At 39.0% G+C, this 285,680-nt stretch overlaps 20 protein-coding genes, 1 long non-coding RNA gene and 1 pseudogene across 25 annotated transcripts; 9 read left to right on the top strand and 13 right to left on the bottom strand.

The window, feature by feature from the left end:
- Window positions 1-9,415: 9,415 nt before the first annotated feature.
- On the bottom strand, window positions 9,416-15,788 carry fbxl22 (F-box and leucine-rich repeat protein 22). Its single transcript, XM_084735014.1, has 2 exons — window positions 15,305-15,788; window positions 9,416-9,903 (listed from the first exon to the last, which is right to left on the bottom strand). The coding sequence occupies exons 1-2, from the start codon at window positions 15,640-15,642 to the stop codon at window positions 9,555-9,557; spliced, it is 687 nt and encodes a 228-aa protein (XP_084591140.1). The 5' UTR covers window positions 15,643-15,788; the 3' UTR covers window positions 9,416-9,554.
- Window positions 15,789-20,224: 4,436 nt separating this feature from the next.
- usp3 (ubiquitin specific peptidase 3) lies at window positions 20,225-32,103 on the bottom strand. The gene is made up of 15 exons (XM_084734544.1): window positions 31,458-32,103; window positions 31,125-31,185; window positions 29,411-29,548; window positions 28,927-29,010; window positions 28,599-28,680; window positions 28,203-28,282; window positions 26,632-26,745; window positions 26,162-26,275; window positions 25,816-25,965; window positions 25,239-25,345; window positions 25,016-25,096; window positions 24,795-24,913; window positions 24,552-24,665; window positions 22,023-22,090; window positions 20,225-21,430 (listed from the first exon to the last, which is right to left on the bottom strand). The coding sequence occupies exons 1-15, from the start codon at window positions 31,546-31,548 to the stop codon at window positions 20,950-20,952; spliced, it is 1,884 nt and encodes a 627-aa protein (XP_084590670.1). The 5' UTR covers window positions 31,549-32,103; the 3' UTR covers window positions 20,225-20,949.
- Window positions 32,104-33,163: 1,060 nt separating this feature from the next.
- LOC146316676 (inter-alpha-trypsin inhibitor) lies at window positions 33,164-37,893 on the bottom strand. The gene is made up of 6 exons (XM_084734983.1): window positions 37,749-37,893; window positions 36,402-36,593; window positions 35,448-35,624; window positions 34,651-34,695; window positions 34,370-34,448; window positions 33,164-34,237 (listed from the first exon to the last, which is right to left on the bottom strand). Exons 1-6 carry the CDS (start codon window positions 37,813-37,815, stop codon window positions 34,147-34,149), a joined length of 651 nt encoding a protein of 216 aa, XP_084591109.1. The 5' UTR covers window positions 37,816-37,893; the 3' UTR covers window positions 33,164-34,146.
- A 2,244-nt stretch (window positions 37,894-40,137) lies between these two features.
- ca12 (carbonic anhydrase 12) lies at window positions 40,138-53,576 on the top strand. The gene is made up of 9 exons (XM_084735002.1): window positions 40,138-40,701; window positions 41,284-41,304; window positions 45,631-45,810; window positions 46,943-47,085; window positions 49,936-50,031; window positions 50,117-50,180; window positions 50,369-50,526; window positions 50,951-51,077; window positions 51,727-53,576. Exons 1-9 carry the CDS (start codon window positions 40,386-40,388, stop codon window positions 52,380-52,382), a joined length of 1,761 nt encoding a protein of 586 aa, XP_084591128.1. The 5' UTR covers window positions 40,138-40,385; the 3' UTR covers window positions 52,383-53,576.
- Window positions 53,577-60,972: 7,396 nt separating this feature from the next.
- On the top strand, window positions 60,973-73,499 carry man2c1 (mannosidase, alpha, class 2C, member 1). The gene is given in 27 exon segments (XM_084733830.1): window positions 60,973-61,153; window positions 61,986-62,111; window positions 62,257-62,380; window positions 62,481-62,551; window positions 62,635-62,812; window positions 62,895-63,084; window positions 63,457-63,563; window positions 64,227-64,337; window positions 64,478-64,570; window positions 65,708-65,824; window positions 65,901-65,996; window positions 66,084-66,229; window positions 66,571-66,694; window positions 67,792-67,913; window positions 68,036-68,121; window positions 68,536-68,717; window positions 68,720-68,769; window positions 68,771-68,852; window positions 70,409-70,503; window positions 70,598-70,702; window positions 71,560-71,716; window positions 71,824-71,967; window positions 72,374-72,483; window positions 72,579-72,658; window positions 72,764-72,906; window positions 72,994-73,097; window positions 73,187-73,499. Coding segments are annotated over 27 exon segments (3,150 nt in total). The 5' UTR covers window positions 60,973-61,052; the 3' UTR covers window positions 73,293-73,499.
- neil1 (nei-like DNA glycosylase 1) lies at window positions 73,489-79,405 on the bottom strand. Its single transcript, XM_084733831.1, has 10 exons — window positions 79,378-79,405; window positions 77,806-78,290; window positions 77,602-77,721; window positions 75,990-76,098; window positions 75,802-75,895; window positions 75,552-75,673; window positions 75,438-75,465; window positions 75,263-75,333; window positions 74,978-75,182; window positions 73,489-73,615 (listed from the first exon to the last, which is right to left on the bottom strand). The coding sequence occupies exons 2-10, from the start codon at window positions 78,258-78,260 to the stop codon at window positions 73,569-73,571; spliced, it is 1,251 nt and encodes a 416-aa protein (XP_084589957.1). The 5' UTR covers window positions 78,261-78,290; window positions 79,378-79,405; the 3' UTR covers window positions 73,489-73,568.
- A 1,665-nt stretch (window positions 79,406-81,070) lies between these two features.
- On the bottom strand, window positions 81,071-84,772 carry commd4 (COMM domain containing 4). Its single transcript, XM_084734003.1, has 8 exons — window positions 84,693-84,772; window positions 84,339-84,410; window positions 84,177-84,242; window positions 84,036-84,075; window positions 82,860-82,979; window positions 81,628-81,708; window positions 81,335-81,511; window positions 81,071-81,241 (listed from the first exon to the last, which is right to left on the bottom strand). Exons 1-8 carry the CDS (start codon window positions 84,693-84,695, stop codon window positions 81,201-81,203), a joined length of 600 nt encoding a protein of 199 aa, XP_084590129.1. The 5' UTR covers window positions 84,696-84,772; the 3' UTR covers window positions 81,071-81,200.
- Window positions 84,773-88,557: 3,785 nt separating this feature from the next.
- Window positions 88,558-98,996, top strand: sema7a (semaphorin 7A (JohnMiltonHagen blood group)). The gene is made up of 14 exons (XM_084734934.1): window positions 88,558-89,143; window positions 89,439-89,578; window positions 91,178-91,213; window positions 91,323-91,418; window positions 91,680-91,782; window positions 91,973-92,083; window positions 92,395-92,537; window positions 94,547-94,725; window positions 96,007-96,115; window positions 96,633-96,828; window positions 97,039-97,151; window positions 97,516-97,661; window positions 97,879-97,937; window positions 98,028-98,996. The coding sequence occupies exons 1-14, from the start codon at window positions 89,023-89,025 to the stop codon at window positions 98,447-98,449; spliced, it is 1,974 nt and encodes a 657-aa protein (XP_084591060.1). The 5' UTR covers window positions 88,558-89,022; the 3' UTR covers window positions 98,450-98,996.
- Window positions 98,997-105,868: 6,872 nt separating this feature from the next.
- islr2 (immunoglobulin superfamily containing leucine-rich repeat 2) lies at window positions 105,869-110,298 on the top strand. The gene is made up of 2 exons (XM_084734733.1): window positions 105,869-106,177; window positions 106,943-110,298. The coding sequence occupies exon 2, from the start codon at window positions 106,952-106,954 to the stop codon at window positions 109,097-109,099; it is 2,148 nt and encodes a 715-aa protein (XP_084590859.1). The 5' UTR covers window positions 105,869-106,177; window positions 106,943-106,951; the 3' UTR covers window positions 109,100-110,298.
- A 488-nt stretch (window positions 110,299-110,786) lies between these two features.
- stra6 (signaling receptor and transporter of retinol STRA6) lies at window positions 110,787-132,417 on the bottom strand. 2 transcript variants are annotated; one of them, XM_084733940.1, is made up of 18 exons: window positions 132,279-132,417; window positions 127,464-127,869; window positions 125,620-125,686; window positions 124,334-124,416; window positions 123,075-123,208; window positions 122,363-122,529; window positions 120,687-120,812; window positions 119,609-119,679; window positions 118,726-118,805; window positions 118,568-118,629; window positions 117,782-117,944; window positions 117,456-117,531; window positions 116,883-117,016; window positions 116,301-116,418; window positions 115,665-115,766; window positions 115,400-115,563; window positions 113,823-113,960; window positions 110,787-111,874 (listed from the first exon to the last, which is right to left on the bottom strand). In XM_084733940.1, exons 2-18 carry the CDS (start codon window positions 127,532-127,534, stop codon window positions 111,636-111,638), a joined length of 1,995 nt encoding a protein of 664 aa, XP_084590066.1. In that variant the 5' UTR covers window positions 127,535-127,869; window positions 132,279-132,417; the 3' UTR covers window positions 110,787-111,635. The 2 variants fall into 2 exon arrangements, with proteins under 2 accessions (XP_084590066.1, XP_084590068.1); XM_084733942.1 differs by lacking the exon at window positions 132,279-132,417 and adding an exon at window positions 132,051-132,150.
- A 7-nt stretch (window positions 132,418-132,424) lies between these two features.
- On the top strand, window positions 132,425-179,442 carry LOC146316668 (uncharacterized). Its single transcript, XR_014771745.1, has 5 exons — window positions 132,425-132,563; window positions 132,896-133,031; window positions 166,009-166,135; window positions 166,261-166,360; window positions 178,217-179,442. It is a non-coding gene; the product is annotated as an uncharacterized LOC146316668 (long non-coding RNA).
- Window positions 179,443-185,334: 5,892 nt separating this feature from the next.
- ccdc33 (coiled-coil domain containing 33) lies at window positions 185,335-192,852 on the top strand. Its single transcript, XM_084733945.1, has 11 exons — window positions 185,335-185,645; window positions 187,194-187,390; window positions 187,494-187,557; window positions 190,427-190,622; window positions 191,379-191,467; window positions 191,572-191,703; window positions 191,892-191,985; window positions 192,070-192,194; window positions 192,310-192,399; window positions 192,506-192,622; window positions 192,721-192,852. The coding sequence occupies exons 1-11, from the start codon at window positions 185,514-185,516 to the stop codon at window positions 192,754-192,756; spliced, it is 1,272 nt and encodes a 423-aa protein (XP_084590071.1). The 5' UTR covers window positions 185,335-185,513; the 3' UTR covers window positions 192,757-192,852.
- A 47-nt stretch (window positions 192,853-192,899) lies between these two features.
- On the bottom strand, window positions 192,900-197,181 carry LOC146316666 (cholesterol side-chain cleavage enzyme, mitochondrial-like). 2 transcript variants are annotated; one of them, XM_084733943.1, is made up of 9 exons: window positions 196,845-197,181; window positions 196,427-196,582; window positions 195,955-196,154; window positions 195,630-195,833; window positions 194,814-194,974; window positions 194,566-194,732; window positions 193,780-193,858; window positions 193,456-193,647; window positions 192,900-193,358 (listed from the first exon to the last, which is right to left on the bottom strand). In XM_084733943.1, the coding sequence occupies exons 1-9, from the start codon at window positions 197,114-197,116 to the stop codon at window positions 193,236-193,238; spliced, it is 1,554 nt and encodes a 517-aa protein (XP_084590069.1). In that variant the 5' UTR covers window positions 197,117-197,181; the 3' UTR covers window positions 192,900-193,235. The 2 variants fall into 2 exon arrangements, 1 of the variants encoding a protein (XP_084590069.1); XR_014771744.1 differs by lacking the exon at window positions 193,780-193,858 and having other exon boundaries at window positions 193,219-193,358.
- Window positions 197,182-197,325: 144 nt separating this feature from the next.
- Window positions 197,326-202,458, bottom strand: stoml1 (stomatin (EPB72)-like 1). The gene is made up of 7 exons (XM_084733944.1): window positions 202,108-202,458; window positions 200,725-200,831; window positions 200,482-200,631; window positions 198,800-199,003; window positions 198,494-198,704; window positions 198,206-198,406; window positions 197,326-197,703 (listed from the first exon to the last, which is right to left on the bottom strand). The coding sequence occupies exons 1-7, from the start codon at window positions 202,262-202,264 to the stop codon at window positions 197,507-197,509; spliced, it is 1,227 nt and encodes a 408-aa protein (XP_084590070.1). The 5' UTR covers window positions 202,265-202,458; the 3' UTR covers window positions 197,326-197,506.
- Window positions 202,459-203,236: 778 nt separating this feature from the next.
- LOC146316664 (photoreceptor-specific nuclear receptor-like) lies at window positions 203,237-206,772 on the bottom strand. The gene is made up of 8 exons (XM_084734118.1): window positions 206,336-206,772; window positions 205,894-206,044; window positions 205,048-205,151; window positions 204,671-204,937; window positions 204,283-204,470; window positions 203,940-204,180; window positions 203,756-203,861; window positions 203,237-203,654 (listed from the first exon to the last, which is right to left on the bottom strand). The coding sequence occupies exons 1-8, from the start codon at window positions 206,409-206,411 to the stop codon at window positions 203,522-203,524; spliced, it is 1,266 nt and encodes a 421-aa protein (XP_084590244.1). The 5' UTR covers window positions 206,412-206,772; the 3' UTR covers window positions 203,237-203,521.
- A 5,375-nt stretch (window positions 206,773-212,147) lies between these two features.
- On the bottom strand, window positions 212,148-220,277 carry hexa (hexosaminidase A (alpha polypeptide)). The gene is made up of 14 exons (XM_084733928.1): window positions 219,738-220,277; window positions 219,028-219,135; window positions 218,070-218,135; window positions 217,779-217,825; window positions 217,526-217,636; window positions 217,338-217,439; window positions 216,961-217,093; window positions 216,484-216,664; window positions 215,558-215,644; window positions 215,388-215,460; window positions 214,843-215,017; window positions 213,007-213,097; window positions 212,781-212,888; window positions 212,148-212,653 (listed from the first exon to the last, which is right to left on the bottom strand). The coding sequence occupies exons 1-14, from the start codon at window positions 220,006-220,008 to the stop codon at window positions 212,590-212,592; spliced, it is 1,617 nt and encodes a 538-aa protein (XP_084590054.1). The 5' UTR covers window positions 220,009-220,277; the 3' UTR covers window positions 212,148-212,589.
- A 578-nt stretch (window positions 220,278-220,855) lies between these two features.
- arih1 (ariadne ubiquitin-conjugating enzyme E2 binding protein homolog 1 (Drosophila)) lies at window positions 220,856-235,268 on the top strand. The gene is made up of 14 exons (XM_084734581.1): window positions 220,856-221,549; window positions 225,891-225,958; window positions 226,105-226,252; window positions 227,440-227,532; window positions 227,626-227,681; window positions 228,736-228,802; window positions 228,981-229,087; window positions 229,239-229,281; window positions 229,412-229,483; window positions 230,756-230,886; window positions 231,223-231,280; window positions 231,685-231,945; window positions 233,203-233,315; window positions 233,404-235,268. The coding sequence occupies exons 1-14, from the start codon at window positions 221,262-221,264 to the stop codon at window positions 233,486-233,488; spliced, it is 1,590 nt and encodes a 529-aa protein (XP_084590707.1). The 5' UTR covers window positions 220,856-221,261; the 3' UTR covers window positions 233,489-235,268.
- A 2,273-nt stretch (window positions 235,269-237,541) lies between these two features.
- Window positions 237,542-252,864, bottom strand: prmt2ip (PRMT2 interacting protein). Its single transcript, XM_084734580.1, has 3 exons — window positions 251,442-252,864; window positions 243,541-246,790; window positions 237,542-239,221 (listed from the first exon to the last, which is right to left on the bottom strand). The coding sequence occupies exons 2-3, from the start codon at window positions 246,746-246,748 to the stop codon at window positions 238,104-238,106; spliced, it is 4,326 nt and encodes a 1,441-aa protein (XP_084590706.1). The 5' UTR covers window positions 246,749-246,790; window positions 251,442-252,864; the 3' UTR covers window positions 237,542-238,103.
- Window positions 252,865-259,746: 6,882 nt separating this feature from the next.
- On the bottom strand, window positions 259,747-266,313 carry ppcdc (phosphopantothenoylcysteine decarboxylase). Of its 2 annotated transcripts, none has more exons than XM_084734967.1 (5): window positions 266,117-266,313; window positions 263,712-263,807; window positions 263,330-263,458; window positions 263,048-263,216; window positions 259,747-260,223 (listed from the first exon to the last, which is right to left on the bottom strand). In XM_084734967.1, the coding sequence occupies exons 1-5, from the start codon at window positions 266,258-266,260 to the stop codon at window positions 260,090-260,092; spliced, it is 672 nt and encodes a 223-aa protein (XP_084591093.1). In that variant the 5' UTR covers window positions 266,261-266,313; the 3' UTR covers window positions 259,747-260,089. The 2 variants fall into 2 exon arrangements, with proteins under 2 accessions (XP_084591093.1, XP_084591094.1); XM_084734968.1 differs by lacking the exon at window positions 259,747-260,223 and adding an exon at window positions 261,733-261,991.
- Window positions 266,314-266,628: 315 nt separating this feature from the next.
- On the top strand, window positions 266,629-271,712 carry hacd3 (3-hydroxyacyl-CoA dehydratase 3). Its single transcript, XM_084733434.1, has 11 exons — window positions 266,629-266,869; window positions 268,416-268,458; window positions 268,547-268,620; window positions 268,710-268,874; window positions 269,032-269,077; window positions 269,200-269,310; window positions 269,413-269,540; window positions 269,681-269,793; window positions 270,662-270,768; window positions 270,854-270,985; window positions 271,095-271,712. The coding sequence occupies exons 1-11, from the start codon at window positions 266,792-266,794 to the stop codon at window positions 271,169-271,171; spliced, it is 1,074 nt and encodes a 357-aa protein (XP_084589560.1). The 5' UTR covers window positions 266,629-266,791; the 3' UTR covers window positions 271,172-271,712.
- Window positions 271,442-279,478, bottom strand: ints14 (integrator complex subunit 14). The gene is made up of 12 exons (XM_084733433.1): window positions 279,369-279,478; window positions 277,585-277,871; window positions 277,367-277,474; window positions 277,048-277,203; window positions 275,556-275,674; window positions 275,319-275,461; window positions 275,142-275,234; window positions 274,488-274,632; window positions 274,214-274,347; window positions 273,753-273,871; window positions 272,305-272,370; window positions 271,442-272,215 (listed from the first exon to the last, which is right to left on the bottom strand). Exons 2-12 carry the CDS (start codon window positions 277,804-277,806, stop codon window positions 271,982-271,984), a joined length of 1,539 nt encoding a protein of 512 aa, XP_084589559.1. The 5' UTR covers window positions 277,807-277,871; window positions 279,369-279,478; the 3' UTR covers window positions 271,442-271,981.
- Window positions 279,479-279,495: 17 nt separating this feature from the next.
- On the top strand, window positions 279,496-284,583 carry LOC146316657 (sodium/potassium/calcium exchanger 1-like; annotated as a pseudogene). Its single transcript, XR_014771726.1, has 8 exons — window positions 279,496-279,834; window positions 280,572-281,647; window positions 282,225-282,236; window positions 282,785-282,813; window positions 282,931-283,358; window positions 283,454-283,543; window positions 284,013-284,179; window positions 284,292-284,583. The product of XR_014771726.1 is annotated as a sodium/potassium/calcium exchanger 1-like (transcript).
- The last annotated feature ends 1,097 nt before the right edge of the window (window positions 284,584-285,680 follow it).

Genomic DNA, 285,680 nt, shown 5'->3' with positions numbered 1-285,680 from the left:
AACCTCTATTAACCTAATTTAAAAACAACACAAGTTTGAATGAAGCTGAACAATAACAAGAATGAGATAATTTATTTTATTACTTTTACATTTGTTGGCACAAACACTTTATTTAATTGTACTCATATTACTTTTGTTATCAATAACCAGTACATATCAAATGATTTGGTCTTTTCTTTACTCTGTTCTAAAAATCAATCAATATTTCATTACAGTACGTCCCATTTATGTTTAGAAATGCTATTGTGGTCCACCACATTTTAAAAAAGGGAAATTTGCACATCAGGCTATGTGTGGAAAAAAAACAGTTGAACAAAACTTTGTGTCTCCAGAGAGCGTTGCATGAAATCGGGCAATTTGCATCAGTTGGGCCTCAGGACTACAAGGTCGTAAAATAAAAAGATCCGGGAGTCTGGAGTTACAAAGAAGTGACCTTACCAGACCTCTGTAGTTGCTCCTCATCTCTGCTTGAGGCTAGTAGCTCAGATTACGCGAGCTGGTACTAGCATAACAGACTAGAATATGTGAACTACCTGTTAGTGGTCAAGTTACATTGTGGGTAATGTAGGCGCCAGGTTTCAGCAAGAAAGAATACAATGAAATGACGATATCCCTGCTTCTGCTCCATCAGTTTTGAACTTGCCCTTCTTAAACCATCCACCGAGAGTCCAGCAATGTTATAGGAGTGCACTGCTAAATTAGTGAGTACTCTTATAATGTCTTGGTTAAAAAAACAGTGAAACTCTAACGTGACACAGTTGTTGTGAAGCTGTTGAAAACTGCAGTCATTGTACAGGACTGTAACGGTGTCTCTTAATGGCAAAGTTAAGAGTGGGAACTTTCTTAATGACCTAGGAGAAAAAAAACAAAGAAGTCTGTGAAACTTTTCTGGAAGTCCGCACATCAGAGTTACTTTTCTTTTAATATGCTGCTGTCACCTGCCATGAACCTGGTTTAGCATAATAGATTTAAAAATACAAAATTATACTAACAAATGAATTATTAAAATATAGACTAACTTTTCTTTCTTTTATGATTCACATTAAAATGTAATAAGCACATATCTTCTAAACTAAATGCAAAAAAATGCCACATCATTAACATCATAGTCTCTCGTCTCTCCACATGGTGCCACTTGCGCAGAGAGCAGAGCGGCTAATTAAAATGATTAGGGGTTAGCTGTTTTCCTTCGGCTGAAAATTTTTAATGAAATTTGTTATTCTAATGGAGCACGAGTGACAAATTCAATCAATCCCTTGGAATTAGCCTTTTACACAGTTTTCTATCAGGAGAACAGAATTGAAATCTTGCTGTTCATTTAGTTCAGATACATTCAACCACATGCCAGCGAGGGCCAACATTCTGCAGAGGTGTGCATATGGTCAGAGTGTGGAGCTGAAATGCATTTACTCAAGTAGTATAGTAACCTCTTTCATTGTACTTAAAGCTTGGGTAGGCAACATACTTTTGGTATCATGGAGCAATAATTCCACAATAATCTTCCAGCATATTGTAAATTAAGAGGTCTGAGAGAAAACTAGACATCTGCACCTCCTCTTAGCTCTGTTTTCAGGCTTTATGATATCTGGCCCATGACAGGAGACTTTGACCAATCACAGGTCATCTCTTAGGCCAGACTTTCCTATTGGCTGTTCTACTAGTGCACCTGTGCTTGCACGTCCCTTCGATGGACAACCTGAATCGATAGCTGAAACTCCTGCAGGAAAAGCCACGATGCCAGCATTGGAACTAAATTATCAGAAAGAATATCTTAAAGAGTCTAGCCAATAAGCAACATGCTAAGCCCAGCAGTATGTTGGATCACCCAGCTACTTCTGACTTAACCTTCGGTTGCGTTCATTCGCAGGGCTTTTGCTTAGTGTTGTGTGAAGAGGACCCGGCTGGAGCCGAGGCACAGAACCAACAAACAGCTGTTGAGAGCAGGGGAACTTTCGGGGAGAGAGAACAGAACTTCTGGCTAAAGAAGCACTGGACTCACACTTGTTTTGCCATTATGCTGACTCCTTTACCAGCAGAGAGCTCAGAGTTTACGTTTCAAACTTTTGGAATTAAAAAGAGGATTTATCTTCACTCCTGCTTCTCAACCTGTCTGCAGCAGTGACTCACAGAGGAGCCATCATCACTCGACTGTTTATTCTACGCTAATTAGTCTCTCTGTCCATGTTGACTGCTAACTGGAAGAGAAATAAATTTTAAAGTGACTTTGTGAGTGTACAGACAGGACGGGGAAAAACAAGAGAGACAGGAGGGACAAAACACAAAGAACCAGCCTCCCTGATAAGTGCACACACACGTTCACACAGCTGGTGCTTGCCAACTGGTGTTCAGTTGCTTTGATTGCCTCGGCAAACTGTTGCGTGCGTACATGAAGTGCTGACAGGAGGGGCTTAGAACAGAGAGCTTGCTACTTAAACCATTTATCTAATATCCTGATATTTGATATCCTAGATATGAGTCTCAACAATCAACTGTTTTTCTAGGCTCTCTGCCTGCTGCAGCTTTAATACTCTGTTATATTTGACAGCTGCAGTAACCTTGGAAATTAAGATTTTAGAAACAAAACACATGATGAACTTATTCATTACAATGCAATTTATCTGCCACAGTTTGTGCATGGTATTGTTTTCACCATGTTATTCTATGTGTGTGTTATCATGGGAAAATGTAGTCCTAGAGACACGTACCACCACAGAAGGGGTTTTAAGTACTTTGGCAGCCGTGTATATGTCTGTCTGCCTCTGTGTGGGCAGATTTTGCCAACATGATGCGTGATCACACCCATCTTTGAACTCAGCCTTCATTTTCATCACAATTACACACCTGAAAAGTTTTATGGCTGCATTGTGCACAGTTATAATGCTGTCGTCTTGACAAGGTCTGTCCACAGCCAGACATATAAACACGAAGTACTCAAAACCTGCTTCTGTGGTAGTTGCTGCTACAGTGGGTGTCTCCAGGACCACATTATGACATGATGACACACACACTCAGAAGGTGAAAATGATAACAGGCACACTGTACACTCAAGTCCTGCTTCTCGGACAATAATGCGTCATCATGGCAACAGCGTTTGATGAAAAGTCACCAGGTCCATTTTTGAGCATCATCAAGGTCTTAAGACTTTACTGACCACATATGAGGTGGATCTGGTTAACCTGCTAGGAGTAATTTGTAATAGTACAGGGCCTGCAATTTCCTGTTGCCACTGTGGCACTATGATTCATACCCACATACCTCCGGTGCCCTTGCTTGGATCACAAAATTCCTGTGTATGTATAAACTCATATAAACATAATTGCTTTCAGTCATCACTTATTAACCACTAGAAATGTGTGGAGGTGTCTGCGTCTGCCTCTTCCTGTATTTCCGCACTTTCTCATGATTTTGCCGTGTTCACGACTCCTTACCAACCCAAAGCCTCAAACACACCATTCTGGTGCGTTTAGGAACAGCTTGGACGAATCCCACTGATTCAATAGCAAACATGTACTTAAAGCATCAAACATAAAAGTACTCATGATGCAGCATCGCTTATTTTCATTTACACCTGACAGAGACTTTGTTAGACGTAAATGCGCCTGTTGCTTACAAGAATATGTGCTTGTGACAGAAGAGTAACTGAAGAATTTGCAGCCTATTTAAAAAAGAGAAAACAACACATTTGTTCACTGTCTAGACTGCATGACGTACGTAGTGTAACTTAGGTTACAGCAGATGCCCCAGACTCTAATGACATGCAGTAAAGCTTTAAGTTGTAAAAGGTGGCACACCTGATCAGCCGCTGAGGCCAAAGGTCTTCTCAAATAAACATTTACAGGTCAGGGCAACTGCTAACATTAGCTACACAGATCAGCCGCTGACACTAACTGCACAGATTTTCAATTATAGCTAGCTAACCTGCCAGTTCTTCTACTACTACTACTAGTTTCTACTACTTATGGCAGTTTATTTTAAGTTTGCGTGTGAGTAGCATACTAAGCAATGTACATTTAATGGTACATAATTACTTCTATCTAAACTTGCATGTATGCGTAACGAAAGGAAAAATAGACCAATGATTAAAGAACCTAACAGCGAACAAATAAAAACGCACAAGCCCTTGTCCTTTCGCATCTTCAGATTCGTCCACCTGTGAATTTTCATGATGGCATCTTGCATTTTTACATTATGGTGTTGTTACTTTCATTTATGTAAATATCTGGATACCTTTTCCACCACTGATGATGTGCCTCTTCAGGGGTTTGAACCTGTTGGGGAGGTTCCTTGGCTTAAGTATTATGAAAAGCATATCAGTGAACAAGTGGATACAAAATCGAAACAACTTCATGTCATCGGTGGTAAAGTTACATAATAGAAAATGAAAAGCAGAAAAGCAGCAATGTCACATCCTGAAGTGTTTCAGCGGAAACGCTCCTCAGGCAGTTCAAACAAGGCCGTCATTTTTTTTTTTCCTCTAACATCTCTTTTGAAGCAGGTCATAAAGATAAAATGTTTCATCTCCGCTGCTTCTGCAGCCAGAAATCTGTTGGCACAATATTCTGCTTTTGCACATTGAACCAAGAATATTCAAGCAGACTGTTCTCATAAAGCAGGGATGTAATTGGAAAGTGTGGTCCGTTTGAAGACGTAGTTAGCCCCAACCCCCCCAAACCCAGTGTGTTTCACCTCAGGCAGGCCTGCTTAAACAAGTCTGAGCCCCCTCACAGCCCATGGTGGAGACAGACGCACGTGGGTGTCCGCATTTGATCTTGTATGATTTATATTGTACCAGATTTCTAGTGAACAAGCCTTTGTACACTGTAAAAAAAAAAAAAAAAAAGCTATTTATTTAACTAAAAAACTTGGGCTGCCTTAAAATTTTGGAGTTGAGTGAATTTGAAAAGACAAATTTAGGTAATTTTGTCTCACAAAAAAAGTTTATCTAATGAAGAAAAATAATCTCAATTAAAGATTATATGTTGGCAAAACTTTTATTTAGTTTATTTCAAAACTCATAAACACATAAATCTTTTGTATTAAGTTACCCTAAAATGTTGAGTTGAACTTTTATTTTTTGACAGTGAACTAAAACTGTTAAGTTTAATTAACTTGAATATATAAAACTTACATATTTATTTAGTTATTTTTATTGAGTTAAGTTGAGAAAAGAAGACTTCACAAAATTTCTGTGTGATGTTTTACAGTCTACAGCAACATAAAACCAACTCTGGCTGAGGACAGTCAAATAAACCTGACTAAGATTTGCATTTCATGAAATGTTTGAGATGCAGAAAAGATAAAGTGAATTTCCCGAAATGTTTTTATGCGTCTGCACAATAATTTGAATGTCTAATCCCACACAGAAAACGGTTGCTCAGCTAACAGTGTAGCTTTCTCTTACAGTATAATAGGATGATTTCCAACACAGCGGCTACCCTTTCAGACACAAACACCCCTTTTGTTCAGGTGCAAATCACCGGGTGCCATCAGAGTGAAGGCTGGACTCGGATACTTTATTCACAACTGAGATAAATAAATGAGGAGTCATACAATGTTTCTCATATCAGAATTGGCAAGATGCAGCTGAACAGCCTGCACAGCAAAAGCCAGTTCTTTCAAGGACACACATCTGGGCAACAGGTCTTTCAAGATTGTCGTCTCTTGAAATCCTTCAACCATAAAAAAAAAAAAAAAACTGCCTCTGGTGGAAACAAGCAGAGGACTGACGCTTTGATACAGTCATGTTGCTACACGACTCGAGCTGAGCTTTGTATGTTGTTGTGCTGTGGGCAGCCGGATGTGCCTTAGGAGTTTCCCACCTGGAACTCATAACTCTCAAAGGTCTGTCCTGAGAAGCACTTTGCTATTAAGGTATATTTCTTTTAGTAAATTATATATCATTTGTTGTCTGACCTCCCATGAGCCTCTGTCTCTCTGTTCAGTAACAGTTAAATTTATCTAGTTGGTTTGGGGGCTCTCTTTGTTGGAAAACAATGCATTACTGTATATTAAAACAGAACGTTATACAATCCTTACTCACCCGTGGGGCTCTTTTGTCACTATGTGTGTTGCTATGTAATTTTCAGTAAACATACTACAGTGTCTACAGAGCTATCAGGAGAAAATAGCAGGCGTCAGCTGAATTAAAACGGTTTCTCACTCTTTTCAAGTCAATATGCAAATCTTTGGTTTTGCTGAAAAGATAAAGTTACTCTCGAATGTCCTCTTGAAGCTTGTTTAATAACTCAAATGCCAAATGTACATTTTGAAATGGATCCTGTTGCCCAAACCACTCAAACCACATTTCTTAGCTCATTGTGTTTCACGTAACCAAGCACCCAACCTGTTCCTGCGGTTGGGAGGGCCAACAAGTAGAGTTCAAATACAAATTCAGTTTTAGTTTCGTTACAAATCACAAATCAGATCAACTAGCAATGGGATACTGTTCACCCAGATATTCGATAATTGCTACTAAGGATGCACAATAAATATCAGGGCCAATAAATTAACTGTCACTGGCCCACAGCTATATTGGTCTATATCAGTATCAGCGTGTATTAGCCACTATAATAATATCTGATTTGACAGTTATGTCAAAGTATTTCATTTGAATTCTTGGGGAAATTTGTCTGTAAAAGTATATTCATCAAGTTTTTGCAGTTTTGATGTACCTTGTTTGCAAAAGTTAACATTTGAAGAGTCAAAACTGTTCATTTTTGTTGTATTATGCCCCACCCTAAGGTGGACCTACTGGGGCAAACAACACTCCACAATAAATATTATATGGATGAATTTTTAAAACACAACAATCGCAAAAAATCTCAAAAATCAAAAATTTTGTGCATCTTTAAAGAAAGTGCCTGTACTTAAAGATCCTGCACAAAGGACTAGTCCTCCTTTAATAGACCAGTGTGTATGATTTAGTGGCATCTAGCAGTGAGCCTGCAGATTGCAACCAACTTGCCTCATTCCCTTTCAAGTGTATAGGAGAACCTGCAATTTACAATAACTAGTGCTATAATTCTGCAATAATGGTGCAATACAAACCTGTTAATGGGTTATTGTTTTAGTTTGTTTTTGATTTGCAGCACCAAATGAACATTTCTTCTTGTTTTAAAGGTACTACTTAACACCAGTATTGGTATCTTTAAATCCTCATTATTAAGATTGAGATCCACATTCAGAAAAACTGTTCACCACAAAATGATAGAAAATTGTCTAATGCATTTAATGAATGAGTAAAAACAAAGCATGTAGACACTAAGTAAAAAATACAGTCAATGGAAAAACACAGTATTTTGCATTTCAAAGGGGAACTGAAAAGTGTATATATAAATATCAAATAGTGCTCATCCTGTTAGAAGTGAAAAAAAGCTTGTTCTTCATTAAGTAGGCCTTGTGTGAAAAGATATGGTCATTCTTCAGGGATACAGTGATAGGACAGGGAGCGCCCTGCAGCAGCAGCCTGCAATAAATTTGTCACATGGCATTTACAAACAGACCCCCCCCCCCCCAATCAACCTACTTTCATATATCTCACAGTCTTATATAACATGATTCCAGTCACAGCTCAGGAACATTTTACCCTCAGATATCCTTCCCTCCGAGTGCTGACATGTCTGAGACAGAACACAGTGAAGACGTGCTGCTCTTCTTCCTCCTCTTTTGTACGGTGCAGGTGTGCACAAATCCTTCTGTGTGCGATGTTTTATTCAAACTGTTAAAAGCTATTAAGAGATCAGTTTCATATTCTGAGAAATACATTTATTTGCTTTCTTGCTGAGCATTAGATGAGAAGATTGATACCACTCTTGTATCTAAATGGCCAATATATACCTGTACAAGAACCAAAATGACAAAAACACAATTTGTGCTGTTTATATACCATATATGTTTGGGTTTTTTTGTATAGACATATAAACTTACACAATATAATTATTCATTAGTGAGCTTTGGAGGTGCTGCTAGGCAGATTTTATTACCTTCCAGCTAGACTAGTTTCCCCATTTCTAGTCTTTGTGCTAAGCTAAGCTAACTTGATTGTCTCCTCTAATTCTCAGCAAGAAAGTGAATAAGCACATTTCATATGGAATCATATGATTACATGATTTCAGTGTTTATTAATTAAGATCTAGTGATAAGGCCACCTGTGGCTAGTCCCTGCTGTTAGTCAAGTTAGACAAGTCAAATCATTGCTCAGGTCAAGCAAGTCACAAGTTGAAGTAATATGATAATGATAATCTACCCCGTTTCAACATTTAAATCTGAGATTATTGATTATAAGTCCCTGAATCTGCTGCCCAATCGTCTTTTACATTAACATATTCTCAATAAACACATTCATAATCGATTCAAAGTCAAGTCTAACGTAGCTTAACTTTACGTTATCTAACTGTAAATTAGACGCATTCACATACCTTTCTTTGCGGGTTTGTAGTGATGAATGATGTTGGATGTTGTGGTAGTCATGTTACTGATTTTTGAACATAATTGTCAAATCCAAATTTTAATATTTTTGGACTAGCTCCCGCAGTGACAGTTACCTCATGTGTTAGCCTCTGCTGGTGTACCAGGGCCTTAGAAATCACCCAATCATGTGTCAAAAACAAAACACAACTTCTCTCAATATCTAGAAAAGCAAATGTTAAATAAATAATATTGAATAAATAAAAAAGTACAAATATTCAATATTGAAAGGCAATAATAACTGTTCTGAGATTGTCACACCACAGGAATGTGCTATTAAGCACCCAGCTAAATTTGAATGATTAAAAAAACCTCCATGTATATAAAAAGGAGCAGTTCTCTCAGCTCTGAAATGCTGACTGTTCCGCTGTCAAATACCACTGTGACCTGAAATATGGATGCTATGTCGACCAGCTTTATTGGACTTGTACGGAAACGTTTGAGCAGCCAGAACCAGAGGACGGTCACATATCAACCTCTTGCCTGTCAAAGAGTCACTGAAGGTACATTTATTAGTGACCAGTGGGGAGAGTCGGGCGGTGAGGGGTGGTGTTGTTCATGAGGCCCGTTCCCGAGGCTTATATAGTACTGGGGTACCATGGTTTCATTGTGTCACACATGATTCACATGATTTCAGCAAGTATTTTTTAACATGTATAATGTTTTTAGAAGAAAATATCTGAATTTTCCTCAACACAGACTTTAAGTCATCTATCTCAAGTCAAAGTCAAGTCTCAAGTCTTGAATACCAAGTCAAAGTCAAGTCAAGTCTTTAATTAGTGTTAGTCAATTTGTGACTCAAGTCTGACTTGAGTCGAGTCACGCGACTGGATTCCCCACCTCTGCTGTATACACTATAAGACTTTATTGTGATTATGCCTGGAATTCTTCCTGGTTAGGAAAACAGACAGCTTAAAAGCATGTATTTGTAAGGAAGACTTATATTCAATGTGTTTAAAAAAATATTTAAAAAGGGTGCAAAACCACGTCTATTAAATACAGATACAAACTAGAACAAAAGCATCATAGTCATAAGTCCAAACGTTACAGGTTTGCTCTTCCTTGTGGTCCTTGTGAAAACATGGCCATCAGGAGAACTGCAGGAGCTTCTGTAGCGTCATCCTGAGCGCCACCTTCTCCTCGGGCATGCTGTCAGGGATCATTTCAGCGCTCCTCTCTGCACTCAGCTGGATGCCCGGCCTCTTCTCTCTGACAGCCTGCAGCCCCGCCTGAGTGATGTTCCTGCAGAAGTCCACCTTTACCTCCTCCAGACTGTCCCCATGAGCCGCCACACCCTCCAGGCCGCGGTCGGTGATGCGGACGCAGTTCTCCAGGTGGAGGCGGCGCAGCCTTCTGCAGCTCTGCAGCGTGGAGATCACATCCTGGTCGGTAATGTGTCCACAGCCGGACAGGGTTAGTGAGAGCAGGTTGGGACACCTGTAGCACAGACAGCAGTCAGTAACATCATACACAACAAGTTTCCACACACGTGTTGTGGTAGAACAAGTACAAAGACCTGTTGTGTGTCATCTTTACTCCTCACGCCTTAAGACATAATGTATAGTAGGGAGGGATTAGCGTGTTTGGAGAGGAACTAGCCTTAAATAAACACTGCAGTTTGGCGTGTGGGCTTATTTTCCTTTGAATAGAATCAGATAACAGTGGAGAGCATATAGATCTAGAGCCTGATCTGAGCCACATGTGAATGAGATGTAAACAACACCACCGAGGGGCAGCAACATGATCTGTTGGACGATAGAGCCGTTTAATACTAAGAACAAGCTATCTTTTCTTCACACACTGTCCCACTGGGCTCATGTGTTTCCGTCCTCTAAAAAGCTTTTGTGAATAAACAGAGTATGGCGCTTTTGTCACAGAACAATTACAGGATGTTTGATGAATTATAGCATGACAAAAAATGTGTTTTCTCATGCTTAATTTTGCAGGAATTACGTATAAAAATGAATGTGAATTGTTGCTGTGAAATGCATGTGTTTACTGCATGTTTCCACCCAGTGCAACCTACAGCTCTGGCAGACTGGCAGTACAGAGCTGGCAGACAGACACTCTGATGGCAACGGATCGAGGATGTCATTCACGTTCACTGATGCAGATTACATAAAGACTTACATAATCTTACCACTTTACTACATGTGAGACAAACATATTCCAGTTGCCTGCAAGTGTTGAGGGTATTGTCCCAGTAACCTCTGAACATGGGGCAGCACAGTCAATCCACGTGCCCTGCTGCATTGTTGCATGGGGCCAATGTGGGGCTTTATCAGCGGATGTGATTACATGGTATTGACATTAACCAAAAAAGAAAACAGAGGGGGTGGGGCAGTGGAATGACAGGAGCTCAAAGCCGGTGGTATTTAGAGCTTCGGTAGTCTGTAATGGCTGCAGTTAGAGTGTCTGAGCAGATACGGCACAGTACATGAGGGAAGTGAATTGAGGTAAACATGACAGGAATAAAAACTTCATCAACCTTTGTTACATAATCCACCCTCTCACGGCGCCTCCCCTCACTTTGTGCAGATATTTGTGTGCGTGCGTGTGTGTTATTTTTTCTACCAGAGAGTATAAGTTCCTGCATGCCACCTTAACCCTCTTAACCCCCATCCTATTAAATTATTTAATATAAAAGGACGGCCGACTGGGGTGCCTGGGGACTCCAAGAATAAACCACTGTAAGACACAACCATCATAGCAAAATGATTATTCTCAAAACATTATTAGTTATGCAATCAATGTCATACAAACAGAAAATATCATTAGATATCAAGGATCATCAACAGATCACACAAGGAAAATCTGCTACATCTCTTTCTGTGTCCTTCAAAGTGACTGACAGAGCTCATGGGAGAAGTTAGCCTTCAGATCTTTCTTGCAGAAAGTGCTGTCTAACACATAGTTAATGGTCAAACCATGAGCTTTTCCTAAACTTTGCCAAGTATCTTTGCTTCCCAAACCTAAATCTGTGAGAGAAAAATAGAAAAAAAGACAAAAAACTGAAGATGATAAGTCATCAAAGTCTAACAATAATGAGTCAACAATAAGCTTTAATAAGCTTAACAATAAGCTTTACTGTCGAACTTCAGCCTCTAATCCACCACAGCCTGCTCCTGATATGGAGTTTGACGCTCTTTATGCTGTGTGATGTGTCTTTCTGCTCGACAGCCTTTTCTAGAAGACAGCTTTCTAATAGTGATAGTAAATAACACTTTTAATAAGGACCCATTGCAAATCAATAGTTCAGTTTACTAAAATAACATAAACTGGAGTCCCCCAGGACCTCAATACATTGTCTTTAAAAAAAAACAAAAACACTAATTAAAACAGAAAACAATGATGTGAAGTCCTTAGAGGCAAACTGATTGACAAAATCATGAAAAACTGTAATGGTAAGACAAAGCACCTGTGAGATATGGCAGAGTATACCTCTGGGGTCTGCAGGTACCTCAGTTGGTAAGATTAACGTTCTGTCCTCAGGACAGAAGAAGAAATGACGGCCCAGTTGCAAATTCACAAGGGTAATTTTGTGTGGCAATCAACAACTGTAACTTGGTGTCAGGCTGAAAAATATTTTAAAGGCAATGTCTGTCCTCCTTCTTTTTCTTTTCTTTTTGCTATCTTCCTGAAATGTTCTTACAAACTCTAAATAGTAATTGAAAATGTTGGGAGAGCTTTGTCTTCAAGGAACATTTGAGCCTGTATGGGATCAATGTATCTTGATAAATCAGTTAGGAACATATTTCTTACTTAATAAAAATATTTGAAGAAACTATTAAGCCTTTAACAAATCTGTAACTTTTTAAGTGCAAGCTGATAGTCAGAGAACGCAACCACCGCTAGCAGAACAAAACTGTATATAGAGGAAAGTTATTGCTGTGTACTGCCTTGTTTATTGTTTTACAAGATACTAATGTTTTTAGCCCGCAGCAAGTTTATTCCACTGATGTCTCCTGTGCTTTCAAAGTGGCATTTACAACACAGCAAGTATAATCTGATGTGCTGCTGTTTACTGCAACATAAAAGAGAAAATCTATCTATCTGTCTGTCTGTCTGTCTGTCTGTCCTATATGCCTCAAAAATTTATGTATGCTGTATGGTTTGCTTCTTTTAGGTTTGAGACATGATGTAGTTAACATTAAAACAAACGGCATGGAGGGCAGCCTGGTCTGAGCTGCGCACACAAGCAGAACACCACACCACCAACCTGTAATTATCTCTCTAATGACCTGTTTGGTTTCCTAACGGTTATTTTGTCTGGTCAAATTATCCAGTGAACTCGAAAAGGAACTAAGACGTACATTTAACATTCAGCTGCTTTGGTCTCTTTTAAGTGGAGCTTAAGGGTTTGTTTCAAACACAGACTTTGGACATATTTTGCTATCTAAATTTAGATGGGAATATTTTCAAAAGCAGCTGAAACTGTAGTTTGTAAGCAGAAGTCTTAAGGCTTATAGCTTAAATTGTAACCAGAAATGTGCCATTGCTTGTTTTGAGAGAGAAAGCATAAATTTATTCACACAGTGCATGTTTAAATATTGGAATGAAACTACTCAAAGCCTCATGCCAAAGCTTTTTGTGCCACCCACTGTGCAAACTGCACATGGCATGTTGAGCATGTTAATTCATGTTGTATAAGTCGAATACTCTGACCTCATGGTAACTGTGCTCTTGCTCATTGATTTAATGTTGTCATCTGTCATTTAGGGGAGCATTACTGGCAACAACACTTCAAGGAAGCTCAAAGATAAGCTATGTTTTACAGTTTTTTCCATGAAGATAAAAAAAAAAAAAGAAGACAGACATGAGCTTGGCGTCAGAGTTTGCGTGGAGACTTATCCAGGAAGAGGCAGGCAAAGACAGACGCACATGTTCATTCCTCTGACAGCAACAAAGAGCCAATTGTAGGCTCCACCTGCCTGCGTAAATCTCCAGTCTGCAGCTGACTGGGAGGGTCTGCGGCCAAATCACTCTTTATCACCCCCACAGCTCCTCCGCGTCCCCTCCCACTGTGTCACGTGCACTTGCTTTCTTCTCCCTGAGACAATTTGGGAGGGTTTATCAGTATGCATTGAGTGTGCCTTAAGGGCGTTGAGATACAGGACCCAGACAAAGTAGGTGGTTCTAGTTTTGACTGGATCTCGCAGCTCTCACGTCTTTGCATCTCAAATTTCACAATACAGGAAATCCTCACAGGGCCATATACACCGAGCCAATGAGCCAGCCCCTCTTCCCCTCCTCTTGTCCCGGCCAGCTGCGGCGGCCAGGCTCCCTCACATCAACGGTTATTACTGGCTGCCTTAGAGAAATTATCCAGAGACCTCATTACGCCTCTCCAGGCTGATTCCTGCATGCAGCCAGCCACGCACACAAGGCCAAAAGCCAATATCGAGCTTCATTTCAGTGACCTATCAAATCCAACTGTCACATCATTCAATAAATATAATTTGATATCTGACCACAGTTATGTTAGTTAATAGAATCAGTCTTAAGTCTCACAGATGTGTCATTTTCTCTCAATACACCATCTGTTTCTAATGATTTTTATCCCTGCTGCCTACAGCTAAACATGGCAGTTTCAGTAAGACATGTGCCTCTAAATGAAAACATTTTCGTCCCCTGTGGCGGGTGAGAATGAACCTGAAAAACACGGAAAATTATGTGATCATATTCAAGACACATTGGACCAGAAGTAATATATTCCGAGACAATAGTTTGAATGTTCGTGTGTAACAGAAAACTGTGGAACTTCAGGCTCCCATTAAATGTTTTAGCATCATCTTGTGAAAAGCACAAGGACAAAAGGACATCTTAAAATCCAGTGCATCTAAAATAACTGTAACCGTTTTAATGGAGAATGTTTTAGAGTGGTGTTAATCAACTTTAAAGGTTTCAGTGTCGTTGTCAACATATGGGTTGCAACCCTAACGACAGGTCACAAGATAAATCCGAGGGGCCACAAGAGAACTAAAAGAGAACTAAAAGAGAAAACAAGAAGAAAACATTAATGCACGAGGCCCAGTGTTTTGTTTAAGGGTCATAAGCCAAAAATCACCCCGGTGGTCCCGTCACCCACTATGTTTTGCCAAAGATTCAGGGGCCTTGTGGATTTTAAGAAGTGTAAGAAAACTTTTTTTAGTTTATAGCAGGCCTATATTTCAGCATTTCAAGTAAAATTGTATTTTAACAGTTTCAGTTATTATCTTAAGATATAAACTTAGATATGAACCAGCTGTGTTTACAGAGCCTTCACTCCCTGCTAAATATACTTCTCCTGCAGTAGAAAACTATGCAGATAAAACAACCAAAGAGCTAATATGGCAATGGCCAAATGTTAGGGAGAGAAAAAACACTGAATTTGCCCAAAAAAAAAAAGAGATGGCTTTTAAGCATATATGATTATTAAAAATGAGGAAAATATACAGTACAGACAGATAATTGTATAAAAGGTTCCTAAAAATTTCAGGAAAACTCATCTGTGATGCAATATTTACAGGAAAATATCTGCTTAAAATTCATTGAAATGACTCATTTCACACAAACATCTTGCAGTATTGTTCTGCACTGTTATGTATTGAATATAACATGAAATCTAGATAAAATATGTCACTTAGTCAGGGGTCATCAGGTCGCTCGAGGAAAAGGAGTCCCTTAAAGAAAAGGTTTGGGAACCACTGCTTCAGATTATATAACTGTGTACTGTTTATGTTGTTTTGTCCACCCTCTGTTGGTCTGTTTCATCGCTGACCACTGGAAAAATATCTTTTGTCAGTTGTCATTCCAAAACACACCACAATGCAGGGGAGAACCACACACAAACACTCACATTTGGCAGACTTGGGCCAGGAAAGTGCTGACCAGGCTCTCATGTTTACTGCAGATGTCCCTCTGAAACGAGCTCTTCAACCAGTCCTCAATGTTGCACACTTGCAGGACCCTGCTGGAGTACCAGCATATAGTCAAGTAGCGCAGTGAGGGTCCCAGCACAAAGTTGTCCCTCCTCAGCTCACACGGGGAGCTGAAGTGGAGTAAATTCCAGAGGCGGGGGTCCAGGAAGACCTCCCGCAGCTGACGACAGGTAAGGGACAAACTCTTCCGGCTGTCCTTGTCCAGGAAGGAGAAAAGGTGAAGGAGACATTCGCGGTTGAGCTGGGTGAGATGCATGATGGTGAGCCGTCCCAAGACAGACAGAGAGAGGCCTCTTCCCCGGGGCGTTGATAGGCCTGCTGGTAAGCAGCAACAATGAGCCTGCAGCTCGTATTGTGTGGCCTAGATACATGATGCCTCCTCAGGCACACGCTGGAGGCCTGCTCATATAAGGCCGGGGAGCGCAGGCTATTTTAGGAAGACAACTGCCGGTACGGTCAAAGATGGAAGTGTTTGAGCCATACGCTCCCTTTCCATCTGTCATGGCTCTCAACAGGCAGCAAGCACTGGACTGAGCCAGATGTTTACACTGCCCTGGCCTACTTCTCAGATACACATACACACTGAGTGACAGAAAAAAGAGAAACACCTTCATAACGTACTGCAACACAGCATCCCTGCAGTATAAACTTTATAGTTAGTTAAATGTGCAATATGTAAGATCTGCCGCTGGGAGTCTCTCTCACATTGAAACAATAACAAAATGATGAGGATGATGTGATGTTCACAAGCAAATCTTCCTCACTCTCTGATGTGTCTCGTGTTTAGCAACTAACAGCTGATAAAAAACACACCATTACCTTGAATAAATTACTCTGGGTTTGAACATTTTTGGAAACATTTGGAAAAATGTCAGTACACAGCTCAACAAAATATATAACATGTCTAGTGTTTTTGACATTTTAATGCAGAAAAATTACATATTTAAATTGTTTTCAGTTGCTGTTGAGACTTAAAGGTAAAGTAAATGATTCTCTAAAGCATGAAAACTGAGCCAAGAGGAGGAGCAGAAGTCTAGTTTTCTCTCAGACCACTTGAATTACATTCTGCTTAAAGGTTATTATGAAACTTTAGCCCAGTGATGCCAAAAATAAACCGCCTTAAAAGAGCAATATGTGACACCCAATGAGTGCTGTAGTTGAAACTGAGAGTCATAAACAGAATATTAAATAGGTTGAAGCCTTATCTAACCGTCTGTGGTTGAAGCAAGTCGTTCCCTCCAGCTCTCTCCTCCCCAGACTCAACGGTCAGGCAGGTCGCCTGCAGCCTGCAGGGACACTGAACCTACACAAGCGCAACATTATACATGGCGATGAGTGATGAGTGACAACGAGTCCTCTGCTGTAAATTGATCAGCTTTTTATAACTCAATCTGTCAATGTAAAGCTAAGCCCGTTGTCCCAAAAACAAAAGCCCACTGCTCTGAAAGTTGGAGTTCAGTGGCTGCCTGTTTTACTGCCTGCCAGACTCCATTAACATATTGCTCAATTTAACTGTTGTAAACATCTACTCCATCTAAAAGAAAAGGAATAATATCTTACAACTCATAAACAGACACTTACTATGATTTCCTTAATCTGTGATAACATATCATGGTCATTTTATGATTTAGTACAGTAAATATATTACAGATTTCTCCTCAGAAGTCGCCCTTCACTCAAAAATGTGTTGCCTCACTTGGATATTTCCTCACTGTGCAGAGCGTTGCATATTCAGTTTGACACTGTAAGGCTGTTCCTGGGAATGAGACTCAGCAGTCATCTATCTTTCTGTGCTGTTTGCAGATACTGACTGGCAAATTCTGTTTATTCTGCCTTTTGAATATAATGCAGTCCGGTACAGCACCAACAAAAACACACATTACAGTGAGGTGAATTAGTCTCTTGGCACAGTATCAATATCAATTTATACATTTAACAAAGGTAAAAATTTACAGTAGAAGACTGGATTACATTAAGGCCTGGCCATATAGTAAAGCTTTCCTTTATTATACTGAAGATCATTACAGAGCTTAATCACTTCAATAAACTAAACCTTTCAAACCTTTTCACGTGAGTGAAAGCCTCCAGCACAAACAGCATGACGTCGGACTTTGCCTAAAAGAACACAGTGAACTATGACTCATTGTGTGTTGCCCAATTGGTACGCACAGAGGACATGGTGAGATGTCAAAAAGGCAAAATCTCATTATATCTATGTCATCACACCACTTGCTCCACTTGTTATCACCAATACTTAAAAGAATGCAGGACGTTGGGAAATGCCACCGTTGGGGGGCTGAATACAGTCTGTACTGTGACTCACAGTGTCATGATGTCCGAAACCAGAGCCTCTGATCTAGCAAACACAATGCAATGTGAGCTTATTAGCAGCTGGGATCTAGCCTTCAAGAGAAAAAGAGAAAAAGGAGGGGGGCGTTAAAAAAAGGGCCACTTGTGTCATTATGGATAGAGAGTAGAGAGCCCACAGCCACCTGTGAGCAGGCGAGGAAGAGCAGCTGTTCCTCATCATACAGGAGTGCTTGTTCCTGCCTGAGCGAGAAGGCTGACTGCCTGGCACGTGTCCCGAGGGGGGCTCTTACGTGTAAGTGTGTGTGTGTGTGTGTGTGTGTGTGTGTGTGTGTGTGTGTGTGTGTGTGTGGAGACGTTCGCTCGAGGGAGTAGAAAAACAACAAATAGCTAAAAGGCTTGCTTAAAAATCTAGTCTCTCTCCTCTAAAGTCAGACTTGGATATATCAAAGGCTCTTACAAGCCACATTTAAGGGAGTTGGGACAATTTAATTTGGGCCTGCACTGTAAACATAACGGACCGTCTGCTGTGCATGTGTCCAGCTCATAAACTGAAAGGGGCAGTTCAGTCCAAAATCAAAAATACATGCTTTTCTTCTTATCGGCTATAGAGATGTCTGCCTGCTCTCCAGTATAATGGAACTAAATGGTACTCGGCTTTTGGTGCTCAAAGCACCAAAAAATAGATCCGAAAAACTAAGCAGCAATGGTTCATTCCAGAAATCACGACCTGGCTACTTAAGATAACTTAAAGATTCAAATGTATTTTTTGTAGCACTTTTAGCACCACATGTTGAACACCATCTAGTCCCATTATACCGATGCCTTCAAAACTCAACAACTGACACCAAAACAATCTAGATGGACAAATGGTGCTGAGGGTTTTGATTTGGGGGTGAACTGTCTCTTTGAAAGGCAGGTAAACATTATTACCCGAGCCTTAGTGAATGAATCTGGTAATCTGATATCTTCATATGATATGCCAAATGAAACCTTCTGACTATTAAGATATGCTGATGGTGGTTGACTGCAAGTGATTTATTAAGACATATCTGATTAAGGTGGCAGATGTAAATGCTGGCTGATGAGGGAAAGAGGTAAGCTAAGTAAAGAATGAGATCTTAACAGGACAACTCAATGTGGCAAGCAACAGGTCACTCTTTCCCTTTTTATCTAATGTGCTGAAACACCTTATTAAGGGTTTATAAAGTATTTACAACCTAATTAATAACCTAATTCTAAAACATTTATAAGGCTAGTCTTATTGTAAAGTGGTACTTGACATAAACTACTGAATAATAACATAATAACTTTATCAGCTAGAGTATATGTTTAAAGAATTATTAATAAGTTCAGAAAGACTTGTCTTTAAAGTAGAACTGTAATCTGCCAATTATTTTCCTGAATAATCCACTGCAATATAACATCAAAAAATAGTGAAAATACCTTTAAGATTTTCTAGAGCCTAACATGAATTGTTTTTTTTTTTCCTGAGGAACAAAGTAAAACCCAAAGATATTATATATAAAACATGTATTTGAGAAACTGGCCTTACACTTGAAAAATGAAAAAACCTGTGGGACCCCTTGTATTAGTATGTGCAAGAAGTAGATTCCCTGGAGATTCCCCGAGTGATTGATCAGGTGTTTTACCTTTATTAAACTGATATGACATGGAGCAGACCAACTAATTATTACTTTGTGTTTCAGTATCCTATGTTATTTCCATTAGAAATATATTCTCATTTTCCTATTTTCCTTGTCCTATTTTAATTCATTATATGTCCTTAATCACTGTCTTGAGTTCTGCTTTTGGTTTTTAGTATCAGTCCTGTCTTGGTTTTGTGTTGTTTCTATTTTATTACATTTATCACTATTGACTGACCAAATGTCAAAATGTAAATGGACAGATTGTGGACTAAAAAAAAAGAAAAAAATATGACATAGGATTAGTTGCTTATTAATATTTGCAAGTCAAATGTTGTTAGTTGAGTAAAAAATAGTTTTAGCTCCACATGAACTTTCCTTCTCTTTATCCTGCATGTTGTGCAGGATAAAAGGTTGTTATCCAACATCCATGAACACTAATTAATTGTATAACAGTTTCCAACATGCAGATATTATTCACCTGTAGTTCATGAAGTTATATCATACTACAAAATTCAAAGGGAATAAACTCCACTAGGACTCTAGACTAAATCTAGAGGTGTTTCCCTTTGAGACAATGTGGTTGCATGGCTCAAAGCCTTTATTATTTAAATAAAGGGAGCGTCTGCCATTTAAAAGAATTAAAGAATCAAATTAAAAGATTACCAAAAGAAGACATTAGCACCTAGTAGACAAGAAACATGCTTAAAAGAGTAATTGTAGAAATAAACGTTCCTTCCCTCCTTCCTGTCTAGTTTTAACTCCTCCATGCTGTCTGGCCGTGGTAATAAATTTGCTGGGCTGCTACAAAAGGAGCAGGGTTCAGTGTAGGGTGAAATGTAAGTGTTTTTTCCGCAGATGAAAAAGGAAAAAAAACATCAAACATCTGAAAAAAGATTCTCCATTGTATTTTATCACTTTGCCTGATACATGTTTTAAAAGAGCATTTCATCAGAGCTTGTTTCAAAGCCCATTTCAGATCAATATCAAACGTTAAATTATACTCCAGCGTCAACAAAGACAAACAAAACAATTTGAGAATGATAATTTCTTTCACATTGGTTCTGGTCAAGAAGTTAAAACAACCTTCTAAAGCCCTAACGAGCACTTGTCAATTAATAAATGCATTGCATTCTATATGCTAAAATCTTCCCTAATAACTGGAAAACAGAACTATGAGGTTTTCAAGAGGTGGAAATTACAAAATTAGAAACTTTAAAAACAATAGAAACTCCAAATATTGTTACAATGACACAGTGTCTTGACACATCTCATCAGACTAGACTAAACATTGGACCAACTGAGGTTTTCCAAGGCTACAGCTTTACTTCATTATTTTAAACAATCACCTTTGGAATCTATTACGTACGAAGAAGTCTGCCTCAACTGAGGAATACAACATCAAGGAAATAAATGCAAAAAATACTAAACAAAACTCAAGCAGCAAATTATACATGATGCAGGTCGTCATGCAGGTCATAAAAAAAACAAAATAGATAGCACATACATTAAAACGTGAAAATTAACTATTTAAATCAAGCACTGTGAGAAATATGATTGAGGTGAAGCCAGAATGGAGTGACGAGCTGGTCTGAGGCAGTCTGACAGAATCATTGTGCAACGGCTTGTATAGCTTGGCTGGTTTCCTCTGTTGCAGCCTTGTCTGAGGTATCCCTATCTGTGTCAGCCTCCACTGAAGCTGTGTCAGCATTGTGCAGTTCAGCCATGTCTTCACCCTCATTTTCCAGCACAGCATTATCTGGGGCCGCTGCCACGTCCACGGCGTTCATGTGTGAGGCTGCCACGTTCATCGAAACCATGTCCGTGGCAACCGTGTCTGATGCAACCTCGTCCTGAGCAACTGAAGAAACACTATCCATGACTGCTGTGCCCACAGCAGGCGTGTTAGTGGCTCTGCTGTTTGTGGCAGTCTTGTCTGAGGCCACCTGCTCAGTTCTCTCCACATAGAAGAGGATGTAGGCCTTGGCCTTCCTCACTGCGTCCTCATTGGTCAGAGTCACTGTGCTGTCATTGAAGTGGTACCAGCGGCCCTCATGGCTGCCATATGCTGTATAATGCCCTGATCCAACCCTGTGAACACAGACACATATATCATGTTCTGCTGTCTGGCTTCTTACAAGACTTCATTTACTGCTGCTGAAGTGAAAGAGACACGTTCAGCTCAACTACACGGTAGCGGTGCAACATTCCCACCTAGAGGCCAAAGGTGAAACAGCAGCACTTTGACAAACACGTATCTAAACACATTTTCAAGGACTGTCAGCTTAATGCCTTTCAGCATTTAGCGGTTACATGAATTTTTAAACTGCAGCTGTCCACAAGGCTTTTCAAGTAAATTGGACCTGAATTGTTTATACAGCGAATGGGTGACTGACAGCCGACTGCGGTAGGCAGAGCTGGTTGGCAGATGATAATGTATAGATTAATGGTGGAGGGATCCAGCTGTTAATTTTGCTACCATGGTGACAAAAGCACATGCATCTGAACAAATGATTATCTGTCAGCTGGAGGGGAGAAAAAGCACATATTGACCCAAAACAGGTCTGATATATGCAAGACGCAGCAGCAGATGCTGTATGTGCTCATTTAAACAGCAAATTATAATTAAACGTGTGAAACTTGAACAAATAATTGTTTAAGCTGGGATTCTTCATCTACTCACCCAGATCCGTGATGCACCACGACAGCAACAAGGTCATACAGGCACCTCTCTGGTAATGAATTCTCTGGCTGCAAACATAAAAAAGCAAGATAAGATTTCCTTTCTGGGCTCTCAATTCCACCCACACCATCACGACTCAAAGATTTACAGCTTCAAGGAGACAGAACACTTAGCACCTGCACATGTCTGCAAGACAAAGGTTTCATTTTCAGACAAGTAACACACAAGTAGGCGCATAAACGTAAGTTAACATTCACATGAAAATTATGGAGCTCTCAAATTTCAAAAAACCCTTGGGGGTTACAGACTCAGCATGATACAGGACACGCAGATGTTTTAAATAACAATGAGAGGCTTCACCAACTCAAAAATGCTACAACTTCAAGAACAACAAAGAAGGAATGATTTTAACAGACTTCAGATTATGCTGATACCAAATAATTAATAATAAATGCACTATAGCTGGTAATATAACTACACAGTTCATTGCCCTTTACAGATTTAGTAGCATCTACTGCAGGATTTTGCACTATTACTGTACACCAGGATATCCCAAAAGTATGATTTTCAATACCATCAAAAATACAAACACTGCTTTTTTTATTCAACTGAAATAAATATACTGTTTTGTAGTGAGCAGCACATGCCTAGAGAGGTCCATCTCTCATCTGGTGGACAAGACAATGCAGCTTCGCTGAGAAACATGGCACCTGGAGGATAAAGTTCCTGGACTACCAAGTAAAAACGAAAAAAAAAGCCTCTGCCCCCGTTTAGAGTTTGGAGTATTTAGGGTTTAGTCCAAATGATACAAGGTGAGCTAATTAACAGTGCAGACCACTGCTTGGTCAGAGACGTGTGGGACAGTGAGTGTCTACAGTTGAGTGAATGTGCACTGAGCAGAAGAGAAGGTGAGCAGTTAAATTGCCAGTGTGGCAGTAAATGTACAGCGTAGGTTTGAGTTTGTCGGTGAATAAAGGCTGCAGCATCTTATGACCAAAGCAAAGCCGTTTTACAAAAAAATTTACACAGATATCGTAATAATATTGTAAATAATATTAAAAAATAGATAGTGCCCAAAGCTAAACCAGCTGTGACCTTGTAGAGCCTATGGTGGCTGCAAAACTTGGCAAAAAAAACAAAAGGCTGTATCTGGACCCAGTGTTGGGTTTGGCTGTTTCAGGCTGCCGTAGAAACATGGCAGTGCAACATGATGGACACCTTGGAAAAGGACCCACACCTTCTGATATAAACAGTTCACTGTAAGTTAACAAAAACAGACCGATTCTTACTTTCAGTGCCTTCAAAATTTCTTTCTAAGCATCAATGTGTAGATATTACTTTCATCATTGATTAATTTGTCATTTATTTTGACAGTTTGGTTAAAATGGTTAAAAAAAATGGTGAAATATGCCCACCATAATTTCCCAAAGCCCTCACGTCATATGTCCAAAAGATAAATCAGTTTATTACCATTAAAAACTAAAAAAAAATAAAAATCCTCATGTGAGAGGCTGAATTTTAACCATTTTTAATTTTCATACAGCATTTTATATATATAAAAAAAGGCAAACAACTAAGCAACGATAGTAGCAGATTAAATCTATGTTGTTTCAGCTTTGCAAATTTAAGACCATCTGCATCATTTTCCAGATGTTGTGTTTCTCTGGTCAGCCAGCAGAGGCCCACAATGATCTCTCTGGTTGCCAACAAGCAATACATGTTTTTTCACTGTGGATATAAAACCATCGTCAGCTGACTGTAAAGTCTGACTAAATCACCAGTTTGGCAAAGGAGTGATTGTAATTTTTGCCTATAAAAATCTCCTATATGTAAATTTTCGAAACAGTCTATTCTTCATGCTGTCTGCGGCTGCTCGGTTTGTGCCAAGCTTATAATGCAGCTATTACAGTTCTCCACTATATGTCACGTGTGTTACCAAGTTTGCTGTCTGACATTTTGCTTAAGCTCTTTCCATGATGTGACCAGTGTCTTGACTCCTTTTTGAAGTTACCAAGCCATACCCCTTCATTAAAAAGGTTTAAATTTGGCACATGTACACAAAGTCATTGCAGTATTGTGATGTTTCCTACAAGTATGACTGAAGTAATACCAATAAAATGTCCTTCCTGACCACTTGAGCAAACTTGTTTTTCTCCTGGGATCTTCCATAACATGGACGCAGACAAAAGCAGGGATGACTTATTGATACAAGCATTTGCGAGGATGTTTTGTTATTTTGGATACTGTGTTATGGGTACAACTGGTGTTTTGGAGTCCACAAAACTGCACTTGTCACAGAGGCCTGACCTGTAATGGTTCTTACTGTGACATTCCTGGGTTCCTGACTTAAACTACAGCCCTTCCATTTTCATACATGTATTATTTCTTGTTTATTATTTTCAGCGTTTTTATACCTATCTTATTAAACAATACTGGTAAATCTCCCTGAGTTACCACAGATACTATATCCTGATATGCCTTGTCTGAAATGTAACATTCAAGGATCAGCATTTCTTGTTCTGAGCTCACCTCAAGTAAGTAGCCCCTCATGTCCAGGCCTTTCAGTGGAAATTCCACGTAAGTATCCACCTTGTTTCTCAAAAAGGCTGTCCAATGAAACCTTTTTAGGTGCAGACACAAAACCTACAATTGGACATAAAACCTCCAATTATACCAAAATACACAGTTTCCCCACACTTTCCTTTCATAGAATAAACAGTCAAATAAATAAAGGTAGATTTTTAAAAAAAATTAGAATTTCTGTTCTCATACCTTTGGCAGCTTCTGGATCCAGAACTTTTTCGTGGATTTCTGTCGCTTTTTACACTTGTGGCAATAGTACAGCTCTGTTTCATCAAGTTCTTCCAGGTCAGTGAAGCTACGTAAGCAGTCTAAAACAAAGCCAACCAAATATAAAATACTGTCATCCCTCTGTTCACAATTTGAAACTAACACTGCTAAAAAATGTTGAAGTCCAGCAGAGAGAAACTTGCCACGTAAGGTGCATGTTGGCCCTGGTTCCTGGTCCTTACTTCTCTTTTGTCTGAACTGGCTGGGAATGTCCAAAGAGAGATCTAAGCAAAAAAGACAGGAAAAGAGGCGTTAACATGCTTTAATTATATACCTGGAAGTAAAGGTCTTTACATTCTTTAAGAAAGTCTCCAGGGAAAATGGCTTTGCTACATGAAAATGAGAGTCTGTCTTCAACTTGCTTACCAAGAAAAGGATCAAACTTCCGAGATTCGGTCCCACATATCAGGCAGTTGACTTCATTCTGAAGTATGCCACCAAAAATGGATGTGACAACACTGGCAGTCCCATTTCTGCAAAGAATCAAAAGGGCAAACATAAACCTTTAAGTTTTAGATTAATAATTATTGTATTCGATCAATGCAGAAGCAGAAGAATATGTGAACACATCATTTTCAGCATGTGGACCAGTCAATGTTTACCAAAGAGTCAATGTTACAAGTAAGTATTTCATGAGATTGTACTTAAGTAAAAGTAACTAATTGCTATACTAATTGCTATACAAACTTAAAAACAGAATGCTTTCAGTAAGTAAGTCATTGGAAATATTAAACACAATATGCCAAAGTGGCATAGTAAAATGGGCAACTAGAACAAGAACAAGAAATCTCAAGAAGTCTTTCGTAAGCCATGTCATGGATGGCTGACAGCATGTCAACAAAGCTAAATGTGTCTACTCTGTCAATATAAAATCCACCTGGAACATAAAAACACATACACAGGCCGACAAAAACAAAATAATTGCAGAGTTAGATGGGCTTACATGCAGCATTTGCCCTCTGTGGTGGAGAGTCTGACCCCATCCTGAGGAGAGACTGGGTGAGACGCCCCGTTGCGACTGTACTGCAGCTCCCTGTGGAGGTGGTCCAGCAGGTAACGCATGAACTCATGAGCATCCTGTTGCTGATAGCCCCTGGAAAACAAACACACCTTTAAATGACATTCTGTAATAACTCACAATAGATCTCAGTCTGTGATACATGATGCAACTTTGAGAACATCCTGATTATAATATGCAACACATAAGCACATTAACAGAAAACAGAATTGTTTACTTCTCAGTATCAGGAGCTTAATCCTGGCAAATTCTTTGTGCAGTGTTGGCATACCTGAAACTTGGCATGATTTTCCATATAGCATAAAATAAGGAGTCTGGACTGAAGGCCGTCTGGCTGCCTTGCCACAGGGAACAAAGGGTTTTCCTGAACTCCTCCACCAAAGACCTGTTCAACATAAAGAAGATCCTGTTACCAGGCTGCACAGCTGCAATTGACATCTAAAGCCCATCTAATACTTTTCTGAATAAATAAAAAAGAAAGAAAAAATAGTTAGGACTTAGGTGTAAGTACAATGTACAGTGTTTTTATTTTTCTGGTCACTTGTGTAAAACATAATTTCTGTACCACTTAATGTGTGAAATTCCAGTCTCGCTCTGCAGCAGAATTAAGATAATGTTGTGACCCTCATAAGAAAAGATTTCTGAGAAGGCTGTCATCCATGATCACTCTCAGTAAACAATTTCGTCATTTTTCTATGCACTAAGCCCATAAATCCCCCCTCCTTCAGAAGAGGACCTTACACACTGGTGTCCCCCTGGCTGCGGGTGTGGTACATCCTTCTTCCTGCCGTCTTACCACTACGTAGAGCCACTGCAGGCAGCTCCTTGAAATAACAGCTGAACTGTTCGATGTTGCTGTAAAAGAAAAACATGTCTTGTGATAACATGCTTCACACCTGAGATTTGCAAATTACACAGGAACATCCATAATCAACTATGTGAGTGGCCCCGAGCACCTTGGAACAGACTACATCAAAAACACTTTAAGATAAGGATAGCTATGTTACTTTTTTTTTTCATTTAATTGCCTCCCCATTGGTTGGTAATGCAGCTGAAGGCGCAGATTAATTTGACAAACAACAACCACTTCAATGCAAGAAGCTAGAGAAGTTATGTCATTCTCGTTATAAATACTGTCCTCTGGGTTGATTTTCTGACCAGGGTGACCACTATCTGTCAAGCTTGTCCACCTGCCCCACTCTCTAAATGTCCAGCTATACCTTCTGGATCTCTATTGTATGCTAGATCAAAGTATATCAATTTGTTTCCTTTATGCATATGAGCAGACAGCAGAATTGAATAATTTATACACATTTTAAGTGATTTGCCATGTTAATTGTCTTCACATGGAGAGCAAATATTTGATTACAAAGTTTTCATTTCACTTTTACTATTCAGATTTTCAAAGTGCATTCAATCTTTAGACTTCAGAGGGGGGGGGGGGTCTGAGGCAGACAGAGGGGAAGACAGAGGGGGAGAGGCAGGCACGAGCAGCTGCAACTTCAGCACGCGCTGGACACAGGCCGACAAAACATCGCCTACATGAGGCGGCCAGCAGGGAATACATACATGAATAGCTGAGTATTAATTTCACCATTCAATACCATGGCAACGAACAAATCTTCAAATCATTCAGCCCTAATTTTATACAGGCAATGAAGCAGTGCTGTTGCCTTCCGGTACTTATGATTTGAATTGTTTATTGACTTCAACGGGGGAACTAAGGTTGCCATGAAAATATACTATAAATTCAACAACTATATTTTATGTACAATTATGAATTAACAGTACTTCAACGTCTTTTCTTTCAAGAGTTTACGGCATGCATTTGTAAAGCAAGAGATCAGGGCCATTTATTAGCATTGCACAACACTGGTTTGTACAAAAAATTTGAGTTGTAATTCCTTCATGTTACATACAAAATACAACATAGTGTATATACAGATAATTAAATTCAGAATGGATCGGGTTAAAACATAAAACAATATGTAAGTCGTCAATTATTTATATTTACATATAGACACGCCCAAATGATCAGCAGTAATGCAAAATGGGCTTGATATACAGTAAATGTGAAAACACACCAGTATAATCCTGTACAAACCAGGCAAAATATGTGTTAGCGGGGAAATCTGGCCTTTGACTGTGTCTTGTTTCCAAGCAGCCTGTATAATTCCCCTGACTGTGCCCCAGACTGTATTAATAAGGGATGACTGGTCGTGGGGCCCTGGGTCTACAGGGGCAGAGTTACTGAACCATGCTGCAGACCCAGTTTACCACCCACATACCTCCTCTTCAGAGCAGAGCCTTACCTGAGGGACTGCAGAATGGCATTCATGAAGCACGTGTTGCCCAAATTCCGCAGGCCTGTAGCACCTAACGCCACCCCATCCTGACAGAGACAAGTCAGAACACAAAGATGTGTATGTATATTAAACATTTTTTAAATACCCACTGAATAAATAAATAAGTAACAAGTTTTAAGCTAACATTTAAAGACAATGTGAAAGTGTAGAACTCCATAAAGGCTGCTGTGACTCATTTAATTAGAGCCCTGTCCCGCAGTGTGAATATGGACTTGTAAAAGGAAAATCTGAGCAAAGTTTGAGTGGTTGCATAGTCTTTTGTGCTAGGAAATAATTGCAGGGCAGCTGCAACTTTGCTTCTTCTTACAAAAGAAAACAATCAGGATATCTTGAGGCACTTACATTGTCTTTTAACAACTTGCTGTCTGTAGCTGTGCTCTCCACAAGTTTTCTTTTTCTCTGTCTGTCACCCATCAGGGCTGAGCTGTAAGAGGGAAAACACTTATGAGAATATTGTGAAACATCTTTTATGTGTGCATATATGTTCCTGATTAGGTGGATATTTTGGTAGATATATTATACCTTGCCTTTTTTTATTTAACAATATGAAACTCAAAACTCATGCTATATTTAAATTCATGTTATTTGCATTTTTGGCAAGCGTAATGATGAGTAAAACTGAGACAAAAACCACATACATTAAGACTGTATTCTTGAGATCAGTACTTACTTTTCTAAACTCTGAAGATGTTCCCTCACCTTCTGTACCTGCCCAAGTTTGGTGTCATTGACAGCAAAGTCATCACATCTGTAACTACAAAATCCACATTAGTCAGGTCACATACATAGCTTAAAAAAACACAAAAACTTATTGAGCTATCTGCACAAGAAACATGGTATTTATAAATATGTAGTGTGCTTCACTGTGATGCATGCAACATCTTAACTACGGGTATAAATATGACGTGTTATTTTTTAATATAGTTATAATTAGTGTTCCATTAACATATTATCATTTGTGGCATATAACCAGGAGAATGTTGTATTACTTGCTAAGTAACTCATTACCTGAAATAAATGAATGATGATAAAGAAACATTTTGTTCCTGTTACAACACCACAACAATCCTTTGCCTCTTAAAAGTACTTCTGCAGGGCCCCACAGTGACTCACAGATTGTAGCCACAGATAAGTTGGTCATGAAGGACACTCACCAGAATACACTGTAGTTGCTGCAGTCCATGCAGACAGAATGATGGGATTTCTCTTTCTCCTGTTTCTCACCCTTCTTTTGACTAATGCCGACGACTTGGCTCTCTTCAAAGTGTTTCTTTGCATGTCCATTGACATATCTATGTAAGAAGAGATTACTTTATAAACACACAACATCTGGAACTAGTTGAAAATTGGCCTAAGTTACGCACACAAATGTAATCAATAAATCTTCCAAAAACAGATTAACACCTCTTGCTGATGGTGATGACAGCATTTCCAGAATCCATAAAGATTCTTCTAACCATCTGTTGCACAATAAAAACAGATTTTTTAACCCATATACCACGTTCAGACAATATTACATGATTTCAGTGGTAAATGGAAATGACATCTTCTAGCCTGATTTGTAGGACATGAACCAAAATTTAAAAATCAAATACTCAGTTGTATTTTTCTATGTTAATGTTACTTATCACTGTTTAAAAATGTGCATACACAATGATGTCTTTATAGTTTTATTGTGCTGTACAAAAAGAAACAAGGAAATGTATCATTTCATCCACTGTTTAGAAACAAATTTAAAATTGTGCAGAGTGGACAGAGTATTTTTAATTCACCCGCTTAGATGAGTTTTTGTCAAATGATTTTGGTGTTTTTTTAAAGATGGTCCAACTATAACAGATGCTTAACTCTGTGACCTGAATTAAAGTATAATAAAGAGGAAGCAGTCACAGCTCTGGGAGAATGCTTTTTTTTTTTAAACCTCAGGTTCTGAGGACCACACTGCCATCCCAGTGACCAGTGACTGACTTTAGCGACTAGGGGATCCAAACTTTTTCATGTCAAGCAAAGTGGTGTCACGATACTTCATATCTATGTGTCAATTTGACACTGTTGATCTTCAGGTTGGGTTTGGATTTGAACTTTTATTTTTTACACTGATTGTCAGACTATCAAGTCCTGAATAATAAAGATCAACAGATCATTGGCTTTATGCCCTGACAACTGTCATTTACAGTTTCAAATTATTCTTTAGTCTATGAGGTATCAAGTGTGATATAATGTTCAGTAATCTATGCTGTGCCATCTTTGAAATGTGCTGGGTGCTGCAAGTAAGCGGGGGTGGAGAGAAAAAAAAAAAAACTACTGGCACAATTGCAAAGCCTGTCTTTGATTTCAGTTATTGAAACTGAAAGCTCATATCAAACATTTTCGACTTAATATTGATATTCTGACATCCCTGGTCAAGGAACGCCACAATAGATGCCGAATAGGACCCTGATTTGAGAGGATTTTGTGTTCATGAACCTCTAATGTCTTCACAGTCAATGATCAAACTATAATCACTCTAAATTACAATCGATCAAAACGGGCAACTTTTTCCTTCCTGTGTTGTTCCAACCTCCAAAAAAAAAAAAGTGATCAACATTATAATATTTTATTCATTCTTTTGATGGGGTCCTCCTACAAATGACTCAAGGACTTTTATTGGTTCTCAAACACCAGTTTGAAAACCACTCCTATTGACTAAAAAACATCCATGTGTAGCAGCTTTTACACGGCTTTATCACCGACTTGTCAGTTACAAAGTCAAAAGCAAAAGGTTTGAGACTGAGAAAAACAAAACAAAACAGAGTAATACCTGAGTGACTTGTGTGGTATGTTTGCTTGTCTATGTTACTCTGATCACAGCTTTATTCGCCAACAACTTACCTTCCACAGTGGACCATCTGACAGGTAAGGCAAATCCATGGACTTTTATTGGACCTGCAAACTGGAGATCAAAATGAAGCTGCCTTAATTGAGGAATATACTGTTTCATGAGACAATGAGATTTGCTTTTTAATTTGCATGTGTCACAGGGATTTGCAGTGTATCTCGTGAATTGTGATCTGCCCTTGTGATATATTATGCGATATCTATCTGGCTGACAAAAATATGGCAGCACAGACGCTGGGATCCAAAATACTGCACAGACATCTGTAGCATGCATGTTTCCATTAACACGTTAACGTAAAATACAAGGGTGACAAACACTTTTCTTACCGTTACAGCACCAGGAGGACGGAGCACCGTTAGGGAACCTGGAGGAGTCGACGGGACAGCTCACGTTTGAGTTCAGATGAGGGCACTCCATCAGTGTACAGCTAATGATAGCCGACACTACAACAAGGCAGCTAACAATAGTTAGCCAATTAACCTAAACTAGCTAGCTAACGTTAGCTGACCAACTACTTCTTTTCGCGAGCGCACGTTTTCCTGCCTTTGCTAGCGCTAACACGTCTGATAGCTCCTAAGGCATCTGCATACTTTCAGTTTGCAGCGGTTTACAGAAAATAAATGTACCGCTGTTCTCACCCTGACATACTGCAAATTAAAATGGAAACGTTATCTTTGGTGTAATAAGGTACTAGATAACTGCTGTCGTTTGCCACAAACAAATGGAAATAACTTGAGGAAGTGACGTTGTGTCTGCCGGCTCGGCTGTTTGCCAACTACAAAACAAAGATGAAAAGCTGCTGGGAGCACGGAGGACTACTTCCGCCTTCTCTTACGTTTCCCGAGACGATTACAGAGGCTGTATGTACCTCATATTTGGGTCCGCGGTCTTATATATTGTATTTATCGCAGCTGACTTTCTGAAGCACAAATGTTTCACTTTATTAAACCACGCTGCGAGACTGAAGTTGTGTCACCGTGGCACGCATGCGTACTAGTGAACCACAGCCCCTCTTCCTCCAATGTGAACGTGAGTCATTTTATCATAGATAAAAATTAAATTAATTATGTCAGCGTACAACACTGAAATCATCACTTTCAGATAGTAAAGGACAACACTTATTTCACCGGCTTTCAGAAAATAGCTCGATTTAAGTAAACTAGGTGGCCCACCACCACAAAAAATTTTATTTCCGCTCATCACTTAATTTAATACATTAACGTTATGTTTTTGCTAACTGATAATACAGAGGTTATCTTTTTTTTTTCACCTGTTAGCCCTTTACAAGATAGCAAATATGCCGAGGACCTCCCTCATGTCCCTTACAATATTTAGATGTAGCCTCTTTTTTTAGATGTACTTTTACTCAGTAAAAACACCAAACAATGATGACAGATTCAAAATGTTGTTTCCAACACATGCACAATCTTCACAAATGACTGCAACATAAAATCAACATTTCATCAACAATGGTGAGAAAATTAAAGGACCAGTGTGTAGAATTTAGTGGGAGTTGAGCTTGCAAACACCTTGTCCCTTCCTGCTGGTCTAAATGAGTAGGAGTGGCTGCAAACACACGAAAACACAAGAGGCCATATCTAGAGCCAGTACTTCATTTGTCCATTCTGGGCTACTGTAGCCCAGGCATGACAGTCTCCATGGAAGAGGACATGTGCTCTTTGTAGGTATAAAAAACTCATTTAAGGTAACAAAAACAACAGTTCTTATTGTCAGGTGATTATACACTAATGAAAACATACTTACAAATATTATATAAATCCACATAAATTTTACACACTGGACCTGCAAAACAGCAAAAGGCACCTTGAAAAGAAGTCTCTGAAATGTATTTTGTTAAACAACACTGTTTTAGAATATTTTCAGCACTAAAACATATTAGCCTAGATGATTATCAAAATGCTTTCTGAATATTTACACCACCTACAGCAAATAAAAGAAAATAACCAGTCAGAACATTTCCCATAAAATAAGACATTTCAGTGACAATTCTGCAAAACTGCTTTGTCATGAATTATTTTATATCCCAGTTAAAGATTTATTTAATGAATTTAATGATATTACATTCATACATTCTGCATTTTTCTCTTGTTGTTGTTGAGATCTTTACAGCCTAAAACAAAAGATTTACAGATGCTGAGCAGGAAAACATAATAACAGAGAGTATGTAGTGGGCATCACTGTACAAAACAGCTCTAAATATAGGGTATGTGTGGGGTTGTGAAGCAGCACGTACCTTCACAAGACTTCAGACATTTTTCAGCAAAATTTTGAGCCAGGTAATTTTGGAAACACTGAAATTATTATGAGATCACATTGTTAAAAACAGCCTTAAGAGCATTTCAGGTAATTCTCTGCAAGCAGATGAGTATCTTAAGTTGGAATGATGCAGTTCTGCTCTTGTTTATGTGTCTAAAATACTGACTTGCTTGAAATTGTTTTGTTTTTTTTCCATCAAAAAGTTGTTGGAGTGAGAGGTGTGGTTCTTTTAGGGCTAAAATCAGCAATCAATGCCATTAAAATAATGTACAAACTTTATAAACGTTCATGGTCTATAAACCCTTTGAAATTCATGAGAAATAAATCTAAAATTGCCTGTTTAGGCCAACAGTCCAAAGCCCAAATATATTCATTTTACTCACACATAAGACAAAGAAAACTTTGAGCATTTTTCCAGGAAAACTTACTTCAAACATCAATCAATTATCCAAATGATTGCTGGTGAATTTTCTGACAATCAACAAATCAATATCTGACTAATTGAAAGTAAAGGATGAAATAAACAAGAAAAAAAATACATCTGCAGAAACGTCATTTTGCTTGTATTGTTAAGCTGAAACAAAATAGAAAAACTGAACAGAATTAATTCATTATATATGTCAGTAAAAAAAAATCTAAGGTGAACCTAAATGTTATAATCGGTTGATAAGTTGGAGTTATAATAAAAAACAAAGCTGGTAAAAACTCCACATGGTGCTATCGAGGTGACATGATTTTCTATGCCATTTCAATCCCATGCTGCTCCTGAAGCGGTGACTCAGACTTGTCTTTACTTTTCCCTCCTGCCTTCTTCTTGGGGCTCTTTTTCCTGAAGAAGTACAATGAATATTAAGACAATTAAATTAGAGTCATTAACTGTGACTAATGCTATTGCATTTTTAGCTGTAGTGCATCATCATTCTTTATGTCAAACTATCAAGACAAAGAAAAATGGTCTTACTTTGACTTAACGGTCAAGACGATCACAGTTATGAAGATAGTAGCAATAATGACAGCAAGCAAAACTCCACAGATGATTGCTGTTAAAGAGAACAACAGTGTGACAAATGAATAGAATTCATGTAAATAAATTTTTATTTATAGAACAATTTAGCTAGCTTGGAGTTTGGACTAAAACAAATCTAACTCAGATTTAGATCTCTTATATATGGCCACTTTTAAAATAGTTAAGACTGAGTGTAGTTTGTCATGACTGATTGAGTTCATCGTGTGTCTACTGACCAATAGGAGTGTCTGGCTCGTCCTCCTCCGGCTCATCGCGGTCGTCTTAGAACAAAAACAGTTTTTAACATCGACATGTTAAAAAAAACATCATGTCATTGTACCACATTTTTAGTATCATCACTGTCTCGTTAGTTTTGAAATATACATTTACATTTCAATATATTAACATATATTTAATTATAATAATCAACAGCTGGGTTGGGCAATATATTAATGTGGTATCAATATAATCATATGTGACTAGATATTATCTTAAATGTTGGATATTGTCTTTTCCTGGTTTTAAAGGCTGCATTATAGTAAAGTGATGTAATTTTATGAACTTATGAGACATTGTAGCTGTTGTATTATTTGTCTTTACCCACTAAGTCATTATATCCACATTATTAATGATTATTTATTAAAAATACAGCCAATCTACTGAACAAAATTGTTGTAGCAAAAAAGGGAACTACAATGTAATCTTGCTATATAACCCTCTGTTGTAAAGTGATTGTGAGGATTTTTGATAAAAGCACCAAGAGTCACCCCTACTATATTGTTGCAATATTGAGATATTTGGTTTAAAATGCTGTAATATTGGATTTTGTCCATATCACCAAGCCCCAGTTACTGTTGGATAGTTAAATCTACAGCAGAACATCATCAAGATCATCATCTGTTTGCACTATTTGAGAACTTACTGTATGTTATTTTAGAGAAAACGTAGCCTAAAAGTAACAAGATGTTATTGATAAGCTATATGGACCAGCCTTCTCAGCATCTGTGCACACAGGACGGAGATTTGTGCTCACCGTGGACGCCGGCACAGGTGGAGTTGCAGCTGTCAAAGTCGAAAAATCTGTTTCCGTTTCCGATGCATCCAGTCCAAAGGAATTTTTTGCATTTGTCATGAACAGAATCATAGTAGTATCTCAAATAGGTGCCGCTGCATTGACCTGCTGCCTTTTTAAAGTGGCAAGCTTTAATGGCTGTGAGGAGAAAACATTATCATCATTATCACCATTGTCATTGTTAGAAGTTGTCATAGCAGTGGTCATAGTTTATTGATAATACTTATATACAGTGCAGAAATGTGATTATGTATAAACTGCTCAGCTACGGACACAGCAGAGTATTTGATGATTAAAAGTTAATCAAACAGTGTTCTTTCCCACTTTCTTCTGTCATGAGTAGTATTGCTCTTTTGCCACTTGGTGGCGTATTGATAATACTCAATGCTGTCACAGGTCTGTCCTGCAGCCTCTGAAGAAATAAAGTTATTACATGTGAAACCAAGTTGTGAAAAAAAGTAAAGCTCGGCGTTATTTGGGTCTATTAAGCTGACACACAAAATAGCACTGGCATTGATGACATGTAGATTTTGCAGTCTTATAATGAATATGCTCTTCTAAAGACGTAATGCAGGGATCCCTGCTTAAAATCAGACTGTGCCAAATCTCCATGAGGCTTCTCTCTCTCTCTCTGTCTCTCTCTCTCTTTCCCAGCTGTGATTGAGGAGGTTTCATGATGATGTAGTGTTTCCTTTCATGTTCCTTTAGGCCATAAAACTCTACCTCATTGGCCAGTTCATGTTCCAAAGTCCTCCGAAAGCAGCCAGGAAGAAGGATCGTGGATTTTTTTTTAGACTGGGTTCATCTACTTTTAGGCGGTCTTTGAAATTACATTAGACATTTTGCATATTTGGTTAAACAAAATGAATGGCTGCATTAATCCTCTGTCAGTACAAATTCATAAAATTGTCTTACCATCTGTGGGATAGATCTCTTCTACGTTGGCAGAACAGTTTCTGATGCACTCTCTTTCATTTACAAAACGGTTGCCGTTTCCTCCTTCACCTCTGTATAGGAAAGGCTGGCACATGTCTTCGGCAGCGTCATAATACAAGGAAAAGATAAACTTTGTGCCTTGACCTTCATCATGTGGCAAATGACAGAATTCTGTTGGATGACAAAAATACACTAAAAATAGTTATTTGCAAAAGGAGATACTCAAGATTTCAAGCAATAATATTCAGTATTTTGGTTGGTAGTATAATGAAATAAGATGGTAAGATGAACATTGTGCAGTTACTGTATGATAGTTGTTTCAGTAGAAACCATCAACCTGTGATCGAATAACTAATGTTTAACTAACCTCATCACCAGAGACCCACTCCCTGTTTTTATGACGGCAATAAAAAGTGTCATTTATGGTACATTTTCAGTCCTCCCGCCCTTCATGGATTTCACAAAAGGGAAGTGGTTTCAAACAGTTCTTTTAAGATCAAACTTTTTACCCAAAATACACTTGACTCGGGAGGGAAACTAACTAACTAACTGGTTATCCCAGGATGCTCAAAATGTGGGCCTGCCTGGTCACCTGCACAGTTGTAAGAGGTGAGATGAAGTTGCAGGTTGCAGGTAGTTTCAGTACATCGTGCCCTGGCTCAGACAGAAATGATCTCAGCGTTTAAAAGAATTATAGAGGAAGGAAATGTCCAGTCAGCTTAGCACAATGTAAATAACATTACAGTAAATACCATCTTTTCTTTTTTGGTCACGGCTAAAGACAATCATTGTTGGCTTCAGTTTCAAGTTACAACATGAACATAAAGTCAGTAAAAGTGGTAAAATGTAATTATATCCTGCTGAGAGATGCAGTCTAGACTTGCATAATAACTGAAACCATTTTTCCCATCAAGTATGTTGATTAAATATTGATCCCCCCCGCAAACACAAAATATGCAGGAATCATTCTTATACTGTATGCGATTCAGCCGACAGTTTATTAAGTCCCGCCATGTAACCGCCATGTTGCTTTGGAAGGACTAAAGGTGAAGCTTTATCTCAATGATCCAGTTTCACTGAAACTGAAACATTATATTTAAGCAAAAATAATCAGCAATCATTCAAATGATATGGGAAGTGTGCAACATTTTTGCAACTAGGCTGAAAAACAATACACAAAGCTAACACTTAATAATTTTAAGCTAAAGATGAGTCTGCGTGCTAATAGCCTGGCCTATTCTGAAAAGCTAAGCTTGTGTCTATAAACATATCTTTCATTACACTTTTAAAAGAACTGTATTTTAAGAAGAAAACAGTTTTCCGTACCGTTATTAGTCGAATAGCTGACGTGGAACGCAGCAAAAACAATCCCCAAAAACAACAGGTGCTTCATCTTGCTGCTTGTCTCTGTGCTGTCTTTCCTGGACTGAGAGAGAGGGTTGTAAACTACAGGTGGAGTGGGTTGTGACTGCTGACCTTTGGACCCACATTTCCCTAATGGTGACACCTTCAATCGAAACAAAAGTTAACGGCAGGGATAGTTATCTTCCTCTTTTTACTACATTTATTATATAGGCCTATAGGCCTGAGAGGTCGCCATATTAGAGCGTGACCAGATATAACCAGCTCCAAACACAGTGATCAATATGCAATAGTGTGTGATGTGTTTGAAATACCTCCATATTTGTGTGGTAGTTGTCCTATATATTTAATGGCACCTAGTGCAAACATAAGTAGACTGAGGCACAGGTCAGCATATTGACTGACAGTAACACTGTAGATTGGTTATTTTTGTCATTTTGTGCAGCACGCTGAGAGTTTATGCATCACCTTTTGCAGAGGGCTTCATTAGAGAGAATTTTTAGTAAGTTCAAATCCTCCTGTCACAGAGTTAACCTCAGGGAGTTACTCCATCCTCTTATTTTGTCATTCTGGCAGAAATACTCACGTCAGCTTTCCATTCTCACAGCACAAGACTTTTATCTTTAGCGTGTGATAGTTCTTGTCATGAGCCCGGGTAAATGTAAGAACACATCTCATAAATAATTTGTAATTGTTATGTCTTCAAAGAGTATGATGGAGACCTGAGAAAAGATAAATGGACGCATGTAACATCCAGCATATCACATATAAACAACAGCAAGCAAGTCACATCAGTAACAGTATCAACAGCTGAACCTGACCAACCTGCTTCACACGTTATTGCAAAATCAGTATTTATATCATATTTTAAAATTAGTAAACAGTATCAGAATTTAGGATGTAGGAGCCCGTGCCAGGGGGAGACATGCCTTGCCTCTCTGGCAAGATCTGACCTCTCAGTAGTTCAGAGAAGTGCAAGATGGCACTTTGGTTGCACAAAATACTGTCCAATTTTACTTGGATTTTACAATGATACCAAACACTGGATTTTCAGGAAAAAAAACTTTTTATATCCCACTTCCCAATTTTTCATTCAACCAACATGTGTCGACCTCCAAATATGGCTATTACTTATAGTAATACAAATTCATTGGATAATATTTAAGCATCTACATCACATGCCAAAGCTGTGGCGACATATCTAAAACTTGTATGATAAAACAGGTATCACAGATCTCAATCCAGGATCACTAGCGTCAGCAACTGTTTCAACAGTTACATTTTGTTTAGGAACCAAGAAGAACAAACCAAAACGTGAAGCACAGACCTCAGCAGCTCAACAATTTCCTCTTCAAAACACAATGCACTCCTAAAACACATTTCTAAAACTAACAAAAGGTCATGACTCAGTAAATTAATCTGAATAAAGAAAACTAAAGAATATTATGAGAGGTATTCAGAGATGGGTCATGCAAAATAATAGGTGGGGCCTTTTCAACATGTTGTAACTTAAAGGTGAGCACAAATAACTTTCCTCCTTCAGCTGATGAATGTGAACATGCATCTCTACACATGCATCATTCTGCACAGTGAAGGTGGAGGCAGGTTTTAAAGGAAACTCTACATAGGAGCGTACTATATGATGAGACTAAAAGGTTAAAAGTTTTCAAAATTATTTTGAACTATTTACAGTACGTATCAGATGGTGTATACTGTTGTGGTTGGCATGCTTTTTTATTGCTCAATAACTTTGGATGGTGGGGTCCGAGTCCAGTGACACCAGGCCTGGCCGGCCCATTCAGAACTTTAGCCAAAGCATGGCGCGATGTCATGGTGCCGCATGCCTCCAGCCGTCCAACTCTCCCCTCTCCACCACAGGGAGGCAGGGGTTTCAGTGTCTCCTAGGATTAAGCTTAGGCAAATCAACTACATGTCTGAGGAAAAGATGGTTTGTCTCTGCTGTGTGGGTGCAAATGACACCAGCCATAACAATAATGATTTATGACAGTCAAAACAAGACATTTAAACATAGAATCGGTAGGATTTGTCTGAGCTGTTCATAAACACATCAGAGAGATAGTTGGTTGTTGAGTCTCATTCCCAGGACATCAAACACAGACATGCTGGGGTGGTAAAAAAAAAATGCAGCAGAAAATGCAGTGGTCACATTCACACCTGGAAGCTGCCCAGTCTTACCTGCCAGCCACTGAGCAGCTCTACTGGAGTGACTGGGGTTGGGGATCTTACTCAAGGGCACTTCAGTGGTGGTAATGAGGGTAGATCATTATTCAACACTTGTTATTTTTCTATCCCCTTTTGCTGCTGTAACACAGTAAATTTCCTTATTGTGGATCCTATCCTTAAAACTTAGCTGGGTCACTTTTAACGCATGTTGCATTTTAGTCTCGGGGTGCAGAGCCCTCACACTTCACCTGTCAATATTTGGTGAACCCGTCTGTCGTCTGCACCTCCAGCATCGTCACAGAAACTGAAGGGTCGCAGATTTACGTACAGCACCACCACCACCAACAACAACAACGTGTGTGTACCGTTGAGCTTTTCCCGCATCTTTGTGCCACCCGCCTGCTGTTCGAGCCCTAAATGAGTGACTTGGCTTGGCTGCGGTGCGGCTCTCTCCGCTGTGGAGCTGTCTGTCACTCTCCGGTGACCATGAGACTCTGTATGGAGGGAGGCTGGTTTTGTTGTTGCTTTGACGTCAGCGCCAGCTACAATGAAGCTGACAACGTGATGGGGTATAAAAGCCGGTTTGAATCCAGGCTGGCGCTCTGCTGGTGCTCCACGCTGCTGCTGTGCGCCGGGTTCACATCAAGAGGGCTCAGTGAAGGCATCAGCATGCAGTTTCCGAGCTTCACACCCATCCTGCTGCTACAGCTGCCTTTCCTCTCTGTGCTGCATGGTAAGATCTTTGATGAGTGCAAAAAAAAGTAGTTTGGATGAACCTTTAGATCTGTTAAAGTAGAAGCAAGAAGAAGAAAATCAGCAGGAAATTGCCGGCTTGCAGGCTCTTGAGCAGCAATGATGCTGGCAGGTGTCTTCATTGCCCTGCACATGCTCTCTGAGAAATCAGGGTGTCATGAAATGTGTGTGCTTGTCTCTGAGATTAATTATTTGATTGTCCTTTCCAAATAAATTGTTTTCTGATCATTTTATTTAGAAAATATGTGGAATGTCTATCATATATTCTAATGTACTGTGCACTGTAAATAATTGTAAGCAGCTTTAAATTCCTTCTGCCTTAAAAATGTGAGTTGACTGAACTTATTTTAAATTATTGTTTTTTTGATGAGTTGAGTTCATCATTTGAAGTCAAAATACTTGAACAACCCATGTTCTGAAGTGGACTGAAAATAAAAAAAACAAGAAATCTTGTGGTTAAATTGACTTGAGATTAATAAAGACCTACATATTTATGTTAAATATAGATTAGTTGATTTCATGTTTTAAAATGGGACAAACCAAATCTTTCTGTCTGTTTCAGGTGCCAAATGGACATACAGTGGTAAGTCTGATAATATTTTCCTTACAATTTGTAGATTATAAAATGGGTAGATATGTATATTTTACATACATTTTTCTATAGTTGTGATGGTTTATCAAATAATCGTTTAGTTGTCAGCTATTAAATTCACTATTTTGATAATTGATTAATCAGTTTCACTCATTTTTCAAGACAAAAAATCTCAGATTTCAGCTCCTCAAATGTGAATATTTTGAATATTTTAATATTCTGACAAACTGAATCTCTTTGGGTTGTGGACAACAACATTTGAAGATATTGTTGCTTTTGAGAAACACTGATTGATATTTTTCACCATTTTCTGACATTTTATTCTAAACAAATAATCGATTAATTGAGAAAAAATCAACAGATTAAAGCTACTACAATGACATGTTAACTGGTTATTTTGAAACATAATATACTCTAATTACTCTTGAAGGTAGAATCAATAGGATTTGTCCAAGCTGTACCTGAACACACCAGAAAGATGCCAGCATGTCAAATAAGGACGTTTTGGGTTGGTCCCAAGCGTCCAGACCAGAGCAAAGTAATGAAAGCAAAGGAAATACAGGCAGAGGGCAGGATCTCTGCCGACACCACCACACACTGCTAATGGGTCATAAGAGATAATTGAAAGGGACTATGTTTTTATGAGTCAATACATTATTTGTTAGGAAAATGTTGCGTATTATGCTTTTAATGCCTGCCAATGGCTCGGATTCTCCTTGAAATCAGAAGAAACAAACTGGTTTTACATTTTCCCAGAAAAAGTGAGTACACTGAGTAGTGTGTTAACCAGTAAAAAAGAAGCTCCTTGTGGTAGCTTTAATCACCATCTGTTTTGTTCATTGATTTGAGTCTTTTTTTCAAGAAAATGAGAATATTTTCTGCTTTCTTTACTCCTATTTAACAGTTAACTGAATATCATTGAAACAAAACAAGACATCTGAGGATTTTTCTTGGCTGTGGGAAACAGATTTTTACCATTTTCTGACATTTTATAGACCACAAAAAAAAGTAATCAATAAATTGAGAAAATAATCAACAGACTAATCAATAATGGAAATAATTGTGAGTTGCAGCCTTACCATTTTCACCTTTGATGCATTTGTAGTCCAGTCCGTGTGCACTTGTGTACGTCCTCGTGTTCTCCCCTTAAACCAGCATTAACCAGTAGAGTGTTAGAATTCCTCTAATAACTGAGTCAGAGAAGATGTTATTGTTGTTTTCGGCTTTCAGCGGTTCTTATAATAAGACAAGATTGATCACAAAGAAACAAACCCACTCTGACCATTGTTTGACCTCCAGAGAAGATCAGCACTGACATCCCTCCTGTCACCTCATGTAATGTAATTGCAGAGTTCGCTACCAACTCTGCAATTACAACATTTCATAAGTGGCTGACTGGCTTTGTCTCATGCCTTAAGGACTCTGGGCAGTGACTTCTTGACCCATGACTATCTCTTACATAAACTGTTCCCAGAGCGTGACCTCTTACCATTGTATCGCTGCCTCTTAAAAGTCTGTTGCATTCAGGGGCTAAATGTTAAAACTGATATGGGTGCAGGTGAAGAAACTCGATGTAACAATCATTTTTCTTAACCATTTCTTGGACAAACAGTTTTGATTACAATAATCTTTGGTCAAACTTTGGTGAAGCTTAAAATAACATGTAAATGCTTAACAAAAACAATTATTAAAGAATCAGAAACCTGTGTTGTTTTAATGAGTAAGCAAAATCAACAAGGAATCAAAGTGGAAAGGTTTGTGATGACTGTGGAGGAAAGACGTAATGTATAATAACAAAGAAAGCCTCTGGCCTCCTAAGTGCAGCGTGGTGGATTTCATCCTCAGTTACAGTCAAACCCCCAACAGGCCTTGTCAGTAGTCTGGAGGGCTCGTAGCACTTTCTGTTGACGGGGGCACAGCTGAGTCATACGACTTATCTCCACCTCAACACTCCACCCTCTGGCAGAGGACACAACACTGAACCTTTACATGGGAGATGAAGTTTTGGTTTCCTTACTCTGGCCCTGTTTTTTCTACTCTGACCTTTGATGTTATGTTGAACAGTTTACTCTACAGAAAACCTGATGAGAATCTTCTTATTTAACACCAGTCTGACAGACGAAAGGCCCCATATTTTTTGAAAAATACTCAGTGTCATATATGTTTTACCAAGCACTGCCAACGGGGCACCAAAGGCCACTGAAGGCCATTATTAAAGGGCAGACTGGGTCTAATTAAAACAGCAAATGAAGTGGACACTGAGTAATTATAGCCATAAGAGTAAGTTTCCTTTTATGATAGGGAGGGTTTGCCTCGATTGAACTTTGAGTTTTGCTTCAAACAAGTATTCAGTGATTTCACAGCTTCACTGGATGCCTTTTGGCATGCCTTATACAATCAATCCACATTTATCTATGAACTGACAGTCGTGACAGGGAGGGGGGCAGATTTCATGCTGCATCATTCATATTTCATCATCTGGCATCTGGTGAATGGAGGATTTTTAGATGAATTTTGGACAGATTATGAATTAGTGGCAACAAAATATGCAGAAGCGATGGGAGCCCCGGGGCCATAATTATGTTACTTTAGATTTGATAGGATCCATTCACTTTATACTGAGCATCGTGTTTGAAAAGCTCAGTACGGATCCTCACACTTCAGTCAACACAGTGAATGAAAATATCAGAAATCAAGTACTGCATCATTTCTCATTAACATCTCTGCCTCCTTTGTATTATTTCCCAGGCCAGTGTGCCTCATTGCCTCTGCAGACACGCCATTGAGAGACACCCTCATGGCGCTGAGGTCACTTTGCAAACTGCATGACTTGATCTGCAAATGTGGCCGTTTTCAGTGTCCTGTGCTTTCTAGAAACCTCTCATTTGGAGAGAGACGGCATTCTCACTGGCTCTCCCCGCAAACAACAGCCTGGTTCTCACTCTTGCTGCTTTAGAAAGGGCCAAGAGCAAAGCCACGGGCCTCTCCCATGCCGCCCTGTGCATAGATAATAATACTTCACTTTGATTACAGATAAAATGTTCAGTAGGCCAAGACAAGCCCTGGCCCTCTTTGGAGCCATCTTCCAGTTAACTTCACACTGGGGCACGCTTTTCTCATTTGCCCTTTAAAACAGAACAGCATAACATTTGGAGAAACATGCAATATAGCCCCGCTGGAGTTCTGAAGTGAAATACAATTCACCACCACCTATAGTGCAATCTTGATCTGCCCATACCAATACTAATCCAGTCTTTCCCCTCACTGAAACAACCAAAATGATAATATGGATGCACTTTGTTCAGCCTAACCATCTAAAAACACGATGCTTAAACTATGAAGCAGATATTCTGCTCCATTAGGGAGGAATACACAGACCACAACGTGACTCATGACTCTTTTTATTCAGCGTTTTCCACACGCAGAATTTTTAGCAGCGTTGGTCAGCACCGTTTAAGCATTCAACAGGAAATTTAGATAAGTGCATAAATTGCACTCGGCTATTTTGCTCTTTTCTTCCTTGAGCTCTAAATAACTCCACACAGCTGACATGATGGCAGCGCTGCTGACAGGTCTGACGTTATAGCTACTGTTCACATGACACATATCTCTTTAAAGCATGTCACTCAAAGTTTAGTTAAGCATTTCTGTGATGTTTTAGGCTGAAGGATTGTACCGGCTATACACCCCCTGCCTTTTTCTGCTTTTTTTTTTGTCATCCAATTATTATTTTTATTTTATTTTTTTACCAGTTTTGAACTGATACGTCCCAGGACTTGCTCCTCACCCTCTCTGTGAATATGTTAAGAAACTATATAGCAGATCCACCAGAGCAGCTTCAGGTGGCGATTGTAAAGTTCCATCCTATAAAACATCTTTTGCTCAGACAGCTTTTTTCTGTGAAATGAGCAAAGTATTGGAACTTGTTACTCGATCACTTAAAATCTGTTCACTTCTTTTATGAAAGCTATCAAATCCTGATTAGTCCAGCAACAGACATACTCATGTCTAGTTTTAAACTGTAACATCTTTAAATGTCTCTATCGTTTTTTTTCCCCCCTTTTTTGCTGTACTGTACTGTGTTTTATTTTGTTGTATTCAGTTTGCCTATGTGTTCCCCTGTTCTTCTTACTTTAATAAAAGCCCTTCTAAGAACAGGTGATGCAAATTAGCATATGCTATAAAAGCTAATGACACTTGCAGCGAATGGCTGTTTTCAGCTTGTCAATGTATACTGCATCAGTCCCTATCAAATAAACCATTAATAATAAATCCCTGGTTTTACTGATAATAACTTACTGCTGCTTGCCGTTGTAGGGCCAGAGGGAGAGCACCACTGGCCGAAGCATTATCCTTACTGTGGTGGAGCTTTCCAGTCTCCAATAAACATCAAATCAGAGCTACTGAGGTTCGACCCAACTTTACGTCCAATTGAGGTTCAAAACTACAACCTGTTGCCTGATGAGCAGCTCACACTTGGAAATAATGGACATTCTGGTGAGTATAAAACAGCAAAATACATAATAATATACAGTGCATGCCATTTAATGTGTAGTTTAAACAGATTTCATAACAGGTAAGATCAAAATAAGCATTTAAGTGCAGATAAAGTGCACACTGTGTTTTGTTTGTCTTGGGATTTAGAAATTCTTCAGATTAAAGTGACGCACTAGTCCATGTATTCATTAGAAATGGTCATACTTCAACATGGAGGCTCTGTCGGAGCCTAATTTCTGGGCCAACCTAAAGAAAATGATACGTGGATCTTCTGCCATAGCAATTTTCCATAATCACTCTCTTATTATCTGAGCTGTCCTTTCACCGAAAAGAAAGAGCTCCACGTTTAGTCTGGGAAAATATGAGCAGAGATTAGTCATCTCTTCTGCCTCCACTGGCTCCGATGCATCTTAACAAAAGAAAAGCTTCAGTTTAATGTTCAATATCGATTTACAACACAGCCTTAAATTTGATTGCTAAATATAGCAGAACATAAACAACTGTGCCCACGTGCCACAGGATTAAATATTGTGACAACTCAGGCAGATGAATATGTTTATTCCACTAAATTATAGTTTTTTGAAACATTCTGCTTTATTTGGAGATAAGAAACTGTGGCAGTAAACAGTATGCTGCAGAACTGGATTCAATTGTTGCTTACATGTTACTTTAAGCATGATGTAGAAATTACTACTTATGAGACCATCCAAACATGGATGTAATGTCTTCCCTGTGTAGGTCACGATTTGGTGACTGTAGTATCGTTGTAAATAAACTGTTAGCCACTGACGGAGCGCAAAGACCAGACAAGTGCTTATGTGTGCATGCCTGATGGGCCTCAACGCCACAAGCTGAGTGGCATCATCAGCGTGACGTGTGTCTGAAATTAGCTGACAGAGGTTTTTTCACTTGTAAACATTCATCATGCACTGATGGACATGTAGAAATTGCCCCTGCTCTGCGTCACTCCGCTGTATTTAAACATAGCTACACGGCTTTTGCATAAAGGGTTTTGACAGTGCAGAGCGGGCCAGTCTGACTTCCTTAAGTTAGATAAAGTTGATGTTTCTTGATACCCTGAAGTTAATTTAAGCAACCCCCACCCTGCTCTGTTATTTCTCTTGATCCACAGTACAAATCTCACTGCCCTCCAAGATGCACATCTCCAGCCTGCCTCATCGTTACACTGCAGCTCAACTTCATTTCCACTGGGGCTCCCCCGGCAGACCAGTAGGCTCTGAACACATGGTGAACAATAAGCAGTACGCAGCAGAGGTAAACACTGCAAACAGCATTTCATATGACCCACTATTTGTGTTATGTTAAGGACAGTAGTGAAAAGTAATTAAGTGTATTCATTCTAGCACTGTACCTCATATACTTGTATTTTATATATCATAATTACATTATTGGCCTCCATGGGGGAATCATTTTTTCATTTTTTTTCAAATACTTTTGCCAGCTTGTTTGTTTTTTTTCGGTAGGGGCTATTCTTTTTTCTTAACGCTGATGACAACAACTTTGCTATCCATTTCGGATGCTTAAAAAAAACAGCAGTGCAGAAATACTTGCGTTATGTGCATAATTAAAAGGTCATATTATCTGCAGAAATGTTCATTTCAGGCCGATATGGATATTTAATTCTAAAGCCAATGCTGATTATGTGCATCCTTGATATATACAGTATGATACATAAGATACTTTTACTTTTAATACTTAAAATATATTTTACTTTACTTATTGTGCTTTCACTTAGCAAAATTTTGAATTAAGGACTTTTACTTGCATTGAAGTATTTTTATACTATCATATTTCTACTTTTGCTTAAGAAAAAGATCTCAATATCTTAGTAAGAGGTCAGTTTTCTTATCAGGTTAGCTTAGTCCAGTCATCACGCATCAGTATCTGTGGCACCAGACAAATGATGTAATGCTTTTTGACTTCATCGTGTGACATTTGACTGGCAGGGGGATCAGAGTCACTGACACCCTTCAAGGCTTACAGCCGCTGCTCAGACTGAAGTAACTCTGCATCTGCATATTACTTTACCAGTCTCATCTTAACACTGCGGCAGACACTCAGTTGACTCCACTTTCCAAGTCAGACAGTTCCAGAAGAAGCTTAATGTGCATCTTTCACTTTTATTGTGTAACTGACTGTAAAGTACAATTGAGTTCTTATATAAAACACGTCTAATTAAAGAGACTTAGAAGTTTTTTTTGAACAATAAACTAGTTGTGGGTCTTTAGCATCTTTACTACTGAGCTTATAAATAGAGGGCAGTTAAGGTCATAGCTATTTCCTCATAATAAATCACTGTTTCACCATTCAAATTAGATTTTTTTTTTTATCATAGTTAACATATTACAAGGCAAAGAGATAATTTCAGTCAACCTTGGTATGTACAGTATGACAGCATGTCTTATTTCTGTGGGCTTTAAGGGGATTAGACTACCAGACTATTATATGCTTTGGTTTTCAACCACCTCTGGAAAGGAGTGGCTGTCTGTGCTATTTAATGTGTCAAGCCATGTAAGCAGTTTTCACACACCAGTTTGCTCTATTTACTTTACTTGAAGTGCAGCAGATGGTAAAGTTTCAAAGTAAGAGTCTCCTTTATACATAAACAAAAATAAGATACTTTTTTAAAGTTAAGTTGGTGTCATCTGAATTATAGTGGCGAGAAGCCGAAATAGTTACAACCTGTGTGCTTTTATGTGACTGTGCCCCAGCTGCAGCAGAGCCACATATAAGGTGCTGTGGTTTGACCTGGGTTTCAGAGTGGACACGTTGAGAGCAGGCATCTTTTCAAGTCTCTCCAGACTCCAGAACCACAGTTCCTTGATGACATGTTGTTTTGGAGGGATGGAATGATGGGAAATTGAACATTTCCCAGAAATAGTGCAAATGTCCACCTTGATTCCCAAGACAGAACAAAGCCTGTAAATACAATTTCGTCATTGTTGGACAGAATGACTAAGAGGACTTTTTGCAGCACCGGATACACAAAAAAATACTGTCACCAAAACAACTGACAGTCTGCTATTTATTTATGTGCTGTAATAAACTGTAATGCATCCCCAGTGTTTCTCCAGACTTTCCACCAATATTACACCCACTGAACACCACCAGTTATTTTCAGTCCAATTAACACCTACCATTCATGGATCATACACTATAATTAGAGACAGTCAACGGCAGCAATTTAGGTTTTATAAAAAGAAAATCTAAAAGAAATCTAAAGAGGTGAGGTGGTATAAAGATGTGATCCCTTCTGCATGCTCCTGCATGCAAGCTACACTTGCATGGTGTTTACACAAAGAAAATGCAGTAAAATAGTGAGTTTAAAGATAAAGATTAAAATGAAGATTTTACTTTTTTTCACTCAAATCTTTGTTGACAAGAGGATTACAGCAATATACATATAACAGTAACAAAAAACTGAAAATGCACTGATTGATTTTTCTGTTGATGGATTCATTTGTAGCTTTGATTCTGTTTATCTTAAGATATGTCACTTTTTGCACTGAGCACACTGTAGCTCCCTTTGGTGCAATTTATTTAGCACATCCACAAGTGATGTATGCTTTTCTTCAGATCTAGTTTGATGTGCTAAATAAATTGCACTGAAGGGAACTAAAGTGTGTAGACTTTTTTAATACCTTTTTATGCCACTTCTTAGTCCAGCACCTGCCTTAAGTGGTATTTGGATGAGTGTGACTACTATACACTATCACTTTTTCTATAAAGATGATTTCTTCAACAAGTACTGGTCTTGCCGTACTACTGTCTACTAAAATATCTGTTGATTCATCACCAAAATTCTGGAGAAAAAGTGCCATACACCTCTTAGGAAGCTTATATCCTAGTATCAGTGCTGGGAAACCTACATTAAAACTGTATTTCAAGAAATTTAGCTTGTGAAACTAAAACTACTTTCAAAAAGACATCCACGCATCATCACAGGAAATTATCACAATCTTAGTCTGGAATCTCATATTGTAAGAGTTAACACTGAACTGAGTAAAGTGCAGGTATGTTTGACGTAGAGACTGAGTCAGAGCTCACTTATGCAACTTATGTCTACTTCTAGGGGTCTTGACTTATTTCTCTTTTCCCTCACAGATGCATGTAGTTCACTTCAATTCAGACAAGTATCCCAACATGTCCATGGCTGTGGACAAATCTGACGGCCTGGCTGTGCTGGGTGTCCTGATTGAGGTAAGACGCTGGGGACTGGATGGGGACAATGATGTGTGAATTTCTGTGAAGCAGGAGAATCATGTAATTGTGTTTTTGCACACAGGTTGGAGAATTCAATCCAGCCTTTGAACAGTTTCTGAAGTTTATCAATGGTATCAAATACAGGGGTGAGTCTAAATTTGTGATTTTCTTGCAGAACCTATTTTGTAGTTTTGCCACTTGGAATATATGTGTGAGTAATGAGCAACATCAGCTCCCTTGGTGATACACAGTCATTCAATACACAAACTATAGCAGTAAAAGCTTTGGTTGATTTTGTCTAAAACTTTTCATCCGTTTCTCTTTCAACTTGCAGATCAGCGAGTGCAGGTTCCCGGTTTCAACATCAGGGCTCTGCTGCCTGCACGCTTGGATGAGTATTATCGCTACGACGGGTCACTGACAACTCCGCCATGCTATCCCAGCGTCCTGTGGACAATTTTCAGGAATCATGTCACAATATCTCGCAAACAGGTGCTCCATCCGTGTTCAATACTTAAACAGATTTGATTTCAGAAAGTTATGTTAAAACTACTGCAAGGAGTTTTTAACTTTTTAAAAAACAGTCTCAATTTATTGCTAACATGACCTACATAAATAAACAAGATCATTTGCAAAACATTGTCCATTTCTAGATTTCTATACAGTTATTCTTAACGCCTGCCTGGATTTCCTATAAATTAAGATAAAACAAGCCACATACATTATCCAGTTAAAAAGAAGAACGGGGAGATTTTTGTCCACAAGGGCCTCTAAAATAAACACAGTATGAAAGTTCCTTGTACAAGCTGTAACTTGATTTTTATACATTTTGGTGTAGCGTGCCCCTTTTATTTAACCTTAATTGCTTGAATGTGCATCTGTGAGCAGCATGTTTTGTTTTGTTGTGTCCTCTTAGTTCCTGGCCCTGGCGACAGCCCTCTACTCCTCCCATGCCCAGGACTCAGCCCCTGTGCCTCTGAATGGCAACTACAGGAAACCGCAGCTCGCCGACAGCAGAGTTGTGCTGGTATCTTTTAAGGAGGGTAAGTATGGTCTTCAGAACGAGCTTGCTTTACTGTTGCAGCATGAGTGCAAAGGTCACAGAGGTGACGCGACCACCACTGCACTGCTTTAAAAATGGCAGAAGGACAGGTTTGAATGATGTTTGGGCTTTTTTTCCTCCTGCAGAGCACAGGGCTGTCACACTTTGTATGGTTTCACCTGCTTGTGGTTGAGCTTTCATGTTGATGTCATCTTCAAAGTTGATTGACTTTGATGAGCTTGTTGGAAAGTAGGCCATCTTCTAAGACACAACAAATTAACGGTCCCTCTGACACACTGAGAACGTCTGCAGCCCTTAAATTTTGTCTTTAAAGGCTTACTTTTATGTGGTAGACTGGTTTACCACACTGTATGGTATTTAGGTCCATATAGTGTGGTATGAATGTGCATGTTTTCCTCATTTTCAAAGCTTCCCTCTCAGAGCTATGCTTCTCTAATGGCACATATGTTTTGACATGGCAGCGTGGAATCTTCTGCTATTAGATCTCCTGAGTGGCATTTAGCAGGCGATGGCTTGTGTTTTCAGGCACTGCTGCTGCATGCTGGCTGTGAAGGCCTGTAGTCCTTCCAAGGAATATCCCACAGGCCTGGATGTTTAACAAGCTGTGATTGGCTGTGTGTCTGATGCAGGCAGAGGACTGCACGGCATTCACACAGTCACGTCACCGCTCACGAGGAAGCGAATCGTTCAGCAACTGCTGGTCGGTGACCTAGCAGACCTGGCTGACGAAGGGCTCTATCGGCTCCTTCCGAGCGGCTCAGAGAAGCTCCATGCTGGCAAGAAGAAAGACCTCAAGGAACAGCAGAGCGAGACTGTGGCCAAGTCCAAACAACAAACGTTGAATCCATCCCCGTGGAAGAAGAGCCAGACCGACTGCTCTGTGGGAAAGTTGGGTCTGGCTGAAGACGCGCTGTGCTACGTCTCACTGGAGCACAGAGTGTTCCATCAGCTCAAGCAGTCCCACACTGAGACACAGCTGGTTCAGGCTCTCAGAGATGCAGTTTTCCCTGAGCTCAACATCAAGAGCTACCTGGACTGTAAGTCAGAATTAGCCCTCCCTGCCATCAGACATATCCTCCGTGGACGGCCGCCAACAGATGAGGCTTTTGAGTTAGATCGCTCTCTGACAAAAGCCTTGATGAACCCGAAGAAGACTTCCACAGCAACCAAGCAGACTGTGCCAGTGACAAAGTATGGCGGTCTTCCCCCTGCCACTGTACCCAGGAAACCACATAGCCAGGGTTATCCACATCCTTGGCTTTTGCCAATGGAGTGGGAAGACTAGAGAGATTCCTGACATAGCCGAGACTCACATTATGTCATTTTCTGTTGTGTTTCCCACAATGAAAGACTAATTGTCAACACATGCCGTACATTACTTTTCCATATCTTTCTCACAAATGTGTTTAAAGGGATAGTTCAGATTACTTGATGTGGAGTTATATGAGGCACAGTCAGTGTATTAGCTACTCTAAATGCCGGTCGGCACACCTCTAATTTGGAGAAGCAGAGGAGAACACCGGCACCGAAGCTAAGCAATGTACTGCATTGGACAGGATCAAAAACAAAAGGTATTTTAGCCACTTTAAAACAGGTCCATCTAAAAATATCAACATAATTTTAAGTGTACACTATACTTTGAATATTTTCTCTGCTTGAGCCTTCTTTAAGTGGCTAAAATACCTTTTGCTGCCAACCCTGTCCACAGCAGCTCATTTAGCTTATCATATCGACCATCGTCTGTTGTAGATAATCCACTAACTATCAATTAGAACTTCATAAAACCCCACTTCAGGTCATCTGTACCATCTGTTTAATGTTAAATTATTATTTCCATTATGCGCACATAATTGTAGTATAGATTCTATCTTAAAAGACTGTAGTTTTTAGAGTTTTAGAGTTATTTTACTGTAACTATTGTGTTTTCTTTTGCAAACATATGCCTATGCATAACCTGTCATCACCACTGACTGTGCTCAGTACTGTACGGGGATTCTGAAACATCAAGCCAAACTCATTATGCAGATTTCTTCAGTCATGAAAACCTGCAAAAATGGGAAGTTTTGCTTTTTCCTCCGAGGGCTTTGGGTTTGTTTGCACAATTTTGTCTTGCTATGCAGTTCTTTAAAATCAACTACCATAAAGCACATATGTCAGGCTTGTCAATCTATATGTTAAAGCTTTGCAGTACACACATGTCTGGCAAAAAAATATTTATAGTGTCATGCTGTGTGCCAGGTTCAGTGTCATACTGTACGCCAAGTTCAGTTCTATAGTATGATAATTGTGGAGGTATACTAGCAATTACTGTCTTGCACAATATAGAGATGCAGCTATGCCAAAAGAATTTGCTTTAAGTCAAATCGCTGTCTGCTGTCTTCATTTGTTCTTCTGTTCAAAATGCTATTGACAGTAAATAAGGAAACATCTACTGTACATAGGGAACTATTTTCAATAAAAGCATTTTACATGAAGCAAATATGTCAAATTTCTTACCTATTTTTTGTACCTTTTACTGTGAACTTGCAAAACTAGTGAAATGAAGTCTTTTTAAGGAAGACATGGGGCTCTGCCAGTAGACACTGGGCAAAACCACTTGGAGGGAGACTGTCTCATTAAAACATCCTCATAGTATAGTCTCTATACATGTTCAGTAATATATGGTCGCTGTCCAGTGAAAACCACTTATCTCCAAATTTAGTGATTTTACGTCTTTTGATAAAACTGAAGGAGGGAGTGTTCCTTTCTGGGTTGGAACAATTCTCTTTTTTTAAGCCAAACAAACCATTTACAAAGCCGCTGCATCATCTGAAAATGGTTTCCCACAAAGCTGAAAACAAGCAGTTTTTCTGAACTCATGAAAAGTTGACATTTTAGAGGTAAGTCTTTTTCACTGGACAGAGATGATATGTAAAAAAAAATCCAAGGCCAGTACCTCAATCTGTGTGGTCTGCAAGACCCTGCAAAGAATATATTTTGAGCTATGCAATGTTACGAAAGTATACTGTTCATAAACTGCATGTACAAGTATGCATTTTGAAGGTGTCTATACTCTAGATGTTGTAGCTAGTAAAATGCTGTGATTTCATTTTTAACCAATGTACATTTTGAATTTGACAAAATGGGATGTGTCACATTAATAATTCTAATAATTTATATCTGGCAACTGCGCAAGTGGTGAAAACTGGGGTTCGCTTTGACAGAAGGGTTTTAAAGGATTTTTTCAGATTATCAAATTTGTCTCTGTATAGGGAAATGGGTGTGAACAAAGTTGATATAGTAAATTGAAAGTTCAGTCATAACTTTTTGTATAGTTGCAATAATAATGTATGGTTGTCACAAAATCCCGAGGTGCACCTGTGCGCCTCTGCACACTTTTTGGGAACCACTGTAGTAGATACATTTAGTCTTACATTTACAACCTGCCCTTAGAGGGCAAACCATAATGCTGATGTGGTCCGAGCTGAGATTGAGTTTGACACCCCTGTGTTAAAAGATCAGCTGGGATTATGTGTGTGTGGGTATGACTTAAGCTATTTTGGGGCACACTTTTCGGACTCAAAACCAGTTAATTTGGGGTGGTGGCGGCGGCTGGTGCAATTGTGGACAAAAAACATGTCGCCAGTTGGAAAAACGCTGATTTCTGGGTCAGTGGGTTAGGTTCTGGTTAGGTTAAAGGTAAAATGAGGGCTAGGGAAGTAGTGTTTATGGGTAGGGTTAGGTCCCAGTGTGTGTGTATGTACAGTATGTGTGTGTACTACTGTTGCACTGGCGACATGGCTGAGATGATATCATGTTAAAGCAGACAGGATCCATTGGCCAAGAGCAGAATGCTGAGATTTAATGATCTTAAATTGTTTCTGCAACATCAGTGTGAATGTGAGTAAGTCACTGTCAACTTGTGTCATGAAAAGTTTATCTTATCTTCCATGAAACCTCCTAACACTTTATAACTCTTTTTCCTTGAATGGGTACCATATTTCAGGTGTTTGTTCTTGTCTCTCTTTTTCTGTTACTCAGCTGACCTGTCTTGGATAAACACTGGTATGTTGCTTTTCTATATTTTTCCTTCTTGTCGTGTGTTGTCCTCAATTTCATATGCAGCATCAAAAGACCCTCCTTTGAAGACCACTAAAATCTCAAGAGAATCTTTAAAAGAAATAAGAAACATATATTATAAATGACTTTAAAATTTGTTAAAATGACTGAATTTAACTAAAATTCTCACTTCAAATTTAAAGCTAACTGATGACCAAACTAACTAAAACACTTTATCTATACCTTAACAAGCGAATGATTTAATTGTTGATCATTTTAATTTACAATAATTTACTTCCTCTTCAAAATTAAATCACACACACATACTGATGCACACAGGCTGGCCCACATATCAAATGAAACGTGAAGAAAAAGACCCTAATTATCACATAATCCTTTCTGCTTCTGTTGCTTCATGCTCTGCAGGTTTACTGGTTCCCATATTGGTGGGCTCTGCACTGGGAATTGTTCTCATTGTCTCTTTATTGTGCTGTCTATTAAGGTATAAAAGGTAAGCAAAGGGCAAAAATAGCCAACTGTTTGTCGGACCTGACGCATGTCACTCTGTTTGTAGGCCTGAATCTCTCAAAACAAATTGTGTGTGAAACTAATTATTTGGTTTAAAGATCTGAACTGAAAGTCTGTGTGTTTCAGTGAACAAATTCAGAGCTTACCATGATTTACTTTAGGTTGTAATATACATATTTATATCTAACATGTACAATTTGCGGAGGGCATTTCAAGAGAATGGTTAGCCTTAATTGACCCTAACATCTAAGGTCAGAGTTTCTTAAAAAAGAATCAAAGACTTCATAGAGGTTGTGTCCTCATTAGTTGGGATTTTTGTGGGAATGTGCACTCACTTTTGCCGCTCCTAGTCACCCTCGACAGTGTGACGTCGCATAAATTATGAGACCATTTTCTATAATTGTGGTTTTCTATAAAAACTAGTTGCACCCTGGAGAATATTTTGTTGGGTTTGCATTACTGTGTGACTTGCAGAGATTTTTTGTGGTACATAGATGAGATTGCATTTGAGAATTAGCAATTTAAATGTGAGAAAATAGTTACAGTAACTTAAAGGGATAACAACTGAATAAACAAGATGATGGAGCCGCTTATCTGTTCAAGTTTTATTATGTGAGGAACTGAATCCATAGAGGAACCTTTGGTGTTAGTAAGATGGTATAACTTCTACTTTCAGGGGAAAACAAATGTGTTGAGGATGAAAATATACATAGATACGTTACATAAAACTTTAGAGCCATAACTGCCCATTTGAAAGTGGAATTAAAGTTTGCAAAATTGCAAGTTTTAAGATTTAAGACAAACTTGACTTTCTTTTGACACTGGAAATGACAGAATATTTTAAAGAGATAGGCCCATCGAAAATAAAACTTTTTTTCATGGACTCCAGAACAGGTGATTATTTTTGTTGTTATTTTAATGATGAAATCTCATACATATTATGTTACGTAAATTCCCCTACTAGTGTGTAAAGACCTCATAAATCACTCATTTCAATAAGCTCTGCTTTCAACAATATATATCTGAGGAAGGGGAAATGTCTTTCAGATAAAATATGTAAATAAGAGACACACCAGTAAAGTAAAAATGTGCTTTGAAGCTGCTCTGCTCATCAGCGTATAGCACTTCTCATCTTTCGTTTCTTTATGCTAATGAAGCACAATCCGCTTTCGGAGGTGCGAGGCTAAGTGACAGTCTCGTCACAGATGGGTTGGTGGCAGGTTTTGTGCTTCAACAGTGTCAAATGCTCCTCCTCTCTTCACATGTTCACTCTGCGTCTTTCTGCCAAAGTAATCACTGTATGCATCCTTAAATCTAAAAATCATCCTCTGTTTGTACATGACTAACGTCTTAGTAGATAAATTAAGAGCTGTGGGTAGAAAAGATAACCCTCACTTATAACCCTCACTTTGCCTTCAACACTTCAACATCATGCTCATATATCATGAAACTAAATAAATAACATCATCTTGATGGCAAAACAAACCTCAGCGAGAGATACTTGATGATCATGAAATTAATCTACAGCTTAAAGAATCAGTGTTGATGTTACATGTAGTCACTTGAAGCAAGTAATTCCTCAGTGTGTGCAATATTAACAGAGGAAGCTGAGTTTCATGCTGCAAAATCTGTTGTTCTTCTGGCATTCAATGATGTCACACTGATGTAAGTCCCGCCCACTTCGTTTCTGTGCTCCAGTAATGGTTGAGCAAACTTGGTACCTTGGTCAGCTTTCTCCTTTTCCTGTAAAGGATGCACAAAGTCACATCTTAAGGTAGCTAATGTTGGCAAAACGCCTGCTAATTAGCTAGTTAATGTTAGTAAAACTCTATCTAACTAGCTAGTTAGTCCTTGATGTAGATTCACTTGCTAGTTATCCAGTGTTTTGCTGATGTTAGCTAACTTAAGAGACAGACCTAGTACATAGCATATCTAAGTACAGGAAACAGGACAAATTTGACCAAGGTTCGAATCTTGTTCAACTGCCATTGGAGCACAGAGCCAAAAGGGGCAGGACTTAGGACGGATCAATTGGTGTTAAGGAAGAACTACGGGTGATTTCATTGTGGATTTCTAGTCTGCGGTTTGTGTTATGTTTTGGCCAACAAACTAAGTGAAACTATAGGCTAGGTTAGTGATATATGAAATGGCTTTGGGCATCAGAAACTCATACACAATGCAAAGACTCACCTCCAACCCTGTGTCCAGTTCTCTATAATACATCCATGGAGAAAACTCTGTTCTTGATTAATATAGCACACACTGAGGCATTCATTACTTCAGTTGACTACATTTACCATCAACACTGACTTGACATCCATATGAAAAGTGCCAGATTTTCCCTTCAAATTGCACGTGTTTGTTGATATAATTAAATTCTGAATGGATTATGCTCTTTTATCCCTTAGAGCTGCTGCTCAACAGGACAAAAGCAAAGGTGCCGGATACAACATTGGGGAGAGTGATGAATACGGCTCGAGAGTATAACTCATCTCACTTCAAAGGAACTCTGATGATAAAACGTCAACAAGACCACGACACCGCTGTCCTTTTGCATCATTCATTCTGTTTTTGTGAAATCGTCCTCTATGGGTCAGGTTGGACGTTTGTGGGAGCATGAAAGATTTAAGTAGAACTCATGATGATGTTTGCATGCAGCTGTGGGGTTTTTGGGAAGTGTTCTTTTTCTCAAGCCACAGTCTGGACGTCGTTTGCTGTGTTGTGGTAGGCAGAACATGGTAGGCCTCCGTGCTGGACATTTAAAAGGGTGTTTAATGCTGTATGACTATTTCCTTAGAGCAAGAGGAGCAGCTGTCCTCTCTAATCCCCCTCTGTTTATCTGACGTGATGTGGTGAGTTTCTTAAGGAGCGCTCCACACAGAAGCTTCCAGGCAAACACAGTAAGAAGAAGTGGCGAGAGTCTCAGGTCAAGTCCGAGCACGGCAAATGTTTCCCCAGGCCGTCCTGGCATGGTAGAGAGCCCAACCACAGCCCAAACAATAGGGGGATAGGAGTTGACAGACATCCCTGATGGTAGCGTGGCCTGAGAGGGATGGGCTACACCACATTTACACCAAGCCTGTACTTAGAGCTGCTCTATGGATTTTATAATAAAAGGGCGCTTAGCTGCGTACAAACACAGAAACACTCAGTTCCTTCCCTGTGAATATTGCTGAGGAGAAAAGAAGGCTTTTGTGTGTGTCCTGCTGTACGTGGGCTGACCCCTAACCCCTGTCCGCTAGTCTGATCACAAGACTAACTCCCCTGCACTCCTGAGAGCCTCTCAGTTAGACCGTAGCCTGAACAAATAACCACAGGAGAGTTATTGCATCATCATACCATCCTCACAGGGTTTCCCAGGGACATTGTATCGTCTCCTCTGCATTTATTATATTCAGATCATTTTAGATGTGTTTATGTTACAGTATTTGCATGCTTATGGCATAAACGGTGACACCTTTTACAACAGCGTACTGCTGCCACACCAGAAAAAGAAAACTGGATCAGTATCACTTTAAAATGTGAAAACTTTATTCTTATAACGAGATGTTTTTCACGTTATAAGATATTTTCAGATTACAACACATAAGCTTATCATGTTATAACAATAAACTCTACTTGTTATGATAATATACAGTAAAATGCTTCACATTATATCAAGATAAATAGCATATTATTATGACAAGAAAAGTTTCATTATAAATTCTATTAAATTATAATGAAAATATCTGTTTATAATGTGAAAAATATTTTGTTATAACAGTAAGCTTTTCACGTTATAATGTGATGCTGATCTGTTTTTCTTTTTCTGACATAGCAGTAGTAGACTTCCGTAACATTTACTGTGAGATCAAACTTTAGATACTTAGACTGATTAAATAAGCTATTTGGTAGAATGAAGAAATGACGTGGTAAAGAGAAGCACAGCATGTCTCTTCCTCTACAACTAAGTGTTACTGCAGTGCACACCATCTTCCATGACATGTTGTTCTCCAGCAGAAGATTATTTTTGCTATTTGTTGCTGCTTGTTGGGAAATTACAGTGTTGATATCTGGTTGCCATATAAAACGATGTGCCACTCAATGTGTTTAACTGTAGCTGTTTTGTACATTTTGTTTGTGCCGTAGTCTTTTTCATTTGTTATTTTGTGTAGTATAAGTGTAAATAACTGCTGTGTCAGAATAAAAATAAAAACATTTGTGTTTTTAAGTAAAATGTCAGTTTCATTGCATTTTAGAATTCTTAATGGCAAGTCCCAAGTCAAGCAAGCTCACTTTAAACAGTTTACATAAACACACACATCCAAATGTGATATTAAAAAAAACCTAGTGCTCCCATGAACATTTATTAATAAACCACTGTGTGATGTTTCAGGTCCTTCTCCAGACATGAAAGAAATTCAGATACATTTGCCAAATACCTATCCAAGTGATGACCTGACAGGTCATGTTATTCCAAAATGATAAACCGAAAAAAGAAATGCATAAACTGTGAACACAGTATATAGCAGAGATGCACAGGAAAATCACTATCTGTATCTGTTCAACTAACAAAGTTATGTGTCTCTGTATTTGGATATAAGACCAGAAGTGGGCGTGGCTTATATAGGATGCCATGTTAAATCAGGCAATGTTGCACATGTTGCTTGTTCCAACCCAGTCCAATTATTGTGCATTCAAACCATGAAGCTGATTTGATATTGGCAAATAATTAATAATGGAATGTATTTTCACATCCTTTACGTTACATTTTGCAAATGCTTTCATCATATTTTTTGTGCTTTTCTGAATAACATATTTGGATCTGGGTCCATCCCTACAATATAGTACAATAAATATAATGAATCCTGTAAGTATAATTTATTCGTGCAAACTATTTTAAATCACCTAAATATGTCATAACAAAATCATTACAGGTAGCTTATGTGTAAGGGTTGGCAAATTTGAATTTGTTTCATGTCTAAATCACAGTCATTTATTAATAAATATTCATTGTAGCATTGATTTTTACAGTGCCATCAGTTACCAACATATCATATTATAGGTCATAATTTGACCTATAAGACCTATTTTGACCTTGAATACCTTTTTACAAAACCCAAATAAAAATAATGAAGAAGTCTGTTTCACATTATTTCACAAATTTGACCTGATAAAAGCAAAAAGATGCTCACTACTGACACTTTGCACAGTTCACCTGCTCTTCCTGACCCCTGACAGTGAAGACGGTCATTGTAGGCGGTTGTTGAACAGCGCTGCCATCTAGCGGCTGCTTGCTTTAACTACAATAACACGTTTCACTTCCGGGTCTCGTGCAGATTTGAGTCGTGTGCTTTGAGCTCTCGCTGTTTTGAGAGTCTGCAGTTGTTTTTTACTGGTTGTTTTCGTGATGTATCATCAGCCTGTGCTGAAAAACAGGCGCACTCTCCTCGAGAGAGCAGAGAAGTTTGTCTCTGACATGTATTTCACAGACTGTAACCTGAGAGGACGGTAAGGCTTCTTTCATCAGCTGCTCTCACTCTGAATGAAATGATCCGTGCAAAGTATAAGTTTATATTGAGGGCTGTTATGCGTAAATCACAGTAATTGCACATCCTGCTCACACTGTTTCTTTGTATATCATTAATAGTTGAACTCCAGTCTGCAAGATGAAGTTAATGAAAGGCAACCGTCAAGCACTGTAATGAAATGAAGTTGTCTTCAGTGTTACCTTGCCAGGTTGGGCAAGTGGGGCAGAAATCTCCCTGCCCACGGTCAATGTTTACTTGCCCCTGTAAAAATGGCTTTATGTGTTAGAAGTCATCAAATAACAACAAAAACTGAAGTCAGTTGTCATGTTCAATCTAGGGCTGCATATGTGCATCCCAGTTTTTCAAAATCCAAGATGATGTCTTTAAATGTCTTGTTTTGTCAGTCTGAAACCCAAAGATATTCAGTTTAATATGATAATGAACTGAGAAAGGCGTGAAATCTCCATATTTGAAAAGCTGAAATAGCAGTTTTTGCCATTTTTGCATGGAAAATTACTTAACCAGTCGGGCAAGTGAGTCAGTCAGTTACCTAGCCTGACATGGTGTTTTACTGGCCCCGGTTGAGCCCTGCTTTGAGCTCTGCTCCCTTCTAAAGTAGATAAGCTTGTATACTGGCACTCCACACGATGTTCACATTTACTCATCTGCTCACATGCTCTGTAGTTAATGTAATTGCAAAGAGCATCATAGACAGTGTGAATCATTTTTTCTTTTACCGTGTCTGAATCTAGGCTCTAAGGTTAGAGACAAATTGCAAATTGAGTTTGACTTGACTCGTTTATTCTCCGCAGACTCTATGGAGACTCTTGCCCGCTGGAGTCCATCGCCTCCTTCTTGTCTCCTAAACGGATCACATTCACGGAAGCTTCCAAGCAGAACTTTGCCCCTCATAAAGTGGGTGATACCTTTGGACCAACGTAAGTATTATTGTCAGGTTTTATTACCCTCAGATCATTTATTCCCTTAGATCTTGGCAATAACCCAAGTTTTACATTCAGGTTTAATTTGTCACATACTCAACATGTCTCTACATGATGTACTGCATATTAAATATGGTTGAAGGTGGTGGACTTGCTGGTTTAAAGTGACACTGAAAATCCCTGAGTCCTGGAGAGGGAAAGAGGTTCATCTTCTGTGGGAATGTGATGGAGAAGCGATGGTTTGGAAAGATGAGCAGCCAGTTCAGGTAATGTAGCAGCAATTTTATTAAAGTAAGATTTAAGTGCAAAAATTCTGCGATAAACCCATGACTAGATCTCACTGAGTCATGTAATGTGGATCTGCAGGGCCTGACGAAAGAGGGTGAAAAGACAAGTTATATCCTGTCTGACTGTCTGAAAGATGAGGAGCCACACAGGTCAGTTAACTAAAATCTAAGTTTGTTGCTGATTACTGAGCTTTTGGGCTGCTTGCAACTAAAATGTTCACCTTGTTCTTTAGTCTCACCCTTTTTGTGGAGGTGGCCTGTAACGGGCTTATAGGAGTTGGACAAGGAAGCATGATTGCAGCTCCAGATCCCGACAGGAAGTTTTCTCTGCAGAGGGCAGAGCTGGTGGTATTCAACCGGGATGTACGGGAGCTGCTGACTGATTTTGAGATGCTGATTGACATTGTAAAGGTACAGTCACAGAAAAAAAAAGTGCTTTACTGTAGATTAATAAGGCCCAACATTAACTTCTGCTGTCTTGTTTTCTTCTTAGGAACTCGGAGAAGGAGAGCAGCGAGGCTACCAGGCGCTCTTCACCGTCAATGAGATGGTCAACCTGTGTGACACCTCTGATCCCAGCTCCTTCTCCAAAGCTCGTAGTCTGGCTCACAACTTCTTCAGCCAGAGGAATGGAGACAGCCAGCACACCGTTCATGCGATGGGTCACTGCCACATAGACTCAGGTCTCATTTTATATTCTGTTGTTGAATCGGGCTGAGAATCGATCCACACTGCCTTTTTTGGGTCCAACTAGTGATGGGAGGATGAAGCCTTATGAAGCTCTGGGGCTTTCTTTCTATTTGTGCTGAAAAAGATTTAAATTTAGATTTTTTTATACTTTTGTAGAGAAATGCTGCTTTAAAGCTACTACAGGGAGTTTTTAGTTGGTTATGTAACTATTAATTTAATATTGATGCCTCTATATGGCCTCGATAATAGTAGATGCTTAAAGAGGGTCCCATTTTTGAATAAGTAAACTAATAGAAAATGTGCATAAAATCGAAAGATTAACATTTTTCCAAATGAGTTAATATTTATGACTCTGTATTTTGCAGCTTGGCTGTGGCCCTATGAAGAGACCATTCGAAAATGTGGCCGAAGCTGGGTGACGGTGATCCGTTTAATGGAGAAGAATCCAGAGTTTGTTTTCACTTGCTCTCAGGTAATTTCCCACTAAAGCACATGGACGAGTATCACCTGAGGACCTCTAGTGATTTGTAATAATTGCAGAGGTCACCTGTGATCTTAATCCCGTGCGAATCTGCCGTGTCCATAATTTTGTAAAGTAAAAATTCCACCGTAAATTACCTGCCATATGTCGCTAAACACACAGGCTGTGCGATAATATTAGTCCAGCTGAACAGCAGTCAACAGCTGTGTCAAGAAATCAGCTACAGTGACGTCTGAGATGAAGACGGCGAAGGTTAGGAGCAGCAAAAGGTCGTCATAAGTACAGCCTCAAATCATCTGTTTACATGATCTGAATGGTCTGCAAATGTGTATTTATGCTTGTAACACACGCAGAAACTCTGAACTGTATTATTAATGTGGCTGTTGAAGAACAGATGCTCTGCCTCTGAACGCTGATGTTATGCACAGTCATGACATCATATCTGGGGGATGACGTCAGTACATTTGAGTAAAGTACGACGCACGAAACAGACATGGGGTGACAGTTTCTAAATTGCATGAGGTCTCCTGGTAATACTGGTAATACTGATCCTGTGCAAATAGGGTTTAATACAGTTTTGCGTGAGACATAATGAACCTACAGATCTGCGCAGTCCCCTTCAGTTTTTAACTCTTTTGTTTTCGTTTTGTCCAGGCCCAGCAGTTTCAGTGGGTAAAGAACTGGTACCCAGGACTCTTCTCCCAGATTAAGCATTATGTCAAGAAAGGACAGTTCATTCCAGTTGGAGGAACGTGGGTGGAAATGGTAAAATGGATGTTGGAAAGCAATCATATTTAATGTATCTTAAGAATTTAATCATATTATTGGGGTGGCTGCCATTCAGCCCTTTTTATGAACACGACAGCCTTAAGTTAAGATGAATTAACTACATGTTTGCTTGTCAGGATGGCAATCTGCCCTCAGGGGAGTCCATGATCCGGCAGTTCCTGGAGGGCCAGCGTTTCTTTAACCGCGAGTTTGGGATCCATTGCAAAGAGGTACAGATTCCTAAAAAACGTTTCCAGAGTTGACCCCTGTGTAGCCTGGGATAACCTTTGAAAAAACATTAGTGACTTTCACTTTTCACACATGCAGCTACACTCAGGAACATCCTGTGCCTTTTCATACATGCCACGGCAGTGCCAGAGTAGATGAGGCAAGGGACAGTCCAGCAGATGGCAGTAAGGGGGAGGTCAGGTAATTGTCCACACTGTGGATGTCTCCACCACAATCAACATGAGTTAAAAATAAGACAGTTGTAGAGGTCAAACAGTGCAACACTTGTGAGTGCCAACAGTAACAACAACAAAAACCTTCTACAGGAAGCTCTTCACGTGTAGGGGTTTTTTTGGAAGTGGGGGGGTGGGGGGGCGGTTGTGGTTTTGGTTTTGTTTTTGGTTAAAATAGCATATTTTCTGCCAGAAAGCCACAAAGTACAGGACACTACAAGGAAGCTCTTTCTGGCAGAAGTCTTACTATTTAAACCCAAACCAGAATGCTTTTTCTGAATCTAATGGAGGAGGGCTTTCTGGCAGAAAGCCTTGAATGCTAGTGTCTCCCAACTGTGGGTAAGGCCAGATGTTTGTGTACATAGGGCAAGATATTTCTTTTTATTTTCAGAAACATGGTGGGCAAGGAGCTGTTTTTATCCAGTGTTCTTGTAAAGTTTTAACCATTCAACAACTTTGTGAGATTTGTCCTTTGTTTTTTGTGAGCGACTTCTTCTACTATCAGTTTCAGATACGTAATCAAGTGGTGTCTTTTGTTCACTCCATGTGAAAGTGTTTTTCATCCGACTTGTCCCTTCAAATGTTACTGCTTTCATTCATTAACATCAGAACCATATCACCATTTTCCCTGAAATGTTTTGAGGTCTTGATGTTAGAAACTGGCAGTATTTGAATTATAGCTTTTGTGATTTGAACGTTACGTTTGTACGGCCGTGTCGTGATTTCAATAAAATTCCAATTTGAATCATAACTGTACCTCTGCAAATCTAAATATTTTATTTTATTTATTATTTATTTATTTGTGACATTTCAATGCACATTTTTTGGGGAATTATATGGAGATCTGTCGGTCTGTTTTTTCATCTCAAATGCATAATATAAGAATCTTTTCTCTGTTCTCTTTAGTTCTGGCTTCCAGATACGTTTGGCTACTCGGCCCAGCTTCCTCAGATAATGCAAGGCTGTGGTATTTCCAATTTCTTGACACAGAAACTCAGCTGGAACCTGGTCAACACCTTTCCAGTAAGTAAAGCAACCGGGCACAAGGTTAACAAACTGAGATGCAAAGTTTTAAGTTTTTATTTCTGTTTTCCCAAAGCACAACACATTTTTCTGGGAAGGTCTGGATGGCTCCAAGGTTTTAACTCACTTCCCACCTGGAAATTCCTACGAAATGAAGGGCAAGGTTGAAGACGTGAGTTTGCTTTGTAGAACGTGTAACATGGTGAATGTTGTGAGTTGTGTCTGTGCCTGCACTCATCTGGGTTTATTCTACCTACAGCTGGTGAAAACTGTGAAGAATAACAAAGATAAAGGCAGAGCGAATCACAGTGCAGCGTTGTTTGGATTTGGGGATGGTGGTGGCGGACCCACACAGCTGATGCTGGACCGCCTGCAACGGGTTCAGGACACAGATGGACTTCCCAAGTCAGTTCCTGACCCACACTTTAACTTAATACTCCTCAGTAACAACAGCCATGCCCAAACTGAGGCGGAAACACTTCCTATAAAAAACATTTGTCATCAGTTTTCTATTCATGTTTCCTGTGCTGGGATGTCTGTAAAAAAAAGTTCTCATTTGGGTTTGTCAGCACGTAGGCAGGGGACCACACCAAGCTCGTGAAAGTCGAAAGGATATGAATGTGGTCTTCTGATGTCATTCTGGTTTTGTTTTACAATATGATCATGTTTTAGTCAGAATGAATAACAAAAGTGTAACCAGAGACGTCACTGGTCACTTCCGTTTCCAAATTGTGTGTGTTTCTCAGGGTCGAGATGTCCAGCCCTGACAAGCTTTTCTCTCAGCTTCAGGCTGAGTCAGCTCTGCTTTGTACTTGGTCCGGAGAGCTCTTCCTGGAGCTGCACAATGGCACCTACACCACACAGGCACAGGTACAATAGAAATCTCTTCAGAGAACTCGTTATGAGAGGAAATGAAACGATAGGACTTTTCTGGGAGAAAGGAAGTAAGAAGAACAATATGCATAATAAAAGTATAAAATATATAGAACATTTAGGTAAATTGTGTGGGAAAGTATTGATTGTTTACAGGCTGGATTTACTTGGATCTTTCTGACAGTCTTGACTTATAAATATATTTTAGAAAATGTCTTTTTGCCTCTGTATCAGTGACAGCTATGACCAGAGGCACTGTTTTCAGGTCCATCCATCCCATTCTGGTGAATGCAATATCTCAGACACGCCTTGAGGGAATTAATTCAAATTTCGTATAAACATCCATTGGGCATCGAGGATGAACTGATTAGATTTCGATAGTCAAAGGTCACAATGCCCCTCCCACTCCCGTGAACATGATATCTCAGGGAATTTCATTACACTGGGCACAAATGTCTACTTGGAGTCGAGGAAAAGTTTCACACAGATGTCTGGGATAAAATGATGAAGTGATGACATTTTATATCCAGTAAGTCAAAGGTCAGCTTCTCTGTGATGACATAATTTTCTGTAAGAAAAACAAACACTTTTCTGGCCGTTTTTCAACATCACTGGTCAGGAACAGAAGGGGAGATTGTGACCATATTTCACATTTGGTTGGACTCTGAATTGGTGACTTATCTTAAATGCCCACCTTGAAACTTTGATGATTGTACAGATCTTCTGTGCTGCCAGGTTGAAGAAGTATGTGATTCATCAGTGTTTTAGCATTTGTAGCTTAAAATCTTTTATTAAATTTCTTCAAAGTCTGCATACATGAGTTTAAACAGACATAGAAACATAAAACCACAAGACAGTAATTCTAGTGACACCTAAAATAATAAAGTCCCACACAACACCACAAAATAATGACAAATGAGAGAAAAAGCATCATACTTGTGCAGGGAATAGATATACTGTATGTGTGAAATATAAAAGCAGCCCAGTTGAATGAAGGATAGAAAAGCTACAAACCAGTAATATGTTGGAATGTAAAAATATCCGAACTGATTGACAAAGTGCAGTTACTTTCACTCTTTCTTTGTTGTTTCCAGATTAAGCGAGGGAACCGCCAGTGTGAGACGCTGCTTCATGACATCGAGATAGCCAGCAGCTTGGCGCTGTGTCAGGACAAGACTTTTCAGTATCCTGTGGAAAAAATGAAGGAGCTCTGGAGGTCCTGACACACCTATTATTATAGTTTCATTATCATTATTATAGTTTCAAGATTAATAGAAAAATAAATATTCTCTGTTGCTGCAGTGTGGAAAAGTTTTCTTTGATTTTTTTCCATCACAGGCTGCTGCTTCTAAACCAGTTCCACGATGTGATTCCCGGCAGCTGTATAGAGATGGTGGTGGAGGATGCACTCAGGTATTATGAAGGTACAGTTTCCATTAGCTGTCCACTACAACCTGAGCAGAGGTGGAGTTCAAATACTGTTTCTATTTTTCCTTTACTCCATACATTTTAACACAAATATCTTTACTTTCCACTTCTCACATTTCCAAAACAGGCTTGTTGCTTTAGTTTTAATGCATTTTCAGGGAAAAGATGTTACATGACAAAATTATGTAAAAGACATAACAACAAAAATGACTTCAAGGATGTAACAGGACGAAAACAACAAAAGATGATGTGACATGGCGAAAATGATGTTAAACATGTCACAAGATGAAAATGATGAGATGAAAACAGCTAAAGATGTGACGACAAAAAAAAAGACGTAACCAGAGGAAAACGACGTAATAAGACAAAAAAATTTCCAAAATAAAAAGCACATCACTCTTGTGTTTTAGATATCCGTAGTGATGGTGCTAGACTGCTGCATGATGCCTGTGGAGCCTTGGGGTCAAAGGGCAGCTCCGCCGGTGTGTTCAACTCTCTGCCATGGGAGCGCCATGAAGTCATCCAGATTCAAGATGGCGCTGGTAAACCTGCTCTGGGTATGGTAGCTATTTGTATATATTTACAATATTTGTTGTTGTTGCCTTCTAACCTACAACCACACGTCTGATGCTCTGTGGTGTTTGCAGCTCTGGTGAAAGTTCCCAGCATTGGTTTGTCTCCCGTTAAAGAGACACAGCCTGCGACTCCAGTCTCTGTCACTGTCCAAGTATGTACAAAAACTCATCAACTCCGCCTTATTGTTAAGCTTCACTGAATCATGATGAGACAGCGCCTGTGGCTCAGCTGTGGCTTCAGCTGTGGCGGTTTAGTGGGGGCTTACAGAATAGGAAGAGGGCATCATATTACCAGTCAAAATTCATTAATTGTTTAATAAAGTGTTAGTGCTACATATTTTTTTTTCTAAAGTACATCATTTTTGCGAGCTCCCATGTTTTTCCACATAACGCCCTCCTGGGTCCTTGTGCCTCCTACACTCGCCATTGTTCTTAATTATTTTATCCCAACATGCCTCTTACCACCTACAGCGTTGTGCTAGAACTATCTGCCTCACAGTCTGCCACTGAACAGTCTGAACAGATATAATGCATTTGGGGGCAGTTGAGTATGTTCAGCAAGCTTTCAGTGCATAATCAGGATTGATCTAGTTTACATCCCGGCATTTCTCACATACTTAAAATCTACAGACTGTCCAGTTGGAGCCAGGGGTGGGAATCTCTTTGCACCCTGATATTTCATTTCTGATTTTGAGGGCTACGGTGAGATTTTAAAAACAATTATTGACTTTTATTTGTTTATATGACATGTTTCTTCTTACTGTGTGTCAGCTTACTACTTTTAAAACAGCGCATTTCCAATGATCCACAGTTACTGAAGTTACACACAACTGGCATACAGTGTGGCTCTTGCCCGGCTCCTTGTTCCTTTCAACTTCATAGAAGCCAAAATGTTTCCACAAGTCAGTTTTAAAGTCAGGGTGTGCTGATAACCGTCTGCAGTTGTAGATCCACAGCCATCCACAGAACTCAAGAAGACGCCTAGTGTAGAATATAACTATGTCATCATATTTGCTGATCTGCCCCGTTTTCCTAGGAGAATCCTGTTTTTCATGGCCCTGCTCTGGTTTCCTCCCATGATCACAGTTCTTCCGATTTATGAAAAATTTTGACATCTTCTATCCTTTTTGTAAACACTATCTGTTTCTGGCACGGCAGTGTGTGTCAGCCCTCGGAGTCAACTTTTTCCACACAGACCTGGCATGCATGTGAATGTACCAATATTTTTTTTTTATTTTCATTCAGGAAAGCAGGAAACAAAGTCTATGAAACTTTTCTGCATCGATTCATAATCTTTCGAGAGAGAATCCCGATGCATCTAAGAATCAGCTGTTTTCCCCCAACCCTAGTTGGAAAGCACTTTGTACTCAATGCAGCATCATACTTAGTATGAATAACACATTGCATTGCATATTATTATTATTATTATTGTTGTCATAGCCATTTATTTTTCCTCTTTTTTTGGTTTTGTTTTGGCTAGTTTTCTCATGTTCGCTCTGATTGAATGTACTTATCATTTTATATATTGCTTGTAAATCTTTTCCTTCATCTATTTCTATGTTTTTATGTCTCTACCTCTGTCTGTATTTATGTACTGCCCCTTTGCACCAATCTAAAAAAAAAAACAAGTGTGTGATCAAGAGCAGGTAATTAATTTAGCTATGTTTTAATTTAGTTTGGCTAAATGAGACGGTGTGTAACATTACAGAGTGACGGCACCGTCCTCATGAAGAACGGGATTTTACAGACTGTCGTCAACAAAGATGGTACTTTGGCTTCACTGCATTTGATCAGTGCAAACAGGTACAGTAGGACCATGTCACCACCTGTGTTTTTTTTTTCCTACCACCACATTAACATTAATGAATTAACAATCTCGCCATTCTTTTGGTTTCAGAGAGGCCATCGCTGACAGCTGTCATGGGAACCAGTTTGTCATGTTTGATGATGTCCCTTTGTACTGGGATGCTTGGGATGTAATGGACTACCATCTGCAAACAAGGTATCGGTCACTGTTTTTACAGCTGTCATTTTACACCTTAATACACTGGTTCCCAACCTTGGGTTCAGGCCCAACAAAGGGGACTGGCAAAGTCATGGGGGGTCCCCAAACCTTTGCTCTGCTCTGGTTGTCAAAATTATATTTGCACATGCAACATATACAAAACTTTTTTAAAACACATTTTTTCGTCCTGAATCAGAAAAAGTAGGCTACTTAGTAGACCACACCCCTGTGAGCTCTGTGATAATGAATCTTTATTATTATTTTGGTAAGGATCAGTGAGTATAAGCCTACTCTGTTGAGTTATTAAAAGCAAAATTGTTTTTTCTAGAAGAGAGATGTTTTGGTAAAGGTTTTAAGAATGGAAGCAATTATAATTGATCATTTTGAGAATAAAGCTTTGGAATTAAAGGTGGGGTGTGCTATTCTAATCAATACACAAATTCAAATTAGTGAATATCTCCTCATGGTCCTCTAGTGCCCCATTCTGCGTGTGCGCTGGAAAAAAAATCTACACAGCCCTGGCTCTATAAATGGTTAATAAAAAATGTCTCAGACTAAACCAAATAGTATTTTCCCAGCCAATCAGTAACAAGTTGTGTTTGTTCCTGTGTACAGGATGAGGGGAAGGGGAAGAGGAGCGAAAGGGACAGTCTTCTTAAGGAGGATTTGTTTGGTTGTCAAGTTAAAATATAAACAGTCTTTTTCCAGAATAGTGCACGCCACCTTTAATCAAATGTTGTGTGTATACATGTGTGCAGGCTTTGGGGAGGCTCATCTTTTCTTAGACACGAGTGGATAGATAATCTTAGCAGGTGTTGAACATCAAAAACCTAACAGCAGAATTGACCCTATAGGAAGCCAGTGCTGGAGGTGGTGCAGCCTGTTCATGTGGTGTCCTCAGATGGGCTCCGAGGTCGAGTCGGCTTCACCCTCAGGATCAGTGATAAGAGCACCATCACACAGGAGATTGTCATGGACGCCATGTGTCCTTACATCAAGTTCAACACTGAGGTACTTTAAAACATGATATCTGGAGGGATCTAGAGATTCACTGATCCAACAGTTGACAAATTATTTGATACTCAAGAAATACACAACGTTTCGTCCTTTAATTTCAGGTGAAATGGGCTGAATCTCACAAGTTCCTCAAGGTGGAATTTCCCGTGCGAGTACGTAACACGAATGCTACGTACGAGATCCAGTTTGGCCATCTGCAGAGGCCCACACACCGAAACACGTCGTGGGACTGGGCCAGATTTGAGGTACAAACTAATATTTTCACCACATTCCCCGGCTGTGAGCCTTCACTCTTATTTTTACTGATATGAATCTTTTAGGTTGGTAAAATACATTGTTGCTGTTAACTCTAGTCACAGCAGCACGTTGCTTAACTTTCTACATCAGTACTCCTGTCTGCTTCATCTGCCATCTACTGTAGGTTATATACTGAGTAATGATAAGTACCTAATACCACCCCACTTCAAATAATCTGAACCAGACCTTTAATGTACACCGACATCCACAGGTATTTTCACAACGCCCCCTAGTATCCTGTTGTGGCCCTGTATGCTTAAGCTGAAGGACCACTGATGTCAGTGATGCTGTTAGAACAAAAGTAGTCCTGTTTAAATGCTTTGTGTTGTGTCTCATCATGATTTTCCTCCCCAGGTTTGGGGCCACAAATGGGCTGATTTGTCAGAGCACAACTTTGGAGTTGCGCTGCTGAATGACTGCAAATATGGCTATTCAGTCCACAAGAACACCATGACACTGTCCCTGTAAGGTTCCCCACTGTTGTCATATATTAGAGTAGAAACAACAGTACAGTCCACTTAAATAATTGATGCATCTAACAGCTGATGTCTTTGTTCAGACTGAGGGCACCAAAGGCCCCTGATGCCAATGCTGACATGGGGACTCATCATTTCACCTACGCAATCATGCCACATACAGGTAGGATTTAATTGTTTTTTTGAGAATAATTTGTTCTCATTAAACCTCGAAACTCTGAACATGAAACTTGTAATACTGTATGAATGTTTCTGTTTTGTAATACAGGATCATTCCAAGATGCCTCCGTCATCCAGTGCGCATACAACCTCAACTTCCCTCTGAGGTCAATCCGCTGCTCTCACGACACCATTCCATGGAGTGCCTTTTCCGTCAGCAGTGTGGCGGTGATCCTTGAGACCATTAAACAGGTATCCAATTAAAACGCTCAGCTTGACCTAGCCTGACTTAATCCACCCAGCCTTTTAATGACTGTTTACTCTATTTACAATAAACAGGCCGAGGACAGGAAGGGGGCACTCGTTGTCCGGCTCTATGAGTCACATGGAAGCAGCGTGACTGCAACTCTCAGCACCGCCCTTCCCGTCAGGGAAGCCTGGCAGTGAGTATTTATATCTTTCTAGTTTACTGCTGTCTGACTCTGTTATGTTGTATTGTATTCTTAGAAGAAAACCTTTTCCTCTCTTTCAGTTGTGATCTCCTGGAAAGAAAAGACCAGCCAGCGCCCATGACATCAGAGGGAATCACCCTGAACTTCAGCCCCTTTCAAATTCTGTCACTTCTCTTCATCTTGTGATACATGTAGCCCTTCCACACCTCAGGATAATCACAAATTGAATTTTAACACTATGGTACTAACGGTTGGAATGAACTAATTAAATGCGTCTAGTGCTGCTCTGTTGACAATTTATTGTGAGACTTAAAGTGGAGAGCATCTTGTTTAGCTTCTCACTGCGATTCCTTTGCATTGAATCAATAAAGAGTTGTACAACTTTTGTAAAAACATGTTTTATTTAAAAAATATTTAATGATATAAAAACAGCCTCATACAGTGGTTCCTCCCTTCTTGTTGTTATTTGCCACTCTGTCTGGTCACTCTCCCGCTCCGCCTCTGTGGACCTGCAAAATCAGGATCACAGTCAGGTTTAAGTAGGTTTGGCACATAAACAAGAAAAATATTAAGAAGCACAAGTTTTACACTAAGATGTATACAACCCCAATTCCAAAAATGTTGGGACACTGTATAAAATAAAAAGAGAAAGCAATTATTTGCTAATCATTTTTGATTTGTCTACAACTGAATACGGTACAAAGACAAGATATTTAATGTTCAAACTGAAACGTTTTATAAATATACACTCATTCTGAGTTTTATGTCTGCAACATACTCCAAAAAAGTTGGGATGGGGAAACAAAAGATTGGGAAAGTTGTGGAGAGCACCTGTTTAGAATACAATATGTAATGTCATTAAAAGATTCAGAGAATCCAGAGAAATCCCTGCACACACAGGAGGCAAGGTGACCATTAACCCTGCAATACAAATACAGCAATAAAGAAACTGACGCAAAGTGGAAAAGTGTGGTGCAGCCTGGCAAGTCCACATTTCAGATTATTTCTAGCAATCATGGATGGACTAAAGAGGAGAAGGACCACCCAGGGCCCCGTTTCCCAGAGCCGTCGTAGCGCTATGTGTGTCGTTAGTTGTATTTTAAGGTCTCCCTTAAGGTTGTCCCAACTCTGGGAAACAGCCCATAACCTTAAGGGAGACCTTAAAATACAACTAACGACGCACATAGCGCTACAAAGGCTCTGGGAAATGGGGCCCAGATTGTTGCCAGTGCTAACTTCAAAAGCCAGCATCTGTGATGGTACCTGGGGGGGTGCCCATGCCATCATGGGTAACTGTTGACATCTGCAAAGGCCCCATTGATGGTGAAAGGTACATACAAGTTTCAGAGCACCCAGATGATGTCTTTTTCAGAGATGTCCCTGCTGATTTCAGCAAGACCATGGCAAAACACATTCTGCACGTTACAAGAGCGTAGCTTCGCAGTGAAAGAGTTCAGGTACTAGACTGACCCGCCTGTAGTCCAGTTGCAGTTCCAAAACCATCAGTATCCTCAGTTCCCAAGCGCTTACTGAGTGTTGTTAATAGAAACAATGATTTATCAGTGGTAAACATGCCCATGTCCAAACTTCTTTGGAACACACTGTAGACGTTACACTGAGAATGAGTGTATTTTTACAATAAACAGCAAAGCATGTCTTTGTACTGCATTCATTTGAATTTAGGTTGAAAAGTTTTTGCAAATCATTGCATTCTGGTTTATTTACATAGGAATTTTGTTATGTAATTTACATGAAAGGGTTGTGCGGTTTTGTGCAGGGATGTGCAAAGTATTCTGTGTTTTGACAATGAGATTAAATTCTTTCTGTTCTCCACCAACAGGAAAAAAAGGGTTTTGTGCACAATAGTTCACCTGCAACTGTTGGCTCTGCGCTGCTGCTTTTCCTCCTACGTGCAGTCGTTTTTGTTTCATGCTGAGGCGTGTTTACTTCAGACTTTCTTCTCTTGGACCTGACTTCCCTTGGACCTACATTCTTCTCTTTTTTTGGCATTTTGGTCACAGTTTCCTGTTTTGCTGCCTTTTTCTTCTTTGTACTGGCAGAGCGACTCTTGGCCACCTAATGAATACAAAATTATGTTAACAGTCACATCTATAGATAATTATTATTATTTGTCAAGCAGAAAAGTTAGTTTCTACCTTTTTCTTATCTGTGTAATCATGGTCATCTTCTTTCTTTGCCCTCTTTTTTGCCTTGGGTGACTTTGAATCTATTGTGTGACAAAGATCAGATCAGTTTAGTCAGATGCATCAATTATTCTCAGATACACTTCAGCTGTAGTTTTCAGTTTCATGTATTCAAACTATAACGTACCTTTAGGCGCCATGGGGCCTGGATCTCCCTAAAATTAGAACAGTACATATTAGTGTTGGTGATACATAAAATCCTATGATAGAAATTCAAATACTGGATTTTCTTTGTACTCACTTTGAACCACATAGTTCTGCCATTGTGGTCTCGGATAGATTTCATTCCATCCACATAATAACACTGCAGCCACGCCTCAAAGTCAGAGTAGTCTGCCTTCTCTGGGTCATAGCCCTTTCCACCTAAATTACAAAATGTGTCAAAAACTGTGAGGCATTTCACAGGAAAATGATTTTATGTTATCTTTGACACTCAACTCTAAGATTCTTTAGTCTTTTTCAGAGTGGACAGTTGACTCATTTCGACTCACCCAAGCTCACCACTTCCAGAGGTACTGTGTGACACAGTCTGAGTAGGTCACCCGTCTCCTCTTTCGTCCTTTCCTGTTTAGCTCTATTTGATCTCTTAATAAAGAAAGGCTTTGTCAAAAAATGCAATGATGTTTTGGTTGGGTGTCTGATAATCTGAAAAAAATTGTGTGTGGTCTGGTTCTTTCACCTTTGCGTCAGGACTCTCTTTTTTCACAGGCTTCTCTTTTTCGTGTAAATCTTCTGAGTCAAGGCCTTCCAGTACGGTCCTGGCAGCCACAAAGGGTGGGATGTTCAACCTAAAAAAGAAACACAACTTAAGACCCATTCTTGTGCAAAACAAGAAGGCTCTTTTGTTTTCAAAGTGTTCCTGAATCATTACGCCTCCCCATGGGCAGCGTGAGGAGAAGTGAAAGAAACCATTCATTTTATATCTGAGGGAAACAGACTTTGAGGAGAATGTGAGCTGGGATTGTGTGTTTGTCATAATTTTCAACAATGCAAACATGCTGCTAGTCTTTTTTCTCCAAACCAGAACCTCACAGGAAGAGATATTTACAGAGATACTGTAAACTAGGCTCACTGGTCAGAGTTTGAATCATCATAAATCAACAAGATCTAAAGCAAACACTTCTTGCTAATCTTGTTGTTTCTTTTTCAACTGCATACAGGACTAATCAAGGTCTGTTCCTACCAGGCTTTTTACCCTGATTATGTGCATACCTGCTTTGTTCTTTCACTTTTTGTTCTTTGAAATCACATCAAGGTACCACACATGCAGGCTAATGAGAACAGAAATAAAAATAAAATACAACAGAAATATCTGCTGTTTTTAAAATAAGAAATACTGTAATAATGATCCAAACTTTGTCTCCCAGTATGGCATCAATACCAGTGCCTTCATTTCCCCTAAATCTGATATCCATCTGACACCTGTATACCTCACTGTGTGAAACTCCTTGGGCTTATTTTTATGAAAGATAACATGAGGCCATTGATTGTTGCACCACTGAAAACTGAGTCGGCGAACTGCTGTGCGACTGAGATAGTATAACTAAAGGAAACACTGTTCATCCCTCTTCAACCAAGTCAAGCCAATTGATGAAAAACTAGTTTGTTATTCTTACAAGCTTGTTTTACCAAAATTGACAATGCTGAGCAAAATTAATCAGGAGCAGTTGCGAGTTCTGTGGTGTTGTTAACATTCAGTATCTCCAACATGCTTTGCATGATTTGCTGCTTTCTCAGTCAGAATATTTGGGGGTTTTAGATTTTAAGTTTCTATGTTATGACATTTTATAGACTGACAATTATTCATTTAAAAAAATCAGCTGGTTAATCCATAATTATGCTAATGATTGGCTAAAGCCCTATATTTAAGGCCCAGTGGGTAAGATTTATGGGGATCTAATGGCAGAATATGGGAATATACGTCTTAATTAGTAAATTATCACCTGAGAATACGGATTGTTGTGTTTTCATTACCTTAAGACGAGCCATTTATATCTAAAGAGGGTGTTGAGCCACCATGTTTCTACAGTAGTCCAAAACAGACAAACCAAACACTGGCTCTAAATATGGCCTTCAGCATTTTTTGCCAGCTTGGAAGGGGAGGGTGAGGCGAGGTGTTTGAAATCAACAGGCTCACCGCTAGATACTACTAAATCCTACCCACTGGTCTTTTAAAGTGGCTCATCATGTCCTGGCTGATACCACATCCACCTGCAGTAATAAGGTCAATAACAGTGCATCCCTAATACATATGTCATTTGAATAGTTTGAGGTTTGTGCATGTGTGTCACCTGAAGAGGATTTCAGCCCTTAGGTAGTTCCCGATACCGTTGAAGTACTTCTGATTGAGCAGAACTTCACAGATGGGCCTGTCAAAGGCGCGGTCAGACAGATGTGACAGGATGTTCTCCCTGCAAGATGATGAGCTGGTCAGCGAGACAGTGATAATTTGGTTGAGCAGATTACACAGAAGCGACGCTCTCGGCATGACTAACCTGAAGCTTTTGTACTCAAACATGATGCAGGGCCCTCTGCCAGGCTGCCACATCCCACTGGGCTGCCAGCTGCCAAACCTACGCGCATCCACAAAGCTCAGCACTCTGCAGGGCTTCTCTTTGGAATAAAATCGCAGGTGGGCGTGTTTGGGCAGCTCATCCTCTGCGGTGAAGCGGAAATAGCCTGACATTCCAAAGCGAAAGACTATGTCCATGGGCTGGTCTGCCTGTCCCGTCTTCACGCTGTGTTTCGGATCATCAGTTTTCATGGGTGTCAGCGTGAGCTTCACTTCCTTCCCTCTGGAAGTGGCTGTGATACGATAGGCCTCACAGGTGAAGGGCACATCAGGACTTTTGCTGACTTCGGATTTTCTGACTGGTCCGGCGAACACCACTCCATCACACATTTTGTTCACATAAAGGCTGGCCAGGTGGAGTTCTGGTCCCTCAGGCATTTTGTTGGAACAAATTAAGCTTTGCTGCAACTGCAGAGAACAAAGTAGCTGAAACATTACATAATATAACAAAACATCCAGGACTGTAACTACCTTTAAAGACACTGAGGGGAGACTTATAGCAATGTGGGGAGGGTTCACGTTCTATGACTAAAAAATTACACATGGTGGGTATTTTAGAAGGTTTTCCCAGTATTTAAATACTTAATGCACTGATCGAAAGAAAATTTGGTGCCACTATTTTGATAAGCACTTAATCGTTCCAGTCATTTTTCAAGCAACATTGTCAAATATTTGTTTCTGGTTCTGGATTTGTAAATGTGAGGACTTGCTGCTGTTTTGTCACCGATGATACTAAATTAAGAGTCTTTGGGTTTTGCTCTGTCAGTTGGACAAAAGAAGCAATTTATAGTTCCATTTATTGTTCCAATTTCCAAAAAAAATGTGATAAAAGATAAAATGTTCTATTCTTCTTTCTGCTGGGGATCCCCTACAGCCCATTCAAGGACCATGTTGGTACAGGCCCTAGATTGAAAACCACTGGTTCAGAGGGTGGGAAGGTGGGAGGGTGAGGACAGAAAAAGAACAGGGAGAGGGGTTGGGTATGAGGAGTGGCTTCACCTGTGTCTCTAAAATGTACAAAAAAAAAGAATAAATGATTCCAAGTAATTCTAGAAAATACTGAAGGCAGTGATTTAAGTTCATGTTTTTAAAGAGTGATGAGGTCTCTGCAGACTTGTGACCTCAGGATTTCTAAAAATCCTGAGAACATCAAATACCATTGCACAGCCTCAGACAAACAACAAAGCATGCACATCCTACCAACACGCAACACACACTCAGACCTGCAACATAACATCACAGTCACTCTCAGTCTACACAGCATAATGCACAACAAAGCCTAGACTTTACAACTTTAAACGCATCCTGCCACAGACTACACAAGCACAGTGTGACACATCTGGCGTGTCCTGAGTGTCTTTTATTACTCACGCAGACCAGTCAGAACTAAACAGCGTCTCTGCATTGTTGCTCTCTATACTTTCTGGACTGAAAAGGTAAAGCTGGCGTTTTAATTCATCGAGTTGCAAAGGTGCACCAAGGGTTAACAACTTACCCAAACTAGGAAATAGACCTCACCGGTGACAGACTGATGTAAAGATGTAAAGTGGAATTACATAAACTAACAGTTGCGGAGTTTGTCGGGTACCTCTTCTCCCTGCAGGCTTCAACAATGCGCAGGTAGTAGCACCAAGTTAAAGGCTTTCACAACATGCATGTTACCAAACATGTTGTGTAACGTTCATTCATACGAAAATATCGCGAGATTTCCGGGTTCGTCAGGGTCGTTTTTTAAGTTTCACGTGTTTCTCATCGTAGCAGATGTTTTTTTTTTGTCGTGTTATGCACTAGATTATCGAAAACTGGGGAAAAAATAACGGAGCTTTTCTAGCACGCAAACGCACTGTAGGAACACAACATGAGGAAACAGTCCACCCCAATGCATGCTGGGATATGTAGGCATTGCGAAAACTGGCCAAGATCTCCGTGTTTCACAGTTTATTTTATTTTTTCTGAGCATATGAAGTTAAATCACAAATTATCAACACAATTCAAAATATGTGAATTAATATACAATATTTTACAAAACTCTTTAATTCAGTATTCTTGTTTCAGTGACAAATGATCTGGTATGTATTTCCATTTCCACTAGGGCTGCACAATTAATCAAAATATTATCAAAATCGCAATATAGGCAAATGCAACATTCAAATCACTAAAGCTGCGTTTTTTTAAGTAAGGAAAAATGTGAGACAAAACAACATTTTTATGAAGTACAGTAGAGATGCAGAGATGCCTTGGCCTACCAATCATGTAGGAAAACATGTTTGTTTGGTACAGACCTCAACAAATATCACATCATCGCGATTTTAATAGATTTTTGGTTAAAAAAAAACAAAACAAAAAACATTTTGATGCAAATATTTTCATTCGCACTAATCTTGAATCATATCACAATCTCCATCAAAAATAATTGCACTATGATTTTTAAACCATCTTGTGCAGCCCCAGTTTCCACCCATTACCAGTGTGGAAGAAAAATACAACTAAATATCAGTTAATCAAAATAAGCACAGAGCCATTCACATAACCATTTAGATGACAAAATTCATTTAAAAAAAAATACATAAACTGTACAAGATATAAGTATGGCACTTTTGGTGGTCTATCAGCATCATTTGTGTCCAGCTCTTCATCAGACGTCCAGGTCTGACTTCAATGGCTACGTTTACATGCTCATTCATTTTCCACTATTAATGACAATATTCTGAATTTTATACAGGTCATGTAAACAACATATTCTGTTTGAATATTCTGAACTGGGCTTTTTTATGTAGTATTTACAGGTAAGACATGTGGGATATGCTGATATTCAGGTTTTATGAGCATGTATGTAGTACATTCAGACTACTGCTGCCTGTTTATGGTCAGCTTTGTGCGTTGTAAACAAAACAAAGAGCTAACAGTTTGTAAGGCTGGGGTAGAGATGCATGTACACAAGAAAAGCCCACATTCCTGGTTGGAGGAACAAACACACCTACATTACACATTATGAAAGACTTGGAGTTCAACAGGTTTTTGATACGCGAAAAGATTGCAAACCTGACCTTTTCAAGAAGGTGGCTGAATGAATAAAAGAGGGAGGCTGCATTTGCATGTCGCCACCAGTGAAAAACTACAGTGAAAAAAAATCTTATTTTGTCGCAAAGAAGGATCCATAATCGGAGTATGCATGGCTGCATGTAAACAGGAATATTTCAGGAATATTCATCATTTTCATTAGCCATGTAAACAGCTTACTTACTAAGAATAATATTTCTAGAATAAGGACAAAAACCTGAATATTTTGTGCATGTAAACGTAGTCATTGTCCACTCTTCACTGCAGGGCATTCATCATAGCTTGGGCCTGTTTGAGCTCTGTGGAAACACACAGGCGAATTATCATAACAGAATACTGGCTAATACAACTGTAAGAAAAGAACTGCTGTTTTGACAAGATGCAGAACTAACCTGAAAGCATAACTCTGAACTTGTCAGCAGAAACAGACACAACAGTCGTCTCTGTCGAGTCTGATTCTGTTCCTTGTGTCTGCAGTTTCAGTTGAATCATTGGTTCATTCACCTCCCTCAGCTCGCTCGAACTCAGGGTGTAGTCGACGCGCCAGGACACGCCATCCAGTCGCCCCACTGAAATTCAATGCAGAGCAGAATTGATGGCACCCCCAGTCAGTGCTTAGTCAGCAGCATCATCAGCTACATTAGTCTTCCTCTTTAAAAAGGACAAGATAGACAGAAACACTCACGTCTCAGGCTTGTCTCTCTTAGTTTGCCTTGCAGTGCCAAGTGCTTGTCTTCATATGATTTGCAGAGCCCTGTTGTGTGTTCTAAAAGAATGGATGTGTGGGTAATTAACAGTCAATTCAAGACTTATTTTAAGTGCATACTCACATAAAAGCTTAAACACACAATTAGCAGAAATAAGACATTAATTAATCATTAACCAATCATTAAGAGAATAAAGTAATGGCCACAAAGCAACTGAGCAGTTAACATCTATCAAATAAAGTGGATATCTTCACAACAGTGAAAAAGAGAGCACAGTCTGAAGCTGGCAGAGAGCTAACTCAGGCTTTTCTAATGCACCAAAGTCACAATGCACCAAACACCAGCAGGGCGGGTAGCCCGTTAGTATTGTCCAGGCTGTACATTGTGCACGTACTGTGCCCCCTTCAAGTGTCAGTTGAGGACAATGTTTTCTAATACTGAAGTTAAACAATAGACAATTATATAATGCAGTAAGTTCCAATAACAACACAATAGGCTGTGATTTGGCACCTGTATACTTCTGGACATGAGGCAATTGTTTGTCACAACCTAGGATCCTTTTTTTTATTTAGATTTTATCTGTGTGGGATGGTATTCTAGGCACATTTTTATACTTAAAAACAACATGTAAATCTTACAAATATCTGACTCTCAAGCTCTACTTAACGTAATTTCTTGTACTGATGAGCTGTCTGTTTTTAACTGTGTCTAGTGTGCAGATAGTGTGTGCCCAAGTGGGAATTCAATATTGTTCTTCAGTTGTTTATTACAGATGTTTGTTTTGTTTCTTAGTTTACCATATGATATTTCTTGTCTGTTTTTTAACAAGGTTTTCATTTACTACAACTGATCTTTTAACTCTATAACCTGTGCATCAGTGGTGGCCTCCACTGTCCCAGAGACTACAAATGAAAATGAGCTTTTAGCTATATCTGACAAAATACATGTACGTGTCCCAGCTAAATAAACAATTAAATAAAATGAATAAATAAAAAAATGCAGACACTGGCTTGAAATATCACAAGTAGTTAATTAACTATTCAGATAATGTTTTCTCCCTTTGCTCTGCTTTAAAAACAACAACACCTGCCCTTACTCTTGGTACAAGCATGGAAAAAAGTCTGTGTGTGTGTGTGTGTGTGTGTGACTCCAGATTATGCAACATAATGATTATTTTCATATCAAACATGAAGAACCCCAGTGGACTAACCTTTAGGCAGACCAAGCTGCTGCAGCTCACTGGACAGAGATTCACTGTCAACATCATGCTTTGCTGCACTGGAGAAAATGAAGCTGAGCACTGCCACGCTGGCTTTGATGTCTCCACTCTCTGCAGGATGGTTTTTATGTCATGAATGCATGTCACATAACAAAAATGCAATGAAAATATGACAATGATATTGTCTTGTGTTTGAAGTATGTTAGTTAGATTTAATTGCAGTGCCAGCAGTAGTGGAATATAAGTACATTTACTCAAGTAATCTACTTATGCAAAATTGTGAGGCAGTTGTACTTTGCTTGAGTTTCTATGTTCCCCTATATTTCTACATCACTACATATCAGAGGCAAATACTCCACAACACTTAACTGACAGCTACTCTAGTTAATAGTTACTCTGCAGATCAAGATTTTACTCACAAAACCTGTGATGAGCTTATAAAACACAATGTACTTGTTAATTTACCTACCCAAACCGAATTTAAAGTAGATCCCCACTGCAAGTACAACAGTAAAGGGCTTAAAGGGACAGTCACATATTTTAGTCTGTAGTGCTATTCATCCATCTAGATTGTTTTGGTGAGTTGCAGAGTTCTGGAGATAGAAATGCCATAGAGATGTCTGCCTTCTCTCCAGTATAATGGAATTAAATTGCACTCAGCCTGCTCAGCCTGAGGTGCTCAAAGCATAAAAAAAAAAAAAAAAAAAAATCAACAGCAATGTCTCTGTGCAGAAATTATGACTCTGTTGCTCAAGATAACCCACAGATCTTATTGTGAGCAGTTTCATGGGGGACTACTTTCTTTCTACAGTGTAATCTATCAAAACTACTTTTTTTTTTTACTAGAAAGAAAGTAATTTCTACAAGAAAGTCCTCAACAGAAGATCTGTTGCATTATATTTGAGAGAAGTCAGACAACTCTACAGCTACATCTCCAAAAAGTGGCATCTCACACCAAAACAATCTACATGGATAAACAGCACTACAGGTATGAGAAAAAATATGTATTTTTGATCTTGGGGTGAAATGACTTTTAAAATACCTTTGTGAACAAGTACTTCTGTACTTGAGAAATATTTTCTTTATCTATAATGGAATATTTTATACTGTGGCATTGCTACTTAAACTGAATATGTAATGGTACTACTACGTACCAGTGAAACTTACCAAATTTTGCATCTGCCGTAAGTTTTGTAACCTTGTCATACTAAAAGAAAAAAGAGAGAGAAGACAGCACTGATCAGTATGGCTGAATTCTGTATGTAAAGACTGACTATACGATCATGTGAAGCTATGTTAAACTCTTACATCAATGCCTTCCCCTAGCAAGTCCTTCAGCACTTGAGCACAGAGGAGTTTCATTTTGACACTTGACTGTTGGTGAGGCAGAAGAAAAACCTGTTAGTATACAAAGTATAAACTGACATTGAAAAATACAGTATTGCTTTCTGGACCATTATTATTACTCACAATCTTCGCTAATGTGCTAATTTCGGCAAGTACCCAGTCTGGACAGTCCAAATCTCCACAGAAACGGAACCGCTACAACAAATAAAACATCGCATAAGTGTTGTTTACTGTAACAAAACAAACGATAGTCTTTAAAGACTTCAACGCTAACATTTACATAGCTACCCATCATTAAAAGCTGCTAACTAGCTTAGCCTGCTAACGTTAGCTGCCTAAAAGACGGACTAAACATCGACAGTGTTGAGTTAAATAATTAACTAAGACATTTATAAATGATGCAACTAAATGTCCTTTAGATAAACTGGCTTAAAAGTAAGCAAACTAGTATATAATACGATTTTAAAAAGTGTTTACCATGGTTGTCAGACAGTCAGCTGAGCAGTCACATAGAAAAGGCTGTACAGGAAGAACTTTCTGTTTCCTCGAATCTCATTGGAAATGATGGAACGGAGGGGGCGGGGCTATCTTCTCTCTCACAGACACAGAGTCCTGATGGTCCTGATGTTGCAGGGTGTCACCGACAGACAACGCTTACAATGCCATACTTCACCTGCTTACTTTTTATTGTTTTATCACCTCAGTACTTCATGAATCTTTCAAATATCTGAGAAGTTCTTGATCTTAAGCCCATTAAAGAAAGTTTTAATATTCATACAGCACCATCCAAAAACAAAGTCATCAAATGCTTTACAATAAAAACAAATCACAATGCAAATACAAATCACCCTAAACCCTTAAAATAAAAGTGAGTCTTAAAATCAGCATGCCTGATGTCCCCATACAGGGAGTTCCACAGCTGAGGGGCCAACCAGTCAGCTTTAGTGACCAGCTGTGAATTCATAGTCATTACTGTCAGTGACAAGAGCTGAATGATATGCATAGGGAATCATACTGAGATTATTTTCACAGATATTGTGTGCATTGCAATATGAGTCTCAATTTAGTGGGAGTGGAATTTTTGCGTTTAATTTTTACTGAAAAAAAGTGAATGTTATTTTTGCTGGGGTCTACACCAACAAAAAAACAACTAAAAAAATAAAAAGGGCACCAGGTATATGTCGTAGGGCACCAGTGCACCAAGTGTTGTGATGCATTTATGGTAAAACAGTTTCAAGCCCTAGTTTAGATTAAAATTGTTTTACTGTAAAGTAAAACACAACTACTACAGCTGTGTAATAAAAACAAACAGGTAACTATTGACTAACCATTTACAAGCACATAGAGGGCAATTAATTTTCTTGCATGAAGGGCAGCCAATATGGCATTGCATTGCATTTTATCCACTGGAAGAGCACCGTAGAAAGCACTTCACCACTTTTTGCCCATGGAAAGGGCAGCTTATAAAGGACTTTATCACGTTTTTTCCACTGAAGGGCACTTTAAAGTATGCTTTATCATGTTTTATCCACTGGAAGGGCACTCTAGAGGGCACTTAGCCACACTTTGTCCACGGGCAGGGCACCCCAGAGGGCACTTTATCATGTTTTATCTAGTTACATTAGGGGTATTTGTGTCATCTTTTTTTAACACGGAATCATCCCCCTACAATTCTGCCCTCTTTTTTAACATTATTAGATAAGACATTGATGATGTAAAGGAATAAACTTGAAGAGCCGGTTGTCCATACTAAATTATGTGAGTTTAATACATCACAAATGGTTACAGTCATACCAGAAGCTTCAAGCAACATTAGATTCACTCAGCTTTATACAGTATGTCCGACATCATACAGAAGCATGTGTCATCATGGCATCAGCAAGGCGGCAGATGCTCTGTGTATGTGTTTGTGTTTGTGTGTGTGTGTGTGTGTGTGTGTGTGGGAACATCAGCAAGGTCGACATCTTATCGTTACTTCCTTGGCACCTTGGAGCCTGCTCATATAAATTATGCCAAGGCCAGTGAGGCCCTCTCAGGGCAACCAACCATCTCAATGCACAAAAGAAACATTCTGATAAGACATGGAATCAGACATTCCCTTATGGTCATAAATTGCTACTACAGACACCCAGGCAGATTGTTACAGATGATGTGTTACTTCTGTATGGGGTCACAGATACACCAGGTGTAAAATATGGTTAGATATGAGAGATTATCATATGCTTTATGTGTTAAAAATGTATTGGACATAAAGGAATGTTTAATTTATGCGCTGACATTAAGATAAAGTGCAGACCTTGTAGAGGTTCCAGACTCCCCTGATAATACTGAATGAGAAACGACATTGACCAAGAAATACCCACATTGTTTTGCCTCCTCCTGATCCTGGTGGTGTGGTTTCATGTGATCCCGTACGCTGTGGGGCAGCTGAGTGAATGCAACTTTTGTACTTAACTTATCTTCATCTATTGTTATTCAATTAGGCACTGTTTCCTTGGGTTTACTCCTTATATGCTTTATATTTTGTATCTATATATTTCACCTATTTGATGCTCTATTGTTGTCATTGTGATGCTGTAGTTTTGGAGCAACCTAGCACAAGAATTTTCTTTAGGATTAATAAAGTTCTGTTTTATCTTATCTTATGTAATGTTACTTTAGGTTTTTGGTATTTTACTCTGTGTGAAATATATGCATGCTGTACCAAGATCCTCTCTGATATTAGGTTTGTGTAGTTCTAAATTCATATATACAAGTAAGGAGCTATTGAGTTTATTCTTTTATCAATCAAAGCAAAGACTGACCAGAAGTAGATCAGGAGTTTTTCCACATCTCTCACTGTGATTAGTGTTGACAGTACAAAACTCTCTCTCCCAGATTTCACATGAGTTGATTCAGGTTTCTGTTTTTAGAGTTGTATTACAATCTGTTCATAGGAGGACAAACAGGGAGTTGGACCTCTGATATTTAAATGTCCCCAAAAAAGTGATGTTAGACTGTATGTTGAATAACATACATTTCTTTGTCTCTAAAAGACTTTTTGGGAAAGAAAAGGAATATAGCATTTGTTCATGCATAGCTCATATAAGATAAATATAAATAAATATAAAACTTGAATGATTTTTGGTCATTTCTGTCCCCTTCATCCAATGTGCAAGCCCAGTTTATGGCAACTGGGCTTGCATATTTGATACTATTATTATTATTATTATTATTATTATTATTATTATTATTATTACATCGACATTATTATTTTATTTTCAGTGGGGTGTGTGAGACCCAGAACAATGAAGAAGTAAAGCAACAGAATACAATATATGTGCTGGAAAAACTTTACTAAAAAAAAAAAAAAATGAAGACAAAAGAGCATGCAGCACCTGCCACTTTGTATTAATGTTTATATATAGACAATCTAATGGAACAAAATGCGGTACAGTTTGGTGCAGTAGGAAAAGGAAATACTGTTGTCAGTCTGGAAAAGTTTCATCAGATGAGTCAACAGACCCAGTGTCTGGTTTCCAGATCAAGGGGGCCTATTTGTGCTATAAATGTTGTTAAAAACAGTACTTTAGGTAGTGCCACTGTCTGTTCACATCAGAGCTAATGTCCTGCTGTAGGCTTTTTGTAAGATCAGATCAAACAGACAGAGCCAAACAGCACAGACTGCAGGGGGGGGACAAAAAACAAAAACAAACAAACAAACAAACAAACAAAAAACTATAGGGAAAAAAAGGAACAGGGATAAAAATAGATAAATGCCAATATATAAAAGAAATAAATAATAATAATAAATAGACATATGAAGAATATGCCAAAATAAGTAAGTTTACATATTGAAAAATAAATAAATTAACAAATAAATGTGAAAATACATAAAAATGCTTTTAATTATTCTTCAATATTCAGTTAAATTGCCTTATTCTTAATATTTCCATATTTATTTAGATTTAATTTGGCACTCCTATGACTCCTTATTTATAGTTGTAGGTTTGTATTTAAATGGAACATTTCTTTTGTGTCATATGATTTTCATTTTTGTTTGTTACTGATATCTCCCTTCGTTTAGACTACGACACTGGGCTGTTTGAAATAAAGCACTGCTGTTCTGGTGCACAACAGCACAATAATAGTCCCTGCACATACTGACATTTATATGATGATATTTCATATTAAATCTTCTGTTTCCTTGGATGTCTTGCAGGGTAATAACTCTGCCACCGCAGCCTCTACAGTTGCGTCGTTGTGGTGGCGCACTCTGTCCCCCATTGGCTGGTCGTGGAGGCACGTAACCGCTGACAATAAGCACCTGTCTGCTGCTTTTCCAAACCTTTTGAAGATACCTTGTACGAGGAGGACAAATGAACGATCCACAAATGAATCGGGGGCGAAGTGGACGAGAGCTGTAGCTTATACGTACCCGTTTAAATTCTATTGATCCGCATTTGGAGGTCTGCGTCAACGCTAAATCAGATTTTGACAGGTGAACGACTTTTACGCCGTCGCCTCACCCTTTATTATCGTTGCGTTTTAGTCCTCGCCTGTTTGAGAGCATCTTCCTGTGTTCAGATTTTATGTTAAGTTGTATTATTAATTAGGACCACAGACAAGGAATTTATTTAGTCTATGTAAATATATGTGTGTGTGTGTGTGTGTGTGTGTGTGAGAGTGGGATGATGACGGCGCTCTGCGGGGGAGGAGACTTGATAAAAGAGTGACTGTGAACTGAGCCAACTCAAACTGCGGATAGACGAGCGTCTGACACGGTTCACGCACCGTGAGCTAATATTATCAGAAACTAAGGCGCAAAATGAGGCGCTTTGTATTAATTTATTTTTGGCTCGCTGGGGATTTTCCAGTAGTTTTTAGTGACGGTTTGAAGGACGCACCGACTCTTGGATCTAAACAATCTCCGAGGGTGCTGAGCAAAGGTAATGTACACTTGTTAATTAGTCTTCACCATTATTGCGTAGCTAATTAAATGATGTCTGGAGTGTTTTAGATGCGTTCAGTGTCTCAGATCAGTGTAGATGTTTAGAAACAGTTACAGAGTTAATCCTGTCTTCAAATCCCTTTTAAGCCTGCAAAAATCTAGTTCAGCTCACTTTAGCTGACCCAACTTTATTCTTGTGATGTGCACAATGCATTCATTCACTCCACTAACATCCTTCCAGGTGCAACATGTGACCCTTCTTCTTCTTCTTCTTCTTCTTCTCCTTCCCTCAGATATAATCAAAGCTGCATTTCAGTACCAAGACTATCAGAACCACAGCGTGTTCTACTATCATGAGGACTCAGAGGAGCTGTATGTAGGAGGGACTGATTTTGTGTTAAGGTTTGATGTGGATGACTATCGTATCATAGAGGTGGGTGTTTCTGAGCTAATAGATTTGCCACCACTGTTTAACTCTTCATTAAATTGTCTGATGGTTTATTGATGGTGTCACAGCTTGATTTCTGTGAGGATGGCAGTAAAGCCTGTGATGCATCTGGGTTGATAATGAGATGCTGTCCCGTACAGATGGCTGTCACAGACCCATTGTCATTACACAATGAGTCTGTCTGGCAGCGCCCACTGACACATACAGTATGGTCTCACAAAGCCAGCTAATATGTGGCTGGAAGAGCTGCTGTGAACACAAAAACAGACACTGTAAATTAGTCTGGAAAATGCATTTGCTGTAGAGAAAAACTATTTGTTTTAACTCCAATAAGTATGTGTCCAGGCTGCCTTATAATTGAGTTTGAAAAGACAAATTTAGGTAATTTTGTAATGATACCAAACAAATAAGCTTTTTTTTTGTGAACCTGAATTCAGTTGTACATATTCAATGTTCAGTAAGCCTAAGATATTAAGTTAAACCAACAATTTGTTGGCCATCTTAATAAACATTATGAACAAATTTGATGTTCTTTTACATTTTCATAGCTTGAAGAGTCAGTTCATCATTTAACAGGAAACATGTAAGCTGTTCCTGTTGGAACTACTTTGTTCCAGCATTGGTATGAAGACAATATGTGAAACTGGTCCCAGTGAATTTATTAAACTGTGGTAAAGAAGACTGAATTTACCTGCATGATGGTTTGCGGTGTTAGTGTTATTATGAAAAAGACTAATGAGAATGACTAATGACTTGTGATGACTAATATTAAAGTGTTTTTGGGACACACAACAAGTTTTCACCATTTGTGTTCTTTAAACAATAAAAAAAAGCTGTCGTGGGTGTTTTAATTCTCAAACAATGGTCACTGGGAAGTCATCTTTATTGAGAAACTTAATTTAAAGAGTTGATTTAACTTTGTACAATACATCCATTCAACTCAACACTTCAAGTCAAAAGTTAGTTAGAATGACTCATGTAGTCCTAAAATATTATGTTTGATTAACTTGAATGAATAAAACTAATATTTACATTAACTTAATAAGGAAAGATGAGCTGATTCCACCAAATTCCTGTATATATATTTTTTACATTGCTCAATACTCTTAAGAACAAATGAATAATGGGATAATGATTGATTGCTTGTTTTCCAAGAAATTTATAGTGATTGTGGCTTCAGTTCCAACCATAAGACAGACGTAGATCTTCATTACACTAATGGATAGGAGCAGCTGAGGACACTTGAGCTGAAGACATTATCAAGAGTGAAATAGGCTTTGCTGAGAGGAGTGACCTGGGAAAGAAAACCATTCAGATTTTTCGTGTTTTTTTAATCTATCATCCAGCTATTTCAAATATTATGCAACTACCAAAACACCAGGTTTTTGGGTGGAGGTTTAAGTACAACATTACTGGTTTGTAAGTGATAAGGTGTGTAAAGTCTCATGTAAAACTATCATTAAAACATTTCAATTGATATTCTAGTTTGTCTGAAATACTATTTTTTTATTCATAAAGTCTCATTTAACACTATCCTCAAGTAAAAACTTTTTTAATTTGTCTGTCAATTTATGTCCCCTGCAGACATTTCCTCTGAAAACAACGGGGCAGTGCAAAGAGGTTAGTAACCAGAGAATAACCGTTTATGTGAAAAGAAATGAAGGAATTTGAATGAACTATAGACTCAGTTTTGTGTGATGAGTTGATAATAAGAGCCTCTGTGTTTCAGGGCCCCTGTCAAAACGTCATAACTGTCATTGAGAAGTTTCAGGACAGCCTGTTTGTCTGTGGAACAAATGGACACAAACCACAGTGCTGGAAACTTGTGAGTGTTTGCATATATCACTGAATATGTGTTGCAGTTAATGTCACATCTGTGTGACTTATGGCCCTTTTTGTGGCTCAGTAATTAAACTTAAGGGTTAAGCTGATTAAAGCATGGAGCCGTGGGTGTGGTCCTGATTAAACTTTAATTAGGACCCCGTCTGTAGTTTCAGTAGGGTGTCCTGTGTTGTATTTTTCCATCACAGTTGTGTTGAACTAACTATCATAATAGTCTGGGGGATTTGTGTTTTTTTTTCTACAGTTTTCCTCTGTGAACAATCAGTCTCATGAAATAATGGAGAGTTATGAGGGGACAGGCATCTCTCCGTTCATGTATACACAGAACTCCCTGTCGCTCACTGTTGGTATGTTAAATATGGCTTCCTGCACAACCAAAGACTGTTTTTGAAGGTTTAGCAATGTGACTCAGGCTTATGTAATCTTATCAACTCATGTGTGAAAGCAGAGCTGGCAAGCGAGTGCATTTTCACAGGCATATACTCCATAATTGAGCATCTTTGCTCATTTTCTATGTGATGTCTCTGCCATTTTTAGAGGGGGACCTGTATTCAGCAGCACCTTTGGATACTGATGGAAGTTCATTACAATTCAGGAGGAAAGCTGGCAGCAGAACTAATGTCTGGATGTATGACAACTGGGTCTCAGGTGGGCAAATGACTGAAGGTGATTCATAATGCATGACGCTCCCAGTCCCAGTAGTGTTGTCATGTAACAGCACACCAAATTTGAAAAACAACAACAACAGAGAAATAAGCAAACATTAATATTACAGTTGATCCTGCATGAAAATGATGCGCCTGTTTTAGGATCATTTTGTCTCCTGAAAGTCCAGCCCTGTTCAGTCCTCTCCATGGTCAAGTGTTTTTTATTTTGCTTTCACATCACATTGTCTCTGTTGGCACCACGCTGTTCTATAAACAGTGAAACACCTACATAAACATGTCCTCCTTCCACAGAACCCACGTTCATCTCTGCATCATGGGTGAAGCGGAAGGAAGACCCAGATAATGAGAAAATTTACATATTTTTCCGAGAAAAGAACTCGGATCACAACCCGGAAGCCGACCCCTGGATATCGAGGGTTGCCAGAGTTTGTAAGGTACGCTGGACACCGAAGGGGATGCCCATCTTACTTGACTGCCACGATAAATACGCTCAGATTCAATAATTCAGTAACATGGAAGGTAAATTCCACTCACATCGACTCCAGAAGATGAAAAATAGTAGTTTTGGAGATATTCATTTGGCATTTCAAAATGCTTTTATTCTTGGGAAGTAAAACAAAGGTTCTATTACTTCATAATACTAAATTTAGCTCTCAAGAGCAAAGAGGATAACACATGAGTCAGGCAGTGACTCATACTGTCACGTTTAGGGTGGATTATAGTACACAATTTGGATAGTAATATCAGGACCAAAATGTCAGTTGCCAACACAAATGTTTTATTTTTAAAAACGGATCATGTACTGTCATGTAGGGTTAGTTTTGTCAGGAATCATGAGCCGAACTAATCTGTAATAGATTACTGCTGAATAGATTTGCATATCACAAAAAAAATGGTCAAATAATTAGCGGTTCTCCGAACTAACAACATGATTGCTGTGCGTTTGCAGAGAAGCAGCGTGTGCATTCACAAAGAATGTTAGACAGATGATTTTACTTGGTGTCTGTCCTATTTATTCTTAGAAACACGTCTCGCCTGGGTTGACCGCATTCCAGTACAACAAGTCCTGCTTGATAACAACAACGGATTACGTGTTATTTTGCGCTCACAAACAGCATAGCAACCCGTCCACTGATAACTTGGACAGAACTGTGTATTCAAGTGATTTAAATAGGCAGCCTTCAGCTTTCACCACTGTGGATGTGTTAAGTAGCCGTCTAGGATTTTGAGTTTGGGGTTGGTGTTCCAGTTGATATTTCCAACTGAGAACTCGGAAAGGCCGACTTCCCATTTAAAATGGCGTGCATCAGTAGTTCAACTTATTTTGGCCTTTTTTTTTTTGCTGAAAGGCCTTAACTGGCCTTCAGGGGGTGCTAAAAAACCAACAGTCTAGCAAAAAGCAAAAACCATTTAATACCAGCCTCACCTTAAGGTCCAATCAGTCATCCCATGAGCTTCATCAGCAGATGGAGTTTCACCAGATGTCTTAGAAATGTAGATGTTAAAATTTCCACCTTTTGATGAAGGTAATGAAGAACACACTTTTATTAGATTACACTGAATACAGTCAACAGATTTTGCATAATATTCTGGCCCAGATTTACTTTCATCTTCTATTTGCTAATAGTAAGGAGGGGAGGAAACCTTAAGGAGCTGAAGATATGACAGGAAAGGCGGAGAGAAAGTGGAGGAATGGCAGGCAGCAAAGGGCCACAGGCATGAATCAACCTGACGGCTGCTGCAGAGGACTCACAGCCTCAGCAGCACACTCTATCAGCTGAGCTACAGAGTTAATCTTAATATGCCAGCAGAATGTCTGCTGTGTATGAGACAGTAACCCCTCATGAATTTGTCAGACAAAGCAGATGAAACGCCATCGGCTGTCAAAGCAGTTTTGTTTAACGTTGCCTTTATTCCTTTTGCACAGCACAGCCTGTGCTTTTATCTTTGTTTTCCCATTAACAATGGTTAAGGTCGGCCACTGTTTACAGTAGAGTAGGTCATATTGATATGCTCATACTGAAGGCTGTTGTCCTAGATAATATGATAGGAGAGGGTATTAATTATATGCTAAAGAACAAAGGGTGATAAATATAGTAGGCTGAGTGATATCCTGCATGTCTGTGAATACAATACAAAGTTGTGACTAAGGCATAATTAAAGTATTGAACCAGATAGGGTGGTCTCCTCCACCTCCACCAACAAAACAGGTTTTTTCTTCCATGACCAATAACCTTGGTTACTGTTATCACAGTGAAATGTAATATTTTCCAACATGCTTGAAATTTGACATCTAAACAAAGCAAAACTTGCCCTAAAAGCAGTTTGGTGTTTTCTTCCAGATATCATATACCACATAACCCTTTGTTGATGAATTTCAGTTTGCGAGAAAAGTGAAAGAGCGTCTTCCTGCCTGGTGTAATTTATCTGTATTATTTTGCAGGTCGATGAAGGCGGATCGAAAAGATTCTTCCAGAACATGTGGACATCTTTCCTCAAGGCCCGGCTTGTCTGTGGGTTTCCAGAGGAGTCTCTCTACTTCAACCGTCTCCAAGACATTTATGTGATGCATGCCGAGAACTGGCACGACACCAGAGTCTATGCCCTATTCACAAGCAGCTGGTAAGATACTTTCTCTTCCTTTTTATTGTCAGCAACTAAGCAGCAACATGAGCAACACACTGACAGGGTGACACGGAATGACTGTCACTTAAAACTGAAAGCTCAGCAGTTTGAAACGTTTTTTGGTGATGGAAACAAAAATAACTCTGGGCTGTACGTTTGGACCTACATGATGTGTTGCACAATAGGTTGTCATGTGGAGAACACCAAGGAGAGTGGGGTTGATCATATTATCAATTTTGTTTGACGAGGAAAAAACTAGCAAGTCTATCAAAACCAAATCTGCTCCTCTGGTTACTTAAAGATCCTCCTCCAGATATGTATTAAGACATCTATACAATTATTCTGCTTTGAACCAAAATGTGTGGCTAATGTTTTTTTCTGCAAAAAAAAGGCGTAATTTACTCATAAAAATCCTTACAAGGCATCTACTCCTTCTACCACATTAAAAATGTGCTAACCTATTAATATGCAAATTCTGCTAATTTCTAAAGCTTTCTGGCTGGACATGAGATGTCACAAATCATGCTCTTAGGCCCACACCTTAAAATCTGATTTTTAGTGAGCACAGAGAAACTTTCCACTTTTTAGTGTATGAAAGTGAAAACAGTTTTGTAGTGTCAAACTCTGCACATACATCATTCTGCACAGACAAGCTCAAACATTCAACTCCAGGAACAAGAACACAAACATATTTTGAGTGGAAGGAGATGTTAATGTACTGTTTCTACCTTTCTTCATGGGTCAAGTCTTCAAGATTAGATCTGCACTCACTACTGCAGATGCACACATTTTCATGATTGTCATTTGTGTATTTATTTATATTGTATAAAGGTAGGGGGTTAACAAAACAGCCTCACCAAAGGATGGTTAAAATCAAGGCAGATCCTTGGTATGGGTCACGTTGTACAGCCAAGGGAGTTGCCCTCCTACCCAGTCGACCAAGCCTTTGGAACTGGAAGTTGAATAGTTTTGTAATGCAGGTTTGCCATGTATTCTGTCAGAAACACAAAGTTTGGTTGATGGGGTTGTCGTATCTGATATGAGGTATTTTATGAATGCCACACCCTGGACAGTTCATTACAAGTTTCTCAGTTATCCAGTTTTCTGTGCTAACATCTTTGTAAACAGTTATTTTAGATGATAAGTGGTTCTCCAGACAAACAGAATGAGGCAATGAGACAAAATCCCCACCTGCTACCATCACTGAAGGCAACTAAACAACTACAGAGATAAATAGTACTTTTTATGCTAACTTCAGTTATCTTATTTCTCTTCTAGGAACTCCACAGCAGTGTGCATCTATTCAATAGGAATGATTGAAGAAATATTTGAGAACTCAACTTTCAAGGGCTACGACAAAGAGATCCCCAGACCAAGGCCAGGAACCGTAAGAGTTTGTTTTGTTGCTATGTGGCTGACAGACAATGTGACAAAACACTTCCTCTAAGGGTTTTATTTTTGTTTCCAACCCTCTTATGCATCTATTCACATTTATTGTGGTTACTATACTCTAAATCACATGTCCATGAGTAAAACTGTGTGTTTAACAAAAACACATTACATAAGAGGGTGGAGATGTGGAAATTGTGTGTCCACATTAGCCAGTCCCATCCAGTGTGGTTCAGTGTTTCCATACGGGGAATCCAATTGTAGTTTTTTGCATGTGCACATGTTCCGCCCTATAGTTAAGGAACTGAAGGGGCCCCACAAACATAGTTATGCAGAATTTCCTCTTGTAAACAGTTTACATCTGAGCTCATAGCATAAGGGAGCTGTTTAGTTTCTGATTTGTTTATATCCTTCAGTTTTGTCCTCCAAGCATCCAGTTTATGTTTCCCTTTCCTACAGCATGTGTGCGGAATACTTTCTAACAAAAAAAAACTTTATTCCTATGTATTTTTCAGTGTGTAAGAAACAGCAGAAGCCTGCCACTGGCCACTGTCAATATGGTGAAAGATTACCCGGAAATGACTGACTGGGTCCACTCTATGCATTATACTGCTCCATTTTATGTAAGCAGCAACAACTACACCAAAATAGTTGTGGATCGAGTCCAGGTGGCAGACCAGCACACATATAACATTCTGCTTCTATCCACTGGTATGTTCTGGTTGAAAAACATACACTGTTTAACATAGTCTTCAGTACTTCGTTTGCTTTTTGTACCTTGTGTGTTTCTTCATTGTCCTGTCTTGTAATCATGCATTGTGTATAATTTCTGCTAGGAACAATGGGCTAAAAATACAGCCTACAGTATCAGTCCCAGAGATAACAGTGTTTCAAACAGCTGTTCATGTGCTGTTCCAACAGATTCTGGGAAGATCCACAAAGTGTTAGAGGCTGGGTCTGAACCTTTCATCATCTCTGAAACACAACTCTCCAGCCGGTCGACCATACAATCAATGAAACTTGACTCCAGAAAGGTGCACCTCATTTAAAATGCCATTTCAAATGTTATACATTGTGCATTGCAGTGCTCTCAGTAGTGTTTTTGTCAGCCTCTGCTCTGTTCTGTTCTGTTTTTTTTTGTTTTTGTTTTTTTTGTTTTTTTATAGCAGTTTTATATTTTAAGCAGACCAAAACCGCACCCACATACGTCAGCTAGCTAAGAGCAAATGTTAATGTTGCCTTGGCTCTGCTGGATGTGCAAATAGACAATTATTTGTTAGCACGCCCCACATAAGAACTTTATAAGGTTCATATGTCAGTGTTATGTTGACAGCTTGTTGCACTGCACCCAGGAGGCTGGCTTGACGTGTTATTATGTGTCTGTCTCCCTTTGCTCAGAAAAAGTTAGTGGTGGGTTTTGCAGAGAAAATATTCACCGTGGACCTCCAGAGATGTGAGGAGTACAACAACTCCTGTGCAGATTGTGTTCTGGCTCGGGACCCCTACTGTGCCTGGACAGAGTTTGGATGCACCCCAACTGTCCCGTAAGTGTTAGTCTTTAGTAGACCTTTTTATATACTTTACTGTACAAAGCCTTTTCATATTACAATAGTATTGAAAAAGAGCTCTTTGTATATCCTTTTGAATATTGCCTTTCTGCCAGTGATTGGAATAGGAATCTAGATGCAGGATGAGAAAAAAATAGAAACACAAATTTTACAATTTTACTTGATGAAACATGTGACTTGTTTTCATTCACAGTGGAGGCATTCAAAATATCATGGATGGGAAAATAAGTGTGTGCCCTTCATCAGTTAACGGTAACTAATGATGAGACTATTATTCATACTACACACTTGCTCAAAACATATCACTCACATCTGTATTTTATCTTCTTTTTATCATTTTAGAACAAAAGGAAGTAATTCGTACCAAACGGGAGACAAAGTCACCATCACCAATGGATTTGAAGACAGTTCACTCTGTCCACCTGGGTGTCCCTTTCTACTTGTCCTGTCCCATAGACTCTTACCACGCTGTCTACACCTGGGAGCATGGAGGTCAGAGCAGCCCCTGTCTGCAGATGCAGTCTGACTGCCTGCACCTCATCCCTACCATGGCAGCAGAGGACTACGGCAGCTACGAGTGTGTTTCCAAAGAGAAAGACTACAGCAAAGTGGTGAAAAATTATGAGCTTGTAGAGCAAAAAATCCCAGAGACAATGACTGACACAGGCAATACCCATAATAAAGTAAATGATGCATCAGCTCTTAGGCCGCACATATGGATCAACCTTGGACTGGCTGTAGCAATGATGGGAATTTTCAGATAGGTTGTGCACAAATTACTGTTTAAACTACTTTGCTTTGAGAATTTCAGCTCAGTCCTAATGCTTGAAAATGTAGTATTTTCAGGCCCTTTATCTTTGCTTTTGCTAATCAGGCCAGGAAGCAGAGAAACCAACAGCTCAGACAGGAAGCCCCTCATCACGAACCTACAACCTTATTTTTGTGAGTGGTCACATAGCTGTGTTTGGCAGAAAAGTTAGGTTTTTTGAGTCTCCAGGAACAAGATGTGGCCAGGTTTGTTTTTAAAAGAGAAGCCAGAACAGGAAGACGTTGGTTTGATGGAGGGGGTGGCACAGCCGGTCAGCATGAGAGCACAGTTTGAATGATCGGAAGAGACTTAATGGTGTGTGTTTGACGGTCAGTCAATGATTTAAGCATCCTGCATGAAACTGCAAAGTTTCATTGGAAAACAAAAGGACAATGTAAGAAATAACCTGAAGGTGATGGTCTGAGTCTGATGGTCTAATACTCAAACCATATCACACCACTAAACTGTTATGATCATGAATGCAGATTCTTTTGGTTTGAGAGCCACAGACAGTGAGTAGGTGTGGTGGAGTTGTAGTGGTGTTGCAGTGGGCTGTGGTGTACACATGTTGAGCCCTTTGGTCCATTAGAAGTCAGGAAAATGTAGTTTCCTGGAAAAGTAAATTTCCTGTGTGCTCCACATGATTGGACTGATGAGGGGTTGTTTGTATCAGAGTGTTTAGGGAAGGGTGGGGATCCACCAGGGGACCCACTGAAGTCCCCTGTTTAACTGAACTCTCCCACCACCATAACGGTCAGTGGTCAGAGGGGTGTTGCAATGAAAAAGGTTTTGTTGCAGAGCAGACAGTGCTGAACCTCTAAATTAATAAGCACTTTATTTCACACTCACATCAATTTAGGCAAAAAAAAAAAAAAAAAGTACATTTCATACCTTTATTTTTGACCTTTATTACTTGTAGTGTGAGCAATAGATATTAGCACCACATTGCACAGGAGGTAGAACAGTTTTGAGATGATTGTTGAAGGTAATTGAAGTAACACTATAAGATTCACTGAACAGAAGCCACTGTTTCCACAAGTGACAAAAATGGGATCATGCAAAAACCAGGGTTTCTGCAGGTCCTTAAAGTCACAAATCCAATTAACTGAATTTTAGGACTTAAATGTCTTAAATATGATTTTGACAGATCTTAGAAATTGAATAATAGAGTTAATGTTAGTTTTATAAAGTTGGACTTAACTTCAGTCTTGCTTTTAAATGCATTTTTGGGGACATTGTATTGATCACACTGTAACAAAAACAAAAGGAAATAGTTCTTAAATTACATTCACAATGGTCTTAAAAATTCTTGAATATAATTTGCTGAAACCTGCAGAGACTCTGTAAAATGGTGCAACAATAGCAAAAACAGAGAAAAGTCAGATTTTGCTTAATAATGTCTATTATAGAGCAACATCTGGCTACAGTTTTGGCATAGTTAGCAACCAAATGCTGCCGAAAGCTCATATGAGACCGAGTAAGGCTGTAGCAGCAAATTCTGAGTGTGCAGAATTGAGCAGTGATGTCTTTTATTGCTTATGAATTCAGCTTTTCATTTTTAAAAAGAAGACGCATTTAATTTTCATTATACAACACAGGGTTGTGCAACGAAAATGGACTTGTATTGAATTCTACCTTTGACAAGTTACAGTCTCACTTTAAACAGCTCCTCTTTGAACTGTCTCAAAAAACACTAAACTAATGAAGCTAATATATATCTAATGTATTTAAAATGTAAAAAGTATTGGGTACGATCTTAACTTTTATTGTTAAATATTTTTTATACATGAAAGTTTTATGTGTCCTTATACATATGTACATGTGTTAAAAATCGTATATTTTTTACATAATGATGAATGTACGATGAATGTAAATGTATTCATTTTCTAATAATAAAAAATTAAAAACACAAAGCTTTAAGTGTCAAACCTTGTTCACAAGGACTCACAGTCACACCTCCTCTTAGATCCACTCACAAGGATTTATTCATCCTCAGTAGGTCATGCCTTCATCAGACATGGCACTCGGTAAACCACGTGCAGTTCAATCGTGAGTGTTCAGACAGCACTGTAAGGATCTTTAGTTTAATCTGTCTTATTCCTGGATCCTGAAGGCATTACATCTTGTTTACGCAAGGAGAGGAAATCACAGTATGATTACACTGTACACTGTATCTGTGCAGCCATCACTCCACAACCACTTGGGTGGAGATCCTGGGTCCTCGTCAGACGCTCCATGAGAACGCTGTTTCATTTTGGATCCAAGTTGAACATCCAGATGACACATCTGCATAACAGTCATCTTGACATGTTTGTGACCGAGCCTTCCCTGCTGCTGCTATGTTTGGTTGTGTGGACTGCTTGTCATCCTAAGTTTAGGAAACAATTTCCTTTCAGCACAGCAGTGTTTTAAGATGGTATATATGAAGTAAAATATCATGACAGTTGTTTTTCTCCGTGGTTACAACACAGACACTTGAGAGAGACTTTTGTTTGTCCAGCAGTTTTGGTCACAGCATGACTTCAGATGACCGACCTGCTGCACTTAATGAAGATCATGGAGTCTCTGACTTAAGCCAGTGTTGACCTGACACCTGATCTGACAGCAGAGCAGGTGTCCATCTGGCCTCTAGACCGGACCTATTCAATTGGCGGTATCCTCAATCCAGCCCTTTGATCATTTAGAAATATGACGAAAAGTATATGACTTTATTTGAAGATCATTATTTTATTAGTAGGCTAAATAGCTCATTCATTGGTTATATCTGTGGCTGAGAGACACAGAGACACTTATTTTATTAAAACGTTTTAACTCAGGCTGTTTAAGCAGAGGGAATTTAGGAGAGTCAATGACAAAAAATACTGAATGCCTCGTGTTTCTTAAAACAACAAGCTTCTTCTAATCTAGGATTACAAAAGTACATTGATTTTCCTCTACTTTTGCACATAATGTTTATTTTTCAAATGCAAAACCTAATAAAGAAGAGAAATAATGTAAAGGTGTGCTGTTGTCCACATTTAAATTAGCAATTCTACAGGTCAGACATAGGAAATACAAATGTCAGGCCCCTTGGCACTTTTTCAAATCTGTCCCTTCTAAAAAGATAATTGAATAGGCCTGCTGTACACTGTTATCTGTTATGAAGGTTACTCTTTGTTCAGGGGGAGATGTAAAATATGATTTCATCGAACTGCCTGTGGTTAACATCATTTGTGGTGACTCAGTGAGTCACTGCTTGAGCCACTGTGTAGTATCTCATGTGGTCTGTATTTGAGTCGCATAACTGATATGATTTTGTTGTAGGCTCTCTCTAAGTGTCTTAACTGTCAGAAGCAGGACTGTTTCTCGCTATATGCAGACTATGCAGTTGCATAGGGCCCCCAAACAGTGTAATACAGTGATGATCAGCAGCAGCAGATCATTCAGTATCATACCCTTCAGTATCCCCATTGTTATTCAAAGTAAAGCTGTCACTGTCCAGAGATCAGTGGGGACACTTCACTCTGCTACATGTCAACAGGGACCTTTCCAGACTTTCTTTTTTGATTGGGTAGCCCACTGACTTAAAGCATCCGTTTCATCTTGGCAGATGTTGTGATGCAGATTCTGTACCTCCTGTAAGCTTTTTCTTGATTTAGGGGAGCCCCCGGTGTTTCCCATTCATTGTTGTTTTCAGTAGGCTTAAATTGCTGGGGTCAGGTTGACATTTGTGATTTGAATGGGAGAGGAAAAAAACATGGTAAGATCTGGCCTCACTCCCATCAGACAGATCTGGCCTCACTCCCATCAGACGTGCACCACGTGTAAATGTTACCGCATGCATCTGCACCACCTTAAATGGTTTGGAATTCCAGAAGCTCTGAGTCAAGAGGTCGGCACCCTGCAATCTAAACTGTGAGACAGGGTGACCGTGAGCTCTGCTGTACTCTGGTATGAGCACAAGTGGACCTTGATCCTAGAGGACAACAATTTAGTGTTTCATGTTTTCCTGTTGCGCCCTTACCAGGAAAGTCTGCAGGAAGAATGGCAAAGCACAGGGAATTATGTAAGGGAAAAGGAAAAAAAGTCCTTTTTTGTACTCAGAGGAACTGACTGGCTCATATAGATAGAGGGACTTGAAATTAAGGAAGTAAGAAAAAAGAAAAGCAAATTATTCTTTTCTCTAAGAGAGGAAACCAAAGTCATGATTCTTGATTGGATCTCACCCTGCGGATGAAAAACAAACAGCTTTGTAACTACAAGTATTAGACATATTCTGTCTGTAGTTGCAGCCTGTTGACAGCAGAGGTCACTGTTGTACAACAGGACTGACAGTCACAGCCCCACAGCTCACCCTAAACTGAAACTAAACTTACATTAAGTCTAAACTTCACACTAAAACATTAACATGTTGTTTGCTTGCTGTAAATGTTCCTCCTCTCCATACTGGCCATTACAAGATCCATTCATAACATGCGTCCAATGTAAGTGATGAGGGCAAAAGTCCTGGTCATCTTTGTAAAAAATAAAATCCAAAGTTTAATAAGTCAATAAGAGGCATTATCATTCTTGGTCAAATCAAATATTTTCCAAAGTTACTGTGATGGTGATGAGCATACAACCGAAAACACTTCAGTGTTTTTTTGTACTAATTTGAGGGCTGTACAGTCAGTATCAATACAACATCAGATCTACTGAAATAAAAATAACCACCAAAATAATAAAGCTACTTGTTGTTTGCAGTTAAGTTCTGACTTATATGAGTGAACAACGATATAATTTTCTCATACTAATAAAGGATATAAAATTATATGAAACGTGTTATCCAATTGTCCATTTATAACGAAACCTCATATTTTTAAATTCTTAAAGAGCAGTTCAATGAATCTACTACTGGTACTGTCTGCTAAACTGTGTACTGCAATCAAGTCAGTCAGTGATTAGTTCATTTTTAAACCAAGATGCCCAACAGGAGCTTTTTTTTCAGCAGCACAGATGCTACTGAATGATCATAGGAATATTATAAGAATATTATAGGAATACTACAGGCGGCAGTGTATCTGCATGCAGTGCAAAAATAAATAGTTTAGAGAATATCATTGATCCAAAACAAAACTGACAGAGGGGTGAGACGGGGAAAAAGGTGCAATTACAAGTCAGCTACTTCAGCACCGAGAACAGCGTCAATGATCTATAAATACGCAGCACAGTAATGCTACTGATATTTCATGGCCTCTGTCGGGGCCATAGATTCTAACTTGCACAAACCTCAGAAGATCAGTGAGTCAGACAGACTAGACTCACAAATTCAACTAGACTGTCTTTTACAAGGGATTGAGAGGGGCGTGACGGATTAACAAGGGGGATGCATTTTGGTTGTTTTGCTAACTAGGGGTTGGCACCTCCACATCCCATCCTCAAATCATCTACTGCATCTAGTCTAGCAAATCAACTCACACATGTTACTCATTTTACATTTACAATGAAGGCACATAATATAAGGCATATTTACATATTAACTGGTGCACATAACCTCTAATACAGACAGCTTTTATTCCAAACATATTAAAAATTAGAGTGAGCTAGAGTGAACTAGTAGACAAAGTAAACGAGCAATTGACCACTCAGAGGAGCTGATTGGCTCCTGACATGCTCATATACCTGCTGTCCAATGAACAAAGGATACTTGACAGGACAGCAGTTCATCGAATTTATCTGGAAGTCTTCTTAACAATTTATAGTGTATTTGTTATGAAGGATATAGCTTTAAATAGACTTAAATTAATTCGATTTATAGACTTTTTGTAAGCATACTCCAATAAAGAGAGTCAAACTACACTTTGATAAAGCACACTAATAGTGTGTTGCAACCCCTCTATCCATTGTCCGTAACTGCTTACCCTGACGGGTTGTGATGGGGCTGAAGCCTGTCCCGGCTGACATTGGGCAAGAGGCAGGTCACACCCTGGACAAGTCACTGATTCATCACAGGGCTGACATATAGAGACAAACAACCACTCATGTTCACACCTACGGGCAATTTAGATTTATCAATTAACCTATTATGCTGCATGTCTTTGGACTGTAGGAAGAAGTCAGAGAGAAACCATGTAGACACAAGAAGAACATGTGAACTCTACACAGAAAGGTTCTACCCATACCAGAAACTTCCTCAGCCAGCAGGGGATTCATACTCAAAACCTTCCTGTTCTGAAGCAACTGTGCTAACCACTGTACCACTGTGCCAGCTAGTTCATGATAAAGGATGTGAAAATAATTATACTTGTCAGAAGTAAACTAGGTCACTCACTGCTATAAGTATTTGCAATTTAGTATATTTTTTTAAGTACACCAATGTAGTCTACAATTTATGATACTCTTACAATAAAACACAGTTCTTGTGAGTCACTGAAATACCACTTTAAGTACTGCAGACTTTTCAAAGTTAACTTTTTAAAAGTACACTTTAAATATACTTTAAATTGAGCAAGAAAAGTATATTTGCAGTAACTTTTGTATTCTTGATATATTTCTAATTGACTTAAGTACTTTTTTTTTTACCTGGGTGTTTTGCACACAGGGCTGAAAGTAAGTTGAGCACAGATTTTCAGTACAGTTGTAGCAGGTTCCACTGATTTCCTCTGTTTGAACTGTTACAGAGAGTTCATACTGCAGTAGACCACACGATGGCAGTATTTGAGCAGGAAACAAGTCTCCTCAGACACTGACACTGATCCATATGACTCGAACATTAAAGCAACTATAACGACCTATAATGTTGATTTAAAAATAATAACCCTATAATCACAGGCGACCACATCTTAAAACAAACCGGTGGGATTAATACTAAAAGTAGCCTTACATGTGCTCGAATAAGAATATTTCTGGGAAGAGGGGGAAGAATAACACATTTATGATTTACTTAATATAGAAACAGATATTAAGTAAATCATAAATTATTTTTTTATGCAACTTCCAGTCATAACACATTAGCTCACAATTCGATTCAGGCGTCACATAACATTGTTGAAATGAAACACAAATAATCTGCTCCTGATGTGGCTCAAGATTTTGTTGTTTTTTTCTCTCACTGGACTCCCGAATTGTTTTTCTTTGTTTGTTTTTTAGTGTTTTGTTGTTTTTTAATTATTAAAGATAATTTTTATCATGCAGCAGTGCTTGAAATCGTATGTGTCGCCTCGCAGCGCAACTAAACACAAAATCTGTCGGTGCGTTTGTAAACTCTTGGCCTTAAATTAAAGACAATAGGCTGCAGCAGACAAACCGAATGAGGTCAAAGATTATGGGCTTGGGTCGGGGTAATAAATTAATCATCGCATCCTAAATTATGAATTTTCTTTGAGGGTGGAGGACCCGGAGCTTCTGTATCTTTAATAGTGAGGAGAGAGATGGGAGAGGCTGCGCGTTCACGGTTCCTTTTCTCGCTCCGCGGCGGCGGGGACGCGCAGAGGCTCCCACACTCGCTGGAGAGGAAAAAAGCGCCGTCGGACTGCAACTGCGACTCACCGGGAAAAATGATCCCTCCACCGCCCTCCATCACCGCCGTTGATGTCCGCAAAAGTCAAGTGAAAGGATCCGAAACCTATGAGGACTCGAGTTTTTTCGACCAGTAAACTTGTTTCAGAGGATTGTAAACTCCGAGAGTGATTAATAAGACGCAGGAATTGAAGTTGACATCGGAGAGGTAAGACGATTTAGTCTTTGATGAGGCAGTAACTGAAGATAAAAGATTAAACAATATAGAATTTGACCAGAATGGAGATCAAAGCTCCTGGTGGAAAACATCGTCCTGTAGGTCAGTTGCAATTGTGATGAATAAGGGCACCTGCTCGTGCAAAAAGGTATGCCTCTGTGTAAACTGATAAAGGGGGGGGGGGAATTGCAATTTAACTCTGGTTGAAAGTAAAATGTTTTGAATAAGTGCAAAAATCAAAGGTTTCATCACTATAGACAGCGCCTGTTTGTCCGCACCGGACTGTGGAGACTCGCTCAGAGCAGGAGAGACCGACTGACCCTGAAATTGCTGCAAATGTGACACACAGCATTTGTGCCCATAATGAAGTACACAGATGTCCAAAACTACCTAAAAAACAGTATTTTGTGTGCAGTCCATTGCTGCCATGTGAAACAAAAGGAAACTTTGCATGTGATGCCTAAATAATTGTTTGACAGCAGTAACAACAGCTGTAGTATTCACCCAGTATTGTTTTTGTTGTCAGTTTCTTTGTTTGTAATGTTGCAATGTTTGTAATGCAGTTTTTTTTAGTCCTGTTAAAGAGCTTTAATGCCCCTTTAACAAGCATTACTCACTCAGTGAAACACATTTCAATTGATATGGGATGTAAAAGCTTCCACAGTACATTTCCGCTGGTGTAATAGACATAATGGATGTTATGTGACTGAAAGAAATTTTTACCTTTGTCTAATGTCTGGTTATTGATACTTGCAGGTGCAGAAAATGGCGAGACGGCTCCTGCAGCTCTTTGCCTTGTGGACTACTGTGATTGGCATTGTTCGGTGCTGTCCAGAGCTCTGCAGCTGCCAGGATAAATTTGCCCACCAGTTTGCTGACTGTGCTTACAAAGACCTGCTGGTGGTACCTGTGGGTCTCCCCTCCAATGTTACCACTGTGAGCCTTTCTGCCAATAAGATCAAATTACTGAAGAGTAAAAGCTTTGTCAACATCACACAGGTCACCTCTCTCTGGCTGGCCCACAATGAAATAGTTACCATACAGTCGGACACCTTGGCCCCGCTGACCCAGCTCCGCAACCTGGACATCAGCTACAACAAAATTGTGAACTTTCCATGGGAGGACCTGCACAACCTCACAAGGCTGCAGCTGCTGAAAATGAACAACAATGAGATGGTGAACCTTCCGAAGGATGCCTTTTCCACTCTCCAAGACCTGAGATCACTACGCATCAACAACAACAAGTTCACCACCATTGTAGAAGGTACCTTCAGTGCTCTCTCCTCACTGTCACATCTTCAGATTTTTGGCAACCCCTTCACATGCTCCTGCAGCCTGGAGTGGCTGAGGGACTGGATCGCAACAACTAAGATTTCAGTCCCTGAGCCAAATTCAATTGCATGTGAGGCCCCTAAGCACCTGAAGGGTACATTGGTTACAAATATCCCCAAACTGGACTGTAAGGCCCCTACTGTAAAAATAACATACCAGCCTGATATTGAGAAGACGAAGATCTATGAAGGTTTAATGGTCATCTTAAACTGTGAGACAACCGGAAGCCCCAAACCGCAGATCACCTGGGATGTGACAGCAGGAAATCAAAATTATCTCTTCCCCTTACCCTCTGCTGGAGAGATAAATGATGTGCCAATTAATGATAAAACAACCACCAATCAATTCCTCATCTTTAGAAATGGCACTCTTATCATCCCGCAGATGACTAAAAAGGAAGATGGAAATTACACCTGCTCTGCGGTGAATGAGTTAGGTAAGGCAGAGAACAGTGTTGCAGTAGCTCTGGCAGGCACCCAAAAACATGCCACCAGCTCGAACGTCGATTCCACACCAATCCATCCATCTCTTAAAAAGCCTACAGGACACAAGATCAACCCCAACCTGGGCAACTCAGCCACAATTGATGAAAAGATAAAGATCATTTCTGAGAGTCCAACAGACAAAATCAACCGCATAGAGCCGGTTGGTGGCGTTCCTAAGGATCCTAACTTTGCCAGCAAGTGTGGCGTGAGAGACAGCACTGAATACATATCCAACCATGCCTTCAACCTGAGCTTGGACGACCTGAAGCAGTACACTTTTGATTTTGGCGTTATTGCACTGGAGGTGTCAGAGACGGAGGCCAAAGTGCAGCTGAATCCGCTGCAGCTTTCTAGCAGCAAATCTAACCTTCACCTGAGTCAAACCAAGGACCAGGAGACAGTGAATAAAGAGCCTTTGGGTCTGTTACAGTCTTCATCCAGTACAGCCAGCCTAGACATGCTCTACCTCTGTGTAAATACAGGTAATGGACACTCTATTGTTGAGTGGTCCAACATAGAGGAGGGGAAGAACGCATACCGCTTCCATAATTTACAGCCTGGCACCAATTACACTCTTTGTCTCACCTATGGGGGGCAGGACTGCCAAGTGCAAGTAGTCTTCACAACTAGGAAGAAGATCCCCTCCCTGCTTATCATTGTGGTTGTCAGCATTTTCCTACTGGGACTGGCCACTGTCCCCTTACTGGGGGCCACCTGCTGCCATTTGCTATACAAGTACCAAGGGAAGACGTACAAGCTGATCATGAGGGCGCAGAATCCGGATCAAATGGAGAAACAAATGGCTGGAGACTTTGATCCCAGGGCGTCTTTTGTGGAGTCAGAGAAAACCTTCAACCCCAGCGAGCTGGGCGAAGGGGAGGGAGAGGTCGAGGGAGATGAGGGAGAGGAGGAAGGAGACGGAGAGGGGGAGGCTGAGGGGAGCGTGGTGACAGAGTCCATCCCCGGATCGTCGTCCAAAACCAACCAGGAGGAGTTCGAGGTGGGCTCGGAGTACAGTGACAGGTTACCGCTGGGAGCAGAGGCAGTCAACATCTCGGAGGAGATCAACGGCAACTACAAGCAGCCAAGCCGCTGAGCTCCGCTGATGTCTATATTGTAAAATATTTTACTTTTAAGTAGCCTACATTTAAGCAGGTAACTCACCCACCATTACTACACGTGAAAACCGATGGCCTCTGATTTAAAAAAAAAAAAAAAAAAAAAAAAAAAGATGGATCTTTTAATTTTTTTACCTCAGAAAGTACTCCGTCAATCACCTGAGATTGTGACTTGATTCATGTGACATTTGTAGTCAAATGTAAGGTTAAAATAAGCAACATATGTTTACGGCGCAAGCACAGCTTTCTACAGTTTATCAGACCTCAAAACTGACAGGAAAGAAGCAAAAATATTCCCTTTTTTCTGCAGGACACACAAATGGGCATGTGCGCGGAGCGTTTCGCGTAAATCAAGGCCAAAAAAGAGATTCAATCACAGTTTTGACAGCACAAAAATCGAACAAAAAAAAAAGCAAAAAAGTGCCATATGTGTAAGCCATTTTTATTAAATGACATCAGGGACCAATTGTTGTTTTTAAGCGCTTAGTGTGTGCATCTGTGATGTGGGGAAAAAAAAAAGATGTGGATGAGCCTGAAACCGGCCAATTGTCCTCATCCTCTCAGGTGTCGGTACTCCGGCTCCACTTGACTCGTCCACGGAACATTTGTCGCATATTTGGATGATGATTTTTGATTAAATGATAGCAGATGATGCGGATATTTGGCTTCGGTGTCACTGCCCGCTGTCCTGTAAGTCCAAAAAAGGGAAATTTCACTTTCAGCTGTGTTGTGCTTGACGGAAAAATCCAAGGTTATTTACCACCAAAATGTTGTTTGACGTAATGTTAAGGCTTTAAAAATGTGCGACTTTGACCTCTTTAATCAACGGGTGCTTGCTCTACTCTCGCTTTTTACAATGTCCATGGCATGTCACACGTATTTCATTGTGTGGTTTTTATTAGTGTAGTCTTCTAGAGGACTTAGATGTTACTGTCAACCTGTGATGTAAAGCCATGTGAATTGGAATTATTCTTTTTTTTACGACGGTAATTAAGTTTCTAAATGGAGCCTCAACAAAAGGGCGCATGTGACCCGGCGGCTTCACTGTCTTGTAATTTGATGCATATAGTGAGTTTTTGTGAACTGTTGTACAACGAAACGAAAAAACCCCGTGACCTTTTAAGATTTTTTGATATAATTTTATGTAAGTGAAATTAATAAAACATATGAAACTATACAGACGATTTTCTGGATTTGTTATTTGCGGAATGAGATGTTTCAGAGAAAAAAAAAACAGAAGCGATGCATTATTTTCTAAATTTAGTGTAAATAATTAAAAAAATGTAATCAACCTAATACAATTTCACATCACCAGTGTACGTTTTAAATCCATTCAGACGTACCATTAAAAAGGAGCTACATTATTTTTATGCTTTTCTGTTCCTCTTTCGATTCCTTTTTATTGTGCGAGCTTAGTTCTCCTTTTTTTTTTTTTTTTTTTAAATACGAAAAAAAATTAGAAGGGCTCTAATCTCTGTGTTAATGCAGAAGGTTAAGGGGGAAATGCGGTTGAAAGCGCAGATCAACACAGAGACTCCCTTTGTCTTCATTTTCATTTTAGTCCAGTTCAGTTCGCTCAACACAAAAGCGTCACACATTATATGAATTATATATGTATCCTAAATTAACCTTCTCTGTATTCCATAAATGACTAAAAAATGAGAAAACGTTTGTTTCAGTTTTATTTTCACAGTGATCAGAAGAAAAAATCGGTTTTTCATATTTTTTCTTAAAAGTCGGCATTTTAAATGTACATGCAGAGACAAACGAAGTAATGTTGGTGAAAATCAGAAACCAGAAAGGAGTTTCAACGACAATAAGACATTGCTGGTAGCAGCAAGTGGTTTTAAAGATCTAGAAATAAAACAGAGAATACAGTTTCATTTGTTTGGTAGTTCCTATTCCACAGGTTATTGGCAATTACACAAAATATGAACAACTGAAAAAAAAGGAAATTTATTATCCTGTCTATGAAAACAGCTCATTCTGTAAATTCATAAATAGTGAAATGCCCTACATATTAATATTGCCCTCCTTAAAAGGATGCTCCAGTGGATTGCACTTCCATGTGTTTAGTTTGGGTAACTACAAATGTGCATTTTACTGCACTTTAATATTAACTTATTGGAAAGCATGAGATTAACCTACAGGTTGAAACATAAAGCAAACCAGTGTTATCCCAAAATAAGCACACGAACATGTTGAAAATGACATATAATGAGTGTGTTTGGATAGAAGGTCAGTGCCGCACACAAGCTTTCCCAGCAGACTGGAGACAGTGGCCCACACATTGAAACAACCAGGGGGGCATGAAGAGCACAAAGTGGGCACACGATCTCCAGGAAAGGCTTGGTGAATATCTCTACATGTGGCACGGAATTATAAGTGCACTTATTTCACCTAATGTAGACAGATCTACAGTAGGTGTGTGGACAAATAATATGACTGTAGAATTTTCCCAAAACCAAATGAGACTGTGCAGATAATCCTTGATAGTCAGGGTCACAATAATGTTCAGTTGCTGGCAGCGGCCTCAGCCTCCTTCATTGCTGCCTCCTTTTTGCTCTCCTCCTTGGTGCTGCGGTTGAGACTTCCATTCAGAAAGCTCTCCGCTGTCTGACGCTGGAAGTGCTTCCTAGTGCCCACCAGGGAGGGGTTGTTGACCAGGGTGTAGAGGAGCTGCCAGTGCCTGCGGGCCCTCTTGGCACTGGACACTTTGTGCTGTTTCTTCTCCTGCTGGACCAGCTGAATCCCTGAGGACATTTAGACATCATGATAGCACTGGCGGTATGTCATGTATACACTGTATACAGTCCTACAGTCACAAGAATAGATAACCTTCTTTTGTAATCTTAACTGGAATGGGAAAACATTCCTTCGAGGGCCACCCAGGACCAGTTAGATACTACAAAAAGAGTAATAATAGAAAGCAATCATATTCTAATCCTCTAAGCATGGTGGAAGCATATTGAGCTTGCCATTACCACACTGAAAGCTTAAGCCCCTTGGGCTACATGAATATGAAACAGGCAATTAGCGTAGCTCATCTGTGTACTTGGGAACTAATCTTTGCAATACAATAGATTATTCCTGATAATGCATTGTTCTCCGGATACAAACAAGCAACATCTCTATTGTACATTTATAATTGGACTGTCACAGAGTTAGATTCCACATCAACCGATGAAGCCTGATGCATTTTCCTGCTAATTTCTCACTATAATGCATGTCCCCATGTCACCACTTGTGTGGGCGACCATCACTCACCTCCTGTTTGAGTCAATAACAAACCAGATTTAAAGTAGCTGTTCGTTGCTTATGTAAACTACACAATTAATACATTGGTTTCATTTACATTAGTTGAATAATATGTATAATGGTGACCTGTAAGATGACACTGCCTCTTGGTGACTGAGGCTGAGGGCTCAGGCGAGTGTGGGCAGCTGATTAGTTTATGGCAGATTTGATCGAGACCAGCAGCAGGACTGTAAATTATTCCACAGCGAGACTCAATTTGCTCTTGACATATTAAATCAGAACTTCTAAGCTTTCATTTCTTCTACGCGTGCAAGATAGTGTTATGATCTGATTATGTGTTACAGTGACCTGCTGCTGAATTCCAACCCTCCCTGGAGAAATTAAAGAAGTCACACAGACTTTAATGTAGATATGAATCTACTGTTTACCTCTAAAGGATGAGGCTGGTGATTCTATATATATTTTTTATTATTACGAAAAGACCAAAACCAACAAAATATTGTCAGTGAAGCCAAAGACTAATATAGCTTATTCTACACGTACATCTGTGCAAAAGAACTTCAATGTTGTCCAAAAACCTATTAAGAACAACATCAGTGAGCCACACTGTTGCACTGGGTGAGATGTTCTTTCATTACCATAAACATGGATACTTAAGTTCAGTGATTTTCAATGACAGGGTCCAAAACCTCATTCATCATGTGATGAGCTGTCGGTGTTGACCTGGACCGGTCTTTACCTGCCACAAAGCTGTTCTGCTCTGAGCTGCTTTCTAACGCTAACTCACAACGCTAGACAAGGAAGCGTTAACGACCAGACCAACTGCTCAGCTGACAAAAACTCAGCTGCAAAAAATCTGAAGAATCTGTGGATCAACCCACACATGACGGGTTCTTCAAGACATCTTGCAAAGTGGGGGGCCCCAGCAATAAGCTAATGCTAGTTTGGGGGCTTTGGCATGGAAAAGTTTGGGAAACCTGCTGTAGTGTGTAATAAATCAATTCCACATCCACCAAATGCATCAATTTCGCTCTCACTAAATGTTGTGTTGGTTATTTTCCATCGGACAACAGTAGCTATCATACCCAACAGGACTCAAGTTTTTTTTTTTTTTATAATACAAATAAAGTATGTATAAAGATTTCTATGTTTTCCTGGCACAAAAGGGGGAATACATAACAACAAAACAAAATAAACAACCACAAAAAAAAAACAAAACAATGGTATTGACCCAGAATTTAACTATTTGTGCATCCCTTAATAAGAACAATATAGAAAAACACCAGCCTCATCCTTTAAATGTATGACAACACTGAACCTACAGTTTATTCAACCAGGAAAGTCATTAAGAACAAATTCTTTGCCTGTAATCATTATCAGTTGGGAAATGAGTAAGAATGAGTAAAATGTGCAGACTATGATGTTTAGTTTTGTGCTACAGACCCTCTTCAGCGTCCCGTGACCTCTGGGTGGCATTGCTCTCCTGGCCCATAGACTGCAGCAGCATCCCACAGAAGGCCTTCATCACGGGGTGAGACTGACTCACCTCAATCTTCAGATAATGAGCATAGCAGCGGTAGGCTGCAGAAAGACACAGGGAGGGGGGGAATCACTCTGACTGGGCAAAAGCAATAAACACATAGGGCTACACCCCACGTTGGCTTTGAGGCAATCACACATAATGGCCGAACAATCACACTTCTTTTTTTTTTTTAACCACCTGCTTTTCCTGACAACAGATGTCTTAAATCCGCAGCCATTTCAGACATTGGTGTGCAATTACAGTCCCATGCACTGCACAGAATACAGATATCATGCAAGCTGCAGTGAGCTGCTGGCAGGGGAAAGTGGAGAGGATACGCATTTCTGGTCTCTAAGTGGGATCAGTAAAAGTGCATTTGCTCATAGAAAATTGCCTCTCTTTAAGCCTACACTGTGAGAGTGAAAAAAAAAACGGCATCTACAAAGGTAAAAGCATGATGTTAATACCAATGAATATGTTAGCATTGGGTGTCTGAGACTAAAAAGAAAAAAGATAGGCAAATGTAAAAAAAATAATGAGCAGTGAAGTCAAAGGCATTGAATTCTCTAAGAAAGCATTGTTGTTGTTTTTTCATTTGAATACATATATAATGGACCCAGAGCTAATTTCGCATGTGAGACAGCCAAAGCAGAAGCTATCCATTATATGAATATATATTTTTAGAGAGCAGATGACCTGACCTGATGCTTTGGTCAGCATACCAGACAGTGACATTACGGCTGTGTTAAAGGGATAATTCTGATAATTTCAAATCGGTTTATATGAGGTACTTATTGATAGTTAGTGTATTTATTTCCTACAGGAGACGCAAGTCGACCTGGCCACAGTTTGGATAAGAAGAGAGAAGCACCATCTCAGAAGCTAATGTACTACTGTGGACAGGGTGAGCAACAAAAAATATTTTAAATTGTACACAATATTAGGAATATTTTCTCTGCTCTTTCTCTCCAAACCAACCAAGCTCCATTGGAGAAATCAGTAATTTTACCTCGCAGAACGCAGGAGTTGCTGGTCTGCTGCTGCCTCGATCGGCTATTTTGTTTGCGTCAATTGTGTGACCTCGTTGTTTTAAAGGGTTAGTATGGATTCACTAAAGTCACACAAACAAACTAACAGATCGAGGCAGAAGGCCAGTATCTCCTGTGCTCTGCAATATAAAATGACTGATTTCGCCTGTGGAATTTGGTTGGTTTGGAGAGAGAGATATGTGGCTTAAGAAAAGGCTGTCTGACAGCAAGTTAAAACTGTGGAAATATTCATTTAAACCGATATTGATTTCTTTTTAGGTGGACATTCTTGAAGTGGCTAAAATACCTTTTTAACTGAACCTGTCCACAGCAGGACATTGCTTAGCTTCTGTGCTGGCGCCCGTCTCTGCTTCTCTAAAATGGGGGTTTTGCCAGCCACAATCCAACCCCACATCAAATAATCCAAATTATCCATTTAATCTGTTCAGAGTATGGACCATGAGGCTCACCTGGGTCAAACGCCTCCACGTTGCGGTTAAGAAGACTGATATCCATGCGTCCCATGTGAACAATGTTGAACAGGGCTGTGATGATCATGCGCCACACTCCCAGTAGCACCCCAATCAGCACGTTGACTGGAAACAGCAGGTAGGTCAGCAGGAACAGATTTCCCCTGTAAGACGGGACAGAATGCATCAAACGCACAGAACTATGCTGCAATTATCCGGCAGTAAAACTATGAGACAGTGACTGGGAACGAATATAGTAAATTACCTGTTGTCAAGGTCGCGTGTGCCTGCAGTTTTTTTGATGAAACAAAACCTGCCAGTGATGTGTTGAATCAACACAGCCAGGAGAATCATCAGCCAGAAGGGCCTGAAAGGACAAAATCAACAATCAAACATCTGCTGCAGTTTCTTTCTACCAAACAGCTGTTATCAGCATGCAGAAGGAAGCTTGCAGTTACTCATGGACGCATTGCAGCACTGCCATGGAGGACGCTATTAATGTTTATATCCTCCGCTCTTGTGAACAAAAGCCTCTCATCCATGAGTAGATGCACACTTCCTATGTGACTTTAACCTGTTTACAAAGTTCACTGTTAGAAGGTAGCTCAACTCAATTTCTGTGAATTATTCACATTATGTTGTGTTGATCTTGAATTATTTCAAAATTAGCATCAGATTCTATTAAATATATAACACTATAGGCCAGAGGAAAATGTGTATTTTTGATTTGGGGCTGAACTATAAGATGATTTTAAAATCACAACATTAAAATCAACTGAAACTGAAATGATCTAAGGTGATTTTCTTATGACAACAGGGATGTTACACAGAGGGAATTTGCCTTAGTCATGCAGTCTGCGGACAAAGAGGTTTAATGAGTAACTGATGTGATGATGCTCACCACATGCTCCACAGGATCTGAAAGAGGATCAAATTCTGTCCGTGCAGGATGGGTATAATAATGAGGAAAACAGCGATCAGAAGGCAGAGGAAGAACACCATGGTCTGGACCATCATGCCTGCAGGGCAGAGATCAGAGCTTTAGGGCCTAACAGCTTACACCACCATGTCCAGCATCCAACAAATCTACACTGCACACCCACTCCTCTCATATCACAGTGAAGGGAGGGGTGAACAAGGATTTTTCTCTTGAAGTACCTCATACAACCCCACATAAAAAGGTGTGCAATCCCTTTAACTGGTTGCTTGAAAGATGCATTTAGAACCTGATAGAGTCCTATTAATGTGTCATGAAATGTTTAAGTTAAGTTATTTGGCTTAGGTGAGGATCTCTTTTGCCTGTCAGTGCAGTTTTGCCACAAAAATAGCTCACTAACCATATGATACAGTAATTTAAGGTCTAGCAGCATTTCTGAAATAATGAAGAAAAATTGAAAACAAAATATCTACATTTAATCACCCTGGAAATGTTTTCAAAACAAATCTATAATCCCCTCCTTAAGTATTCAATATGTAGATGTACCAAGGCAGATGTGAGCCGCTGTGAAGCTGGTGTATCCCATCCAGCAGACCAGTGCTGGCCGGGAGGCCCTGATGCTTCTCTGGCAGTTGTAAACATTATAGATATCTCCTCTGTACAGCCCCTTCAGGTTTGACCTACAGAAGCAAAAACACAATCAAGATAATGCAGCACTATGCCGAACGTAAATTGATTCATCGGTAAATGTACAAATTACATAGTTAATTGAAGAGGTAATTTAGCATGGGATACGACCGAAATGCAACCCAATACTCGACACAGAAAACCATTTCTTTTAATATGACGTAATTTATGGTAATGGAGGAGTATTTCATTTCTTATCTTAATAGCCATTTTCAATTCTAGCGGCAGTTAACGCAGAGTGAATGCTTTTCTGTCTGTGTGGGTGATTAGTACTCTATTATGTTATAATAACTCCACTGTGAACCATTGCATTATAATGAAGGAGTCAGGATGCGAAGCACGCTCACGATTCTTCGATCCTTCGGGGAGAGAACAGAAAAATAAGAAAAAGACTGAAAAGCTTTTACACAGTTTTTTTTTTGTCACACGTACCGATGCAGAACCATGGACCGCATGAGCATAGCCAGGTTGACCAAACCAGACAGGGTCATCGCTGAAATATAGCAAACTGCAGGACAAAGAGCAGGTGACAAACAGGTTATTTACTGTGGGAGGATTCACTTACAGGTTACATTAATTTCTGCAAATTAAAAAAACAATTTCTAAATATGTGTGCAACAAGCATGACAGGAGGGCAATGTTAATGTTCTATGTAAATGAGTTTAATATGATAAATAAATATTATTTGCAAGTAAATAAATAGAATTTGTACATCTCACATCACTAAATGGCTGTTTTTGGTTTATGGTCTCACTCACCCTCTACACACCACATGTAAAAGACCACTATTCTGACCACTTCATGCTTGTCTGGAGACAGCATAATCTTGAAACCAGCTAAAACGTTGGCGATGTCTTCATCGACTCCTGAACGGGCCGTCTGCAGAGGTGGCACCACTGTCGCAATCAGTAAAAGACCCACCTAAAAAAAAAACAACAACATTTATTCATTATTGGACAACCTAGAGGTTGTGGAAATTAAAAATTGCTCTGTATTACACTGTATTTGGATCATCCACTGCTAATAAACAAGGAGAAATCAGCTGAAAACAACATCCAGCACTTAAAGGGATAGTTCGGATTATTTGAAGTGGGGTTGCATGAGGTAGTTACTCCTAGTCAGTGTGTTACCTACAGTAGATAGTGGCTGACATACCCCCAAACAGAGAGAAAAATACCAGCACGGAAGCTAGGCAATGTAGTGCCATGGACAGGGTTGGCAGCAAAACATATTTTAGCCAGGTGAAAAAGTGCAGGCGTGCCAACCACCATCTACTGTAGGTAATATACTGACTATTGATGATTGAATGCTATGAGTTGAAGATGATACAACAATTTTAAATGTAATCTGTTAATACTCAGAATCAGAGTCAAAGTTAGGATTGGGTTTAGTCAATAAAGAGCTGATAGATGTCTGAGTATCAACACACAACAAGGTTTATCTAAAGCAGATGTAGATATATCACATTCAGCAGACAACACTCTGTCCTTATGTATTATGGATTTGTTTGGATTATAAAGTCTAATAGTCGATATGGCAGTTACCTGATACAGGGTTATAAATGACACGACACCAGATATGGCCAGCTTCAGTGGAAAACGGAAAGCTGTTTGAAAAAAAAAAAAGGAAAGTGAAAAATCTAACAGGAGACAACACCTGAAGGCATGACAAACATAACACAAGACCAAGACGACATATTTACCTTCCTCTGGTGTGTAAATGTATGACTTCACAGCATCAATTATCCTTTGAGGGAGCTTGGGTGACTCTGTGCTTGATGTGCTGAGGTTAAAGTTAGACAGAGGTGCAAATTTAAAATGCTGCATTTCACACCACACTTCAAGGAATGTGCAGGATTAGGGAAGATTTGTGAATGAGCTATGTTCGCCTTCATCCCTGAAAGATCAAATGTAGGCTACAAAGTGTGTAAGAAGTAAGATTATTCATTCTAAAAATTTTACACTCCTTTCTTGTTCCTTGTTATTGTCATTTAGGAAATAGTTGCTTAAAAAAATGTGTCTAAGTGGCTGAAACAACCTCCAGCAGAATCCCCGCAAATGTGGCCGTGAGGTGATAAATCTCTAAAGAGCTCACTGAAGCAGAGTTTAGACTGGTAGTAACTGATTTCATTATAGCATTCAGGCTTTCACATAATTTTACATAGACCAGAGTGCACTGAGTGGCTCAAACTCATGTCAGAGGCTGCTTTTTTGCCAGGATAAATAATCTCCAAAGCTCTCACATGCACACGTACTCATGTGCTTATACAAACAGCCTCTTCCTGGAAGTTAGGGCTCAAAGCCAAAAAAGTAAAACATCCGCCAATCCAGCAACGCTCTTGTGGCTTGGAGGTTAAGAGCTGACCATGAACTGTCACGTCCCCAGTTTGAGTTCAGGCATTTGTTGTATCTCTCGGTTGTTTCCTGTCGTCACTCTGTCTATAATAAAGGCTTTAAACACCCCCAAACTTCAGTTAAAAAGTACAAAATTTAACAAGGCCCATGTTGTTTGTCATGTGTAACACTGTATTCAGTTCTGGCTGAAGAGATGTCAAAAGACAAATATAACACGCCTGATTGTCATACCTGATTTTGGTGGATTTCTTCTCCTTGAGCATTTTCTTCACATAGTCTTTATAGTAGCTGCTGCTGAGATCCTGACAGAAAAATGGACAACGTTCATGTCAGAAATTTTCTCGGAATCAAGAAATTTTTGCAAGAATCAGGAACATATTTAACCAAATCTGTGAAACATCATCACTCAAAATACACTTTCAGTCATCTTCAGAAAAATATCTTAACTCCATATTGCGGTCTCAGTCCAGAGGTAAGACATGCTCCAGATTTGACATCTTACAATGCCACAATCAGAGAGTATCCAACATGAATTTCATCATATATAATGGCACAACCAGCTCCAGATTCTGGCGTATTTCGCACAGTAACCAGAAATAGCAAATACGCTCGGATGGTGTGGCAAAGCTGAATGAATTGTTTGGATTTTTGGGATTACAAATGCTTCACTTGGGCATTCATATTCCTAATCTCCTTTGGATGTGTTAGGTTCTGCTTAAATTTGAACTGTATTTTGTAATTATTATAATTATGGAAAAAAGCACTGCTCACAAACTAAGCCTCTTTACGATAAGTTTCTGCATCTGTGCAGATTTACGGTGTCATGGACGTTCCTGTGGGGTGCGGGAGAGAAGCAGGGTGAGTCAAATCACGGGCAATCGCCTCACCCCAGCTTTGTCACACCCATGCCGAGATTAGCATCAAATAAACACAGCATTGTCTCTCCTGAGTGAAAAAACAAGGCAACCTTTTCATAATCTGATCAAGAACATAACGTAAACCAATTACGTCAAATCTACTTAAAATGATTAGGCAACCAGCACACTGCACTGGACTTCACATTTTCCCCTCAGCCTAGACTGTATGAGCACGATAAGCCCTGTGATTAGCAGGCAGCTTATACAGGTTCCTCACATGCACAGATTCAGGAGAAATGTGCGTCTTAGTGAGACTTTTCTTTTTTAATAGTTCAGGCTTACGTGATTGTAGCCTACTAAATCAACACAGACACATGTATCCAGTTTGTTACATAAGCAGGCCAAATAATTAGTGCTATAATGGCTGCACAACCATCCTGAAGCAAACTTACCTCTGTGGCATTGTTCTTTTCAGTGCCCTTTAAGCCCTTGAATAGCAGAAGGGGATACTGGAAACTAAGGAATGCCAAGCAAGCGATCTGGGGCAGGCTGGAGAAAAGGGAGTAGTGTTTGTGTATCTGCAAAGGAAGAAAAGAAAACTTTAAATCACCTAGCAACTCGTTTTGGGAGTTTTTGAAGTGACAGACTGGGAATAAAAGTGAAAAAAAAGTTGACACAAATGGCTTTGTGTGTTGTGGTGGGAGTCTGCATTTTGGCCAAATGGGATCCCCCACCACAATACCAAAATTTGAGACCTCCACTGACCAAAACTTTATGATTTAGTGATTTAGAGAAAATACTAATATGTTTTAAATCCTTCCTGCTTAAATTATACAGCAAACACTGGGATTTAAGTGTGTTTTTAATTATTTTTACATTTTTCCTGGAAATAAATAATGTATAATATTTAGTAAAATGTCTTCTGGTGTCTTCATGTGATTCATTTCAGTCTTGCAGATCGGCTCAAATGCTCCCTGCAGTGTTTGGTGTGTGCCAACTCATGGTGGGACAAAAAGACAGCCGTCACCACTATTAAAAAACCTTCCACAGTCTGGATGTCTTTCTCACACACTAAACTGATTAACTGTGACAGAGCCTCTTGATTAAGACCAACAGACAGTGGAACTAATTGTTTTGAGTTGTATTCATTGCACAGAAAGCTCAAACAACGTGGATGTGGCACAAAATCTGGGTAGAAAGCTCCAAAAATGTGTCTTGAAAAGAGAGATGTTAATTTTTTCAAACCAGATCTCTGATATTCATATACAAACTGCAGACCAGAGTTGTTTGATAATCAATGGGCTTTCAAACCAGAACAAATCAGCTTTGTCTATAATCCTTAAAACTCAGACAGATGACAGATAGCAAAGGAAGTGGCAGTTAATCCAGTGAAAATCGCAGGCTTTCTGCAGGTTTCAACAAGTTAAATTTGAGACTTTTTAAGACCTTTATGAGGCCGTCAAGGATGCACTTCAGACCCATACAAGCAGAAATTTACACACACTGTTTGGTTCAATGGTGGTTTTGTTTTGTAGTTGTTACAGTGTGAGCATTTATTTCCCCAAAACACATTTAAAGGCAATACTAAATCCAACTTTATAATGCTAACTTCATGACCCAATTTTAAGATCTGTCAAAATCATATACATGACATTTTAAATGAGGAATAAGTAACAATTGCTCATCAAAAATTTAGTACTACAGTAGCAAGTTGGAGCCACAGACTGTATAGTTAATAGGCTGAAATTCTCTTTAATATACAGTCTATGGTTGAAGTGAGTAACAAGTGAGGATGAGTCCTCAACTGTCTGTCAATGTAAAGCTTATCTTGAAAAAAAAAGCCCACTCTGGAGTTGGACTTCAGTGACTGCCTGCCATTTTATGATTCATTACAGTAAATATGTTACGGGCCTCAAATTCAGATAATTCGATTTTGACTTTTATGGACCTGCAGAAACCCTGTGTATTCTCTTGTTTTTATTTGATTAAGTTCAGTCTTGCACATGAGATCAAATACTCCCTGTAGCGAAACCCTGTCTGAACAACATAAGCACTGGATTCCTCTTAGATCTACGGCTGTCTCATAAAAGCAGTTATAGATACAGGGGAACTCGTCTTCGTTGCTTACCAGAGTTGTCTTGGGACAGTCGATCTTCTGCCAGACCAGAATACCAAAGTGTGTCCATGACAAGAGGCTACCAAGTACATAGCCAACTTTATTATGTAAAGTGCCACATGCCAGGAGAGGGTAGTATAGTGCGGGGTAGTAGAAGACTCCCAGAATCACCCAGTTCTCTGCAAACACAACAAAAGTGTGTGAAGACCCAGAGCATCAAAAGGAAAATACGCTGATTTGTGATTTACTGAAGTAATTCTGTATCACTACAACAAATAACGCACCTCACCCTCCAAAAAATAGTGGAAACGATACTATTAAGATCAAATCTCTGCTGAACTTCCAGTGTATTTCCTACTCTGCTGAACCTTGTACATAATGCTTGGGGACTGTATAAAGTGGCAGGGAAGCAACTCCTTACAGTCACTTCTTATGTAATTTTATTCCAGAAAAGATAAGCTTCTAGTGAAGCTTATCAACAAACTCTTAAGTCGAAAATAACAGACACACATGGAAACAAAATAATCCAATTACATAAGACAGACATTTAACAAAAATAGTGTTGGTGGAGATGCTGACATGCTTGTTCTAAAGAAGAGCAGTAAAAATATTTTAACTGCTAAGACAAACATTAAAAAGTGTCTGTGGACAATTTACAATCTGTGCAAAAGTGAATGCAGATAGGCTGTTGCCAATGCGGGAAGAACTAAGATGACCTCCTCACGTTTATTCTCTGTGTCTGTTATGAAGGGGAGGGGGTTTGGCGATATGATCAGGCCCCACAGTTTGCACAGGAGCACTCCAAACACAGCCACTGCCAGGCCCTTGTGCTGCGTATGGTCCAAGAAGTTGACCGGACTGTGAAATCAAGGAGAAGGTATTTAGAGCCCACGTGTTAGCAGCCTCACATCCGGATGAAACGGTTATTGGACAGAAATGACACACTTCAAATGCTTTTTTTAAAGTTTTAACCTACAAAATTATTACTACTTACTCAGAGTATATGAGACATTTTAATGCCGTTTTCTACCTTTCAAGTTGTTTTGGCTTCCATTCATGTCAGTATAGTATGAAAATCAACTATGAGGCTTGAAAATCCATCAGTTTTCAAACTCTCTTAATCCAGGGACAGTTCATTGAGTATGAAAGCTCTCAACAGCACCAGCCTCCAAAAACACACACATTCACACCAGGAAATTACCCTGTAAGGCCGCGGTTTTAACTGTCAGCCAGCGAGCAGATTTGAGGGTTAATTGCTCAAGGCTACATCAGCCAGTCAAAAGATTAAACTAGTGCCAATAACATTTGTGGTAGTATAATTAAGTTAATTAAAAATAAAAAACCTTTCCTAGCTGGTGTTTTGAAGCGATTCTGGGAAACAAAAAAAAAAAAACATGCTTGACTTAAAGTATTAGGTAAGTTGCCTTTATAAAAAAAAACTAATTACCACATTAGGCTTCTTTTCACCAAAGAAATTCTGGTTCTTGAACTTTTTACATTCAAGATTATTGGAATTTTAAGGGGCTGAGCAATTAAATGAAATTTTGTTGAAAGGGCTATATCACATCACAGGAGGTTCGGTATTAGTTAAAGGGAAAATATGTTTCAAAATGCCATTTTAATGCTTAGTGCTGCAAAGATCCCGACTCCTGGGCTACACAACATATTCTACATATTCTGTGGTTCTATATTGTTTATGCTACGACAACTGAACATACGAATGTAATGGCCCACTGCACAGTATTTGCATATTGATCATAACATAGTGAAATGGATGGAAGTCAATACATGCCAGGTAAATGGACAATCAATCTATAAATCTGCCATATTCTTTGAAAATGGTCAATAGTTATCTAAACTACATGCAACCCGATGGGTTATACCAAACAAAAATACTAGTATGGTCCTATCAAAACAAGAAGCTATTTGATTTTTAACATTTTCCAAGAAAAGAGATCTAAAAGAGATAAATCACAGCCTCACCTGAGTAAACCTGGTAGGCCTTTCTGTCTGTCGCCCACCTTTGTGCGTCTGGCTAAGATTGCTAGGATCAGCATGACAACAAGCTAGGAGGAGAAGATACATCAGTTAGCCTTATCTGAAGTGTTGTATACAGCTGTGGATCCCCCAGGGTTCAGGCCTCACCACGCTTTAGACTAAAAATGAGTTGATGCCACTAAAGGCCAAACCCTGATGTCTCATTAGTGCTCCCCATGGAGGTGGTCTCAATGAACTGTCATCAGTCAGGCTCACTGACCAGTGAGAGTTCAGCGACCTGTCATGACCTGTGACACATTTAGAAAAGACAAAGACTGCTCTAAATTGGACCAGCGTGGTTTTAACCACCAAAACCGTCTTTAAACAGACATCAAAGGGAGAGAAAAGGAACATCATTATGACAAAATGGCAGGAGTGAACACAAATATTGTGCACAATAATTAGTGAAATGGCCAAGTGAACATTACTGGATCTGGGCAAGATTTACCAAAATGCATATCAACCTTCTGCGGTCAGTTGTTACATATTGATTTTGTATTTATATTATTTGATTTGTGAAATGTAACTGAAAATCACTTGGAGATTATGTTTATTAAGTTAATAGTTTTAGGAAGATTTTTCAAGACATAATGATAATGATATAATGATATGGGCTACAATTATTATTATGATGTTATAATGATTATGGGCTACACGTGACAGTTTTTTAAAAAATATTTAAGTGTAGTATTAATGAGAAGCAAAAACATTGAAAAACATGACATGAATTCTTTCTGTGCACCGGATCCACATGTGGATCTGCATCAAAACTGTAATTTTTTCCTTGAACTACGGCCCAGTGTTCCACCAAATTTCATTAAAACCCGTTCTCACCTTTTTGCGATATCCTGCTAACTAACATGCCATTTATACCTGGTATTAAAAAGGGATCCAGGTACATTGTAAGGATAATAAACGAGCTTGCCTTTGCGTTTACTCCTGGTATTTTTAATGTGTTCTTATTATCCTTATTATCCTATAGAGTTCTGTGTGTTGTCGAGTTAGTAAAAACTTCATATCTCAAACTAATTCTTAGTTATTTGTCCCCGCTAATAAATTTGGCAAATGTAATACATTTAGCTTTTAGATAAAAACATTACATATGGCTGACTTTCACAGCCAGACTTTGCATCATCATGCTTTATGTTGGCAACAAGGTGTGATATCATACACCCAGTGACTGACAGGACAGTATAATGTTGGGTCACATCAAAACAGGAGGTTGGACTTACAGATATTGCAGTGATGCATATATGGTAGAGCCTGTCATCAGCAGTAGGGTCACATGGAGGGATTATTCTAAAAAAAAAAAGGCAAAACAAGCAAGGATTTAAGTCACTGAACAGGCCGACACCTCACTAAACCTTTCACACGTCACTGTCAGGACCATTTGTGGCTGGAAACTTTGTAGCTGAAATCCTGCAGCAGAGATTTGCATTTAAACGGATTGGTATCAGCGTGACACAGGAACAACAACAAATGCCTATGTTCACGTTCACGTACACTGGAAGAACAAGAATGCCAGGTCACGGGGTAGTAATTACAACTCTGATATTCAGAGAAGGCCTCATACACAAGCTAGTCTTAGACTTATTTAGGAACATATGACACAATACGTTATGGTCTGTGAGCATAGAGACGGCAGCTTCCAGAGTGGCTGTTCGGACATTTTTCACAACAGTCTCTTACCTGTCCAAACAATGTGTGAATTTGTAACTTGGCACTCAGAGAGCCGACCATTTGTAGATTTAAGGCATTATCAAAATTCACATTTGCAGAGTCAGAGCCGGCTAAGGAGGAGGTGCAGAAGGATATTTTAGCTGACTGTCAGCTACAGTAGTGGCCACACAAAAGCTTCTCAGACCACAACTCAACACAGTATATTCATTTACACGACAGCCGGGCAGTTCGTCAGCTAAACATGGTGACTGGTGACAAATCACTTGTTCCATCGTATTTCTGTCATAATGTTCGCCTGAGCCCATAATTTTCTCAGTATTTTTCCTTTTATTCTGTGCCAAATGCATTCATAGAGGCACTTGTACGTGGAAAAACAATTCATATGCAAGAAAACATCCAAAAAAGAACTGGAAATGGAAATACTGCACATGCCCTGTTGCATTGTGGGATGCAAATATTGATGCTACAAGACTGTTAGTATCAGTTTTGGATCTTATATCAAACTTTGCATAGCATGTACCACATCTTAAAACAAAAGTACAATAAAACATTAAAGCAAAGCACTTATGTTTTATTCATACCTTTTCTAATAAGTTAATAAGTTATATGGGCCAGATTTTACACAGTCTGCATCCTTGAGGCATGAAAAAAAAAACGGCCTCTGCTGTAAAATGACAAATGAACTGAACAGAAACAAGATCACACACTGACACTGGCACTGCTGAAGTGTGCCAAGTGACACCTAATATCACAAAGAGTGCTGTATCCTTCTGCAAATAAACTACTAATACACATTAAACAATGGACAGACTGATTTTTAATGATTTTTAGACAATTAAATAATTCATAAACTAAGACCAAAATTAAATATATATATTTTTTTCCTTGTACCTTTAGTGATATTTGTCCATCTAGACAGTTTCAGTGTGAGTTGCAAAGTTTTGGAGATATAATGATATAATGGAACTAGATGGACCTCACCTTGTTGTTCTCAAAGCACCAAAAACATATGCTCAAAAAATGTCTCCTTCCAGGAATCATTATATGGTTACTCAAGATAATCCACAGACCTTGTTGTGAGCAGATTCATGTTGGAACCATTTGCTTTCTTCAGTAGAATCTACCAGAGCTACTTTGTTGTGCTAGAAAGAAAGTAGTTCCTACATGAAACTGCTCACACCAAGGTCTGTGGATTATCTTGAATAACACCACAAGTCAAGCACCATCTAAGTTCCCTTACAGGTGAGAAAAGGCAGACATCTCTATGGCTGATATCTTCAAAACGTGGCAACTCACATCAAACTATCTAGATGGAGAAATAGCACAACATGCAAAAAGAAAAATTAATTTTGGGGGAAATGCCCCTTTAAGTCCACAGAAAGACGAATGTACTTACTCTTGTTGAACTTTGGTTGGCAAAGGATCCAGGTCCGGGTACTCATAGTCTAGTAGAGCATCCTTATCCATTGTGCTGTCTCTTTTTCAAACAGATCCAAAGTCTTACAAAGGAGCTGGAGAAACCTCAACCACAATTTTTAACGGCACAGTGCTGCAATCCCCTCGACTGGAGAGGAAAAAGCGTCTCCCAAGTCCCAGGTTGGACTCCGCTGCAGAGGCGTCCTTCTTCCCCTGTGTTTGGTCTAGTCTCACTCACACTCTCTTACTCTGCCTCACGGCCTGTATTCAGGTGCCCTGGTCCCACTGTGGAGCTGAGAGTAATGTGACAGGTCCTGGCTGCAGCGTGCCGCCTCCACCCTGCAAAAGGCCCTATTTCAGCTGAGGGTTGCCACCACACTGGGAGCCTGGGGAGAGAGTGAGAGGGGGGCAGTGTGTGAAAGGAGGGAAAAATGTGGAGGTCTGGGCAGCCAATCTGGAAGGCCACCTGCAGCTTACTGGGATTACATCTACTTTTGGGGTTGTGTTATTGGACCTGTTGGGGTCAGGTGAGTTATAAAACTCCTGCGGGGACTGTGTGGGTAGCTGCGAGCGACGAGCCTTTCCTACAGAGCGGAGTTCCACATAGATAACAGGGAAATTCACAGGTTGTTCCTCTCAGTCATGGTTCAGTTACATTCATGAAAGGTTACCAAAACTAAATCCAGGTAAATCACCAGGACAACAAAATGGAAACAAACAGAGCAGGATGGAAGAAAAACAGTCACATTACACCTCACCCCTCTGCATAACTCTGCACCTTCAGCCTGATACGGATCAAGGAAGAGTTCATTCAACCCAGTACTTTGTCTTCTGCAGATAAATTAAGATAAAGATGTCCAAGGGCATATTCATGTGGAAATAGTTTTTCAAATTCGATACCTGCATCTTTAATTTTAAAATAAAGAGTTAGTTATTTCAATATGTTTTAAAAATATTCTTTGGTTTATTGGAAATGTGACAACAGGTAACAAGAGCTGTCCAGTAAACTACAGATAAAGATCGCATAATATAATGAGAGGAGCATAAATCTATGTTTTCAACATGATACGAGTACATGATACGTGAATGGATTTAACAATAGGTACAGTCACACTGCCCTGAGGGAATGGAAGCTTTTTTTCCTACCCGTGGTGTCTTTTGTCAGTTCATGAGGCACAAATAATATCCAACAATAAACGTGGACAACTTTCCATTGTCTGGACTCATAAAGGGGAGCAGACAGCAGACATTTGCCTGAGAGAATAAATTCAACTACAATACTGCACACATTTTAAACTTATCATAGCTGTTTCCTTAAAAACATTTTAAAACATACATAAGCAAAATTTGCACAGTTGTACTAGTTTTGTTACAGACAAATTACTTCTCTTTGTTTCTCTTACTTTTCCAACATAAGCGCCAGAATCAGTGTTCAGATCTCACTTTGGGTTTAGGGGGAGCCCTGTTTTCTGGAGCAGTGTGAGAGGGTGCTGCACACACAAACATATTTTATCAATACATTTCAGTTTATACAGAGAATATTTATCCTGAGATAACAAGGAAACGGAAAAATGATTCAACATTGCCCCCCCCCCTTCTTTAAACTGTTCTCCACGCTCTACAGTATGTAAAATGCATGAATGGCCCCAGCAGGAATAGACAGCCTGGTGTTTATTAGACACAAATTATCAGAAATTGTTATTTGTTAAACAATAGATCATTAATCACTGACAATTTAAATCATTATGTCATTTATAACAGGACAAAAACAAACATTTTATGATTCCAGCTTTTCAAATGTGAGGATTTGCAGCTTTTTTATGTTTTGCACCACTGTAAATAAAACATATTTGGGTTTGATTAATTATTACAAATGATACTGGGCTATAAAAATAAAACTGAATGAGAATCACAATAATTGTTGTCTGAAAAACTTAAGGACATGAGTTTATTTACATGTGTTAAACTTCACATGACAGTGTGACCTGGCTCATGTCATCAACGCCAGGTTGGATCTTGACTCCTGAGTCATGAGAAACTTCTGTTACATATTCAACCCCGTCAGAGTCCACTGGTGGTTCACAAACAAGGGTTAATTTTAACTACATCACAGTTTCATCTCTTACTTTCTCTTTCCAGTGAAATCTATTCAACCGCTGGTTCTTATTTCTCCTGATCAGTCAGGAGATCTCTAAACAGGAATATAGCTTATTTTGTACGAGTCATAAAAGTTGATTTATATAACATACTTCTTAGGACAGACAAAGCTGATTTGGGGCAGCAGGTTTTCCTAATGAATTCAACAGAAGTAATGACAGTGACAGCAGTATAAAGGGAGGAAAATGATCACAAAGCGCCTCCAACATAAGTAAAGCACAAACATGTGAGCGCTACGAAGACAGGCTAAAGTCAAAGGTCATCCCAATACCCTAACTCTCACTAATTTCTTTCTGCAACAAGATTAATAAAGCATCAGCAAATGTGCTCACATTTCTATGTTTACATGCACTACTACATACACAAAAGGTAGAACATATATATGTCTGTATTTTGTGCAACACGCCTGCATTCCTGCATTCAGCTGCAGCTGACTGAGACTAAGTCAGTTTTGCAACACTGCCTCCATGTCAGCACACACTCATTATGCCGGGATTACAGTCACACTTCTTTAAAAAGCAACAAAATTTCCCTCCTAACACTCCTGAGAAAACACGGTTTCTCAAGCGGAGTAAGCCACCAAATCAAATGTGCTCCTGAAGAGAAATCAGCCCAAATAAAGGGGTCACTGAACAAAGAATGCTTTGAACAGTTATAATTACATCACACAGAGGCAGTTTGATTGGGCCAGACAGTCTCAGGTTTAGGAAGTTGGCTCAAAAGCCCTTTGGTAGGAAATATATGAAGCACGAGCCTTGTAAAAACAAACATAACTGAGTTACTGATTCATACTAATCCATTTTTAACAATCTAAACATCAACATCAGCATCAATGGTGACAAATCAAGTATCCACACACTAATTTAATGTGAAAGAGGCTGAGTTAACAAATACTTTCAGTGCTTAGAAAAAATGTTAATACAACACTCCACAGACAAAAATAATGTAGAAATAGTAGGAATTTTATGATCAATTGATCTGGATCGATGTATCAATTTAATGATTGACAATCCATTATCACTGATGCAAAGTGAAAACATTGATCCATATTATAATCTTTGAGGTATTTATTTTGACATTCCCACAGCAAATCTATATATCTATGAACCTTAACAGTTATTGTTGAGACAAATTTTATACTTTTGCTAAACGTTCTTGTTGTTAAGCTGTTTTATTTGTGTTAGTGGAGTAATTTTAAAGTAAACTTCACTGCACTTAACCAGTTAAAATTTATTTACAGTTTTGATATTGTACTGTACTGTACAAGTATTTTGCACTTGGCCTTGCTGCAATTTCAATAATATCCAATAAAATTGCAATTAATTGTGCAAAGCTAAGCCAGTTATCCTGAAAACAGAAGTCCACTGGTCAAAAAATACACGTTCTAGAGTTGGAGTTTAGTGACTGCTTGCCTTACTGCCTGCCAAACTCCATTATAATATTGCTCACTTTAACTGTTACAAACTTCTACTTCTTCTAAAAGATTATTGATAATTTCTTACGACTCATAAATAGACACTAACTCATTCAGCAAACATTCGGTATTTATTTGAACGTTAATAAAAGGGCAAATAATGACAGGCTTACTGATAGGAACGTTAATTTCAAAGGAGAACGAACTGGCCTTAGTGTTGTTGTCAGAGAAGAAAGTATTTCGACTCAGAATGCTTCCTTTATTTCTAATAACATGGTCATCTTATGATTTAGTTCAGTAACTAAATTATCTATTTCTCCTTTAAAATCAAGAATGCCTCACAACCCCACAGTGAGGCTTTGGCGACCCATAATGGGGGTCAGGACCCCCATGTTGGGAACCAGTGCATTAAGGAAAGAAGCTGTTTTTACACTGACTTTCACATCCAAAATATCATCACTCAGCTCTGAGGAACCCAAACATTTTCATGCTGTAATCATTAAACTGATTTAACAGTTAAGGAGGAATTACTTTCCTCTGTTATATGCAGCAATTTTTCCGCTAGCTAGTCGAATTAAAAGGCATTTTATTTTATTTTTCGCTGTTTTAAACAACACTGCAGATTATTGTTGTCCTACTTCCCACAGCTGAGCATGCTTGTGTCGTTTCGTGAGCAAACCAGCTGCAGCCTGGTCCTCTGGATTCAGTTTCACACAGACATCACGGACAAATTTCATCCCTTTGAAGCTGAGCTTGATCCTCTGACAACAAAGAGACTTTCAAAAGACTTGCAGACTGAGCGTCGCAACAGGTAACTTCAGTCACCTGCTCCACATGCGCTGTGCTACCTGCCTCTAACATGAGACTTTGACTCTCTTTTACGCACGGGTCTATACATTATTTGACCCACGCTCTGCGTTTATCAGTGACTGGCAAGTTAATATTAGCTACACTGGCTAATCGGTTTTATAAGCCTGGAGATGCAAGGATACTTACCGACCGGCTGCAGGTGTGCTGCAGCTCCAGGTAGGCGTGGAAGGTCGGTTAATGTCAAGACAGGACTGCCGACTCCTTCAGTCATGCGCCAAAAATGCATGAACAGGCTTGCATTTTGGTCATTACCTGACCATGAGTGGCACTTGGAGGTTAGCACGCTAAAATGTAGGCCTAGATGCTGCAGCATAGCCTTAAAAAATACACTGTAGTTTGAAGTTAGACTCTTACCTTGTGTTAATCCTGTGCTGTGTGCCTCTTGGTATTTTGGAGAGCTTCAGATGACCTGAGTTTTCAACTCTTTCAGCCACGCGCCCACCTCTGAGGAATTCAATAAATCTATACAGACAGAACAACAACTCTCAAGAGCACCTTTTCTTGTGTTTTTGTCTGGACACCTCAAATGCAGCAGTGACTGCTGGGGACTTTGACCTGTCTCTATCTTGTTGTGATGAGAACATCATAAAAGTGCTGCTGCAAGCAAACTGAGGAAAAGTTGTTGTGAAACATATGGAGGTGAGTAATGTGGTCAAGTTCAAGACAAGAATGAGAATGCCGACATTGTGCAGTATATTCATTAAATTACAAGCAAACCATACTAAAGTCTTTGTAACTTGGGTGTGTCTTTTTGGATGAATTTTTGGGCTTTTAACCCGAGGCTTAGGTTTGTGTTTGTGTTTTAGCTGTGTCTTAATGTTATGTATACATATTCAGTGACCTTTGTGACCTCCTGCTGGGTTTTGACATTTCAGGCCAAAGGGGGTATTGTTCCTGTCATAGTTGGATCAACATAGCAAACAGTTACTGTATATTCTGACACATATTTCCAATATTTTGTCACAATGCAGGGAAATCCCAAAAAAAGTGGAAGTGAAGGAGGATGGCAGTGATTGTGCAGTTCAGTTCTGCTACTCACTCAGCAACCTAATGATGGAGACTTCCTTCAGACCAGCTGTGGATGCACTAAATGCCGTTGTGCATGAGGTAAGGTTTTCACCTTCACAAATGCTGAGGGCTTCTTTGCTGTACTTATCAATTGGTCTTTGTTGGTCAGGGCAAAGATTTCCATCAACAGAGTGACATTATGGCCTTACTGCACTTTTCTGTTGATGCATCTAGGACAGCAGTTGTTCACTGAGGTCAGACACGTTGTGAAGATCCTCAGTAACTCCTTTTTTTGTGGAGGACAGTGACTTTCAAGAGAGATGAGTGAGGATTTGGCCGATGAAAAGATGTTTAAAAAATGTCTATGGTCGCCAGTGGAAAGATGTTAAAAGTAGGTTTCCTCACCTCACCTCAAATCTGAGTCTCCTGGCTGGTAGTCTCACCCACCACATCCTTCTGCACAGAGGGACACTGCTCTTCATACTTCGTCACCCGACTTCCTAATTCTTTTCTTTATTGTAGTCGAAGCTGTAACATATGTATACATAGTACTTGCACGTTGGCTACAGCAGTAAGCACACTATGAAGATTAGCGTCTTGTGGTTTGCCATCAGGATTGTGTGCACAAAGATGACCTTTTTGCCTCAAGACTCAAATTTCTTTCGCTGACTTATTAGTGACAGTGGTGCAAAGACAAGTATTGTCTTTACTGGCCTCAAAAAATATATTCTGTTCATCTTCAGAGAAACAGCACATTCTGTTTTTCTTTTTTACCTGTTTATACAGCTGGTAAATGCATCCTAAAGAGTCCAGACTTGTTCCTCCACACACTAGGCGAAGATGACCTTCTTATGACCTTTCCATAAAAAAGGCCTCTGACTGGTGTTTCCTAACAATTCAGTCTGTTTTGTTAAAATTAAACACACCGACTGAAAATAACACTCATGAAAAGCAAAGTGAGCAAAAACACAGCATCATAATTATTAACTAGATGACTCAAGTTTCTTTGGAAAAAAATGCAGCTGAGTTAGCAGTCTGCTATCACGGCTGTTCTTATATTAGACTCTAATAAACATGATTTTAATTAAAATTTTATTAGTCATTGAATTGGAAAACACAATTCTTTGGAGACTGTAGCAGTTTTTCAACCCAGTCTACTTTTGATTTAAGATTCCTCAGATGAATAAAACAAATCAAAATGTATCTGCCTTGAAAATCCATAATGGCTATTCTTTTATTTTTTATTTTGAGCCCCATAAACATTAACATTTCATTGTTGGCAAAGTCAATTCAGATTGGGTAATATTGAGAAATATTGCCTCCATATTAAATCATGCCTCGTGAAGGCCTCCTGGGTGCAGGGGGGGTAATTACTGGGGATATTTTTCTCTGCCTCAGTCTGCTGCACTGCCTCTGTCATAATCAATGAGCCTTGTAACACTCAATTAGAACATAATTGGATTTGTGTGTGTTCGAGGTGGAAAAACATGTACATTTGAGCAGACATGAAAGAACTGCTTATCTCTGTTGACAGCTGTGATGAAGTTGAATTGGGTCGGCCAATTGTAAATTTCAGAAAAATTCAGTCAGTGTCAAGCTTATTCCAGCTCCCACTCTACATACAGATGCTTCATATTAGGCTTGGATTGACATCATAATGTTTAATTAATGCAGTAATTTGGACTTGGGCACACACCCTGGCTAAATATATGTGTTGTTTTACATTGTTTACAGGCTGAGGTGGGGTAATATGACTTGATTGGTTTGACTTGAAATTTGAATTCTCTTCACTTTTTGATGGATACTGCAGCTATTGTGCTCGATTATTCATTTTCCTTGAGAGGATTAAACAGTTTTTTCGACATACATGGACATATTTGTAGTGTCTAAGCTTGTCAAGGCGTTTCCATGACAACGGTTGACTGCCATGTCAGGGGCTGGCGTTGCTAGGAGCCATGCTGTCCAGTTCTGTGGTGCGCTACCGACTGAAACACGTCATAGCTATGTTTAGCCTACGAACATTGATACAAAACATTTTTCCTCATATTTTCAACAAGCCCATGAGGCGTTAGTAATGTGCTCTCACTGGGATCCGGCGGTGAGTTTGCAGACTCCAAACATGTCGTCTCACCCTCCACTTCCGAGCGTATAGGAGAACCTATGGTGGCTGTGAAACTGGAGAAAGGCTCTCTCCAGAGTCGGTGTTTCCTGTTTTGGGCCACTGTAGAAACATGCTGTTTATTTCCCTCATGTCTGTTTCGCCGAGTGCCTTCTGTGCTCTGATTGGTTGTTTGGATCTGAGTGTATATATTTGCAGTCGATATAAATTTAGCAAGGATGTGTCATGGATGAAACACAGAATATAATTTGATGGATCAAACAAAGGACCTTCACCCAAGAGACTGGGCTTTGTGTCCTGTGTGCAGCTGAGATGACTTAATGTTTCCAGTTTTGTAAATTATTTTCATATTTCAGTCACTGTTTGGTTCGGTTTAGGACCCAAAACGTCTTGGGTTTGTTTAGGAAAAGATCATGGTTTATGGTTAAAATAGACCTTTCACAGTGTTGATTAATCAGGAAAATGATTGACAAACTAATTGATAATGAAAATAATCGTTAGTTGCAGGCCTAGTTGATTTTGCAGACTATTTTTAGTGCCCGCTAACAAGGACATTAAACTTATTAAATTATCAGTACCAGCAGAACGAAAAAAATCAAACCCCATAAAGAAGCCCCATAGTCGGTGGACCTAACATGGCAGAAAAAAAAATAGAATTTATGTCTTTTTGGTGATTACAATTTTGTCAAAATAAGTACTCAAGTTAAAAAAAATACCAGTTTAATTTTATTATATTTCTTATTTCTGTTTGAACACAGTGATTAGTGTGATTGAATTGGAAAAGCTGCAGGCCCCACTATGGGTTTTAATAATCTGCTTTATTGTGGTAGATGAGCTTCTATATTGCATTTTGACACCTAAGGTTGATTGAACCTAAACGGCCGCTTGAAAAAAAAATCAATTTCAGTCCTACAGGTCGTTTCTGTTTTGATATATCGCTGTTATTGTGGTAGGCCGGGAGTGAAAGATTTATTTCCCTGCTTATGAGCGCTCAGAATGGGATGTTATATCTAAGGAGCCGGTGACAAGTACAAATCTTCCTGATAGTTATTAAAGTGGTCATGATCACTTTGCCACGGACATGCCGGTGTGCAGTGCTCAGTCTGTCACGTTCCTGCTGCGATTGCCTGACAACCGCCTTGAATTTATGGCAGGGAGGCAGGGTCGTGTCTGAGTTGCTGTGTAATAATCCTCTTTATATAACCGTTTGGAGAACACCTTGGCAAACACACCGCACACTCTCAAGAATTTGATTTGAGTTTCATGATCTGTTTATCTTAAATGACAGTTTACGCGTGATGTTTTACTGAGGAGATACTTTCGAGAGATCATAACTGTGTATATATATATCCACTTAAACTGACTTACCAGATTATTAGGTACACCTTTAAAGGGATAGTTTGGATTATTTGAAGTGGGATTGTATGAGGTACTTATTGATAATCAGTGTATTACCTACGGTAGATGGCGGTCGGCACGCCCTCAGTCCAGAGAGGCAGAGAGGAGTACAGGCACAGAAGCTAAGTATATATCAGTTTGACTGTACACTATATTTAGGATATTTTCTCCACTTCACATTACTGTCAGACAGCCCTTTTCGGAAGAAGTGGTATTATATAAGCCGAATATGGCTCTCTCCAACTCATTTGGCAAGATCAGTAATTTTACAAATTGCTGAAAATTGCTGTGCTGCTATATTTAGAATATTTGCACCACTTTACCCTGCCTTCAGACAGCTTTTTCTGTTGGGACACCACAGCTGTAGAAGCCAAATGTCACTCTCCCCAAAGTTTAGGTCTTGATCTCCTACTTTTCTGTTTGTGTTATTGTGCAACTTCGGTGTTACAAAAAAATAGTTCAGATTCACCAAAGTCACACAATAACACAAACAAACTTAACTGATGTCGCCTTTGGAGTCTGGTTGATTTGGAGAACAATATTTGCCTTATATAACGGTGGTTTCCCATCAGAAAAGGCTGTCTGGCAGTAGAGTAAAGTAGTGAAAATATTTTAAATATACTGTTCACTTAAACTGGTTGTGTGTCTGCTGTAGCTGATACACTGACTATCGAGAAGTACGTCATACGACCCCACATTAAATAATCCATGCTATTCCTTCAAACTAATGTCCCCCTCATGTACCTAAATGGGGGACAAAATATTACCTTATAATATAATACAGAACAAGTGATTATTGATGAATCAATAATACTCTAAAAACATTTTGAGCTTCCAAAAATAGGATTCATTTCAGGGATGTTGTGTTGGACTGCATTAGATTATACAGGTGTATCTAATAAACTGTTATCCTGGTGTGTGTTACTGTATGTGGTGTTGTGGTGAGCTGATCCAGTGAGATAAAGAGGATGAAACACAGAGTTCGTAAAGCAAACAGAGGAAGGATTCTCTCTGTTATTGATGTGAGGTGTTTATTGCTCTTTCAGATGGTATAGCCTATGTGTTTGTGTGTCTGTGCTGATGTCTGTGTTAGTTGGGGTGTTGTACGTGTCAGCGTGATAGATGATGTCCTTGCTGTGGCCTCTATTTTGTCATTCTGTGTGTGTGTGTGTGTGTGTGTGTGTGTGTTGTTTGGGTGGTCTGTGTGAGCATGAATTTAAAGGCTTTGGAGATGTGGGTCATGTGTGCGGTGTGGATTATTGGCTTGTTGTTGAATTTCGGATGTTGCTGTCTTATCTTAATCGGAGGGGAGAAAGTTCAATCATATTGATGTGTTTTCTTGACCTTTAATATTTTCCTAGAAATTTTCAAATGGGTTTTTTTATTTTGTACTTTGCTCTTTAAAAATGATATTTCACCACTTATGTGAGAGGAAAAAGGTCAATTAACTAGACTCAGCTTTTAAATTTGGCCTTTAAATCAGGGAAACACAACAAATGTCTCACAGAGGAAAAAGAAAATGAAAGGTAGAGTCATCATTTTTCACCAAAAAGCTCCACATGCACACAATTCTTATCCCAGGAAACGTGCTATGAATATGTATTTCCCCGTCAAAGCAACATGTCCCGTCTCAGTCTGATGAGGGATTTGCATTTCTTGCATCTCAGAGTTTTTAATTATGAAATGAAATTTCACCCCAGCATGCCGAACATAATTGCTATCAAATGAGAGATTTGCCAAAATGTCCCAGAAGAGCTAAGTGAGGGCAGGGAAATATTGATTAGAGTTTTAGGTTTGATTCTTTGTGTGTGTGTGTGTAGTGTTTTTGTTCAGAGATGTATAGCATGTTTTTGCTTGTTGTTGCTTGTGTGCAGTATAGATTGGGATCCATCCACCCTTTATTTCATTATCCCCTTTGCTCTGTGTTAAAAACAGAAACATTTAATGTAACATTGAAGTTTTTAAATTTCGTGTATTTTCCATTGCCAGAAACAACCCTTAAGAGACTCCTCAGTGAGGGTTGTAAATCCACCGTCTGGTGATTTTTCATGCCTTTCAGCAGAGCATCATTTGTGCCACAGCTCCTGAGTTTGACCAGTTTTCATAAGAGAGGATGCCTCCCTGTCTGTGAGTGTTAGATTTTTGTCTGATGAATAATGTATTCATGGTCTGAAGCTGCAGACGTGTCTCACTGTGTGTTCAGAGATGCTTGACTTTCACACGTCTCTGCTGGAATGAGGCTGAATCAAGAGCCTGTCTCGGTTATCAACAGCTGAGGGGAATATCCTGCTATGCAAAGAAGACAGAGAGAGGAAATTTCTGTGATGTTAGGATGTTTCTGAGGCCACATCGGGAGGTTTTATAATGGTGAATGTATGAAACCCACTCACTGGCCACACAGGTGGAACTCTGGCTGATTTACATTTTGTGCGTCTCCGTTTTGAAGCGATCGCTCTTTTTTTTATGTCATAATTATAATGGTTAATGTTAATTTGCATTTGCATGGGAAGTGGAGGAGAACTACAGGGGATTATTAAACCTGTGCAGAATACAAAGCAATGAAATACAGTTTGCAATATATCCTTTTTTAAGGATCCAGTGTGTGAGATTTTATTGGCAAAAAAGACCAAAAATGCAATGTAAAATAGTGTTCCTTAGACAGGTGAAAAATGTTCATATGTTGATATTATATGTGTCTGCTCAACATTTGAGCTTTTGTTTTATACTACTAGTTAAACTAAGTCAGAGACTACTGGGTTGTAGCTGAATTGGATCAATATTAAGAATCACATTGCTTCCATTGGGCTCAAAATCAATCAGATCTGTTTTCCTTTAATATCACAAATTATTGCAGCATAGGAAAGATGGTTCCTTATCAACAAAGGCATTAGTTTCTACCTGGTCTCCTGTCAGTAGAAGGATTTTGACCCGCGCTCATAAAATGTTCCTATTTTGAGGCGTGTTACTGAAGCTGTTGTTGTCTGAGATAAAAAGTTACTCATGAAGTCAAATTATGACAGATTATGAGGCAATAAAACAATGTTACATGACAGACAACAGATAAGGTAGTGTCAGACTGTTGATTTAAAGGCATTTATCACAGGTTGACATAACAACAGGTAATATTTCTACTTACAGTGTGTTTATAACCTTCTTACACAAGTTATAAAAAGCTATATAATACAGAAACAAATTAGTACTATTATTATTAGAAACCAGGAGTCTGAGGCCAGTGTGCCAACAAAACACTCTCTTGTGCCTCCAGCTGAGTGTTTGAGTGATGAGCTGTTGGATGAAGAGTTGGAGGTGACGGGCTGCACACCTCCAACTTTTCAGCAATGTTTGATCCACTCTTTCACTGGACTTGATGTGTGCAAACTCATGTCATGTGCAACATAAAATCAGATCACAGTTGCTGACATGAAGATGGAAAGTAGGCCAATAGTTGTCTGACTTCTTGTTGCCTCTACTTGGAGAAATTCTGGCCGTGAACAAACGCAGTTAAAGATACTTCTGTAGGTTATACATTTATTTGCTCAGTGAGGAGTTAGGTTTCGTTTGGAGTTTCTCAAGCCCATCCAATCACTCCTGTCACCGTTAATGGATTGCAGTGATTGCTTTGAAGACAGGGAAGTGGTCAGCGTGATGATTTGTAAAAGTCACTTCGGCACAAATGGCCAGACGACCGGGAATCTGGATGTCCTCTGAAGCTGACGGTAAATCCCACTGAGACCATAGTGCCGTCACACCCTGTAGGTCTCCTGCAAAGATCACTCACGCCAGCATCCATTAGCAAAAGGCTGCGCTCCACATGTCACCGCCTGTACAAAGACGCATGTATTCATCTGACACTAAAGGAGGAATGCTAGCAGCCGTAAATAAGCTTTTGGTAAACACGGTCTGACACAACAAAAAGCTTGTGTAATTTATAAAATACAACGTTGTGTAATGCTTAAACAGGAGTTCTGTTTGCTGTAGCAGCTGACTGAAGTGACTTGAAGCAGATCGGTGATGAAATGAAACTTTCAGATAATCTGAAGTGATGTGTTTCAGAGTCGGGATCCGATGATAAAAGAGAGCAGTGATTCTTAATGACAGAAGTTGATTCTCAAAGTAATATTTGTTTCACCACTGTGCTACTGTGTTTGTACTACACAGAAAACCCACTGTGTTATGGAGTGTTTTATAGGCTGAAAATAAATTCATAAATCCATCAATATTTATATAATGAAAAGCTTAAAGAAATGAATAAATGGATGATTATAAAATAAAAAAATTAAATGAATAAATAAAAATATGTAAAGTCATGTAACTTATCACCATAAATCAATTGATCATTAAATATATAAATGTTACATTTATTTTGCACTTTCTATTTATTAATTAAGTATTTATATATTTGCATATTTTTATATTTAATTTATTTATTTGTTTATATTTTTATTTATCATGGTGTTGCTACAGTGAATAAGTAAATGTGTGAATCGCTTAGCCAGTAAATCTGCAATGGGTGCTGCCATCTTGAAATCAGCAAAAGTAAGTTAAATTAATAAAAACGAATAATTAAAATTATAAATAGATAAATAAATGTGTGACTAAATGAAAAAGTACATAAATACATTAACAGGCAAATAAATTAATACACAAATACATTTAACATTTATGTATTTATTGTGTTGTTTAATTTGGGAGTTATTTATTATGAAAATTAAGCATTTAATTACATAATTGTGTATTTATTAATTTATTTAGGCATTTAATCATATAAGTCTGTATCTATTTAAGCTGTTAATTATATAATTATGTATGTATATATATATATATGTTTAGTTTTGACCCTTCAAACCCTCCATACTCTATAACTTAGCATTATTGGCAATAAGTGATGTCATTTCTACAGAACACACTATTGAATCGTTAAAACAGAAGAAAGAAACATTGCCATCATTTAGTAATGGCGTAGACTTTTTGGAAACATCTGCCCTGTATTATGTTACTGCATTTGTGATTATGGTTTCCCTGATGTACGATCAGTATTGGTTTTGATATCCACTTGTGTCACAGTGACATCATGGTATTGATTCCCCAGATGACTGCAGCGGAGAACTGAGTCATGTTTCCCGGAGAGGGTTGATGATAAGCCAGTGAGGAAACCCCTGTGGGCATGGTATGGGCAGGGCACGATCATACGTCATGTCGCCTCTTATTTTGTACTTTTTTCTTTTTTTTTATTGCAAAGCTTTGAAAGGCTTCTTCAAACATGATTTCTGACACACTTTTCATAACATCACAGTCCTTACCTTCCTCAATAGGCTGCTCACAGTGTGATTGGATCGTAAAAAAACGCCTCTTTGAGCTGGAGGAGTCATGCAGCTCTCTTTCACGTGACCTAGACCTTAATTAGTATGGCAACAGATTGTAATTTGCATGTACGTGCCCCGATGAGTAGATGGGAGGTGGCGTGCATATGGGGGAAGGATAGTGGCACTTCAGGGCCAGTTTGCTTAACAGACCCCCCAAGGTACAGTCAGTTCTGAAGTGTTGTTATTGTAGTTAATTATACTAGTAGACACATTGATGGTGCCTCATTTCATTTAAAAAAATGTTGTGCACAAGTGCAGTGGATGAAATAAAAAAAAAACTACCTTTATTATTAGAGCTCAACCGATATACCGATATACTGGCCGACTAATGTTATTGGCCCGATATTAGCCTTCAGATCAAAGCACTTCCATATTGATATTGGCATATATGTTATTTGATATGAGCCTTTTTTCAGATCATAGTGCAGATTTGTAACTTTTTTTTAGCTTCATAGGCATAATTTTGCATATAATTTGTTGTTTAATTTATATTTTGCTCCATTTCTATTTTTTTTTTATTTATAATTACTGAAAATAAACATTAAAAAGAAAGTTTACGGTTTCATCTCAGGAATCAAATCAAATCAAATCAAATGAAAAATCAGTTTTATTGATAAGCTGTAAAATATTCTACCTCCATTACATGTCTTTGTCACATTTGATGCATCATTTCAAATGTGTGTTTATATATGTTTCTATATTCTTGATAAAGAATATTCGCCAATATTCAACAGTGATTCGTTTTTTTTTACTCCCTAATATCGGGATCGGCATCAGCCCCAAAAATCCAGTTTCAGTCTGTCTCCATTCATTGTCAGGTTGTCTCTTCGATTCATTCATAGTACATTCCTATTTTTCAGATTTACTTTGTGTATTTACACTATTTGGAAGATGGAGAAATATTCTTTGAATATCACAATCACTGAGCCATTTAGCAGCATTTGATGTGAACAACAGGTAAGGAAATTCTACAGAGCGTCATTATTTTTCAAAAGTGTGCCCTGATCCTGACAAAAGATCTGCCTCGTACCTGCTGGGAATTTCCGCCTCTAGAGAACAGAGCTGTGCAGCACTGTGAGATTCCTCTTTTTTTATTTAGCAGGCAGCAGCATTTAGACATTACATGCCTTTGGCTGTTTGCTTTCAAGTAGAAAATCCTGCCATAGAGACGCTGCTTTGTTCTAACAGTGATACAACATCTATTCTGTGGTATCAGGCTGTGATTTTGTGAGTTGCTGGAGTGTGTCATTAAATGTGTCTGCCATGTGTGTTTTTCCAATGAGGACATAATAGAGTACTTCTTATTACATGTAAGCTTTGAATCCAAAGACAAAAAATACAATACGTAACAGCACGAGTGGAGTGATTTATTGACCAGGTTTCTTGTTTTCAGCTGTGGCTCAATAAATGTTCTTTACTCACTGTAATAATTATAATTGCAGGGGAGACAAAAGAGTCGCTGAGAAGCTGAGGTTTGGCCCGGTTGAATTGTCTGATGTGTGAACAAAAAAAGGGTCACTGAAATCTGAATAAATATGTTTGCAACTTTTTATCAGTGAAAAAAATGATCAACACAACAATAATCAAGGTGATCAAAATAAAAGAGCAACTTTGACCACAACAGGAGAACAGGCGTTCATATTAACTAATTTCCCCGTCCAACTAAATATGATCCACTGTCTCCCTAAACAATATGATCACACAATAAATGATAACATCAAAAACACTTATACATAATCCCGAAACATGAACCAACACACACACACCTCTGTGAATTAATCCATGGCTCCTACAATAATTATCTGCTTTCCATGAGGCAAATCATCTGTCTGTATTTGTCTGTACGCTGTGTTAAAATTTGTTTTTGTAGATCATTATCTCTGTCATTTGTCAGGCTGGTTGTCAGTTGTACACATTCTACAGGCCGGTTTAATATCTCACATCATCGCTCATACTGTTATTAAGCTGCTAACACAGACTCATGCAAATATTCTCTGCAGTAATTTGCATTTTCACTGCTGACACAGATCAACGCTCCATCGTCTATTGTCTCCTGTATACCTGTAGCGAACAGGCTGCCTCACACATCATCTCATGTAACATGCATTTTTCTGATAGACACAGAAAATGGAAGAAAAGTGGTTCTTTTCCTGCTGCTGACCGTTCCTCTGTACTGATTGACAGCTAGAATCCCTGAAATCCTCTGCTGACATGTTATTGCTCTGGGTCAGAAACAGGCAAGCAGGAGATAGCCTTCATACTCTCCCGTATATCTACTCTTTGCTCTTCCTCCCTTCTTTTTTTTCCCTTACTGTCCACTATCTTTGTGTCTCCTTATAAAATTTCTCGCCCTGCTCTGAATTATTGACTAGTCCACAGTCCCATGAGACTGAGCCTAGTGGTGTGTAGTTGTCCATCAGCAGCAGCACAGAGCTTTTTCTGTTGAATCCCCAAACCAAAATGAAAACATGGTCGGATTTATCGTGCTCACAGTCTGAGGTAAGGGGAAGGATAGCATTTCCGTTCCCGCCATCTAATAGCAGCTACATACTGTACTGACAGGCAGAAAATAGTATGAATAAATACATTTTTAGTGTATGAATTGGACCGCTTCAGATGACTGAATACTATATGCTGCATACAGTAAGAATTTGAGTAAAATATTATAATATTTTACGCAAATATTATAATCAGCAGATGCTTGTACAGGTGTAACCAATAACATTTATGATGGCTCTCATTAATGTAATTACTAACACATGGGTTGTTTTGTTGCTCTGATGTGTCATAGCAACATAACTCCCTGTGGTACATAATGATTGGCTTGTTTGTGTGTCAACATTTGCACTTTATCAAGGTCAATCCATTGCAGTAAATAGATTATCAGACTTCTGCAGATAAAATACTGAGAAATACGACATACTTTCATATATGCAACGAACTTTGAGTAATCTCCTCGTAAGTGTGTTTATCTTATCAGTATATTACCACAGTCTTGCTAAATGATTCAAACCTGAGCATAGGGTTTTTCCTAAATATTTTGATAAGCCTAAAAGCTGATGGGGATTTTGAGATGAGTCAGTTTTCATCATAACCCTTTAAATTCAGCAAACCTAGAAAAGGTGTGTGTGCGCCTGGAAAAAGTGTAAATTGGGTCATTTGTATCTCATTTTTGGTATTGATTGGCTTGTTTGTGTGTCAAAATTTGCACGTTGTCAAGGTCAATCCATGAAAATCTTTTTTTAAGATGATAAGTTCTGCAGATAAAATACTGAGAAATACGACTATAAATACACTTTCTGCCTACCATGACAGTAGTATTAAAATCTATTAGCAAAATGTGTTAGAAATGGACTATAATATTTGTATGTTTGGTTTCATCAGCATATAATCACCTAAAAACAAGAATCCTTGTCTTTTTGTTACTATAGAATGAGCCGTCTGCAGAGGGAATAAATCCTCTTCCCCAGAGACCGCCACGTTGAAGTGTCATGTTTCAACAGTAGTCAAGAACAGAGAAACCAAACTCTGGCTCTAGATACGGCCTTTCACATTTTCACAGGATTCTCAGCCACTGTAGTTTCTTCTGCACATTTGGAAGGGGAGGGTAAGCTGAACTTGTTGCACTGCAATCCGCAAGCTCACCGCTTCATGTCAGTAAATCCTGAGTGGTATTCAGTATTTTTCTTATTATCATCAAATACTGTGAAAACATGAATATCAGCAGTTACTCACAGTTCCAATGTTAAATCTGCCCTTGTTAAAAAAACAAGAGGGTCACACTCAAGTAATGTCATCCAGCAAACCTTTTACTTGATCATCCTGGGCAGAAAATCAAATCTTGAAATAAACTACAATGTCCAAGTTTGTAAAAATAGCATCCTTTACATAATTCTAAATTTAATGACCAGTAGCTTTTGGAAATGTGTGGAAATGTAAATGTATTGTACAGTAATTATTATTATATTCCAGGTGTTACGACAGTGAAAATGTCATCATGAACATTCATGCAATATGTTTTTTTTTCACTTCCAACTAACTTTTGAGTAGCCTCCACATGTAGTATGATACTATCACAGTCTTGCACAATCATTCCAATCTGAGCATGAGGTTTTGCGTAAGTCTAAAAGCTGATGGGTATTTTGTGATGGGTTGATTTTAATCGTAACCAAACCAAACTCGGCAAAACCTAAGCCCGTGCCTGGAAACCGCGGGTTGTGCAGGGGAATGTTGATTCATGTGGCGCTGGAGAAGAAGACCTTGCTGCTGAAGATGAATGCTGCTTCATTGTGCTTCATTGTCCTCAGCTAATTATTCCTGTGACAAGTGTGACATCCCCCCCCAGCTTTGAACAGAGGTTTGAACAGTATTGAGATGCTCAAGGTTGCCGTCTGATGTGACTTTAGATTGGCTTGAAATCCCACTATGAAAAGCTGCAGCTGCACGTACAGCAGCGTGTGTTGTGAAATTACCTGTTGCTTAGGAACCAGAGTGACTTGATGCATGAGAGCAGGCTTCGCCAAGGTCTTTGAACATGAGAATTCCTCTACAATCTTGTGTGAAGTCAAATCTAAATTAGTGATATTTTGCTATATACTGCATATCTTACTAAGTAGCTCAAATCTAAAAGCAAAGTTTGTCTAATCTTCTTCTCATCCTGCTGAGGAGGTTCGTATTTGTATTATTTTGAAAAGATTTTGAAACTGCATTTCTGCTCTGTAGCTCTCAAGACAGGATAAAACTCTTGTTTTGATAAAGGGAACATGGTTGTTAATGATAATGGTGTTACTCCTTGTCACTCTTTAGCAGATTGTTTTTTTTATTGTCTCCTATGCACATTTCACAACCATCCAATGAGATGTGGGAAAACATCTTTTTCAGGTTTCTGAGGAATGGAGAGGCGCTGGGAAATAACGCCCACATGCTCTTTCCTGGAACTGGGGTTGTCATTGACGCTGTGGTAATTAAATTACTAAATGAAAGACATGGTTAGCAGCTATTTGAAACAGTGTCAGTATCACATCTGAAGCGTTACACAATACACATATTTGAAGAATACACAATCCCAATGATGAACATCTGTCTGACAACATTATGCTGCTCCTCTTCTAGTGAACCTGAGTTCAACTTTTCAGGAGTTTCACAAAGCTTCAGACAAAGTTTCCAAAGTTATGTAACACTTAAAATGCCTTTTCATCATCACATCATGGTCATGATAGACCTCAAAACAAACAAACTACGATGTACTTTGGCATCAAGCCATCGCCAGGGACTCATCATCAGGGATCCCCTGACAATGACTTGATGCTGAAATGCGTCATGGTCTAACATGAAGAAGTCGTTACAGTAAAGGAATAAATTTTTATTTATTTTTATTAATTTTAATTGTTTTAAAAGAGAGTGAGAACAACATTGCCTCTCATGTTGCTCCGCTTAAACTTCAACTTTGTTTTTTAGCAGTTTCACAAAGCTTCAGCTAAAGTTTCTTTTTGCTTCATTTGAATTTATTGATTAAATTTCTTGGAAGTGAACTAAAATGTGACCTCTGCGACTTGATCACTTTGGAAAAGAAACAAAAAAAGCTATGTGTCGTTCATACGACACAAACAAGGATCTAGTCAAGACAGAACGTGTTGTACTGGGAAAATCAACACGACCACGCAATTGAGGCAATGTACACCTTGAAGGTTACTTGGCTGTAATCATATGTATGAGTATGTCAGAGAGTGAGGAAGGAGTCTGCGAATGTGACTAAACATAACATGAATAAAACTTAAATACTTTACCTTGTTACCATGATTTCTGCCTCAGTCACATTATCTAGTTTTTCAGATATGGTGGTTGTTTAACAGTCAAGACGTCATGGTCCCACGCTACTTAACAACATCATCGACTTACATGTATTGTTATTGTTATAATGTGCAGGACCCCTAATAACTGAACTTGAATATTCTGGCACTTTACTCCCGATGAGAATGTGGCAAAGTAATCCTTGATAAATGGTGTTATCCAAAAATAAGACAGAAAGGTAGAATATAATGCAGGCACATTGCTGTAGTGTGGGAGAAATGTGTGGGGGTGAGTTTATAGTGAGTGGATTTTAAAAGCACCTAATCAATGTCTGATTATTGCACACAGCCAAGAAAAATCGCTCCTTGATTAGTGAATACCAGTGAAGGAGTGTAAAGCCGTGGACACGTCCCACCCTCTCTCCCTGATTTGCACTCCCACTGTGAGGAAAAGCGCTGGTCGAATGAAGGCGGCAGACGCAGTCGCCATCAGTGGGGGCAGCAGCATCAGAAGAACAGCAGCACTTCAAATGGAATGTGAGGTTTTCAAGGCATACAGTCATAAATTTTTCATCTGCAAGCGGCTTTGAGGCAGGAGAGGGGGCAGGCCAGCCAGGCTCCAATTGAAGGCTTCTAACAACAAACCCGGGCTTTCAGAGACAAAAGGTAGACGGGGGAAGGGCACTTGAAATGAGAAACAACAAAAATCCTTTGTTTACAATAGATGAACAAAGAGCCATAAACAAAGTCAATGTTTAGTTGCCACAGCTGAAAAATGAGAGTGGCAAATATCACAGTGGCAATCAAAGACATAATGGCAGAGCAAAAACTGTGAAGGCTGTAATAATGGCTGCCACAACAACAAACATGAATAGATTCATAAACGGCGAGTTGCAATTTGTTTTGCAATCATCTTTTCTGTAGTTCACGGAACACTGAACATTTTTTTTTGCTATGAGGGAAAAAAATCGCACACATTATTTAAAAACCAAATATTTGCTCACTAATGCTTTTAAAGGTGCCCTGTATAAGGTTTTTTGGATTTAGGATTTATTGTATCACCTGAAAATAAGTATTGTTGTGTTTTCTTTCCCTTAAAATGAGCGGTTTACTTCTACGGAGGGGGCAGGTCCTCCTCCCTGGAGGCCGCCATGTTGCCTCATCATGTTTCTATAGTAGCCCAGATGACAGAAACCAAACACTTTCCAGATGGGGCCTTTTGTGTTTTTTTGTGAGTTTTGGTTCTTCTATTGAGAGCGAAACAAGGTGTTTGCAATCTACAAGCTCACCAGTAGATGCCACTAAATCGTATATTCCCTCACTGGTCACTTTATGTGGGCCACCTGTGCAGTCTAAAGTAATTCAGTACAGCAGCTCCGCAACAAGTTCTTATGTGACAAACTGCGACGCTCAGTTTTTCGTGACATTGTCAGAAATGTATGAATTCAATTATTTTTATTAATATTGAGGTAAAGGTGACATTGTGGCCGTTGATTTTCACACAACAGTTCATTGATTTTCACTCCGTAATTTTGTCAAAATTCTGGCCTTATAATGACACTCACCTTTAGTTTTGAAATGCACATTAAAAACAGTTCATAAAGGACCAGTGTGTAGAATTTAGTGGCATCCAACGGTAAGCTTGCAGATTGCAAACATTTTGCCTCACCCTCCCCTTCCACCATGTGGAAGAACCTACAGTGGCTGTGAAAGTTGAAATGTGAAAGAACATATCTAGAGACAGTGTTTGTTTTGTCCTTTCTGTCAACTGTAAAAACATGATGCAACATGTCAGCCTCTGTGGAAGAGGACCTGCACCCTCTGCAGATATAAAGAGCTCATTCTAAGGAAACGAAAGAACAACAATTTTTATTTTCAGGTGATTATACACAAAAGAAACATACTAATGAGTATTTTATCCCATTCCTGCAATATTCTGCCAATAGATCCCCCTAAATCTTACACACTAAAGCCTACAGTAGAATAATGTGAACATCCCTTATCCACAACTATAAAACAAATATACGAGGAAGGACAACGCATGAACCCCTGAACCGCAGTCAAATTTGTATTTTTAGCACAGTTCCTGGTAGCTGGTGTCTTGTTAGTATTCTGTAAATATTGAATGGGCACTTTCAAAACCCTGCTGTTCAAAGACGGCACACTATCTCATTCAAAATTCAGGAATAAAAATATATTGGTTGGGTTTTTATGTACAACTAAAGTTCACCAAAACCATCCCAGGCCTTTGTGTCATATCTTACAGGCATCTCTTTATCTATGGGGTGAATCAGAAATATGAACCAGTGCTGTGGTAAATGCATCCTGGCCATAAAACGCCATCCCTCATCCCGTACGCGCACAGTGGAGCTCTGCACAGCGCCTGCAAATTTAATGACTGATTTTCCCGGCACTGCTGAATCCTCTGGGTGCAGGGTCTGTCTGGATGCTAATGCAGCCTGACATCTCCATCCTTGTTTAAACAGCCTACGTTATCCTGAATGGGCTACTGCAACGGCAAATTAAAGGCAGCTTTAATACAAAGATCCATCTGAACACTACTGCTCTACTTTTTCAGTTCACTCAAATCTCAGCCTGGTCTGACTTGATCCTGAAAACATTGTGAAGGCACTTTGTGGAAGATGACAGCACTGTGCTCCCTTTTAACACAAAAATACAAGATTGATCTGAGCTCATTTACTAATTTAAACCGTGTTTTCATGTACGCAGCTTTTTGATACTGTGGAGAATTAAACACGTCAAGTCCAATTCAGTATACTTTGATGCTTCATGCAATATTTATAATCATACATTGCACATTATATCATCCTCTCAGCTGAGAACGGTGACACAACCTTGAAATTCTGAGAAATACAACATATCTTCGCTTGAATTCTCCTAAAAGGTTCATAAACCTGACTTCAGGGATAAGTCGCTGCAATACCATAGGCCTAATATCAATCTAATGAATAAATAATAAAGTTAAACTGAACAATCAATTAAAAAAAAGTTTTGTCATCGGTGAAGTCCATTTATTTGTGTTCAAAAGTTAAATGTTCTTTATGGAGTTGCAACGATTAATCGATTATTAAATTAATTGCCAACTATTTGGATAATCGATTAATCGGTTTGAGTATTTTTAAAGAAAAAAAAGTCAAAATTTTCTGATTCCAGCTTCTTAAATGTTAGCTAGCTAGTTAGCTTCATTTTTTTCTGAGAAAAGCTCTTAGTTAATTTCACCACGCCTTCCAATTTTATGTCTTTTGGTCACCTCAGACTGTTGAGGTGCTCAAATAAATCAATTTTTTTTTTTACTTTTTTAGCTTAGCTTTTTCTGTCTGCTGGAACAGACTACTTTGTTTGGAAAACTAAATATGAAATATGAAATATGAAATATGAAATATCGACAGAAGCCCCTTGATTACTGCAGCAGTCAGCCGATGTGTCCATGTGCTTCATCTTGCCAGTTTGGGCCGGAGCAGATGTTGTATTTGGAAAAAGTTTCACCCTCCATGTGGCAGTTAATTGTCAGTTTCATTATATCTCTCGTTAGATATTGCATTTTATGAATAAAGAGTATAGCTTTCTCATCGCTGACCAATTCAGATAACTCAAGGCAGTTGCTCTCATTCGTTTTATTTGATCTGAGGAAACCAGACGTTCACATTTTTAATGTGTGCTGTCCTCCATCACTGACAGTGGAAGTGCATTAGGAAGAGATCTCTTAATGGCCAGTATGAGCAGTAGGAATCATTACAGCAAGCAACTAGAATTACTGCCTCGCGGTTTCATGCCTCAAGTTTGCAGTGAGAAGCATGCTGTCTTCACCTCGAGGCAGTTTTTACAGAGGACAGAGAACTTGAGTTATAGCTAAGAATGTGTTTCATGATGTCACAGAGACTTTGACCTTTGACCGCCAAGCTCAGTCATTCAGTCAGTTCATCCCTGAGTTCAGGTGGGCATTTGTGCCAAGTTTGAAGAAATTTCTCAAAGCATTCCTGAGATATTGCGACATGAAACTGGGATGGATTGACATCGCGAAAATAAAATGGTTCTGGCGATGGCTGCCGCTGGCGCGCAGGCATTAAAACTCTTTAAATGTAGATTTGAGCCCCTGGCTGTTGTTTTCCTATCCTTTAACAGAACAGATTGTCTTGTAGGATAAGATTGCTCAATAAATATGAGATGTTACTTCCTCTCACAATCTTTGGCTGAGGTGAGAAAAACAGTCGTGTTTATTAATTTCTTATGAATATTCTTGGTCAAAGTCCATTAATCCCGGCCTGCAAGCCAGTTGCATGGATTGTGAGTTTGATGAGCAATGGTGGAAGTATGTATGTACGCTGTGGTACGTCCACATCCAGCAGTGGCATCTATAGATGAAACTATGCATTTGTTCATGAGATTATAGGTGCAGCATGGTGTCACAAGGGCAGTCAGGCCTCGAGCTGTATGACTGGAAGCAGGTGGCACGTTTCTTACATCCTCGCTAAGAGGGATTAGGCCTCTGAAGGGAGAGGGAGCATATTTGATTAGCCCGTTCAAAGGTTTTGGAGGATGGAGGGCTGTTCATGTGATTAGCCAAGCATTTTGAGCTGTACCGCTGCTGTTGTAGAAGAAGTGTGTTTTTATAACATCTTGCAAAAGACAAGTCAGTTTATTTACAGGAAAGGAATGCTTGGCTCTGTGCCTCCCCTGAAATGTGAAACAGCTAGTCAGACTTTGCAACATGTGAACACAGTGTGACAACTCACTGAAGAGTTGTGTAACAGATTTGGTTGCCTTAATAGATTATTTCTTATATGTTAATATACAGAGTGATATGCTAAACATCTATTTCCCAAGGTCTTAGTTTGTGTTTGTGAAGTTTAAAATCACGTTAAATATTAAATGATTGCTTTCCTATAGTTCAGTGGTTCCCAAACTGGGGGGCGGGCCCCCCTGGAGGGGACGCAGGGCCACTGCAGGGGGGGGGGGGCACAGAAGACTAGGGGAGATCTGCACCTTACTGAGTTCACCTTTCTAATCAGAAAACACCATGATATGAATTTCAGTTGTGTGAGTTTAGAGAAAGAGTTCCTTAGACAAAATTGACTGGTTTTAATATAACAAAGAAATTCCCACAGTGTTATCTTCACAGCATACTGCATGTGTTTACATCTCTGCATTTCCTGGCAGAGTGAAGTTGATGAGTCCTGTGGGCGGAGGAGTCAGGAGGCGACCCGTTGGACCCATCAGCCCACACACAGCCTTTCCTGGGAGGAGAGACTCTCCATTGAGCTTCAGGAGCTGCAGGCCCACAGAGAGGCTAAGCAGCCAAAGAGTACAACACCACTAAACAGGATGAAGTTATTGGGTAATGCTGTGTGGGCTCGGCTTCAGACTGTACATTACAGAACAAAGAGCTAAGAACACAGAACACGATCTGTCTGGGTCAAGTTTTACTAACTTGCTGTGGCCAATTTTATTAAAATCCATTTTGAATTTGAATTAGTATGTGACTAAAGACCATGAATAGTTTCAGGCAATCTGATTGTCCTCATGCTCAAGAATAGATTGGTATTTTAATCATTTTATTGACTATGAAAGAGAAGAAATAGGTAGTTACTGTATCTTTCAGTATTTGTGGATGAATATGCGTAAAAAAGGCTGAGGTCTGGAGCGTAGCATCGTTAGCGTCCCTGCATGTTGTTGATGCTTTTATGCACTCTGAAAGGAGTTAGCAACACATCACAAACAGGTCAAAATAGGGAGGATATGACTAAATCTATAAGTGATATCATGGTTGATTGAGATCATGCTGGTGTGAATGCACTTGATCGTAAGATTATGAGTTATTTCTTATTTTCACCCACACCAACTGACGCAAAGAGAAAAACTGTGTGTGGTATCCAGTGGTGGGTACAGTACTGAACATCTATACTCGAGTAAAAGATTAATTACTCCCATAAAAGATTGGCTTGAAGGAGAAAAGCGGAGTTTTCAAAAGCAGAGACCTCAGTGTTCAGTGTGTTTTTGAGGGCACAGTAATCACTTCATCATTTAGCTGTTGTCTTTTTTTTTTAGATTTTGGCCTGATGTGTCCAGGGATTGTGGCTGGACGCCACCTCATGTTCTGGGTTTTCCTCTGCTATCATTGCATTGTGAGAAAAAAACAAGTGGTGCCACATCCCATTTTTTCCACTTGGCATGAACAGTTAATCAGCGGTCGTCCTGTTCATGAGCAACCTTTCTACAAAATTTTGTTGAAAAGTCTGTGAATCCATGTGGAGGTTATGCAATTGCCATGAACACAAATACACACTTTCACATATGTAACCTCCATGCCAAATTTCAGGCAAAATCTGTGGCCACCAAAGGGTGGGGAATCAACTGACCGGCTAACTGATGGAATGATTTATAGAGCTACTGGTTGCAGATAAAAAGTACTTGTTCCTTACTTTTAACCCATGTGTGTTAATTGTGAACTGGAATATTTAAGCAATGTGGGCTGCTTTGTAAAGTCACCAGTACAGCTGACCTTTGAAGTTCTGACTGAACTCCCAACATCAAGAGAAGACAAACGTACTGATACTGAGACATGTTCCTCTGAAGTCTCTCTGTCACCACAGAAGAAAATTCATTTGGAGGTGAATCATTGGACTCATGCTTCTGAGAAACTGTTGCACTTGTCTAGCCCCTCCCTGCATGTTAATGCAACATATTTGCCTCCGTGGTTTATGGGAAATATTGGCAGCAAAATCTGTGTAAAATAGCTTTGCCTTGATCCGCTCCCCGGTCCAGGAAAAGGCTTCAGTGTTGATGATAATTGTCGAGCACGGGTCTGCTCATTCATGGAGCATGGTGTCTGCCTGTTAAGTGACAGAATAATTACACACGAGCCTAAATAGGGCTCTCAATGAGTGTGTGGAGTGATAGCAGTGGATGTGGAGGGAATACTGATGGTCCAACAGAGGCAACGCAATGTTTCTGAAGCCTCCTCCCTTTGTTCAAGTCCCTGCTTTATTTGCCTATGGCTGCCTCCTCCCCTTTGCGGCGAAGCGAGCTCATTGGAGGACAGCAAAGTCATGGGTTGGCGATCGGCTATGCAGCATGACTGATTCTAACTGTTGCTAAGGTATTTTGAATGGTTAGTTTACCATTAAACTGGTTCATTTGCTTCCCATCGTCACCTGCTGAATGCTAGGAGATGGCGTGGAATGTGTTGAAAGTGTGAAATCTCAGGATTACTTAGTTTCTCATCAGTGGGCCAGACAGTCTGCACTATCACTTGCTGTCTGAGGATGTTGATGGCTTCAGGCAACATTTGTTGTTGAGATTTGACCCGCTTTGTGTTGGATTTCTTTATATCGAACATCTTTTAAAACCTCTGCCAAGAGAAATTTGGCAAAGACTCCTGCTGTCTACAGATAGGCCTCTTTTAAATAGAAGCTCAGGTTCACCCTCAGTTCAGAGCTCATGTAGAGGGAAAGCTATTTCAGCGCTGCAGACTGAGCACATCATTCAACAGAGGATTCAGAGGAGCTCCCTTTAAATCCAGTTCTCTCTGCATGTCTTCACTTCACATACTGTATGTCTTCAATTCTGTAGGTTTATTCTCCGGATAATGTAATTGTTTGCCTTCTGTTTTTTGTACATTTCTCCATTTCATCTGTATTTTCTTTCTTTTCTTTCCTTCTTCTTAGTGTTTAATATACATAGTGCCGATTAATTTGTGTTGTAGTCACGTTTTCTATTTTATTTTTATTTCATTGACATTTAATCAGCCAAGAAAGCCTTGTTTAGCTAATAAATCTGTTTTTCTTTCTTTTTTAAATTTGATCACACATTTAGGTCTCCTTCCCCCCCCATCCATCCAGAAAATCTGAGTTATCAGTGTAGGTAAAAACAATAATGATAGTTTACAAAATGATAACATTACTAATAAAAATTAATAACTGTATATACTAGGGATGTTAATGAATGTTAATTGCCAGTAAGAAATGGCAATAATTGCACCTCATTTGACATTGTCTTGTCTGGTGGAGCCATTTGTTGAATAAGAAAACTGGCAGAGAAAACAAGAATAAAATTAAAATAAGAAAAATAATAGAAAAATGTGAGGGAAAAAAAGCATGTAAAATACTTACAATAAAGGAGAAAAATGGATACAGTCTCATTTAGTAACTACCAAATTTATAAATCCCTTTTTCAAGAGTCTCTTGTCAATGTAGAGCACAAAACCAGTCAAAAAACATAAATCAAGTAACACAAAATGTGCCACAAATCAGAACTAACCTGCAGTGATGGGGATTTTTGTGGCTGACGGTCAGAGCAGCACCACCTGCCTGTGTTAACACCCCTGCAGCCTTTCCATCACCTTACCATTTGGAACCAGTCCAGGTGAGCTCAGCCGTCTACGCAAAGACACACACTCCAAAGTCTCTTTCTGGATAACAAACTGGTGCAGAGAAATATGTTCAGTTCGTGTTACCGCACTGTACTGAAGGTGACATTGTTTTTGCTCACCCTTCACCACCACTCTGCACCTCCACCTGTCATTTGATTGGTGTGACAGACCCTTACGCTCATCTGTGTTACTGTCTCTCCTGCAGTTGAACTAAAATAAGCTCAGGCAAACACCGTCAGCACTGCTCTACTACCCTCCTCCTGATACTCTAGTTTAAATTTAGGTTCACCTCAGACCACACACCATCATTATGTCTGACTATAGCGGGGAGATGAGAGCCGCTGGCCGTGTCTGTGATTCTGGGAGAGCTCATCATCCCGGCTGTGTGGAGCAGCGTGAAGCTGGGCTGCCTGGGACTGTTGGTATTGAGCAGGGAGGAGTGCCCCGGGCACAATCCATCAAAAAGGAGCTGTTTGCACTGTGGGAATAGACATGAATAATCCATGCTTTCTTTACCCTTTCCTGTGTTACTATGCGTATCCCATTACATTCTCTGTTGCCTTTTCTTCAAATATCTAACCGCTGTATTTGTATTAAACATTTTTTAACTCAATTAGAATTTCTGGGCCATATCTTGGTCTTAAAAGTGTATTACAGAAAGAAACAAAGCTAATGCGTTGTGTAGATTGTCTGATATGTTAGTTAATCCTTTATTTAGTCTTGCTGAGATCAAAACCTAATCTAGATTATGCGTTAAAATTAAGGATTTTGGGATATATGGTGTGTCAAAACTGACACAAAGACATTATCACCTGTATGAGACCAGAAATTTTCATCAAAAGTAGTATGACTAAACCAACCACTTTTAAATTAAAACGACTTGCATATCTTAATTTTCTTAACATATTTACTTATTTTACACATCAGTCAAGTGTTTCATGACTTATGATTGCAAATATGGTTGTGCAAGACGTCAAATTTTGCTACTATTGAAAGAGAGAAGTAAGTCAAGGTGAACAGTCACCCAGGGTAAAGGACCACAGTCATATGTATTATGAGTTGAATACCCCTGAGGTTAATCTTAATGGACCCTATTCAGACAATCCTTAACACATGGTCTAAAGTGCATGGAACAAGTGCATTCAGGGCGTGTCCAACTCCACTTTGAGATTTACACAGCACATATTACATATTACATGACATACCGTCTCTTAATTATTTGTGTGTTTTGGCTGTAACATGAATTAAACCATCTCCATTTAATATTCAGGTGCACCTGCTTCTGGTCGATTGCTATTTAAATGCCGTATTCAGCGAGTTGCTGCGCTGAAGATAGATTTGACTGTAAACTTCTGTTTGCTTTTATGATATTATGCTTCTACTGTTTTTATTGTATTGGTTTTATTTTGCTTTTATGGTTTTACTGTTATTGTTACTGTTATTGTGTTATGATACTATGTTGTTTTGGATTTTAAGTAGAAGGGACTCATTTTACTATTCATTTTAATTCTGGGATATGATTCATCAATCTGTCTCCATATGACTTTTTGTAGCACCACAGATTATTAAACTGTACTTCATCGCTACATGATGGTACGCAACCTGGACGCACAGACTACAATACAGTACCGTAGTACCATTATAATATAGCTGAAGAGCATTGAAAAAATAACAGAAATCACTGTGTAAGCCTCTTTACTTTGGCAGGTCTGGCCTTCTGTATAAACTTGCTCCAAAAAGTAGTAGATGAATATCTCAGTGATACTTATTATTTGTTGCTAAATCAAGGTCAGTATCACTGCAAACAATAATACCACTACCTCCCTGTCTGTGGTTCTTGGGATTAAACTGCAGCATCAGTTACAGCAGAGAGATGAAGGACAAGTGGACTGGTTTCAGGTTAAATCAGCTTGCAGCTGACTGAATACGATGTGTAAAGAACAGACATTATGGATGAAACGGGCTTTGGGGGCTTTCCAGTTTCCAGTTTTTTATGGTGGTCATAAACATTGATTTGTGCAGCGTTGGTAATGGAGGACCCTCTTGAGAGCTCTGAGCCGTAATCACTGTTTGTGAAGTCCTGTGGTTCTGTTTTTTTGTTTTTTTTTTTAAATTTCCCAACGACAGATGCTAGCCTTACTAACCCATCAACACAATTTCTTGCCAGGTAAATTATGCAGCCAATGCTGCTGCTGAGGAGATTTCATACTACAGTATTAGATTATAGCTTAATGGACTACTGCCCCACTGTGGTAGTAATATTGCTGTGCCACATTGTGCCTGTTTTCTTCCACTCTGTCTCAGCTGAGGTCTCTTCAGGAAAGTCAGCATCCTTCCTCAGCAGCCTCATGTCTCCTTCACTGGGTTTGAGGAACACTTTTCCCCATCCAGCATGAGCTAGTTTATACATTTATTGTCAGCCCCACATTTCCCTCTATCAAGCTGATAAATTGCTTAAATCCTCTTGCGGTGATGAATATCCAGTGAGACGTTAGGAGGGCTTTACGGGCTCTGGATTCGAGCAATTATAATGTCGACAAAAAAATTTTGCTTTAATTAAATCTGGGAATATCTGATAAGATATCCAATCTCAATTTTCCTCTTTCACAGCTCTGTGCCTGTGAGATGAAAAAGATGCAAACTTAATCAAGCAAAGTGAGAATTTGATATTAACTGAATCTTTCCATTGATCTTCTGCCCAGCAGGTGATATTGAATAACATGAGCCTAAACGCTTGCATGTGATGCTGCATAACTTAAACTGACCAGTAGAGATGTGCCATGTGTGCAGATTGGACAGTGTAAGGGATTTGTGGTGTGCGTGAGCTCTACCTCTCCCCTGCTCAACGAATCAGTCTTGCTTTTAGGCATTCCTGCAGGCAATGGGAAAGCCCAGTGAAGACCCCTCCACAGTAGGTGTTCTGCCCATCATGGCTGATATTGTCTCGAACTAAGCAGGTCAGTCAGAAAAAATGTCCCCCTTGCTTTTATTCTGCCTCCATGAACAGTATAATCAATATGCTCTGCAGCTGGTGGGCGAGGCTGTGTGCTTCTTACAGAGTGGGCAAATGCACGCCAGCATGGGCACATCCTGTGACGCACTAATGCACTTCAGGCCTCTGACATCAATTAAGAGGGACAATGGACAACCGTCCTGTGCATTGCAGGCTAAAAAGCTTGAATGTATGAAGCAAATCTAGGCATGTTTATGTGGTGAATGGAACTGCCATTACAGATTAGACCTCTGTTGAATTGACCAAGGTCCACCATCTGTAGTTCTGGGTCATTTTTCATCATAATTTTAAAGGACTAGTTTGACATTTTGGCTTTTGACCAATGTTAGATCAGAGGATTGGTGCACTCTCATGCCTGTATGATAAATGTAAAGCTACAGCCAGGAGCTGCTTAGCTTAGTTTAGCTTAACTTAGCTTATCTTAACTTAATTTAGCTTAGCTGTATGTGCCAGACTTTATGGTTGCATCTGAAATTCTATACTAAAATGCAAGGCTAAAACTACGTGAGTTTTTTTTTTAGTATGCCTGAAACTTTAATAATCCTTCAGTTTAAATGTGAGTAAGGTTTCACTTTGCTAGGGGGAATATATATATTTTAATTAGTTAATTGTTGGCACAAAATACCATGGTTATGCATCTCCAACTGGCAAAGAGGCACTTAGGAAACGATGACACATAAGCTTAATAGTGTGTTGGAATAGATACTACTGTTGATTTACACAGAAGTATGTTTAACAATAGTACACATTTGGGGTAAGTCGTGCATACTATGTGATTTTGGACACAGCATTTGTTGGCTGGGAGCAGTTTTAACTGGAGATGGGTTACCTGGCAACCTTCAGATGATGACAGAAAATCACTTCTCCTGGTCAAGAAACAGTCCAGCACATAAAACCACATCAGACCACAGCTTTTCCATTTTTACACTTTTTTACACTTTGGACAGAGCAAGGCTAAGTGTTTCCAGTCTTTATGCCTGGCTAAAATAGCCAGCCGCTAGTTTAGTTTGGTGTATTTGTTTTATTTAACGTCAGGGCTCAACAATAAGGCTTGCCTGCTTGTCCAGGGCAAGTAAAATGCCATGTAAACTAAGTCTTGGCCAGTCAGGCAAGTGGCACAAAAGAATTAAACTATTAAACTAGTACAATTAAAGATTAATGGTTAAAGTAATTTTTCATGTAAAAATGTCAATATCTTTGGGTTTTTGACCGACAAACAAAACATCAAAAGACAAGACCTTGGAGTTGTGAAACTGGAGTAGACAATGTCCACTACTTTCTGACATTTAACAGATGTCGCAGCCCTAGATTAAACATGACAATTAACTTTAGTCTTGTTGGTATGTGATAACCACTAATAAATAAAAAAAACATTTTTATGGGGGCAAGTAAAAAAACATTAATGTTGAACCCTGGGCCCAGCACAACACAACTTTTGAAAAACAGCAGTCCAAACAAAGCAATGCAAGTAATTAAAAGCTAGCTGTAACTTCATATTGATGTTTATTAGTATTTCACAATAAGTATAATGAGTTTTATCTCACTTTTCTGATGTGAACTAAACAGAGTCACTGACATCACAATATCATTTTCATACTGGGTTATGGTTGTCAGTCTGGCCTGTCTGGACACAGTTGGAGCTTTCCTGTCTCTGTCTCTCCTGCACCTACCGGTCCTCTAATAATAGTAAAGCTGTTGCCAAGGTGCAAATGGTGCAGCTCAATGTTTTATTTATTTTGTTCGCTCAAATGAATTTCCTAGCAGAGTGTCAGAACCTTAATCTGTAGCAGGGATGGCAGTCGACACCCACATCATGTTTTCATTTATGCCTTTTGTGAGTGGGGGTAGCCATTACAAATTCTTATTATTCCGGACATCGGGGAGCAATTCTCCATTTCCACAGGAGCCATCTTTCCATCACTCAACTTAATAACAACAGCAGACCATTTTCATCGTTGCATTTGAATATTTTTGGATAGCATAATACTTAAAAATACTTGTTTGTAATAATAATAATAATGACGTAATAAAAATGTTGGTTGCACAGTACTAGTGTACTTTTACAGTACACTAATAAGACATAACAAGCCATACTTTGTATCAAATTAGACAAAAAACTAATAAATAAAATGAAATAAAATGTTCTTTATCAGATAGTATTAGATCTTTTATTAGACCCTTAGAGTCACATCGCAGGAGAACTGTATTGTAAACTAAACTGAAATCACATATCTGCTACTTTCCTATTTAAAAACAATATGTGAGCCAGATACATAGAAGCTAAAATTATAGTGGTAGAGGAATATTTTGGCTATGGGTGACTGCACAGACTTATTGTAATACTGCAGGCAGATAATGTGATTTGATCAAAGAAGTAGGCCTCAGTCTACCAAAGAAGGTGTTTTTCAAGTAGCAGATTAGTGATTTCACTTTAGTTTTCAGTGCAGGTCTGTTATAATGTGTCCCTAATTACTCTCTTGGTCATAGGTCATAATTATGAGTTGTGCTTGAACACAGCAACAGAAGTAACAGACCTTAGAATGCCAGAATTGATCATAATGCCATAATCAGAAAGGAGTATTAAACAAAGCTCTGTAATTGATGTAATAATGGTCTAACAGTGAGAAATAATATACTTGCGATTACAGTACAGGTCTGTTTTAATGTGTCCCTAATTATCCTTGTGTAATTAAGGTCTAAAAAGGGTCCAATACTGACTAATAAGGGACACCATACTTCTATTTTTGTCTAATTTAATAGAAAGTGCTGGGTGTAACATGTTCTGGTTGCACTGTAAGGTAAAGTGTCATCAAAATGTTTTTATGTGTCATTTGGTTTTAAAGGTCGTCATGATGCTTTCTGACTCCACAAACAGCAGGATTGGCTGTGACTGCACTATATTTTCCACCCTCCTGCTTCCACCCCCCACACCTCGCCGTACAGGACTGACTTCAGGTATGCTTGTCATGCTCTTTTTGGCCCGTTTTAATTGGGTTTCCCCCTGAAGTACATCCAGAAAGACAACAGGATGATGCATCCAGAAAGCGTCCAGATCAAATCAAAAGCTCTGTGTTCCTCTTGATGGCTGTGGCTGAGTGAGGATGGGCAGGGCATGGCTCATGTCCCAGAGTCATGGCGGGGAGCTGGAGTCTGGAGAACCAGTATGTCTTCCTCTCCTCTCTCAGAGAGCTCTGTTTGTCACTTGCTATCACCGTCTGTCACACCACAGAGCGCCGCCGTGGCCACACACTCTTCCTCTCATGCATCTTTCCATCCTGGCCATGATGCCATAACACTACCTCACATACTCAGCACCTCAAAGGGGAAACATGTCATCCTTCTCTCCTCACATGGTGCTAAAAAGGCCCCATTCTCCCGAGGGACGTCTACTCTTCCTCTGCCGATCGATCTGCTGAACCCTCGCCTTCATTCATCTACCTATCTATCCGTCTTCCTGTCTTAGCGCCTTGCCATTTGTCTCTAGTCTTTACCACTTGTCTCTGTGCTCACTGAGGATATCTCAGTGGCTTTTGTTAGTAATCAATATGTTGTGTACCTCTCTGTTTAGAATATAAATAATGAATACTAGTGGTTTGAATATGGATCCAAAAGCTGGACATCCTGCACTCGGTATGTACTCATTACATACAGTGAGTGGAATCCCTCCTGCTGATGTAAATATCTCACTTTCTAATGTATGCCGGCTGTTTGGATTTTTGCTTTCCCTTGCACTTCTCTTGGATTGCTTTTTTCCTCTGCATTCAACCCCCACGCGAGGAGTATTGATCGTTCCAGTGCACTAATTATCCTGCTTGGCCTTGTATGTCTCTGTGAACTGCAGTCAGCCTTTGATCGACATGTCTGGATGTCTTGTGTTGCTGTTAAAAAAAAAAAAAAGGAAAGTGTTTTGATTACAGAATGGAGAGTATGCCGGGTTTTGACTTCTGATCTTTGTTAAACAAGTGTGACACCCTCTTAAATGACCAATCTGTCTATCTGCAGTCACTTCCTGAGCCACTGAAAGAGCTCTTAACTTGGCCGAGTGTGTGGGTGTGTATGTATGAGGGCAGTATTTACATATGCATCCATGCATATGTGATGAATCTGTACATGTGTGTATGTGTGCACGCGCGTGTGGGCAAAAGTACAGGTCGGTACATCCTGCTCTGCCACCATCTGTGCTCAGGCAGGCAACAGGCCACTTCATACACACTCACCCTCTCCATACAGCCACATAGCTCCGTGTTTGTTTGCTTTTTTTGCTCCTTTAAAATATGAACATTCCTTCACTTCTAAATAACAGATATGTACAGTGCATGACTGTAATTAGGATTGTGGGAGGAAAGCCACTCTGATGCAGACGTGCATTTAATTACGTTGTAATATCAAAGTATTTGAAATTTGTACGACAATTAATGTTGGCAGTCTACCCCTGCTTTCATCTGTGCTTGTGCGTAGCTTCTGTTTGTTGTCAGAGCTGCTTGTGTTCAACCTTTTTTTCATCAGGTTGGTGCTTCCTGGTGCTCCACTTGGTGATAAAAATATCTTCCTAACAGAGGCACTAAAAACTGTGGCCATTATAAATGTAGGTACATACTAACTGTACTTTCATTGCCTTACTCAAAGTATTTCTATTTGTACTATAATTTAAAGCACTCATATTATACTAATATTACATATATCGTATGTAACTATTTATATCCTTGCTGTGTTCCTTTTATTGCTTCTTTTATTGCTTCTTTATATAGTCTGTTATTTTATCATGTCTTAGGTCATGTGTAAGTGTGACTAACAGGGCTGGAGCTACTGTCCACAGCTAGTCTCACATACTACTGGACTCATCAGCTTAATATATGTGCACATTTATGATTGTTTGCTCCAACACCTCTAGTGGTTGTGATGATGTGGGATTTCTTTTCTTTTTTTTTAAACCTTGAAAAAACAACTTTATTGATTGTTGTGCTTCATACCAGGTACTGACTCCTCACTCTTAACTGGCCAGTAGGGGCCACAAGTCATTAGGCTAGGCTAAAAACAAGGCTTATCTAGTCTGCTACAGGCTTAGAAAAGTTAAGTTTCATAGCTCATGTTATTATCAACTAAACTTTGGCACAATACGAGATGACTAAATCCCTTGTTTATCAGCTTTGAGTTCAAGATCCGCTAGGAAACGAATGACAGATGCAGACTTCACTACAAAATAGACTATAACTTGTTTAATTCTGAACTCATTTGCATGAATTTGGTTTATTATAAACACCTGAACATGATAGTGATCACTTGTTAGAATTAAATTTAGTTACTGGGGACGATGTAATCAGCTCTATGCCAAAACATTAATCTTCTGAATAGCCACAACTTCCACTGGAATATGTAGGCTTTGATCAACATTAAATGTAAATTATTTAGTTTTAGCTTTTTTGAGTTTCTCCAAAAATGTAGATTTCGATTATCTTGTTGTTAAGCTGCCTTGATGCTTGCGATGTTCTAAATAAATAGCCATGTTTAAACTGAGAAGCTTGGACTTATGGTCCCATTTATTGTTTATACAGTTAAATGAACCCAGGATGCTCAGTTACAGTACCATTATTATATTATTCTACGCATCTCAAAGAAAACCGAGATTATACAAAAACAAAAAAATAAAAAGTTGATTACATCTAGATATAATAACTTACACTATACTGCACCAAAAAGCTTAATTCAAAGTTTTGCACATCTAAACTTGTTGCATCTGTTAGTTGTGGTGGCATTGTAGTAGTTGCCTCATCATGTTGCCTGGTGTTGATCTGACAGAGATCTGTCACACTGTCATGTGCAAAGTGATGTTTGTATATCATCAGTGTTTTACACTTCAAAGTTGTCTTGAATTAAACTTTAAATTATTCTGGCAGTAGATGTTTAATATTAATATTAAAAGTATTAATATCATCATTAAATGACAGTTCATGTTGATCCACCGGTGGGAAAATGCTCAAGTGTTCACCAATACACAGAGGAACTGCTGACCTTAGACTGAATTATACATGTATTCACACTGCATTACAATTCCAGATACATCCTCACTCTGAATGTATTTCCATGATTAGAATTTCAGTTCCGTCTGTAATTGCCAGGAATAATGGTGGTAGATTGGGAATCAATAAGGATCTCTGGAGCCAGTGCCACTGGTGACCTTTGTGTGCGCTCAGAGGAGCCTCAGCCAATGACATTTTAAGCTCAAAGGTCCCCGTGGATAAGCACTCATCAGGCGGTGTGTAAATGACACTCTTGGCAGTCTCTGTGTGTTTCTAAATAGTGTTCAGCCTGGCAGAACATATAGATGCACTGAAGCAGTCTGCAGAGCGTGTCCAGCCTGGGCCGCATCTATACATAGCAACGTGGAGCAAGAAAATACTGCAAAAGGGTGAGAGACGGGTTACAGAAAGACACAGACATTACACACATAAATAATTCAGTTGTTGGCCAAAGTAAGCAGACCTGCTTTATAAGCCCTAATGAGCTGAAACATCTGTCTGCCTCTGGGCATATTGTGACCCCTCCAGCCCCTCTCCAGTCCAGTCTATTGGAGTCCCTCTGCCCGACCCCCCCCCACCCCTTTGGCAGCGCTTCCTTTCCTCACCTGCTCTTTGTGTCCTCTCACAGGGAGTAAGGCTTAGTCGTCCTCAGTATATGAGGATGCACACCCCCAGCGTCAGCACCATCTGCCAGCTCCCCTTAGGGCACCAGCCAGGTGCCGGGCACGTTCTCACCCCAGCTATGCCACAACAGCACTGCCTGCTGGGATCAGCCTCGCTGTGCCAACTGTTGATCATCATGTCCTCCCATTCCCGCCCAGAGACTCGTTATTAACCCAGGGACAAGCTGGGCTTAATATAGATTTGCAGTCGACTAAAGATGGACTCAGAGTGTGTTTTAATTTTTGATGAATGCGGATAATTTCCTGAAGCCACGTTGAGAGCCTTTGTTGTGTGTTGCTGTGATCCTCCTCTGTGTTTGCTGCAGGTCTCTCAGGTTGTTTCCCTCGAGATGCAGCCTGTGTGGAAGCACAGCTTTCTTTTTCTGGAAGGAGACGGTGCTGCCGTGTTTACTGAAGCTGTTGCTCTGTTGGAGAACCACTCCAAAACCACAGGTATCACATACAAACATAAGAAGAAACTAAAGTGTTGCAAAATCATGAATGTTTACACGGTTTAATGTGCCCTTAAAGCAGCCCAAGTGTTTCTAAAGTTTTGGCCGTTTGTGTGTTGTATGCAGGTAACTCATTCATCCACGTGGCTCCTTCACCAGGAGCTACGCAGGAAGCTGAAGTCAGAAACAGGGCAGAAGGGGATGAACGTGTAGAAACCACCTAAGGGTGAGTTAGTGGTTTAATTGCTTATGCTTCACTTACTTTTGCACAGCTTTGTTCATTATCAAGATGGTACAGAATGTGCTGTTTAAACAAGACTGAAATGCATCATCAATCAGAACAGCAATGCTTTGTGTTCCTTGTTGCACTCAGCTGTCATGTCTCACTTAGTCAGAGCTGAGTCCTGTCAAAGCACTGTAATCTCTTCTCACCTCGTTACTGATATTTTGTTCTGTGAGAAAACTCTACATTCAGTGGCCACTTTATTAGGTACACCAGTGTAACCTTCAATTCTGCCATAAAGTCTATTTTCATGATGCCTGTAATGCTGAGTCACAAACTCACTCAACCACTGCTTCATGTCTCTTTTCCCTGCCTGAAACTGCTGCGTCTTCATTGTCCCTGGAATCTGAATCCTGTTCGGAGACACTGTAAATCACTTTACTTTACTTTACTTTACTACTGTAGTTTCAGTGGTGAACCTGGCTTCCGTTGGTCTTGGAGGCTGTATCCCAGTCTAATAGGGTCACTAATTGAGCTAACTAGCTAACGGCACCTGCAGCATAGCAGTGCATCGGCGACTACAGTGTTACAAGAAAAATGGTCCGTGTTGCAACAGTTCCCTGAATGGCAAGGTGCAGCTTCCAAATGCTCTTTGTGGTGGGTTTTTCTTCTGCAACTAACAAATAAATAAATAAATACTTAACTGACTGAGACTCTTTTCACCAACTAGCAGTTTATTTACAAAAGATATATTTCCTGCATTGATGCTTTTGATTTTATACAATATATTCACAAACTTAGGGGCTCATTTTATCCTGGTTTTCAGAAGATGCTTGTATGTTACAAACCACAGTGCCTTTAGGCTTTGCCACGAACCTTGAATCCATTTAAAAAAATAATAAAGATTTGTTTTCTGAGAGTTCCAACAATAACAAAGCACATATTCATGTCCACTTTATCATAAGTCAGTTTTCCTTAAATCTCTTTTCACATGGAGCCCCGGCACAGTCGTGGGGCCACAGGCCTCACTTCTCACCTCAGTTACTAAAAAAATATGTGTACCACTTGCCTGGAGAGGGTACTAAACATACTTTATTGCTCTGTAATAATTGCTTTTCAACATTTTTATCTTAATGCAGCCCCTTTTTATGAGATCTGAGAAAATACCATTAACTAGCTCTCTGGAGTGGAGTGGCAATCTTGGATGTGATGTGCCTCGCCACCTATGTACCCGGTCTGTCTCTCTCCTGCTGTTTGGCTCCTTTATGAGGCCTGATTCATTGGCAAGCTGTGGCCATATGATATTAATAGATCTCCTTGCAGCCAGGATGGCTCTTTTGTGTATTATGCTCGTAAGTATTATGTTCCTGGACAGTGATTCTGAAAAGAGTGTTCCCCAGACTTCAACACACGTCACCTTTATACTGCAAAGGACTGTGGATATGTACTGAATTTGTTACTCTTTCTTTTAAAGGAGCAATATGTAGAAATTGTGTATACAAAAACTAGTATTAAACAGGTTGAAATTATAAACTATTTAATATAAAAATCTACATTTGAAGCAAGTTGTTTTCTCTGCCTCCTCCTCTTCAGACTCAGGAATCTTGGGCAGGCTGCAGGAACACTGCAGAAGCACAAGACGTGCAGAAAATCATAAAATTACAATATAAAGAGGCGATGATCTCTGCACTGTAAGTTGATCAGTGGTTTATAACTGTCAGCTGTCTCTTGGTGTAAAGTTAGGCCTGTTATCCTGAAAACAAAAGCCCACTGCTCTGAAAATACACACTCTGGGGTTTATATTAAGTAACTGCCTGCCTCACTGCCTGCCAGACCCCATGATCATATTGATCAATTAAAAAGTTATAAACATCTATGCCTTCTGCAAGATAATTAATGGGTTCTTAGACCAATAAACAGACATTTGTTCATTTGGTGAACATTCAGCATTAATTTGAACTCTAATTAACATAAAACTTGAAAACAAAAACAGTTATTCCAACTTGGAATAGACATTTGAAGCAGCAGTAGTGTTGTGAGAGAAGCATATTTCTCCACATAACATGTTTCCTTGATCTTTGATGACATGTTATGGTCATCTAATGGTTTATTATGGTAAATATATTACAGATTTGTCCTTTAAGCAAATGTAGAAGATAAAATGTTCTTGGTATAAGAATCTGAACTTGGCCTTGTGCTCAAGGTCACAATGTATAGCTGCGTAGAGGGGGACTTCATGCATAATGTATACAATATAGCATTCATTGCTAATTAGCGCTAACAGGAAAGGATGCCCCCTGATTTCCCCTGATTTTAGTCTCATTTGCATAAATATAATGGGGCACAAGAGAGTGTAAAGCCCAACGTCTGTCCTCCCCTAGGGGAGGAGGAGAGGTGTTACTGGGATCTGGGTGCACAAGTGATAATTGTTAGAGAGCTGTTATTCTGACGCCCAGACCATAAACTAGACAGTGTGAAGTGAACAAAGAGACTGTGGCTAGCAAACAAATGCACCATGAACCTGATACTGACTCAGTGGGAAAATGAAGCTCGTAACGCTCTTTAAAAATGTGTAGATCAATTAGAGTACTCATTTTTTAAGCTTGACAGATGGACATTTTCCACTATGTTTAATGGGGAAACCTTGCATAAATGCTTGTTTTACAGAAGTTTAATAATTATTCAAGATGAATGGTAACACAGATGAGAACAGATTGAGATGAAACACCAGTGATTCATCTTTCTGTGTAAATGTAAAAGGCTTTGATGGAAGGCTCTTTAACAGTTGCGTTACCTAAGACAGGGAATCATAAAAATAGGTTTGAATAATGGTGGTGATTTGGGGGTGGGGGCTGCAGTTTGAGGGGACGGTGATACATTATTCACAGGGGTGGGGGCCTTAAGTGCCAAATTAATTTGTTTTTTCTTTCCAGTTGGACGGCAGAATAAATGGGCACTGTCAGTCGTGCAGTAAAGTGCCGTGCATTCATTTAGACAAGTGTTATTGCTGCACTGGAGCAATACGGTTTTAGCGAAGCAGACCAGCCTGGTGGGTGGAAGCTGTGTAATTATCTCTGGTTCCTATGATGGCAATGATTGCTAAAACAGCCAAGTGGTCCCAGAGCACAGCAGGTGTGACTGTCAGGCTGCAGGTTGGTGGGCCTGGATGTGGATGTGAGTGCACATGATCAGTCAGGGAGTCTGACTGAACAGACCATTGTGGAGATTTTGTTTTATTGTTCATCTGTGATGAAAATATCACACTGGTAATTACTTGTGCAAATCAAAAGGAAAGGAAGGATTAAAGGAGGAAAGGATTCAAAGAAAATAGTTCTATTCATTACATGGTGGCTAATACAGCCATGAAAACCAAAATTCTCCAAAGGGATCAACCACCATATATCACACCGTGGTCCTATCTAAACATTTCTAATACCTTCACTGAAAACATTAACATGTTCACATGTCTGCATAATGATCTTGAAAATATTTTTGAACAGATTGGTGTTGACAGATATGCCGTGGCACTGATTAAAGAGGACCAAGCAGATGTTTCCATTTTTTTCTCGTTTTTTCCGCCATTGCTTCTGAGCAGCTCTGACAGCGTGCAAATGCAAAAACACAGACGTCTGCTGTGTTTCAAAGCAGCGGCTGAACCGAAAATGAATACTAATGCCGCCATACCATATTTATCTGTCTGACATTCAAAAGAGCTAAATGCTCTGCTTGTTCTCTGTGATACAGAGGAAACTTTGAAACATGCAGGACTTTCAGTGGCGCGAGTCAGATAGTGGATATATGACAGATGTTCGCCAAGAGATATGGTTTCTATTGATGCTCACACACAGCTTGGACTGACGGAGATATTTCTGCTGCTGGTTTATTTTCTCGTTCCTGTGTCAGTTTCTGTTTGCACTGAAATATGGACAGACAGAAGCATATAATAACTTTTACAGAAAAGTAATTAGCAAGCATAATTGGTATGCACGCTAGAGGTGCACAGAGACGTCATTATCTGTATCTGTATGCGTTCAACCAACAAAATTCTCTGTATCTGTGTTCGGATAGATGACCAGATGTGGGCGTGGTTTAGTCATGTGACCAAAGTGTGACCATTTTACAATGTAAACTATATGTCTAATGTCATGTGGGTTATGTCACATGACTTTTGTAACATAGTTAAGGTCTGGTAAGCCTGTCATTGCCAGTACTCTTGACTGGTAATACATATGTTGTTTATAGCAAGCAACCTAGTCTGTCGTGCAGGCATGAGGATGTGTTTGTTCAACTGGGCAAATGTTGGCCAAATTGCAGTGGAAATAGAAACTCTTTACCAGGCACATGTCCACATAGACACGACACATAAAGCAATACGTTTCTTTTTTTAATTTAATATTTTAGTTTTTAAATTGGGCCAATGGTATCAATGCTCAATTTAAAGGGTGTTGTAATGCCCGACAACTGCATTTAAGTTCTAATTCTGACGACACCAGACCACACAAGCCCCCGTCCTTCCCTCTTCAACTTATGTCAGTCACATCAGTTGTCACATGCAAATCAACCACCCTGCAGAGTATTAAACATCTGCATGAGTGTACTGAAGTAAATAAATATTTAAATAAATAAAAGACTTGCTACCATGTGTAACTTTATGTTCAATAAATAATTTAATTGAACACCTACCCTCCACCAAAATGTCTGTGCATGTCCCTGCTCTTTACATTAAAATTATAAAAAATATCTTCCAGTTGATATTCTAGTATTATTAACTAGAAATAGATAAAAATACAAAGTAGTACTCCAAATCTTACTGTGTTATATTTTAGGTTTCTTTCCCCCCATTAATAACAAGCAAGTTTGGGTTGAAGACAAGATTCCATTGCATTGTTTTTCCTTTCCTGAATAATGTATTTGGATTTGGGTGCATCCCTAATGGACACACAGTGAACAAAAACACATGTATACACAAAATGCACAAAATAAGGGTTTTGTCTCTTCAGTGCAGATCCTCACAGTGTATCCTAACAAGGGTACATTTTTTTTATCTGTCATGTTGTGTCACTTCAGTCGTCTCAGAGAGTCAGACAAAGATCTGTTCGTCCTCATGTTTCTGTGCAGTGAGGACACTGTTTGAGATGATCAACACTTACTCAGCTGACTAATGAGGTGGATTCAGCCAGGGCAAAGGGTTGGGTTGAACGTCTTTGTTAGACGGGCCTGCAGCCCCCTTCTTTGCAGCCTGCTCCCAGGGGAGGCCTCACAGACTGCCTAATTGAATCAAGTACACATGGTGCCTCCCCCTTCACAGCTCGGCCCCTCCCCGTTCGAGAGGAGCGAGGAGGAGAGCTCCAGCTTTGATGCTTTTGTTCTTCTCAGCACCATGGACAGCTCCAGGGGGCTTCGCTGCAACTAGTTGCCTGCTGCTGGATGGAGAGGCACATCGTTGCTGCAGCACTCTGACATTCACTATCTCTGCAGCTGTTCTCACCACACTCCTGTGCTGCTGAGGCAGGAGATTGGTTTGTTAGACTCCACAACACCATAAATTACTAGTCCAGCCCTGGATAGAGGGAGCTGGCCCAACCAGAAAGATCGAAAGGTTCAATCATCCATTTAATCTGTATTTGGTAGAACACAGAGTAACATCCCTGCAGTATAATTCAGGTGTCAGTGGGCAGGTGGCCCAGACAAGCAGAACAAACAAATGGTAATACGACAAAGATAGGACTGTGTGACTACGCATAGCTTAGTGCCTTCTATTTCCTCAGTGACTGTCTCTCGTCTTCCTCAAACACGCCCAGACACAGACTACATGTCCTTGGTGCTCATCGCAGTTCAGCACCCTCATTTCAAAGAGACAGATTGGAGCTGTGCTTGAAGGAAAAGTCTGCTTATTAGATGGCCTCCAGATGCCAGGTTAATGAATGAATCCATTTGTGAGCCAACATTCAAATTGCAAGATGCAGAGCGGAGTCTGGCCAGAGCCTGTCTCTGAGACGTATACAGCCTCGTCCTGCTGGCTGAGCTGATTTCTATAAATGTCATATAGTGTGTTTATTTACATAAATATGTCTCTTGTGCTCCAGTTTTTAAACTTTGACTCTCCCTAAAGGAAGTAATCCAATTCAGTGCATCAGTATTTTCTATGCTGGTTTGAACTGTAAAACAAACCTGGTATTTTTGTGTCATATTTTTGTCACTCGAGGTACTTTACCAGCTAGACACAGGGAAAAAAGTGCAACTGTTCTGAAAACACTGCTAATACTATATTGTGTAATAGGTATAGCTATGAACAACTGATGTGGATGCAGGGCTGTGTCATATATCTCTATTAAATCAATATTGTGATATGAGACTAGATATTGTAGATTTTGGATATTGTTATTTCATCATTGGCTTTTCTTGGTTTTAAAGGCTGTGTTACAGTAAAGTGATGTAATTTTCTGAACTTACCAGACTGTTCAAGCTGTTCTATAATTTCTCTTTACCCACTTAGTCATTATTTCCACATTACTGATGATTATTTATCAAAAATATCATTGTGGTAATGATATTGTCACAATATTGATAAATGTAATTGGTCAAAAATATAATGTTATTTTTATTAAAAATATTGAGATATTATTAATAACCTATGTAAATTTCATGTGGGGCGCAGAGGACACGTCACCCTCAATATTTAGAAAGGTAGCACATGACTTTGATTTTAATGAACTGCTGCCTGAGAGCCTCTCTACATTATATGCCATTATATTTTGAATTGTCACATGGTGTTTTCTCTACATATATAAATACATTTCCACTATAAATTAATGCAGAAAAGGCACAGATATGAGTGTAAAAATCAGCAGAATGCAGTAAATTCGAGTTTGACACCTACACCCTATGTGAGAGGATGTAAAGTAGTTTCTGAGTTGTTTTAATAACAGCTGTTGAGGTGTAATACCACTATAATGATTTAAGAGGCGCATAAAACAGTCAGACATGAGCTGTTATCCTAAATTTGGATCATCTCTTAGCAAATCTGCAGTCTTTCTTTAATTAAACTAGGACAATTTGCAAAACTTAATTGATATGATTAGGGCTCAGTAGTATTTTTTTACTAGACTTCCTCTCCAGCCAGTAACTCAACTATGAAGTTGTGCCCGGAAAGCAGCATTGCAATGAACTTGGGTCAGATAAGTCTAAGAGCCTAAAATGTAATTGTGGGGAACAGCTGGATTAGTCCAAGCGATGTATATCCGCTCCTAATGATATTAGATAGGAGTCTGGAGAATACCTTCCAGCACACAGCTCTCATTTTGATGAGCCACAGGAAGACTGGACAGAGATGGTTTCAATCACACATGATGCAGGCTCGGCCTGTCTGCTGGACCGCTGTGTTAGTCGCACACTGTGAGAGTTTCATTTCAAGCGTATCAAGGGTACATAACCACTGAAACTAATACGGAATTATTTCTTAATCACATTAGAATTTATTATTTCTGTAATGTCAGTGTTGAAAATCTAATGCCAGGCATAATGCATTGACTGTGTGATGGTATTAAATATCCAGAATCTCTATTGACTGCTTCGTCCCATCTTTCCTGCTTGAGGCAAAGCAGGAGGAGGGGTCCTTTACCCATATTGTCCCTCCCAGGCAAGAGTACCACGCCCAGCCCAGCTCTCTGTACACCCTGCTGCTGGAGTATCAATGATATGTGCTCCTTTAATTTTTCCTGATTAACATGAGACTTACAGCACCTCTGCTTATTACATACAACATAACACCACAATAAATGCAAGTTATCTTTAAAAAAAAAAAAGTAGATTAATGTTGATGTTGCTCACATGCATTCTCTTTATACTGGTGTTAGATTTATAATAGAGTTTTTTATGTGTTTTAAAGTATGCATTGATTGTAAATCTACATGGGCTTTCAGAAGTCTTTTGACTGAGACTGATCAATATCCACTCTGAGTACAAATTTCAAATTCATCAGGGCTCCTTATATAGTATTGATTTTGTGCAATGGCTGCCCTGAAAAGAATCTGATTACTTTTTCCCCCATCAGTCAGAACAAACAGAAGCAGGACAGCAGCAGTCAGGTAGATCTGCTGGAGATTAATACTTCCACTTTGCCTTTTTGTGGTGTATGGCAGAAAGACATAGAGATAAAGGTGAGAAAGAAAGAGGAGTATTTCTGTTCATGTTCTCCTTTGTTTGTTTTTGTCAGTCTTGTTACCTGTGATCTTCCTGCATCTGTTGCTGGCTAAAATAAAATTTATCTTGCACATGATACCTGTCTATCAAATTTCCGAGCATCATCACCAGTAAGAATGTATGAAATCCTTTATGTATATTTTATTTGCAGAGCTGTGGTACTCCCTGCAGACAGGACCCCAGGTTCAGATGCAGCATAATGTGTGCAGCCCTGCTCCAGCAGAGCTGCAGCAGTACAGTAATTTCCGAGCCCCTTGCCGCCGGGCACGGTTGTGGTTTGAGAGTATTGCAGACAGAGGGGACGGCGAGCGTGGAACTGGTCCTGAATAGTAATAGCTCCACAGACACTTTTCCACACATTGCAGCTGTGCAGTTTAGACACAGCAGAGTGAGCATCCCCTTACAGAGACAGTTCTCACACACACAGGGGTTAGTGTTGGTCGGTCAGCTGACGGGGGATGAAATGGGACCACAGTGACATCTAGTGGCTTTGCATTGCCACTGTCAGGTGTGGATTGTGATCATCGGGTGCCAGTATTTCAAAACCTTTAACCTAGACCAGAATTATTCAGATTTTGCGATCCCTTTGCTACCACAGATACACCTGATCTTGTAGGCCTGATTTTTTTTCAATAGGATCAATCTGATTCAGATACAATAATAAGATGAAGATTACAGAATCCAGACCTACAGTCTTTGGACAGGCCTCCATCTGTTGTTTCATTAACACCAAATATTGTAGAGAGCAAATCAATCTCAAGAACTATGCTGAATATTGCACTTTCTGAGAAAGAAATGTGAAATTCTTGTTTTTGCATCTACCACGCTTGGAGTGTGGAGCTTTGAGTTTTTTGATGTTTTAATTGAAAATGATTGTTTTATTGGTTAACTGTTCAACTGTTTTATTTATAATGGATATTGTTTTAGCATGATCTGTGTTACTTTGATGTATAAGCATTGAATAAAGGAATGATTAGATTTAGGATTGAATTACCCAATACCTATCCCAATTTTGTAAGAACAGGATTGCATCTTCTGGTTTTGAAAGACTCAGTTTTGATATTGAATATATGATAACTCTGACTTGTTCAGTTATTACAAACACATTGTCCAGTGAGGAAAGTGGGCTTTCTAGTGAAATGAAAAGGAGTGAGAACATTAATAAGTAACAGATTTTGGCTTAAAGTTGGCTGTTTTAGCTGAAAAGCTTTTCTTTGGAATATATTCCTTTTATTGTGACTCCACAACCTTGACTGTCTGGCTCCTCTCTTCTCTCATAAATGCTTGTCTCCCATGCCATTGTGTTTTTTTTCCATTAGTTCATTTGTCTGAGAAATAGAAGGCATTCTGCCGATAATGTAATCAACAAGGCTTCCTGTGTACGTAAGAATTGTAGGCAAAACCGATGTGATACGAACTGGCCTTGACAGACAAAAGCGGAGCGAACCAGGCGTGTGTGGGAGGGGGGATCATGAATGTAGGCGGTTCAGTCTGAGTCTAAATACAAGAGCTGAGAGCTTGAGAGACCTTGAACACTGAGGGTCATCATAAGCCAAGGTTCTGACGGCTGTTTTATGGAAGAGCCCCGGGCACGTGTTTATTATTAACACTTGACGTGAGAAAGAAAACACCATATTGAAACATTTTAATCAGAGTTTCTAATTTCTAACAATGTGGCACCATTATTTGTGTAAATTTCCAGTTTGACTCATCTCACAGGCATTCATGAGTCTACAGTTACTAGACAGGAGAGTCATTTAGACAGCTCTTACCAGGCTTATTTACTGCTAATTCCTCAGTTGTTTACCTCATTCTCCTGTTGTTCTCTGATAAGGGCGGAGTGGGGATGCTGGGAGCTCCTTGGCTCCTGCCTAGTGTTGCAGGTTGAGCTGTGCTGCTCTGTTTGAAGTGCCGTGCAGCGGCCTGTATCTGTACTCTGCAGCTGGAGCAGACCGTGTAAAACAGATTTGAAGCTGTTCTGTTATTCCCACCTCTGCTAAACGTGTAACCTCACAATCGCCTCTGAATACAGATGTGCTGCAGCTGCTGTTGCTTCACAATGAAGCTGTTCCAGCGGTGTCAGCCATTGTCTAGCTTGTCTTGTATCAGCTCAGCTCCGGCTAATGGCCCATCATCTGTCCATCTATACTTGGCAGGGCGTCGTGAAGCCCCGCTGAATAGCCCAGCCTGGTCATTAAAGATCAGACCATTGTCCTGCACAAAAAAGGGATGAAGGGTTAACTTCTCTATTCCACATTCTTATCTGATTTTAGAAATGCAAATGATGTACCTAGAATGCACAATATCCCATCAGCCCCCCATGCCTTTGCTCACCTCGGTCGATATGAAGCTAATGTAAGTCTTTAACCCTCTGATGGACCCCTGGCTAATGCCATTAATTCCTTTCTACACATGATAAATGTTCTTTTCCAAGGCTGCATAGAAGCTCTGACTGATGAATACATACCACCAAACAGCACTCTAAATTGCCGTCTTCCCCACAGTAATGCACACACTGGAATGGGAACAATTTATGCGGTCATCATTCGGGTCCATTGACCCTTTCTTTAATGGCGGTTGCTCCACTGACCTGTTCTCTCTTACTGGGATAATCAAGATGCAGGCTTTCAGACACTACACTGTAAAAATAAACTATTTGTTTCAACTCAAAAAAGTTAGTGTCTGGGTTGTATTAAGATTTTAAGTTGTCTGAATTTGAAGAGACAAGTTGAGGTAATTTTGTAATGATTCAAAACAAATACATTTTTCTTGTCAAATAACTGATATTAATTCAGCTGTACATGAGAAAACATGTTTAATGAGTTTAAGATGTTTAGTCAAACCATCAGTTCAATCACACTATTTATAACATTTATTATAATTAATTAACTTTTAATTAACTGATTCAGTACTAACCTTCATCAGGGTCTGCAGTGTTTTTTGTTATTGCGACTGATCTTAGAGCCACACACCAAGTTTTAATCACTTACGTTTTCTTCAGTCTATAAGGAGGAAGGTCTCAGGAGAGTCTTAACTCTCAAACAGTGCATGCTGGGAAGTCTGCTAGTATGCTGATCACGTTTCTCTTGAAACCTAATTAAATGAGTTGATTGAACTCTGCACAGGTACATTAATTCAACTCATCATTTCAGGTCCAAAGACGTTAAGTTAGAAGAACACGTGCGTATGAATTCTGAAGTGTTCTGAAAAGAACTAGATATTTTAAAGGAGCAATATGGAACAACTGTGTGTCCAAAAATTTGTACTGCAGTCCAAGGAGCGGTGTGGAGCCATAGACGGTTTATTTGAAATCCTATTTAATATGGTTTCAAGTCTATGGTTGAAATGAGTTGCCTGCCTGAATCCATTAACATATTACTTAATTTAATTGTTACAATCATCTACTCTGATGATTCCTTATGACTCATAAGCAAATGCTTACTCATTTGGCAAACATTCAGCATTACTTTTAACTGTAATGAAGTTGAAACAGTCAAACAATGACTCAAGTTTTGATTTATTACACTAAATATATCATGCAGTTCTCCTGTAAGTTTAATTAACTTGAATAAATAAAATATATATATATATAAGGTTAGGTTAATGAGAAAAGATTAGTTGATTCCTAATTCCTCTGATTTTTTTTTTTTTTTACAGTGTAAGATATCCATCTCCTGACAGGATCTGGGGTGGACGCTGGTGTTTCTCTCTAAGCTTTGCAATCACATCAGTTGACTTCAGTGACCTCAGACCCGTGTTTCCGGGAAGAGCTGTGTGGCTGGGTGTTGACATCGTTGCATCACTTGTCTGCCCTCTGATGTAAATTCAATCCCACTGACAGTTCTGCCAAAATAGGAATGATGTATCACACAACAGGAACGCCCACCACTCCCTCATCAATCTTCATACCCTTTTCACAGCCTCAGACACGATGTGGCGTGCTTTTAATGTTAAGATAAAATGTTTAATTCATTTGGACTTGTTTGTGTTTACGGGACAGTCAGCTACATGCCCTTTCACATTGAATAATTTTTACTAAAACTCCTGAAAAGTTTGTTGTTAATAGTTTATTTCAGATGCTGGTTCCTACTTTTCACTCTTGGGGGTCCCTGTTGGGTACAAGCAACATTAGCGTTTTGATGTTTCTCTGAACTATTCAACAGCGAGCTGGCTTCGGTAAATGTCAACTGGTGTGTTAGTCATTAAGCTTCGGTTGTATAGCATTTTTCAAAGGTCATGTCGAGCCAGCGGGGAAAAGCAGTCACTGATATGTGCTGTGCTGTGGCTGACTGTGACATGGATACTAGCCTGCTGTTGGCAAGGCTTTAGGGCTGGTTTAGATTACTTCATCTTCCCCAGAGGCTTAGTCATCCTTCATATACATGTTTGAATAGGATCATGGAATTCACTGGAATTAGAATACAGTCAATATTAGAAATTCAGTGGCTCCATATGTTATAGACTCTGTTTGCTTTTTTTGGTGTTTTTTTATTGTTCTGTAGCTTCCCAGTAGTGTTTCTTATTCAAATTTGAACATTCAAATTGTTTCATTCAGTATGCTATTTTCCCAAACCCTTCTAAAAACAATTTCCCGCACAGATGGAGTCGCCTTGTAAAAACTCTAAAAATGTGTTTTGAACTGAAGGCTGGCTCGGTCTCCCCACATAAAAAATGAATTACTCTGATATCTGATAACAGTTTTAACTCCTTGCAGTGGAATGTAATGACAGTAAGTATATTTAAGTTTGAAAGATTATGCTTATGCCTATGCATCACTATTAACGACCTAGTATCTGTCACAGGGACCAATTTGCTGCAAAAAACATATTGTATTTTTAATACTTTAAGTAAATTTAGCTGATAATAATTTTGTACTGTGCTTTTACTGAAAAATCTGAGTACTTCCTTCACCACTGACTAATTACAATGTTAGAATAAGAAGCTCTTGATAAAAAATCATTTATATATATATTTTTTTTTTGTCCGGATCTTTGATCATAATATGCTGCGGTTACAGCTTTAATTGGATAACTATAGATAAGGGACCCCTGCTCTTTATTTCAAACTGAAGCCTCCAGGCTTCGATTTAGGCTTAAGTGAAGTTAGAAATGATACTAGGGGTGAAACAAAGAAAGGAGCAGGCTCTTTGTAATTCATCAGGGTGCTACTGTGGAGTCATAGGAGTGCCATAAAAAGAATACATTTGTAAAAGAATGAGAAAATAAATTTGGAAATATAGAGAATATTAAATAAAAGAATAAATAAGTACAGTAAGTTTATTTATTGTTGTTTAGGGTAATTTATTTATTTGTATCCCTTTACTTTTTCTTACTCTTTTCCCTATTTATGTTTCTTAAATATATACAGAAATATGTGCAAATAAATAGAATTGGTTATAACATTTATTTTATATTTTGTTATTGCTCGTTTTATTTTCACATTTATAGAAAATCTATTGCAGATTTATTCCTTTTATGGCAGTCCTGACTCAGTAGGTACCTACAAGGAGTAAAAGTCAGTAAAATTAAGAAGTGCTCTCCAGCATGCAAACTCAGTGTATAAATAGAGTGAATATTGCGAGTTAGTGTCAAAATCTGTTCAAGAAGTTCAAACAATTCATAAATACTCAATACTACTGTCAGCAATTTGAGGATTAAATGTGTGTGTGTTTACAATCTGGAGGTTATATTTTAGCTTTATCTCCACCACCACACTGTTACTTACTGATCTGTGTGTTTGGATGCACTCACCCACCCACACTATTCATTACACTCAGGGCCGGCTCTGCTTTTACGTGCACGCCCTGTTTGTTTATGGAGCAGTGTGGTTTCACGGCAGCATAACCTTAATTGACAGACGTTGATTTACTGATAATCCTTGGCTTTGCGCTCACACTGGACCTCATACGGAGCGGCATTGGCTGTCAGCCTCACATGTCCTTGAGTCAAAGCTGCATGTTGCCCTTGACACACACCTCTCTTTCTCTTGGCATCCCTCCTCTCACTCTGTGTCGCTCTCCTGCTATTGCCTTATTTAAAAAACCTTTGTACCCACAGAACAGCTCACTGCAGATGTGATTTTATTTTGCTGACGGAGCACAGATATGATTACATACGGAGCAAAATGTCATTTTCTCAGGGGAGGCCTGTAATTACATTTTTTTTGGTGCCACAAGACACATTTTAGTCACAGCTGGATGAAACATGAATTCGTTTAAATTCAATTTTGCATAATTTAATATTATTGCAAGTAGAGCCTAATGCAGTTCAATTATTACCAAATTGACAGAATTAGAATTTGAATGGGAATTTTCCCAGATATATGTCAGTGCTACAATTAATAAAGACTTTTATGGTTTGGTGTGTAAACTGTATAAATTATGCAAATTAAGTTAGTATGACAAACAGTAACTGTCATCTAAAAAACATTAAATTAAACTGCATTAAAAAACTGTATTCAAACATGATTTTTTGAAGAGTGCACTCAGTGGAGTGCAGATCCCTGGCAGGCAACAGATGGTGAAGCACCTACTGCAAAATTCATAATATATGTAGTTAAGGAACTTAGTACTACACTGACCTGTAACTTTGAAGGAATTTAGTAAAAGGTATTAAATCTATTTTTGGGCAAAATGGAAATCCTCACTATACATGTGGGATTCCAGTGAATAATTTCCAGTGAGAAACAGGCTGTCTTCACTTTGAGAATATTTAGAAGACAGAGGACTAATAGAAAGTTGAATGTTATGATGTTACAGTTAAGTTGACCTTTGACCTTTTAGATATAAAATGTCATCACCTCATCCTTTTATTCTATTTTATATTTGTGTGTAATTTTGTCTCAGTTTAGCATACAGATTCTTAAGTTACGGCCAAAAATGTGTTTAGTGAGGTCACTGTGACCTTGAACTTTGACCTTTGACCACTAATATCTAATCAGTTCCTCTTTGAGTCCAAGTGGTCATTTGTGACAAGTTTGAAGAAATGGTGTTCTTGAGATATGACATTCACATGAATGGGATGACCTGAAATCATGATGCCTGTAGCCACAGCTGTTTGTCGGCATGGAGCCAAAGTTTTTCAAGGTTTTTCTGAATCACTGAGGTCTTTCAGCTTACAGTCATGAATGTGCACAAAAATAGGTCGATCAGTCCAGTAGGATTGAAGATTATCTGTGGACACAATTCTGGTCCCTTGATCACTCTGCATGTATGTACACACTGAAGTGATCGCATCATCTAAATAATAATAAACTATAACAACTATGAAATATGTACAAGTTATAGCTATTGTCTTATGTAACATATATCATGGATATCAATATTAATGAGCAGCCTTTTAGAGAATTTCCCACGCATATCCTGTGTGTACAACCATTTGTCTCCATCTATATTCATATCTCCATCTCCAGCCGCTAGGTGAACACAGAGTGAATAATGATGACAAATCAATATTGTAGAATACTTTGTAGTACAAAGTGAGAAATGCCTTTATCAGACGTGCAGCTATTTCATTTCTATTCTGATTCTGTTTCTTGATTAAGATCTCCACTGCAACAGCACAGACATGAAAGAGGAACCAAACAGCCCTGAATTCCTGCGGTGAAGAAAGACCAGCTGCGTAAACCACCACATCCTCTTTTCTCAGTATTTTTTTCCTTCTTTCTGCTTCGATTTCCTTCAGTTTTCCAACACCCCTTGTAACTCTGTGTCCATTAGCACATTAAAAGTATTTCCGCTCTGCTTGTCACATGTGGACGGCGGCACGGGAGGGTTGAGGAGGATTGTGCTTTTAAAGGAAAGAAGGTCGGAGAGTATGCTGAGGTCAAAAGTGTAAAAAAAAAAAAAAGAGTGAAGTCTGGGTCAGATGAACGTTTGAAGGGAAATAATAAAAGGTGGTGGACAGGAAAGGTGGAGTGTATGGATGTGGAGAAAGCTCCTGGGAGCCGCTCTGCTCTGGCAGGCTAATTGAAGCTCTGTGTGGCAGCAGACTCAGAGCTGTCACTCCAATGAAGAGCCCATTTGCTGCATTTTGCAGGCTGTGTGCTGAATTCTGATGATGTTACAAAAAGCCAGGACCACAGATCGACCGTGTCACCGAGACCCCCCTCCCTTCCTTTCCTGCACTGGGACACACATCCCATTCCCCTCCCCAGCCCTCCACAGATTATTTCTAACAAGGTCAGAGGAATTCTGAACACGAGCAGCAACACAACATGCGAATGTGAATTGTTTCGTTCTGAGGATTTTTGTAAATTTGTCAGGAAATCTCGTGCATGATAATGTGATATTTGAGTCTGCTGGAAGTGTTTTCACTTGTACAGGTTTTCCCTTGTTGGATTAGAAGAGATTATGTCTTCTAGCAGAGCACATAGCTGCAAGCATGCAGTGAATTATTTATCCTGAATTAAAGCAGTCAGTTATGAAAATATTTATCTAAGAACTGAGCAGGGTGGAAATTTTATATGCAAGGGTGTAACTGAGATATTCATGTACATGATTGTTAGTACTGAATAACAAAACGCATGGGCACTGTCCAATATCTCATGTCCACATTTCAACAAATATTTGTCTTAAAAAATATTTTAGTATATTGTGCTTATTGTTCTCAGAGTTGTTTTCCATTATATTAAGCAGATTATTGTTCAACACAGTTCATTGCCTTCTAAAACAAATGTGAAGGGGCAGGACTGTTTCCTTAATGCACTGCATTACTGTTGGGTTTGAGAATTTATGCAGCAAATGGGCCGCAGGCTGGAGTCAGACTGGCGGCCACTGCAGAGGACCAACACCCTCTGTATGTGGGGTGTGCACATTATCAACTGAGCTACAGGGGCGCCCTGAGATCAAACTGACTTTGTAAAGTGGGCAGCAGGCACAGACTTTTAGATCACTGATGACTCTTCATCCCTGACCCCACTTGTATCATGTAGTCACAATTAGATGTTGTGCCATCGGTGATTGTCTATTCCAGCCTTCACTGCTAATGAGCTGCCCAAGCAGGAGAGTTATTGATCCATGCTATTGAAGGCTCCATATACGTTTGCATATAAGCAAATACACACACAATTTAGGGAAGTTAAACCTTCTTCACTGTATATAGCACATTTAATGCACAATGGAAACATGCAAGCACACCACACAACAATCCAGTTACTTGAAGGGACTTAATGTCCACCTTTTGCATTGACTGTGAACTTTTCATGAATTTAATTTATTAAAACGCCATGTTTTCATATTTGTGATAATGATATTTAATGATCCGATGGGTTTTAATGGGTTAGTTTTGCTCAAGAAGAAGAAAAAATATTGCAACCACAAGTGAACACTTAATCTTTTACTTTTTCTGAAAGGTTCAAAATTTTGCAGAACATTTTGCTTTGCTTTGTTTAAATTCACCCCCTCTTGCTGAAATGAAATATTCCTTTTGACATCAGACTACCTGAGTAAAGCTGGGAATAAATGTGCAGAGGGAGCCACAGGTGCTGCACAGCACGCCACGTAGAAATCATTAGTTAGTCACCATCAATCTGCTTATCCAGACTAAGACAGAATTCATGTGGGGGCTGGTATTTACTGAGCAGGAACCTCCCACTGATTCCATTGATTGTTACACGCTGCTTCCAGGCATAAACACAAGCTTTGATTTTGTTTTTCATAATGCAAATATGCAAAAGCACAATGGGAAGAAGTGCCGGTATGTTTATTTAAGTAAAAGCAATATAGCAGTGCAGAAATGCTCTCCTTCATTGAGAATTCCACTTAAACATACCATGAGGTGTTTTTTCACCAGTCATGAAACTGTCTCGCTTTAGTACTGATGCCTCTATAAGACCTACATAAGCAAACAAAACCATCAGCGAGAAAATTTGCTATTTCTAAATAGTTACACTTATTGCCTGCCACAGACTCCCCTTGAAATCAGATAGAACAATTTGCATGTAGACTGAAAGAGCCTGTGTTCACATTTTCTCAGGCAAACGTACAGTATCTGTACTAGTTAAAAAGAAGCAAGAGGAAGGTTTTATTTAGATCGTTTTATTTTTGATGTTTTTGTGGTTATGGCAGTGAAGCCTCAAATCACATTATGAAAGTTCCTTGTAGGAGCTTTATAGTATCAAGTATAGAAGTATGAATATAAAAACACACTTGAAGTACCCAGCTTAATTCAGAATAATATTATGTTAATAATAATATATATGTTATTGGATTATAATTATTATTGTTGGTGTATTAATGTGTAAGCATTAACTTTGGAAAGGTGGAGATAATAACCACTACTGGTAGCTTAATCTACATTAATACATATTTGATCATTTATATCATAATTTATTTGATAATTACATTTTGTAATAATAATCAGAATTGGAGGACAATGTTACATTAGTGCATTATTCTCCAATGCTACAGGGCTAAGGGTAAGAGGATTATTGAACACATGATTAGTAAAGCAGTGTCTCTTCAAGCCAAACTTTGGGAACTTGGAATTTACCCATGATACTATTTTTATTATTTAATTGTTTCTTTGCACCAGTCATCACTAATTTGACTTAGAGAAAATCAGTTTACATACTTGAAAGACAAAAACTGCACATTAGCACATCTGAATCTACAAAGTACCTAGTTGGCTAAGGCTCTCAAATACAGCAAATATAGTGGAGTAAAAAGAGCAGCATTTATATATTATATTTTATATGGTTTTATATGGGCCAATCAGCATAAAGAAGAACTTTCAAAAAGAGGTATCAAATATTGATACTAGTATCACTTTAAGGGTACTGGTATTGCACTGGTATTGTATTTTTTAAACAATACGCTGCCCTGTACAGTATGTTGTGTATGATTATTTTGCTTTGAGTTCTGTTAAATGTGAAACGTGATACGTATTTTGACCTAATCCCTCCCTGAAAGTTGCTAAGGTCTGTGTTGTGGTTACAGGTTAATTGCGCCAACCAGATGACAGGACTCCCATCTTTCACATCCACCATCAGTTACGTGTTCACTCCTCTGAGAAGGACTCTTAACATTTTCCACCGGATGAAGGCCTCGAAAAAGACAAAGTCACTCAGCAGCCCTGCAGCTGTAAAGGTAGGCTCTGACAGTGTGGAGGTATGTGTGTTGGAGGCAGAGTCTGTAGGAAGATAATAGATAATGACTCTGTTTCATGTAATTTCTTTGGATTTGTGCTACCTGGCAACCGCAGTCACTGACAGCGTACATTGTATATGCAGGGCTCATACTGGAATGACTTCAGGGCTGTTGACTAAGAGCTCTCTTGTTATAGAGTGGGCATTGTATGTATAGTGATGTAACAGCCTTTATATTCAAGAGATGAAGAGGTAGAACAGGCCACACACAAGTACACTGAGCACTGAGAGGTCACAGCATTTTTTTTTGGATAAAAGCTTTCATTTTCTGTAAAAACAAAAAAACAGTAGATTTAAGGTTCACTTTGCAGACGTCATTTACTGTAGTCGTCCCACATTGTTATGAAAGACCGTTAAGCATTTTGCTCGTACAATTAAGAGCCAACGTCTGCCAACAGTGACGCATCTTGATTGTTGTTTCTGTTGTGCTTATAACCTGTTGAATGTGAGTGTTGATATCACAATGTTATATTTTGTGATACTGTGTTGTATCATGATATTGTATACATGCAGAGATTCGTTGCTGCGGTTCTTTTATGTTGTGATTGAACCCACAGCCGCTTGATATCAGTGCTGTTATGCATCTTCACTGTTCTGATTGCAGAAAAATGTGAATGTTTAAAACCCAGTTTACGTATGGTGGCATGTTCTTTATACTGTGACAGTTTTCCTGGAATTAAATTTAAAAATACAAATATATCACCACACTTATAGCATTGCACTATATCGCAATGTATTGAATCATGACCCCTGTATTGTCATTCGTATTGTGTAGTGTGTTGTAGTAATAACAATAATCAACATTTGCAGTGTGCCCTGATTGGGTCCACCTGGATTAAATAACCTATTTAAATGGTCTGTCCTTTTGTCTTGTAAAATAACCTGAAGCAGGTTGTTGTACCAAAACATGTTATTAATTAAATCTGATTGCAAGTGAAGAAGACAGAGGAGTTTCCTTTGCACCTGTCGATCTACAGGAGTGCAGATCTTTTGCTCTTTACTAACGGTAACTGTAAATTAATCGTGTTTAATCCTAACATTTAGGAAAGTGAAATATGAAGGAGGTTGATGGACTTTCCCTTGCTACAAACTGGACTTGATAAAGGTGTTATTTATACTTGGGGTCAGTTAGACCCCACAGATGTTGAACTCCCTGTTAGGTCCCCTATGAACAAACTGTTGTTGTCTAATATATTAATAGTGTATTAACATGAATGTTCTTAGTCAGGAAATAATTTTTTCCAGGACTGGCTTAGATTTGTGAGAGATAGTGCTGCGTAAAAACATCATCACAGATTTAGAGATATGGAGACTTATCAAACATGTAATTAGTTCAAAATCACGTTTATAATCAATTCTCAGTAAAGTTAGAAAAGTATCAAGCTGATTTTAGAGTGGGTGAAGAAGGCCAGGGGTCTCCAGGACAATTTCTGGCACACTGTAGAGATAAATTTAGTCAATGAAAATAATATTTCCTCTTCAACTTCAGAAGGATGGATATGACCTCCCATCCCATGATGCCTTGGCACAGATCCTACCAAATTACCAGAATGTCAAAGGAGCGAAGACTGAGCTCCTCAGACCATCCCAGCAAGAACAGGAGAGACCAGCTGAGAGGCTGGAGACTACACAGACCAACAAACCAAATATAAACCACACATATCAAGTACATCACCCACATAAACGGTAAGACAGACAACTACAATATATTTAAAAAGACTAAAACAAAGATTTTTGGAGGATTCATTTCATTAACGAGTATTTTTTATTAAATGTTTTCATGCCTTAGACCCCCTCTGCATGACCTAAAGGATGATCCCAACATGGCAGAGATCACCGATCTCCAAACTAAGGTGATTAGACATGATCAATACCTAAACTCTTGAATCAATCAATGAAGCAATCCTCACTGTCACGTTTGGTTAGTCAACAGTGACACGGGAAGGCAAGAGGGATAGGACAGTATACTCAAGCAGACACACACAGTTGGGAGACAGAAACAGCAGATAGAAGAATAGATTAACATTTCTCAGACTGATTGCACTCAAGAAGGCTCAAGTTAATGAGGTTGAAACTCATGTTTGGGTTCCAGGGTGTTATTTATGCATATCTTGACATTTTTCTCCTGTAGCTGTGAGCTTTTCTTCATAATTTAAATTTATTATTTTAATTCACTGCATAGATCTGTAGTTTGGACAAAATTGCATCCACATAGACTTGATGTTAATTTGTATAGATTTTGATAAATTACGTGATGTAAAGATACAGATGTGGGTATGGACACTAGAAGTACTGGAATTCCATAAATACTAGAACTGCTGTAAGAGACCATTTTGACCATTTCTATTCTAAAGTCTAAGATGAAAATAAGCATAGCAAACTGTAATGACTGCGTATATTCACTGAAGTATTTTTCTGTAGGGTAGTAACCATCAGTGATACCATTCTTTTACATTTATGTAAATTTATTCAGAATGAGAAACAAATAAAATGTGTTTGTTAACATTATAAAACATTTGATTTTAACAGCGATTTTAACATACTAGAAATGCAATAATCTCTGCTATGGGAAAAGGCTGGAAATAAGCTGATCTAAGACATATAGAAAAGCATATAGAAAGTATATAGAAGCAAAGAATGCAATATATATAGTAATATAAAATAACAATGTCACAATGTTATTGCACATCTAAATTTGAAAGCAGTCGAAAGGACCATCATAGTGGTTCTAGTGTTAATTGGACATTCATGACAGTGCATACATTTACCACATGATACTACTGTGCATACATAATCATAATAATAAAGGGTTGGAAAAACATAATTAAAAATCACATCGTCACAGTCCAATCCAGCTGCTTTCTGTCTGTCGTACAATTGTCCTAAAGTGACAGTATGAATGACAGCAAGGCCTCTTTAACGTCTTCAAATCACAGAGAGGTGAGGGAACCTTCAGTATTCACAGGCAGAGACTCCCCTTTTATTTTTGACACATGATGGGACTTTCTAGACTCATCATGGGGTGCCGTCCTTCCCATCATGCCTGTGGGGCCCCCCAGCAGAGACACCATCTCATCTACAGTCATGATTGTCACCTCGTCCCTGCCCTTTCAATTAGATGCTCAATTTCACCCTTGTGTCCCTCAGGAGTCACAACCACACCACGCGAGATTGGAATCCCCTAATCGTCACCCCCCTCCTCATACATGCAGCTGGACCCTGCTCTCAGTCTCCATTCAATTCTGTCTCCTCAATGTGATACAGGAGGATGTGACAGAGCAGAGAACAATGAGCGTATACGAGCTGCCAGACAACGTGCACGTGCCTCACACACAGAAATGTCTTGATTTTAGTCTGATTCCTGAAAAGCAGCTCTGATGGAAGCCAAAGTCAGTGGGGAAACTTGCATCTTTTCAAGGCAAAGAAAGGCAATAAGAATGTGAAAAGAAAGGAGGAAATGTACAAGATTTTTGTCAAATTCAGTGTTGTTTTTTTAGTGTCCTGCTGGGATACTCTCATGAATTTGGCATGAGTTTTGCATCTACAGTTCAGCAAGCGGGCTTTCACAGGAGGACGGCTCTGTGGATACATGACTTGGATTTATCCAAAATCCCTGGTTAAAGCTTCCATGACAACAGACCTTAACAGGATAGGGTGTTATTGTCCCCTTGGATTTGAGCAGCTGGAGTCATGAATTCACTGTACCCAAACCTTAGACAATCAATTAGAGGAACATCACACTTTATGGCGTAATATTGTCTTTTGACTTCCAGTTATGTCCCATTTCTCGTGTTATTTGCTTGTCCAAAACCAAGAGCAATCAATTATTCATTGAGACACTGAAATGTACATGCAATATGTATTTTCAGCTGGGATGTTTTTGAATTCTCTTGGTGTACAGACATGTCTTGTTGACTGTATCCTGGGGTCAACAACTCCTCAAGATGGGGCTGAAGAGACATCTAGTGGTGGTGATCACATAGAACCACAGTTTTGTCTCAACAGGTTTATGGGATTATTTTGTGTCATTTTTTTCTTATTTTGTCATTTTAGTTTTTTTCGTAATTTTCTATCAATCAGTCATTTTACTTCCAATCATATGACTTATGAATATTTTGTTATCAATATTATATGTCAACTTTTCCAGTCATACATATACAGAAAGAAAGGGGAAACAGAACTAAGCAGCACAAAAAACAACAACAAACAAACAAAGATAGTCAAGTCTGACGCCCAAAACATTTTACAAATGCATCCATTTGTACTTTACTATAATAAGCCCTTAAATAACTGTAAAAAATATTCCAGACTTAAACAAATTTCCTTTTTGTATCATAAATTTGAGCCAATAAGTATTCAAAGGAGGCAGTTTCCATCATAAGTTTAACCCATTCGGTGAATTCTGGGGTTTTTGCATTTTTCCAGTTTCATAAAATAAGTCTTGCTGCAATAATGAAATCAGTTCATATTAAACCAAACTGTGCTTACTGAAACCCGGAGTGTTTTTTCTCCAAGAGGACATAGCTGAGGGGAGTTTAGTAAAGCTGTACTATCCACTCTGCAGGTTTTGCCAGCATGTCATTTTTAAACAATAAAAACAAAACTAAAATGAGCACTAAAATTAAACTGAATTGAAAACAAATATTAAAAAACAAATAAAAAGAGCAACTAATGAAAAATACAAAACAATGCTCTGGATGACTGTCCACATGTCTCCATCAGGAGATGGAAAACTATCGTTCAGCCATGAGTAAGATGGCAGAAGACATCATAGCACTGAGGACACAGGTGGGGACGCTGGAGTCAGAAAACAGCCAGCTCCGCATCGATCTGTCCCTGCACCAGGACATTGGCAGAGACCTGCTGGATGACACAGACATTGACGTCATGACCAAAGCGGAGATTGCTGACCGTATAGGTACGCCATATGATTAATTACTCATTATCCATTCATTAACAACCTGTCTTATACAGAGCCTGAGTCAAAACTACACAAAAACTATAAATTACATTCTCTGTTCATCACAAGTTGAGATTAAATGTAGAAATGCCAGAAAGTTTACCATCCAGCAGCCAGCAGCTGTTGAACCTTCAGTCCATGTTGTTATGGATTTAAGGGCATTTCATTGGCAGATGAAGCAGTGATGTAGAAGGTGGCTCACTGTGTGTTTGCTAATCCTTGTGAGTGTCTATTCCCATGCAGACTGTGTCGTTCTATGATAAGGCCGTTCATTTAGGCCACAGACCCTGATAAGCTCTGTGGGTAGTGCATCCCTTATCTCCTGAAGGACAGTTTGTGACCCTCAGCGAAAGGATGTTCCTGAAGGTCTCACTGCTGGCATCAAAGCAAAGGAACTAGATTTAAGTCCCATCCAAAAGAAAGTCCACTTCAAAAGCTTTATTGATGGGTGTTTAGATCATTATTGTTCAAATGTCCGAGCGTCAGACCTGACATGTTTAATCATCCTAAATTTGAAAAAGTCATTTGTAGTTAACAGATCAAATATGAATTATCATATCAGATAAACTTTGGTGTTCATTTCTGATTTTAACACCTGGATGTTGCCAAAAAACAGCACATTCCTGTGCTTCTAAAAATCTGCACAAATAGCAGACATGCGTATCATTAGCCAGAATTATGTTGCTCTGTACGATTTGTTTCTTCCTCTCGAAGCTTCTCTGAAATTCAAGCTGGCCAGTGAGACCAGTAAAGCTGCCACGCACCGGGACAGGATCCAACAACTGCAGAATGACCTGATCAAGGTTAGAAGATCCAGGTTACACAGATGAAACTTAAATAATTTACATCTGTGTGTAATTTTTCATACAGTTTACTATCCTGTCTTCTTTTCGTGTGTGTTGAGCAGAAGAATGACAGTGAGAAGGAGCTATTAACACTTCAGAGAGTTCACCAGCAGCAGGAGAAGGATCTGCAGCGTCACCAGAGCCGTGTGGCAAAGATGGCGACTTTAGAGGCCACAGTTAAACAGCAGGAAAAGGTGAAAATGCAGCTACTAGGTTATTATTTTGAAACAGTTTCATATTATTTTGAGATGGTATCACTAAATAATGACTGCTAATTCATTATAATGACATTGGTGGAAATGAGCTTTCATTAATACCAGTGTGAAATGAATGTTAGGATAATATCATGTACACTTGTAATGTGTCATCCCAATTTTTATAGGTCATTGAGAAGATGGAGAAAGCTTTAGATAGTCAACTGAGAGAGAAGAATAAATACGGCGGTGACAAAAGGCTGGTGGTGAAAAAGCAAAGAGGTAAGTGGAATCAGTGAGGTGAGGGAACAACATGTGTTCACACCAACATTTGCAGTAGCCAGAACATCTCTTCACGCTGTGTAGGTGAGACTGACCAAAGAAAGGAAGAGACAGAGTCAGCCCTGGCAGCAGAAAACAGTCGCCTCAGAGGAGAGCTGGAGAGGATTCGCCAGCAGCCCGCTACGGTTATTATACAGCCATCAGCACAGGTTCAAACTCTCATCTGATTAAATAGCTAAGGACTTATTGCAGCTGAAAGTCTTGAGGAACATATTGTAGGTTTTGTTTTGCTGTTACTGAAATCTCATGTCATGTCCCCCTCAGACAAAAGACACACTGCCACTCAAGGAGAGACTGAGTTTACTGAACAAACTGGAAAGGGCTGAGGCAAGAGCCCAAACTCTGGAGGCTCAGGTGAAAATACATTTAAAAAAATATACTCTTGTGCTGTAGTGAGTCACTGATCAGTTCTTCATTCATGGTCAAGTGGATGATTTGCCTTTGTTTGCATGTCTTATAGCTGGAGGAGAACTCTAAATTATGGGGGAGACAGAAACAAGAACTGTTGACCAAACTGAGTGAGCACAGGCACGGCTTTGTCCAGACATCCACCACAGTCCTTCGTAATGTTCCTTCGGTCAGTTGAGTGCAGCTCGCCTTTGTTTTGTAAAACAGACCCTGTACTGTGTCTATTTTATGAGGTATCTGACAAGGAATGATTTCTCCTTCTTATAGAGGTCTGTGTCAGAAAAGCAGAAACCCTCAAAATGACCTTCAAATGAACAACCGAACTCTTCTTGACCCAAAACACACAGCCAGTTTTGTTTGATTTAATGTTCCAAATAAGATGTTTTCATCTAATAAACATGTTTAGCTGTTAAAATATGTGATAAAATTACATATTACAAGACATATTTTTCATCAGCTGTATTGTTTATTCATTACTGGTTTATGTAGATAGGTTCACATGGAATAAAGGTTCTGGACATTCCAGTTCTTCAATATGATGTACATATAGACTATACATTTCTATTATTACTCAGTTAAGTAAAATACAGTTCATATAATTACTTTATTCACCAGATATGCAGTTACTGAGGTAATCTGTTCATGCACATTTCTAGCTTTTTCTTTCCTAATGTTTTTTCTTGCACTCCATCAGCATCAGACTTTACAGTTGACTGTGATAAAGGGAAATGGATATCAGCCTTATGCTTAACATGCACCACAATTTCCTCTCAAACCTGCTGTTACCGAGAAGTTTCTAGCGGCTTCAAAGTCAATATTATAGGCTTGTCTGGTAAGAGAATGAGCTCAAAGGTACTCTGCACTTCCACATGGCGCTGTTTCTCCACTCTGAAGTTCTCAAGCATCTGCAAAGACAGAAAATAATGCACGTACGTTATAGTATGCTGTGTACATGAGACTCAGAATAAGGTGAAACTCATCCTCATTCTCTGTATGTCTCACATGGATAAGGAAGATCTGCATCTCTGTCTCAGCGATTCTGCGTCCTAAACACTGACGGGGGCCGAAGCCAAAGCCCAGGCTCCTGAAGTAGTGCGTCTCCGTCCTTAGCCAGCGGGAGGGCTGATACTGCTCTGGACGAAAAAACACTTTGGGGTCTCTGCCCATTGCATACAGCCCCAGCTGGACCAGAGTCTAAAAACAGACACACGAAAGCACAGAAAATGTGAGCAGTTTCCTAAATCAGGGTTAAAGTGACTGTTCAGTTTCTGCAACAATGCTCAAATACAAAGAAATGATTTAATTAGTTTTATATTTTTAACTAACCCCAGCTGGGATGTGGTACTTTTGAATGATGATATCTTCTGCTATGTATCTTTGCAAGCTCACTGCAACTGGATGTAACCTGAGGAATCAAAGAGAAAAATCTATATTAAAGACTAACATAGTGGGAGTAAATGGAAAATTACAAAAGATCATTTTTTAGAACAGCTATATGTTCGTGGGAAAACTATTTCCCAAACGATTGTAGAATTATTAATTTCTGGTAAAATAAATAATAAATAATAAATGACACAAAGTGCATTTTGTACAATAGACAGCAGCTGATGCACCTACACTCTTGTGCATCATTAAAGTGGAAAAAGACAACTCTCCCAGTCGTGTTTTCAGGTGGTAATAATGTTTGTGCTGCTGTCACAAAGACAACATCCGCACACAACACTGGATCTCTTTTTAGAGCCTAGCTAGAACAAATCACGTTCACTGGATAGTAACAGCATGGTTTTAGTGATGTTTGAGCCTGTTTGTTTGCAGAAACAAGTAACTGTAGCAGGGACTGGTGTCAGGGTATCATTAGAAGAAAACATTAGGAGGAAAAGTGTGAATTTATTCAATTATTTAGTCTATGATGGATATATAATTTTCCTAGGACAAATTGGCTCCAGTGGCAGACAGTGAAAGCAAGCCTTTTGAGGAACCAATCAAAACGTGGATGGTCTCATTATTCTATATTACACTGTGTAATCAACACTGACTTCATGATAACCGAAAGCAAAAAGTTGCCTATATCCACTTTAAAAGCATTATGTATCTGGCACCACCATTTTTCACCTGAGTGTTTCCTTTAAAGCTCCTTTGACCAGTGGAATCCGCTTCAGCATCTCAAACATGTCTCCCTGGCTTTCAGCACGAGCAGCAGCCACCTCCGCCCTCAGCTCCTCCTGGAGGTTGGGGTGCCTGGCCAGTTCATACAGTGTCCACAGCAGCGTTATAGAGGTCTGAAACGCAAAGAGAATTAATCAGGAATGACAAAGAAGGCACAGTATGGAAATAAATCATTTTTGTAATTTATTTCTCACCGTATCAACTCCTCCAGCCATTAGCTCAGTGATGCTGGCCTTGATGTCTTCAATGGACAGCTTGTCCAGCATGAGCAGGCTAGCCAGGACTCCCGGGTATTTCTTTGGAGTGCCATTCTCCTGACGTAGCCGCCTGTAGATGTTTTGGATGCAGCGGTCCGCTGATGCACCAAAAGAATGTCAACAAAATAAGAAACCAGAGCTGGCCCGAGGCATAAGTGTACTAAGTGCCTCCTTTGGGCCACCAGAGAGCCCCCACGAGAACTTGAAATGTTTTTTTGTTTTTCATGATATATTATTGTCAATAGTAATCATACAAAAACAATATTATGTCAACAGATTGGCTAACTAATACTACTAGTCTAATAAATTCCAGGTCCCTCTGTCAGAGCTTGTTCTTGTTCAGGTACACAGTGAAGACTTCTTACTTGGAAAATTACAGAACTAAGTAACATCAGATCAGTCTTGTGAGTTTTGTTTTGCACAGAGATAGTGGGCCCCCCCAAACCAAACTCTGCTTCAGATCCCATAAAAGTTTGGGCCAGACTTGTAAGAAACTGCAACATATAGCTTCATCATGCCAATCAAAAGAATTGTCATCCTGGTTGTCCTTTGAGTCCTTTTCAAAGAAAAAAGTCAGTTCCCACACACACTTATCACCTCTGCATTGATTTATTTAAAAAGTACCAACATTTCATTTACTTTTTTTTGTTTTAAATTAATGTAGAGGCGGTAAGTCTGGGCGGAGATGGACATTCTTCTTTGAAACTGATTTCTGAGGGTTGCCGTCTACTCATCATGTCCACTGAATCCCACCTTGGTTGAAGATCCCATCCCAAGCCTCCACGTGGTCCCGCCACACCTTTGCTCCAATCTGCCTTAACAGTGTAGGAGGTATGTACAGCATGGGTGAGGTAGTCTTGAACATGAGGGTGATGCAGTCAATGAAATGTTGAGCTTCAGGGTCAATGTAGTCCAGCATCAAACCCAAACGCTCCCCATACAGCACTGAGCTCACCGCTGTCAGACAGATTGTACATGAGACAAAGACAAGCAATATGTGAGGGACAGAAAAAGGCATTGGCCTACACAGATAGTGAAATAAATTATACTTGAATATCAGAAGACATAAAAGTCTTACACTCAAGTGCATATTTAAAGAGTTCTTGAGAGAGATCAGCGGTCCATTTGTTCTGGCCGCTTCGCTTTATCTTTTTGTGAACTCTGGCCACAAAGTCCTCGCCCACTTCGTCCAGCAAAGGCACAAAGTTTTCCAGGACTTTTGGGGAAATCACCTCCTTGTTGAGAATCACACGGTTTGTTCTCCAGTCTTCTCCATTCCTGTGGACAGACGTGTGGAAGAGTCTGTCTCAACACAGAGCTTAGTAATTTAGGGCAAGCACTTCACAAAGGCAGACAAAGACAATATCGAGATTAAACAAAACTAAAATCATTAGGTATTACATTTTCTTCTACAGATTTAACTTAAACTAACAAAGCAACTAGTAGGCACAGTTTTATAGCACTGAATAAAACCCTTGGTTCCAGCAAAGTGTCAAAATATTGGTAAAATAGAATTTGTTTATGTAGAAGAGGGGAATTATCACACATACTTAAGTAAAACTCCATATTTGCGATTCCTGTAGTCTCTGTATGATGTCCAGGCTTCGACTTTCAGCCTTTTAGGATAATGTCCCTCCGCTTTGAAGAGGATAGCAGCATCTTCAGGATTGATGATATTTACGCTCTCATAATAACCTATTTTTTCTCTGACATACAGAGTCAGAGGAAAAAAGGGGTGAAAATGCCACGTCAGCTGCTTGTTTTAAGAAAAGATGACCTTGTGGATCTTCACAGAACAAGAATGTTTATATTTGGACCAGAACATAGTTTCAAACTAGTGACGTAATTTAAAGTCATTTGTTTTGTCTATTTATATTATTTACTTAAGATAAGCAGTAGACAGTTGGTGTCATGCAGTTATTTTATCATTTTCTTTAAGATTAATGCAAACTGCCTCGCCCTCTGTACCTGTAAATGGGTCCAAATGTGTTGAAGTTCTGCAGCATGATGCGGTGAAGGTTTCTGAAGCCATCTAGTTTCCAAAAATTGTACAAGTTGGCCACCCCGTTCTTCCACAGTCCAGGAATCTCACTGAAAGGCCTGACAATGCTGCCGCTTTCCGAGTATGCCTGTCTGACTACTGGCATACTGCTGCTGCAGCGAACACCTGTCGTTGTCAGAGCTTCTACCCCGGACAGGGGCAGCATCACAGGGCTGCGCCACACACTCCACCTGGCCATGCCGACAACAAAAATGCTCACTCTGCTCTACCCTCAGCAGCAAGTCTGGCTCCCAGGGACATCTGGTGCATGAAAGGAGGCTGGTCTAAATAGTCAGCCCCCCTTGCTGTGCTGATCAAGGCTCTCCTGTTGAAATTTTCAGCCTAATAAATGCACCACAGCACAGTATGTCTGTGTATGCTGAGCTACATTAATTACTGAATACTTCATCTTGTGTCAAAGCACCCTGCAAGTATTTGCTTTTATTTTTGAGAAGAAAAACAAGGCCATAACAGAAATTCAGGTTTTAACAAATATAATCAGTGCATTCATAGTTATACATTAAAAACATTTACTTTACATTTATAATTAAGGCTTTAATAAATATTTATACAAATGTTACTGTCCTCCCTATTTCTTAAGGAGATTTATGAGTTCTTCCAGCTTCATGGCAGTCTTAATGTCTCCCTGGATTTTAAGTCTGCCACTGGTATAAGCCGCAAATGGTCGTAGGTCGCCCTGGAACATGGCCAGAAGGTCGCTGTCACTCATGCTCAGTGTCACATCTGGCTCTCTGCACAAGGACCCTGCACCAGCTGCACCGCTACCTACAGAGCAGACACGGAGCAATGCAGATATTTGATATTTATGTAACTGTACGTTTGTTTCTATTTAACAAATTAATTTGAAGATCATCAGACAGATTTGACACAACTTGCATTCAGCTGCAAAATGTATCTAAATGACAACTAATTGTGACAGAAGCCCTGAGATGATAAAACATTCTTGTGATCAATTTTGTAAGTCTGAGCTAAACTGTTTTCTCTCCAGTGTTTATGACTTAAGACAAGGTGACCAAAGATTTTACCTGTTCTTTCTTTTTTTCATTTGTAAAATAGGTGGGGGGAAAAAGTTTTGGCTGGTACACAAAAAGGTTTTTCCAGTGTAATCTTTCTAAATTTCTCAAAAAAAAAAAGAAGCTTTCTCCTGTTTCTGTGGTTTCTTCGCCTGTTCTTAACTCATAAACACCGGAGACTGGACATTTTTCTCATTTACCTCTCAGGGCTTCCATAAATTGTGAGATATTTACAACAATATATCAACCTTCACCTTGACTCAGATCCACATAGTAACTGTGATTTTGTCCATCTTTCGAGCTTATGTCAAACTGGAAGCAGGCCCCAACCTGGCGGACCAAAGTTTCAGACAGCAGGAGCTTGACTCCGCCAAGCAGCTCTTCAACAGAACCTGGTGTGGCCACAACTGCCTGAGGGGCACTGCTGAGCTCATCTGTAAACGTTATGCTGTCCTCTGTGGAGTAAAAGCCACAGATGTATTACACAGCATTATAATAATGTGTACATGTTGCGCAACAGTTATGTGTGTGTGGGACCATACCTTTTTGATGCTGTGAACTACCACTGTGGCTCAGAAAGTGCATGGCCAGCTGCTGAATGGGGCCAGCGAGGCCCTCCAGTCCAGGCACAGCGGGAGGCATGATGAGGGGTCCAGAGGGGCCTTCGTCTGGTGCTTTTAGTAGTGAGCCTAGGGTAAGCTCTACCCTGTCCACCTCCAGGCCCCAGTGGCGAGTCAACTCGTTTATGTCCATCTGTACAGAGCAACAGAGGATGTAAGTTTGATGTGATACAGTGAAAACCCAGCAGAGAATAGCTCCAGCAAAGAGTAGCTCCAGTGTCATCTCACCCCGAGATATTCTCCCAGCTTAACTCTCTCAGTTTGGATCTCCCTGACAGTCTTCTTGGTGAGGCTGTGGGTCAAAGCATTCTGTGCGGTCATCCTGGTTGAGGCATTCAAGTCCTGGACTGATACAACTGACATGACAGGGTTCCAAATCCTGAACTGGATGTCTGCTCCCACTGACAGCACACCGCCATCCCGAGTAGTCACCTACAGAGGCAGTATTACATTTTATATCAGTGCTGAACCTAATATTGGTTATTTAACAGGTGTCACAATTAGTATAAAGAGATCTCCTCTTCATCCTTAAAGCTGGAATTAACAAACCAATATTCACTGTGTATAGATGAATATTAAGGAATTAACAATACCTCAAATATAAAATATTCATTGCCAAAAACAATTAATGCCATGTTTTATACATGCTTAGGCCATGGCTGTCTACTTTTATTTTATTTAATCAAAGAAGAAAAGCAGAGCATAAATGCTGTACATATCAGATTGAGTTTTTGGTATTGTTACATCCCTACTGAATCTATATTTGGCAAATGCTGACCATTCAGAGATAAAATCTTGGCATCAATGAAAAACAAACAACATGAGCTTGACATCTGTGCTCTATGCAGAGAAGCATTTCAGTGATGGAGCTGTGGCTAGTTTTCCAAAAATGTACAGGGAACATTCAATTAAAAATAAAAAAAACAACACTTGTGTGTGATGCTATCAGTCATAAAACATGCATTTGATTTTGACATTTATGGTCGGAAAGACTAAAAGGCTAAGAAATGCAAATATGATAGAAAAAGCACAACACTCCACTCAGAGTTCTCCAAATATAAGTTTATGTTCTCTAGTTTCACACTGATCAACAGTGCAACAAGAGTGCCACCTGCAGGACAAAGTAAATGACACACAACTAACAGAAATGTCAATTAAACTTAGCATGATTGATAAGCAACTAATACTCCTCCTCCTACTGCCTGGGAAGACTTTCCTACCCACCATATTTTCACAGTTTCACTGTATAGTGTCCATCTGTTCTGCTGTTTGAATGCAAAATAACCTGAAACTCACACACTGATATTACAACTCATTCTATCTCATCAGAATGACTTGGCCTATTGCATAGATGAGTTACACTGTGATTGCTGAGTGCAGCTTGCTCACTCAGTCCCTGTCTCTGTGTCTGATAAGTCATCATACTACTGAAGCATTAATATGCCAGTGCTGAGTTATTCTTCTGGTTAATATCAGAAAAGCTCATATACAAGAACCCCTCATCCTCAGAGAGAAGAAATGTTAATACTGCAAATCTCTAAGTGTCTCAACCAATAACTAATGTTCAGTAAAGCTGGTCAGGAATGTAACTTCAAGGATATGTTCACAATTTTTAAGTCTGCTTTAAAACAATAGTCAGGTCTAAGTTTTCTCCCCATTACTTAGATTGGAAGCACATTAGGAGAAGATCTCATATTGGCCACTATAAACAAGAGCAGCAAGCAAAATCTGCTTAAATGGAAAACTGACAAGTGTTTGAAGACTGACTTGAAAAAAGAAATGTGAGGGAAACTACTGCCGACCACAGTTGCATTTTTCAATGTTTCAGGTTTTGAACAAGTTGTCCATCACTGACAACAGATAAGAAATGATGATCGGTGTATAGAGGTTTAGTAGAGGCAGAGGTTTACCTGGCAGGGAGGGATGTTGAAAGCACGGGTGCGAAGGTCTACTCTCTGCCACTGGTCAATAAGGGGCAGCACAAGGACAATACCAGGGCCCTTTGGAGGACACACTCGACCCAGACGAAACACTACTATCCTCTGGTAGTTATGCACTGTCTGTGGACAAAATGAGTCACATTTAGTTGCTTTCACTCTCAGAAAGTGTTTGGATATGCTGCAGGAGTAACTGGAGAGATCATTTCAGCTTACCTTCAGTACAAACCATCCTGATATAGGAAATGTTATAAAGGTGCACATATAAACCAGGAAGATGACAATCAGGTTGCACATCCAGGACAGCCATCCCTGGGAGGTATCTTAAAAAAAGAAACAAACAAGATGTCTCAGTCTTATCTTCAGTAAATATCTTCAGGTATCTTCAGTAAATCAGTACTAAAACCTTACCCCTAACCCTACTAAGACCTTTCTAAAATCTGAGAAAATGACTTAAGTGACATCACTTGGCTGCAATTAATGATTCTTTTTCAGTCTTTTTCTCAATTATTCAAGTTTGGTCCATAAAATGTCAGAAAATTGTGTAAAATGTTCACAGGACACCCAAGGTAATGTCTTCAGATGTCTTATTTAGACGATAATCATTTTTCCGTCATATAGCACTAAAGAAACCAGAAAATATTCACATTTAAAGATGCTGAAATCAGAGAATTTGGATATTTTTTCTTAAAAATGAGTCAAAAACAACTAATTATTAAAAAGTTGGTAAATAATTTAATAGTTGACACCAAATCAGTTAATCAGCTAATCACTGCAGAGTTACATTTGAGTGATCTTGACTTGGCTTGGCTTGGAGACCACAAAATTTGAATAGAAAGCCTAGATTAAAGTCTGGGGTTGTGGAGCTTGAAAGATGTGGTTTTGGCAGGCAGGGAGAGCCTCAGGACACGTGTGATTGAATTGCATTGTGGGACGTGTTGTTGGAGCGTGACTCATCCAGAGGATGAAATTTCAGGGCATCCCATCCTCTGCACTTTTGACCCTGCTGTCTCATGGAAGTCTTCCAAATTATATCAAATGCAAAGCTATTTATTTGTGTGGTGGGTTTTGGCATATGTAATACATGTTTTATGTATCTTTATTATGTTTTATGTTCAAAGTCTGTGTGTTTTTGTATTTTGTTTCACCTGAGAAGACAAACTTCTCTGGGGACAATCAAGTTAAATATGACACTGAAACAAAAACACATACTAGATAGGCCTGTGCAATATGAATTTGTCTATATAACCCTGCCTAACAGTATGTTATTACAGAAGATGTGTATAAAGATATTTATTGTATATCGCAGAGTAACCTAAAAATATCGAGACATTATTTAAGAGCCATGTCACCCAGCACTAACAGTTATATTAACACTTGACATCTGTTGATTATAGATGGAAAACCACCTGACAGTGAAATATTTAAAGGGAAATGTTCTTATCATTTCAATAGTTTATTTTAGGCTTGTCTGTTTGACTCAAACTAACAGCATTACTCTTTACTTTTTATTTATTAAAGTTGTGGTCGTACTATAAACCACCTCCAGAAACATAGTATAATATAGCTAATGTTAGCGTCTTTATGTTATCTACCTACCCGTGAAGTCGTTTTCAGAAACATTAGGCATGTTGTCAAATGAAAGTCCTTTATCGTAGCTGCGCTGTGTGAAGCCATCAGTGTCCACAAACAAGCCGGGAGTCCTCGGACTGCTGGAGTCCCTCTGAGGGAGCAGCTGATACGACTTGTTAAACATTGTGAGTTAAAAAGAAATATTCTCTCACTTCACTTCTAATTTAAAGCGAGTTCATATTAATTGTTGTCAGTCGCCACTGTAGATATCAACCAAACCTGCCTGTCTGAAAAGTATTAGTTGTGGTAACTAAAATGCAGGACGTTTTAGCTTATTGTGCTAACTAGTTAGCATTAGATACTTCCGTGTTTTGTTCCAGCTCTTCTTCGGCTCGTATTCATCTGTCAATCCGCTCATTACCGCCACCTAACGTTACTGGAGCCCAACTGGAGTTTCCATTGCAGTAGTTCTAAGTTGATCTCTATCTTTCATGGCCTCTTGCTTCAGATATTTTTGCAGTCAAATGTTACTGTACCGGCTTCCACAGTCAATGACTACTTTTTTGGCAACTTCAATTAAATTTTGTATTGTATAACATCAAATCATAATAGATGTAATCTCAAGGCACTTTTCTTATCTAGACTGTACTCTATAATATTGTTTATAGAGACCAATAGTTCCCACAAACAGCAAGCACTAAGGTGACAATGGCGAGGAAAAATTATGGTGAGCAGCCATCCACCAGTCCTTTTTGTTTTTTTCTTCTTAAAAAAAGTTTGTCCAAAGCCATGCAGATTTTACCCACGGACGCCCAACAGTATCCAGGAATTCAAGATCTGGAAAAAAAATTCCTGATCCTGTCATTTTGTCATTCAAGTAATTTAGCCATAATGAATATTGTCATGTTGTCCAAAAAACAAATATTTGATTTGACTGACTTATACACCTTTACCAATATGACTATGGCAAGCTAAAACTGACCAGCCATTATGTATTGGTCAATCTCTAAATAATACTGATTAATTATCATAGATATTCTTAGATATAGTTTTTGTTTGTAGCATCTTTTTTTAATATGTCCTGGGTTATATGTTCTCTTCTGTTTTTGCAAGATTGAATAAAGAATAAGGAAAAAAAAACAAAGAACCAAAGATATAATACAAAATTTCCATATTTATTTAGGATAAATAATTACATTCAAAGCACATTTTCATATACTATGATAAAAATGCTTTTTCTTGCAACTAAGTACCAACACAAAATAATTTGATATGTCTGTGCTTCTTTATAACAAAAATGGTGCAATAACCACTGAATCACTGAGTGCGTATTTAATTAGGATGCCAGAATTATTAAATATACAGCTAGAAAACATGTTGCTTGAGGGCTGGTTCATTGTGTTTTCTTATCAGGTGTCATTCAGCTTCCGTCGATGCTTGTTCAGTTTTTGAACATGTCACACAGCAGCTTCTCCATGGGTGTGCTGCCGATGGTCCTGTGAAAGAACAGCTGCTCTATTTTCTCAGAGCTCACAAAGTGGAGGGACGGCAGCAGAAGTAACAGTCTCCCAAACCTTGATGGACAAGAACAAATGTCAGGTTTCTATTCAGGCTTTTTTATATGACTGACTTCAAATTCTCCAGATGTTGTTATGTTTTGAAGAGCTTTGCCTACCTGGCACTTTGGTTGGGGTATACTGAATGGATGTGCTGACCGAGCAACACCTGTGATTGGTCCTGCAGATTCTCCACCTGCTCTGGGTCTTTGAGGCTGCGTGTCTCTGCGAGTCAAACAGCAGACATTAGTTTCAATGTCCATTCATTAACAAATACATATTACTGGTGGAATAACTCCTTACCAGGCTTGAAGAGTACAATGGCTTTCAGGCAGGCAAACTCGGTAGGGTCAACAGCCAAGGCCTTGAAGCGATTAAACACCTCTTCCAGGAGGCGCAGGTCAGCTGTGGGGAGACTGGTCTTGGCCTGCTGTGTGGGAGAAAGATCTGGCAGAGACAGAAGAGGGCAGCTGTCCATGGGTAGAGACCACTGGATGGCACACAAGAGGAACATCTCACTCCAAGCTTCTTCAAGGAGAATCACCTGAGGATGTCACAGCAGTATAGATGTTATCAGTCTCATACACAATTTCTGAATGTGTAAATCAGTTCAGTAAATATACAAAAACATGTCAGTCAGTCTCACCTGGTCTCTAAATGGCAGGTGAGCAAAAACAGGCAAATTTTTTGCCCACTTGACAGACATGAACAGGAGTCGCGCAGATGTTTCATAAATACTCTCCGAGCAGCTGGAGGTGTATGGGGACATACGACAGTCAGAAGGAGTTTGATCTCTCTCTGAATCATTGGTTGTCACATCAATATTCTCCTCCACTGCAGAAAATGAGAGCGACACAAATATTTAGACTACCGGGAATACAATATTGTTTAAATGCATCATTGGACAATTCTCAGTTTCTGTGGTTTTACTTATCATGGACCTAAGCAGAAAAAAAGAAATCATGAAGCGTATTTTCAAAACACTTGCTACATGTTGTGTCCACCTTAATTTAACTTCTGTCATATGATCTCACCATCCTCAGGCTCCAGTTTTGCACAAGTCTCTGCAGTCATCAGGCTGACCATGAAGCGGTGGCTGTTGTTGGGGTTGTTACAGGGCTGTGTGATGGCAGAGGTGTTGACAGAGGAAGTGACCAGAGGTCTGCAAATGACTGATGAGTAGGTGGCAGAGGGGGTGAGCTCCCGTGTGGTGGCTAGGTGTTCCTTCTTAGGGTCCACGCATACTATAGAGTCTAGACTGACGTGTGCTGTGCTTCGAGGCTGTCGCTCATTTTGTACAGCTGCCAAAGGGACAAGCAAATAATCTATCATCTGACAGCGGTCAAGGCTTTGGATAGTTTGTGTCATGACAGAATGATGTGTGCACATATAATAAACAACTTATTCTCACCATCTTTGTTCATGCCAGCCTGGAGACACTTCTTAAGTCGACAAGCTTGGCACTGGTTCCGATGAGCCTTGTCAACGGGGCACCTGCCAGTACCAGCTTGACACCTGTGACATTGACAAAAAAAATAATTTTCTGAAAAATATTGTATAAAAGTAGTGGCAGATTACTGGCAGATACAGACATAAAATACAGTGCTTTTTAAGATGTAACTAGAGAACTACTGCTGATATGTGTTTTTTAGCACAGATTTGCCGTAATGATCGGGATGATGGCTCTTAAGATGGGCAGTTGCATTTCTAGTGTTAAAGGAACGTGATATGGCTCCTCCTTGCATCACCGACGCTGAGCAGTCATTGCAAATAGCTACTTTCCTATCCGTATCCTGACACTTAAAAAAACTGCAGACAAACTTACATCATGTGCGCATAATTAAAGCATCATCATATCAGCCTGTCATTTCTGCAGACATGTTCACTGCAGGCTGATACAGATATTTCATTTCAAAGCCTTTATGGGCCAAAACTGATGACATGCCAATATTATTGTCCATCTCTACTTCTTACATGGTTTCAGCAGGTCCTTAAATAAATTTAAACTCTAAATCTAATAATGTGAATTTTATGGTTTGAAATGTCTTAAATACAGTTTTGACATTTGCTGTCAACTGTGTACTTTTTTGGCATGCAATATGAATGTGAAATAGGCCTTAAATTGCATTCATAATGATCTTAAAAGTCTTAAATTTAACTTGTTGAAACCTGATGAAAACCTGCATTACACTTGTATTTCTCCTTTGTATATATGGTAATTCTGACTGCACTCAGATAATAAGATCGTGTTGCTCACCTGTATATGAGTCTTCGTCTCACGCTGCGCTTGAAGAAGCCACTGCAGCCGTTGCAGGCATAGATGCCGTAGTGTTTACCACTGCTTGAATCAGAGCACACTTTACACAGCAGGCCATTGCTAAGTGCTTTACCTGGGACTGGACTGTTTTCTGTAGAAGACAGAGGGCAGAATAAATACTTAACATTATTTCACACTCTGTCAGGGATAAACAGAGGACTTCATTGTACATATAGATTTTTTGTCAAATCATTGATTGTTTTCTGTCTTTTTTTTTCTTTTTCCCCAATAGACAGAATACATAATTATTTGACAACACAATGTGCTGTACAGAAAAATGTTTTTGCAAGTTTTGATTTTAAATTTAGTTGTGATTGTTAAGTACCTTTAAAAAAAATCTGTCATATCACAACAGTTTAATACACAACAATTAATGGCTCACCTGGTTCAGTTCCATCTGTGAAGTCCTTAGAGTTGTCAGAAGAAAACATCTTTATTTTGGTCATGTGGTCCTCCATTTTGACATGTGGTCGTATGTCTGAATGCCGCTTAATAAATTGTTTTTAGACAAATTTAAGAGTTCTTCCACAAGTATCTCCTCTTCTTTATAAACTGTTTTTGGGTGGTTGTCTGGCTGGATTAAAGTGTCTGTTCAAGCCAAGTGCTGACACATGGCAATGCCCCCAAAACACAAAAGATGTAAAATTAGTTTGATCTTTGTTAGTTCTTTCCACTAAAGATTTTTAGTTAACGCATCATCAGAAAGTTACTCCAGGAATACTCAATGATATTGATCCAGTGACGTTGTCCTTTCTCGGGTCGTTTCTGATGTAACAGGGGGCCAATAGAGTTACTACTTGTCTCCTTCTGTCCTTCTCTCTGCCAGAATGAGTGAGTGAGCCTGTGTCGTCTGGGGGCTTTCTGGAGGAAGACAAGGAGATTAGCGCCAGGCGCTGTGTAAGCAAATGCTGATTTGTCATCCTCTTAATCTTTACTGTCTATAAGGGTAAATCAATCAGTCACACCACTTACAGGCATAACTCTATTCAACTAAGGTGAAAAAAAAAGGAAAATAAAATTTTACTCATCCACACTGCTGTCAAATTATTTCATAAATTTGGCTTCTGCATAGTAATCCAGTGTCTCTGGACTATAACTGTAATTAACAATGTTGTTTAAATTATTTCCCATTCAGTCGTATGCCTTTCCCTGATCCACTAATTAATTCTTTTTTTAATATAAGGAGTGGCCTCTCTCATGACACTTAAAGACCAGTGCTTTGTCATCTAACATTTTCTCTTGTTTTCCTTTTTTGTTGCTGTGAGATATTTGGTAGATTTTTGATTTGGTGTGCTGTTCTTTTTGTAAAGATTTGTTTGTTTGTTTGTTTTAAAAAAGCTCACTTTACAGTGCAGTTGCAATGCATAAATATTTCAACTCTTCCAACACGTGCACAGATACACACAAATGTAGTTGTAATAAAAAATAATTATAAACATAGTTATGATACATCATGTTAAAATTACAAGATAATGAATGGCATAATGACATGTATGACATATTGCTTATAATAAACCTAACCTACTTTAGTGGCAATGAATAAAAACAGTGATTTGTTGTACTGTTGTATATGACCTGTCCGATCCAAACTGCAATTGAATAACAGGGTAGATAAAAAAAAAAAATAACTGTGTGATGTGGCATCTGGAAAACAAATGCAAAACATGATTGTCTTCATATTATTATAATTATGACTTACTTATATGACTCTTTAATAACACCAACGAAGAAGAAATATTACCCCAGTGCTTACTACTTCACATCTGGGTCCTTCATCACACACTTCACATGTTATCTAGTCTATTGTAAATCTAGTGATGCTGGCTAAAATCATCAGTGAATCGTCAACTTCTGCCCATGTTTTAGGCGTTGACTAGTCAACTTTTCGACTATTCGATCTATTCGACTAATGAATGAAAAACTTCGTCACAAGACATCGCAATATGGATTATTCGTCCCACTCCTGGTAAACATATGTTCCTCACCTTCTTGTTAGCCGGGTATTGGGGTTAACATGACAGTTAAGATGTTCCCTCTGTGCCATATTGGTCCTGTCAATGACACTAATGGCCTCAGGAGAACAGAGCCACCCCAAATCAGCAAAGTAGCTTAACCTTCCATGAATTGTGGCCTCCGTCTTGAGGGGGCTCACGAAAGGGGGCGATGAGAAGAAAAACAATTAGTGCAGAGATTGAAAGAGCAGCAACAAGTTGACCCTTAATTCCATTCTTCTGCCATATGGTGGCTGCTCTCCGGAGCCTCCGTCTGCCTAATTAGTAACCCAAGTGCACAAATCACACCAGAATGGTAGCTGTAGTCATTATTGCATATGGCTAATAACATTGAGTTCAACTCTTTAATCAGATCAAAAGTAGAAAAGACACTAAAGATACTGATGTCCCATGTCTGCAGGTTGCTTTCTATCACTGTAATCCTTGTTAAGTCACTCTTGATTGTAGGAAAACAAAGTAGTATTGAAAACAGAGCTCTTTCTGTTAGCCTAAACTGGTGTATAAAAGGATTAGGGCTGCCTACAAGCGGTTTGTACACACAAACCTGTTGTCTGAATCAGTTTTACAATCCTGAAGAGATTGATTAAAGAAAGATTGAGTTGCTTTTCTGCATTTTTATTTGCTTTATTAAATTTGGGGAACCTTTTTTGTATCTTATTTTGTTCTCCCATGATAATGTCCACTCTCCTCCTATTGTGTTTGTACATTTTAAACAAAGTTATTGTAATGCATTTCTCTGCCTTATGCAAAGCACTTAAAATTGCTTTACATAAAATCCATGGTAATCACTGTGTGGTAAAGTTGATATACAAACTTGCCTTGCTTTGCCCTGTGTACAACAAACAACAATTTAACGAGCATAAATGACCAAGGCAAATGAACTGGCCACAATTTATACAGATATACATAATATAACTTCTCTGAGCCTGAGGCCAACAGACATTGTAGCTTGGCATACAGCACCAGAATGGATGTAAAACAGAGATATAATAGTTTAAACCTGCAATCAGAAGATCTCAAATAAACCTGTAACAACTACTTTGAGTCTCCCTCCCAACTAGTTTTGTCTGTGCGAATGTACTGCAAGAATCTGAAACAACAAATAAAACTTGTGCTCAGTCAGACAGCTAGTGAAGCGAATGTTTCGTATACGCACTGGATATTTGCTTTTTTAGTTGCAGGTTAAATTTAACATTGAAACCCTGAAAACACCATCTAAACCTACTCTGTGGATAAGCCTAAAATACACATTTTACTGACCTAAGCAGTCCTGAGATTGGTAATCTGGAGTCTCATATCAGATTACATAACACAGGTGTTACTCACATGCCATTGGTGAGCTGATTATCTTGTTCTTCGCACTATTAGACAGGGAATTTACATGTAAGGTGTGTGCTAAAAGGTCATCTTTGTTTCAGAACATTTCACATCTGAATGTTTGTAGAGGTTGTTTGTGATCACCATAGGGCTGCAACTAATGATTATTTTCAGTACTGATTAATCTGCAGACTATTTTCAGAACTATTTTAATAATTTAGTCCATGAAATATTAAAAAAAAAAAAAAAAGTCCCCAGAGCCCAAAGAGACGTCTTTAAATTCCAACAGTCCAAAACCCAAAGACTCTTCATTTACTATCCTAAGTAACAAATAAAGCAGAAATCATCACATTTAAGAAACTGGAACCAGCGAATGTTTGACTGTTTTGCTTAAGAAATTATATTGATAGTGATTATATTGATATTATGTATGTCATCTAAATAACTTCTAGATAAGCAAAGCATGACATTAAAGATCCCCGTCATAATAAAACATACAATAGTCCTTTCTGTTTGTTTTTTGGATGCCTGACTCTCCAGTTGTCAGCATGGCTAAAATGCTGCTGTCATCAGCAAAGTGCTGCTTTGAGGTTTTGCCTCACAGGGATAACTGTCACGTTTCCTCACTCCTCAGCCCTGTGATTGTTGTGCAGATGCAGCCAATCTTTAGCAGCCTGCCGCCATGAGCCAGCTGGATGATTATGTATTTAGCGGCAACATTTTTGATGACAGGGCCCTGCAGGTGATTGAACGCACGTCACTGCTAAAACCCCGGCTCAGTTGCTTGGCAGATCAGATAGATCAGCTGTTCATTAGTTTAAGAGTGCCGTTACCTTTCTACATATTTTCAAATAAATTGAAGGCACTAGACTTTGTTGATTGCAGCAGGCACAAATTTGCAAGGAATAATTTTATTGTCCTTCAGAGGATGCCCTTGAACGTGAGTTCCCAAATCTTTGTATCAGTCTAAGCAGCTTTTTGATATAATCTCTTTGAATGTCAGCTATTGTCAAAGAGTGAGATTAATCTTTAGAGTAGTTGCCGTCCTCTTTATGCACAGGGAGCAGGTGCCTCAAATTGGTAAGGCATAAAACATGTCATAATTGAATATGCATTTTTAGATTTAACTGACAGCTTTGAGTTCATAACCCTAATGCAACCTATTTTTTGATAAAACAACATATGTACGCAGCATTTGGAGTTAAGAAACAGACAAAGCTGGACAAAATTCTCATTTGAAATAAACTTTGAAAAGAACATTTTTGTACAAAACTGACATATACACTTATCAATTTCATGTAAATAAAGGCAGTAAAATGTTTCTGCAGGATAATCTGATGCCTGCGCTGTTATAACATCATAAGCGTCTGTTACTCTGCACTCAGCATGTTCACCTGATTCCAAGTATCTCTGCAGAGAATGGTTAACAAAGCCTGCATGGTTAAGCTTTGATAGGTTTGCTTCAGCGTTTCCTGTGGTCCCCTCAAGTCAGATGAAGTAGAAGGATTGAGGTGTCAGCACTATGGATCCCAGGGATTGCCCCGCCTTGCCATCTGCTGCCACTACTGTAATCCACACAATGAGAAAATCAGTTGTCTCAGTCCATATCAAAGTCACGTCTGCTCAGTTCAACAGGTATATCAGCATCACTGTGAAATCCATCCGTCCGTTTTCGACAAAGGCTTATTTGGTTAAAAGCTCAGACTCTTTGGATAGATTCAAAATAAATGACCAGAACATTGACATAATTGTATTATTTCAAACTTCATATGCCTTGTTTTTTGTGTTGCCTTAGGATATTCAGAGAGCGCCAGTGCAGTTTAAGCTGCCCTGGTTCTAGTCACTGGAAACTGGCCAAACATTGGTGGTGCCCTGTGAAGTTAGGGTCATAGTGTAACTTCACCTTCAGGTTTGCTATGATAGATTGTCTGTATGGTGAGTTTTATCTCACCTGTAACTGCATTGGACCTGAAATCTTTGTCACTTTTGCAGCGTCAACATTGTCAGAATCCCAGGCTGTCCTCTAGAGGGAGCCAGACAACCTTTGGCTGTGTTGATGAAGTTGCTGAGAGCCGAGAAAACCTGCAGCTGATGAGACAGAAGAGAAATTATAATTCTGAAACATTTCAGTTTTACTCAACATGCCTCTCTCTCTCTCTCTCTCTCTCTCTCTCTCTGTTGTCTCCATTGGTGTTTGGGATTTCTGTTATTGCAACTGTCAGTGTATGGTTTTGTGGGAATGTTGCCACTTTTGAGCCAGGATTCGCCCCATATGTAAAATGTTCTCCAGAAACAAGTTCTCCCGACAGTATTTTTGAGGTTACCAGTGCTTTGTCCTGGACTTGGCATCATCCAGGACGATTTTGATTTATTTGCAGAAATATAGAGAAACCAGGGCATGTTTTCCCCTGTTATCAGAATAGTGTGTCTCCAGTGCAGACACAGGACTCTGGATATTTGTGTGTCTTGCTAGATGAGACTAGATTTCTTTCTTTACTTTTCTGATGCTGGTGTTAATGCTGGTATAAAGTGAATTTGACTTGAGTTTCTGAGTGAAGTATATGTTTCCTTGCTGTATCTCCTTAAGTTTTCTCTGGGTGCTTGTTTCCTCCAAAAAAAAAAAAAAAAAAAAACACAATGTGGGACAGCCTGCAAAACCTAAACTGCCAAAAGGCCTATATATGAAATAGGGTGTTATTGTGTTTATCTATTTTTGTTAGTGTTGTCATTAGACTGACAAACTCTCTAATTGCAGTATGTGTGGGGACAAGTTGTAATGTTAATTTCCTCTAAGTGAGAATTTTACACAAAGTGTTACATTAACAGCTGCTAAGAAGGAATAAAAACAGAGACACTGTCTGCACACTTACATTATTTTATTACATTTCAATTCAAGACTACAAGCTACAGCATACTGGTAGTGTTAATATGGAAATTTAAAATCTACATTCTATACTTTGCACCCATCTTGCATCAAGTACAACTTGGTTTCCTCTAAGATAGTTTTTTCTTAACATTTCTATACTGTCACTGCTTAATATGAAAAATTTAAATAAAAAGCACATTACTCAAATACTTGTTACAAAAATTGAGAATGAGAAAATATAAGTAATGAGATTAGTCCCTGAGAAAGCATTTTAGTGTGTACATACTTTAATAAAGACTGGAGAAACAAAATATTTTTTAAAGAATTTACACCATTGCCCCACACAAGATTCTTTTTTTTTCCAAGAATCATTTAACTATGAACTTAATCAGTTCAAACATCCTCCAGAAAAATCTTGCAAGGTTCATCCGTCCAACATTTTCAAACACCTTGGTACTCGTGTTTGCAGTGTCCAACATACAGAGGCTCTGCTTGGATGCCACGTCTTGAGGAAGAAAAGGAAGCAGAAACATCAGTATGTAATAAAGCAAACATGAGAGACAGCCCGGTGTCCTGTTAATGTATGCTAGCACTACGTTCTTAAGAGGTCACAGATATCAAAGATAAAGTACCTCAGGAGCTTGCAGCGAAAGTCCTGCAAACGAGGAGACGCCTTGTCCACACTGGAGGTCTGCTTCTCATCACTCCACAGTCTCTCCGCCGCAGCACTTGCCCTTGGCCTGTGATTTTGAGTGCAAGCAGTGATTATTTCAAGTGATTTCATGCAATTGTTTCTGCACTTTTTATGTTAGGTTGACTATTCTGGTAATTGTACAGGAATCTTTTTTAATCTCGCACCAAAGGCGTGGAGTGAGATTGGTGGCATCAACATATTCCCCCCACATGCAGACCTCACCCCCTATCACCAGCTTCTTCTGTTCCTCAGTACCTGTGAAGAGTCGGTGAGAAGATTTGCTTTAATAACATGATGGGTTTTAATTAAGGACAGGCTGGTAATGAGTTTATTAGCAAACAGAATCTTTTTTCACACCACTTCCAGTCAAAACTCATCAAGTCAGTCTTTAAATGGGCCTCTGTAACTGATAATCCTGCTTGGAGTCTGTGCAGCACTACTGTCTTGTTCTCTTGTGATATATTGATACTGACCTGTCTATCTTTGGATTGACGAATCAGTTTACTTTTAGGGTTTTATGACACTGAACATGACAACACATGAGCATCCAAACTGCTGATGGATTCCTGAATTTAGCTCTCATGCTGGATTGTCTTGCCCAAAACAGGGCTGTCATTAAACTAAAAGCTTTATCAGAACATCTTATCTCTAAAATATCACAATCTTGGAGCATGCTGTTCACAGTGCATGACGGAATTAATGAAGGAGAGTACAGGGGGAATGGAACTACATAAAGCTATGCTTGCCAACAAGTTGTCTCCCATGACAGGCTGTAAAACCCTTTTTCTTTGGAAGGAAATGCTGTTACAGTCTTTTAATTTCCTTACTGCAGAGAGAATATTAATGTAAACCTGTAACTGACAATTAGAATATTTTTTCATCTATCTCAATACCTGTAATGTTAAGTTTGTATGTCTCTACACTGTTTCTAACTGAAATCACCAAAGTATGTTACACTATCCAAAGGCTAAGTCTCAAAGCATACCTTTATTTAAGAAATCTGTAATCTTAGACTAAGGGCGATCCCATTAATGTAATGCTAATTCCTTCCTCCATTCTCAAAAACCTTCTGAAGTGCATGCTCTTGTGTGATTGTGAATTTTTGCAGATAGTTGCATAATATTACCAAATATGTGCTACATTTCCACCAAAACTCAATTTTCAGTGTGTTTGTAGAAACAGCGGTCTTGAACACCATGTCTCAGAAGCAGGCGTGCAAAACGCATTTATTTTTCTGCTCCCTGGCTTGTCTGATGGTGGCAGCGGTGGAAAAAACGTACAAAAACAGCTGCAGGTTAGGCTAGGAGCATGCATGTATGAAAAGGCAGCTAACTTACTACATTTTTAAAACCAACAAAAATGCCCAATAGGGTACATGTTACAATTTCATCTGGAATATTTTGTAACTCATTATGATGCCACAAGGTTTACCGGTAGTTTATCCCGAATGTAAAACAACTACAGCCTGGATTTGACAGACTTTTATTGCCCTCTTTTGCTGGGCCTTTGCCTTCATAATCTGATGCAGAGAGCTTTGTAAAATAACAGCCAGTGGCAATATGATTATACTTGGGGGAAGAGCGTGCATGTTAGCCATGGGGCTGTACATCAGACTGCATTGTGAGCATGTATCCTACCTTAGAGGTGTTCCAGTTCCATACTAGTATTACTAATGTTGAGTACAGTTTGTATTGTATAAAAAATTATGTTAAAAAGTAAATAGATTTCTATACTATGAAAATCTGTGTGCAGGACTATTGAACAGGGAGACAGGATATGTCTCTGTAACACTGACACATGGACAGGGGCATCGCTGCCACCTAGTGGTACAACCACAAATAAAATTCTGTGCTGCCCAAACACTCAAAAAATATTTGGCCATGAATGTATATATGATAGTTAACAGAAAACCATGTTTTATCTGTAAACATTATGAGAGACAGAAACCACAGCACAACGTACAACTTCAACAAGCCACAGCACACGGGTTATTTTCTGACCCTTGAAGGCGAGGGGCCACACTGTGTAGTAGCGGGCCCAGTTGTGTGTGGGTCCTGGCTTGTCCAGATACCATGGAGAGGCCAGAATCACCCTGAGCCCTGCTTTAGCCACCCTGCGCACTTCACACAGGTAACAGCCCTCCTTCCATACCTCCACCACTGATAGAGAGGTACGCTGCAACACAATGCTGTAGACTATCAGACTTAGATGAACTGGTTGTGTGATACATTAGCTTGTTAGTATCAGACAATATGCAATATACACAGGTAACATATGCACTTCAACAATGTGATAGTTCTTGGGTAGAGTCGATTAAAGACATGGTGATGCTGATGAAATGAGCAATGTAAGAAAAAATTAAATATTTATTCTTGTGACTGTAAATTGCTGTAAAATTACTAAATCTATATCACGTATCCCTCCACTTGTAGAAAAAACATTTCTAATTATATTTTGAAGTGTCTATTAAGTATATGAGCCTATATGAACACAAAAATATAGTTTTGTTTTATATCATGGATGGTATTTGTTGGGGTGCTCTTACTCGTTCATGGTAGTCAAACACATCCTGCCAAACGATAGAAGTCTTGTTGAGAGCTGAAGTGATATTCACAATGCTGGAAATAGAGACATTAATGACATTTATAACATTAATGTGTGTGTCGGTGTGTTTCCTCAAGCTTTCTACCAAGTATGTTTCCCTTCACAACCTACTTCTCTATGTAGAATGCCTGTAGTTTGGAGTAGTCTGCTCCAAATCCCATCTTCTGCACGAATGCTCGGATGTAAGGGTTGGATCGCCTTTGGAAACAAGAGGTGGGAGTCATTTATCTATTTGCAATTACAGGTAATGTTAAAATGTCCTGTGACCTTCTGTTGTGAGTACTGTACTTGAGTAATTTTAAATCCAGCCAGAGAGAAAAGGTAACCAGGTAGTGTTTTTTTCTTTCAGTAGAGCCTTGTGAATAAACAACACACAAACACAATGATGCTCCCTTCGATTTGTTTAGGAGGATCATCCCATCTTTCTGTACAAGATGCAATGGTGAGTAAGAAATGTATCACCTGTGATTAATTGCAGTAGACTGTGATATATTAAGTCAAGAGGCTTTAAGGTGGTGGGAAAAGCACAGCATGACAGCCTTCAGCCTGAAATCTCAAATCCATATTTTGCTCACAATTTCTCAAACTACATTTGGTTTGGTTCTTTGAGTACATAAACTTGTTTGTTTATTTTGTACATTTCATCATGGCTATAGGTGACTCCTCATTATGAAAATAAAATTGTGGTAATTACAATGAGAGATCATATTGTTTTCTTGATAACATGCATGGTTTTATCTAAAATCATATCCTACCAACCTATTCATATATGGGGTTCTCCCTAAAACGGCTCGGTCATGATCCAGCTAACGGTCAAGAAGCCTGCACTTTTGCAGGTTTGAGTATAAGGACTTGTGGCAATGACAACAAATTAGTCCAGATTAATCTTAAATCAGCTTCAAATACCCTAAAAATCCAGACTGATGTCATATCATCTACACTCTAATCTTGATAACGGAGTTATCCACAAATGAAGAACAGGTTGAAATCATTAACAGTCAGCAGGAATTTACATGATATGTTACATTTCAGCTTACCAGCAGGAAAAGTCAACCTCATCCCCTCCTAAGTGGATATAGGAATCAGGAAACACTGATGACACTTCCTTAAATAGAGTCGCCATGAACTGGTAGGTAGAGGGTAAGGCTGGATTAACAGGACCAAAAGTACCTGAAGGGGTGCCCCTTCGGTAGCAGGGTGTCAACAGGTCAGACTGCCCTGGGGAATGAATGGTAATCAGTCAGATTAAGTTTAAGTGCATTTCTTCCATTGTCTGTTGAGTACAGGCACTTGTTGCCACTGACATAGCCATAAGAGTCCTTCTGATAAGAAATGAGTCAAGCTCAAGCTTCAGTACATTGCCATTTATAGTCTTGGCTTACAGGTTTACTAGACAGGAATTCCGTTGAACCAAACCAGGCATAATGCCTTTATATGTAAGATCAAAGAGCTGAGATAATTTTGAAAAACAGATGTTTTGAGAAAATGAGGTTCATTTGGTTTTTAAATTTTACCTTTTCCCCAGGATTTGGTGTGGCCGGGTGAATCAAACTCAGGAAGGACCCTTATTCCCCACATCCTGGCATATGAGATCACCCTTCTCACATCTGACTGTGTGTAGATGTGAGTCATCGGATGGAAAGCCCCCTGAATCAGAGCCAAAGGCTTTTGTTCAGGGTGGATGCAACTTTTCAGCAGTTTCCTACCTCATGAATCTACATGCAGTGAGCCAAGTTAAAAATCTAAGATGATATAAAATACCCAGCTTTCACCTCCTGACATGTGGATAAAAATGTTAACAAAGCAAATACATGACTTGATGTGGTTTAGTCTTTCTTTTTTCTTTATATTCTAAGTTATCTTAACAGCCCTGTTCGTTCATATGACGTACCTTCTTGGAAAGGTTCGGAAAGGTGGTGCTCTGGTATGGGAAGGAGGGGTCATCAACAATGTGCCAATGAAACACATTGAACTTGCTGTAGGCCATCGCATCCTAACAATAAAAATACATGTTAATACCACTGATGAAGAGTATGATCAGTGAAGGCTCCAGTTCATATTATTTTATCTGATTATTACCAGAGTTTTTAAAATGGTCTGCACAGGTAAATAATGACGTGAAGTGTCCAACAGAATCCCCCTGAACTGAAACCGAGGGAAGTCTTCAATCTCAGTCCTATTCACGAAATACTAAAAGAAGAAACAACCAGAAAAAAATTTATTTAATTTAACTGATTTATCCGAAACATTAATCGAGCTCTACAACAAGATGAGATCGTGTATTCAAGTAATGACTTCAGAGGCTTTATGAGCTTGAAAAAATTCGACTTACTGAGCCAGAATCATCTTCATACACCAGCTGACTGAAGGTTTCCAGACCTGTGCTTAATCAGAGGATATGTAGTGTGTAATCAGCAATCATTTTAATCTACGCAGATAACAGTTACACTTAATACAGCTATTAAATGTTAGGCAGGTTAAAAAACTGTGTGTAACTTGCTAAACAGGCTTTGATGGACCCAAGCATTTAATTTGCCAACTGTATTGTTCTACTGTATTTGTATTCACAGATGTTTTTATTTGGTTTGTACATGCTCTTCAAAAATATATTGGCTATAATCACCTCTTAGAGCACCCCACACAGTTTCCGCACTCAAAGATGCTCTCCCTGCAGAGACACTCAGGTTGTCTGGAACACAAATAGGAGCAAGTTGGATAATGCGTCAGACCCTATTGGTTGGCATAGTTGTTGCAACTGTGACTGTTACATGTGGTGCTCTTGCTCAAATGAAAGTTTTGAAACTATATAACAGTGGTTCTCAACCTTTTCGACCCCCCAGAATAATCAAGTTGGTGTTCATGACCCAAACAATAAAAACAGTATTGCTTAAAGTTAGAGTGGTATTTCTGAAGTTTGTGGAAGCTCGTGGCTCAGTTGAACACTCAAGCACCTTGCGTTTCTCAGTTGATTCGTTCAGTTTTTTTTCTCTCAACCAACACCTACTTGTGGCATCTGGTGTGTGTCTAAAAAAACAACAACAACAACACATTGTAGCTTACCAGGCATTATATCACATTGAATACCTTACAGATCAGTCATTCTCAAAGACTGGGTTGTGGCCCACATATGGGTCACAGGAGATTTTATTTGGGTTGCCAAAAAAAACAAAGACTATGGAGGAAATTCTACAAATGTAAAATTTATATCTGCAGCACACCTTTTGTAGAGCATGTATATATCAATAACAAGCATCAAGATAACAAAAAGTCAGGTGGAAATGGCAGTGAAAATGGTCATTTAATGCCACAATTTTTTATTTTCTTCTCTACAACCATCTGACCACTCCCAGAACTGATCTAACGACCTTCTTGGGGGTTCCCACCCCCAGGTTGAGAACCACTGCTATATACCACTATATTTCTAGTATAATTTTAGATTTATAAATAGATTAATGAAGGCACCAGGTAGCGAGACATAACAAACTGAGAATTTTATTGCATTGATTACTTGTTTATTTGTTACTTGTGTGTAACAGTAACACCTTTGAGTCCTTCTCAACCCTTAAATCATTGATACTTACATCTCTCAGAAGAGTTTTCTGTTGGGTACCTCTCACAATCATGGTGGCCAACGCTGACCTCAACAGTAAATGGCTTATGCTGACTGGACAGCAGACCAACATTTCCTGCTGGTAACAAACAATAAATTATTACAACCGCTGGTTGCATTAGTTTTGTTGAAGGGCATACATTACTTTCATTTTGACATTGTTACAATCAACCTGCCATTATTCTATATCCTATAGTATTTTTGAAAGCAAACATGAAGCGGTGCTACTCTGGACCATTGTTATTGTGGGGTTTTAGAGTAGGTTGGCCTACACTACATGACTGATGAACTGCTGTCTCTATAACAAAGCCCATTGATCTACTTTAAAAGCCAACCTGACAAACAGAACATTCAAAACAAAACAGTGAGCCCTTTGCTCTATATTTTTGCCCATTCATAAGGCAGTCTTACACACAAATCACAAGATCATCTCCTCTTAATGCTCACACAAAAATTTAAAAAGCCAGGCTTTACAAATATATAGTTTATACATTTAATAATGGAAACAGGAATGGCAAATTCTGGTCCTAAATAAATTATGATATGATTTAGCTTTGTATTTATCATAGAAACACTTTAAGTACCTTTGTGAGGACTTGCTATTTTTGTTAGTATGACTGGACATTTCAACTCCAACAAGTTTTAAAATCTTATTTTCGTTTTACTCACTTTATTACCTACCAGGAGTGTAGTCGGGAAAAATAAGGGAAAAATATCTTTTGAATGCAGAATCCAGAACAGAGCATCCCTGCTGTGCGGCTGATTGTCTTGTGTAACGAAAGTAGAAAGCCTGTGCGTTCAGTGGGTATCGCTCAGTGAAGGAGATGAAAGTCTGAGGTAAAGGCCACACGCCCACCACTGTGTGTAGCCCAAACTGGAGGATGATCAATAATAGCAAACACAAATTTGGACGAGTGTAACGTCCAGAACTGACCATATACATGACTCCCATATCACACCCTGTCCGATGGCAGTGCGCTGTCACCGTGCCAGTCAAGTGCTTCAGAGCATGCAGTCACGTGACTGGGGCCACAAGGTGTGGGTTGTTATTTTTCCTTTTCTTTTTTGTATGGAAAGGTGAACTATTTACTCAATCCGGTTTGTAAATTATGCGCATATATATTTGGGCGAAGGATCTTGTTCACAACTGTGCAGAATAAGCAAGTCTGAAGCAAGGTAAACTGAAACTGCGGGAGAAAGAAAATTTGTTTACAATAAATAGACTAACTTGAAGACTGTGCTTGCAGAGATAGTACACTTTTGTATTTTTCTCATTACTTTTTATTTCGTTTTAATTTTCTTTTTAATTGGTTTCAGTTAGTTTTCAGAGTGGCTTGACTCATTCCAAATTAGTTATATTATTATTATTATTATTATTATTATTATTATTAGTAGTAGTAGTAGTAGTAGTAGTAGTGGTAGTAGTAGTGGTAGTAGTAGTAGTATTGTCATGTAGTCATGTAAACATCTCATTCTCAATAAACACATGCTCCAATGCCTGACCAATGTTTGACCAGATTAAGGGTCTAACTAAAACCAAAGACATTTCCTGAATATTTTTAATTTATTTTATTTTAGTTACCTTTGTAGTTGTTTTAGTCGTATTTTTTTTTCCTTTTTTTTTTTTTTTTTTCAAAATCCAGTTTTAGTTTTTATTTAAGTTAAATAGAATGGTTTTCAGTTTTAGGTTTTAGTTTAGATGCAGTTAACTTTAATAACTTCGGCTTGTGTGCAGATACTCGCTGATAATATGATAATTCAAAACATCCAGAAGCAATGTCAAAATCGTATAGATTAGTTCGTATATTCTCAGTGTTTTTTTTAACCGTGGCCATGCCTCCGCGTTAACTGGCTGATAATTTAAATTGATAGTGGACGTACAATAATTAATAATTATTTTATATATTTTCAAATTCACTTTAAAACATAATAATTTGAAATCAAAAGTGTGTCATAGGTACGATTCTTAATAATGTTATTATTTTTTTTACATTTTCTTGTACAGCCCATCTGACGTAAGGCCGTCGTCAGTTGGTGACGCTGTGTCTCTTTGTTGGCTTAGCAGCGGCGACGTTTTGTTGTTATTTTCGCTGCAGCTGAAAAACAGGCTCGGATAATTTTGGTTTTCGTATTGTTCCGCAATCAACATTTCACACACTGTAGACCGTTAGGTGTGCTTGTCACAAGTTGATAACCACCCTAGGAATGGACTCAGACGAGGGTTATAACTATGAATACGACGACGAGGAGGAGGAATGTAGCGAGGACAGCGCCGAAGAGGAGCCCGAGGACGACACCCTGGAGCTCGGAGAGGTGGAGTTGGTCGATCCCGTGGTGGCCGGTGGAGAGCGAGATGAGTGTGGCGAGACTGGTGGAGGCGGCCACGGTCCCGGCGAGGAAGAGGAGGAGGACTACCGCTTCGAGGTTTTGACTGCCGAGCAGATCCTCCAGCATATGGTGGAGTGTATCAGGGAGGTCAACGAGGTCATCCAGGTAGGTATTTTGGTATGTCAGCGTCAGGAAAGACCGGGGTCCAGGCTTGGGTGAAGCGTAAACAGGCCTTGGATGTTAGCTTAGCCGTTAGCCCTGGAGGAGTAGTTTACTTGCTGGAAGTTGGCACTTTCACAACAGTGATAATATTTACTCGTTTTTATCGCAATAAAGCTTTCTTTCGTGTGTGTAGCATTTAAAATGAAGACATGGACAACCTTAAATATGTATATTTAAGAAACCATTTTCATACGGATTTTGTTCCAGGAAGTAGTCTAGTCCCAATTGAGAAGTTGGCAACAACGTTTGCTAAGCTAATGCTAGCTTGCAAGTTAGCCAGCTTGCTAACTAGCCAACTGTAACCGTTAACGTAGCATCTCAACGGAAAAGCATAACGTCTTTAGTCCTGGGATTTAGGTAACTGCCAACTGCTACTAAACGACAGTCGGAGTGCGTTGACCAAGCATTTGACACAGAACGTTACAAAAGATGGAAAATAACTCTACCGTTGACGTTATTTCAGTGGTGAACGAAAGGCTTGGTCATCGAGTTGGTTAGCAAGTTACATGCTAGGTTTCTTACGTTAACATTACCAAGCTATCTTATGCTTTTGAAAAACAGCTCGGACGGATCACACAACCTAAAGGTTTAATCTGACAAAAACTGCAGTTTAAATTATATATTAGGGGAAAACACCGGAGCCTTTCGGCTCATCGTCAACTTGGGCCTCCATTTCCTTTCACTTAACTACAGTTGGGTACAGAATAAAATGGAAAGTGGTCTTGATTGACCTGTCACCATTTACATTTTTAAGATTTGGCGTTCCATTTTATACAGAAAAATGTTTTTGAGTGTCATCATTTCGCTATAAATTAGTCTCAACACTAAAATGGGTAAAATATTAGTTCTGTAGGTACAGTACAGCCGCATGGCAGTTGTTTCCACAGCAGAGACAACTGACATGGTGATTTTTCTAAAAATAGTATGTAGGTCTACCCAACTATACTTATTTTACAGATTTTTGCAGCACTTGCAAATAACTTTATTCAGAGTAAATAATTGCACTCGTTATATGAATTAAAGTTTTCAGTGTTGAGAATGTGACAGTAGGCTAGTTAAGTTGAATTTACTTCTCTTGTAAATGTATCACATCACTGTGCCTTTACATGTCAAGCATGACTGTTTTTGCTTGGCCTCTGAAGACAAGTTACAATTGGTTAAGTTACAATTGGCTGATGGGTTTTTTGTTGTAGAGATTTTGTAGACTGCTGAAGATTGAACTGCGGACATTGGAATGACATACTCTAACAAGCAAAACTTGCATAAACCTTGTCTTTAAATATAGAGGTTTTTCTTACATTGTGACCCAGGGGCGTCCCTGTTGGAACATCTCAGTAACTCAATACAGTTCAATAGCACCACAAACTACAGCCTCTTGAATGAAGTTGAATCAACAGCTCTCTAAAACATTATCAACAAAAGTTAAACATTGTTGAAATTAAAAGTAGCACTTGTTGCAGTGCTTTTTGTATTAGATTGCATTAGTCCAAACTAGGTGAATTTAATAATCTGACAGCTACAGTACGGTACACAGCCATCTTTTCTCTTGTCATATGTTACTGATATATTGGTATCGGTGTCATGATTTGTTCTCTTGAGGAACCATTAAGCTTTGTGGCAGTTCAACCATTTTGCCTGTTGGTCTGTTATACATTTGGGTGACAGCACATCTCTAGATGTGGCTGTATGAGTCTCTCACAAATGTCAGCAAAAAGCCATGTGTAATGCTTTGATCTGTTTTTTAAGAAATTTATGATCATTTATAGAGAACCCTTTTCCCCTTCAGTTACACAAATAATATGATATCTTTATATCATAGATTTTCTGGTATCACGATACACAGATTATTACAGAATACATCATTAAACGCTGTATTGTAATGGTATTGTGTTAGAATTATCCTGTGATTCCCGTCCCTAATTACATCAGGATGGAGTGAAATAAACATTGTGTGTATGAAGAGGTTCATTGAGACAATTCCCTTATCTAATCATGTAGTTGCTGAGAACAATCCCCAGTGCTTTGTTGAAACAGTGGAACCATGGCACTGTACCACTGCTATTGCACTTTAATTCCACTTTCAAAATGGGATGTAAAATGCTTGTTCTCATGAACTTTTAGCATGTAATATTCAGAACATGTTTGTTTTTTTCTTTCTTTTTTTTTTTAAAACTGACATGCTTTGTCATAGTTAGTTATTCGTGGGAGACCCCTGAAGGTCTGTGACTATGGCGACACTTGATAAACATCAATTCGGTGACATCAGTAGGTGGTATTCCTACTGCAAAATGTGTAAATTAGTTTGTTAGACATATGGTGAGGGATTGAGTAATTGTGATCTCTGTGTGTGATTTTGAGCGGCTTTTTAAAAGTTGGGTCATCAGTGTGTTCTTTCCTATTCCACTACACAAGCGAGCTGCATTCAAACAAAGTGCAAAAAACATATTTTCCCTTAGTTATTCAAGGGATTCTCACTGCTGTATTGCAGTTTTGAGTCTGTTGGCTACAAACAACCAGTAGATGTTTTCCCTGACTGAAAAAAGACTATCTTTCTGTAAAAAACACACTCAGGTGTATGTGAATGAGAGGTTCTACAGTATGTTACAGCACATACTCAGACTCATATTAAAATTTGACAGAAACTCCAGTCGTTTCCCCTCTCCAGACTTGTACCTTTTTGATCTTTTTAGGAATCATATTGCTCAGTTCAGGTTAACCGCACATTTTGCGTGTTGTGAAACATTTTCAGTTTGTGTAGACACCACCTATGACTAATCTGCATTTGTTTGCATCTTAAATTCGACTTTTCATGGCACCTCTAAATTATTCTCAACATCGTTTATTGGCAGTGCTGCATCAAATATGGCAAATCATGAACTGGTGCAGGTTTTCTCTCAGTGTGAGCAGAGAACAAATGGGAGGCAGCAAGTAGAAAACCTGGAGTGGCTCAAGAATGATTATTAAAAACAGCAGCTCCATTCTGCTCACATACTGACACACTTACAAACAGCATTTAAATGTAGAATTCAGTCTGTCCTAGAACACAAACCAGGAGGAGCAACATATGATTATCTCTGTGCATTAATGTATATAGGTTGCTTGTAAAATTTATGCTCAAGGTGCACTGAACCTGTTCTGGTGGCTCTTGTTGGCTCAGTACCTTACTAATAGCCCAAGTTCACGTATAAACTTGGCCCTGGCTGGCTGAAATTAGTTAGTGACTTCAGCTAACTTCAGCTGTAGGTAATAGCATTGTTTCTTCAACTGCGTTCTATCACTACCTTCACTAGTGACTTTAATCAAATTTGTAACAGAGCTGACTATAACTGTAGCCAATGACAGCTAGACAGTAAATGGTACTAGGTTTGAAAACAGCATGCAAAGAATGCATTTTGCATAATGTTGTTTCTGCTTAATGAAGTCAAAAAGGATATCAAGAAGTGTATGCATAATATCTCAAATGAGAGAAGACCTATGTTTTAGTAACAACTTTGTTTGTGACACATCTATTTGTTATATCACTGATATTTCAGTGCTTTATAGTATTATATTCTTCTGTGGAACTGTCCTATCATATGAACATCGTGGATGGAGATTCAGTTGAGCCAAAAATAGATTTATTTGATGGAATCTTTTCATTAAATGTTTTCTATTTGGTTATGTTGTAAAATGGCAAGTTTTTGTGACAAACGTGAAGCGCCACATTTGGTTTCAATCACTGCAGTATGCACATTTTGGCCGGTTATACTTTCAATCACAGGCAGTGGTGCACTGGGATGTGTGTGGTGTTTTTTTTTTTTTTTTTTTTTTTTTTGGAAACCATGTATCTAGTGTTCTGGTTTATTGCGTCATAACAGCATCCAATTGCCTGTGAAATGTCTACAGACACAGCAAAAACCAGAAACCAGTATATTAATCTGAATGTACTGCCAGCCTAAGGTGTTTACACTTACACTTAGCAACTACTGTGAACAGAAAAATTGGAACTCTTCTTCAGTATAATGCAATACAGTAGAAGAGCCCTGCAGTGAATACTTTTGTGAATTGTTTTTCATCAATTCCTTCAGATGGTGCGAGAGAGAAGTTGACTTCTATGACTGTAGTTTGCTGTAGTTTGTTTGTAGTGGTATTTGGTGGGATAGATAATAATAGGAATAGAATTTTAGAAACACAAACAAATAGTAATTTCATGTCAAATTCCACTAATTATAAGTTGTTATTACTTGGCAGTCGTTAAATGTAAACTTCAATTTTTTTGTGACCAACTATTTCTTGTTCCTCTAGAATCCTGTAACAATAACGCGCATCCTTCTCAGCCATTTCAACTGGGATAAAGAAAAGCTCATGGAAAGGTAAGAATCTCTGAAGAGCATTCTTTATTTGCCTGTGTTAATCAGCCAGCTAACAAATATATTGGCTGAGAGTTTGGTGGGAGAGCTTGTGCCTTCATGCTTTTCTAAGACTGTGATTTCTTTCCTTTTTGTCTCAATTTATGCAGGTATTTTGATGGTAACCTTGACAAGCTTTTCTCTGAGTGTCATGTCATTAACCCCAGTAAGAAGCCTCGGATCCGTCCTCCAATCAACACTAGATCATCGGCACAGGACATGCCATGTCAGATCTGCTATCTGAACTTCCCCAACTCTGTGAGTCCCGTAAAGACACTGGCATTAGGTTGAAATAGCTGAACGCGTGTTCAGGTCTAAGCTGTGGTGTTATAGTAGGGATTTTGTTGAAATTGTTAATTATTGTAAAGTTGTATTTTGACTTGATGTTGAAACAGAGATAAAGACGCATTTTAACTTGCATAGGGGGCTCATAAGTGAGGCATCATTACAGACAGCAACATGTGATTTTTTTTACCTTATTCTTTTTTTCAGACTCAGTTAAGTTACTCAGCTAAGACAATAGCAAGAAAAAAAAATCACAATCTCAAAATGTGATCAAATTATCCGTTATATAGTACTAGGATTTATATTTTCTAATATCTTCTATAACTGTAGATATAATTCTATGAATGTAACAGTTTTACTTTGCAAGTTAAAAGTGATTAAGGCTGCATGAATTACCCACCAGTCATTTTATTAACATAGTATTTTAACTGAGACTTTGTGCCCTGTGATCAGACATCTTTCTACTAGCTGGTGGCTTTGCCAGTTGGGGTTAGCATAGTGTGTGCCGGGGCATGCCAGGTAATAAAAATTCTTTCAAGTATAAGTAAAGATTATTAATACAAAGAAATTGAAGAGAAAACTTTAAAGTTTTGCATAGCTCTGATAGTGGAAAGGTGAATACTTATATGTCCTTCTCACTTGGACATATCAGAATCAAATCTTGCAAGAGCTGTTTTGTAGATGGTATTGTATATCTTCTTGACCCAGCTCTTCCCTGCCAAATGCAACTAGATAGATCTAGCTACATATTCATGCATGATTACATATGGTATTGTATTGTACATACAGATTGGTAGAGGAAGTGTGATTGCTTGAGAGCCAGTCAGCTAGCAAGCCCTGTTATCATTAATATTTGCAGGCTGATGCCGTGATACCAGAACATACTTTAAAATTGTGGTCTCTATTCATATATTGTCTCAACAAAGGATCAATGCGTAGTATCAAATTCAGCTGGTTGAATATTTCAGCTGTGTAGTACGCAAAATTATTCATTGGTTATTTTAGTCAGTTTGCCCAAACCAAATTGTTCTGTTAAATCTGGATTATATTTCTCCTATAAATGACCTCACTCTGAAGGCTTTCACTAGCATGGTTTCTAGAACCACATATGCCTATAATCGTGTGTTATGAGTGTCTTATAATGCTTCCCTTTCTTACAGTATTTTACAGGACTGGAGTGTGGACACAAGTTCTGCATGCAATGCTGGGGAGATTACCTGACTACCAAAATCATAGAGGAGGGAATGGGACAGGTACCCACATTTGTTTTAGGTACAAGTCACGGTTCACTGTTAGTCTTTTGATATCCGTCAAACTAACGATTGCTTTGCGTGTTGTCTTCTCAGACCATTTCTTGCCCTGCTCATAGTTGTGACATTTTGGTTGATGACAACACAGTCATGTGAGTATCTGTTGATGCTTTGATTTGTTTTGTTGTCTCATTGCACATTGTTCAGCAGTGATCAGCATATATAGTTGTGACTAACCCATTCTGGTATCGAAAAGAGCAGTGAACAAAAACAAAAAATGATTTCGTTCGTTTTTCATTTTTCTTCTTTTTTTTCAAAATGAAGAGTGTCAGATAGACACACTTCAGTAACAAACTACTTGGAATTAAGTTTTTCTCTCGACGTTCTTGCCTTGCAGTGTTAAAATCAGATTAATTTCATAATTGTTGACAAAAGGTCTTGGAGAAAAAAAAACAGACATTGGTCATGCAGTTTAATCAAAAGTAATGAGTAACACAGACCTAATTGCTAAATGCAGATGGATCACAAGAAAGTTAATATCATTATACTAAAGTCAGACATACTTTCTTTATTTATACCATAGCATTTTGTGCATTTAACAGAAATAGAAACTGTTAATTAGAAGATTTTGAAGAAAGTTTTATTGCAGGGCTGTCTAGTCCTATACCACTTCTTTTCTACTTTACAATGTTGATGTTCAGCCTGTTAACCACTGAAATATACCTCCACATTGAAAGCATGGACACTAATCTCTTGCACTAGCTGTTAAGCTGACAGTAATTGTCTTAACCTACATTCTGATCTGACCAAGTAGCAAGAGACCTAACACTCATCAGTTTAGGGTGCAACACATGAAGAAACATATGCTGTCAATATCAATTTCTCATGAAATGTATTTTGTACTGGTTGATTTCTGATTTTTCAATGGCATGCACTTGAACTCTTAGTTTTGTTATTACATTAGTTTGTCTGTAAACTAATAAATAGTAAACTAGTAAATAGTTAAGCAGGTAAATTCTTATTCTCACTGTCATTTTACAATTTTTATTTCACTGAGCTAGTCAGGAAGACATGGAATTGTGTGAATATGTTGTGTTTCCTGCATTGTTGCTTGGAACATATGCACTCAATAACAAGGATGGACCTTTTTTACCAATCACCAGTTTATGTAATGAAAGCTAATATATGATTTGACTTCTCCTATAGGCGCCTCATAACAGATTCAAAAGTGAAGTTGAAGTACCAGCATTTAATTACGAATAGTTTTGTAGAGGTAAGCCTTGAGATTTTTTTCTTCTTAACAGTATGTTGAAATGGAATGTAAGGGCTTTATTTATGATGCTGAGCTGTTAGGTTATCCTGTATACACTAATTGGAAAAATAAGGACCATCTTTACTTAAGCATCCATGAAACTATGAATTGATATTCTGACTCTCATTACTCTTTTAAGTGCAATCGACTGTTAAAGTGGTGCCCTGCTCCAGACTGCCATCATGTTGTCAAAGTCCAGTATCCAGATGCCAAGCCGGTGAGGTGCAAGTGTGGCCGTCAGTTCTGGTAAGAAAGCTTTTTAAAAAAAATATATAAATAAATAAATAAATACAGTGTATTACACTATTGTGAGCTGTTAGTACTTATAGTTTACTCTGTACGTGTAATAGTAATTGTTAAACATGAATTTGACTTGTGACGCCTCTTGTTTGTGCAGCTTCAACTGTGGAGAGAATTGGCATGATCCTGTGAAGTGTAAGGTAAGCCAAATCAGGAATATTTTAGCACCTTATAGAAATATTAACCTAGTCCTCCTTGGGCATCTTGAATGAAATGCTAATAAGAATAGCATTCATTATCAACATGACTCTTATCTAATTTTTTTTTTAGTGGTTGAGAAAATGGATTAAGAAATGTGATGATGACAGTGAAACTTCAAACTGGATTGCAGCAAATACTAAGGTATGGAATCAAAGTGGTTTTAGTTTTGCCCTCTTGTCTGGTGCTTGCTGGGAAGGATTTAATGTGATGACAATAAAGAAATTTTTAATCGCAGAAATGCTGAATATAGGCTACTTTTTCTGAACATATACTGAACACAAGCTGTTTTTCTTAACATATGCTGACAGTTTGTGATAGGTGTGCACACTTTACTGGTGTTACAAGTATTGACCCAATTCATTTTTTTTATGTTTCCCTGGTCCCAAGCCATGAGTCCTTCATTACTGTTTCTTGTTTAACTCAAGACATATGAAAAGACATGTCCAAAAAAACAACCTGGCTGCATTTATGGTTAATTTTCAAAAAATTGTCTCTTTAATCTAAACCAGAAAAGTTGTTGCCCAAAGAAAGTCAATGACCACTTGAAGTTAAAAAGCAAAGCAATAAAAAGCCCTTACTCATTTCATGTGAGATTCCAGATGGATTCTCAGGGGGATTCTTTCTTCAGGGATGCGTTAGACACATTTTGCCACAAGCATACTGTTGAAGGTAACTCCATTACATGCCACTATTTCTACTAGTATTTAACCCAGAAGCATTTTGGGTGAAATAAAATTCAGTGTTCTTGCACGTTTTGGACTTTCACTTGGAATTTTACATGCAGCAAACAGATTGTTAAGCCTCTGGCGCATCCCTCATTCAGAGTGTATGCAAGGCTGATGGCAGAAACTCACTCAGGCTGGGAATATATGCTGTTCTGCTGGTTATCTTTGTTACATTAAAGCCCCCCTCTGCTGTGTGATCTGTGCCAGAGTGTGTGTATGTGTGTTGTATGTAAATGTGCTGATAGACATGCCCTGTGGTACAGTGACTATTTTCCTTATATTTCCATACTTTGGGTTTTCAGCCAAATAAATGCTGGTAAGATGCCTAATCCCACCCTTGTCTAACTCTTGAGAATGAATCACATTATGTTTACCCCATTAATTAATCTACAATAGGGAGCAGGCTACTCCTTCCAAAAGACATGAGGGTGTATACCTCATTTTTATTCCTATTTGGAGACTATAAACACATCTGTTTTTTAAAGATATGCATATAGATGGTGCCAATAGAGTGAAAAGAGTTAGGATTGTGTTTTGAGCGTAGTATTCCTTATTATTTTTGTAATACCATGATAAAACAGCATCACCAATAAAAATACCATGATATACAGTTTAGGGCCTGTCCTTCCCCTCCTACATTTCAGTATGTTTTTTTTTGAGGCTTAAAAATACTCTCCTCTTGTGACAGGAGTGTCCAAAATGCCACGTCACCATTGAGAAAGATGGTGGCTGCAACCACATGGTTTGTCGGAACCAGAACTGCAAAGCTGAGTTCTGCTGGGTCTGCCTGGGTCCATGGGAACCCCATGGCTCAGCCTGGTAAGAATTAATGGCTTATAAAGTAAATGATGATGCTATCATGTCTAGTGGCATATTGGAAGGTACTTCAGTTAGGTCTTTTTATGTTTTTTCTTTCTTGTTTTTTTTTTTACCTTAATATCTAAACATCTAAATAAGTATCTAAATTTAACAATTCAAATGTCAAGTGTAAATTGTCATGCTACTTCATGTCTAAATACACAACCAGCATCTGTAGCCTTAAGAGTATTATGTGAGAAAGCATTAAAACATAAAATGTTGTTAATCAGTAGTGGTGTGTGTTATGGTACTTTGGAAGACATTGCTTATGGTTCTGACCTGAGTGTGAAATTTCAGGTACAACTGCAATCGCTACAATGAAGATGATGCCAAGGCAGCCAGAGATGCTCAAGAGGTAATAAATTACACTCTTATTCATATATTTTAAAAGCTTTGCATGCTCTTCTGTTAATGTTTTCTATGTCAGACGCCGTTCTTCAGTGTGCAGCATTCTACTATATAACAGCGTAATCTACTCCCAAAATTCAAACAAGTAATAGTTCCTCATGTAACCCGGTTGTACACTGTTAAGAGTTTATCCAAAAACACTGGATTCAGTGGGGTAAAAACAGTACAGGGAATGCTGCTGCGTTGGCCTGATATTGAATGTCTGCTACACTTTTGACAAACATGGTTGATTATTGCATACTGAAGAATGTCAGTTTTCCTGAAATAACTGCAGAATATTAATTGAAGTTTCATTGTCTAGTAAAAGTTGATAATGCTTGAGCTTAAGCCAGTTTCATGCTGTGTATGCAGCGCTCCAGGGCCGCCTTGCAGAGGTACCTGTTCTACTGCAACCGCTACATGAACCACATGCAGAGCCTGCGCTTTGAGCACAAGCTCTATGCTCAGGTCAAGCAGAAGATGGAGGAGATGCAGCAGCACAACATGTCCTGGATTGAGGTGCAGTTTCTGAAGAAGGCCGTGGATGTGCTGTGCCAGTGCCGCTCCACACTCATGTTCACTTACGTCTTTGCCTTCTACCTCAAGAAGAACAACCAGTCCATTATATTTGAGGTATGATAAGAGGGAAAGTGTTGGCTCAAATTTCATAAATGTGAGCAGATGGTTAATGACATAAATAACCAGAGCTATTTTAGTATTCATGGGATTTCTATAAATACTATTTGCAAAACAGTGTTTAGTACTAGACTTGAAAGTAGACTGTCATTAAATGAGGAATTTGTCATTGTAATTAAACTTTTTATTAACAATGTTTGTAGTGCCACATGAGGGCAGCATTACAGTAAAAAATATAGTTGGAAAACATCTTGAACTAGATCTTGATCAGTTCATTTTAGCTGGTCCTTGGGCTAAAATGTGTTGGATCAAATTTCAGCCATTTTTTATACCTTTTTAGTGGATGAAGAAATGGGTGAATACATCACTTGCTGACTCGGGTTATCATATCACTTTCACTGCATGGTGATTATGGCACAAAATATTTGAATAATAATATCACAATACATCAACAAAGTTTACCTTAAAAGCTCATTAAAGAAAAGCAAAGGGTATAGTTTAAAAACATAAACACAAATTGGGCAAATTTTTTAAAGGATATCAGTTACATATCCATTTCTTGTTACTAGCTTAAAACAAAACATACAATATTCTTATTTGTAAAATCTTAGTCTGGTTTATAGTGATGTTCCTTTTTCAGCCTCTGACATAACAACTCGTTAGTTCTGTCAAAAAACTATAAATCCTTAGGCCAAGTGCAGATTACATGAGTTTTTGACATTTTTCTTACCTATTAAGAAACCAGATCCCATCACAGAAAAAAAAAACAAATCATGTCAAACCCAAGATTAGAAATGGAAAATATCTTAATAAATTATACTGTGATCATCTTGCCAGAGAGAGCTACACACCCCTTGCAGCTTTCTCTCTGATACACATGTTGATCTCTGAACCAACTTTTCTCTCATTCACACACTCTGTCTTGACTGAAATGACTTTCTCCCAATGCTTCTTTTTGTCTGTACAGTTAGGATTTTCCTTGGAGGACAGATTATCCCACAGAATTCTGGCCACATTTCCATTCATCATTCCTCTTTCTGGCAGCAGAACTAGTTCATTGACAAAGGCCCAAGACCAAATTAGTCATCTGATTGTTGGGAGGGGCGAATATGAGAAAATCAACTTCCTGTAGTCTGAGCAGGGCTTCAGGCAGGACACTCCAGAGTTTAGAGGACATTGTCATGGACAACTGACTTTTGTCTTTTAATTTGTTGCTGCAGTGGCATAAAATATCTTTTTTTTTTGGTCCATCAGAACAACCAGGCAGACCTGGAAAATGCCACTGAGGTGCTCTCTGGCTACCTAGAGCGGGATATCTCCCAGGATTCCTTGCAGGACATCAAGCAGAAAGTACAAGATAAGTACAGGTCAGTGAAGGTAGAATCGTAATCACTTCCTGCCACCGTTACGTTTGTGTACTTTTGGACTCTAAAAAAAATTGTTTTGTCTTTACAGATACTGTGAGAGCAGGCGAAGAGTGCTGCTACAGCACGTGCATGAAGGCTATGAGAAGGACCTGTGGGAGTACATTGAGGATTGAGGACACGTCCCAATGCAACAGACTCTTGAGTATCTTGACAAACTAGAGCGCTGATGCAATTTAACAGGGCAGCACGGGCCTTCTGCCGCCTCTCCTTTGGCAAACCAACCACTTTTGCATCATTTTTCCTGGATTTGTTTAACAAAATCTTCAAAGTAAATTATATTTAAATAAAAGGTAGAGTAATAAAAAGAAAGTGTACTACAGTATTGTTAGCAACAGAGTGGAGTCTTGAGAAAGCAGAAAATCCATCTTAAACAAATACATCCTTTTGGCTCGTATTGTAACGCCTCCCCTGAACTATCTTATTTTCCTATGTTTTTTGCTTGTGAATCTTTTCTGTTTTGATTTTGACTTTTGTTTTCCCATTAGTGTGAAAATGTTTTCAACACAGCTTTAATTGTCCTGGCCATGTCTGCAATATGTGGTGAGATCCTTGTCTGGGTGGCTGAATGTTGATGGGCTGATTGGAAAGGGGCAAAGACATTTCAGGGGGGAAAAGAAGAAAAAAAAACATCAAAAGAACAAAATAGCAAGTCTGTATTTTTCAATTTGTAAATAGTCCATATGCATGGAAGTTAAAGAGCAAGAGTGGCACGTGTTTGCATAATTTTGAAATTTTGAAATATTTATTCTTTACCAATATGAAAAAGGGTGTACTTTTGCCAGTTAGGTTGAGTCTGCTTACTCCCTACATAGTGAGTGGGAGCTACGAGGTCTTTGGCAATAAGGCATTCGCCCTATCATCCCCAGTCTCTTCAGAGCAGTGCACAAGTTACACCTTATCAGTAACTCTAAATGGGGACTGATAGAAAGAATTTCTCTTAGTTGCCAGGTGATCAGATAAAGGACTCAGTGAAAGTGCAGAACCGAGTTAGAAAACTGAGAGCAGAAAAAGTTTTACAGTTCAAAGGTAAGGTAGAATGCTCCGGCCCTGTGTCCCTCTATTCTAACCCTTTGCTGTACCCTCTTAGTTGTTTTTAGAGGTGTTTAACATTTAAGAACATTACTAATTATTTGCAAGAGCCAAACTGAGTGACATTCACTCTTTTTTTTTCTTTTTTTCTCTCTATCCCGACGTGGCTTGAGGTAGCCCTCTTAAAGCTCAGCTTGCACCTTGGGGATTGAATGAGGGTAATAGAATGTACTGACAGAACAGCTTTGTAGTGCTGTTAATTGGACTGGATCACTGTCAAACAGGGTCAGGCATTTGCATCACTCTTGCAGGGAACACTTGGATGGCATGGGGCTGATAGTGGCCGTGCCTCTTTGAAGAGATCTCTTACCTTGCAGTGAGACTGAACATTGCTTTGAACCAAGATGGACTTGCGTGATCCTTAGGCAGATGATGAATATAGTGCAAACTTCTAAAGGTTGTAGGACTGTTTTATAACGCTGTTATGCTTTTGCATTAAAGACTGTATTTTTCGCACATGGGTTGAGGATTCGACATGGAAATGTCAGTGTCCCTCCAGGTTTTGCATTGTTAAATGTGGTGGTTGCTCTGGTTGTCAAGCTCTCTGCTTGTAAATGCTCGTTCATGTCTCTGCAATATGGCGGTCTTCACAAGATTGACTGGAGGGGACATGAATATACAGGCACTGATGCAAGTCAGAAGATGACACCAAAGTGTCAGCTTTCATTAAAACACATCCTTTAATCCAGTTTCAGATCTTTGGGGAATTCTCTCCCACATGCTTCTTATGTGTTCAAACATTATTTTATCCTAGCAAATTATAAACTGTATTGTTTCTTTGAATAAATGTCATGAGAAATCTCATTTTTGGGAGTACTGTGTGAGTCATTAGAGTAGGTTTGGTCTCAATCATATTAATTACCCAAACATCCATGGTGCATTTCTGCGCTGTGTATTTTGCAATGTAGTGTACTACAGACCTTTGCAGAGCTGTGTCTTCCAGAATTGTGTGGAGTTAATTTGGTAACTTTTTCATGGAATCATTTTAGGCAAAATTTTAGCTCTTATGCACCACTTTTACTTGCAGATTGTATGATAAAGATCAGGTGGTTCTTTGTTTGATGTCACTCTTGAATTCATTTTGTCTCGAGTCACAAACCAATGATGAAACAAGTTGAATGGATAATAACAAAAGATGGGCTATTTTCTCTTAAGTTGTCTTGCAGGTAACACACCAGGTCTAGCTGTGATCCTTAGGCTAACATGCTCTCCAGGGCTCACTCATGTTTTCATTGTGTCTGCCAGTAGTTCATGAACATTTCAACATTATGTTTGAAGTAACAGAAGCAGCTACTTACATTAATTTGAGACACCCAAAAACTTTTAATACTTTTCTACATATCTTTTCTTTATGCTATCAAAGGTGTTTTATTTCCTATTAGTGTAAAAATGTGGGAAAAATTAGTTGTCTGTTTTGGAGAAAATATTAAAGTGCAAAATGTTGCAAACATTGTTCTGGCACGGGTGGTTGTTTGATGACGGACACAATGTTTTTATTGCAGCAGCAGCCATTTTCATTCAGCAACAACAACAAAAAATCCTTTACCCACAATCAATATCTGACGTGTTTTTAAACTGTCCTAACAAAGATGACCACTGTGTACTGTGGTAGTCAGCTGTACAATCAAACCTGTTACTGGAAATTTAGTTTCCAACCTAACAGCATTTTTAACTGATTGAAAGGGGACTTGCAAGTAAAACTTCGACCACAGGATGGAGACAAAAACACTAAATGGAATTTGAAGTTTAGTATGTTAGGTGCTGTTATCTTTAAAGGCAATGATTACAAAATTAAATGCTAACTTTTACAAGACAAGGTCAAGTTTTTCATTTAACTGATTTCACATCCCCTACATGGTTAATTGAGGTGTAACTGTTGGTAAAGATTTTGCAATATGTGAAATACAGCTTCGGTCTTTTGAAACTCAGGTAATGTGAGAAGAGAAGAGAAACCTGCATAATGCAGTCCAAAAGTTAAGTCATGTACTTTGGAGAGAAAAATCATGGAATCATTCCAAACATTTATTTAAGACAACAGTGAGAATAATGTTTTAACAATTCAGTCTGCAGAAGTTGAAGGGAATTATACAAAATTTAAATAAAATACAACTTGAGGTGGAAGTCTTAAGTTTACCAGTGATTTAAAAACACTATGACATGGGGACATCTCAGACAGTTTCATCAAAAGACCTCTTGAGCAGCTTAATACAGAACTACATTAATGCCTGTCCAGCTTCATTTTCACACAAAACAAAACCACAATCATCAGGGTAAAAATAATGACATTCACACTGGCACTCTGTTACTGTAAACCTATATACATGTGGCTAGGACTGTTTGACAGTAAAACCCTTTATAAATTTTCTTCATGTCATTTACTGGTTTCTTATATCTTACAAGCAAAAAAGAGACTAAGTGTTACTAATTTTACATAGTTATTACAATCATGACTTAAAAATAATATAACTTCATAATAGCTTACAATTAAAGGGAAAATTCTGCAATTTGCATGTGGATTTCCAGTAAGTGTTGATGGTAAATGTAGTTGATGGGTTCTGATTGAGTTGTCAAGTTGCTGTTTTTCCTACATCCTGCGATGTCACAGTGATGTCACTGGTGTTGAGGAAGTCCATCTCAGCTTGGATTTCTAGTCTCTGCCTCAGGGTGGCCAGTGATGAGTAGTTTTGTCATCTAGTGCCATGTTTTGGCCAACAAACTACCAGCTATAGGCTAAGGTGGTGATACACAGCAACAACAAGTAGGCGCTGTCGGCAGAGCTCCACTGGCAGAGGAACTCGACTTTCTTGGTCAATATAACAGCATCGAGGAATTTACTGCTTCACTACATTTACAATCAACACTGAACGGGCATGCATCCACTTGAAAAGTGCTAAATTTTCTCAAAGTTTGAAAAACCTTGAGGACACTTGTTTTATTTTATTTATTTTTTTTTTTACATAAAGCTACTACAAGGAGCTTTCATATTTTGTTGATTTTGAAGACCCCTAAGAACAAAAGCGGTAGTGTTTCCACTGTAATATCCACAACATATAACAAATCAAAACAAAATTATCCAAATAAAAATCTCATCCTGCTTCTTTTTAACTCTGCCTGGGAAAATGTAAACACAGGCTCATTTCATCTGATTTCTACAGAATCACAGAAATAGACACACTTCTCACCGCTGGTCTCATTTGCTTCTAATATGTATATTTAAAAAGCTTGGGGAGATATATACATATATATGTATATAAGCATGTATGTATTTATATATGTATATATAGCCAGTTAAAAACTCCTTGTAGTAGCTTTGAGCAAGGTTGTGGCTTTTTTTTTCTCATAACCACAGAAAAGCTGTTGATAGATGTGTGAAAGATAAGAGCATAAACTACAGGATGCAGCACGCTGGCTATAGTCAGTCCCTGAAAAAAATGCACCCTGTCGTGTTTACCTGACCTCATTACAAAAAATATCCAGTCCAACTTCATTCTTGAGGAAGCCAGACAGATATTAAGGGCTCATCAGCCTGTTCTTGGCAAGTGACAAAAAAACAAAAGAAGGAACTGAAAAAAGCCATCATTGCACTCTCAGTGACACGACTGAAAACAAAACTGGCACACATGCGTTTGTGTGAAAAAGCTAGTCTTCTATCTTGAGCCAGCCTTTTTTATAGTCTATCAGCAGCTCCAGGTAGTACTTCCACTCAGGCTCGCTGTCATACCTGACCTCAAATATTGTCTTTAGGGGGTTGGTGTGGGCCTCATGGACGCGCAGCACTTCCCCCCTGTACCACACTTCTGATTTGTCATCTTCTTCATACAGATGACGAATCCTCTTTCCCACCAGGTCTGGGTAGTAGAACCTCATGGCCCCCTGAGCCCTCTGGACGGCTGAACGCAGGACCCAGCGCCTTCTGTGCTCAGCGCTGTGGCAGGCAGACAAGTAGGGACAGTATTTGATCTTTAGGAGAGATCTGTGTTTTCTTTTAGAAGACCTGCTCATGGGTCTTAAGGCATGAGAGAAGCTTCCTGTCCTCTGCCAACTGTGGGTTACTTTGGGCGCCCTCCTGCGAAGGTCCATCTCGCTGCTCACTTCTCCCTCCCCGTCCTCAGTCTGTGAGAGGGAAGGATCAGCAAATGTCCCCGAGTCTGAGATTGCTTGGTAGCGAGCCTTTTTTCTGTTTAGACCTTTGCTAAACATCCTCCTCAGTTTGAGAATCACACCTGAGCAATTGTTGGATTGAGCTGGAGATTTGGCTGGTGCTGAGGACTGTGGACTGGAGGCTTCCTCTGTTTCTGGGTAACTGGGAGATGGAGAAAGCATGTCAAAGGTTAAAGGACATGTCCATGAATTGTCAGAAGTTGTGCTTAGAGGAATATGTGAAGAACCCTGATGTGCATCAGTGTGGTCAATTCCTCCATTCTCATTCCCTTCAGACTGTTGGCTGCTCCACTCCTTATTGCATAATGCACTCAGCACACCTCCATGTACAGTCTTGTTTGTGTCATCTGCCTCTTCCTCATCCGATGAGTCATTGTCAAGAAACATACGCCTTGAACTGCTCTTTACCCTACTTTTGGTTCTTCTCCTGTTCATATTTGATTTTGTTTCCTGGTCCTTCGGATGTTTCTGTGGGTGTGACTCTGTGGGTGAAGCTGGTGAGGCAATGATGTCACAAAATACAGGAGTCCTGCAGCTGATAGGCTCCTCACAACCTTCATCTTTTTCTCTGGTAGCAGGATCATCCAAATCTAATCCTGAAACACAAGGAAAGTAACAATTAGGAGAGGTCAAAAAGTACGCCAGACATACATCACTGTTCAAAAGTTTGGAATCACCTGTCACACAAACTTGATTTGTGACAAACAGATGTCTGAGAGGACTACTCTACATTTTTAAATGGTGTTTCATGCTTTTAGGTTGAAGAAACCCATCTTTACAAATTGCTGTTATTTTGTATGAAGAGCTAAAGAAGCTGGAATTAACAGGAGTGATGCTTTAACAAAGCTATTCTTAAAACTTCAAAATAGAAGGTAAGTCTAAGGTGAACACTGGAGCTGTTAATAGTAAATCATTAATTGCCATTACGAATTTACCCAATTAAAAATCTATTTACTGACAATGTATGTTTTGCACACAATTTCTCCTAAGGTCAGATGTTTACTCATGAATTGGCATCAATGGAGCCCCATTTTACATAGTTGACCCATTTGTTAAAATATGAAAGGCTGACGAGCAGCCATTTCGAGCATTATTGTTTTATCGTTCTGTTTGGTTAAATTGTTTTAATAAAAATAATAAATAAAGCTTAAACTGAGAGAAAGATGTGTGTTGTGTATCCTATTAACTATCAATGATTAATCCATTGTTGATTATCAAAGCGTTCCACTATTAGTTGAGGAAAATGCATATAATTTGCAACCCTAGTTAGCACAATTGGAATTGGATCACTGAAAATCAACTAAACATTAAAAAGGACTAACAAACCACAGTTAAAACCTATTCAATCTAAGCACTAAATAGACTGCAGTACGCCCAAAGAAAAACTGGTTCCAAAAATATTTAGAGGCCAATTGCAAGCATAGCTGTGGTTCAGTAATGACCTAGGGTCACTTATGTTTTTCTGAACTGAAAAACAATTTCAAAACCAATTCTCCTCTGTCAACTGAGGACCCGACACTGTGGGGACATTGACTAAATGGGCGTAGCCCCAAACAGACAATCCAAACACTGGCTCTAGATACAAGAATTTTGTATGTTTTGCAACCATACAGGTTCTCCTGCACGCTTAGAAGGGCAGAGTGAGACAAGGTATTTGCAATCTGTAAGCTCACAGCTAGATGTCACTAAATCCCACACACTGGTCCTTTAATTATTCTTCCTTTAGGGCACACACTATTTCAAATGTAAATAATATATCTGGTGGTCAATTATACTGTTTTTATCTATTTTATAACAGCCATTATAGAAGGAAAGAAGAAAAACAAGTGATTCCAAACATTTGAACTACAGTGGATAAAAGTACAATCTGCACTAAAAGGGAAGATAAGAGTTTATAGATTTTATTTAGTGATCAGGGAAACAGAATCAGGATCTCCGACTCAAGCAAATATAAATAAATTTGCTTTTTTTCCCCCAAACAGATGATTCCTAGAAAGCAACACCCCCCAACACCTCCATACAGGTCGACAAATCAGTGCTCCCATAGTGCTTACTCAGCACGCAAGAACAATGAGAAGCTCTTCTATTAATAACATCAGACATGGTGATTGGGCAGCATGATCCTCAACCATGAAACACCCTTTCAGCAGAGACAGAATAGAGGGCTGTGGGAGTAAACACGGAGGCTGGGAAAAAAGTCAGCTGCTACAGGGGATGCTATCAGTCAGGGATAAAAAAGCAGCTGGGTAAGAGTAAGACAAGGGAAATGTTCAGATACCAAAGTCAAGTGCTCGCAAACCATGTGAACTGTTAATAATGTCAGCAGTGAACGGAAATTTGATTAAGCTCAATTCAGTTAGTGAATGTTTGTGGCAAACAAAATCATAGCTGTCAAAGGACACAAAGTAAAGAGGTTTTTGATTTAAAGGATAAGTCTTGACTCTATATTTTTATTACTGTCGACAAATCCCATGAAAAGATCAAAAACAGTAATAAATTGATCCTTCTCAGAAGTCTTCTGTGCCACAGAGTTGCACTGTTGTCCAAAAACAATTTAAACAATGAAATGAGCCACATCGCTACACCCGGAGTGTCATGCTACTTCATTACGATGAACATGGGCGCTGTAGTTTATTTTCAGCCCTGCATATGCTGTACAGGAGCCGCCTGGGGAAGTCAAAGTATTGAAAGACAGAGAGACATATTGGTTTTGGATGGTTATATTCATGGGATTTGATGACAATATAGAAAATCTTTGAACTTATATTGAACTGTTTTCTCATAACAACACAAGATGTTCAGTCCCACTTCCCTCTATGACTAAAAAAAGCACAGATGCATGTTGAAGATGCTGATCACAGTCTGCTAAAAACATGAACTTCTCTCCCACCCAAAGGACTAAAACCGTATGACAGTTACCACCCCCCACGTGTAGCAGGCTGTCACTTCCTTCCTCTGGTCATGTGATCCAACAACAGTCTGCCTCACATTTCTTCAAGTCCACCAATACTACCAAACAGAATCATGAAGGAGAGTTTTCATTTTTTCCACAAACAGCCCAGCTCAGCACCCTTACCTCCACCCACCCATAACAAGTATAATGCAGTCATGCAACTTCTTGTGATTAGTCACTGAAAGTTAGCAGAAGTTCCCTGCTTTCTAATCAGAAAAAGCAAAGAGTAGTGAGATTGAGGGACAACATAAAAAATAAATATACCTGGACTCTCTTTTGGACATCGGGTGAAGTTGATTCTGTAAAAAAATAATGGATTTTATATTGAATATTTTTTATTGTGATTTGTTTGTTACAAAAAGGGCCAATAATGCAGAAAATAGGATTACTAAAATGCTGTTTGAGGGGAAACCATGATACATTAACAGCCAAAATATGATACTTTATAATAAAATCCAGAAGAATCAGTAAATCACATTGTCTACCCACTGGGGATTTCCAGAAATCTGCAATAAAAGGCAGGAAGTAATGTTGCTTTGGCAGCCACACACGGTCAAATGATCAAACTAGAGGTATAATCTTTCAGTATCTGCCTCGAAACAAAGGGTTTTAGTGTATGGAACTAAAATTCTGCTGAAACAGTTCTATTTGAAACAGTATCTCATAAATTGCTTCACTGAGTCATGTGAACTAATCATAAATAACAGTAAGAACAAATGACACCCTAAAACTTACTTTTACAAGCTGTTTCATAATTGTTACTCATGACTGAGGTTAAAAGTTGAGTTTTTATAGTTGCCTGAACAATAAACTCTACTGACAAAATGAATTACAGTCTTTGTGCTGAATAACGGCTGCAGCTAATGGAAGAATTCCCAGTGTAATATTTAGAAGGCATCCAGTTTATGTATGCACGCCCCTAAAATAACTGACTATTTTTCATCCATTTCCTGCCTGCTTCACAAACACTTGTTTACTTCAGTGTTGGTCAAATAGGTAGTTGTGTCCAGCATTTCCCCATGAGAAGTAATTAACACAACTGTTGCTTACTGCAGCACCTCTGATTTGTCTGGCTTGACAATTACCCAGAGAATAATTACCATAATACCATCACTGAGTAACGTTTATTGGGAAAACTAACAGAAATGTTTTAAGGAGATAGTTCAGATTTGATGCAAGGTTGTATGAGCTATATAGATAGAATATGGCGGTGAGGACAGAGGCATTTAGGAGAAACAGAGAAGGAGAGCAGTACAGAAGCTAAGCAATATACTGGTGTGGACAGGGTCAGCAGCAAAATGTAGTTTGGCTACTCAAAAAAATAATAATAATAAAATCAATATCACTTTAACTGAACACCATATTTAGAATATTTTGGATGGATGCTGGCCCTCCACTGCCTTGTTTGTTCTATTGTGTGACTTCAGTGTTTTTGAAAAGATTGTTCAGATTCATCAAAGTCACATAATTACACAAATTAACAGGCTGAGGCAGCGGTAGACCAACAAAATTACTGATTTTACCCATGGAGTTTGGTTGATTTGGAGAGTGAGATTTAGCCTACAACACGACAGGTTCTCGTTGGAGAAAGCTGTCCGATGGGATAAAGCAGTGAAATTGTTCTTAATTTAGCCTACACTTAAAATGATATTGATTTTTTTATGGACATTTTTTAAAATGTGTAAAATATCTTTTGTTGCTGACCCTGTTCATAACAGTTCAATGATTAGCTTGCGAGCTGGTACCCCTCTCTGCTGCTCCAAACTGGGGGCATGCCGACCAGCATCTACTATAGCTAATACACTGACTATTGATAAGCATCTCATACAACCCCACTTCAAACAATCCAAGCTATCCCTTTAAGCACTAAACTAAGATGTTAGTGACCAAAATAACATCACTGCAATATCCATTTCCTTTCTTTCTTTACTAAAAAAAAAAAACATTAATTCTACTACTTACCCAGATGTTTGCAGACAGAGGTGTAATACAGAAGGTTGACCACATCCGCGTAGATGTCAGGCAGGTGTTTGAGGGACATCAGCCTCCTGAGCCTGGAGGAACAGGCTCGTTTATGAAGCTGGATGAGGATCTTTTCTTCTGAGAGTGTGGTGGGCCGCAGCTCCACTTTGTGCTCCTGCAGGACCTGGTCAATGAAGTTGCCCTGGACGGTCGGAAACAACAGCTCCTTCACCACCAGCATGGGGAGGAACACCGCCCCTGTCCGCATGACATGTGGGAAAGGACAGCGTTCCTGGGTGGTATACTCTCTCAACCTCTCCAGGAGCTTCTGGAGTGCTGACTTTATCTCCTCGTTGAGCCACGTTTCTCTGGCTTTTACCCCCAACAAACAGGACACTTTCTGGATTTTGCTTGGGGGACAATTTGGTTCAGTCAATTCCAACTGAGACAACCAGGTCCTGAGCTCCTGCTCTGAAGAGGACAACACAGATGTGCATACTAGCTTGTGGAGGGAATGATGCAACTCTAAGAAGTGCTTGCGGACTGGCATTTGGAGGTCTAGTTTTGGTGTAAATTCAGTTGTCGGCTGTGCAGGTGGCTTCTCTGGGGGTGGAACAGGGCTAGACTGCTTTGGATCACGGAGAACGATTTTGTAGTTTGAAAGTTTCAGACATTCAGGAGGAATGTTTTTGAAATTTAGTTTGCGCTCAGGTGGTTGAGAAGGAGAAATGGATTTGGGTTGAGTGGTGACCACCTCTTTGAATGGTGTGCTTGTATCGCCCTGAGGAGATGAGTTCATTTGTGCAGTCACTTCGCCTGGTTTGCACTCGTCTGAAGTCTCATTTTTATCAGCTAATGATGGTTTAATTTCAAGTTCATCAGATTCACATTTCTTGATCACCAACATGTGCCCACAGTTGGATGAAACAGTCTTTTCTGGCTCTTTTTTGATTGCTACTTTGCTGCAGTCACTCTGAGTGCCAGGGGTCTCTACTGTGTCTGACTGATCTTCTTTTTCCACCTTAATATTTTTGGGTTCACAGGTTTCTACAACAGGCTTCTCTGCTGGAGCATTTGCACAGATTTCTTTGGAAACTACAGGCTGCTGTTCATCTCGATCTTGCCTTTTCTCTTTTGTGTGTGGCTTGGTTTTGAGTTCCCAGTCCTCAGACAACTGGACGGGTCTCTGAGGTACTCTGCCTGGGAACAACACTCCAGAGGCCTGCAGGTATGCTTGGTAGGGTGCCAGACTGAAGACATTATCAATAACTGGCATAGGAGGAGAGTCATTTTCACTTCCTGCTTGTGCATTCCTTATTTCCACCTTTTGTCGTTTCTTAATGGGTTCCACACACAAATCCCTATCCTCTTCTTTTATTCTTATGGGTGAAGATGAGTGAGAAATACTTCTCTTCAGGCACCCTTTAAGAACAGCAGCACCTGAACTGGAAACAGGACCATTGTGTTTATTTCCTGGTGCAACAGCAGGGGGAAAAATTATTTTACTGACATTTGCATTATTAGGCACAGCTATGGGGATTCGATCTGAGCTGTGATGAGGTGACCGGGGCACCCATGCCGCTGGGGAAACAGGAAGGACTTTTGGCGGTTTCAGGCACCTAACCTGAGCTTCGCGGGAGGAGTAGTCCAGCAGTCTGTCCATGTTCAAGCCTGGTGGTGGAAGAATGGGTCGGTCTATGTGCAGGCTTGTAGGTGGAGGAAAACAACGGTTAATTTGTGAGACGCCAGGTTGGCTTGTACGTCTAATAGGACTGGTTTGTTCCACACGTAGGAACGGTGAGTTGATGTGTGACTGGTCAACATGCAGCCGAGCGTTTGATTTGTCTTTGTGTAGATTGGTTGCCAAAGGGTGATTCATGAATTGGCTGGATGGGGAAACATTTACACCATTTGAGTGCAAGCTGGGCGATGTGCGTTGCCTTTTTAGAGGGGGTCTGATTTGGCTTGCATTTACATGAAATCCAGGAACTGCATAACATGGATAGTCAAAACCCCGCATTAAGGAATGATTTGACAACGTTTCAGTGCTAGCCAAAGGCAAAGGAATTTCACCATGAAGTGACTGAGGCACTATGTAATGCTCCCGGGGGGTGGAGATTGGATGTTTAAGAATAACAGGGACATCTTCTCTCTGCTTGCTGCCAACATCTTTACACTGTGTCCTGTTTTCTACCTCCACATTTGCCTGGGGGTAGTAAAACATTGGGTGCTGTGTTAGCTGGCCATATTTGGACATGGGAGAATGTTCCTGATAAACCTCTGAGGTCATATGCTCATATGTTGGATGGGAGGGGAATAAGCTGGGGTAGCCTCTGGGGGAAGTCTGTAGACGCTGACTCGGCTCACTTAAAGAACCGAACAGTGTGCGAGTTAGGGGGCAGGGGTAACTGCTGTAGTTTGGATCAATCATACCAGGCAAAGTCCTTGCTCTACCTGGACTGTATGTCTCCACAGGTATCCTCTTCAGTGCCTCTGCACTGGACTCAAATTGTAAACCTCTTTGTTGCAACAGTGCGTCTTGTACTTTCCCCTGGGTGGGCAGTCTTTCAGTGTAGTGACCATCAGTTTGAATCCACTCATGCTCATACACAGTGTTTGGTATCCTCGGAGAGCCATGTTCCACACTGTAACGCTGTCCTATCATGCAACCCAGTTCATTACAGCAGGGGTTAATTCCGTAAACTGGCTTAGGAATTGCTAAGTAAACAGAGTTTTCAGATGGGGGAGATGAACTGTCACCTCTGTTTTTTTGTCTTCTAACAGCCACTGATGTAGCAGCTGTAGGACTGCTGATCCCTGGACTTTTAGTGTATAAGGTAAAGCCCCGTTTAACTGGGCTGTGATGCAGAGAGGAAGAAAGAGAATGGCCTTCCTCTGAAGAATTGCTGTCTTGCCTGTAAATTATGTGTTTTTGTCCTTCCATGCCAGAGAGGTGAGTCACAGGACTTCTGCCATCCAGCAGGGAGGTCTTTGAGTTGCTCCAAGGAGGAGTGAATCGTGCTCCATCTTTTCCTCTGGGGTCATAAGTAAAGTAGGCACCGCTGTACTGCAGCGTCTGCTTACCGAGGAAATCAGACATAGTTTTTGGCTTTGGCAGTCCTGTCGGTGCTATGGTCCCGTCGAATAATGGCATCTTGCCTTGAAACACCGGATTAATGATGGTCTGCATGGACTGACTGCTCATCATGTAGTAACTTTGTTTTGATGGTGCAATGATTTAGCTCCAGACCTGAGAACATAAAAACAGCAATTAGACACCGCCGGCCATTATTTAATGTCTATGCAAGACATTGGTGGACTCAGAGGGGGGCAGGGAGAACAATTGTCCCCCTTGGCGCCCCCATGTTTGAAAAAAACACTGCAAAAGTGTCCTCTTGGCTGCCCTTCCAAAATATAATGAAGTGCCATATAGGCTGCTCTCCATGCTAGAAAATTTGTTGGCATCAATGTGCCTCTAAACAGTTAAAGAGCTCATAATTCCCTGTGTGTTTTTATCACAGAGGTGTAGGTTGTTGTACTTAAGGTCACATAATATAGCAATTTTAATCTAAACCAGGGATTGGAATCGTTTCACCATGAATGAATCACAACCTTTAGCGTGCCAGTGCTCCACCATGTACAGTGATCCAAGATAAATTCAAGAGATCCGCCTTTTAAATTAGCTTGAAAAAATACCCACCTCAGACATTAGATACATGAGAAGAAACGCCAACTTCAGCGTGAGAAACCACCTAGCTTGAGGCATTTTCTCAACTTGTGGCTTATCACATGTATGTCATATACACCCTCGTCAGCCTGTACACATTGGTGGATATAACAAGTTGCGACAAAGTTACAATCTTAGGGATGTGTGAGGATGATTCATATTTTAATACTTATGCAAGAGATGTTAGCGAATGAGAAAATCTAAAAACAAGAACTATTTCCTACAGACAGCCACTGTGATAGTTGCCTCAGTTTGCAATAATAAACAAATCCTGTTCTCATGTTGCAGCCTTCAGTCACGTCTGCAAATATTTAATTTGCTGTAAGTGAGTCATATTGAACGTGTTTCTATGGTTCATTTTGGATGGCAGAATGTGTCATCACTATCACACCAAAGAGCTTCAGTCTTGCATAACCAGAACTTATCACTCAATCTGACAAGCACTTTTCATCTTGGGTTCCATGACACCCAACACTACGCTGGACAGTGTGTTTCTGTTCATGACCACAAACCATCCGACATGTCATAGTTCCTTTTTCAGACAGTTCTCCAGTGTTGGCCTGCAACCAACTGTCATTTTCCTTTTCAATTAATCTTCTCATTATTGGTTATGTTTTATTATTTTGCCTTAAAAATGATAGAAAATACAAAACATCCAAAAGCCAAAAATATTCAGTTTAATATAGAAACAAAAACAACTGCAAACATTAGAGCAGCTGGAACCAGTCGATACTTGAAAAAGTTACTGAAATTAATTAATCAGTCATGTTTTGTTGATCAACTAATCAATAAATCAACAATTCTATGCCAAAAATCTAAAAAGGAAAATAATAAAATTAAACTGAATAACTAACTTTTATGGGCAAAGATGCATAAGTACATCTGTTCTCTGTGTTGTCTTTTCTTCAGAAGTTTCCTCCCCTGTACTGCCCCTGGAGCGCTGTGTGAGATCATTCACCATGTGTGAAGTCCCTGAGAGCTTATGATCAATAAATACTTGTTATTTATGATAGTGTTTGGTGGCACCAGAATGGTCTGTTAAAGCATGTGTAAAAGATGGCATGCATGTCAAACTCAGTGCCTTGGGCGAATACCAAATTTGATATGTCAGGCTTGCAAATATAAAATGAAAAATTTGACATGTGGGGTTTTGACAGATATTGATCTGTCAATCCACATATACTCCATCCACTGCCCTGTTCTCATAAGATGGACACATTCTGTCAAGTGTATCAAGACTGTAGAATGATAATATGTAAAATAAATCAAATTAACTTTACATTAAGATCAAAATAGCTTTAAACATGCAGCCTGGAATGTCAAAAAACAATGACAAATGACCATGACATCTATAAATATCCGTTTTATTTTGACTACAAATCAACACATCCAGTTTATTATCATATCATCAGAACATCATAATCTTGTTTTGTTTTGTTTTTGATTTATGTTCCTTACTTAATGTCACTCTTTGAGCCTATAGTTGTTTATTTCTTACTTTTGTAGATTACACGACATTATGTTTTGTATTTGTTGGTGTTTAATGCTTACTAAGGTGAAATTCCCTCTATAAGCCTCTGGGTTTTTTGTTTGTTTGTTTGTTTGTTTTATCTCACCTGTACAATTTGCTTATTTTCTTTCATTCTTCTGTTGAATTACATCTGCCTTGTTTTATTGTTAAAATTAATAAAAATAAAAAAAAAAATAAGAAAGAAAAACAGTCCAATTTAACCAATTTAAGTTTGACGTTTCAACTTGGAAAATGACTTCAACTATCAATCAATTATCAAAATAGGTGCAAATTATTTTTTGTCACATTATTCATGCACACCTTATGGTTAACATCAACATCAGTGAAAATCAACCAGTGAAAATCTCAACATAACCTGCATTTACCTCTAAATATAATATTTATGCATGCTCACCTCCTAATTCTGGCTTTTCCAATGGGCACTTGAAGGCAGCATAATTCAACAATTTGTGCATGCCACTGTCAGCCTGGTTTAACAGGAGAAAGATAAATCATCTCAAAACATAATTCATGGCTCTGTCATACTAGCAGAACTGGTGAGGCAGATATATGAAACCCTGCGATGTTTTTTTTTTTTTTAAACTTTTATTACTGTTCTTCCACTATTGAATGCTAAGACAGATCACAGGAGAAAAGATCCATGGCAGCCAAATCTTAAGCCAAACATCTGCCAATATATGTTGAACAGAGCCAGACTGATAATGGATTTTGGGGGCTGATGTGGATACCGATATTAGGGAGTAAGAAAAAATTCCAATAGATACAGAATATAAACCAATTTTCTTTATTTACATATATAAAATATATATGAAGGGTTAAACCGAAAAACCGAGGATCATGATGACCCCACGACCTCGGCCCCAAGTCATTAAACAGGTTTGTCAAACGATCTATTCATCCTCAGTCTTTACGCAATGCTGGCAGTAATGCACCAATTCTTTGCCAATTACCTTTAAGGACAATCATCACTGATATTATTAATAAAGGGGATTAAATATGCTTAAAATGCCGCCTATAAAAGCTCTCAGACCCCAGGGCAAGACTTGAGACAGAGGGTAGTAGGGCTTTTGCCATTCGGACTCCACAACAGTGAAATAACCTTCTTTTGAAAAATAGACAACACGCCTTTTTAAAACTCTTAAAAACTAATTTTATAAAATGGCTTTTTAATTAGACTTTTGGTATTTGCCCTTATTCATTTTGTTATTCCTTCTTATCCATTGTCTCTTAGTGTTGTTAACATAATTCGTAATGATTTTATTGTCAAACAACTGGCCTATGCCGATACATATATAGCTGGCCAGGCAAATATTGAGCGGATAAAATATCAGCTGATATTCATTCTTCTATTCCTTTTTATCTGTTGCATCAAAGTTGTTTAAATTTGTCATTGTTTATCTGGTTTTATGTCTGTGAAGCGCTTTGAAAAATCTGTTTTTGAATATTAGGGTTGCAACTATTTCACAGTCGATTAATCGGTTGATTATTTTCTTGATTAATCCATTGATAGCTGTTCGGTCTAGACTATGCCTGTCTATAATACTGAAAGAGCTCTATCAGATCCAGCAGCAGACTTTATCTCTGGACTCTATAGCAAACTGTATAAAAAATGAAATGTTGCTGATGGTATCTGTGAAACATCTGTAGGCTGAGATGCGTGTGGAGGCCTCACTGTAACCGCCACATTAAGACCACATCCAGGCTCATAACCGACAGCAGCCAGACCCTGACAGATATTATCAGCTCATCCTGTTGACACCTTTCAGCACAGAGCGATGGCCTATCTGCACAGAGCGAGGAGAAATGTGGTTTAATGTGGAGGAAACTGCGCTGCGCTGTTTTCAACGGACAAAAAGCTGCACTCTGCAGTGCGTGCGTGCGCGTGTGCGTGCGTGCGTGTGTGTGCGTTTGTTGGGGTCGTTCCAGATCTTTAGGGTAGGGGTGATGGCGAGCGTGACTTCCTAAAGAAAACCGTCCAAACTGAAGCACGTGGGGAAAATAAGTAGGCAAAAGATTCACTTCATCCCAATCTGTCTTTCCAAGTTATAAATCATGGATTTGATCGCCTGTCTGTTGAGTTTGTCGGGTCAAAAGGAGTTCACATGACACGAAGAGAGAGAGAGGAAAAAAAAAAAAAAAACAATCGTTGCTTTCCGGATAACTACTAAAAGGAACCATCGCATGCATTCTCACCAAAAAAAACGGAACTTCTGCTTAAAAAAAACACAAGTGTCTTCACAGCTTCCTTGGACGTTGTAGCCTGTGTAGTTGCTTATCAGGAGTTTCATAAGAAGACATTAGCTTTTTGTCCTGTCTGCATGAACAGCCTGTTCATTAATAAGACGCAAATCATATGAAAATCATATACGCGCAAAGAGCTCGATCACGGTGAGAGTCATTTCCATACAGGCTGCGAAAGCGACGCAAACCACGGTAAAAGTAAAACCACACTGTGGGCAAAAAGCACAGTTTCAGACACTTTAGGTGCGCTGCTTTGGCTACAGGGATAGTTTCAGAAGCTGTCATGCATTGTTTTCTTTCAGCAAACACCCGTGTGATTTGTTTGTTTGTTCAGGGCTCTATACCAAAACTGTGTCGTTTATTTAGACCTTTTGAAGACTCAGCAGTAAATAAGTTTCTTACCTCGCTGCTGCTGCGGTGATTATCAATGATTTCCACACAGACTCCATGAAACACAACTTCTGAGAAAAAAAAAAAAGGGGGAGAAGGTCTGTCCTCTTCTCTGATTGTCAGTCCGGATGCGCCAAAATCCCACCAGATGAACTGAAGGCCTGTGTGCCAAATGGTCGCAGGGGCGGCTCGCCCGAAGTCCACGCTGCTTTTAGAGAAGTTAACAAACTGAAGAAAAGACAAAAGGGAGGAGGAGGATGGTCTTTGATCAATAGGCGGAGTCACACCCTGTGTCTATCCACCGCTTGTTTTCTACACGTCTTTTTTTTTTCCCCGCTGGCCACCTTCTCACTTTTATTGGCTGAATCCTGATGAGTAGCGGCCAGCTGGCGGCTGATCCTGCCTGACATGAACTCAGAGTCATGTTTTTATTCATGCACTGACAGATAACACAAGTCTCTCTGTGTTATTGATTTCTTTGGCTTGATTTTTTCCGCTCCCTTTTCTCTGTTGGTTCCCAAACCAGAGTTTTGATCCCAATACTTTCAGGGGGGTCCGTGAAAAATAGGAAATAATCTGTTATAACGATTATTTCACTTCATGGAATTTAATGTGAGACATCAGTTATTGTTTTTATTACTTGTTGCTTATTCATAAAGCTGATATCCAAGAGGCAGTTCAGAGTCAGTCTGTACTGTTGCTAAAAGCAAAATTTGTGTGTTGCTAAGATCTAACCAAAGGAATATAATGTGATACACACTGTATAACTGTCTGGACTGTTGTGTTTTTCTATATTTGTGAAAACTCATATGTGTACTGTATATTTAGTCTGTGTGTAATGTTTTGAACAAAGCTGCTCAGGGATGCAAAATAAATTTCCTGACCTATAGATTAAGTTATCCTACTGCATTTTTGCAACAAAGCCCAGGGATGCAAAATGAATTTCAGTGTATAATGACAATAAAGTTGTATGGTATGATGTGGTACGGTATTGTATTATCCCACCACACTTTTACAACAAAGTGAACTACACCGGGGTTTCCCAAACTTTCTTATGTCAAGAACCCAAATAATAGATGCACATTAGACCATAGACCCCCACTTTGAGCGGATTTTGTCTTAAGGAATCCCATCTAAGTATTAAAATCAATAGAAGCACTATAAATTACATTCACCTAAAAGGGTAACCCTATTTCTTCCCTTGTTGTTCCAACTTCCAAAAATGATGAATGTTAAATGTTAAAATATTATATTCCTCCTTTTGCTGGAGACCCCATACAAATCACTCAAAGACCACTGTTGGTCCCCTCAACCCAGTTTGAAAACCACTCAACTAGACAATTTATACTCTACACAGTCATGCATAGGTTTTGATGAAAAATAAGCCACAGAAAAAGTCAAAAGATTTGGAGTGTATGATGATACCTGCAACAAGAAAATGAATATAATGATATCCTGACAGCAATATATGCAGATGTTTTCGTTGGAAAAACACCACAGTTAGGTTTGCTGTAAGCCTGTCAAAGTCAGGTACAGTAAAAGTTAAAAGAAAAGTAAAACCTCAAATGAAAAAGCGAAGGAGCAAAAGAGTTTTAGATGAGATACTGAGGAAAAAATAAGGAGCATAACATAACTTATATCCCATATAGATAAAATACTGCTGTGAAGCAAGGTTCCAGCACAGAATCACCATGTTTGACTTCATCCTAATGTAGTTAATGGTTGACTAGTTGACCAAAGTTAAAATCAGGTCAGCTGTTACCTCAGCCAGACTGTTTTACCTTTTGTCTCGTGTCTAATAGCAGCAGTAAAGTAACAGTATTGTGTGATTTCAGCAGCATGCCTGGTGCTTAAATAAAGATCACTATGGTGAGATATACAGGCAATCCAACGTGACCGTAAATCTAAATTCTTCCACTTGCTTGATTTACCCTCTGGATGAGTTCATTTCTCGTTGCACTTGCATCATACCACGTAGTCCCTTTTCACCTGTGAGCCAGAGTCTAATTTGTGTGTCCCAGGAGACTGCCACAATTTAGTCTAGACAAGTTGGTGGCTTCCATCAGTCCCTGTGGCCTCACAGGTAAAGAGACACTCATCAGGGGGTTTGACAGAGGAGAGGAGGCAGGGACTTCTCCCCACGGAGCGCTTCTACAGCTCCCCCATTTCCAGTTACCATGGCATTACAGCTTCAGGCAAACCAACATAAAGCATCAAGGGGCTGAGAGTGTGCCATATGGGTACAACAACACAAATCTTATGACATAGAAGGTAAAAATAACACTTTAAACACATATATACATACATGCGGTGCTCTGCTGGTAAAAACCTGTTTCTAAATTGCAAGGGCAAATAGACATAGACAGTCCAGGTTTCTAAGCTGTAGCCAGGGGCAAACGGTTTCAGAGAAACATCAGAAATTCTCAAAAACATAATGAGCAAAGAGGAATCCCTTGTGTGGACGTGTTGCTGGTTGGCAAGTCAGTCATGTATTATGCAGAATGAAGAGACTATCTGATTTTCCGTTGCTGCCTCTTATTTCCTTATTTCCTTATAACATTTACTGGCCACATAGTTGTCAGGACTGTATTGTATTGTTATTTCCCCGTGTTAGACTTCAGTACCAATATACATATTTATCTTTAGCAGATGACTTTAACCATCTTTTAGGGTAAACAAATTATCTTGAAGACAGGTTTGTCTTTCCCTGGGGCTGTCACTTTTCAGTTTGAAGGGATCATATCCTGGATAGAAAGAATGACTTGCAATGTTATGGTGATGCAAACAAAAAGAGTATGAAATGCATCATAATTTAAGGAAAGAGCACCAGCAAAAATCAAATGTGAACTAGGTCTCTGGTTATTTATTTATTTATTTTTTCATTCATGGGGATCAAAGATTGACCTTTTTCACAAGCAACAGCTACACAAAAAATCTCATTGTTTCATGGGACTTTTATTAGGTAGTTAACTGTAAATTATCTTCATTTCTAATGGCAAAATCACTGCTTTACATTTGCTTTTGAGTGCAACATGCAGCACAATATGTTTTTAAAGTACACATTATATAATAAATGTATAAAGTACAATAATATGTCACACACTCCTGAGTTGTTTACCAGTTTTAAACATCAATTACACAAAAACTACAACAGGAGATTATTTTTATTTCTAAAGGCAAAGACACAACTTTATATATGCTATAATAAATGTATGAGGTACAATGTGTCACACTCTCCTGAGTTGTTTACCACTTTTAAACGTGTGAGAGTCAATAAGGTGAGTTGTGGTGATACAGGGAGTTGAGCAGGTGATCTCTCAGGATGTACTTTCTGATGAAACCTTCCCAGAGGCCACAAAGTACATGTCGAGCCTAGAGACTGCACGAGTTGCAAGACACACAAGGCGCATGTGCACCTGATCACAGGCACATAATGTCACAGAGAACAAGATAACATACAGTATATATGTTGTGCATATTTATTGTGATGTCTAGACTATAAGCACTGTGAAAAGCGTTGTGGAATGTGGACGTCAGACAATCTGAAGCCTGTTATGCTCTAGAAATGCACATATTATTTACATTTTAATCACTCTCCTACAGCTTTCCATCCAGAGCACAATGCAGTTCACAAATCCACAAAATACGTCATGGTTCAACTGAAGCTAATATTTAACTTTACATACACCAAGTTAACTTACAACAGTCTATCAGAGCACATTCAAGTAGCTACTCCAATTTTCGTTTACTTAAGCATGCAACTTCTGTGTATACTGTTCCATAAAGTAAATAAATAACTGAAAAACTATTTCTAAGATTCACTGTGACACACAGACTCATTTTTGTTTTAAATGATTACATTGAGCCCGTTTTATCATAAGCTGGAGACGAATGCTGAATGTTTAGTTTTCGTCACATTTCTACTATTAAGGTTTCCAAACCACATGTGACCACAGTGCACAATCCGATAGGCCTTCTTCACGGTAGCCATGTTGATAAGAAAAAGTAGTGTAAACACAGGTGTCATATTAATTAAGGTACTGTCCCGTTTCGTGTAACAGAGTATTTCCAGGGAGCAAACATGCAGAGTAGCAGCATCCTGACTGTTTGACCTCAATATAACAGGTCCTTCAGTGCCATTGGTAACACCTGCATTTACCCTACTCTTTCACATCAGTATGGCTTCTGTCTATAAACTGGTTTACCTTGAATGTCCCATATGAACCCGCTAACCTTGGCTGAAATAGTTTCAGGTCCTTTAAAATGGAATGAACCCTCAACCCAGATGCTTTCACTCCCCTTGGACGTTTTAAAGCTTTACTGTCTGATGTTTCTTTGCCTCATGTTACTGATTTTATTCGTTTTATTTGTCACTAAGATGTGTTGTTCTTGTGCGCTGGTTGTGTGGCTGTTTGACTTGTTCTCAGGTCTCTTGAAACTACCCGATTAAATAGCTAGTAGGTATTAATTAGTGTTGAGATCAGAAATAAGATAATAACAAGTAGTTTATTGAGCTAATAGTTGATTGACAACCATTAATCACTTGTGATTGAGTTGGTATGCTGATTGAGAATATAAAGCATGTACAATTTTTCAACATAAATAAATAAATAAATACTCAAAATGTGTGGCTCCTGCCTTAACACATCTCAATAGTACATGGGACCTGGATCAGTCTCTCAGTTTTGCCCTGCATGTTTTTGCACATCAAAAAAAAACAAAAACATTTGATAGAGCTGGTAGTGAATAATATTTTCTGTTCAGTAAGTTCTTGAAAATAAGTATCTTTTGATAAACAAGATAGTTTAGTGGCAATAAAGAAAATGTTTAGTCTTGAAAGCAAACGTTTTTTCACATCGCATCTGACAACAGCCTATCTGGAGTTTGGATACTTTGTCCCTGGTTGTGAGAACACGGTGTTTATTCCCATTAGGCACACCTGCAGGCTACAGCACTCCTCCACAGAGCTGTCAAGGCCTCGGTGACACTCCCCTCGCTGGTGTGGCTGATGTAATGTTCTTCTGCATCATTAACAGAATCACGCAGCAGCCAATAGCAGCGGGACAAGTTATGGCTCAGGGAAGGATGCTTTTTGTTTGAGAGCCATTCACATGGCTCCATGTGCTGCAACCTCGACAGCTCAACAGTACCGATGCCCCCGGCTATTTGCAAACCAAATTTTTCTCCACCTGCCTCAGCTTTAGTTGGAACAGAGATAAACCAAGATAAAACATAACTATCTGGAGAGCACAGAGAAAGAAAACAACCATAAGCAGCACAAAAGTCTGCATGTTGGTTATAAAGGAAGGGTTCACTGTCTCAGGGAACACTGTAAAAAAAAATCATACTGAAATTTAGGGGAAAAAAACAACTAATCTTTTTTCATTGACTTAACACGAATAAAAAATATTTACTCTCTTATATTAGTCAAATCAAAAATTATTGTATTTATGTTCAGAACACATCAGAACCTAAAAATATTAATTCTTCTAACGCAAAGTCTTGACTTGAAATGACGAGTTGTTTAATAAGGTTCAATCAGCTCATTAAATTCAGTTTCAAAAGAATCATTATCAGCATATCAACAGACTTTCCAGCATGCATTGTTTGAGAGTTAAATCTCTCCTGAGTACCTTAATTTTTATAGTTTGATGGAAACATACGATGAAAACTTGCTGTGCATCTGAAATACACTTTAAGATAAGTCATGGTTGCTTGTTTTCACAATAATTGAAATTTCACTGCAAACCATGATGAAGGTTGTAATGAACTAAGTCGGTGCCCCCTTACACTTGAAATTTAATGAATTCACTGGGAGAAGTTTCACTTATTTTCTTTGTGTCAATGCTGGAACAAAGTACCTCCAACAGGAGCAGCTACAGCTTGTGTGAAATGAAGAACTGAACTGCCTTTTCAAGGAAATCAGATTTGTTAGTAATGTTCATCAGTGTGACTGAAGAGTTGTTTGTTCAACTTTACATCTAACATAACATTTTCTTGAATATAATTGAATCAATATTAAGTTTATTTCTTTTGAATCATTACAAAATAACCTCAACCTGTCTTTTTAAATTCAGTCAACTTCAATGTTTAAGCCAGTTCAGACACTCAGAAGAGAATTTTACAAGCTATGGAAATATGTGCATGTTTACAGATCGATAACAAGGAAAAATTAATGATTCACCAGTGAAGTGTTCAATCCGGAAGACATTAATGTCTTTTCAAGAGCACTGTAAAACAATAAAAGGAACTGCAGGGAGTAAGAATTTTCATAATCAATTTACACCAAGAGTGCTGATTTAGTGTTTGTAAATCTGGATCTATTTTGCAACTATGTTATTGCTTAATGTTTCTTGTCTCTGGATGACAGTATTTGAGTGTTTATATCTTGACCTCTTCTGAGGCAGGCTGCCTGAAGTCCTGTGTAGTACAACATAATAATACTGCAGAGGAGACACATACCTCCAAGACTGCCACCTACAAGGTTCAGTTCCTTTCAGTTTATTACAAGTAAGACAGTTGTTACTGTTTCCACTCTCTAATATAAACAAACCATTGTCTGGTTTGACATTCTCTCATCTGTCCCCCCTTGACACAATCCAGACTGGTGCATTTCACTTTGTAAAGAGATGGTGGATTTTCACAGAGATAAACATGTCCAGCACTACGTGAACCATGTGTTTCATCACTTTTGACCTTTGTTGCTGAAAAGCCGAAGTAAAAAGCTCAACTATTTATTTTCTGTATATCTTTTAAACATTTAAGACACAATACCATATGCTGTAATGAGAGTATATGTGTGCTAAAATGAGACACTACTCGTACCCGTTGTGTGTCCTACAGTAAAACCAGTCTATCAAAGTGCGTTGAAAAGAGTTTCCGCTGCTTTGTGACATGTAATTAACCCCTCAGGAACCCTGACAGCTTCTACAGACTCAAATGAGAAGAATGCTGTTCATGACCTTTTATTGTAACATGATCTGTTCACAGAAGTGCACCTCTGTTGCTTTAAACAGAGCAAGCAATGTTTTATTCTGCAAACTACATAATTTCTGGATTTTTCCAAAATTTGCCTCTTAATTTCTGATGAAACCTAATCTCATTATCAATATAAACCACATTTTTGACCCTCATTTTGCATGGTATTTTGCCACTAGGAAAATTGAAATCATGAAACTAAAACATTTACAAACAGTTGAATCTTTAATTTGCAAACTGTGTTTTTAATCCAAAATTCTTGTCACTTTTGACGCTGATAATATTTATCCAATTCTGTTGTGTGTCAACACCAACAGCCCAGGACTTGCCATCATCTTTGCTTAATCATTTGACAATTTACAATTTGTATATACTGTATCCAGAGATGTGAAAAAAAACTATTAATACTCACATACCTTACAATTCTATGGTGGAAATTCACTATTTACTGCTTATATTATTCTTTTATGTTTTATATATTACTTTTATATTTTATATATTAACTATATACAGTACTATGTTCAAGTGTAACCTGTATCTCTTCTCTTCTGTGTGCAGGTCAGTTGACCTTCTGTGTGCAGAAACCATCATGACAAACATCCTCCTTTCCTGTGAGAAATCCTGGTCGTTTTCACTCTCACAGGTGAAGTGGAAAGGAGGAGATATAAGCCCTGCAACGAGAGCTTGTTTTGTTGAAGCAGATGAAAATTAAGTGATTTCTGTTATTATGTCTTTCACTTTGTTTTGTCACTGTCAGGAGTACTTTATTTTTGGTCTTTTAGTCTTTTAAAGGCATGAGTCCCAGAAACAAATGTAATAAATCCTGAAAAAAGCTTTTTTGAATTAACTTTATTAAAGAAATTCCAACTAAAATAAAATCCATATAACCACGACCACACTGTTCACTTGTATGAAGCACAAAATAAACAGATTGGGGGAAGTTCACAGGAACCAAGCTTTTCCCTGGAAAAGCCAAGTAGAGCACATCATTAAACAGGTTTGTCAAACGATCTATTCATCCTCAGTCTTTACGCAATGCTGGCAGTAATGCACCAATTCTTTGCCAATTACCTTTAAGGACAAAACCAAGGAAGTGATGCACAGTACAGAAAGCATTTTCAGTGTCGGACGGCAGGCATTTGGACAGCATGTGTGGACAGAAAACTGTCAGTGCATGAGCTGCATGTTTCAGCATATCCACATAAGCCTGATAACATGTCACTAACCAACAGAGATATGCTACCAACTCTGTGTGGTTTTAGGATTAATACTTCACTGCAGATTGGTCAGCTGACAGATATTCTCTCTCCAAGAAGCCATCAAGCATGTCAGTAGGATTTCGGGATGATTTAAAAACGAAGAGCAAATAGGTGTTGGTAGCAGCTAAAAGTCTTTTTATTATTCTGGCTGATTAGGTTACAGATGTTGCACTTACATTTGCACTCAGCTATGCTAAGTACATGGACCACCATAAGAATGAATGAATGTTGCCCTGCCCTAACAATCGCAACAGAAGAGTCAGGGAGATGCCAGTCAGTGACAGTCTGTAAACATTCACAAAATCCCAACAACAGGATTTATCAGATTAAATAGTTGAAAGCAGTTCTGTTTTTCATGGATGTGTAGGACCTTCAGGGTTTGGACACAAACTCATTTGGAAGACAAGTCATCATGCTTATTTTCTATTTGTCTTTGGTGCCAGAAGTATCTACAGTACAATGTGACGTGCATGTGTTCTGAGTTGACTCATCTGTTTTCTGAAGATACTGTCTGACAGTACTGACAATAGTCGATACCTCTGCCATGGCCCCTTTACCTGCAACAAAGTAAAGACTTGAGTTACACATACAAACTTCTCATGGACTTTTGCACATCTCCATACTCACAAACCTTTAACACTTTAATGAAAATAATCTCTTGCACACTCCAAGGATTTGCATATCTACATTCACTGGTGGCCTCCGTGATAGAAATAAAACCACTATAATGACAAAGAGATCTGGTGGCCCAGAGTGCAATAAAAAATAATAAAGTGCCCACCAGAGTGCCCTTCCAGCAGAGAAAATGTGATAAAGTGCACTAATGGGTGACCTTAAAATGGAGAAAATGTGTTGTGGTGCCCTCTAGGGTGCCCTTCCAGTGTTATACAGAGGCAGCTGATACCCTTTTTATCTTACTGTCCGTGCATGTTAGACAGTTCAGCACTGTTACACATCATGCAGAAAAATGTCAGCATTTTAATATATATATAGATAGATAGATATATAGATATCATTGAAAAACCCCTTGCACAGAAGTGTGCTCTCCCCAAAGCAATATTTTTGGCAGCAATTTGTCTTTCGCTGTGACCTCATTCCACACATACCTGTTTAGACCCCTGTCTTACAGGAAACCACTCATCCTGTTCTTGAATGTCATCAGACATCAGAAGTTCCCCACCCACCCCTTGGGTTGACAGATGTAAGTAAAGCCACTGGAATATACTGTATGTTTGTACTGGATTGCATATACAAATGTGTTATTAAAACTTCAGTTTTTACACATGCTCTAATCAAATGCACACAATGACTGACAAAGTGAAATGTTAGATAGTTTATAGTTTAGTTAGTTAGATAGTTTAGTTTATCATAAGATAACAAGGATTGGCAGATATATCATTGCTATCATTCAACTAATGTTAAAGTAAGTCAAGCTTAAAGTATGCCAAAGCTATTAAAGTGTACAAATAGCAACAGAACATACTGCAGCTTTGGTTAAACTACTGTAATAAATTGAGTTGTGATGGCAAGGTGAAATGATCACACCCTTTGCTGCACGATCTATACAGGCCACATACCACACTGGTTGGGAAGTGAATAGCTGATCAGAAATATACTGGGTCATTTGTCTATCACAATCTCCACATCCCTGCTGCAGGGCCCATAATGGAGCCAGAACCATGAATAAACCATGAATGGGTTTCTGCATTACAACCAAAGTTTGAACACCAAGTCACCTCTGCTAATATGAGGGGCATTTAATGACGAGATATTTTATTTAACTGCGTCAGCAATATTATAACTTGCTCCTGTAAAGAACCCATCAGTGACTATTTCAACTGTGCCAGGAGAAATACAGAAATGTATGTGTGACAGGGAGGATAAACAATTTTCCATACTTCATAGAGAACTGATGAACTCTCCTAAAGCTCTCGTTCACATGACCTTTACATCGCAAAAGAGGGTCTGCCATGACTCAAGGATGGCACTAATGGAGAGTTAAGTGACAAGTGGCCAATTTATGACAGACAGGCCTCCAACTCACCCAAAACTCCCACATTCCTTAAAGTTCACAGCACACAGCAGCACTATGAACTCATGACAACAAACCAAGGGACTCATGTCCCAGTGCAGCATTGAAACGTACATTAATTGATATGTGTCACTAAACATATAAAACAACATGAAGTTTTGAGTTGACATGTTGGTGCAAATAAATCATGGCTTTTAATAAGAGAAAATACAAGTTGAAGTGTGAACTCTGCCTGTCTTGGCCGTCAGGCTGTTACAGTGTAATCTTGAAGTGTTGGTGGGATTTTATGCTTTCTGGTCTCATCGGTGGACACACCAGCAAAATGTAACATGGAAGAGTGAGGGAAGTTGGAAGTGTGAATTAGTTTAAGGTAACATAATCACCTCACACTGGACACACAAGTGGCCTTCATGCACACATGCACACACAGGCAAAAAATGTTAACACAAAGTTTACTGAAGGACAATGTTGATGTGAATAAATACCATGAATTCATATGTAAATGTGACAAATGTTTTAATAAAAATGTGAAGTGATTTATGATTGAATCTTTTAAATGGTATTTTATTTATGCTGTGGATCACTTTTAATTATCTAAATAATTTTATTGTAAAAAGCAGCCAGGAGGGACTTTGGGACAGCTTAGGACATTGGAGAAAATGAGTTGTGTACTCATGTTCAGTCATTCCAACATCTTTTTGCATCTAATCGGTCTTGTATTTGCCCTTGACAACAACTTATGTGTCATTTAAGGTAAAAATTAGTTCTTAATTTACCTGCATACTTAGAGTAGAAGTATGCAATAGATTTACTGTGATAAGTCACAAAATAACCATGATATGTCATCAGAAATCAAGGAAACGTGAAATTAAACAATTGTTTCTTTGACATCAATTCTACAGCTGCAGTGTCCTCTTTTGAAATTTCAATTCCGGGCCGGAATAACCGGTTTAGCTAACCTGTTTGGAAATTAATGCCAAATGTTTGCCGAATGAATAAGTGTCTGTTAACGATTGGTAAGAACTCAATAAACTTGTAGAAACCGTAGATGTCCGTAATGGTTAAATAGGATTTCAGCCTATTTAATATACAATCTATGATTCCAAATCACTATTTGGACTGCTGTACTAATTTTTGTTCGTGTAATTGCTACATATTGCTCCTTTAAAAACTGCCAAGGAATGGAAGTTCCTTGTGCTAGAAATGGTCAGGTCATTGTTTACTTTTCATTTTTTTCAATGTATTATAATTGTTTTGGTCAAACCAATAGGGTTCTGCATTCTCAGATTTCATTAAGTGAATGTAAATACTGGTAGATACTTTTTGTTTGTTCTTGTGTTAAAACCCACCTTCATCTCCACACACTAGCTTCTTAGCGATGCAAGGAATTTCCACGTATCCAAACTCTGTCAACCTGGACACCTGCTGTGCTGTAATGGGATGCTGCCACATAGCTGTATTCATTGCAGGGCAGAAAAGAAGAGGGCGACTGGTATCCCATGCTCTCACCACACACGTCTGCCAATGACAAAGACTAATCAACTTAAAAAATATTTCACAGATATTGTGCAATGAATTACTATTTGCCAGAACATTTTGTGGATAATCAGGCAACAATTTAATGTTCTCACCAGCAGATTGTCACATATGCCATTAGCAACCTTTCCAAGAGTATTGGCATCAAGGGGGGCAATGACAAAAAGGTCTGCCCAACGCCTTAGCTCAATGTGTAGCACAGGGTCTGATCGCTGAGTCCACAGCTAGAACAGAGACATGCAACTAATGAGATACTCACTTCCTTTCTGGATGATACTTTTGACCAGGGTTTCTCAATCTTTTCTGGCTCGTGAGCATGTTTTTATGTCTCTAAATTCAGATGACCTCAGCAACTGAAAAGCTGCCAAGTAGCTACTTGCCAACCCACTGAGTACCTTAATTCACTCAATGTGATTTTGTATCCTTTTATATTTTAATTTCAGGTAGTACTAGTATATTTGACAGGCGCATTGTTACCTCCCACTCATCCTTGTCACTGTAGATTTTAACCGAGACCTCCGCAGGATTGTAGAAGTGCTTGGCGTGCTCTGTCGTGACCACTTTTACATCCACCTAAAGACAGTGACAGCCACAGGGATTACTCAAAATATATATATTTTTATTCTATAGTGCTATAGTGAAGATAAGAAGAGATATCTAACAATGGATATAATTATTATTATTAATAACATTAATATTATTATTTATAGAGCACTTTTCAAAATTCACTTTACAAAGTGTTCACAAAGGCAACAAAATAAAACAGACAGGATCAAGAGTGACACAACAGCTAAAACAGATAAAATAAAAGAGTACAGTGCAAAATAGGAAGGTAAAAACATTTTTAAGAAATAAAAACAGTGCCCAACAGTTCAAACTTAGATAAAATCAGGAAAGGCTCTCTGATAAAAGTATGTCTTAAGAAGAGATTTAAAGGAGATGACTGACTCAGCTGACCTAACTCTAGGATTGTGTTGATGAGTGGAAATGAGATCAGAAAAATAATATGTTCTTGCATTCTTGCATTTTGTTAAAATGTAACAATAACTCCTTCATAGTGTTGAAATGTACATGGAGATTGGATTTTTTCCATCTGTGCTCAGCTTTCCTACATTCCCTTTTGCAGCTGCGAATGTCATCATTTATCCAGGGTTGCTTTCTTGCTGAGGACTTAGACCTAACTTTAAGAGGTGTAATGGTATTGAGAGTAGACAAGCAGATTGAATTGAAGCAGTTGACCAGATCATTGGTATTGGAATGTTGAGACAGTTGTGAACTTTGATCACCAAACAGTGCGTGGAACTCTAAGATACTTTGCTCATTAAGAAAGCGAGTGGACAAGGTGCTGGGTGTAGCTCTACTGATTGCAGGTAATTCACAGTTAAAGACTATACATTTGTGATCTGATACAATCATCTCCAAGAGTTCGACGGGGGATATTTCTACACCCAGTGTAAACACAAAGTCCAGTGTGTGACCACGGTTCTGAGTTTGCCCAGACACATGCTGATTGAAGTTAAAAGAAGAGGTGATGTTTAAAAAATCAGTAGCATAAATGTTAGTGGAGTCATCAACATGAATGTTAAAATCACCACAAAGAACAATTCTGTCAAAATTTAAAACAAGGGTGGATAAAAATTCTGAAAATTATGTTAAAAAGCTGGCAGGCAGTTTTGGGGGCAGTAAATTATCACAAAGATGATCGGATGGAGACCACAGACTTTAAAAGTGAGAACTTCAAATGAAGAGAAATCCTCATAAGTTAGTTGAAAACATTTTAAGATTTTCTTAAAAACACACATTTTATGGGTCTTACACTCTTAGAAATGCTCATAGAATGTGGGATCAGATTTGCACAATAACACTGGGGATGTAGTTTTGACTGCATTTGTCAGGACCTCTGCATTTCTCTGGACCATATAACCTGTATTCTAGAAGGTGTTTTCACTTCTCTTTTTAGTTTCCTCATTGACAGCATATTTAGGCTTTTCATTAATATGCAGTTTGTTTCTGCTAAGTAGACTGGGAACACTGCTGTGCTAGTTTATAACTACTGTTGCTATTTCAATCCCACTGTACTCAAAAGCCTTCTTAAGTAACAGTAATATCAGCTAAACTGACTTAAAGTATCATAGGTAAAAGCACTCACTCTGCAGGGAAAAGGCTTTTGAAATAATATTACTGGTGAATTAATTTATATGTTGCATTTTATCACTGGTTGTATATGGTTGTCCAGGTTCTGAGTAACCCAACAGGATATTGTTTATTTAGATTAAGAAGTAGGATAATTTTCTCAACCCTTAATAAACACTTCAAAGAGGGGGAAAAAGATCAAATTAAAAATCACAATTTTGGAGATATACATTTTTCAGTGGAGAAGAAGGGTATGAAACTTGTATTCTGAAAAGTAACTGATAACCCAAGCTGTCAGCCAGATGTTGTGGTGTAAACGGTAAAATATTTGCCTCTGAGATGTAGTGGAATAAAAATATAACTTGCATAAAATGAACCTACTTAAGTAAAGCACAGGTAGTTACCTCAAATTTGTACTTAATCACAGTACTTGAATAAATGTATGGTTATATTCCACCACAGTTTGTTACGCTTTAATGTAATTAATTAAAAGCTACTATATATAGTTGTATTTCTGTTGAACCAGAATGAACAAGGGGGTTCATAAGTGATAACAGCTGCATAAAACAGTTACACCTCCATCTTGCGGTTAAGGTGAGTTTATGCGCGCTCTACCAGGTAGAGAGAAGCGATAATGCAAGCAGGTACATGGACATACACTTGGTGTATATGTAACAGTGACAAGCAGAAGAAACGGTGATTTAAAAAGTCGGCTCTGAGTAAAAACAAATAACTACGAAGCAGCTCACCCCAGGGAGCTGAAGAAGCTGGGACACCAAAAGAGGCAGTTTCAAGGCTGCAACACTTCCCGTCACGCCAACAAGAACACGAAATGTCCCGCAAGATTTCAGCAGATCAGCCTTCAAAGAAGAAACGTGATCTTCTGCCTGCATATTAGCATATCACCAAGAAGAGGTCTGCAAGCTGCTGTAGTGCACCACTTCCTGTAAATTACTTCCGTAAATATTCATCGCCAGCCAATCACGGGAGAGAACGAATAACGTGTCGTTCGTGTCTAGAACGGGACCCCAGACTCACGAAATATCTCGCGAGAGTAATCATTTTTAACCCAAACCATGATCTTTCCCTTACTCCACCAATGTGATTTTTGCCCCTAAAACTGTTCAGATTTCAACCACGGCGTTGTTACATTTTAAGACCTAATTAGTTTGCACAACGTGCGCAATTAATAAACAACGCGTACAAATCTCACGAGATTTTCACAAATCAACGGTTCTGAAAGGCTCTTGCCTCCTGCACGAGCACGTCGCTACGCTGACAGATGGCGAGAGCGCGCCTTCGCAGAAAATTCTGGGTATTTTGCTGAAGCCTTTCAGGACAGCTAGCATGAGCCGAGGAGGCTTCATTCATTGTCCGTCCAGTCTGTTAGTTGTTTGAAACAAAAGTCTATCAAAAACGGAACGATGACACTCACACCTCTTGTTTACTGGGCTCAACGCCATGAAGAAATTTACCTCCGAGTGGAGCTGACAGACGCTCAGGTGAGTTAATACGAGTGTACTAGACAGGAGGGGACCCCCGTGGGCTGACACGAGCTACTCAGGAAATTCCTTTTAGATACTACTTCGCGGTGTTTGTGTAGTATTTGTGCCTCGCAGTGTACATCCTAGATCATGCAAATAAAGGGTGCAGCTTCTTATCAACGCTATACTGCTTGGTAGCTGTACACTTTGCATATGGTAAGAGAAACAGAGAGATTCTTGTAGGTATTAGATCATGTTTGCAAAGACCTCTACTAAAGCCTGTCATTATCAGGTAATCACATCAGGTTGGATCCCACCAAACCTGAAGTAGCGATTGGCATCATGGTTACAGGAAAATTAGTGTGGTACAGTCAGTAACACGGGTTATTAGTAACCATAAAAATCACCCCACGGCAGAAGCAGAGTGTAACATTATCAAGTGGCCCTACAGGTGAGGTCAGTTAGGGTGAGGGGCAGGTGTTGCATCACACAGAACTGTCACTTTGCCCCACCACGCTTCAGGCTGCAGTAGAGACCCTCTTAAACGCACCTTTCTTTACACCTGCCTAAATTTTTGGCATAATAGTCACATAGTTTGTTTTAATAGTCTTGGAAATTACTTCACTGTTTATAATACAGTGTTGTCTGGTTTTAAAGGCTGCATTCCAGTAAAGTGATGTGATTTCTAGCTGTTATATTATTTGCCTTTACACATATCCACATGACTGATGATTATGTATCAAAAAAATCTCATGGTTTTAATATTTTGTGGAAGCACAAATTGACATTCCAGCAATTATTGTTGCAGTATTGATAAGTACCAATATTGAGATATCTGATCAAAAATATTGTAATTTATTATTATTTATTATTTTGTGCATATTGCCTAGACCTGTTATACTGTTGGGATCGGCTGATTATCGGCCTAATTTTATAACTGTAAGAATCAGTTTTTTAAAAATCTAATTGCTGACAAATTAATTTAAAAATGCACTTCTGATGCAGCTGCTTCTCTCTGTGTAGTCACCATTCTGTGGTCTCAGTCCCACCAACTGCACTCTAATTGGTTGAATTTCAGAAAGTCCCGTTTAAAGGCATTTCAACGAAGTTTTGTGCTATTTTAAATTTCAAAAGATTTTCATTTTTACTGCAACTTACAGTGGTTCCAGATATCAGTCATCCGTTTCGTTGATTGCTGTTAATCAGTATCTGTATTGGGCCTGAAAGAAAAAAAACAAACAAAAAACATTGGTTGACCCCTATTATGCAGTAACATGAGCAAGAGCTGATTCAGGGTGGAGACTGTGTGCAACGGCTCATTTCCTTGTTTGAGTTTCTTCAAATGAGGAAATAATTCTGTCTGCTAATTAATTGTGACTATCGTTGATGAAATAAAGATTGTTATTGTAACCTTATCTTAAATGTTTTTAGGTCTAAATTTATCAGTCTTTTGAATGTTGTGTTGTTGTTGTTTGGCGGTATTGTGCACATTAATATGATGCTTAAATTCTCACTGTGTTTGAGGAAGTAAGCTCATTATCTGCCCCTCTGTTTCATTTTGCAGAATATCAATGTCCATGTAGATGAAAAAGTGCTCCAGTTTAGAGGTGATGTACATTTCATGTTCACTTGACTGTGAAAATATTTTATTAAGTTCATGATTTGTGACTTTGTTTGTGGTTATTTTGTGTGTAGCCCAGGGCCATGGTGCAAAAGGACAAAATGAATATGAGTTCAGCTTGGAGTTTCTCTCACCAGTAAAGCCAGAGGTGTGTATCCATTTTAAAATTAACTGCTGTTTTCATTTATGCCTTTTAGTTTTCCTGACTGTGCTAATCAAATGAACCTGTGTGTCCAGGTGAGCCACAAGTCCACACAGCGGCAGGTTAATATTACGGTGCAGAAAGAGCAGCGAGGTTGGTGGGAAAGACTGACGGCACAGGAGCGCAAACCAGTCTTCCTGGCGCCTGACTTCGACCGCTGGCTGGACGAGTCAGACGCTGAGATGGAGATCAGGGAAAAGGTGAGATTAGTGGAGCATGAGCATGTTGATACAGCTGCATTAAACATGCAATGCTCAATGTTACAGAATATCAATATTACCTATATTGGAACTATTGATACCAAAGGTAAAAATTGAACACCTTTATAAATACATTCAATTGTTTTACTTTGAAAAGGAGGAGAAAAGAAACAGGCTGAAGGCTTCAAGGCATAAAGAGGAAGGTGAGTACCAACCTGTCTGGATGTATGCCTGAGAGTTGAGTTTTTTGTTAATACATTTAATGTAGCAAGTTGTTTGGATCAGTTGCCTCAATATCTTTTTTTTTTTTGGTTTACTGTTTCAGGGTTTGTCAGCCTGAAAACTGGATTTTTGTTCTTTTATAACCTGGTACAGTTTCTTGGTTTTTCATGGATCTTTGTCAACATGACTGTGCGGCTCTTAATCTTCGGCCAAGGTGAGGAAATATGTTGTCTGTTGTGGTTTTTTATTATTATTCCTTCAGACCTCAAAAACACCTGTTAAAACCTATCATTTATAAAAACTACTCCCACTTCAGATTCACTCTACGACACATTTCACACCATATCGGAAGTGATGTTCTTCTGCCAGATCCTGGCAGCAGTAGAGGTCCTCAACGCTGCCTTTGGTGTAGTCCAGACAGGTGTTGTTCCAACTCTTATACAGGTATGGGAAACTTGTTTGCCAGAGTTTGATTTCCGTGATGTGCAGTGACTCCTAGTTTGCATAGTTAGAAAAGGAATGTAAAAGACAGAGTGCCGATACAATTACTAATTAACCATGAAGTGTTTTTGTTTTTCTTTTAGGTGGTTGGAAGGAATTTCATCCTCTTCATCATTTTTGGTAGTTTGGAGGAAATGCACAACAAGCCGGTTGTGTTCTTCGTTTTCTATCTGTGGAGCGCCATTGAGATTTTTAGGTAAGTCCACAGCTGCCTTACTGTTCATGGTGACCTGACATGTAAATGGACTCAGTAAAGATTAATTATTTTCAAGTCAGTCCTCTGTGTACAGCCAATATTTTCCAAATCAGTGGACAGAGACGTCTACTGAATTACAGAGTTACTCTTTACACGTTTGTTGTGAATATGATTTAGACATTTTAAAAATATTATAAGTATATTATTATTGTACTTTTTGGCTTGATCCTGCTCACACTGAAACACATCAGTCTTAGTCTTAGTCAGTTAATCTATCAAAAGAAAATTAATTGGCCATTGCAATGGTTTGTAATTTTTCAAGGAAATATTACAAACATTTGACGGTTTCAGGTTCTCAAATGTGAGAATTTTCTGGCTTTTCTTGCGTACACATTATAGTAAATGAACTATTTTGGGCTTCAGACAGACAAAACAAGATATCTGATGACCGCAGTCTCTGCTGTAGGAGATTGTGTTGGACATTTAGCACTGCTTTCTGATGTTCAATAGACTGAAAGATTGATCAAGAGAATTATCAGCAGATTAATCAATATTGAAAATAATTGTTAGTTGCAGCCCTATAACAGATGGTAAAACTGTTGCAGTATGGTATCTGTGGCAGTAACCGCTGACACATCAAGCAGACTGTCAGTAAAAGGGAACAGTGCAAATCTTCTCAGTGCAGCATCATCACTTCAACTGCAGACAGAACTGGAGAGACAAAAGTTTCAGATTTAGCAGCAGATGGCGTCACAAAATTCAGCATAATGGTGGGCCATTTACGCTACGTTGTTATGAGGCTGGACTGTTTTTGATGCAACCTCGTGTCAGTTTCCTCCCTAAAACTAACATACTACTATGATTTCAGGTATCCATTTTACATGCTGGGCTGTTTCAACACAGAGTGGAAAACTCTCACATGGCTGCGGTACACCATCTGGATACCACTGTACCCATTAGGTGTTATTGCTGAAGGTGAGCTTGTTTACTTCATTTAGAATGAATTATTATTCTTCACACACAAGTACTAATACTGATCTCATCACCCGATCCCATGCAGCTGTTGCTGTGATACAGTCCATTCCCATCTTTGACGAGACCAAACTCTTCAGCATTCCTCTGCCAAAAGCCATCGGTACATCTGTCAACTTCTCTTACTTCCTGCACATCTATCTAGTTCTCATGTTTCTGGGTAAGTGTCAAGATAACACTTGATCATATTTATAGATACATATCTTTGAACAAATGCTCAAATGTCAGCTTTTTTCACTTGATATCAACCTTTTGGTCCTCCCCTTTAGGACTTTTTATCAACTTCCGCCATCTTTACAAGCAGAGGAAGAGGCGTTTCCGTACCAAGAAGAGGAAAGCAAATTGAAATTCAGCACCAACAACACTCCTCAGACACCTTTGCTGCCTGCAAACAGTATTTCTTCTTTTTAAATGTTCCTCATTAACCATACTCCAGTCAAGTTTCATTATCATTGACAGCCTCATTTACTGGTGACTTAGTTCTCTTAAACATCAGTCAATATTTTGTAGTTTAGTGAGGACCTGTCATAAGCCATATAACTACCCTGTGTGATACTGTTTTTTTTCCTTTTAATCTTGGTTGGTAATTTGTGTGTGAAAGAAGAAAGCAACAACATTCCCAACAAATACTGTATTTGTTATTCCAACTTTCTGAACCGTCTCGCAAACCTCAGGGAAAGTTATACTAGTGACTGATTAAAAACACAGAGCATGTGGTGTCCCTTATGCTCAATTACCAGCTATAAAGAATTTTGTTTATATCCCCTCCTTGTTCTGCTATTTAATTGTTTTGACGGTCACCTGAATTTTAAATGCCAACAGTCATTTTTGAGGTTTCTTGTAAATGTGAGTTATTTGACAATGAATAAAAACAAAATTTAAATCTGGTCAAATTGTGAAAAAGATCCTACAAATGAACATGTAAAAAAATATGTACACATAAACTTCACACCTTATTATTTTGCCATGTTTAGGCAGTGTCAAAGAAGGAGTGCACGTTATCAATCTGACTCATGTAGGTTCCACATACAGGTTCTTGAAGCAGCCCCCTTTGATGAGTTCTTTGAACGACATTCAGCACACACAATTGCTGTCTCCCACATTGGTCCACACAGTTCAAGGCCGTGATATTTTTGTCCACTAATTCAGACGTGGCTCAGCTTGAGAAGTCAGTGTGCATGGGAACAATGTTGTGATCAAAAGCAGCATACTGGGAGTCACCAGTGCTGGCCAGTTTAAGTTGCTGTGCAGCGTGAGAGAGCTGGAAAGCAGCATCGGGATGGGCCGAGTCTGGCAGCAGGGTGCACTCTCTCTCCAGCAGGTCGGCCACTCCCTTCAGGAGCTCCCAGAAACCGAAAGCCAAGGCTGCCTTCCGAAGACGGTTCAGCTCCTGACAGATTCAAACACAAAACAGCGATTTAAATCATGAAAAATTATAATTAAAGTTCATAGTTTAGAGCCATTTTCCACAAAAATTACCTTGTAGAAGGTTTGAGTTTTATCTGGCAGTTTCCTTGCATTCCTCAGGATCTTCTGCACATCGGTCTGTAGAGTGATGACATTAATGACTTGAGACAACCAGAAAAGACCCTCAAAAATATTTTGACTCAATACTCAACAAGGCCACAGGCCAATAATCATTCAAGAACTTCTCTGACTGTACAGCTCACTAACCACACAGTCTCATGCATTCTGGCCATGTGGGATAGATGAAGGACTGTAGAATTGATTGTGTGGGGCTTAAAACACAGATTACATCTATATCTACAATATATCACCATGTGCATTAAGTTTAATTACATTGAATGACAGACTATGGCTGGTGTGAGGCGTCCATATTTGTTTGGTTTGTGTTGGATACTGACATAATGCTATTAACCAGTCAGAAGCTCGTAATCACAGTAACTCATATATAACATGAACGCATCATCAGGAAGCAGTAAACCAACTTCACTGCACTGAGCTTTTTGAGAAAATTTGACCGAATCCTTCTGAAATGAATGACAATGAATTTTAACATCCATTCAAGAAGTATAGTATTTATGATAGCGAAAATAATCTATACAATCACAGTGTAATATATAAGAATAGTGTAATAACATCTCAGTACATTCATGTTATATTTACTTAATTTGTTCGCCATTTAATCAGTCCAGCCCAATCTCTAAGTTGAAACTGTGATTAGAACTGATCATGAAAGATCCTTGCTGTAATGCATTAAAGTGATAGTTTGGATTTTTTGAAGTGGGGTTGCATGATGTACTTATCCAGTCAGTGTATTACCTACAGTACATAGCACTCAGCATGCCCCCAGTCTGAAGAAGTCACATGAGTTCTGGTGTAGGAAGCTAAGTGATGCACCACTATGGACAGAGTCAGCTGCAAACATATTTTAGCAACTTAGGAAAAAAGAATAATATTATGTTAAGTGTATGCTATATATAGAATATTTTCATCGTTTTACCTTGCTATCAGACAACCTTTTCCTTTCCCCTCTCATGGGAAACAACCATTAAATAAGCCAGACATGACTGTTCAAAGCCAGCAGACTCCCTTGGCAAAAACAGTAATTTTACATTGCAGAACACAGGAGTTGCTGGCCGACTGTTAGTTTGTTGACTTTGGTGAATCCAAACTTAAAATGCAAAAGTCACACAATAACACAAACAAACCGATTGAGGCAGTGGTAGACCAGCAACCTGCATATCCTGTGAGGTAAAATTACTGGGTTTTTATTTTGTATTTTTAAAATACATTTTGCTGCTGACCCTGTCTACTGCAGTACATTGCTTGCACCAACACTCCTGCATGGCATGTGCAGTTTGGGGAACACAAACTCTGAAGACACCTTCTAAAAACTGAAACCAACCACCACTTCTTCTTGGACTTAAACAATCAGAGCTTTTTGTAGAATGATTTTTCTCTACCTGTAATCCACTGGCTTTAATCCACACAGTCACATTCTGGGCATAGCTTCGTTTGACCTGGGGCTGCACGGGGAAAGGACTTTTACTGTCATCCTCTCCATACGGATTTTCAGCAGCCTCTGAAATAACAGAAAGTTCATACATCAAAGTGAAGTCAGTATCACAATCAAAGCAGTCCAACTCTGTAATAAAACTGTGTAAATTATTAACTGCATGATTATGTACACATGCAAAGAGGCCTTTGCTCTTCAGGAACAAACAGGTTATTTACCTGTACATAGGTTAGTGTGTCAGAAGCCACATTAAAATACTGAAATTTACAAATCCAAAAGAAGTATGCCTTAAGGAATAATGAACTAGCAAAGACTTTATAAACAATATACTAAACACAAAACTTGCTGTTGGCTTGTTTGACATGTGTCTTCAGAGACACCAGACTCAGTGAAGAGGTGATGGATCACCTGATATTGGTCCCAAATGTGAGATTTTGCCCAGCCAAGGCAGAGGCTCTGAACCAGGGTCAAAAATAGACATCATAAGGTTTGATTTCTTCTTGCTGTCTGCTTGGGAGTACAGCATGCCGTACCACTCGGGCCTGAGAAAAAGCAAACTCAATTTACACCATTTATTCATAAAATGCACTTGTTTTAATCAGCAGGTGTCTTAATAAAAAATAAGCTAAATTCATAACATAATCCAAATATGTTAGATATAAACACGTATGTTGCATCTCACCCCAGTTGGACCAGTGCCACCATGCCCTCAACTTTAAGGCTGCCATGTAGAAGTACACAAAAATTTGGACTTTTTCCTGCCATCTGACTGGCAGAGGGTTCCTCCTCAAGCTCATCTGTGGTCCCTGTGCCAACTTCATCAACCTCTGAAATCAAGCAGAAATAAAATACATTTATAATACAGTAATCTAACATACTGCAGTCAAGTCTGAATCCAAAACGGTCTCAGCTTTCCAATCAGACACAATTTGTGCAAGTCCAATACTATTTAGGAATACCAATAAGTAGACATAATGAAACAGAATAGCTGAAAATAAAACATTTATGTGCATGCAAAAAACTGCATGGGATTAGAGCGAGCATGTCCATTTTTATTCAGATGTCTTCAGGTTAGATGTCAAGGGACTTTGGATATTGCCATGCTAGTTCTAAGTCAAAGTTAAATTTAAAAAAGTTTAATTTTGTGTAACTTTGGAGCGATGTTTAGCTAAGTTCACATCAAGCATGACATGGTTGGTACCAATGAATTCCTTAAATCTTCTAGTTTCATATTTTACCAGTGTCTTCATCTAGCTGTAAAACACTCCAGTCTATACACTTGTCTATAGATGTTTAATTTTTCTTTAAAACAACACCACAGATTTTCAACACTAACCTTTGTTTACAGCAATAGGCAGCACCAAGTGTCTGGATATAACAGGAGGACTGGAAATGTCAGCAATTTCGATGAAACCCACAATTTCCAAATCTGAAAGCAAAGAATGAAGGATATGTTAAAGGAAACATTTTTAAATTTAACTCTTAATCATGAAATCTGAAGCCAGATGAGTACCTGTACTGACTACTCGGGGCATGGGCTCCACCTCCTCATCAATCACAACAGGCTCAGGTCGAGGGAACACCTGAACATCTGAGGACAGGTTCCCACAGTGCAGGACAGCATGGAAGGGAGAGTACGCGTGATCAATCAGCCTCCTGAAGACATATGAAGGCCAAATTTTCTTAGTAAATACATAAAACGTGAAAAAATAAATTTTTTCCTAGATTATTTCTGCAGTAAGAGTCATACCCAAACATGGCCTGTACACTCTTCATGCAAAGAGGTCCCTCCATAGTGAAGATCTGTCCATCACCTCCACTGAGACGAAGTAGCTCCTCCAAGTTGTCCATGGCATCAGTCATCTGTAACTGCAAATACACAGGTTGAGGGGTTGCCTTTGTTGCAGCTGCCAAATCTAATCCAAGTGCTAACTTGTCACAAGTTGATAACTAGATGACATAAGTGACATAAAATAATATGCTCATTTTCTCCCAAGGGTCAGCTAAAAAGTAAAACCGTGACCTACAAACATTATACTTTATAGGGGTTACACATAATATCACAGTCATCCACATAATCATATATATTCACCACTACGGCCCTGTTTACACCTGCTGTTAACATGCCTTTTGGGTGATCTGATCTCAAGCGGACAACTTTAAGTACAGGTGTGAGTGCACCCAAGGCACATTGCACTGGGATGTCCGGCCCTGGTCTGGGCTGCATGTGGCCGCATTCTTTCAGCAGCGTGTCTGAACTGAGTCATGGGTCCATCTGCACCACTGAAATCCTGTAAGTACACGTGAAATAGCTGACTGATTTCCATCTACTTTGCTATAATGCAAATTACTTGTTTGCACTGTCCTACCTGCCAAGATAAGCAGCACAACTGAACTAGTACTCACTAGGTCTCCAGGCTACCATGAAAAATCATGCAACTCTGAGAGCTGTTGAGTGAGGAGAAACTTATGCCTTCTTGCCTTAATGCCTTCTTCTAAATTTGTCATTAAATGCAATACATTAAGTTGTTTTTTTCCTTGTACATAACATTGTGTCAGTTTGTTGTGCCAACACAGTACAACACAGTGGCTACTCCATGTCTGAAGTGCGTCTACTTGCCAACATTTGCCAGCACCGTTTCAACTGATTTCCCCATTCATGCTTAATTTATATCAGAGAACAACATTTAGACAGTAAACGTGTCAAATTTTACAAATACAGTAAATATTTTGTGAGTTGTTGAGTTAGGAGAAACTTTGTGAAACAAATTCTTAATTATTAGGGCCTTCTTGTAAGTCTACACATGAAGTTATTTCTTTATTTGATAAAAACATTATTCCCGTTTCTCCTAGCATACTACTACTGTTGGACAGCCGGTTGGAAACAACAACACATTTTGTCTTTGCAAATGTAAATTATGTAGCTATATGTTTATTTGCATAAAGAGTGGGGCACAAGGTGCATTGTGAGGCCAGGTGTGACTGACATACTTAGAGCTGTCCACTTGTGATTGGTTCAACCAAGACGCATGTTAATGTTAGGTGTAAAGGTGTAAGATTTCTTCAACATATATCTGAGATATTAAGGCTCAGCAGAGGCCATGATCTTGGATCTTATTTATGACCAGCTGTTTCTAGTTGCATGTTATCTGATCAGGTTTCTTTTACACTGCCTGTGTTCACATCAAGTTGCAAGTAAACAGAACTGTTGAAAGGCCAACAAAAACCGGGTAACTCAGTACCTCCTCTGCGTTGGCTACACACATGATGAACAACTTAGTGGGGAATGGGAAAGGAAGAGGGAACTTCTTGTCTTCCCCGCGCTGCTTTAGTGTTTGCAGGGAGTGACGCAGGGAGCCCTTTCCAATCCCAAGAGATCCATCAGTGACCAGCACCACCTTAAGGAGAAAGGAAGGATGTACATAAATATAACCCTATGTAACAATAAATGGACACAATACGCTGAAAACACTACAGAAAAAGGATTTTACTGTACACATGCTATATTTAATCAACAATAATTCAGAGGTGTGATGATATTGTTTAAAGGATTCAATATACCTGACAGGGACAGGCACTGCCCCACTCCTGCTGTACCACATTACTAACTCCTTGAAGAGCAGATTCAACACAGGTCTTGTCATAATCCTCCAGGTTGCTCAGAGCCTCCTGCACAGAAAAAGACAATTATTAGAGAATCTGCAGCTCTCCAAAGTCATATTCATTTTCTCTGAGGTCAAACTCAAGCAGTGAGTAAAAATTGCTTTGCCTTCTCATACCTGTAATGCATTATAATCTCTGGTGAAAGGTACCAAAAGCTCCCAGAGAGAAGAAAATGCCATTAGTGATGTGAACTCCAAGCGGTAGTTTGAGGCCATGTGTTCAAACAACATATTTAGTCCGTGGACAGCCAGGTTCTTCCTCTGAAACTCCTCACTGCCATCTTGAGAGACTGGCCGTGTCATGGACAGAGACACGTCCATTAAGACCACGGTAGGCATGGCGTATTGTTTATATCAATTCCCAATAACACAATGGACTTAGAGTACCATCCAACAAGCTCCCACTGAAGGAAAAGAAAGAAAAAGATGACACTTGTGAGGACAAAAGTAACAAGTTAGCCAGGTTATGGTTACATAACATCCCATGCATGCTGGGATTGAGAATTTGTTGAAAGATCCTTGTGAGTGAATTTTTTTGAGAGCCCTGGTCAGTCATGAGGAGTAATAATAATAAGAATAATAATAGTAATAATAACCATAATTATCATGGGAACCCAACTTGTTCCAGAATCTCTTCTCTCTTTCGTTCTTTTGTCATTACTATAGTAGTAGTAGTAGTACTATAGTATATTACTATAGGGGATATAGTATAGGTATAGAGAACCAGTGCTAAACCAATATGGATTTCTGGCTGGTCAGTACAGAGATGTCACTGAGCCAAACAGCATAAATATCCATGTTCAAGTAACAATACATAAACAGCTGACAGGGGAAAATGTTGAAAAGTGTGGGCTCACTTTGCTAAATTCAGTGAAAATGTAGTTAAATGCAGTAAATCAAGAAACAAAATAACTTTCTATTTCTGCAAAACAGCCATAATAAAATAATTGTTGACTTTTACATCATCTTTTCATGTCATGTCTTTTGCACCAAATTAATGTGATCAGTTTCAATCAGACAATCAACTGTTGGTGTAGATAATCAGTATCAGAATCGATAATATCCCATCCATACCACATGCACAATTAATCTGAATACAATTAAGATCACAGTATGGCCTAGTGCAATATACAAATAGAGAATGGAAAACTGTACAACAGCATTATAATGAAGTATTCCTGTTCTCAAGATGTTTATTTAGTGCAGACCCCAACAAATCTCATATCACCATGATTTTAATAGTTTCTGACCATTTCCACTATTCGTGAATGGCAGTGGAAGCGTAATATTAATATTTTATTGAGATTTTATTTTACAATACTGTGCAGCTCTAGTCGTACCCTTCACCTTATGACACAGATGATTCTGAGTAAATGCAAAGACGTGTCGGGAACAGGATATGAATGATCTGCCTTCAGAATAGAGGTCAGGGAAATACCGACACAACCTGTATTCATGTTTCTCCCCAAGCTGCATGAATGCATATCATAACATCTGCATTATTCTTAAATTTAAATACAGATTATTTTCTTCAATCTGAGACCCGCGTGAAGTTTTCTTCAACAAAATATTTCTACTCTATTGGATAATCAGGTATATTATAATTTTATAAGTGTTGATATCGGTGACACTAATTTTAAGACTATCATGGTGAGGTTAGTTTGGATCAAACAACAAACATTAAAGCTGAAAGGGGAAGGGAAACATGTCACAGCAGACACTGTTAGCTAATGTTGGCTAGTTGTTCGGCTAACTAATGCTACTATTCTGCAACTTAACGCTAAAATACACAATAAAAAAAAACGTTCTTGTCATTATTAACCAAGTGTGAGACAATAACTATTCGTAAACTAAAACATGAAGTGAAAAATGAATAGGACAAAAACTAAATATATACGTACCATTCAACGGTTCGCTTGCCATCCACCAGTGTTTGTGTTGTAATGTGCATCACTGATTCAGTCCGGGTGAAAACAGTGCACCTCAGAATAAACAGTTCCTTGTGCTCTTGATTTAAAAAAAAATGCACAGAAGTCAGTAGGAAATTCTCTAATTTAATTTTTTTTTCAACAGGCTTATTCACACGATATATTAACTATTTACATAGTTTTGATTTAGGAAGTATTAATCATAACTTTAGTTTTTCTAGTTCAAATTGCGATGTGATTCGCACACAGGCGGGGTAGAAGAAGTGATGAAGATGCGAAGTTGTTTTTGTGCGCGACGCAGAAAAAATCCGATGTTCCTTGACGAGAATCTTAGCCCAGAGTGCACAGTTTGGTTCTTGCATCTTATGGATCCGGTCAGAGCTCTGGATTTGAATAACTTCATGGATAGTTTTGCATAAAAGTAGCAAGATTTTATAAGGTAAGACAGCTAAAAGTGTCACTGTGTGTTTTTAGACATTAAACACGTCTGTCAGGCTCCTTCACCTAGTTTCGATGCCCGGTTTGTGAAAATGAGATACTGGATATAGTACATAATCCTCTTACAAGACTTTAGGTATGATGCATGCGGTGAAGACCTGTCCAACGTCATGTATATGTTTACACTGTATGTGGCACGCATATGCTGCATATTAATATGCATTCATGTACACGTGTGTATGTATGCTTCTGCTTATTTGTCATTTATTCTCTAGTATTATTGTGGTAAAAGGCTGGGATTTTGTATGTGTGTGTAGAAACATGAATCACAGACAAACCTTAATGCAGCATGGCACACTGAATCTAACATTCTCCTAGATGTATTTGCTTGTATAAATAAAATATCACCATAATCAACTGATGTTAAAAATATCTCTTGAATTCACTTTTTCTTGCTCCAGCAGAAAATTGCGTTTGTTTCTATAAAAGAAGCCTAACTTTAACCTTTTTCATAAGACACTTGATGTGATGTTTAAAGGACAGATACAAAAAAACAGGTATTTATAAGCTGAGTTAGTACAAGCTTTAGTTCATTTTGTTCATTCCCCTGAACAACATGAAAATCAACTACACTTTATTTATCACACCTGCTAAAGATGAAGCAGAACTACAAAAAATGGTGTTGCCTGTATAAAAACTAAATTTTGCCCATTTTTGCAGCTTATTTTTTTGTTGCAGGGAACACCATCGCTTCTTTGGGGGAAAATGAATTGTACAAGAAGGAAGCGACTGCAGCTGAGCTGGGTCTTGTTTCTCCTCTCTGGGGTTTTCCTCTGCATGCTCTACCAGCTGACCATCAGCGCCAGACTGTACGAGCCTTTAGCGATGCCTCAGACTGGAGATGATTTTGGAGAAGGTTCAACAGACGGGGTTAAGGAGGCTACAGCAGAGACTCCAGGGCCGGAGGAACCTCTGACTGCGACACATGAATTAGAGCCCACAGATCAAACAACACTAGAGATGCATGTGGTACCTCATACGGATACAGCTACAGATTTTAAAGCATCCATCCCCACTGAAACTCCACCACCACTATCGCCAACCACAAACCAGACTATTACACTCACTCCGGCTTTTTCTGGTGAAGCTCCACACGTTAAGGGAAAATACCCTGCAGATTTATTTTCTATTGAAGACCGCAGGCGAGGCTGGGTGATCCTCCACATTATTGGGATGATGTACATGTTCATTTCACTTGCAATCGTGTGTGATGAGTTCTTTGTTCCTGCGCTTGAGGTGATCACAGATAAGTTGGCCATCTCTGACGATGTAATAGGAGCCACCTTCATGGCTGCTGGAAGATCTGCCCCTAAACTTTTTGCGCGTTGCGTAGGAGTCTTCATCGCTCACAGCAATGAAGGCAATGTAGGTATTGGCAAAATCGTTGGTCCAGCAGTTTTCAACATCTTGTTTGTAATTGGGATGTGTGCTTTGTTTTCACGGGAGGTTCTTCATCTGACCTGGTGGCCACTTTTCAGAGATGTGTCCTTCTACATACTCGACCTCTTATTACTCATTGTCTTCTTCTTGGATAATGTCATCATGTGGTGGGAGAGCATGATGCTGGTGGCCAGTTACACTCTCTATGTGATTTTCATGAAGTTCAATGTGCAAATAGAGCAGGCCTTCAAGACCCAACTCCACAAACACAACGGCAGAGTTATTGCTGTGGAGGAACCAGAAAAGGTAAGTACACCTGTGACAAATGTTCTCATATCAAAGAGACTGAATCATTTTCCTTGTCCTCATACTCTGTAACTAACAATATAATGGATCTGGTAATTGTTTTTCTGTTTTTCTATTGCAGGCATTTGACCAACACTGACTCGGTACATCGAAGCATATTTGCATACTTGCACGTTACAACACTAGTATATAATTGACCACAAACATATGGAGCTTTACTGTGATTTTATTTCACTGAGTTCAAATGAAAAGATTTAGCATATATCCTAGGGCTGAATGATTTTTAAAAAAAAAACGAATTACTATTAGTTTGACTGATATTGCATTTGCAGTATGATGATGCATGATTGAATTGATGATTCATGATTGATTGATTTTAATCGATAAATTTAAAAATGCAATGCGTAAATGTGCATAGAGTGATAGAATTCATGAGGATATCACCATAAATGACTTATACATGACTTTTTTCCACTGCAGCACATGAAGTTTTTTTGTAGGAGGCCGGCAGAAAAGGGAAATGACGTATATGCTACTGATATCTGACATTTTACACTGTTTCTATCATGACAGAAACAAAATACTAGAAAAAAAAGCAACAAAATACAAAAAAAGTTTTATGAACTTAAATTTTTACAAGTTAAGCAAGAGGATAAAGTGGGAAAGTAACAAGACCCAGATAAAAAACACAGAAACTGTCAAAATAACACACAGATAAAAAAAACCAAACAACAACAACTCTATGAATAAGTGTAGTACAAAAAGATTCAGTTGTGCAAACACAGATGTGCAGATGTGCGAGTAATATTTCATCCACAGGATGAGTAATTAGCAGCAGTTTTGTAGTGTCTGTACAAAGTGGCTACTGCTGAGTGTAGGCATGTGTGTGTGCATGTTTGTGTGAGAAAAGTTCTTGTGGTTGTTGTGTGATAAGTAAGTTACAGTCTAGTTACAGTCCAGAGTTTTTGGAGGTAGACGTCTGATGGAGCCAGCTCGGAGCCTCTGGTATCTTTTCCCAGACTGCAGGAGACTGAAGAGGCTATGTGATTACTCATCGCTCATGACGTCTCTACTCCCACCTACTGTGGGGTTACATGCTCATCATATCAGAGGAGTGAAATGTTACTTGCAAAGGCCTTGGGGAACCAAAGCTAACCAACTGCAGCAAACTAACCTTTGAGGAGCTTCAAACTGTAGCATTAAAGGATGAAAAGGAGCAGCCAGAGGATAAGAAGTTACTCTCTAATCTTAGCATGATGGTTAATAAAAAGCTCAGATGTCAATTTTTGGGACACCTCTCAAATCAAAGCCCAAAAGCGAATGTACAACTGTAAGCAAATAGCTTCTGTAGGCTCCTTCAGTCTATATTTTTTAACTTGGCATGGATCAGTTTTCTTGGTCAATATAGCACACACCAAGGAATTTATTGGTTCATTTTCCATCAACACTGACTGGACACCAACATGAAAAGTGCCTGTTTTTCCCTCTAACTACTGCCCAGTATGATCAACATACCATATGCCTGTTCCCTAGGAGGATGAGCCTGCAGGTGAAGACGGGTCAGGAGGCTCCGAAGATGCTGAAAGCGATGAGGATGACAGTGATAAAGACAGCGGTGACCCCTGTAAAAATGAAGGAGATGAGACTAAAGAGAAAGAAGAGAAAAAAAAGCACCTGTCTTTACAGTGGCCTGACACACGATGTAAACAAGCCACCTTCCTCTTTCTCCTGCCCATCATCTTCCCTCTGTGGCTCACAGTTCCAGATGTCCGCTCCCAGGTCAAGATGCAGACACATTTATGAGATCAGCTGTGGTATATTTAAAGCCTCAACAATGTGTTTTTTGCTCTTGCATCATTTACTCTGTCCGACAGAAATCCAGAAAATTCTTTCCGGTCACCTTCCTGGTCTCTATTCTGTGGATTGTTATCTTCTCCTACTTCATGGTGTGGTGGGCACATCAGGTCAGTTACTGTTAACATTTAGAGATGGAGATTGAGATGTTTTGCCTTGTTTCCTGATCATGCACAGAGGCACCGGCAGTCTGCAGTATTTCTTGAATAAAATAAAGCTAGGTGCAAACAGTAAACTGAGCGCTAAAAAAGCATTCAGTTCCAGGGTGGCTACAGGACCTTAAAAAGTGCTGAAATGTCTTAAATTCAAGTTTTTAATATAAGGCCTTAAACGTATTAAATAGTCCAAAAATCTGGTTTGGAAGGTTTTAAATATTTATTTATTGAATGCTTTAATATTGGTATAAAATTCACTCCAAACGCAAGAGCTGAATATGAATGACTCTGTTATCCCGTTACAGGTTTTTTATTTTTTTGCTAATAAACGTATTTGGACAAATGCTCAATGCAAGACTATGAAAGACACGAGAGTAATTGTGTAACTTCTAGCCATTCTAAAGTTTCTAGTTTACTCTTGTAGGTGGGCGAGACCATCGGCATCTCAGACGAGATTATGGGCCTGACTATCCTGGCTGTGGGGACGTCCATCCCTGACATCATCACCAGCGTGATTGTGGCGCGTAAAGGCCTGGGGGACATGGCTGTGTCCAGCTCTGTGGGCAGTAACATTTTTGACATCACTATGTGGTGAGCTCTGATAGCCTGATGTGTCACAATTTAAAAAAAGAAATGCAGATTAACATACAGTTGATGGGTATGTCTGTCTCTCTCTCTCTCTCTCTTATTTTTTTTATTTAAGTCTTCCAGTCCCGTGGCTCCTGTACTCACTCATCCATGGTTTGGTTCCAGTCGCCGTCAGCAGCAGTGGGCTCTCCTGTGCCGCTGTGCTGCTCTTTAGCGTGCTTCTTTTCTTCATCATCTCCATTGCATCCTGTAAATGGAAGATCAATAAGGTGTTAGGTTTGACCATGCTCCTGCTCTACTTTATCTTCGTGGCGGTTAGCCTGATGCTGCAGTACCGCATCCTTATCTGCCCCTTAAATTGATTATGCTTTTTTATATATGTATTGTATGTATAAGCTTTCTTACTTTGAGCATGGTTTGTGGGCAAACATCTACTCACAGTGCACATTCACAGACCAAAGTACAATAATTAAAAGTCCAGCATTTACCATATTATCCATAACATTAAAACCTTCTTCTGTATCTGAATGTCCATCTACAGACATACCAACATTGCAACAACATTCACTATTATTCTAATACTGCAGAAAAGCTTTGCTGCAACAATAAAGAGAAAATATATTGGGTCTTATCCTCAGTGTATTATCTCTTGTCTTCATAAACCTTTTGCAACACTGCCTACTCCCAAGAATTGTAAGTGTATGGAGTTTAAACAAGTCATATATTATACATATGATTATTTCCACCCAACTTATTTAATGATGTTATGTATCTGTAAGGAAAAAATGTATGTAAAATTTTATGCAGTATTCAAGTTCATCTGTTGTTTTACTTCAAAATAAATAATAAAGTTATATATTTTCTTATCTTATATCACATCCCTATGTATAGAGACTTATACACCCCCTTTTGTACAATTTTGAAATTTTGAAATGTATATTTTATATCTAAGATGTATGAAAAAACAAAATAACTGTTGGATACTATTATGTATATTTATTTTGACTCATAAACATTTTTCTTTTATCCTTTTATCTTGTGCCTTATTCAGTTTTAATTGTTGCTCCCTTTTAATGTTTTTGTATTTCTTTTCAAGTTAAATAAAAGCAGAGAAAACATTAAGGAATGACAATGTGTAAATTTATTTTTTCAATTATGAAAAGACCTTAGAGTTGTTTTTATTTCTAATTTATTATTTAACAAATATCTATTTTCTAACCTGTGATACATGGAAATCTCTTAAATGTAATGTATTGAAAATAGAAAAAGGAAGAGTAAAACATAAATGTGCTTGCTGGGAGGTCAGCTAATAACCTATCAATGTCTCTGAACTGAAATGAATGGGTTTAGTGAGAGGTCAGTAGAACATTCATGTAGCTTCTTATTATAATGTCATATTATGTTGTGATAGTTCAGATTGTGACTTAACTTGTAGCAGTATCAGATAACTTTCTCTGTTGTTGGTTAAATCCCCAGCTCCTCCTGTCTGACTGTCAGATGAATG

This window comes from Lutjanus erythropterus, chromosome 13, assembly GCF_056507025.1.
Source record: "Lutjanus erythropterus isolate fLutEry1 chromosome 13, fLutEry1.hap2, whole genome shotgun sequence".
Classification (NCBI taxonomy): domain Eukaryota; kingdom Metazoa; phylum Chordata; class Actinopteri; order Lutjaniformes; family Lutjanidae; genus Lutjanus; species Lutjanus erythropterus.
Note: the sequence above shows the minus strand (reverse complement) of the source record. Positions and strands in the feature narration are given on the sequence as shown.

What these genes read in the sequence shown, in the direction of transcription:
- fbxl22 (XM_084735014.1), bottom strand. Translation starts at nt 15,642, where the DNA reads ATGCATCTCACCCAGCTCAACCGCGAATGTCTCCTTCACCTTTTCTCC. An exon ending in CTGGCCCAAGTCTGCCAAAT is followed by an intron (nt 9,904 to 15,304) that starts GTGAGTGTTTGT and finishes TCTGTGCTACAG; the next exon opens with GTGTCCCAACCTGCTCTCAC.
- usp3 (XM_084734544.1), bottom strand. Translation starts at nt 31,548, where the DNA reads ATGGAGTGCCCTCATCTGAACTCAAACGTGAGCTGTCCCGTCGACTCC. An exon ending in GCAAGTTGTTAAAAGACAAT is followed by an intron (nt 28,283 to 28,598) that starts GTAAGTGCCTCA and finishes TGTCTCTGTCAG; the next exon opens with GATGGGGTGGCGTTAGGTGC. An exon ending in GGATCCAGAAGCTGCCAAAG is followed by an intron (nt 24,666 to 24,794) that starts GTATGAGAACAG and finishes GTCCAATTGTAG; the next exon opens with GTTTTGTGTCTGCACCTAAA.
- LOC146316676 (XM_084734983.1), bottom strand. Translation starts at nt 37,815, where the DNA reads ATGAAGCACCTGTTGTTTTTGGGGATTGTTTTTGCTGCGTTCCACGTC. An exon ending in CAGCTATTCGACTAATAACG is followed by an intron (nt 36,594 to 37,748) that starts GTACGGAAAACT and finishes GTCATCCAACAG; the next exon opens with AATTCTGTCATTTGCCACAT. An exon ending in AGAGATCTATCCCACAGATG is followed by an intron (nt 35,625 to 36,401) that starts GTAAGACAATTT and finishes TTCTCCTCACAG; the next exon opens with CCATTAAAGCTTGCCACTTT.
- ca12 (XM_084735002.1), top strand. Translation starts at nt 40,386, where the DNA reads ATGAGTGACTTGGCTTGGCTGCGGTGCGGCTCTCTCCGCTGTGGAGCT. An exon ending in ATAAGCAGTACGCAGCAGAG is followed by an intron (nt 47,086 to 49,935) that starts GTAAACACTGCA and finishes TTTCCCTCACAG; the next exon opens with ATGCATGTAGTTCACTTCAA. An exon ending in CAATGGTATCAAATACAGGG is followed by an intron (nt 50,181 to 50,368) that starts GTGAGTCTAAAT and finishes TTCAACTTGCAG; the next exon opens with ATCAGCGAGTGCAGGTTCCC.
- neil1 (XM_084733831.1), bottom strand. Translation starts at nt 78,260, where the DNA reads ATGCCTGAGGGACCAGAACTCCACCTGGCCAGCCTTTATGTGAACAAA. An exon ending in TTTGAGTACAAAAGCTTCAG is followed by an intron (nt 77,722 to 77,805) that starts GTTAGTCATGCC and finishes ATCATCTTGCAG; the next exon opens with GGAGAACATCCTGTCACATC. An exon ending in TCTGGAAGTGGTGAGCTTGG is followed by an intron (nt 75,674 to 75,801) that starts GTGAGTCGAAAT and finishes TTTGTAATTTAG; the next exon opens with GTGGAAAGGGCTATGACCCA.
- commd4 (XM_084734003.1), bottom strand. An exon ending in TGCTAGGGGAAGGCATTGAT is followed by an intron (nt 84,076 to 84,176) that starts GTAAGAGTTTAA and finishes TTTTTCTTTTAG; the next exon opens with TATGACAAGGTTACAAAACT. An exon ending in GTTCAGAGTTATGCTTTCAG is followed by an intron (nt 81,242 to 81,334) that starts GTTAGTTCTGCA and finishes GTGTTTCCACAG; the next exon opens with AGCTCAAACAGGCCCAAGCT.
- sema7a (XM_084734934.1), top strand. Translation starts at nt 89,023, where the DNA reads ATGAGGCGCTTTGTATTAATTTATTTTTGGCTCGCTGGGGATTTTCCA. An exon ending in TCCGAGGGTGCTGAGCAAAG is followed by an intron (nt 89,144 to 89,438) that starts GTAATGTACACT and finishes TCCTTCCCTCAG; the next exon opens with ATATAATCAAAGCTGCATTT. An exon ending in GGGTTGCCAGAGTTTGTAAG is followed by an intron (nt 92,538 to 94,546) that starts GTACGCTGGACA and finishes ATTATTTTGCAG; the next exon opens with GTCGATGAAGGCGGATCGAA.
- islr2 (XM_084734733.1), top strand. Translation starts at nt 106,952, where the DNA reads ATGGCGAGACGGCTCCTGCAGCTCTTTGCCTTGTGGACTACTGTGATT.
- stra6 (XM_084733940.1), bottom strand. Translation starts at nt 127,534, where the DNA reads ATGGATAAGGATGCTCTACTAGACTATGAGTACCCGGACCTGGATCCT. An exon ending in ACTGTCCCAAGACAACTCTG is followed by an intron (nt 120,813 to 122,362) that starts GTAAGCAACGAA and finishes CTTCCTTTGCAG; the next exon opens with ATACACAAACACTACTCCCT. An exon ending in CATTTACACACCAGAGGAAG is followed by an intron (nt 118,630 to 118,725) that starts GTAAATATGTCG and finishes TTTTTCAAACAG; the next exon opens with CTTTCCGTTTTCCACTGAAG.
- ccdc33 (XM_084733945.1), top strand. Translation starts at nt 185,514, where the DNA reads ATGACAGGACTCCCATCTTTCACATCCACCATCAGTTACGTGTTCACT. An exon ending in TCACCGATCTCCAAACTAAG is followed by an intron (nt 187,558 to 190,426) that starts GTGATTAGACAT and finishes TGTCTCCATCAG; the next exon opens with GAGATGGAAAACTATCGTTC. An exon ending in GGTGGTGAAAAAGCAAAGAG is followed by an intron (nt 191,986 to 192,069) that starts GTAAGTGGAATC and finishes CACGCTGTGTAG; the next exon opens with GTGAGACTGACCAAAGAAAG.
- LOC146316666 (XM_084733943.1), bottom strand. Translation starts at nt 197,116, where the DNA reads ATGGCCAGGTGGAGTGTGTGGCGCAGCCCTGTGATGCTGCCCCTGTCC. An exon ending in ACATTTGGACCCATTTACAG is followed by an intron (nt 196,583 to 196,844) that starts GTACAGAGGGCG and finishes TCTGTATGTCAG; the next exon opens with AGAAAAAATAGGTTATTATG. An exon ending in AGTACCACATCCCAGCTGGG is followed by an intron (nt 193,648 to 193,779) that starts GTTAGTTAAAAA and finishes GTCTGTTTTTAG; the next exon opens with ACTCTGGTCCAGCTGGGGCT.
- stoml1 (XM_084733944.1), bottom strand. Translation starts at nt 202,264, where the DNA reads ATGTTTAACAAGTCGTATCAGCTGCTCCCTCAGAGGGACTCCAGCAGT. An exon ending in TCAACATCCCTCCCTGCCAG is followed by an intron (nt 199,004 to 200,481) that starts GTAAACCTCTGC and finishes CTGCCTCTGTAG; the next exon opens with GTGACTACTCGGGATGGCGG. An exon ending in CTATGTGGATCTGAGTCAAG is followed by an intron (nt 197,704 to 198,205) that starts GTGAAGGTTGAT and finishes TCTGCTCTGTAG; the next exon opens with GTAGCGGTGCAGCTGGTGCA.
- LOC146316664 (XM_084734118.1), bottom strand. Translation starts at nt 206,411, where the DNA reads ATGGAGGACCACATGACCAAAATAAAGATGTTTTCTTCTGACAACTCT. An exon ending in CACAGATGGAACTGAACCAG is followed by an intron (nt 206,045 to 206,335) that starts GTGAGCCATTAA and finishes TGTCTTCTACAG; the next exon opens with AAAACAGTCCAGTCCCAGGT. An exon ending in ACCTGCCATTTAGAGACCAG is followed by an intron (nt 204,181 to 204,282) that starts GTGAGACTGACT and finishes TGACATCCTCAG; the next exon opens with GTGATTCTCCTTGAAGAAGC.
- hexa (XM_084733928.1), bottom strand. Translation starts at nt 220,008, where the DNA reads ATGGGAGTCATGTATATGGTCAGTTCTGGACGTTACACTCGTCCAAAT. An exon ending in GAGGTTGACTTTTCCTGCTG is followed by an intron (nt 215,645 to 216,483) that starts GTAAGCTGAAAT and finishes TTGTTTCCAAAG; the next exon opens with GCGATCCAACCCTTACATCC. An exon ending in AATCTCACTCCACGCCTTTG is followed by an intron (nt 212,889 to 213,006) that starts GTGCGAGATTAA and finishes TCAAAATCACAG; the next exon opens with GCCAAGGGCAAGTGCTGCGG.
- arih1 (XM_084734581.1), top strand. Translation starts at nt 221,262, where the DNA reads ATGGACTCAGACGAGGGTTATAACTATGAATACGACGACGAGGAGGAG. An exon ending in AAAGAAAAGCTCATGGAAAG is followed by an intron (nt 225,959 to 226,104) that starts GTAAGAATCTCT and finishes CAATTTATGCAG; the next exon opens with GTATTTTGATGGTAACCTTG. An exon ending in GTTGATGACAACACAGTCAT is followed by an intron (nt 227,682 to 228,735) that starts GTGAGTATCTGT and finishes CTTCTCCTATAG; the next exon opens with GCGCCTCATAACAGATTCAA.
- prmt2ip (XM_084734580.1), bottom strand. Translation starts at nt 246,748, where the DNA reads ATGATGAGCAGTCAGTCCATGCAGACCATCATTAATCCGGTGTTTCAA. An exon ending in CTCTGTCTGCAAACATCTGG is followed by an intron (nt 239,222 to 243,540) that starts GTAAGTAGTAGA and finishes CTTGTGTTTCAG; the next exon opens with GATTAGATTTGGATGATCCT.
- ppcdc (XM_084734967.1), bottom strand. Translation starts at nt 266,260, where the DNA reads ATGCAGGCAGAAGATCACGTTTCTTCTTTGAAGGCTGATCTGCTGAAA. An exon ending in AGCTTCTTCAGCTCCCTGGG is followed by an intron (nt 263,808 to 266,116) that starts GTGAGCTGCTTC and finishes CACTGTCTTTAG; the next exon opens with GTGGATGTAAAAGTGGTCAC. An exon ending in GCATATGTGACAATCTGCTG is followed by an intron (nt 263,217 to 263,329) that starts GTGAGAACATTA and finishes TGTCATTGGCAG; the next exon opens with ACGTGTGTGGTGAGAGCATG.
- hacd3 (XM_084733434.1), top strand. Translation starts at nt 266,792, where the DNA reads ATGACACTCACACCTCTTGTTTACTGGGCTCAACGCCATGAAGAAATT. An exon ending in TGGAGCTGACAGACGCTCAG is followed by an intron (nt 266,870 to 268,415) that starts GTGAGTTAATAC and finishes TTCATTTTGCAG; the next exon opens with AATATCAATGTCCATGTAGA. An exon ending in AGATGGAGATCAGGGAAAAG is followed by an intron (nt 268,875 to 269,031) that starts GTGAGATTAGTG and finishes TACTTTGAAAAG; the next exon opens with GAGGAGAAAAGAAACAGGCT.
- ints14 (XM_084733433.1), bottom strand. Translation starts at nt 277,806, where the DNA reads ATGCCTACCGTGGTCTTAATGGACGTGTCTCTGTCCATGACACGGCCA. An exon ending in GAGATTATAATGCATTACAG is followed by an intron (nt 277,475 to 277,584) that starts GTATGAGAAGGC and finishes TTTTCTGTGCAG; the next exon opens with GAGGCTCTGAGCAACCTGGA. An exon ending in AGTGTACAGGCCATGTTTGG is followed by an intron (nt 275,462 to 275,555) that starts GTATGACTCTTA and finishes ATATGTCTTCAG; the next exon opens with GAGGCTGATTGATCACGCGT.